Source organism: Rhinolophus hipposideros (assembly GCF_964194185.1).
Source record: "Rhinolophus hipposideros genome assembly, chromosome: 15".
Taxonomy (NCBI): Eukaryota; Metazoa; Chordata; class Mammalia; order Chiroptera; family Rhinolophidae; genus Rhinolophus; species Rhinolophus hipposideros.
Genome location: NC_138061.1, coordinates 48,320,154 through 48,591,078, shown reverse-complemented (window position 1 = coordinate 48,591,078; position 270,925 = coordinate 48,320,154). Strand labels below are relative to the sequence as shown.

General features: G+C 49.7%; 6 protein-coding genes and 1 pseudogene across 21 annotated transcripts in view; 4 read left to right on the top strand and 3 right to left on the bottom strand.

The window, feature by feature from the left end:
* Positions 1-10,556: 10,556 nt before the first annotated feature.
* On the top strand, positions 10,557-13,108 carry PRF1 (perforin 1; the record flags this gene model as incomplete). Its single annotated transcript, XM_081074318.1, has 2 exons — positions 10,557-11,095; positions 11,980-13,108. The coding sequence occupies 2 exons, from the start codon at positions 10,557-10,559 to the stop codon at positions 13,106-13,108; spliced, it is 1,668 nt and encodes a 555-aa protein (XP_080930444.1).
* A 22,840-nt stretch (positions 13,109-35,948) lies between these two features.
* PALD1 (phosphatase domain containing paladin 1) lies at positions 35,949-123,980 on the bottom strand. 11 transcript variants are annotated; one of them, XR_013994970.1, is made up of 21 exons: positions 104,537-104,578; positions 73,616-73,829; positions 70,850-70,952; positions 69,534-69,713; positions 68,181-68,345; positions 67,203-67,363; positions 66,947-67,022; positions 66,038-66,189; positions 65,598-65,697; positions 65,304-65,408; positions 63,170-63,265; positions 62,609-62,737; positions 62,017-62,133; positions 61,783-61,938; positions 61,294-61,476; positions 59,966-60,106; positions 59,647-59,718; positions 55,071-55,211; positions 39,262-39,417; positions 37,340-37,951; positions 35,949-36,660 (listed from the first exon to the last, which is right to left on the bottom strand). XR_013994970.1 is itself a non-coding variant. In XM_081074087.1 (20 exons), exons 2-20 carry the CDS (start codon positions 73,798-73,800, stop codon positions 37,799-37,801), a joined length of 2,571 nt encoding a protein of 856 aa, XP_080930213.1. In that variant the 5' UTR covers positions 73,801-73,829; positions 123,886-123,980; the 3' UTR covers positions 35,949-37,798. The 11 variants fall into 11 exon arrangements, 7 of the variants coding, with proteins under 7 accessions (XP_080930213.1, XP_080930209.1, XP_080930208.1 ...); XR_013994972.1 differs by having other exon boundaries at positions 73,665-73,829; positions 104,537-104,572; XR_013994973.1 differs by lacking the exon at positions 104,537-104,578 and adding an exon at positions 104,140-104,385.
* Positions 123,981-133,451: 9,471 nt separating this feature from the next.
* NODAL (nodal growth differentiation factor) lies at positions 133,452-140,527 on the top strand (the record flags this gene model as incomplete). Of its 2 annotated transcripts, none has more annotated exons than XM_081074017.1 (3): positions 133,452-133,644; positions 137,440-138,137; positions 139,818-140,527. In XM_081074017.1, 3 exons carry the CDS (start codon positions 133,452-133,454, stop codon positions 139,968-139,970), a joined length of 1,044 nt encoding a protein of 347 aa, XP_080930143.1. In that variant the 3' UTR covers positions 139,971-140,527. The 2 variants fall into 2 exon arrangements, with proteins under 2 accessions (XP_080930143.1, XP_080930144.1); XM_081074018.1 differs by lacking the exon at positions 133,452-133,644 and adding an exon at positions 133,729-133,827.
* Positions 140,528-143,433: 2,906 nt separating this feature from the next.
* Positions 143,434-166,576, bottom strand: EIF4EBP2 (eukaryotic translation initiation factor 4E binding protein 2). Its single transcript, XM_081074015.1, has 3 exons — positions 166,186-166,576; positions 150,758-150,943; positions 143,434-149,803 (listed from the first exon to the last, which is right to left on the bottom strand). Exons 1-3 carry the CDS (start codon positions 166,328-166,330, stop codon positions 149,772-149,774), a joined length of 363 nt encoding a protein of 120 aa, XP_080930141.1. The 5' UTR covers positions 166,331-166,576; the 3' UTR covers positions 143,434-149,771.
* A 3,046-nt stretch (positions 166,577-169,622) lies between these two features.
* LOC308508203 (ectonucleoside triphosphate diphosphohydrolase 1-like) lies at positions 169,623-171,750 on the bottom strand (annotated as a pseudogene). Its single transcript has 3 exons — positions 171,320-171,750; positions 170,347-170,934; positions 169,623-170,192 (listed from the first exon to the last, which is right to left on the bottom strand). The product of its transcript is annotated as an ectonucleoside triphosphate diphosphohydrolase 1-like (transcript).
* A 14,762-nt stretch (positions 171,751-186,512) lies between these two features.
* On the top strand, positions 186,513-256,470 carry LRRC20 (leucine rich repeat containing 20). Of its 4 annotated transcripts, none has more exons than XM_081074527.1 (6): positions 186,513-186,651; positions 192,810-192,954; positions 219,244-219,393; positions 237,101-237,268; positions 253,934-254,010; positions 255,020-256,470. In XM_081074527.1, the coding sequence occupies exons 2-6, from the start codon at positions 192,873-192,875 to the stop codon at positions 255,095-255,097; spliced, it is 555 nt and encodes a 184-aa protein (XP_080930653.1). In that variant the 5' UTR covers positions 186,513-186,651; positions 192,810-192,872; the 3' UTR covers positions 255,098-256,470. The 4 variants fall into 4 exon arrangements, with proteins under 4 accessions (XP_080930653.1, XP_080930654.1, XP_080930651.1 ...); XM_081074528.1 differs by having other exon boundaries at positions 254,986-256,470; XM_081074525.1 differs by having other exon boundaries at positions 256,172-256,458.
* A 5,146-nt stretch (positions 256,471-261,616) lies between these two features.
* NPFFR1 (neuropeptide FF receptor 1) overlaps positions 261,617-270,925 on the top strand; it is a 20,527-nt gene continuing 11,218 nt past the window's right edge. Inside the window, exon 1 of the mRNA XM_081074524.1 lies at positions 261,617-261,640. Coding sequence (XP_080930650.1) covers positions 261,634-261,640 — 7 coding nt within the window. The 5' untranslated portion in view covers positions 261,617-261,633. The remainder of the gene's footprint in view (positions 261,641-270,925) is intronic.

The window sequence follows — 270,925 nt, the reverse complement described above, 5'->3', positions numbered from 1 at the left end:
TAAGAATGCCAGAAGGTGATGTCAGGTACCAGAATTTTCAATATCCCTGGAAAGGACAATAATAGTAAGCAACTTTAGATCTTGATAAGAATGCACTTTGGCATTTTTATGAGTAATCACTAAAGAGTAATCACTAAAAATCAGAAAGATTTTTAAGACCAAATCATTAGAGAGAAAAAAACAATTTTTAAAAAGTTCAGTCAATCTACACAGACAACAGCATAGTGGTTATTAGAGGGGAAGCAGGGTGAGTGAAGGTTGAAGAGAATAAAGGGGTCAAATATATGATGACAGAAGGAGACTAGACTCCACCGGGTATTGAGCACACAATGCAATATACATATGATGTATTATAGAATTGTACACTTGAAACTTATATCAGTAAACATTCTCAAGGATAGACCATATATTGGGACATAAAACTAGCCTCAGCAAATTTAAGAAGATTGAAATCATATCAAGCATATTCTCTGATCACAAGGCTTTGAAATTGGATATCAACTGCAAAAAGAAAGGAGGGAAAAACACAAATATGTGGAGATTAAACAACATAATTTTAAAGAACCACCAGATCAAAGAGGAAATTAGAGGAGAGATCAAAAGATACATAGAAACAAATGAGAATGAAAATACATCCTACCAAAATTTTTGGGATGCAGTGAAAGCAGTTTTAAGAGGGAAATTTATATCATTACAGGCCTATCTCATAAAACAAGAAAAATAACCTCACGTTACACCTTAAAGAACTAGAAAAAGAACAAATGAAACCCAACGTCAGCAGAAGAAAGGAAATAACAAAAATCAGAGCAGCACTAAATGAAATGGAGAACAAAAAGACAATAGAAAAAGTTAATGTGACAAAGAGCAGGTTCTTTGAAAAGATTAACAAAATTGACAAATCCTTGGCTAGACTCACTAAGATAAAACAAGAAAAGACACTAATAAACAAAATCAGGAATAAAAGAAGGGAAGTTATCACGGACACCACAGAAATACAAAGGATTGTTCAAGAATACTATGAAGGACTATATGCCACCAAATTCAATAACCTAGAAGAAACGGACAAGTTCTTAGAAACATATAGCCTTCCTAGGCTGAACCATGAAGAACTGGAAAATCTAAACAGACCGATCACCAGTAAGGAAATTGAATCAGTCATCAAAAACCTTCCCAAAAGCAAAAGTCCAGAAGCAGATGGCTTCACTAGTGAATTCTACCAAACCTTCAAAGAGTATCTAGTACCAATCCTACTTAAACTCTTCCAAAAAATTGAAGAAGAGTCAGTACTCCCTAACTCATTTTGTGAGGCCAACATTACCCTGATACCAAAACCTGGTAAGGACAACACAAAAAAGAAAACTACAGACCAACATCTCTGATAAATACAGATGCAAAAATCCTAAACAAAATTCTAGCAAATCGAATACAACAATGCATTAAAAAGATTATTCATCATGACCGAGTGGAGTTCATCCCAGGGGCACAAGGATGGTTCAACATACGCAAATCCATCAATGTGATATATCACATAAACAAAATAAAGGACAAAAATCATATGATTATATCAATTGATGCAGAAAAAGCATTTGACAAGACACAACATCCATTTATGATTAAAACACTTAATAAAATAGATATAGAAGGAAAATACCTTAACATAATAAAGGCCACATACAACAAACCCTCTGCTAATCTCATAATTAACTGTGAAAAATTGAAGCCCTTTGCTCTACGTTCAGGAACACGACAGGGCTGTCCCCTATCACCTCTGCTTTTCAACATAGTGTTGGAAGTCCTCGCCAGAGCAATCAGGCAAGAGAAAGAAATAAAAGGCATCCAAATTGGGAATGAAGAAGTTAAAATATCACTCTTTGCAGATGACATGACGCTATATATAGAAAACCTTAGAGACTCCACCAAAAGCTATTAGAAACAATAAACAAAAATGGGTACAAAATCAACATACAAAAGTCCATTGCATTCCTATATACTAACAATAAAATCTCAGAAAAAGAAATTTAAAAAAAATTCGTTTTGCAATTTCAACAAAAAGAGTAAAATACCTAGAAATAAACTTAACCAAGGACATGAAAAACCTATATGCTGAAAACTATAGGACGTTTTTAAAAGAAATTGAAGAAGAGACAAAGAAATAGAAAGACATTCCGTGCTCATGGATTGGAAGAATCAACATAGTTAAAATGGCCATATTACCCAAAGCAATATACAGATTTAATGCAATCCCCATCAAAATCCCACTGGCATTTTTTAAAGAAATAGAACGAAAAATCATCAGATTTGTATGGAACCACAAAAGACCCTGAATAACCAAAGCAATCCTAAGAAAAAAGAACAATGCTGGAGGTATCACACTCCCTAACTTTAACCTGTACTACAGGGCAACAATAATTAAAACAGCATGGTATTAGCAGAAAAACAAACACACAGACCAATGGAATAGAATTGAGAGCCCAGAAATAAATACGGACAGATAATTTTTGACAAAGAAACAAAAAATATACAATGGAGAAAAGTGTCTTCAATAAATGGTTCTGGGAGAATTGGAAAACCACGTGCAAAAGAATGAAAGTGGACTGCTATCTGTCACCATGTACCAAAATTAATTCAAAATGGATCAAAGACTTAAGCATAAGACCCGAAACAATAAACTGCATAGAATAAAATATAGGTACTAAACTTATGGACCTTGGGTTCAAAGAACATTTTATGAATTTGACTCCAAAGACAAGAGAAGTAAAAGCTAAAATAAATAAATGGGACTCTATCAAACTTAAAAGCTTCTGCACAGCAAAAGAAACCATCAACAAAATAAAGAAGCAACCAACTGAATGGGAGAAGATTTTTGCAAAGAGTGCCTCCAATAAGGAGCTAATATCCAAAATATACAAGGAACTCATGAAGCTCAATAACAAAAAAACAAACAACCCGATTGAAAAATGGGCAGAGGACCTGAAGAGACATTTCTCCAAAGAAGACATACAAATGACAAATAAACATGTGAAAAAAATGCTCAACATCACTAATCAGAGAACTGCAAATAAAAACCACAATGAGATATCACCTCATCCCAGTTAGAATGGCTATCATCAAAAAGACAAATAGTAACAAGTGTTGGAGAGACTGTGGAGAAAAAGCAACCCTCATACACTGTTGGTGGGAGTGCAGACTGGTGCAGCCGCTATGGGAGGCAGTGTGGAGGTTCCTCAAAAAATCAAGAATAGAATTACCATATGACCCAGCAATCCCTCTCCTGGGTATCTACCCAAAAAATCTGAAAACATTTATACATAAAGACACGTGTGCTCCAATGTTCACTGCAGCTTTATTCACGGTGGCCAAGACATGGAAACAACCCAAATGTCCTTCGATAGATGAATGGATAACGAAGTTGTAGTATATATACACAATGGAATACTATTTGGCAGTAAGAAAAGATGAAATAGTACCATTTGTGACAACATGGATGGATCTTGAGATTATAATGCTAAGCGAAATAAGTCAGACAGAAAAAAGTAGAGAACCATATGATTTCACTGATATGTGGTATATAAAACAGAAAACAACAAAAGAACAAGACAAACAAATGAAGAAGAGAAAACTCATAGACATAGACAATAGTTTAGGGGTTACCAGAGGGTAAGGGGAAAGAGAGGCTCTAGAAGAGGGTAAATTGGGTCTATTGTGATGGTAAGAAAACTGACTCTGGGCAGTGAACACACAATTGTGAAATATAGATAATGTATTACAGAATTGTACACCTGATATCTATGTAACTTTACTAACAATTGTCACTGCAATGAACTAAAAAAAAAATGTGAATAGGCAGTGCACGGTTATATAAATAGTTAGATTGGATAACAAAACAAAATCTAACTAATTATGTTTAACAGAGGCCCACCCAAAAATATAAAAACACAGAGAGTTTGAAAGTAAGATAGAAGATCGCCAATGTGTACTGATCAAAAGAAAGTCTGTACATTTAAAAATGATTAAGATGGTAAATTTTATGGTATGTATATTTTACCACAATTAAAAAATAATAGTAACAATAAGAAAAAGTTGGGATAGCTCTACTAAGATGAGACAAAATTGCATTATTTTGGATTAAAAGGGTTACTACATAGAGTTCAATTCACCGGGAAGACAAAACAATATTAAACTTAATAAAACAGCCTCAAAATATAAAGCAAAAGTTGACAGAACTCTAGCTGTAGGAAGAAATCTATAGATCTTGAATAATCTATCTTCACAATGGGAGATTTTAACACGATTCTCTCAGTAATTAATATATTAAGAAACCATAGATTTGACCATAGAAAATGCACCCAAAATTTAGCAAATTAGATATTCTTCTCAAGTACACAGCAACATTTACAAAACAAACATTTAGTAAACCATAGAGAAAATTTCGGCATACATCAAAGAATGGTTGTCGCACAGACAGCATGTTCCGACTACAATGCAGCTATGGTAGAAAAATCAATAACCAACAGATAGTATTTAAAACTCCATTTCCTGGAAAATGTAAAAACCATACTTAAAAAAAATAACTCACAGGTTAAAGAAAAATCATAAGGAAATTTAGAAAATACTAAGAAACTAAGCAATAAGGAAATACTTCATACCGAAACTTTAGAGACGCAGTTTAAAATAGTTAGAGAAATATAGAGTCTTAAATATTTACATTAAAAAAGAAAGACTGATCCAGCAATTCTACTTCTGAGTATTTATTGAAAGAAAATGAAAACACTAACTCAAAAAGATATATGCACCCCCATGCTCACTGCAGCATTACTTATAAGAGTCAAGATGTTGAAACAACCTAAGTGTCCACCGATGGATGACTACATAAAGAAAATGTGAACACACACACACACAAATATTATTCAGCCATAAAAAAGGAAATCTTGCTATTTGTGACAACATAGATGGGACTTGAGGGCATTATGCTAAGTGAAATAAGTCAGACAGAAAAAGACAAATACTGTATGATTTCCATTAGATGTGAAATCTTAAAACAAAAAAGCAGAAGATAAAAAACAAGCTCATCAATACAGAGATCAGACTGGTGGTTGCCAGAGGTGGGAATTATGGGTGGGTGAAATGGGTGAAGGAATTCAAAAGGTACAATTATAAATCAATTAAAAAAACAAAAAGAATGAATGACTGAAAATTAATTGAGCTAAGGATGCAACTCAAGAAGTTAGAAAAAGAGCAATAGAGGAAACCCAAAGAATACAGGCAAAAAGAAGGAAATGAAAAGATAAGAATGAAATTAATAAAATGGAAAATAATGATACAATAAAGAGAATCAATAAAGCCAAGAGCATGTTTCTTGAGAAAATTAATAAAATACACAAAATTTTTTAGCAAGAAATATCTAGAATAAAGAGAAAAGCATAATTTAAAAGTCTGTAATTAAGAAGGGGGTATCACTACCGATTGATTCAGAAAGATTGTTTTTAAAAGAGAAAGAGAGAGACTGTTACAAAGAACTTCATGCCGAACTGTGTGAAATTTTAGACAGACTGGAAGACTCCCTAGAAAAATACAATTTGCCAAAAACTGATACCAGAGAAAAAGCGAGAAAACCTGCGTAGAGCTATAACATGGACTCAGGAGTTAAAAATCTACCCAACTACAAAAACTGACTGCCAACTTTCTACAAACTCTGCCACAAAATGGAAAAAGAGGGAAAACTCTGCAACTCATTTCATGAGACTAAATGTGAAAACTCAAGCATAACGCTGGGTAACACCTTGGAGGGGTGAAGAACTCCAAAGATTCACAAATCTGTAAAGAATGGGGAACAAAGAATGATCACAGGATGACGGGAACAACAGCTGTGACTGCATTTTGGCTCTCTAAAATATACACGATAATTGCCATCTAAACACTTGTTTTGTTAAAGGACCTCTGATTACAGTTCATGTCTGTTGTTTATGTGGTAGGTATAGAGTGTATTAAGTGGATGCAATCAGGATTTTCCTCATGTATTCTACATAGGGTATCCATGGAGCTTTTCTGTCAAGAGTAAATATTTTATAACTTTAAAAATATATATTTAAATACACATATGTATAAATGAGTGTGTGTGTGTGTGTGTATATATATATATATATATATATGTATATAAATTACTTACATACAAAAGAATTAAACTGGATCCCTTTCCATACACAAAAGTAAACTTCAAGTGGATGATAAACCTAAATGTAAGAGCTAAACCTATGAATACTCTTAGAAGAAATTATAGGAGTAAATCTTCCTGACCTTAGGTTAGGTAAAGACTTCTTAGATATGATATTAAAAGCAAAAACAATAAAAGAAAAAATAGATAAATTGGATTTCTTCAAAATTAAAAACTTTTGTGCTTCAAAGGATACTATCAAGAGAGTAAAAGACAACTCACCGGATAGGAGAAATTACGTGCAATTATATATCTGATAAGGGTGTAGAATCCAAAATACATAAAGAGCTATTATAAATCAACAATAAAAAGACAAATAACACAATTCAAAAATAGGCAAAGGACTTGAACAGACATTTCTCCAAAGAAGATACACAAATGCCTGATATACAATGAAAAGATACTCAACATCATTAGCCATTGAGGAAATCCAAATCAAAACCACAATGAGATAGTACTTCACACACACACAAGAATGGCTAATCAAAAAGTCAGGTAACATTTAGGATATGGGGAAACTGGAACCCTCATATACTGCTAGTGGGAATGCAAAATGGTGCAGCCACATAGGACAGCGGTTCCTAAACATGTTACCATATGACCTAGTACTTCCACTCTTTAGTATATACCCAAGACAAATGAAAACATATGTCCACACAAAACTCATACAGAAATGTTCATAGCTGCCTTATGCTTAATAGCCAGAAAATGAAAACAACTGAAAAGTACATCAACTGATACATGGATAAATAAAATGTGGTATATCCATACAATGGAATATTATTCAGTCACAAAAAGGAATGAAGTACTGATACATGCTATAATGTAGATGAACCTTGAAAATATTTACATTATGTGGAATAAGCCAGACATAAAACGTCACATCTTATATGCTTCAATTAACATGAAATGTCCAAAACAGGAAAACCCATAGAGACAGAGAATAGATTAGTGTTGGGAGAAATGAGCAGCGACTGCGAATGAGTACAGGGTTTCTTTGGTGAGTGATGAAATTGTTCTAAAATTGGTTGTGGTGATGGGTGCACAACTCTGAATATACTAAAAACCACTGAATTGTACACGTTAAACGTATGAATTGTATTTCAACAAAGTTGTTAGTAATAAACCATATAGATGGTCTCCGGTGATTGAAATTATATCTCTGAGGAAAAACTGTGTTTAAAGTACATTTCAAGCTCTAAGTTTCAACTAGAGAAGACAGCTGTCATCGGTTACATAGGCCAAAAACAGCCCTTGTACACCTCGATGTCATCACAGCTCCTTAAGGACCACTCTCCAGCAGCGTCTCCTGGACACCAGCCACTTCACACATCCCACAAAATTTGCTAAATGCATTTTTCATCATTCAGAATCTAAGGATTCTTAGAAATCCTAAAGTCCTCCCTTTGATTTTACAGATGAGGAAACTCACTTAGAAAGGGGTTAAAACTCGATTGCCAAGAGTCACACAGCTTCCCAGGAAAGCTGGCATTAGAAGCTGTTCCCGCTACCTCACCTTTCTCTTCCTACAGATTTTTTGCAGTTACCAAGTGCCTTACACCAGTTTTCTGAGTACGGTCAGAACTAAACACTCACAGCCTGGCCTTATGAGTCAAGCCACGAGCAGGAGCTAGAAGGGGGTCAGGAAACTGCAATTTCTGGGAGAAGAAGGGGGACTCTACCAGGAGGAGCTGGGGTCAGTTCTGAGAAGGCAACGTAAGCCCCTCTTCCCGTAAGAGCAGGGGATACAAGAAGGGACATAAACTCAAGAGATGAGCCATCCCATGGTGTCACACGTGGTCTAGGGTCTGCGGCTATTTGTTCCCGTCACCTAGCCAGTTGGAGGGTAACGTCATGAAAACAGTGTCCCACTTACCCAGCTCTCTCCACCTCAGCCCAGTGTGACCCCACCTCAGCCCAGTGTGACCCCACCTCAGACCAGTTTGCCGTGTGAGTCAATCAACCCGTGGAAAACTCACCTACTCTGACCTCGGTAAGACAAAGGGGGAAGACCCTGGGCCTCTGGTCCCACCCAAATCTCTCTCCCCAGCAGGGTCCCATAGATGCCCACCCTCCCACCCTATGGCTGCAAACACAGGCCAGGGACGGGAGGAGACTGGGGACAAACATGACCACTGGTTCTCCTCACGAAGGGGGGAGCAGGAGACCCTGTCCTGGGGTACATTTGGGGTTCAGAGCCTGGGCTTGGCGGGGATATAGGTGTGGGCAGAAGTGGGCACAGAGGTTTGAACAACATTGATTTTCTCCCCACTGCTCGAGGAGGTATTAACACTGGCTGAGAGCCAAGAATGTCACACGTAGTAACTCCCCAAATCTTCACAACCTATGGGATCTACACTATTGTTATCCTCATTTTCAGTTGAGGAAACTGAGGCACAGCAAGGCTGAAGAAGCTTCGGGGCCTCACAGCCAGTACACAAGCAAGCTGCCCACGCCCACACCGCCTGGCCCCCAAGCCTGGGCCAGAAGATCCTCCTCTGTACGGCTCTCCTGTCTCACAAATGCGATGCTGTGGGTCAGAAGTAAGGAAATTGCCCCTGCTGGTGTGTTCATCACAGCAGAGGTGAATCTCGAAGTTTCAGGCCCCTGTGCTTGGTCCACATGAAGCCTCACTGTTTGCCTCAGGCCGCCACAGCTCAGGCTACTCTACTTGAAGGGTGAGCTGCTGGCCCTCACGGTTTGCTTCCTGAGGGCTGTCAGCACGGCCGGATGAGGAGGTGAGGACAGGGTGGGTGCTAGGGGAGGAGGGAGGGTGAAGGGGACCTGTGACCACAATTTGGGGGCAGGGCAGGAAGCAGAAGTGACATGAACTGTGGCCTGGTAATAAGCTGTGTGGTGAGCCTGCCTGGGGGCTGACACCACCATTTCAGGAGCCTTCCATGGGGAGAGAGGGTGTCTGAACATAGGACTTCAGGTACGGAGGAAACGGGGGTCACGGAGGCTGGGAGTGCCTGGGCGGGGACAGAGAGGCATGGGAGTGCGGCTGCTCCTTTGGAAGAAGAGACTAACAGAGCAGGAAGTGCTGTGACCCGAAGACAAGAGACTTAGGTCCCACACTGTGCTCCGTCACTAACTCGCTGGGCAGCCTCATGCTGACTCTGAGCTTCAGTTTCCTCCTATGCAAAATGAAGAGGTTAGAATATAGCTCTAAGGCCCCTTCAAACACTGACAGTGAAAGCCTCTAAGAAAGCTGGAAACAGGCTTCCAGAGAGGTAACAGGGTGAGGGCCACGGTGAAGACTGAGCTCCTTAGATGAAGGATATCAACTGTGCCGGCCTCCTACGTGGGACCATCTGACGGCCTTTGAAAGGCTCCCCTTCTCCATTTTACCTCCCTCGGGCCTGCCATCTTGCCTGGAACCCCACCATTCAAGTCACTGCTGTGGGTAGGGCACAGAAGGCTCCAGCAGGGGAAGTTCCTGCTCCCCTAATCCCCTGTGTCTCAGAGAAGCTGCTGGCCCTGGCAGGAGGGGAAAGGCCTCCAAGAAGCTCTGGTTGGATAAGGGGAGAGAGGAGATTCCAGATCATAAGCAGGCCCAGGGGAGACTCCAGGGCCACCTCAAAATGAGGAAGAACCTTCTAGTTGTTGTCTAGTAGTAGGCAATAGGTAGCTTGCAGTCATGCCAGAATTCCACAGAGCGTGGCAGAGGAGGCCAAAGAGGAGAGTGGGGCATCAGGAGACCTGGAGAGCAAACTCAAAGGCCCCTCCCCCACAGGATCTAAGGACGTTCGCATGTGGACAGCTTTTACTCTAGAATCCATGCTGATGTTCTCCCCTGAGGCTCATAAAGAGGGCCCCAAAGGGAAAATGGGGAGAATAAGGGTGCCGCACAACCTCATTTCTTTTCCATTTCTCTTAAGTGCTTAGTGGGCGGGGGAAGAGGGAAAAGAGAAAGAATGAGAGAGGTGGGGAGGGGAAAGCTTGTGCTGGGGCCACAAATGGCACTGCTATAGAATCCAGGCTTCTCTAGAGTCCCCAGTTCCCCTTCCAAATCTCTATGGCTACTCTCCCTTCCCCTCCTCTGTGCACAGGGCCCCCTCCCCACCAGCATAGGCCTTAAATAGCAAAATCCTAGCAAGGGGCTCCTCGTGGCTGTGTGACCTGTGGCTATGTCACTTCCCCTCTCTAGGTCCATCTGTACAATGTGGAGGGAGTGGACCAGGTATGTAAAGGCCACTTCATCTCTAACATTCAATGACAAGAGCTATCTCATTCCCTCCCTATTCTATGCCCTGATCACTCACAGCTGGGGGAGGGGTCGGCCACCCTCCCGCCTCTGCCCCCTGCTTCCCAGAGCCCACACGCCCGCTTTCTCCACAGCTCCATGGCCACCCGTGCACTCCTCTTGGACGTCATCCTCCTGCTGTTACCCACACCCACCCCTGCCCCCTGCTACACTGCTGCACGCTCCGAGTGCCGACGTGTTCGCAAGTTCGTGCCGGGCTCAGGGCTGGCAGGGGAGGGTGTGGATGTGACCAGTCTCAAGCGCTCAGGCTATTTCCTAGTGGACACACTGCGCTACCTGAGGCCGGACGGCACCTGCACCCTCTGCCGCAATGCCCTGCAAGGGGGTGTCCTCCAGCGCTTGCCCCTGGCACTTACTGACTGGCGTGCCCACGGCTCAGGCTGCCAGCGTCACGTGGTCAGTGCCAAAGCCAGCTCCACGGAGGCCGTGGCTGGGCAGGCGGCCAGCAGCATCCGCAATGACTGGCGTGTGGGGCTGGAAGTAAATCCCCATCCCAGCACCAGTCAGCGTGTAGCAGTGGCCGGCTCGCACTCCAAGGTAGCCGACTTTGCAGCCGATAAAACCCACCAGGACAAATACAGCTTCAATACTGACGTGGTGGAGTGTCGTTTCTACCGGTAAGCACTGGGGGCGGGGGCAGAGGGATGTTGAAAAAGGGGGTCTTGAACTCAGGGTGGTCTGGAAGCTGTGGAATGGCAGCATGGGGTTGCAGAGGCTGCTTCGATCCAAGGAAACTTCAGTCCTGGTTCTCACACACCAGGTGGTCCAGGGCCCTATGGCCCTGATCTCGAGCCCATAGAGCGAACAGGTGGAGGGAAGCGAGCCAGGGTGTGCTGAGAGCCCGTCATGGTACTTTCAGGCGTACTGATTGCCCAACCCCCTCTTTCCTGGGCATTGCCAGTCTTCTGTGGGCAGGAGACCTGGCTGCGTCCTTCCCATCCCTGGGCCTCTTTCATCCATTCAGCCACTATTCGTGCCTGCCTTGTCAAGCTCTGTGCTGGGAATTAGTCCTACAGTGTGGAGCAAGAGTAATCATGCCCCTAGCCCTCAAGGTTGCCCACCTGAGAAATGCATGGTCTCCATGACCTGCCCTGATTTCTCACACTGGGAGGCCACGTTTCCTCCACAGGGAGACAGGGCGCTTCCTGCCTGCATGACCAGAGCTGTCAGGGGCCCACATATACGGGTCCAATCCAGGAGACAGACAGACGAAAGCCACAGGAGTAGGTTCCAAAGCTGGAGGGATACCACCAGTTCAGAATCATCGCTTTTATAATTAGAAAGTGAAAAGGAGAGAAAAAACTTTATTTTAAAAAGGAAAAGCAAAAATGCCTATCCAAAGGAGCTAGGTCACTGAGGGGCTACAGACCGAGTAGGTTTCCTGGGTTTAGCTCCTAGTTCTGCCGGTTCCATGTGACGTTGGGCAATCTTGAGGGAGTTATGGAGTAAGGGAAAGATCACTCACCGCTGGGCCCACTGATGTTTTTACTCTCCCCCACAGTTTTCACCTGGTACACTCTCCCCCACTGAACCCCGATTTCAAGAGGGCCCTCAGGGACCTGCCCCCCCACTTCAACACCTCCACAGAGCCCTACTACTTCAGGCTCATCAGCAACTACGGCACTCACTTTATCCGCTCCATGGAGCTTGGCGGCCGGATCTCGGTCCTCACCGCCCTGCGCACCTGTGAGCTGGCCTTGGCAGGGCTCACAACGGACGAAGTAGCAGACTGCCTGGAGGTGGAGGCTGAGGTCAGCATAGGCAGCCTCGCCAGCTCCTCATCTCAACTCAAGGCCTGTGAGGAGAAGAAGAAGCAGCACAAGATGGGGACTTCCTTCCACCAGGCCTACAGGGAACGCTATTCCGAAGTGGTAGGCGGCCATCACACCTCCACGCACGACCTGCTGTTTGGGAACCACGCTGGGCCCGAGCAGTTCTCAAGCTGGGTAGCCTCACTGCAGGCCAGCCCCGGCCTGGTGGACTATACCCTGGAGCCTCTGCATGTGCTCTTGGAGAGCCAGGACCCACGGCAGGAGGCCCTGAGGCTGGCCGTGAGCAAGTATGTGACACACAGGGCACGCTGGAGGGACTGCAGCCGACCCTGCCCCCCGGGGCAGCAGAAGAGCCCCCGTGACCCCTGTCAGTGTATGTGCCACAGCTCAGCGGTCACCAACCAGGACTGCTGTCCCCAGCAGAGGGGCCTGGCCCATCTGGAGGTTATGAACTTCCAGGCAGAAGGTCTGTGGGGAGACACAATCACTTCCACGGACGCGTATTTGAAGGTCTTCTTTGCAGGCCAGGAGCGGAGGACAGGTACAGTGTGGAACAATAACAATCCCCGGTGGATGACACGACTGGATTTTGGGGATGTGCTCCTGCCCACAGCGGGGCCCCTGAGAGTGCAGGTCTGGGATGCAGACTCTGGTTGGGACGATGACCTCCTTGGCACCTGTGACAGGGCTGCGGTGTCTGGCTTACATAAGGTGCACTGCAACCTGGATCATGGTCACCTGCACTTCTCCTACCATGCTAAATGCTTGCCTCACCTGACTGGGAAAACCTGCCTGGAGTACGCCCCCCAAGGGCTTCCGGGGGCGCCTCCAGGAAACCGGAGTGGAGCGGTGTGGTGAACACAGTAGGCCTTGAGAGGACCAGTATGCCCACACTGAAGGAGTTCTCACAGAGGTAGCCAGGGCCTAGCTATCTTCATATCCCCATTAGACAGATGGAAAACTGAGGCTTTTTTCTAATGAGGCGGCTGAATTTATAGGCCAGCCCTGAATCTCTTCATCCAAACTGCCTTGGTTCTCAGCTATTCTTGAGCCCAGGGAATGAGCTGGAACTGAATCATGATGTCCCGTCACGGCTACACAGGCCTCAGCTGAGCTCAGGAGCTGGGCAGAAGGCCAGGAGGCCGTTCCCAGCCTCCTGGGACGCTTGGTGTCATTTAAGACCCTCCCTTGCAGCCCCTTCTAGCATGGTAAATTCATCGTACTAGATCTTTCTGCCCCCAGTTGCTCTGTTTGCTCTGTCTTCTTCGCCCACCAAGTTTTGCCCCTCAGATAAACTAAGGGCTATCGTGCGTCTCTCATTGTGTACACACCCTGACAGAGGGCCAATAAATGTGTTGTGATGGTGACTACAATGGTGCTTGTTGTGGCAGAGGAGAGGCTGGGCCCAAATACAGCCCTGGAAATAAACTGCTCCTCGAGTGACCCTATAGAACAGGACAGGTGGTTCACCCCAGGGGCAGGAAGGCAATAGAAATAAACCACTTTTGTTGGAAATGGGGGGACCCAAAATATTTTACTTTGCTCATAAACCTCTGATTCAAGAACCATAAATTCGGTGATAAATGGCAACGGACATTCAGCTCCCAGCTAGGGGACAACGGATAGTGGGGACAATGGTGGACTGAAGGCCACATGCCTTACCTACAGAAATCCAAGCTTGACTTCTGGCAATTCATTTCACCTTGTAAAAATAAACCGATGTGGGAAGACATGGTACAAGCTGAAGAGAAAACGTATGTGGGCCGTAATCTGAAGCAACCGGTTTGGAAACTGACTTAACAGAACCTATTGGCAGGCTGCACAGCTCTCCCCGGTCCCGCAATTTAAGGGAAGAGGGCAGTGGTTCCCACAAGTGGTGACGGAGGGTCTCCTAGCCTTGGCATGCAGCAAACACCAGAGCCTTGGGGTCTGATATAAAATTCAGGGCGGCCTCCGAGATGTCGTGGGTCTTGGATGTGCAGGACTGTTGTCAGGGGCTCAGCATAGCCCTCCGGACTCAAAGTAAGCCCCATGAGGTTGGTATGGACCTCTAGGCTCAAGAGTCCTGAAGTAATATTACATGGACCTTGACTCCCCAAGTGGGGCGAAAGCACCAGCTGAACCCTAAAAGCCAGCTTGAAACCACCATTCTTACACATTTCCGTTCACAGCCACACACACAAACAAGAGCACAAAAGAAATCTTGAAACGTCACCCTGGCTGCGGCACTAACTGGAAATAAACATGGGTGGGGGCTCTATCATCCGGGGAAAGCAGGGGCAGTGCAGGCTTGGCTAAGAGGACAGCTCCGGCAAGAGGTGGGACCCACATGGTCCCTCTGCTCTGTGGGCCTTGGTTTCTCCAAAAGGACAATTTATTATTATTATTTATTTTTTACGCCCTTCTCAGAACTGTTTGGAAGGAGGCCATGAGCCTTTCTAGAAGGTCCGTGCTATGGAAGGGGTCCTAAAAGGTCATCTCCTTTCCAGATGACTGAAAGTAAAACCTTTCCAGTTTTACTTATAGGAAAAGTGAGGCCCTTTGGGGGAAGGAATTTAAGTGTGGTTATAGCAGTCAATGGCAGAGCAAGGTCTCTTCAAGTCCTGGGCACTCAACTCCAAGCACGGCTTTGGAGAGGCCAGTAGGACTCCAAAAGTGGGCTCTTGGGAGAAAAGATGGGCTATGACCAAGGAGAAGGAATGACCCACACTTGATGAGGGGCCGCTATGGAGCCCTCAGCCCAAACACAAGACCCAACATGACATTCTTCTTTTCACTCCATGTGGACATTGGGATACTTACTCACACCTGAGGCCCCTGGTTTGTTTGGGAAATTCCCCACTTTATCAGATATCTCCCATTGGCCCTCCAGGGCTTGCCTTCACTCTGCTCGCCCTGCACTGGCCCAGGACCCTGACCTGTCTGAGCATGGGCAGGAGATTCCTGGGGGGTGGGGAGGAGAGAGAGCAGAGATTAGGCATTTCCTCCCCTCTGTGTCTGTCAGTGAGGTGACCCTGGGCTGGCTGTGTCCCTGTTCCTCTCCCGGGGAACTCTGTGTGGTTCTTTCTTTCTTTCTGGATTCCAGCCCCCTCCCCTCAACCTTCAGACCTAAGGGTGGCAACAGCTCTGCCATTGTTCATTTTGAGTTATTTCACTCCCCCTTGTGCCACCCTACAGCCCCTACTCTTTTGTAAATAAGCCCTTCATAGACAAGCCCCCTCAAATTATTATAATTTGAATACGCCATTGGCTTCTGCTATGGTCTGATTGTTGGTATCCCCCCAAAATTCCTATGTTAAAATCACAGTCCCCAAATGGATGGTAGTAGGAGTTGTGGCCATTGAGAAGTGACTGTGGGATGACTGCCCCTATAAAAGAAGCCCTGGAGAGACCCGTCACCCCTTCCACCATGGAGGACACAGCAAGAAGGCACCATCTATGAACCAGAAAGTGGGCCCACTGAATCTGTCGGTACCTTCATCTTGGACTTCCAGCCTCCAGAAATAGGAGGAATAACTCTGTTTTCTGTAAGCCACTCAGTCCTCTACAGTTTATAGCAGCCTGAATGGACTCAGGCAGCTTCCTACTGGGACCCTGAAAACACCTCATCTATGAGTCCTGGTGGGAAGCAGACCAACCTCCTCAACCCAGGAGCTGAAAATGCCCAATTCTCGCTTCCCCAACCTCTCTTGTAACTAGGAAAGTACATATGGCCAGGTCTGCTTGCTGGTCGGATGTACCTGCCGCAGGTGTGGGGTCCCTTCAGAAGCAGACACTCTGACCAGGAGCTGAGTGCACGTAATTTATGTGGGAGGTGATCCCAGGAAACTCCAGTAGGGAAGAGGGGAAGGGGACCAGGGAAGGGAGGGTGGCCCATGATAGGCACATTATCCGTCAAGTCACCACTGTGGGCAGCCAGAGCCCATGAAGGGCTCGGACCTCAGAGATTTTAAAGCTGGGCATGGAAGGATCTGGGGATCGATACATGATCTGCCCTTGTTCATTGGTTTCTTTTTCTACTTATTTCATCCAGACTTGGCTTCTATTGCTGACAGCGACACATGCTGGTTAATGACACATTCCATTGTCTTTTCTGTCACTGCTTCAACAACACCATGCCCTTTTCCAATTATAGTCCCACCGCACCCTTGTGGGCCCACGTAGTTAGAACCACCACTCAACGACCCCCAGCGCCTCTCTTCTCCTCCCTAAGGACCAGGAGCACAGAAAAGCAGGGAGCAGTCATGGTTCCATTACGCCACAGACTGAGCACCCTTGTCTCCTTCCAAACACACTTCATGCTGTGAGCCAGTGGGCGGCGGGCGGTGAGCAGGCCTGCAGAGCCTCTGTCCTCACAAGGGCCGTGTGTGACAGGACACAGATGTGGGCATGGCGGAATATATGAGGAGTGAGGTGACATTCAGGGTAGGGGTAGGGTAGGGCGTTCGACTGGACTGCTTTTCTCTCATTTTCACACACCCACTCACTTGGGGCTGGCGCTAACGGCAGCCCGGTTTTGTTTTTTAAGCGGTTGCCCCAGTATCTTCATCTCCCTCCAAACATACTTCGTGGTCTGTGGGCGGTGCCCCCAGCTGCCCCGGGGGCTGTGTCAGTGTCTTTGACATGTGTGAGCCGAGGAGGACCTGAGAAAGGAGCAGCAGTGTGGGGATGAGGCAGGGCCCTGGGGAGGTGCAGGAGCCCCTTGCAGCTGTGAGAGTCTGTGAGTCCTCTACAGTGTCCCTCATTCCCTCATATCTGTCACCAGAACAGCCATGTCTGCATCCTGACATTGTCCCCTTCTGCCCATAACCGCACCCTCTCCAGCCGGGGTCATAAACACCCCTTGCTTGGACCAGTCTTCCTGTGCCTTGTCACTGATCCCCAGGCTCCTGTCTGCTCCTCCCTGCCTCTCCACCCCACAGCCACAGTGGTGCTAACCTGTGTCCCCTTGGGTCCCGCTCCAAGCCAGCCCCGGCATCTCTGCCTGAGGGCCCACGACGCAGCCCCCTCTATCTGCCCCATTGAAAGACCACAGTGCTGGGGAAGTGTCTATGCCCCACCCAGCCCAGAAAAGCCTTCAGTGGCCAATGGAGGGGGTGTGTAAATACTCCAGCTCCCTCCCCTCAGGGGAAGCAACTCTAAAGGATAATACTATTCTGGCTCCCGGAGTTCCGGTGAAGCTCCAGTACTCACCGTGTATACTTGCTTGACAACACAAGCTTCTTGGCTGTCTCCCTTCCCTGTCTCAATTCCCCACTCCCCTACTGGTATTTTCTGGAATCACCTCCCACATAAACTACCTGCCCAGGAATCCCTGTCTCCCGGTCTGCCTCAGGGGAAACCAGCTAAAAAGCACATTTCACCACATGGTTGCCTTGCTTAAATCCTTCATTAGTTCCTTGTGACTCTTGGGCTAAAGCTCAAACCTCCTAATGTGACACACATGCTGGTCCTGCTCTCAACTCTGTCACCACTCAGTAAACCCCATCTCACCAAGCTTATTGCTTCCTCTGTTAGCCATGCTCTCTCTAGCCCTTCACACACGCTGCTGCCTCTTTCTGGAACTTTTCTCCTCTATCCTAAGTCCTCCTCAGGTTTCAGGCTGCAGCTTCACACATGGCTTTCGCCAGGAAGCCTTCACTGACTTCCAGGTCTAGGGCATGGCCTCCTGTGCCATTCCTGTGGTTCTCATTATTTCCCAAGGGCCAAGGCATTTCTGTCTTAGTCATAGTTAAATCAATTAGTCCAGCACCTGGCATAAGTTTGATACTTGAAAAATATCGGATGGATGATTAGATGGGTGGATGAATGAATGCATGAAGTCCACCAAAGAATCTTCCAGCCTCTGCTCACACTCTCCTAGAGGCAGAGAGTCCATTACCTCCAGAGGCACCTGCTCTACATATGGAAGATTCTAACCATGAGCCGTTGTGTTACACAGAAAACTGCCTCCTTCTGTAACGTCCAGCCCTGGCTGTGGCTCAGGGATTCTGTGTATGTAAATCTCTGGTCCCATCTCCGACTTGCTTGGGCAGAGGCACCCCTGGGCTGATTCCAGCACAGGCAGCCGCTGCCCCTCACTCCTCCTGTGTAAGGGCCCCAGAGGGGCCACACACTGCCCTGGTGGAGGTGGAAGTGGGACTGGGCCGGCCCCCTCCTCTCCATTACTGACCACAGAAACGAGACCCTCTCATAGAAGGTGAGGGAAGCCTCTTGACTCCTTCCTACTCAGACCTCTTATTTCTCAATGGACCCACTCACGCACTGAGTCAGTCCAGCTGGGGCAGCTTTCTCTGGCCACAGCTGATGCTCGTGTGGCCTCGGCAGGTTGTGACCCCAGAAGCACCAGACCCACCATCTTAACCTGCTCCTGGAATTCTGCCCCCACCCTCCTCTTCTGCCTGATGAGGTCCTTTCCTGTCAAGACTTCCACAGCCCAGGCAGCCACACACACAGGCAGGGAAGACAATGTCTGCCTGGCTTTCCACTATTCAGGAGCGGGCGTAAGTCTGGTGCAGCGGAGACCAGAGTCACAGGTGAGATTCTCATGGGGTGGTTAAGGTTAGTATTGCACAGAAAGACATCAACACCCCTCCCAGACAGAACCCTCAAGAGCAGTCAAGGACGGAAGCCCAATCCACAAATGAAATGGCCCAACCACACCTTTACCCCAGGCTAGCCATGGAGACCTCTCATGTGAAACTTGACTTTGATGTGAGACTGAGCCCCAACCTCAATCAGTTCTCTCAGCACCTTGTAATCACATAAAATTCCCCCTGCAGACCCCAGGGCCGCCAGCTGTGAAACGAGGGGCTAGAACAATGATTTCTGCATCACCTTCCAGCTCAGAGAGGCTAGGCCCGGATTCCACAAGCTGTCAAATGCCTGGCACTCAGTGGGCATGGCCAAATGGACCCGGCAGTTCCGTCACCGAGAATCTGCTCAGTGGGCGTATCCCAGGAGCACCATTTTCCTGATGCTTGAAGAAGCCCCTCTCCATTTGCCTTTCTCTTCCCAAAGGCCCAGATACGCAATCCTGGAGGCCAGAACCAGAACAGCTGTTGCTGTTTTGCAGGGTATAATCGGAATTTGTTTACTGTGGGGCTCCAACTGCACTTCTGGGCTCACAGTTCATCTCCACAACAGCTGGGTCCTGGTTTCATTTCAAAAAGGCAGTGACATCAGCTTGCTGGCAAGACACTGACTTTCCCCCCTGGGAAACCCAAATTCCCAGTAAGACTCACCAGTCATACACTGAGGCTGGCTTCCAGGTGAATATCTTTGTCTCCTATTCCTCTTTGTTCACAGGAATCGTCACCTTTACGACTGGGACTTCCACCCAACGTCTTCTACCCGTGGAAGGCAGTAATTAATTAGGACATCGTTTCTACCCACCCCGCTCCCTCTCAGTGGTAACGTGGGACGTCACGTGATTTCATTTGGTAAAGCATTTTTCCAAGTGGGAGTAATTGAGAGAGACCTTCCTCCCATTCCTCGTCTCTTCACTTCCATGGTTTCCTCTCACTAACACCACAAAGGAAGTACTCAGAAATAACACTTCTTGAGCGCTTTCTGCAGTGTTTTAAGGACGGCACCTGTACGAGTGCATTTCATCTTCCCAGCAACCCTGTGCGGTGGAGGCACTCATGCCCATTTCAGAAATGAGGCATCGCAGACAACTGAGGGCCTTCCCACCTTGGTTCTGAACCTTGTCCACCTGCCCCGCTGTCTGACCCCTGAAGGTCGAGGGTGTACTGTGCACTGTTTGTCCACCATAGTCCTCGCAACCATCTTCCACACAATCCCTGTGGTGGCTGACAAGGCCCCACTGTGGGGGATGCTCTCAGGGGAGCCTTCCCATGGCCCCCTGCCACTCACTTTAAAAAGGTGATAAAATATACACGGCATAGTACTGTCATGGTAACCATTTGTGGGTGTACCGTTCAGTGACATTAAATACGTTCACGTTGTGTAATCATCATCCCTGACATTTTTTTATCGCCTCCAACAAAAACTCTGTGTCCTTTACACCACAACTTCCCTGCCATCAGCCTCTGGTAAGGTCTATTCTATTTTCCATCCTTACAAAGGTGCCTGTTCTAGATACCTCACATAAGTGGAATCAGACAATATTTATCTTTGGGGTCTGGCTTCTTTCACTTAGCATAATGTTTTCAAGGTCCATCCAAGGTGTAGAGTGTGTCAGGACTTCCTTCCTTTTGTGGCTGCATTATATTCCATGGTAAGTATATACCATTTTGCTTACCCGTTCATCCATTGATAGACATTTGGGTTGTTTCCACCTTTTGGCTATTGTGAATAATGCTGCTATGAACATTGGTATCTGGTTGAGTCCCTGCTTTCATTTATTTTTTAGATACATCGCTAGGAGTGGAATTGCTAGGTCATGTGATAGTTCTGTTTAACCTTTTGAGAAATCATCACACTGTCTGCACAGCCTGCCCTAGCTTCTTAGCTAGCTTCTCTGCCTTGGCCTTCCTGTACCCACCTTCCCACCTGCCAAATCAGGATTTCAACATGGATCCAGCTCAGCTCTTCAGCATTGGAGAGACCATCTTCACACTCATGGTTGGGCCATGGTGACTTCAAGCCTCCAGGCACCAAGGACCCAGCCCTACCCACCTCTCTGCCCTCCTCTTAGAGATACCTCTCCAGCAGTGATCACCAACCAGTGGGGATGTGGAATGGGAAGAAAGCTTAATGGGTGGGCACCTGTTACTGGCCTCAGGGGTTCTCTTGCCTGGTACACTATCTCATTCTGTCTTATTCATCGCTGTCTCCATAGTCTCTAGCACAGGCTGAGCCTGGCATATACTGTTTCCCCGAAAATAAGACCTAGCCGGACAATCAGCTCTAATGCGTCTTTTGGAGTAAAAACTAATATAAAACCCGGTATTATATTATATTACGTTATACTACATTACATTATATTATACCCGGTCTTGTATTAGAGTAAAATAAGACCAGAGCTTATATTAATTTTTACTCCAAAAGACACTTTAGCGCTGATTGTCCGGCTAGGTCTTATTTTCGGGGAAACATGGTAGGAGGTGCTAATAAACATTGTTGAACGAATGAATGAATGTTAACATGTATTACACACACACACACAGGACTATGAGTTCATTGAGGGTAGAGGGCCATGGCCTGAATAGCGTTCCCACCCAGCCTGCTCTAAAAGGGAAATCACAAACAAGAAAACATTTGTTGGACCAAAGTGAATTAATAATTTGCTTGAGGGGGTGGGGCGGGCAATGAGACGGAGAGAGAATGAGCACTGGAGCCCGGCTCCTGAGAAAGGTGGCTAAGAAGTGCTGAGGCTGAGCTGGAGGGAAAGCTCCTGGCTCTTCCCTCCTCACTTTCCTCTTGCCCAGGAGCAGCCGCCCACGACTCCTCCCCCTGCCCCAGAAAGGCCAACTGCACCCCAACTCTTCCCCTTTTACCTGGAAACAATTTGAGACCGACAGCATGGGAGCCCGTATGTTTGGAGGAAGGGACTTCTGCCCAGAGCCAGCCTTGGTGCCCCTGCCCTCAGGCAGAGGCGTAGAAGAGGCACAAACTCTTAATGAGTGTCAGGGTGAGGATGGGACTTCGCTCTATGAACCATTTCTTAAGTGCCGACTGTGGGATAGGCCCTGTATAAATATGCATTCTTTCGTTTAATTCTCCTAAGAGCCCCACTTTACAGATGAGGGAACAGGCTAAGAAAGGTTTGAGAACTTGCCCAAAGTACTCCAGTTGCTTAGTGCTGGGAAAAGTGAGATGTGAACCAGGGGTTCTGCTGCCAATGTCCCGGGTATGTGTCCCCCTACTGCTCCCCGCCCACACCCTCCTCCCCAATCTGTCTTCCCTCCTTGTCCACCCTTCAGCTACCGCAGGCCTGAGGTGGTGCCCAAGCGCCCAAGTCACTCCTCTCCTTCCAGCCAGGGCAGAGGGCTCTCCTTAGGGCCCTTCTTCTCTTAGGGCTTCCCACTCCCTCCACCCTGGTCCAGTTTTTTTTGTCAGCATTTGGAAATGACTCCCACAAGTTGCACATAGCTTTCCAGAGGCTAAAATGAGGGGTACACTTGGTTCCCCTCCCTGGGGCACTCCGAACCACACCCCAGCTCCCATGCCCATCCTCTGAGCCAGAAGAAGGTGGGAAAAGCTGGATTGGGAATTCCAGGCAGCGTGAAAGAAAAGGAGGGTACATGAGTCTACTGAGCGCCGTTCTGTGCCACTGCGGGCTGAGCACACTGACCCTCCTCTCTGTCATTCTAACCCATCAGCTGGCAGGTAAGGAGCCCACAGGCACAACAGGAGAGGAGCTTGCCCAGACTGGCCCAGAAGGCCCTAACACTTAGCAGAGCAGCCCCTCCTTTCCCTTCCCAAGGGCCCCGGCCTCCCCTAGGAGGCCAACAGCTGCTGGAGATAGCTCAGGGGAGGGGCCCCCGCCCGGCCCTTAAACAGCAAGCCAGGCAGAGGAGAAATAGAAAAGCCTGTGTTTAAGCTGGAGTCACTGCCTAAACATCGGCATCTGTTCATGATTTCAAAAACAAAACAAAAATACGGTGTGCTGAGCCAATTCCCAGGGCACACGAGATGGCAGGGAATTCTATAACTTTGTTAAGAACCCAAACTGCTTTCAAGTCCTTTGGAAACCATTTAAATGTGCTTATTAAGCAAACTGTGCAAATTAGTTTGTAAACCACGAGTAACCCCTCCGCGATTCTTATCTGCTCCTTTCAGCAGGTGCCACAGAGACCTCAGCTGGGTCCTACGGTAGCTTATTCTTGGCTATCTTCGGTAGTGTATGTGAAAATAATACTAGGGCTTTCCTTAAAAAACGTCAATGATTTAGCTGTTCTGGTCATTTTTTCCCTAATTATGTCCCCCAACTATTTCTGAAAAGCATTTGTTTATTGTCTTTGTTGCATCAACAAAACTGGGCAAAAGGACCCTAATTGGTACCATCTGGAGTGAACAGCACCTCAAGCCTTTCCCAAAACACATGTGTGTGATGGTTACGCCCATACTTGCTAAGTGACCTCGAGCAAATGGCTTCCCCTGTGAATCCCCAGTTCTTCATGTGTTACTTGGCCCTTCGAGGTCTGACAATTAAGTTCGAGAACTTGTTGCAACAATGTTGTAACTTTTTTGATATCAGGGGGATTATTCATTATGAATTTATACCAACTGGACAAACAGTTAACCAAGTTTACTATTTGGAAGTGCTGAAAAGGCTGCAGGAAAAAGTTAGACGACCTGGACTTTTCGCCAACAATACATGGCTCTTGCATCACGACAAGGCACCAGCTCACATGGCAGTGAGTTTTTAGCCAGTAAGCGAATAACTGTGTTGGAACACCCTCCCTACACACCTGCTCTGGCCCCCAATGATGTCTTTCTTTACCTGAAGATAAAGGAAATATTGAAAGGAAGACATTTGATGACATTCAAGACATCAAGGGTAACACGATGACAGCTCTGATGGCCATTCCAGAAAAAGTTCCAAAATTGCTTTGCAGGGTGGACTAGGCGCTGGCATCAGTGCATAGCTTCCCAAGGGGAGGACTTGGAAGGTGACCGTAGTGATATTCAGCAATGAGGTATGCAGCACTTTTTCTAGGATGAGTTTGCAAACTGAATTGTCTGACCCTCAGGGGTTCAGATCACATGTGCACCCATGTGTGGGACAAAACCTAACGTGGAAGCACCTACAAACATGTTGGCTCAGCAGCACTGAAAAGGGGCCCTGCCCCTGGATGGACTCCTCTCCTGACTCAGATCCCACAGACCGCTGGGGAATTCTGCCCATGCTCAAACAGGGTGTTCAGGGCAGGAGAACATCATCAACTCCATTTTAGAGAGGAAGAAACAGAGGCTGGGAGGGCTGAAGGAATTTGTCAGGCACATGTTAGATGCTCAATAGTATCTGTTCCTTCAAGAAATACAGAGACTCTCCTGTGAGTGGAGTCCCAGGGACAGAAGAAAGCCCCCCTCCGCAGCCTGCGGCTCTGGTCTGCTGCTCTCACCTTCCCACCAAGAGACCTGCTCCTGCAGGGACCAACTTTCTTCCTCGGCAAACCTTCCCTGGAAAGTGTCTGTATACAGCCGGGATCCTGCCTGTCCGCAACTGAGCAGAGAGTGGGCCCAGCAGGGAGAATGACAGCCAGTGCACTGATGGGGGAACCCCAGGCAGGAGGGACAATGGTCTGTCGGTCTGTTGGTCTGTCGGAATGCAACAGCCTAGGGCAGAAGGGAGGGGTGGAGGGACCCAGACCACCCAAAGGGAATGGGGTCATCTTGCATGGCCACAGCCCCTCCACCTGTGTTTTCATAGACCCCATAACCCTCCGTCCCCCACAATCTGAGATTCATTGCACGGGTCATATACCCAACCCAGGTCTGCCCTGACACACACACACACACACACACACACACACACACACACACACACACAGGCCTTCCCTTCCAACGGGGTAGGAGGCAGCAGGTGACTTTGGCCATTCAGAGTCTACATTCTTCAGATTTTCTCCCAAAACCCTTAGGAGAAAATTTAGCTAAACAGACATTGACATATCCTCTCCTCATGAAACACACTTGAGTTTATTTCCATCTTGCAAGCCCAGGAAGTGACCACTGGACCACCCGCATCTGCCTTGGTGGAAATGCCACACGGGGATCCAACAAAACCCACCCCCGGCCACCCAGCAGGCGCCTTTAGGGAGAACTCTGCAGGTTCCTGACACGAGCCCTAAGCAGCTGCTTCTCCAGGTAGCACAAGGCTTCCAGAGACAGGTCCACATGGACATTTTCAGCTGCAGGCAAAGTGAGCAAAATAAGGACAAGTGTGGCATGTGTTGGAGCGACTGCGTCTAATTCGAAGGCCTATCACTTTTTCCCCCCAGAGAATTTGTCCTTCTTGATTTGGAGGGCTTAAAACATCCTTTTATGATATGATAGTGTTATGATGGTGGTTAATTTCTTTTTAATGGTCTTACTTTGCAAAAATTTGCATCCTAATAGTCTTTTGAAAATTCTGTTTATCTCTGCAATCAAAATGTTTGGGGACCCACTAGAGAACACAAAAGGGAGGCTCCCCACCCACTTTGAGGGGGTCACAGTTTTTGTATTTGCTTTGAGAGCATGATATAAACTCTGTATCTCTCCTGAGAAAAGTATATAAACACAATTTCATATGCAACTTCAAGCCTCTGCTGCCCATGGACCCCTCAGCTAGGGAGAAAAAAGAAGGGCTCCATTAACGCATGCCTGAGAGGCACCCACAGACCCAGAGAGGTTCTTAGGAAATGTGGTTTCTCTGGGTTAGTGGGTGGTACCCATCCAGATGCTTAGAGGCATCTGGAGAGGAAGAGGAAAGAAAGAGCACTGAACAGGGAGTCAGCACGCTGGCTCCGCCCTTGGCCCCTCCAGTCTCAGAGCCCTCATCTGCTAAGGGAAGAGGTTGGGTGCGGTGAAGTCCAAGCTCCCTTTAGGGATCGTATTCCAGTAGTGAATGAACACCACATTCCAGTAGTAAAATCCATTAGTAAGAAAAGATTTGCCAAAGGCGCATTCATTCATTCTTTCAAAAAATATTTCTTATTCCTGTTAGTCGCCAGGTCCTGGGACACTCAGAAATGCATAAACCTCAGTCCCCCATGGACTGGAGAAATGCATAGTCTCTAGTCCATGGAGAAGGCACAGGTGCAACGTCAGCTGTGGGGACTTGGTTTAGAGGGCAGTTTGATGATGTGACTCCCAGCCCCCTTAGGGATACAGCGTGACCTTGAACACTCCAGGCTGTAAAACAGAGCCAGGAATCCCTGCCTCACCTGTGTGTGAGGCTTTGGTGAAATAATGGATAAAATGCCCTGACACGATGAGTGGAAACCACCATAGGCATTCCATAAATAAAAATCCACTTCTTCCTTTCCTGGGAAACACCAAATACTTTGTGGTTATCAATCCGCCAGACACTTGCTGACCATCTGCTGTGTGCCAGGTCCTTATAGACCCTGAAGGCAAAAAGACAAATCACACACAGCCCTCCCCTTTAAGGAATTCACAAGTTACGGAGAATTACAGACAAGGAAACAAAACAAGAATGTGGAGAGTGCCGTTGAGAAATGGGCACAGGGGCCCATGGGTGTTCTCTACACAATGCTTTCGACTTTCCTGTAAGTTTGAAAGTTTTCATAATGGAGCTGTGGGGACAGCGTGCTAAGAGAAGTCAGCACCCTTCTTGTGGGCACCTTTCCCGTCCTGAGGCCGCAGACTTTTACAGTCCTTAGAGGAGGAGACCTGACTCAAGCCAAACCCGGAAGCATGAGGAGGAGTGAGCTAGAGAAAGTAGGGAAGGCACCCCAGGCAGAGGGAAGAACAGGGGTAAGTTCTGGAAGTGGGAGAGAATAGAAGCAGGGCTTCCTGCTTTGTAAACTGAGGATAACAATATGCCTCCCTCCTTGGGCTGTTGTGGAACACCGGAGGTGATGACATATGTGAAGTCCTAGAGGGGGTTGTGTGGTGGTTCTGTCTCTCCCTTTTCCTCCCCCCTCTGGAGGCTGGCCGCCGGCACTACGTCCCTGGGATGCCCTCAGTCAAAGGAAGGCACTGACAGCATATCAGAGGATGAGGGCAGAGAAATCAGGGTATTTACACCACCTCCACCAGCCCTGCACTCAGTGATACTACCTCCACAACTCAGTTCCTGTTGGATGGACCCCAAGTCCCCTGAAGACACCTGTGGCAGGCTAAGGTAACACTGTGCCGTCTCCGTCAGTTCCAGGGGCAGTTACCACTTTCCCCTGACACTAGCTTCTGGGCACCTCACCATTCCCAGCTGCTTCCCTGAAACCTGCCCACACCTCTATAAATGGTCATTTCATTAAAATCTCTTCACAATCTGAGTTAAGGTCACTGTCCATTCTTTTCCAGAACCCTAATTGCTACAGTGCCTGGCAGAGTGTGAGCTATTTTTATTTTAAAATTATAATTAAACATGTGCTCTAGTTTCCTTTTCCCTACCTAGCCTCCTCAAAATGTCGTAAAAGTATCTATTTTAAAAATTCTATGCCAGTGCTAGAATAAGAAAAGGTCAGAAATTGTGAGGAATCCCTGAAAGACAGAAGGCCAATGGGATGAGAGGGGTAGGGGAGATCATGACCCCCAAGCCAGGCAGGTAAATGCGTGTGTGGAAGGAGGGACCAGCTTCAAGCAACTTCCAGCTCGGAGATGCCAAGCCTGGGCCACCACCAAGGCTGGGTCGGAACATTCCAGCAGAGGCAAGTGGAGAGTTTGGCTCTCCCAGTGCTCCCTCAGTAGCCCAGGCCAAGTCAGATTAGCAGCAGAGTCTGCCACAGGTGGGACACTTCGGGCAGCATCCCAGGGCTGACACATAGCAGGGGGGCGGCGGGGGGTGGGGCACCATTGTCCAGAGGGGCAGCCACTCGCACACATGATGGCCAGCATGTCTCTTACTTCCCCCACAGTTGCCAGTTAAGGTTGCACTAAACCGGCACAGAGCTTACAAACAGCATCACCTGAAATCTCAAGACAAAGGTAAGCGCACAACCAAACATCACCAACCACTGAGAAAAACAACATGAAAACAGCACCAAACTCAATAAAAAGAACTAACATTCGGGGTGGCCGGTTAACTCAGTTGGTGAGAGCGTGGAGCTAATAACATCAAGGTTGCCAATTCGATCCCTGCATGGGCCACGTGAGCTGCGCCCTCCTCAAAAAAAGAAAGAAAAGAAAGAAATTAAAAAAAAAAAGAATTAACATCTAAGGAAACAGAGCTAATTGAATAAGCCTTCACATAAGAATAATTAATATCTTCAGAGAGATGAGGCATATTCAACCCTTTAAAAATGAATTGGAAATCTTAAAAATTAAAAATATGACCTGTTTTGTGGAGTTTGGGGGGGGGGGGTCCTCTACCCTCCCATTAGAATGGCAAAAGTTCAAAAGACTGATAACACCAAGCATTGGTAAAGATGTGGAAGCACCAGAGCTCTCCTACACTGCCGGTGGGGATGAAATGATTTGGAAAACAGTTTGCCAGTTTCTTAAAAAGTTAAACATGCACCTACTATATGGGTCAGCCAACTACTCCTAGAGAAAGGAAAGTACCTGTCTATACAAAGACTCACAATAGTTTTATTCGAAACAGCCAAAAACTGGAAACCACCCAAATATCCAACCACAATTTGGGTTAACCAGCTATGGTGCATCTATAAATGGAATACTATTCAACAATAAAAAGGAATGAACAATTGATGTACATTAAACACAGGTGATTTTAGAATAATCCTGCTGAATGAAAGAAGCCAGATAAAAAGCAGTACATACTGATGATTCCATTTATACAAAACCCCAGAAAATGCAAGCGACTCTCTGGTGACAGAAAGCAGATCAATGGTTGCCTAGGGAGAGAGATGGCACAGGGAAGCCCAGGAAGGAGGAATGACAAAGGGACAGGAGGAAACTTCTGGAGTTGATGGATATGTTCATTATCTTATCTATTAGAATTTCACAGGTTTATATACATATGTCAAGCTTATCAAAGTATGTACTTTAAATATGTGCAGTTTATTGTATATCAATTATACCTCAATAAATTTGTTTTTAAAAACCTCATGGAACTGTAAAAAAGGTTTGTATTGGAAAAGAAGTGTTAAAATGAACAGTATTTTTCTCATCCATTTTTTCAGTATGTTGGGTTATATAGAGTACCTCAAAGTGAAAGAGGAAGCGATTATGAGGTGTGATCAAAAACTACAGTGAATGTTTAAATTTTTTTAAAAAATGTATTACAGTAAAAGACACATTGCCATTAATCCCCCTCAACATACGCCCCCTCACTTCAAACACACTTATCCCATTGTTTTTGCCACTTTTCTGAAGCAGTTCTAGAAGTCCTCTTTCACGAGTGTCTTTAGTTGCACTTCCGTGGCTTCCGCGATGTCCTGAATTGATTGAAAAAGCTTTGCCTTTCATGGTCATTGTGACGTTGAGGAAGAGCCAGAAGTTGCACGGTGCCAGATCCGGTGAATAAGGTGGATGAGGACACACTGTCATGTTTTTATTTGACAGAAATTGCCATACCAGAAGCGATGTGTGACACGGAGCGTTGTCATGATGGAAGATGAAGTAAAGACACTCACAAAAGAGGACTTCCAGAACTGCTTCAGAAAGTGGCAAGAACGATGGGATAAGTGTGTTTGAAGCAAGGGGGAGTATTTTGAGGGGGACTAATGGGCAATGTGTCCTTTACTGTAATAAATTTTTTTATTTAAACATTCACCATATCTTTTGATCACACCTCATAATTAGTAGTCATTTGACAAATCTTAGTAAATTTAGAGGGGCATATTTTTCAAAAAATGAGAGAGTTAATGACTCCATTACGCAGGTAATAAATCTTTTTGCAATTCAAGTGTTTTCCAATTCTCTGCTTATAACAAAGTTGCAGGAGTACCTAATTAAATTGGCAGCTGATAGAAAAAAATTTTAATGTCGTAATGAGAGATCATGATGTGATTTTTGGCATATTACTCAGAAGTTTCATAGAATCAAGTGACATTACTCTAGCAAAAATTCACCTCCATCTACTAGTTTATTTGAATACAAATCCTCGATGCCCACATTTATAAGAATGAAAATGTATTATTTGAAAATAACAATAAAATAGAAAAACTTGTAAATGTCACCAAGAAAAATATGTAAGATATTCATAAACACTACAATTGAGAAAGGAGACAATTACTGATGAAGACAAGGCTTTTAAATATTTAGGGGAATAATACAAATGGTTTTACATTAATATGTTTGAAAATCTTGACAGAAGATTTTCTGCCTGTGCGTTATTCTGGGAAAACGTTGGTAGTTTACCAAAATTGACCCAAGGAAAACAACGAATCCAGAAAAGACTAATAAACATAGAATAGACTGGAAAATGCACGCAAGATTCATCTCTAAAAAATACCAGCCCAATTTTAAGAGGTCTATAAAACCTTCAAGGAACAGATAATACAGGAATTACATGAACTGTTCCAAAATGTTGAAAAAAATAGAAAGCTACCTAACACATTTATAAGGCTATCACCACTTGTTAACAACAACACTAAAAGGATAATATAAGAAAAAAAACAACAACACTTATAAAAATAGATGCAAAAATCCTTTAAAAATATTAAGAATTCAAACTCAGCAAAAACACCGCGACCAACTAACATATACTTAGGAATACAAGAATTATTCAACATTGAAAGATCTGTTAATGTACTTTTCAATGTTAACATATTTTTAAAAATCTGACTGTCTCAATAGATGCCAAGAAAACATTTTAAAATTTAAAATCTATTCAAGACTTTTTAAAATTAGCAAACCAGGAATAAAAGAAAATTTCTTCAACATGATAAAGTGTTTCTATTTGGAACCTAGATCAAGAATTACATTAGTGAAATATTAGAAATAGTCCCATTAAATTCAGAAAGCAGCAAAGATTATCATTCCAAACATTGTACAGGAGAGTCTTATTGTATAAGACAAGAAAAATACTAATTATAAATATCAAAAAGAAATTAAACAGTAATTTTCAGATAATATGATCATCTACCCCCAAAATCTGAGAAAATTATAAAAAAAAAAAGAAAAAAGGTTATTAGAAATTTTAAGTTTAGGAATGTAGCCAAGTTCAAGCAAAAAAAAATATTTTTTTCTACATTGGCCATAATCAATCAGAAACTCAGGAAAAAATTCATCATTGTAAACACTTAAAAAGCCATTAATAAACTCAATGAGAAATAGGCATGGCTTATAAGAAGAGTATTAATAATTTTTATTGAAAGACACAAAAGGATCCTATTCCTTAATAGGAAAATAATATTGTAAAAGAGTCAATTCTCCCTGTCAGCCAATACATTAAATGTAATCCCAATCAAAATATCAATGGAATTTTAAAATAAAACTTGACATGTTGACTCAAATTCATTTGGAAATAAAAGTAGGAAATGAAAGAAGGGAGGGTGGAAGGAAGGAAGGAAGGAAATGAGAGAACTTGAAAAGATGAATGGAAGAGAATAAAGAATACAGATAAAGATTATGATGCCTATGCAGTGAAAGAAAACACAATCCAACTCACTTAAGCACAAGGGGAATTAATTGGCTTGCTAATTAAAAGTTCTTGGGGGGTAGGGCTTCCTGGCTCTGGGCATGTGACGCAGGAACTCAGTCAACCTCTCTCAGCTCAGTTCCATTGGCCTTCATGTGTTGGTTTCATTCCCAGGTTTGTTTTCTCCTCCAAACTGTGTGACAACTATAGCCACTTCCAGCCTCTCCCTTTAAGTTCAACAAGAGTAGTTAAGACTTCTGGTCACTCAGGCAAGTGCCCAGGATGAGGTCTGGTTGGGCCTAATTAGCCAGCTGAGTCCCATGCCCAGCCCTGAGTCAATGGCAGTGCTTAGGACAGTGAGATGGGCACTTTGGCTCAAGCCGTCGTCCCTGTTTCTCCACAGGATGGAAAGTCAGAGATGGCTACTGGAAGAGGAATGGATGCTAGGAGCAATGACAACCACACGTCCACTCTATGGCCCCATGTATACATGGGGATCCTAATGTACAAAGACGTCTGTAGTTAAGGAGTTCGATAAATAATGGGGGGCCAGCTGGATACCCACTTGGAAAGGAAAAATGAATTATAGTCTCTACCGCATGTCATTCACACACAAAAATATTGCAGGGGAATTAAAGCATTAAACATAAAAGTCAAGATTGTACAAATATTCAAAGAAAACACAGGAAATAGGTACGTAAGCTTGGGTAGGGAAGATTTGCTTACACAAGACATAAAATAGAAAATGCATCAATTTAACTTCATAACTTACAACTTCACCATGCCAAAATACACTCTAAAAAAGTGACGAGATAAACTGGGAGAAAGAATTGCCTATATAGCTGTCTATCTGTATCTATAAACGAAACAGATTGTATTAAAAATGCTTATTAATTAAAGACAACCCAGTAGAAAAATAAGCAAATACATGAGAGAAAACCCAAATGGCCAAAAAAATATGAAAAGATGTTCCATCTCCTTAGTAATTGGGAAAGTCATATTAAGATAAAAATAAAAGGGTTTTTTTTTTTATCAGATTGGCAAAAATTAAAGACTGGTGACCTCAAACATTGGGGTGGGCATGGGGAAATGGGTGTTTTCATAAACTATTGCTGTTTAATTACACCCAGAAGATGGCCTCATTTAGTTCAAAGAAAGAATGAAAATTACTTTTGGCCAGCGTAGACTCACTGTCACACAGGGTTTGTTGATGGGTGAGGTGGGTGGATGGTAGGAAAAGGAAAGAATAAACTAAGAGGAACTGCAAAGTGAAACTTAAAAGGCCCATGTCATAGATAATCTACCAGTATGACTCATAGGAAACAAGCATTTCTTGTGGGTGTTGAGGGGAACCTCTTTAAAGAGCACGAGGGTTTGAACAGCAAGTCCGAGAACCACAGACCTTGAGGGATGATTTTCAAAGTAGTCATGCTTTCCCCTCACCCTCTCCCCGATTAGGGCACTTTTCCAGAAGAACTGACATTTCTCTCCCCCCTCATGGAAAATGTTAGAGAGGATTCCAGTACTCAAAGCTGGCTCCAGCATCCACCTCTGAAATGAGCAATGGCTTGGAATCACTCTCTGGGCCTCAGTGTCCCCATCTGTAAATGGGGATAATACTTACTTTGTAGTATTGTGGGAGTTTTGAATGTGATGATGACTGTAAAACCAAGCCCAGTCTGACAAAGTAAGTTCTCTAATAAAGAACATAATAAAATAAGCAAAGGTCATTGATCTGGTAAGGGAACAGCTACAGTGTAGGCTTATGTCGCAGAGGAACGGAAAGGACAGGCTCTCAGGGAACATGTGTGTCTGATATTTTAAAGCGAACAGTAATGCAACATATGAAAAATAAAATGTTACCATATTTGCAAATCAATAAGAAAAAGACAAACACCCCAAAGAAAAAGTCATACAATCATAAAAGAGAAAATACAAATGGCCAATAAACAAAAAAAATTCCAGCCTTCACTGTTACTGTTTCCCCGAAAATAAGACCTAGCTGGACAGTCAGCTCTAATGCGTCTTTTGGAGCAAAAATTAATATAAGACCCTGTATTATATTATATTATATTATATTATATTATATTATACCCAGTCTTATATTAATTTTTGCTCTAAAAGACGTATTAGAGCCGATTGTCCAGCTAGGTCTTATTTTCAGGGAAACACAGCAGTTTAAAAGAAATATCAAATTAAACAAGTACAAGATTCTATTATATTTTGAACCACCAAACTGGAAAGAAATTTTAAAAAATATATAATAGGCAGTCTGGCAGCAGTTGGGAAACAGTGTACTTATTAATTGTTTGAGACTGTAAAATAGGACATTTCTGCAGAACAAATAAAGGTGCATCTCAAAAACCTTTAAAATGGGCATTCTCTTTATTTAGGAAATAATCTGGGGTTTGCACCACAAACACAGATGTGAAGGCATCACCCCAGCTCACTATAAACTTCCCTCCACCCGTCCTCCGCATTTCCTACCCTCATGTCCACAGGGAAGGTTGAGAAACAATTTCCTGCCCCTCTGGTCACAGTCCACAGGATCAATGGCCCCTGCACGTTAGACAGGAGGACAGGGAAGTGCAGGAGAGAGAAAGACCACTTCCTCTGGCTAGAACTGGAACATAGGAAGTTGGAAACCGGGGTGGTCCTTTTCCCCAAGTAGTGTCAGAGAAGGTTGACCTTCACCAGAAAAAAGGACACGACAGATGCCCAGAGAGACAGAGGCAAAAGTGAGGGTGTGTTGTGCAGGCCCTCAGAACGGCCGACAAGATGGGATTAGAGGTGCAGATTTATTTGGGGACCCTTCTATGAAGGGTAAAGGAGGAAGCAGGAGGCAGGAAAGGCCTTTGGGCCATGGTGTGAGTTGACTCCGGGAAAGGAGAGCAGGAAGAGGCCCACACTGCCTGCGGCTCTGAGGACCTCTTGGCAGACCAACAGCGAAGCCCGTGCAAGACTGCCGGATGGAGGATCACCGGGTGGGTGGAAACCACTGGGCTCTCGTGGCCCTAGGAACCGCCCCCCGCCGAGCTCAGTCCTTGTGTGGAAGCAGCCTGAGCAAGGAGAGTGCGGGAGGGAGGGAAGCAAGGCCGTGGCAGGTGTTGGATCAGAAGGCAGCAGCTGGAGGTTGTGTTACTTGCTTTCCGCAGCAGGTTCTCCTGAAAGGAGTGCAGGCCATGCATCCCCATGGACGCCACAGAGGGCTTCTGGGTTCCCTGGACAGTCTTCCAGGTCCCAGTTCTGCTCTTCCCCAGGCCCTGCTGCACACCTGCCAACGCTCCCATGACATCCTGCCACTGACTAGTTTTACAATCCCCTTATTCGCTTCCGGTAGCTGGGGCTGTTTTCAGGAATATGCAATCCCAGGAGCTCCATTCCCTGCACAAAGAGTTGTGTTTGATGATGTCCTCTGAGGTACTGTTTATAAATTTTAACATTAAAAATAACCCACACGTAAGGTTGACAGGGTTTTAGGCTACACAGATGTATGCATTTGTAAAATCAAATGGTACACTTAAGATTTGTGTGTTTTTTGGACAAGATGTGTGGGTGAGTGGGGTACTACCCCAAGCACTTGGAGAGAGACTTTGCAAAGTTGGTTAAAACTGATGGTGTGCTTACTACATGGCGGGTGCTGTTCTAAAGTTTGACACATAAGCACTCACTAATCAGAGGTTTCCGGGGCCATAGACCACAGGAGCTACTGAAATGTGAGCCAGTACTGACCATGTCACTGCTACCTGTCCTCCACAGGCTGGAGCAGGCCTGGGGAGCTTGGGGGACATACCTGTGAACTTCCACCCGTTCCTGCGTAGCCCGTCTCAGAGCCCCTCAACCCAGACAGAGAAGTGAGAACCGCCATAGCCGCTCACACACACAGCCTGGTGCACACACTTCCTCACTTGAATTCAGAAACCACGGGAAGCATTCTAGGACTCGGCTGTGCTGGGAAATAACCCGGAGAGGCCTTCCCTCCCAGTCTGGGGGGATAACCAACTCCAGTGCAGTGGGGGCTCTGGAGTCCATTCTGACCATCCCCAGCTGACCTCCTAACTACATCCCACAGGGCCTTGTTCTTCTAATCCTGGAAGCGCTTGGTAGAAGCCTGAGGCCAGTGCTCTCTCGGTCTCCCTCTCCCCACTGCCTTTTTTCATACCAATCTCAATACAAGAGTGTTCAAATACCTAGGGGCCTGACAGGGCCAAGGGTGCCTGTGGGGCGGGGAGGGATGAAAGGAGGAAACAGAGGCTGAGGTCCCTTCATAACTACTGAAATTCCACGTTGTTTCATTTCCCTAGATATAGCAGTCCTTCACATGTTAGTGTGAATTAGCCTGTTATGATGCTTTCTTTCAGGAGGGGCTCAGTATAACAGCCCTGAGAATCCTGAGTTGCAGATGTGAGGAAGAAGAGAGATGTCTGGAAAAAGCCACCTTCTCTAAGCACAGAGAGTGCTAAGGAGAGGTGTTCTCGACTCACCCTGCCCACCTACACTTACTCTGAAGGAATAGGGATCCCAGCCTGCATCTATTAATGCCTGCCCCACACTAAAGACAATCAGCAGCCAGGTGCACTTTACATTTAGCTGTTTTTAATGCTCAAAGCTCTGTACAAAAAAAAAAAAAAGAAAAGATCACAAATGAATCCTCACAACACCCCTGTGAGGTAGGTAGGCAAGTATTATTCTCCCATTTTACAGATGGTAAAACTGAGGCAGAGAGGTGAAGTGACTGGCCAGTGATTCCAGCACAGTTGAAAGTCAGGGTTGACTTTCGACACAAAGTCTACCTCCAGTTCATCCCCGATCTCTGACCCCTCACCTAGACTTTGTCTGCAAAGAAAAGTTTTTAATACATGCAAAAATAATAAAAATGAAAACAACAAATGTGAAAAGGTAGTGAGCAGACATACAGTAGTTTTGCAAAAGAATTCAGCCAAGATGGTCAAATAGTTTCCAATACTAGGTAGCTAATGAAAAACTTTAGCCTCTTCTCCCCTTTTCAAATATGACCACGGACACATCCACCTGTTTTTCCATAGAAGTGCATGTGCCAGGGAGCCAAAGAGAAGCCTCCCTGGCCCCAATGGGCCAACCCAGGTGGACTGCCTCCCCACTGTTCAGCCCCTGGGTTTCAGCAGACCCCTGTCGCCAAAGGAAGAGCTGCAAGGCTCAACTCAACACCGCCTGCTTCTTCTGCCTTCCAAGCAGCTTTCCCACTGTCTGGACAGCGCAGAGCCTGGAGGCCTCTAACTCAGCAGCACGTGACCCCTTCTGTTCCACTCTGGGTGGCTTTGTTACTTTAAAGGCGTCTGTACCCAGTTTCCTTGCCTTGCATGCCCCATCTCCAGCCTGGAGACTTCAAGAAGGATGACCACATGGTCTGGTAGGTCCCACGGAGGCGCTAACTCGCCTTCCTTTCCCCCCACCTCTCCTGGTGGGCAGCTCAGTGGTCCTTAGTAAGGATGGTCTGGAATCCAGGTGACCCTCACGCCATCCTTAGCCCACTTTCACACATTCCACTGTTCACTCAGGTCACCCAGCAGCCCTGGGAGAGACGAGCCCAGGGCCATCTTGGGCTGGTAGGCAGGGAGGAGGTGCAGAGGGACCCCCAGCTGGGAGCTTTGCCTTCCTCAGCACCCCCCACCTGGGCTCCCAGGCAAATGGAGCTGGCCTCTTCCACAGGGATGCATTCACCTTCTGGGAGCTCTTTCTTCCCCTGAGAGGGGCTCCCTGATGTTTCCAGCTCCTTAGAAAACTCCAGTCCTACCAGCCCCAGAGGAGAAGTGGGGGGAAAGGAAGGCGAGTTAGAGCCTCCGTGGGACCTACCAGACCATGTGGTCATCCTTCTTGAAGTCTCCAGGCTGAAGATGGGGCATGCAAGGCAAGGAAACTGGGTACAGATGCCTTTAAAGTAACAAAGCCACCCAGAGTGCTGTCCACCCCCCAGGGAGGCAGAAAACCTAGGTACTAGTCAGGTCACTAAAGTAGAAAAGCCAAGAGGGAGAGCAGAGACAGAATGAAAGAGAAGGAAACCCAAATGGGCTGGTTGCTGTGCACCGGGGGCTTGCCAGGCTGCTCTGAGACGGGAGCAGAAGGAGAGGATGGAAGCAGAAGTGGCAAGTAGCTTTGACCAGCAACTTGGGAAATGAGCTCCTTGGAGGGCTGATGCCAGCCCTGTCTGCGAGGCGTACATACGCGGCCTTCTTGGAGGCTGGCCACACGCCTGTCATTTACAAGGTACGACTGTGCATGAATTGACCTATAAAAAGCTCTCTCAAAAATGGGGTCTCCATCCAACCCCAGTTTCTCTGGGAAGCTGGGGGACCATTTCCTCAGAGACACTTCAGTGACGAGCACCTTGGGTGCCCCCAGCCTTCGTGGTGCCCTGTGGCAAGGGACAGGGGCAGGGTGAACACATCTTACAGGAAGTCCCCAGCCGTGAAGGGCTCCAGGCTGTGGCTCTGCTCCTGCCACCGGCAGCGCAGCCTTGAGAAGGGCTTGTCCTCCACACTCTCGAGCTCGGGGAAGCCCAGCTGGTTGAGGATCTCATAGACTCCGGCCTTTGATGCCACCTGGGGAGGACAGCAGAAATGGGGGAAGCATTCCAGGGGAGGCAGGGTGTCATTTGGGCCACGCTGCCCCCCCTTCATGCCATCATCCTTCCCTCACTGGACTCCAAAGCACTCAGCACTGCCTCCTACCAGCTCAGCACCTGAACAAGTTTGCATTTTAACTGCTGTGAACTGCTCTGAGCTTCAGTGTCCTTAGGACAGGGTTACCAGTCTCTCCCGCCCAGGATCACAGTATAGGGCTACACAAGCAGTGAGAGCACTCTGCAGATGGAGAGCTGCACGGGAGGCCAAGCACACCCTGTGCTGTGTCGCCCTGACGCTCCTACCGGGACACTCAGGAGCACAGGGAAGGGGCATTACAGCTGGGGCCCGCAGGGAGGGCTGAGGCAGGCAGTGGGGACCCCGGAGCCAGCCAGAGCCCTTTGGCTGTGAGTTACGGCTATGGGCCTCCACTCCACAGGTCAGCGGGGGCCTGTTGTTGCCCAGTGGCCTGGGCTCTGGCACTAGACGCAAACCGTTCAACAAGCAGCCCCTTTCTCACCTCACCATCCTGGGGCGGGGTGGGGGGGGGGGAGGACACAGGATCCACTCAGAACAAAAGTCCCGGGGCAATCCTCACCAGCACCTGCCACTCATCGCCAGGAGAGAGGGGTCCTGAGGCTGGAGCCCACATCCCTAAATGGACCAGCAGTTCTCCCCTTTCTTGATCCCCCCAACACCCACCACCCAGGTTCGGCTCCCCCCAGCCCCTGGCTCCCGATTTCCACTCTCCAAGCACAACTGCACAGGAAAACCCTCGGTCCCACCGCCTCCTCCCGACCAGGGGCTCAGAGAGGAAGCGAAGCCCAGGCCTGCTCAGAGGGCAACCTTGCTGTGACCCACCTCCATCAGGTCTCCTGACTCAAAGCTCACCCACAAGCGGGCCACGCTCAAGGCTTGTCTTCAGCACAAGCACACAGCAGCCACCATTCCTGCCACGGGGCCCGCAGTGGCCTCCCTGCCTCCGATCCCTCGCAGCTCTGGGCCCATCCACACACCTGCCTAAGCCCAGACCTTTCCCTCACCGACTCTGGCTGGGGTCTCTGTTAGTTCCCCACACACCTTGGCTCCTCCCTCCTGCTCAGTCATCCTCATCGAACTTTTTACCCACTGCCTGCCCAGCGCAGACACTGCCATGGGGACCCAAGGTCAAACAAGACAAAAACGTCGGTCAAATGGGAGAGAGCATGCTTCGCGCTCCACAGGGAGCCTGTTCCCACTGGGGTCCCTGCAGCCGCTGCCCAGGGCAGCCTCAGCCGCCTGCCTCTCACCTCCCGCATCCAGGTGCTGAAGTGCCTCTGCCAGGAGTCGGCCTTCTCCAGGTGGAGGTAAGCGTTGAAGAGCACCAGGTAGGCGTAGCGCTCCAGGTACTGCAGGCTCCGCAGCTGCAGCCTCTGGGCCTCGTCCTCCGACTTCGCTGCCTTCGCCTGGAGGGTGGCGCCGCACAGTGTCAGTGTGGGGTTCGTCCCTGGCCAACACACACGGACATACACACCCCATGCTGCACACACACATCACACACATCACACACTCCATACACACCCCACTCCACACAGATACACTCAGACCACTCACACACATACCACACACATACATACCACACACACACACACACACACACACACACTCGCCCTCTATTGCCCTCACCACCAAGGTGGGGACAGCAGGAAGGGATTGAGATGGCAGAGCCAAGGGGATCGCTCTTGCCCAGGAGTCAGAAACCCACTTCCTACCTGGGACATGTGGACAGGTTACCTGGCCTCCTTCAACCCTTGCTTTCTCATTGTGAAATTACAACCATCGTCCTGTTCTGAGGGGCAACCAGACGAGGACAGGCTGCCACAGGAAAGCTCTATGCAGGCACCCTCCATTGAGCCTAAGGTGTGAGAGGCCCTACCAAGTGGCAGGCCCCCAGCCCCGAGACTGGACACAGCTCTAACCACTAGACGGGACCCTTACTGCCAATCCTGTCAGCCCCAGTGTGACATCTCCCCGGCCCCCGACTCATCTAGGACTAGAGGAAAGACTCCTGCTCCCCCTCTCCCAAGCCCTTGGGCCTCCCTCAGGGAGGGGTGGGTATGAAGTCTCTCATCAGTGGCCTGGGAAGAGGGCAGCAGCAGTGGTCAGCAAAGCTAAGCTCTCTGACTTCTGGATACAGCTTGGACCCTCTCGCCTCCCTCAGCCTGGGCTCTGTGGCCTCCAGCTGTTCCTAAGGGTGAGTTCATCTCTGCCTGGGAATAGGGAGAAACCCCAGCTTGGCGTCTGACCCAGACTGGTCCCTGAGCTTGTTTTGCATATTTTCAGATGGCTCAGAATCAGAGGCAGCAGGGCGTGCCTATGGCGTTCGGATCCCAGTGCTCTCCCTCTCCAAGGCTGGAAGGCCACCGGGGCCAAGGGTCAGCAAGAGAAGCAGCAGCTCAGGGAAGGGAGAGCAGGGACAGCCGAGCAATTAAAGGGTTCCCAGAGAGCATGGGGTTCAGCTGGGCCGTGAGGGCCCGGCTGGACCTGGATGGAAGAGTGAGCACCAGATGGAGTGGAGGAGGTGAGGATGGCGCCCAGCAGGTGGGCACCAGAACGGGGCTGGCCTGGCTGGAACAAGGATGTGAAGGGAGAGGAGGGGGAACAGGGCTGGCACCCAGTGATGGAAATTACTTGACACCTAGGAAGTCGACCTTCCAGGCCAGCTTCCCCACCCTGACCAATCACACGGGACTCTCGGAAGGGGGAGCCATTGGGAAAGCTCCTCGGTGGTCTCTTTAGCCAGGGTGGAGCGCCGTGGCACTCATGCTGGGAGCCATAGAAGGTTTAGGGGTAGGAGTGACCTGTTAACAGAAGACTCATGGGAAATGAATGCTCAGGAGCAGGGGGACTGAAGGGGGTCCTCCCAAGGTTGTCCTTAGTGTAAGGGTCAGAAGCAGGCCGGGGACAGGCCCAGGATAGACGGAGCCAGCTGCCCCCCTTCGGGTCTCTCGGCCCCATACCTGACTGTGCTCCCCCACCCACTGCCCACCTGAGGAGAACACCATACCTCACCTCATACCCATACCCCCAGGCCTCCCCCCAGGGCCACAGCAGCTGTCTCTGCTCCAGGAAGAGGATGTGGCATGGGGGCCGTTCCCTCAGACACCAGGAACACCCGTGGGAGGGCACAGCCAGCCTGGGCCCTCCAGGAGCCAGGAAGGGCGGTATCCCAACAGCTGGGCCACAGCTGGAGGTCTTTCCTTGCAGGCACACGATGTCAGCCTCTGGTCACTGTGGGAAGGCTCCCAGGTGGGCCCCCCCCCCATGGCCCAGACATGACACGGCCACAATCCCACAAACCGGAAGTTACAGTGGGCCTGCTTTGGGGGCCTATGGTCCCACCCCTCACTTCTGCCTCAGATAACTCAGCCTTCGGCACGTCGGCCGTCTTTGCTCCTCGGGTGGCATCAGTGGACAGTAACTTGCATGGCCAGCCCACCCATACCATGCATAAGGAGCTCTGGGGGCAGGGGGCTAGTGCAAGGCGGGAAAGGAGACAGGGAGAGGGCCCAGGAGGGCGCAGGGACCCCCGGCCAGTGCTCTGACTCCCTCGGAGACAGGAACTGGGTTCTGGTCCTGGTTCCGCCATTTAAACTCTCAGACTCCCCGCCCCATTTCTGGAAGCAGAGTTGCTCAGGAAGGTATGAGGATGCAGCTGGACACGATGAAGAGCCACACAAGTCCATTCATTCATGGAACAGGAGGCAGGGCTGACACATACACACAGGCCCTGCCCGAGACGCTGCTGATGGTGGTGGTTGGGCGTGGGGGTAGAAGACAGACACAAAGCACCCGGAGTGGCCGGGTCGTGGGATCAAGGAGGGTGGGTAACTGAATTTGGGAGGGTATCAAAGAGGTGATATTTGAGGTGGTTTAGGCGGAAGGGAGACAGAAAGGTGCCCTGAGGGTGGGAAGGAAAGGGGTTAAAGAATGAGGTATCTCTGAGGTAGCCAGAAAGCGAGGGGCTTATAGCAGCAGGAAAAGGGGTGATGATGGAGCAACGTCCAGAGGCCAAGCCAAGCCCTGACTCTACAGGCAAGGGGGCCAGTGAAGGCTTCTGCTGAGCTGGAGGTTAGGAACGGCCCCACTGCTGCTGCAAGAAGATGACGTAAAGGGTGGGGGGGGGGGCAGGGACAGGCTGCCTATTGCTTTAATGACCAACTGAGTGCTCAAAACAGGTACATGCAATTTTGTTTAGAATTGAACCAAAAAAAAAAAAAGGTTTTACCTAATACAAACTGTGGCCAATACAGTGCAGCTCTGGTATCTCTATGGATGGGTATTTCACACTTCACTGTGCTAGGCATTCACCATCCCGTCCCTTCTGCTGCTTCCCCAACTCCATCCAAAGGCCTGGAGCCCATTTAAAACCATTTTCTTAGAAAGAAGGAGAGGAAATCACCCACAGGCCCATCAGGCAAGAGCCATTTTAAACCACTTTCAATTAAAGAGCTCAGGAGAAACGTCCTGAGGGCATGGAAAGCCCTGTGCTCAGGACTGGCCTGTGGACACAGCCCCAGCGGCCCTGCCCTCTCCGTGCCCCTGATCCTGTGGGGCCAGGCCTGCTGCCCTCAGAGCCACCAGTGTGGATTGGGTCTGAGCAACACTCAGGGTGGAGAGGCTAAGTGATTCCTTCTGAGCCCTACTGGCAAGGTAAGGTAGAATTATCTCCAAATTCAGACCATGGACTGGGTAAAGGTGACGCCTGACACTCCCCGGAAGGTTCCGTGGGCACATCCTGCCCGATCGAAGTCTGTGATTTGAGACAATGTCCTATCTTCCTATCAAGGCCCCGGTTTCCTTAAAATCACCCATGTTGGCACTGTCTGGGCAGGAGGACAGGCCAGCCTCCTCCTCCCGATAAAAATAGTGGAGCTGTTTTTAAATGGCTTGGCAGGCCAGGCTGTCATTAGTTGTGGTGCAGCAGGCAAGGCTTCCTTGTCCACTGGGACGGAGCCCTAAAATAGAAGGGGCCTGGGAAAGGTGGCCAGGGTGCTGGGCATTGCAGGCCTCTCAAACCTGCATCAACGCGGGCCCAGCGTGGCCAGCAGCGGCTCTCTCGAAGCTCCGCTCTTTGCTGGGCCACCTGGGACAGATCCACTGAGGCCAGGCCGGGAGCCTCCCCAGGTGTGTCCAGGGCCCACCAGATGCCATGTGCAGGGCTGAGCGTATCACAACCCGATCTGATTATCAGATTCTACTCTGCTCTCCCAGCAACCCCAAGAAGGAAGAGAGACATCCCATTTTGCAGATGAGGCTCGTCAAGGTTATGTGACTGCCCAAGGACACAGTGCCAAACTGGGACACAAACTCTAAACTCCCAGCTCTCCTACCACCTGGCCCCTTTCACCACAGTCAAGCACGCCAGGCCTCGCTCTTGCCTCGGTACTTTTACCCTTCTCCTCTCCTGCCTGGAAGGCCCTCCCCACTCCGGCCTAGCTGGGCTCGGCTTGTTCTCCAGGACCAGGACAAGCCTGCTCTGATACCTGTCACCCCTCAGCCCGTCCTCGTCAGCCTCCTCTGCTTTCCAAGACATGATTGGCCTTGACAGGGGCAAACCAGGGACAGGCACCGGATTACAAGCAGGTTTGTACCTCCCTCCTCCCCTCGGGTTGGTACGCAGCAGGTGCCTGGTTGGGCTCTGAGCACTGACCTCCTGGGTCATCTCATCCTGTCCCATGCTTTCACTGTCATCTAGAACTACATTCTAGACAACTGGGACTCCAGATGCAGATATGCCACTGTCTGATCAGGGCTTCCCCAATGTACCAAACATGTCCCAAACAGGCCTGCCCAGCTCTGCCAAACCTGCCCCACCCACACGGATGCCCATCTCAGTGGTAAGTCCGCCTTCCTGCTGCTCAGGCCCAAACCTGACACACCTGACTTCTCCCTTCCTCAACTCCACACCCAACCAATCAGGGAATCGGGTCGACTATTAAAACTGCCCACCTCTCCCACCCTACCCCAAGCCACCTCATCTCAGTGACGGGTCTCCCTGCTACGCCTGTCACCCCAGTCACCCCCACTCCTGCTGCCTATTCTCAACACAGCACCAGAGTGAGAGTGATTCTGCTGGAACATTTAGTTGGCTCCTCTGTCCAACACCCTGCACTGGCCCCCCACCGGCACTCAGCATAGAAGCTAAAGTCCCTGTAATTCCGGACAAGGCACCTTCTGGGCTGCTCCCACCCCCCTGTACCCTCTGACCTCCTCTCCTGCCCCTCCCTGCTCCTCAAATAAAGCTCCTGCCTCAGGGCCTTTGCACTTGCCATGTCTTCTACCTGTCGCCAGAGATCCCTCCCTGCCCTCCTTCAAGTCTGTGTTCAAATGCCAGCTCCTCCTCAAGCCTCGTCCTGACCCCCTCCCCCCACAGCCCTATCACCACTCAACACACCCTGACTGTCACTGGAGTGTTGTTCCTCGTGTGTCTGCCTCACTGGAGTGTGGGTCCCATGAGGGCAGGGACTTCCGTGTCCTGGTCACGAGGCCTGGTCGGCACCAGCCCAGTGCCCGGTACTTAGGCGGTGCACAGTGTGTTTGCTGAATCAATGATGACGAACGCTGGCATCTCGCATCAGACTGCCTGCAGCCCCCTAGCTCAACCCCTTTGCGTTCCAAAAAGGGAGACCAAGGTTCAAGAGGGGAACTGACCTGCCAGGGCCACAGGGAGAGCTGGACATAGCATAGGCTCTAGGAAAAGAGAGCCCCCAAAGAAAACCAAAAGGAGCAAGAGAGGCGTCAATCGGAGCCACACAACATGCCACTACTGGAGACTCCCTGCTGCCCTCTCTCCCGCCCACTCAGCAGGAACAAGCACGGCCAGGTGACCTCTGCCCTCCAGCTGAGGCAGGGTCCAAGCTGAGCAGGCAGCCGAACACAGCCTCAAAGGTGTCTTTAAGGGGCAGGGCCCCAGAGCTCAGACCCCACTCTTCTTGGCACACAGTGGCCCCAAAGCTGTTAGCGCCAGCTGCTTCCAGAGGCTTTCCATGAGTCCCTGCAAACTCTGTCCTCAGGCCTATGTGGCAGCGGGGTCTGGAACACAAGGAAGCTTTCCATATGTTGTCCCCAGGAGAGAGAAAACGGCCCTCGACTCACAGGTGGGTAACTGGTTTCCCAAAGATGTCATTTTTTATTAAGCACTTTCCAAGCCTGAAGGTGCTAAACCTGGCGCGTGGCTTCTCTGTGTGCCATTCATTCAACAAACATTGTGCACCCTTAGGCCAGGCTCTGGGGCTCAGCTCCAGCAAGACCTGGTCCTGGCCCTCAGGAGCCCACTGTCTTTGGACCTAACCCAGTGAGCCAACCTGGCAGCCCCGCCCCCTCGCCACCACACCCTACACACCCACTCTCACCACACCCAGGCTGGTGTTCCCACCACCCTTCAGCGCAGGCAGAGCAGCGACAGTGACTCCAGGTGACAACAAAGTCAAGGCCCATGCAGGCCAAAGTGATCTTCCCGAGGTTGCATGGGGACTTCCTTGCAGAGAGCCAGGGCCAGAACCAGTTTTCCCGGACCCCAGGGCTCTTTCAGTTGCTGGAAAACAGCACCCTTTCTTGGAAGACCAACAGTGTGGACGAAGACCCAAAAGGTACAAAGAAGGTAGGGTCAGGTTTCCTATCTAATCATACAATGACTTAGTCAACCTTCCACCAATCCATCGGCTCACTAAACAGATATTTGTGGAGCCCTACTTGTGCCAGGAGGTGTGGAAGTCGGATTTCAGAGACGAGTGACTGCACAGTTAACAGAGATGAGCCCCGGAAGGCGGCACCTCTGGTGACACCCACAACCCTGACAATATACTAGGGTATGCTCGGGTTGAGATTTACACCCTTCCCAAACCACTGAAAATTCCCAGCCTTAGGGTGCACACTCAGAAACCAAGCCTGGCAGGGACACTCTAGGTATTCAATGGATGTATGCTGTTGAATAAACCAGGAAAGTACTCCGTCCCTGGGCAAACATGGTTCCATCTCAGCGACACAATGGGAAGGAAAAGAAAGCAAAAGAGGTCTCAGCTACTGAGAACATCTCTCTCTGTCTCTCTCTCTCTCCCCTCCTCCCTTTTCCCCCTCATTTTTGGCAGCCACTCACCAACCCACTGGCTCTATTTTGGGCTGGGTGTGAAAGAGCCTTGGGAAGAAACCCTTTCCTTCTGTCCTATTTTATGTGACAGCTCACAGCATTCCAGGGCTGCTCTAATTGCTCGGCCCAGGCCCTGGGGACACATTACCTACTGGAATGAGGTCTCCAGGGAATGACTTTGGCCAAGCCAGAGTCTTGAAGAGACTGTGAGAGACCCCACCTGGGGCTCAAAGCCAGAGCTGTCTCACTTTGTATGTTTCTTAGGATCATAGCCTTAGTCCTTGGGACACTGAACTGGATCTCTTTGACCTCTTAGCAACTCTGCACGAATCCAGGGCAGTATATGCAGTTAGGGGCTGGTGGCTTCCTCGCCAACCCTTCCTTTTTCCACCACAATGAAACTGCCCCCTGGGTCATGGCCATCACAGTGGAGGGAAAGAAACGCAGGCGGAGGAGGTGAGAGAGAGGTTCTGGCTCTGTCTCTGGCTGGTCACAAGACTTCATGAGGCCTCAGTGTCTCCTTCAGCAAAATGGGTCTAAAAACCCACCTTCATTTCCTCACCAACTCCTCTGAGGACCAAAGGAGACAAAATATAAGTTCTTAAAAAACTCAAAAAGTACTCCTCAAAGTTAAAGCATGCCAGTCTTTATAAAAGAAATCTCAGTTGGAAAACAAAGGACAGTTTACTTCTCTCTGTGTGGCTACCTTAACCTCAACAGACATTTGTGGAGCCCTTCAAACTCTTTCTGTCAGGACAGACGGGAGATACATTAGACTGTTTTAAATAAAGAACACGAATGTCACCAGCCAAGGCTAAGGAAAAGTGCCCCTGACATTAATGATTCTAAAGGGGCTTCCTCTAGGAGCCCTGACCTGGTTTCTGTCACAAATATTTTCCCTTTCCAGGCACAGCAGGAAACAACTAATTCACCAGATGATGGCCATCTTGGATTCTCCTCAGTGAGGGGCCCAGCCTTCTCTCTCCCAACCTCACGGAGTGACTTAGTTCAAAGGGATTTCTCTTTCTTTTTTCTCTTTGAGGCTGTTTTTTTAAATGCCCTGAGTATGTGGCCCTCTTCTACACACTGAGCGATCAGACCCTGATCCCATCTCACCAACATTCTAAAGAATGGAAGAGGCATCACTAGGCTACAGCCCCCAGAGGCTGGGCAGCTTGAGAGAGGCCGCGGCAGAAAGAGGGCCCAAGACTATTACACCAGGGAAGGTCAGTCTCTATGGAAACACTGTGTGTGGGTTTAGTCTCATAACCCCTCCACAAAAAGCCCTCTCCAAGCTGTACCCATCACACACATATGAAATGTGTCTTGACCTTTGGTCCTCTCTCCCCTATTTTGGCTGGAAATACAAGGGCAAGTATCATGGCTTCTAGTTCTTATTTTAACTCCCATTGAAGTTTGAGGTGGGCAGAAAGGTGAAACTGTGCCTCCTCCTCCTTGGGAGGCAGTGTGGCCCAGTGAAGAGGGCCTGATCTAAGAGTCGGGGGTCTCACCCTTCTCCTGCCATCTGCCAGCTGTGTGTTCTTGGGCAAGCCCCGTGCCTCCTTTCCTCAAACACAAAAATGGAGGGAACATTACATCCCGCCCTTGCTTAGGCACAGGCACAGAGTGAGGGTTGAGCTGGACTTTGCATGTGAGAATATACAGTCAGCACCCTTCGGGCGGGTTCTGAGGTAGCCGAGGAGATATTAGGACACGTCAGGGCTGGACCCTGGCCTCCAACCACTTTCAGCCTCCCCTCATGAGCCCCTGTCTTCCTTTCCCAGCCCACCCCTGCCCCAGTCACCAGACCTTCATCTAATCTGGTCTGGTTCCTTGTCTGCAGGAGCATTGGGACTCACTGAATCCAACATCCTTCCCCCAACTTTAGAGAGGCACCTCCCAACCCTCTAACGATGGGTAAATCAAGGGAAAAGCCAGCACTAGACCTATCTCCGGCTCCACTACACCTCCTGGACGTCTCTCTTCCTGGAAGTATTGTACTTAATTAATGTAGAGGGAATGACAGAGTCAGTATATCACCACTTTGCAAATCCCCAATGAAACAAGGAATCCAAGGGACGAGCACCAGCGTCTGAGAGGTGACAAGAGAGACCACAGGACCTTCCATGTCCCCAGGGAGCACACAGCACCACCATGACTACTTGGGAAAAAATGGAGCTGTATGTGACCAAGCCTCGGGCTCAAGAAGCACAGGGAGTGCAACACGGGCTGAGCTTTACCCGGGTGCAATTAGCAAGACCGAGGGGCAGAAGGCCCAGCATGACCATGCAATGGCCTCAGCAAATACACTTCCAGGGAAGAAAGGAGAAGTGTTCTAGTTTCAACACAACTTAAGGGCCACATCAACCAAATGCGCCTGGTGGATCTTCTCCAGATCCTGAACCAACTGGAAACAGACGTTATGAGACCAGTGAAAACATCTAAACACTGACGAGGCATTGGATGAGGAGGAGGAGAAATTACTGATGTTTTAAGTATGACAATGGTATTAGGATGATCTTTTTAAAAAGATTCCCCCCTCTTGAAGGTGTGTCTGAAAATATTTACAGAAGAAATAATGAGGTACTGGGACTTGCTTCAAAATAATCCAGTGGGGCAGGGGACAGTGGGGGAGCGGAGGGGGCTTTAGATGAAGTAAGACTGGCCCTGATTGGTAATTCCTGAAGTTGGGAGATGGGCAAACAGGGGTTCATGAAAATGTTCTCCCTACTTTGAAATTTTCCGGAATCATTTAAAAAAAAAGAGTAAGTTCCTACCTTTCAACTCAGTCACTAACACGACTTTCAAGAATCAGCCTGCAGAAATAATCTACACGGGTGCAAGAGCAACACGCACCGTGACAATCTCTGTATCCTCCCCCACCCAGAGAGCAGGTAGGTCTGAGGGGCCACATCCACAGCAGCCACAGGTGACACTGGGCCACTTCCGCTCGACTGCGTAGAAGGCCCACATTAAATGCAATAATGTAAAAAGCTCTTCAGCAAACAGGATAAAACATCATGAGCTGAAACTATTGACTAATTTGCCTCTCCTCCTTCTATTAGAACATAAGCTCAGTGAAGCTTCATCCACGGGTCCATCCCCAGACACAGGCCAGGCGCCCAGTAAGCGTGTGTGGGCAGAGCACACATTTACACGAGTGAACGTCCTCCAAGCAATACAGCCCGTGCACGCACCGTGATTACACCTATGAGTGTAATCACGTAAAGTGTGTGCAAGTGCACAGAGGCCAGAGAGGAAAAAAGCAAACATGAAAGGATCACTGGGCTGGCAAGAGTCTGGGACACTGGGTGGTCTCACATCGTCTCTATAACAACGAGCAAGCTACACAGTCCTCCCCACTGGGTGGAACCCCGCCATGCCGATGAGGTTTATGCACATTCTGAGCCCTCCTTTCTGATCTACAACAGAGATGTGACCTCCAAATTCTCCCACTTCTCTCTGCCGAGGGCCCTGAAACAGTGTTATTGCTGGAAGAAGTAGAAACGCCAAGCTCCAGGAGCCGTTTTCTTAATTGCTTATTATTAAAGTGGAAGTTGAGTGCTGAACCTGGCAGGGACCAGGAAAGGGAAATTCACTGTTTGGGGGTTTTGGGGGGTCATGGCAGGAAGCCGAGGAGCCACGTGTAGTTGAGGGTTTCAGAATCACAAGGCTGAGGACTCCCGGGAGGAACACTTCAGATGGGCAGAATGTGGACTGGACCTGGAATGTTCGCAGGCAAATGGAGCTGGTGTAGGTGATAAACCCTGCCCGATCCCGGGCTCAGGTCCATTTCCATTAAAGGTCCCGGAGCTCCAGCCAGCCCAATGAGTATCACCTGCACACCCTGCACTCGGGCCTGCTCTGAGCTGCAAGCCCCACCGGAGATCCCTGGGACTTTTGGTTTAAAACCAGAAGGCAGGGGTTTAACAAATAAACAGCCACATACCAGGGGTAAGACACAGCTGCCAACCTCCAGAAGGGTCAGTCCATCAGAGGGAAAGGGTAGAAGCAGCAGCTGTCTTCTGGAGCCTCAGCAAGTGCCCACAGCCCACCTTGGGTCAGAGTGACGTGGTCCGGGGAGGGGCTCGGGGCTGGGAGTAAGGTGTTTGCCTCTCATCCCAGCCCTGCGATTAACTCACGAGACACGTAGGCAACCTACTCTCCTGCTCGTCGGTAAACAGAGGGGTCAGATGCCCTTTCAGGCCTTTTAGAACTAAAATCTGAGGGTCTACACAGGGGTTTGGAAGCTCAGAGAACATCACGGGGCACTCTGGCCCTACAATGATCCTAAAAGCCCTCCCACGTGTTGAGCACCTACTGTGCGTCAGCCAAGCCCTGTGCTTCCGGTCCTTGCGTCCTTCCCACACACAGCCCTGCCAGGAAAGCAGCATTAGGCCAGCCTAGAGGTGGGGACATAGCACTCAGAGAGGATGCAGATAGCCCCGTCGGAACCCAGTTCCCTCCAACTCCCACATCCATGTGCCTTCTGCCCATCAGCCATCAGCCTAGAACCACCTAACCTGCTTCCTTTCCATCTACACAGGGATTGACGCTGGGCTGTGTCGGCCATAATAAAGTCCAGTCCAGCGTCCATACACATACATGCCAAGTTGGCCAGATGCCCCTTCTAATCTGGAGGCAGCTGGGACAGCTCAGATCACCCTGACCTTTGGCAGGACACAGGCTCTGGATCCAGCCAGGCCGGGGTGAGTGCACGGTGACCATGGAGGAGGCATTCTGCTTTCTGATTAAAGGAGAGAGTGGCCTACTCGCCCAAAGCTGCAATTCCCAGGTCCAGGTCCACGACCAGTTTCACAAGTCCACAGGAATTTAGAAATACACATTTTTTTCAGAGATTGTCCTCAACTCTGAGATAATAGCCACTCTACTTTTCTGATACTAAAATTTCTTTTGTGAAACGCCAACCACATTAGATGGTAGGTGGGTTTTTACATTGCTGCTTCTTTCTTTCTTTCTTTCTCTTTCTTTCTTCCTTCCTTCTTTCCTTCCTTCCTTCTTTCTTTCTTTAAAATGGACACATTTAATAAGGTTACCCACTAGCAACCCTAGAAAGGTCCTTCCCTTTTTTGAAACTGGTCTGTGAAATGCGAACTGGGATTGAAGCCGCTTTTAGTTCTTTCTTTGTTCTCTAACAGCACTTCTAGGAGCCCATGATTAGATGATCTCCAAGATTAGTTTCCTTATGAGAAGAGATACGGGGGCGCTCCTCCCTCCTTCCCTCCTCCTTCCCATCCTCCCTCCTTCAGCCTCTCTCTGTCCACACACATGCAATGGGGAAAGGCCATGTGAGGACATAGTGAAGAAGCAGCTGTACGTGAGCCAGCATGAGTCCTCACTAAAAATCGAATCAGCCAGAACCTTGATCTTGGACGTTCCAGCCTCCAGAACTGTGAGAAAATAAATTGCTGTTGTTTAAACCATGCAGTCTGTGGTATTTTGTTATGCCAGCCCAAACCGACTAATACACTTGTGATCAGCTCTCTTTCTTTCTATGCTTCAGTCTCTCCATCTGTAAAAGCGAGAGGGTAGCATCTTGTGAGGCCAATATTACCGTAATACCAACCAAAGACATCATTTAAAAAAAAATAAAAGCTACAGCTCAATATTTCTTATGAGACTGATGCAAAAATCCTCAACGAACCAAATGCAGAAATATAGGAAGATCATTCATCATGACCAAATAGGATTTATTTCTAAAATGCAAGACTAGTTTTAAAATCCAAAAATTAATTAACATAATATACTATACCAACAAAGGGCAAAACCCATTTCATCATCCCAATAGACGCAGAAAAAGCATTTAACAATATTTAACATCTATTCCTGAAAAAAAAAAACAACACTCAGTAAACTAGGAATGGAAGGGAACTTCCCCAACATGACAAAGGGTATCTATGAAAAACCCACAGCTAGCGTCATACTGAATAGTGAAAGATTGAAAGCTTCCCCTCTAAGATCAGGAAAAAGACCAAGATGTCTGCTGTTGCCACTTCCATTCAACACTGGACTGGAAGATCTTGCCAGGGCAATTAGACAAGAAAATTAAATAAAAGGCATCCAGACCGGAAAGGAAGAAGTAAAACTATCTCAATTTGCAGATGACAGTATCTTGCCTGTAGAAAATTCTAAGGAATTGACTAAAACAAAAAAGTATTAAAACTGACAAACAAATTTAGCAAAGTTGCAAGATAGACAATCAATATATAAATAGCAATCGTATTTCTATACAGTAGCAATGAAGAGGCTAAAAAGTGAAATAAGGAAATCAATTCCATTTATAATAGCATACCTATAATAAAACAGGAATAAATTTAACAAAAGAAGTGCAAAACTTACACTCTGGAAACTACAAAACATCGTGTAAGAAACTAAAGAAGACCTAAATGAATGGAAAGACCCATGATGTCCATCGATCAGAAGAATGACTATGGTTAGGAAGTACTGTTAAGGCAATACCCCCCCCCAGTTTATTTACACAAAGGAATCCCCCACAAAATCTCAGCGGGCTTCTCTGCAGAAATTGACAAGTGTGGTGCCCGACAGAGAGCATTAGCGTCGTCTAGGAGACCCAGACATCCAGACCTACAGAATCAAAACCTCAGGGGTGGGGCCCAGCAACATGCATTTTAACAGGCCTCCAGGAGATCCTGCAGCTCACTAACGTAGGGGACCCTGCTTAGAGGATGTGCTTCTCCACCGGACTGGCCATTGGAGTCACCTAGGAAACTTGGAAAAAAAGACCCATGCTCTGGCCCCCCAGCAGACCAACTAAATCAGACTCTCTGGGGATCAGTCATGAGCATGTTTTAAAACTCCCAGGTGAATGTATGGGTGAGAAGGACTGGCTTAGAGGGTGTCAGGCCCCTCTGCTCTTCAGCCCCCTTGAGAGTTTGGCCTCAGCCCCGCTCACTGGGGCCACCTGGTGGCCATCCTGGCAAATGACTACATCTTGCTGCCTCGCCACCCCCAGGGATCTCCATTCTCCCACTGCAAAGGTCAGCACCATCCAGGCCTTTGGAATGGGGGTCGGTGGGCACGGTGGGGAGAGGGTGAGAGCTCCTCACTGGCTCTGCTTACTCCCTCCTCATTAAAACACTCCACACCCCAAATGCAGCCGAACAACCACTGCTAAACATAGCCCCAACCACACCACCCTTCCGGCCCCATTGCCAATGGAGTAGAGTCAACCTACCCATCTGCCCTCATCTCTGACAGCTCCCAACACAGCTGTGGGCACCAAAGCACCTTCACCACCTCTGGCTCACTTGACACTTTTCAGCCTCCTGGCCTTTGCCCATGCAGTGCCCTGCCTGAAGTGCCCTCCCCAGCTCATTATATTGGGATTGTTCAAGGTCAGCTCTGTGGGACCTCTCCTCTCTTCCTACCGCTCATGCCCCCTTAGTGCTCTCTGCTTCACCCGCTGTGTGCCTCACAATGGACATCCAGGGCTGCAGAGCTCAGAGGAGAGGAGGGCCTATCAGCTGTGAGGGTGGGGTAGGGTAGGATACCTGGAATGCCTGAAGGCACTTAAGGGACAGCAGGGCTGGAAGGAAGGGAACGTGGGGAGGACTCTGACAGAGTGTGGTCAGTGTGGGATGGGGGACCTATGATTCTTTGAAGTAAGGCCAAGCGTCCCTTTTCAACTACTTGGGCTTCAGGCTACAAAGAACTAGACGCCTCAGTTCTCTGCCCTCTGTAGTCTCTAAAGCGGGAGGAGCTCAGTCTCGTAGTTCATTGCTGCCATCTGGTGGCAGCGTACGAGGCCACTGTGAGTGGATACTCAAAGGGGATACAATATAGCTGCTGGCCCTGGGGAAAACTAACCCATCTTCCAAAGTTCAGCAAAGCCCATTTCCTGAAACTCCTTAACCTTCCCCACCCCACATTTGGCAGCCCTTCCATATGACCTCTGACCCTGGGCATAGCCTGACCTCAGATGCCCTGCCTCCAGCCAAGCACCCACCCTTTGCTCTAATCAGGGTCTGATCCATCACCCTGAGCAAAGGTTGGCCTGGACCAGCCATTTCACCAAGATGTGCCTGGTGCAGGCTGAGCATGGGACAGGCTTGGGGCAGCCCCCTTCTCTGCAGGGGCGACAGGCAGAAGCTGTCTTTGGGAGTGACTGGCCAGCAACAGAAAACACAACGTTGGCACCCACGCGTGTAACTCACTCACTTCAGGCACAGGCTTCTTGAAGCCCCCGTTCCCCACACAGCTGCAGCACCCTCTTCCCACTCCAGCACCCTCCTCTGCCCCAGCAGCCAACCACATTCACCAGACCAGAGAAGAACACAATTAGGCAGGTCAGTGTGTTCCACACAAAGCCCAGAGGCCACAGAGTCCAACGCCCAGGCTGCCTGGCAGATTACATGACTGGGCCAGGAGGGTCACGGGTAACAGAGTACTGGAGACTATGGCCAATTGCGGGAGCAGGGTGCACATTTTTCCTAGATAGGCTGAAACTCTGGACTTTTACATAAGATCTGGACGTGTGTGGAAACCTGATTTTTATCACGCCCAGTGCCTCAGCCGCATCAGCTGTTAAACCACAGGACTGCTGCCCTGCTGAGAAGTAAACAGCCCCTCTCCAGAACCGCAGAGCGGCCCCGTGTTCGCTGCCTCCTGCCCAGGGCCCCCACGACAGACACTGGAGGGTCAGCACCTGGCACCACAGGGATCGTTCTGATTGGCCGCATCCTTGACGGGCCCCAGGGCCGAAGCAGCTGTCAGATTCTCTGAACCTCCCTGCTGCACACACCCCACCTTACACTCCAGAATCCAGGCAGGGCCAGTTGGGGCTGCGCGTGTTTCCATTTCAGGGATCACCTCCACTTCCAGAAGGTGGAGAAGTGCCTGAGAGCCCAAGAGGGTCCGTGGGACCCCTAGCACCTCACACCCACGGCAGCCACCGCCTGCGCTGGGCCCCTGGGTCGGGGTGGGGCTCACCTGGCGGTAGGTGCAGATGATGATTTCCCGCAGGTGGTAGTGCATGGGCGTCATGGTCTCACTGACCGTGTCCAGCGCTGCGTCCACCTCTTTCTTCATGCGGTGCCCATCGGGCAGCAGCTGCACCACCTTCATCACCACCTGGGGCCAGAGGAGAGGGGCTGAGCAGAGGGAAAACTAAGGTAGGCAGGTGAGGCCTCGTGCCCCAGCAACAGGCTCACCCCACACCCAGGGGCACCCCAGCCTCAAGGCCCAGCCCTGACCTGCCTGCCCTCAGTTCTCAGATGAGTGTGGCAAGCAAGGGGGTTCCTGGGTATCCTAAGGGGTTTAGTTTTCTAAGCAGCAGAAACCTTGCTTCAAACAAAACCTTATCAAGAACTCTAATCGACAAAACAGGTGTGGAACTGGGGCTGGTGGGGTGAGGTAGGGAATATGATGAACCTATGTGGGGGGCCTGCTGGCTCCGCTTGTACCCCGTAGCAGCCCCAAGCACTTCAGGACACCTGGCTATGGGAATGCCGTGTGGACACCACTCATCTGATGTAAGCCCCCCTTGACTCCTGGGGAAACTGAGGCCAGGGACGGTCACTCGGTAGTGCTGGGCTCTTCCCCACCAGTGGTCCCGCTCAGCCACTCCCCTGTGGATCCCGCCTGTGAATCCGTCTACTCTGTACCCCACAGCCAGCACCAACCCAGGCCCCCATTACCTCTCATCCCCATTGTAGCAGCCACACCTCTTCCCTGGGAGCCAGAGAGGGTTTCTGAGAAATGTGAGCCTGTCCCATGTCCCCAGCTTCAATCTCTTCATGACTCCCTTGCATTTGAAATAAAACTGAGAGCTTCCCCAGGTCTGACCCGCCTGCTTCCTGCCTCAATCATAACTGTCCCTACAGCACCATGTTTTCCTGGAGCCCCTTAATGTACCCCACCCCCACCCCCAACACCCTGTAAAGTCCTTTCAGAGTCCCACAGTCAAGGGCACCTGCTCACCCATCTATGTGCGCACTTGTTTCACACCCGCTCCCCACTAGACAAAAAGCTCCCTGACCCCTAAGTGCCCTGTGGACAGCTGCTAAATGAACAAAAGGACAGAAATGTGACCTCACTCTTCTCTCCATCTGGCTGCCACCTGCACACACGGCCTATAGTTCTCATCTCCACGACTGGCCAATAGCAGGACCATCGTGGGGGGTGGGGGGCTTTCCTGCACTCCAGCATTTCTCAGCAAGGACCAGCCCAGGGCTGGCACGCCGGCAGAGAGGGAGTCACAGCCAAGTGGGAGGAGAGGTCCCATAGCCTGGGACAACTCGACTAACGTGGCTCAGGCCTCGGAGAGGCTGCTGCTCAGCGACACCCTGGTCCCAGGCTCCGGGTCCACACTTTGCTGGAGAGGAGTGCAGACCACAGGCGGGTTCCCAGGAAGGCACAAGGTCAGAAACTGCCGCACAGGGAACGCCCCTGGCAGAAAACTGCAGCTTTTCAAACTAAATGAACTGAGTATCTAACCTCTCTCCTAAATTATTCCTCCCCGTGAAGTCTTCAGCTCCTTAGCTGTCACAGCCACCAGCCAGAGGTCATCCTGGGTGCCCTCTTAGCCAGTGGTCCCCAAGACCTACCAATGGGAACTGGCCTTCTCCTGTTTGCCAGGTGGCACCCTCCTCACTCAGGCCCCGCCTCTCCTCTCCACTCCTTCCTCCACACAACTGCCCCCCGCCCCAGAATGAGAGTCTGATCACAACCTCCTCCACCTCCCTACTGGCCTCAAGCTGTAGGTCAAACACAGTGTGGCTCTCCAAGGTCTTCACAATCTAGGTCCCCCCACCTCAGCCCCACTTCCTTTCTTTCTGGCCAATCACAGCCTTAAATAGCTCCTGCCCTTTCCAGACTCCCACCTTTGCACACTTGACTTCCTCTGCAACTTCTCCTTCTCACCCAGAGAACTCACTCATCTTTCTAAAAAATGCACTCAAATATCTCCTCCTCCATGAAGCCTTCCTGGGCTCCCTCAGCTGTACCCTCGGCCCTCAGAACTGATGTCTATTCCAGCACTCTTCACACTCTGTTGGATGCTCCCCACTGGGCTGTGAGCTCAATAGGCCCAAACTAATTGGAAAGGAAGCTGATCTTGACTGGAGAATGTCTTGGGGTGGGTGAGGACAGGGGTACAGGGGCATCTTCAGGTCAAATAATGTAACTTTGGAACACAGTCGCTGAGGTCCACTACCTGGCCTGGACCCCAACCCCATCACCTCACTAATGTGGCTCTAGGGTGATGAGCTTATTAGCTCCCTGTGCCTCAGTTTTCTCATCTGCCCACTGGGACTGCAAGGGCACCTAACTCTTGGGGGCTGTGAAGGGTAAAGAAGGGAATGCATCCAGCGCTCCTAGCACAGGGCTGGCAGTGAACAAAGAGAGTTCTAACTATCACATCTGAGGGGCTGACATAAAGATGAAGAATGCGACTTGGAAATAAACCCTTGCATACATGGTCAAATGATTTTTGACAAAGATGCAAGACCATTCCATGAGGGAAAGAACATTCTTTTCAGCAAACAGTGCTGGGAAAACTGGATGCCCACATGCAAAAAAATGAATTTGGACCCTTACCTTACACTATATACACAAATTAACTCAAAATGGATCAAAGACCTAAATGTAGGAGCTTAAACTATAAAACTCTTAGAAGAAAACACAGGGAAATCTTCATGACATTGGACTTGGCAATGACTTCAGAGATGTCACCATAAGCATAAGCAACAAAAGATAGATAACTTGAACATTAAAATTAAAAACGTCTGCATTAAAGGACACTCTCAATAGTGTAAAATGTCAACCCACAGACAGGGAAAAAAATATTTGCAAATCACACATCTGATAGGGATTGATATCTAGAACACAGAAAGAATTCCCACAACTCAATAACAACCAAACAACCCAAATCAAAAATGGGCAAAGAACTTGACAGACATTTCTCCAAGAAGATATACAAATGGCTAAATAGCACATGAAAAGATGCTCAACGTCATTAGTCATTAGGGACATGCAAATCAAATCAAAACCACAATGAGATAGCACTTCATACCCACTAGGATGGCTAGTATCAAACAAACAAACAAACAAACAAAAATCCAGAAAACTACAAGTGTCAGCAAGGATGTAGAGAAACTGAAACCCTTGAGTTTTACTGATAGAAATGTACAATGATGCAGCTACTATGGAAAAACATAGGGCCGTTCCTCAAAAATTAAACGGTGACCATATGATCCAGCAATTCCACTTATGGGATTGAAAGCAGAGACTCGAACAGACACTTGTTCGCCTGTGTTCATAGTAGCATTAGCCGAAACAGACGAAAGGTAAAAAGAACTCAAGTGTCCATTAACAAATGAATGGGTAAACAGAATGTGGTACATACACACAATGGAATGTTATTCAGCCTTTAAAAGGAAGGAAATTCTAATATATGCTTAACGTGGATGAACCTTTAAGAGATTATCCTAAGTGAAATATGCCAGACACAGAAGGACAAATATTTATTATAAGTACTATATTATAAGTGATTCTACTTATATGCAGTATGTAGAATAGTCATATTCATAAAGATAGAAAATAGAACAGTGGTTACTAGGGGTAAGGAAGTTATTGTTTGATGGGTATAGCTAATTTGGGATGATGAAAAAGTTCTGGAGATGGATGGCGGTGATGGTTGTACAACAATGAGAATGAACTTAATGCCACAGAACTGTACATTTAAAAATGGTTTAAATGGTTATTTTTGTATTGCACATTTTATCACAAGAAAAAAAATAAAAATAAAAGAATCAGCAAATCAACCAAGGAGAAAGCAGAGAGAAGAGGTCCAGGGTGAGGAAACAGCACATGTGAAGGCCCGGAAGCTGAAAGAGCTTGGCGAGTTTGGGGGCATGCATGGAAGCTAGGGTAGCAGCACAGCCGGGAAGGGCAAACGGTGAGATTGGCCAGGTAGGCGGGAGCCAACTACAGCATCACACCAGGCAGCCATGTGCCAACTCTGAGCTCCACGTTCCCCCACTGTAAGAGGAAGACATTGCCACCCACTTGCAAGGTATCTGGGAGACGACATGTGGCAGGTATATAATACATGGGTGACTAAATCGGAAATGTTAGTGGCTGTCCATCCAGTGCCCTGGACTGAAATGGGGGTGGGGTAGGGCAGGCCAGGGCCCTGCTCCAAAGTCACCAACCACAGCTGGGTCCTAGGTGCCTGTGAGGAGGTTGTCAATGCTACCCAGATGAGACGGTGGTCAGTGGCCTCCCCCAGGACACACAGTAGCTAGCCTAGCAGTAGGGTTAGGCAGAGTGAGGAGGGTCCAGTCCCCCAATCTCCAATGGTCATCTGTCAGGGTCCCAGAGCCAAGCTGCCCCATGCCTTGGTATGCTCATCTGTGAAATGGGTACACAGAAGCACTAATGGGATGAGGTGGAAAAAGGCAACAGCACTGAGAAGAGCTTTGAAGATCCCCACCAGACCCGCCAGCAAGACTCGCCCTCTCCCCTCCCCCAGGTGTCCCCTGGGGACCCCACGAGGCGTACTCACCTCAAACTCCCCCATGGTGAATTTGGCATCAGGCACACTCACAAGCTCCTCCTCGCCCACCTCTGGGAAGCCCTGAGGGAGAACAGCTGCTGGGATGGGGCACACTCCTACCCAAACTGTACCTCTCCCTCATGCCAGGAGCCCCTTGCCAGGGGTCTGCCAGCCCCACCTGTCCTCTGCCCAGGACTGATGGAGGGGCTCGGAGACCACACCTGGCATCACCTCTGCCCCCCACACCCTGCTGGCATAGTGTTCTCAGGGGCCGAGTGCCCAGCCTGCCTGGGCAGACCCCTGTCCTCACACAAGAGGCCTCACATACTCGGATGTGCCAGAAGGCGAGCACAGCCACCACCATGGCGGTCGTGGTCCGGCCCTGGCCACTGAGGCAGCTGAACACGAAGCCGGTGCCCGTGTCCTTGGCGAGGGCAGCCCGCAGGACCTCCAGCAGTTGGTCAAAATCCTGCGTGGAGAGACCAAGGTCTGAGTCCGTGGGTGCTCCCGGCTGCACAGACTCCAGAGGTGGCTCCCCCCACAAAAGGTCGTGCGCGCGCTGGGCTAGGCTCTGTGTCGGGCTCACAACCATATGCACACACTCCCCTCACTGCAGTTCACACACGACCATGTGCAGGGAAACAGTGCCACCCTGTGCAAGTGTAACCTCCACCCCAGGACAGACCGCGACTGGACATTGGAGCAGACACACACACACACACACACACACACACACACACACACACGGCACCTGTTGCCCACAGTCGACAGGCAGAACGTGCATACGTGTACACATTCCCATGTGCTGCACCCCCAGACATGCATGGACCCCCTGCTCTACTGCCCTCCTGATAGGGACCCAACTCAGGTCCCCCGGCCTGAGGGCAGTCTTGACCGCCCGCAGCACATCACTGCCGTGTGTGGCCACCAGGGGACGACAAACGATGGGCAACCAGACCCACAGAGCAAAGTGAGGCAGGAAATCCAAGCCTGGTCACCACCTATGACAGGGAGCACATTCCCGGCCCTGCACGCACCCCACACACACCCACACAGACACGTCACCCAGACAGACATATCACACAGGCACACAGCGACCCACACACACCACACAGCTGTATCTGCACCTTAAAGACACACACTACACACACATCCACAGACACGTACGTCACAGACCTATAGCCCCGACACACACAAACACCTTCCGTCACACACAGCATCCCACAACACCCTCCTCCACAAACCCCATACACGTACCACACCACATGACTCCCCAAAAGCCACACTGTCCACGCTTAAACCTAGTCAAGATATCCATCACAGATGCCATAAAAATACACACACCGCACCCATGTACACACTGCACAATGACAGCCACGGCCACTCTAAACAGTCCCCCAACAGACACATGTCCCACAAACACCATGGACAGCTCACTCCCCATATACACCTGAGCACGTAACCAGTGCACGTGCATGTGTGCGTGGGCAAACACCAAGCTCGGAAGGGATGTCAAGAACCACCAAATCTGAACCCTTGTGGAACAAGCTCCCAGTCCCTCAGCCGAGCTATGCCCACAGCCAAGGCCCAGGCCAGAGGAGAGGCGGGAGGGCTTCCTCTCCCTCGGCAGAGGCCTCGCCTACCTGGCCCCCTCACCTCCTCACGGGGGGCACAGAAGTCGGGCATGGGGACGCGGTGGTAGGTGAGGCCAGGGCAGGCCCTGCAGTGCTGGCTGAAGACCTCCTTCACGGTGAGGCACGTCTGGAACCTGTGGGTCCGTGGGCCCTCCACACCTGGGCGAGGCATGCTCAGGTGGGCCTTCAGCTGGGTCTCCAGGTTCTAGGGAAGGTGGGACAGAGTGCACAGGCCGCTGAGGCCGCCTCTAGGCAGTCCTAAAAGACCAGAGCATGCTATGGCCAGCACCCTGCCTGCCCCTTCCTGTGCCTCAGCGGTCATAACCAGACCCGGAGCCAAGCAGGTGGCCATAGTGGGAGTCCTGCATCCGCCACTCCCTGAGATGGATTCTCTTGAGGCCTCAGTCTCTCCATCTGTAGAATAGGAGAGCATGGGACCTTCTACAGACCCTCCCAGGCCAAGTCCCCAGACGCCTCCAAGGTACGGGCGTGTAGAGGCAGAAGGCCTCACCTCCAGCTGCTCAGCTGTCATGGGGGGTCCATGGCACCGCAGACTGTGGCTCTGCCCATCGCACTCCAGCACCGCCTCCTCCCTCAGGTTGACCCAAACGATCTGCCGCAGCTTCCTCTTTGCATCAGTCAGGTAGGCCAGGATACTTCCCAGGGCCTGGGGACACAGGAGTAAGGTCAGTGAAAGGGCTCAGCCTGCCCCCCACCCCACCACGCCACAGCGGACACAGGGCACCTTGGCACTGGGCTGGGCTGTGCCATAGATAGGCATTCGGGACACCCGCCGGAAGTTGGCCACATCCATCTCTCTGATGGTGCTCAGGGCATCTGGGGAGATGAGGTCATCCGGCCCCTGTGGGGAGACAGCAAGGCTGGGACCCAGGGCAGCCCCTGAGACGTTTACAGCCAGCCCGAGGGGAGCCAAGGAAGGCAGGAGCAGCACTTCCCAGCTCACAAAGCACATCTGCACACTCGGAGCTTCACTACAGCCCTGACAAGGAGAAGGGGGATGGTCCCACTCTCCGGATGAGGTGGCTGAGGCTCGAGGATGAGAAACCGGCGGCAAAGCCTCTAGAGCCAGTCGTCCTGACTCCCTGCCCAGAGCACTTGGGTCTGAGACTGAGCAGAGGGGAGTAGAACACAGGCTGAAGCTGCGCCTGCTCCTGGAGGCCTGCGAGTGACCCCATTATGCTCACAAGAAGATTCCGCCACCCCCACAGGCTGTCACCCCTTTGCCTCCTGGGAAGGCAATGCTTTACCCAACCCCACAGGAACCAAGCGCCAGCCCCCACACATTGCCATTTCCCCAGACAGACAGCCACACTCACCAGGGAGCCCTTGGCGATGAGATCCCCAGGGGCCACAGGCCCTGCTGAGCTCAGTGTCACAGGCAGGCGATACAGCTCGGGGTGGGCACATAGCCAGCGGCTGAAACTGAGGGCAAAGGCCAGCGGGTACTGCAGCCCGAGGCAGAGAGAGACGGGAGTTCAGGGGCACAGGGCCATCCTGAACTCTCCCTGCCTGCGCTGTGGTTGGGGGGCCCCAAGAGACATCCATGATGGCCCCAGACGGGGATGAGGGGGGTGGGGAGCAAGGTCCAGGACAACTGAAGCAAGATCCTTCTGGGCCCAGATACCCTGGCCAAGCATACAGAGACCGGGGCCCAGGGGAGAGAGGTGGGATCCCCTTTCCCAGTACTGCCCAGGGAGCAGCCCTCCCTCTATCTGGGTGTCTCTTCACCTCCCCTACCCCTTTCTTCCTCTAGAACCAACACACACGTCCCCACTCTCCTTCCCAGCTCCACAGGGCTCCCTGATGACCCCATGTCGGTCACTGTGGTGGGGAGGCTGGAGGGATCCCAGGTGGGTCCACTCATCCCCAGGCCCCACCTGCTCATGGAGATAGTAGTTAAACACAATCAGGTAGAAGTATCGCTCCAGACTCCGCAGCGCCCTCTGCCGAACACTGTGCTGGCTGCTGCTTCCCTGAAAGGAGGGGACCAGGAGGGAGAGTGGGGACGTAAAGAGACGGTGCTGCCAGAGCCATCCAGTCCCCACCCCAGGAAGGGCAGGAGTTAAGCCTCAGAAATCCCCAGAAGACAATCTGCTCCTCCATTCATCACACAGTTCTGCCAGGCTGGAAGTTCTTCCAAGCATCTAACCCTACCCCATTTGCAGCAGATAACCGGTAGCTCAGGGACAGCTATGGTGACTACAGCAGGCATTAGTTCTGCCCCTGAGCCCAGAGGCAGGCCGGGCTCCCCGCTTTGCTCCAGCGCCACCCACCATGCAGGGCAGTGTACCCCTCTGTGTTGAAGAAGCAGGTGACCCTCCCTACAAGAAAACAAAAAGACCCTCATGACAGCACTCCAAGGGGCCATAATCATGACTGAGGTCATAAACCGAGGTTCAGAATAATGAAGTGACTTGTTCAAAGTCACACAGCTGATGGGTCCCCAAACAAGTATCCTAACCCCAGCCCAGCACGCTCTGGGTGGTGCCTTGTCAAAGAAGGGATTAATCCCTCGAGTCCCTCCCTCCTTCAGCCTTCAGCTCTCAGGGTTCTCTGGCTGGGTCCGTACTACCTTCCGGAGGGCAAGGCAGATCGGGAGAGGCCCAAAAGAAAGGTCACGGCCTTTGATGAAATTGAATTCCATCTTTGGGAATCTAGACCAGCAAACTCTTATGTCTATAAAAGGCCAAACAGTAAGTACTCTAGGTTTGCAGGCTACATGGTCTGTTTCAACTGTTCCACTCTGCCCCCACAGCGTAAGAGAACCATAGACAGCACAGAAATGAATGGGCAAGACCATGTCTCAATAAAACATATTTACAAAAACAGGTGATGGGCTGGATTTGGCCCGTGGGCTGCAGGGTGCCAGGACCTCATCCAGACCAAGGGGAAAAAATTCTAAACGCACAAAAACCTCCTCTTCATGAAGCTGCTCGACGTAAAAGTGTTCACAGTGATGAGAAACTGGAAGTGACTCAACTGCCCAACAAGAAGGGGCCCGTTTAGGAAACCATGGCTGGTGACATGCCAGGGACACCTGCTGTAGGTCAGGCCCCCTTCCACGTGCTTCATGGATCTTATCTGACCTGCTCCTCACAACAACCCTATGGGATTGTTATCATTCATGGCCCCATTTTACAAGTGGGGCAACTTGAGCCGTTCAGCAGGTTGCCCACATCTGTACACCTGTAGGGGGCAGAGCCTGTGACCAGAAACCAGGCGGTCAGGCCAGAACCGCACTCATAACCTATCAGGTCAATGACGGCTGAAGCACATAATGGGCGTCAGTTATACAACCAGGAAAATCTCAGTGACGACAACCAGGTATGGACATGGGAAAGACCAAACAAAACACGTAGGCTACAAACTGCATACTGGGGTAACCTACACGAGGACATCATAAATAGAAAAAGGAAGGAAGCCATCCTCACGTGCTCCCAGCAGGCGACCACAGGTGATTTTTTTTCTTCTCTAATTTCTCACTTTTCCATATATGATATTGCTTTTAGAAAATGTTCTTTTAAAGAGTTAAAGGGAAAACAGGTTCTGCAGGCTTTAGATTCTTTCCATGCATTGTGTGCAAACACTGTCCAGCAGACCTCCTCTCCCCAGAGTGTGGGGAAAGGCCGGCTGAGACAGCCCAAGAGCCCATCACTCTTCCAGAAGCAGTGGGCTGGACCAAACCGTCCCAAAGAAACACCAAGGGTTTTATTTGCAGGGGGAGCCCTGAGCAGTCTGGAAAGTATTTGGATCCAGAGGCCCCCAGCACCCCGCCGGCAACCCCTTCCTCCATCCTGTTTATTCTGCAGCGAGGGGACCTGGCAGGGAAAGTAAACTTCCCCTTTTCCCATCTGTCCTTCCTGCAGGCCCAGCTCTCCTATCTACCCCTTCCTCTGAAAGCTGCTCCTCTTGTGGGAGGAGAAACACCCAGGAAAAGTCAATCTGAAAGAAGCCAGTCAACAGGCCTAACACGCGAGGGTTTAGCAGAAGCAGAAGCTCTCCAAGCCTCACCTGGGCTGGGCTATCCGGCCGGATGCCTTCCAGCTTCCTCTGGTTTTCCAAGACTATTTCCTTCAGGTCATGCAATTCAGCACAGGCCGTGATGGCTCTGTCCACCTGACGCCGGGGACCAAGGAAGAGCAGAGCAAAGAGCAGTGGGAAAGGAGGAGAGCCAAGGAGAGATAAGATGGTGAGAGACAGGGAGAGGGAGAGAGAGAGAGAGAGAATATGATTGGCCAAGGAGAAAGACTTCACCAGTGTGGAGCGAATGCCCCTCCAGTGCCCCCGCCCAAGCCCCTTGCTCACCTCCTCCACCATCTTCCTTCCCTGGGGCACAGTGTGGAGGAAGCTCTGAATCACCTGGAGTTGCTCCATGGGCAGTGGCTTGCTCTTTGAGGCGATAGGCCTGAGAAGGAAGGAGGCAGTAGCACAATCAGCACTCCCAGAGGCCTCTAGGATGGTCCCGCTCTTAACACGCCCCCATTCAGACGGCTGCTGGAGGCACCAGGTTACAAGCTCCAAGTCTGCCTTTTGAAATCACAATGGGGGACACCAGGGGCGTTTCCGCTATGGGGGAAACTGAGGCCCAGAAAGGTCAAGTGACTTTCTCCAGGTCACCAAGCAAGTCTATGGCAAACCAGAAAAGGAACCCCAGCTGCCCTGTTTCTAGCTCTGACTCTGAGCTCCTGGTATGTCCCCAGCATATTGGGGCAGCCCCTTGGGGCACTGGGCGCCATGACACTTACTCCAGCCTGGAGGCAGTCCCACTGTGGTGAAACAGGATGAGGGTACCCAGGACCATGCCCAGGTTGGTCCTGCCCACGCCCGTCTGGCAGCTGAAGAGGAGAGCAGGGGGTGGGCCGTGGGCATCTCGGAGCAGCAGCAGACTGGGGGTCTCCTAGGGAAGGACCATGCATATTACACAACAGCAGGACCCAGAAACCCCTCTGCTGAAGACCAAGTAGGGGTGGGGGGGTTCATGACACAGGCTCACCCCCACCCTACAAGTGCGGCAAGGTGAGGCCAAACAGCCACTCAGCCTCTTTTGCCGAACCCCACAGCCTGATCTGCTCCACCTGCCCCCTTGGTGTGCAGGCCCTGCCACCTTCCCAGACCCTGGAGGAGACCAAGGAACCAGCTCTGGAAGTGAGAACTCGTGGGAAGGGACAAGATCATATCTAACACCCAGTGAGATGCTAATTAAATAAGGGGTTGGGATAGAAACACCACCAGGACGCAGGAAGTATCAGTAGAAGAATCCAAAGGGTAAGAATTTTAGCTCCAGTAAAGAAATGAACTTGAGGTCTAGAGGTTCAAACAGTGTCCAAGATTACACAGCACGTTACCAGCCCGGTCGGCCAAAGTGCAGGACTGGGCTCTCTCCCTAGAGAACATACAAATACATAGCCACACACACACATATACACATCCCACACACAGACACAGATCTGTACACACACAACCCCCATACACACGTGTACACACCCAACGCAGCTGACACCATACGTACGTAACACAGAATGAGCACTTCTGAGGAAATCCCGAGGCCACACCCACCCCGAGCATCTCCCTGGAGACAGAGCCTAGACACAGACCCACTGTCCAGGCACTTGCACCCCCTCTGTGCTCCCACCACCCCTCCCACCCCCACTTACCCGGATGACACTGACAAAGTCATCAAACTGGGCTTCCAGGGGGGCCCCTTGCTCTGGCAGGGGCAGGCGGTGGTACCTGCCAGGTGAGGGGGAGCAGCCCATCAGGCAGGCCACACACTGGGCATCCCCCTACCCTTGCATTCCCACGGGAGAGACAGGTGTGGGGAACGTAGCCCCGCCTCCAGCTGGTGGGACGGAGGCCACAGCAGGGAGCGGGCCCACACGCTGAGGTCCGCCCAGGACTGGCCGTCGGTACCTGTAGGTGGGCTGCAGGAAGAGGGGCCGCTTGTACACCTCCTCGGTCACCTGCACATCATCCTCACCCCGGATGGCCACGGCGTGGGGCTCGCCCCGCATGTCCTCGATGTTGTGGTACACGTGGTACGTGTTCCCGCTCAGCTGGGCAAAGTCGTGGACCTAGATGGAGGTGTGGGGGTCAGAGGGCCTTCCTGGCTGAGCTCTGGAGTGACTGGGCCACACCAAGGGCATGGACAGGCTGCTTTTCCCCCGGGGAACTACATGGCCAGGGATGCTCTATATGCCCTGGCAATCCTGAGGCAGCCCCCTAGGCTAGGCTCCCATGGCCCACACTGGGGCCAGGTAGGAAGGGCTCCGCTCAGTGGGCAGCAGGAATTAGCTGCCAGACAGAAGGCCAGGGTGAGGCTCGGTCAGCTGGGAGCTAGAGAGGAGGCCTGAAAGGAAGATGGGAAGACTACTGATGGTCAGTGCAGCCTGGTTCCTGCCCACGGAAGTATGGGCAGGAGACAGCATGACCCCCACACTCCATTTACACAACTCTGTGGTGTGGCTACAGCCTCACGGATTTTGACAAACCTTGCGGAGAAGGAAGACAGGAACCTCAGACACAGACAGAGGCCCACAAGAGAAGGGGTTCACCCCAGGCCTCACATCTCACGGAAGACTGAACTTCAGTCTTGGGCTCCTAGTCTAGTGCTGTTTTCACTCCACCAGGCCCCTTTCTAAATAAAGATGTGGAGTATGGAATAGAAAGGAGGGTGCAAAAGGGACCGAAGCAAACAGAGTCGAATAGGAAGTCCTTCCTCCGGCTGCCCGTGAACGGGCCTTGCAGTCAGCCACCACCCAAGCAGGGCGGATACTTAAGTGGGTGAGTACGGGCCAGTGAGAGCAACGCTGAGCTGTGGGCTGGGGTCTCAACTCAGCTGTCGGAGGCCCCCCAGGGAGGGGGCCTCCCACCCATACCAGGGGCCCTCACCTCTTTCCGGATGGCCAGCTCTAAGCTCTCCGCCTGGACCCCAGGTCCAAGGCCTTGCAGGTTCTCGTGAAGGTTCTGCTTGTCTCGAGGGGTGCAGGGCACAAAGTCCTCCTCAGCACGCAGAAACAGCACAGGCTCCTCCCGCACACAGAAGATGACGCACTCCTGCCAGGAGCCCGAGGAGGATGGAAGCCATCACCACTACGGGCGTGGGCTCCCGCTCCACTACCCACCTCTGGTCCTCGGAGCAGGCCACTGCCCCTCCTCAAGGGCCTATCACCCCACCCTGACCCTACAGCCTGACTCCCCCAAGAAGCAGAGCTCAGCCCGAATGCCACCTGCTCCTGACCCTCCCTCCTCTCAGGGCCAACGTCCTTCATCTGAATCTTACGGTGTTAATTCCCACTTTGTAGTAACATTATCAATACATCTTTTCTCCCTTCATGGACTAGAGGTTCCTCACAGGTAGAATCATATCCTGGTCATTTTCATATCCCCATAATTCCTAGCACGGAGCCCTGGATAAATCAAGTGCTTGAAAAACATCAGCTGAAGAGATGAATGCCCACTGCCACCATGTAATCATTCATTCACTGTGTACCATCCAGAGGGAGATAAGTGGACAGACCCCACGCTGGAGGAACCTGCAGTCAAGCTGGGAAAATGGGATCAACACAGCTAACACCCCCACCCCACTCTGGTTCATTCAAAGGCTCTCCCTCTTAACCCCAGGTCAGATCGGATACTGGGAGCCTGCAATGAGCCTGAAATCACCGTGGACCCTTAGCCTCTGTCCTGGAGACACTCAAAACCCCACTTCGACAGCAGGCAGGAGAGAAGCATCACTAAAAGCAGGCACTTGGAGCCCAGGTGTCTGGGTTTGGGTCCTGGGACACCACCCATGAGCTGTCACTTATCCTCTCTGGGCCTCGGTTTCCTCCTCTATAAAATGGGAAAATAACTGCCCCACCCTCACAGGGTGGATATGAGGCTAGTTATGTTCGTTCTGATCATCAGCCTGAGACTCTCTCGTTATGACCTGGCCCCTCTTCTCACCCAGTCACCCTGTCCACTTCCTCTGAGGTTCTGAGTGGGGGGTATGAAGGACTTCGGATCTTGGGGCTCCCCGTCTACACAGGACAATGCAATAAACATTCGCCCATAATTTCCCAACCATGCTGACCACAATGACCACCACGGGATTCAGGGCCTCGTCGGGCCTGGTCCAGGTTGCCAGCCGCCCTCCCTGTCACACGGCCAGACTCCTCCAGAGTCTCTGAAGTCATCCCTCCTGGGACCCACTTCCCCCAGATCTAAGGGTCTCACCCCTGCCTCAGAAGTGACCGTGCTTACCTTGTGTCCGTCCTTCTGGAGTTTTTGGAGGACCTGCCTGAAACCCAAGAGGCTGGGCTGCCCCATGCCAAACACGGAGAGCCCGCCCCGCACCTGCCGGAAGTTGGGGGCCCCACAGCTCCGCACAGTTCCCAGGACGTCCATCTTCTCAGAAACATCCCGTACCAGGAAGTAGCGTCCCTGGCAGTGGGAAAGCCACAGGGGGTCACTCAGAGGACTCAGGTGGGGCTCTGTCCCAGGTCCCAGGGCACAGGGAGCAAGGAGATGGGGTGGGAGCGGGGAGATGAGACATGGTCCTCAAGTTCTCTGTAGGCTCATAGAAAAAAATAGATAAAATACGTAACCATCTGTAATCTTGGGAATGGCATCACAAGAATGCAGGAAAAGGAAAGACAACTCCTCCTGAGTGGGAATCTGAGAAGGCTTCATGTAGGAGGTGGCATCTGAGCCAGGCCTTGAAGAAGAAGAGCAGGGAGAGGCACTCCAGGGACAGGAAACTGAAGCTGGCTGTGGGGTGGACTCACAGCTCTGGGGGAGAAAGACAAAGGTCCCTCACCCCCAGAGGAAGTGCATGGAGAACAGGCCCGAATAGGAAGTTATAGCTAGGAAAGCAGGAATCAACTAGAGAAGACTGTGCTACAGACCAGTAGGTCTCTTCTCCCTCCCGCCGGGGTGAACGGATGCCATAACTACAGAGAGAGAAAAACACTATTCGGGGATCAGGAGTGAGCTAGGGAACCAAAAGAGTTCACTCTTGGGGGAAAAAGAACCCTGAGGTCATCTTGTCCACCCCCCTGCCTCTGGTGGGACCACACAGACATTGCTGGCACATAAATGGGACCAGTTCTTCCAGATGCCAGAAATTCCCAGCTATTTTTTCAGCAAATACAGGTTAATCGTCAATTATTCATTCATCGTTCATTCATTTACTATTTACTGAGCACCTACATTGCACCCAAGCACTGTTCTGGAGCCTAGGGCTACAGCAGTGAACAACATAGATAAAAGTCATCTGTCCTTGTGGACTTTACTTTCTAGGGGATATTTAAGGCAATAAATAAATAAATAAATAAAATAGGGATGGGGTGTAGTAGGCTGAGGCCAGGCAGGGGATGGACGGAGAGAGAAGAGCAGGAGCTCCACAGGGCAGGAGGAATGGGCCCCAGGAAACCAGGGGGTGAGAGTAAGTGGGACGAGGACACCAGAGGTTGGGGTGAGACAGTGAAACAAAGACTAGGGACAGTAGGGAAAGCCAGAAGAGATAAGGGAGAGAAGCTGTGATGAAGGAGGACAGGAGGGGAGAGGTCTGACCTCACCTGCACCAGGTAGTGCTCAGGAGTGGTGTCTGAGAGCCGGCCCAGCGTGTAATGGGCCTTGAGCAGCTCATCGTGGATCTGAAACTCCTCTTTGCAGTTGTACCTGCCGGGGGCAGAAAGAGACCAAGTTAGGCAACCTCCATGACCAGACCCCACATCAGGGCCAGCCCACTCCCACCCACGTGGCTACCTATTTGTGGCAGAGACTGCCCCTTGTACCCCAATATCCACTCTCCCCTTCGTCAGCAATAGATAGAACCCTGGAATTGGGAGTGAGCCATTCAACTGAAAATTGCATTTCCCAGCCTCCCTTTTAACTAGTATGGTCATGGGATTCAGTTCTGGCCAAGGAGATGTGAGGAAAAGTGATGTGTGCAACCTCTTGGCTATTCCCTTTAAAGGAAGGTGTGTGCCTTCTACTCTTCTCTCTTTGTCCCTGGCTGGCATCCAAAAGTGATGGCAGGAAGTAGATGTTGATGACGGTGGGGTAACAAGAGAAGAGGAGCCTGGCTGATGGTCACGGAGCAGCCATTCCAGACTGGTGCACTTCCTGAACTTTTAGGGGACAGACGCTTCTGTCTGGTGCAAGGACTTCCATGTAGGGGTTACTTTGGTCCTGGATGGTCCCTCCATCAGATTGTCTCTGAGAGCAACCTCCACACGGACAATCGCACAGCAGAGTGAGGCGGTGCCGACACAGGCTTTGGGACTGTGTGCCCTGGCCATGACCCACCTCCCCTTGGTAACTCCACGCTGTTGGAGTTACTCTCTCTCTCTATAGCCCTGTGTCCAGGGATTCCCACCTCCTAGGGCTGCTGTGCGAGTCCAATGCATTAATGAATGTAAGCACTTAACCCAGTGCCTTGGGCAAGGTTAGCGCTTACCAATAAAATTATTACTAGGAGTAGTCTTACCTCCATACAAAACCTTTTCAAACAAAACCCACGGGTACAAATCCAGGTTTCTGCAGATGCTACACCAGGGGGAGGTCTGTGCACTCAAGACACAGAAAGCTTCTGTGCTGATTTTAACAATGAGTAAGACGCAGCAGCCCAGAGCTTGTGATCTGGTGTCTGATCCTCTTTGCAAAAGAACTGCCTCTAGGAAAGGCAGGGTGGTGGGATGTGTGGGGCAGGGAGCAGTCGCGGAGGAGACAAGAGACCTGGGTTCCCGCTGCCAGGTCTTCCTCTGTGACCCTGCACGGTCAAGGAAATCTCTCTACCTCCCCAAAACCCAGTTTCTGTATTTAGGTCAGCTGTTGCCTCTGATCAGGAGTCAGGAAACCTTTTATGTCAAGGACCAGACAGTAAATATTTGAGGCTTTGTGGGTCATACCGTCTGTTACAACTACTCAACTCTGCAGTTTAAGTGTTAAGCACCCACAGATAATATGTAAGTGAATGGGACTGGAAGTGTTCCAATAAAACTTTATTGCCAAAAACAGAGGCCGGGCTGGATTTGCCCCACAGGATACAGTTTGCCAACCCCTGTGTGCGATGCTCTTTAAGGTCCCTTCCACCTCAAACACGCTACCACCCACGGAGGACTGCACTCATGGTGGCTCCAGGAGGCAGGCACGGTTCCTTTATGGCGGATTTTTACAGCAAGCCATGACTTTCCTGAGCCACACCACTTCCTTAACAATTCTGAACATCATCCCCACATGTCCTGAGAAGGAAACTGAGGCCCAGAGAGGGAACAGACTTGCCCAAGGTCCCAGAGCAAGGCCCAGGACACCTGTCTCCAACACTGCCCTCAAGGCCCAAACCTAGTTTTATCATCTCTAATAGAGAGACTACATATCAAGTCTCTTTTATATAACATCTCTTTTCCTCCCCTCATCATGAACCCAGGAATGTATTATGGTTATAATTTTCCTGTCAGGTCCCAAAGCCAACAGGCTGGACGTATCATTCCCACCCTCAGGTTTCCTTACACAGAAGGCCCCATCTGCTAGTTCCCTGCCAAACTTCTATGCGTGGAATATATTTCATTCTTAACTCATTGTGTCCTATTTCCTGTGTCCTGGAGGGGCCCAGCGGCAGGGGGGCAGGGGAGCAGGGGAGCACTGCAGACAGAGTCAATGTAAGACAAGGCTTCCCGACTTCCCAGGAGACGGATCCAATGCCCCTTCCATCTTCCCGGTCTCAGGCTTGCTCCCCAGCACCCGCTCCTTCACTGGGCCCCACAGGACAGACAGGGATACAGGGACCCTTCCTGACCCTCTTCCTCTGGACGCACACAGTGTGTCCAGGTCTCTCTCAAAACAGGGTGCCAAAACAAACCCTCAGCCTCCTCCGGGAATGTCCCTGAAGGACCTAATTAGGACAGTTGACCACCAGCCTCTAGCTTTTTCAGCCCAAGGCTCTTTCATGGCCTGGTGTTAACCTCAGTTTCCAACCATGATTACTAGTTGTAGAAAAAAAAATGAGTCTAAATTTTATGCGTCTAAGTATATAAACTCTCTTTGAAAATGTTCAGCCAAAAATTATTTTCCAAAGAGTGTCTCCGCAGCCACTCCTCCCTCTCCACGCCACGGGCACTATGGACACAGTCAGTAACAGAAGCTAAGAGACCCACGACAGAGTCTCTGCCACCTCTGCTGTGTGACTCCAGAAAAAGAGCTTCATCTCTCTGGGCCTCAGTGTCTTCTCATCTATGAAAATGGATTGTAGGCTTACATTCAGTGCTGCACGCCACCACCCCTGCAGGCAGCTCCCCCAGCCATGTCTTCCACGGACATGGTCACGTTACCCTGACACTCACGTGATCACAACGGGGGCCACCTTGTTGGGGATGATGGACTTGGCCTTACTGTTGTGCAAGCCCGTGGTCTGGAAGGAATGGACGCTGAGTGATTGCCTCCCATCCATGGTGCCGCCGCTCTGGAGCCCCTCGAAGGGGGCACTGGCTGAGACCGTCTGCTGGGCTGTGCTGGCCGTTGTACCCATAGTCTGCCAGCAGCCTCGCTATCAAAGACCTGTTGGGTGACAGGGTGTGTGGTCAGGGGAGGGGTGGGGAAAGCCAGGACAGGACGGGACCTAGTCCACCCCTCTCATCCACCGTATGTACAGACACAAAGTCAGAGGCCCAGAGAGGGCCAGCTCACCCTGTAGCTGGAGACAGAGGGTAGGGGTGCCACCTACCACATGTTTGCCAAGTGCTTGCTTTGTGCTTGGCCCTCTGCAGGAGCTTTGGGGGTTATGGACATAGAGAGACATAAAGATGGAGCCCCCAACCCTCAGAGTACTCTTCTGGCAAAAATAAGACAGTCAGGAAGGGGTTACCCCTGCACACCAGGCAGGGACTGAGGGCTCCAGGTGACTGGGTCGGGCCACATGGAGGCCAGGTCTTCCAGACTAGAAATAGGAGACCTGCAGGAGAACCAGTGGCAGGTGCAGAGGGAAGTCAGCCTTGGATGTAGAGGGTCTGGATGGGAACAGGATGCAGGAGGACATTCTAGCGATGAATGTCACAAAATTAGGCCAGGGGAAGTCCAGACTGGGTGAGCTCTCAGCAAATCAAGGGTCCCATGAAAGCACCAGGCCCCTGAACTTGACAACCAACAATATCAACTTCAACGTCATCAATCAACAAGCAAAGCTTCTGCTCCACATGAGGCCTGTCGGGCATCCTTATGGAGAGTTCTCTCCTAGGGAAACACGGGAAGGACATATGCAAAAATGGGCTACAAGGGCAGTGCCGTTTGTAATAAAACACTGGAAACAACCTCCGGCCAATAATGGGGGGATTTGTTGAATAAATTATAGGACCTATCTAAGGTGGATGTTTAACAACGTCACATTGATGGATGTGGCCCCACATCTCAGAAACAGGACTGGAAAGAGCAGGTAGCCAGGCAAGTTCAGGCCACAGCACCACGTCAGTTCCTGAAAGCGCATCAGGAGAAAAGTCTGGCAGCATGCACTCCAAGATGCTAACACGAGTTATCACCAAGTCATGAGCTTACAGGTAACGTCACTTTCTCCTTTGTGCTTCTCTGCATTTTCAGATTTTTCTCCTCTGAACACCGAGTCAAAGCTTATTTAAAACAAATAAGAGAATGGCTGGGGAAGCGGGCTGGGAGACCTGTTGAGGGCTCCTACAGAATGTGGGAAGGATTGGCTCTGGGGTCCAGACATGGGAGACAGAACTTTCTGAGAGCCCAGCAACCGCTGGGTCCCCACGGCACTAACGGCGCAGGATCAGGAAGGGGACGGACCAACGTGCCCTGCCAACCCCCCACCCCGCCTGCACCCTGCGATGGGTCCACCTGCAGAAGTCCAGGGACAAGCACAGCAGTCCTTAGACCACAGCAACTCCCCTGGCTGCCTTCAGCTAGCACGAGCTGCTCTGCGTGCGCACCCGGAGCCGATCTGCGCCAACCTCCACTCTCCCCCTCCCAGCGGCGGCCCCTTCATAACCAGCGGCGGCCCCCTCATAACCAGCGGCGGCCCCCTCGTAACCAGCGGCTGCCCCCTCGTAACCAGTGGCGGCCCCCTCATAACCAGCGGCGGCCCCCTCGTAACCAGCGGCAGCACCTCAGGAAGTGGATGGTGGAGTCAGGGGGCTCGGCAGGCCAGTCTGAAGGCTGAGCTCACTGTGCCTTCTCTCCCCCAGACCCCGAGTCAACCTTCCTGGCCCCAAGTCGGGTGCTCCCCAGGCCCCACCCCCCATGGCTGTGTACTCAGGCTCCCCTCCCCAGAGCCACCGAGACAGAATGAGTAACTCCATGCTGTGCCTCCCAGAACCTTCCCAAACCACCAGCCATCCCTCTCTCACTCCAGTCTGGAAAGGGCCCCCTTCTCTCCCTCCCGCCCAGACTTGTCATTCTTGAAAACTCCCAGAAGCTACATGACAGTTTTGTTAACAAGCACACCTTGTGTTTACAAGACTCTCCACACCCTGTCCAATTTCTCTCTCTCACTTTATTTTTTGGGGGGAGGAGGAGGGGCAAGGTGTCAAAGGTGGAGGGAATGAGCCTCTGTTCCTAAACAGAAACACAAGTGGCTCAGAGAGGGTGAGGGGCTCCAGAGGAGACCCTCAGCTGGCCAACAGCAGAGCCAGGACCTTCTCTCCAGTTCTCGCCACTTCTCCTGCCATGGCAGAACCCCAATGTAGTTCACCAAAGTCTCCCAGACCCCTCTCAGCAGGCTGCGCCAAGGAAGCACGGGTGAGAACAGCCGCCTCCAAGAACACGGGTGGCTGTCTAGAAGGAGGGCATGACAGAGGACACAGCTGGCTACTGCCGCCTGTTCCCATTGGGCTGATTGAGACCCCTTAGTAGGTGCTCAATTCCCACACGGGGACCTCAGAATTGAGCCTGCTGTAGGTAAGAACCTAATAACTATCTGTTCGAGGCATGAGGAAACCCGGGAAGCCAGTGCTAGCATGCCCATTTAACAGACAGAAAAGTGGGGACTCCCACGTCCTTGCACCTATCAGGGAACACAGTGGTTCCGACTCTCTGTGAAGCACACTGGCTGGTTCCCATCTCAACCACAAACTAGTGGCGTGATTTTGGGTGCATGGCTTAATTTCTCTGAGTCTCAGTTTCCCCAACTATTGACTGAGGACCATAAGTGGACCTCCCTAATTGGTCTGCATGATAATGAAACAAGTGACTGTGTTTGTAAAGCAACACCAACCCAAGCTGACACACAATGAGACCAGGACCAGGGGTCTCGCCCCAACACCGCCCATAAAGGAACAGTCTTACGGATAAGGGACTGTGCCCTGTGCCCTGGCTCTCATCCCGGGAAAACGGCCGGGCAGACGGGACTTGGCCACAGCAGCTGCCTGGCTCTGATAAAACACAATTACAAGTCTCCCCATTTCGCTCTGTCCAGCGATCCACGTAAGGCTTCCATCTGCTCCTGGCCTTAATCAAGAACCAGGAATAGGCACATCCCCTCCACAACCTGCCCATCGGAAAACGGATTTGGACTGACCACGAGCCACCAGCCCCTGACTGCACAGACTCCAGTTGTTTCTCTCCTTCTCCCGTACCCCACATAATCTACCCTTCACGGCACAGCCAGAAGCATCTTTTAAAACGCTAAATCACACCATTGGCCCTCCTTCCTTGTCTCCTCTTCTGTAAAGTAGGCTCATTAACTCTGTTCGCCTCCCCTCAGGGTTGCTGTCAGTAGCAAAGACAGAAACACCACAAAGACACCAAAAAAACCAGGCTGTACGAATAGAATGATCATGGGAACACGATGGCAGTAGGCAGAGGGCACTCGGGCAGAGGACAGGTCATTCCTTCCCTCGCCCTGTAACAGGTAAACCCCTCACCCTGGAGCAGCAGCCCCCCCCCATCTCTGCCTGACCCCCTCCCCTTGCCATGGCGCTCCAGCCCCATTGGCCATGTCCTCCTCCCCCTTCCAACACCCCAGGCCCACACCTCTCACGAAGGCTCCAAACTCACCACCCTTGAGTGCCTGGGACACCTTCCGCTTGCCCACGTGGCCCTTCTCAGAGAGGCCCCTCCGAGCCCCTCCACCCCGACAGCCCTTCTCCATCTCATGAGCCCCTTTTCTTTCTTAATCAACTCATTGACGGGATTATGTGTGTAGCAGCCGTCTTCCCGACTCCCTAAGAGCAGGACGGTGACTGACTTGTCCATACAGGGACCCCCGCCCCAGAACAACACCTACTGCCCAGTAGATGCTCAGGAAATATTCATGCGATGAACAGATGACCAACCTGAGGGCATCTGCGGTTTTCAGGACTCACAGAAGAGTGAGTGTCCAGCACCAAGGAACAGGTCTCAGCCCTCCGGAGGAGGATATGGGGAAAGCTGCTCCCACCTCACACTCCTCTCACCCGGACTGCCCTCCTCCCCTACCCTCCTACATTCTACCCACCCTTGGAGGTTAAAGCCCAGTTCCTCCAGGAAGCCCTCCCTGACTATACACCCACCCCACCCCAACCTCTCAACTCCCATGGCTCATTATGCATCACAAAACGGGACACTCCATTCCTTTCCACTGCACGCTGTTCCCGGCAGGGGCCATCCTGTATCCTTCCTGGCTGTCAGCTGCCTGGCTCAGAGGAGGAGCTACTCACATAACTGCTGATGGAACGCACTGGCTCCATCCCTTTACCTCCCCACCCTGCCTTGTTGACTGGACCAAAGACAGCATGCAATAAATAGGCACAAAAGATGGGAAATGTTTAAACAGGCACTTATTCCTGAGGGGGTGACTGGGTGTTGTATTTAGTTTCTTTTTTGCTCATCCATCGCTTCTAAATTCCCTACCATGAACACGATCACTTTGGGAATGTTTTAAAAAAAAAAAGTTATTTGTAATCGTTTCAAAGTTGGACAAAGGTGGCAGCTTCTCACCCAGGGAATCCCTATACCCTCACTCCAAAAGCCCCCTGTACCCCTCCATCTCTGTGCCTTTGTCCCCAGCCCTCCGCCTGAGTGCCCTCTGCCTATGGTCACCCTGTTCCCATGATAAGCACTCCATTCATACAGCCTGATGGGAGTTTTTGTATCTTTGGGCTTTTTCTGTCTTTGCTACTGACAATTACCCTCGAGGGAGGTGAGACAAGGTTTATGATGCCCCACTTCACAGAAGAAGAAACAGCTAGCCAATGATGTGAATTTCCCCAAGCTACATGGCTCAGAAGAGGCAGAGTCCTGGTTTCTGCCAAGTGACCCATCACCTCATGTGTCCTGAGGACACCCAGACCTGCCCCTTCGCAACCTCTGCCCCTCAGCCTCCTTCTCTTTCAAACTGGGATGAGATCAATTTAAAACAATAAAGCCGTCTGGAGTCTGGGATTGCAGGAGACCTACACCTGCTAAATTATATGTTTCTGAAATGTTTTTATTTTTTCTAAACTGAAAAAAAATGTTTGAGTTAAAAACAGAAGGTGGAGGAATGTTTGGAAATGCTGCCACATGTTTAGCAGTGAGGCTGCCACTGGGGGGTGACCTTGAGTCCTGGGTCTCAGCCCACAAACAACGGGGAGACTTTGAAGGTCTGAGGTCTGACAGGGACATGCGTGCCATCATTGTCACACATTGAGATGACACCTCAAGGTGGACTTGGAGCCGGGAGTAGACAAAGGCGGGCAGGGTAGCAGGGTGGCTATCTGAGGAGCCATGGTAATTGGGGGCCAGCACATGGGAGCAGCAGAGTGGGGGGGATCACATAGCAGATGGGACCCCTGAGCTGAGGTAGGAGCTGCAGATGCAGGGACCAGCCCTGCCCTCGGTGAGGGGTCAACAAACCTTCTCTCAGCCCCCCTGACAGGTGTAGGGCAGCCAGCAAAGACCTCGGCACTTGTCACCATATACTCTGCCATGGGCCTGAAGCACCTGGTATTTGGGACTCTAAGGAAGGAAAAGGGCTCCTTCCAGCACCCTCAGTTGCCTGTGTCCAAGCCTGGAGAGCCCTCCACCTCTGGAGCTCTCCACGTGGGTCAGCTCTGCCTGATAGAAAGCTCTGTCTATATGGGATCGTGGGTTGGGGAGGGGAGAAAAGTCTATAGCGAACATTTTGAGAACAAGTGGGAAAATCTGACTATGGATAGTCAATTGGATACATAAGTTAACTTCCTTGGGGGTGATGACATTGTGGGTATGGGGAGAATTTCCTTATTCTTAAGAGGCTGAAGTGTTTAGAGGCAAAGCATCTTGCTGTCTATGACGTTCATATGGTTGAGGGGGGGGTTGGGGGAGGCAAATGGAACAAATTTAGCAACTGGTAAGAACTGACACGCGTTCACTGTACTCTTGTTGCAACTTTTCTGCAGGCTTAATATTTTTCAAAATAAAAACTGGGGCTAAAAACATTTTTAAAATAAAATTTTTTAAAACTGTTTGAAGCTTTCTTAGGAGAAGCTAGTGTTCCACATATTTCCCCTGGTTTTCTGCCTTAAAGGAAGACTCAGAGAATGCACCTCATCTGGAGGAAGAAAGTTTGTAAGCCACAGGTCAAAAGGGGTCACTATGCAAGTGGCTTGATCCTTGAAATTTTGATATTTTCCGACCTAATTAGCCGCCAGGACTTAAAAATCAGGTGCTGGTGCCCCTGGGGGGATCCCAGCAGTCCTCGTGGGGCCTCCCTCCCTCAGGAGGGTGCTACTAGTTTAACCCTTGTCTTGGGGCAACCTGTCCACTTGTCCTCCACGTCATAGCACCCGTAGCCCTTCATTTTCCCAAGTCCTTGAGTCCCCCAGCCTCCTGGCCACTCTCCTGTGAGTGACCTTGTCCTGTCTGTCGTCAGGCCCCAGCAGTCCAGACACAGGCCACATGTTCTAACCCCCTGAGAAGAAATTGGCCTGCCTCCCTTATTCTGATCACAGCCATTGGGCTGACTCCTGCCCCTCGAAAGCCTTTCTGCTCCCTCTTCTTGTGCTGTGACACACGACTTTCTCACACGACTTTCTAGTCCTAAGGCAGGACTGACTCTCTTCCCCCCCCCACCCCACCCCCGCCCCGGAAATCTCCCTGGGTGAGGATCTGCAGTCCCTGAAGCGCTGGCCCAGCGGCTCATCCTGGGAACATCCTCAGGTTTGGTCAAAATGCCCCAGATGCCTCCATCCCCCTTCCCTCCCTGCCATCTGTATTAAACAAACCAGGTGAGGAGCTAGCTGAGCTCATGGCTGCCCAGGTCCAAGACTACACTCCCCATCTTCCTGGCAGCTACCTGGGGCCTTGTGACTAATTCTAGCTAATGGAATATATGGGGCAGTGTCACATGGCAAGTTCCAGAACCCTTCCTATGAGCCGCCTCTCCTCCCTTCCTGCAGCCTGCTGCCTGGGACACAGATGTGATGACTGAATTTTTGCCTGCATCTTGAACCAAGAGCACGTGAAGCCATACCACACCCTAGGAATGGTAGAGCTCAAGCTCCCCAAGGAATCCATGGAGTAGACCCATCAACCAGGCATGGACTATAAAGCTCTCGACTTGGACAGGACGTACCGTGTTTCCCCGAAAATAAAACCTAGCTGGATCTTATATTAATTTTTGCTCCAAAAGACGCATTAGAGCTGATGGTCTGGCTAGGTCTTATTTTCGGGGAAACAAGGTAGAAATAAACTTCCATCTTATGTAAACCACTGTTGCTTGGCTTTTCCTATTACCCACAGCCAAATCTAATCCTGACTAATGCACGCCGTTATTTTTAGGTTTGACCCTCAATGACCACATGCCACATGGCAACAGGACAGAACTTACTTCTTTCCTCTCTGGTGGGAGAATGTCGAGTTTCCCTGCTGGTGAAAGTCAGGTTGCACTGTGGGCTGGCAGTTCCATGCTCAGGCCAAGCAACCCCAGGACCCGCGAGCCCAGCCCGTGCTGCGGCCATGGGGGTTCACAGAAGGCAGAAAACATGGTCCCCAGCCCCCAGGGCCTGCGGGGTCGCTGAGGAGGCGCACACAGGTGACAATTAGAGCACCGTCAATTGTAGACAGTGTGATGCTTCAGCTTTCCCCGAGTCAGCTGCAGCGTTTTAGAAAATTCCAAGCTGCTAAATGTTTACTTCATGTACTAGACAGAGGCTGGGCCCCCACTGCTTCAAAAAGGCAGACAGAGACTGTAAGAGTCTCTCCATCTAGAGTTTCTCTGTGTCCCTCTTGGGACCTTTCTGAGCAGGAGAACTCCCTAGAAAACAAGAAGGTATCATCTGGATAGGAGGTACTCTGGTTCTATCAGGGGAAGAGCAGGAAGAGGGGAGGGTAAACGTCCCCAGGGAAGGCACCCGTTAACTCTGGGAAGGGCAGCCATTCCGTTCCTGAAAAAGCCTGAAGCACCTGCCCTTCACCAGGTTCCAGGCAGCCTGGGCTTGAGGGTGGAGGGAGGGCGGAATGCTCCGGGGAGGCCCGCGGGGAGAACAGGGTTAAGAGTACCTGGACATGCTCACCTGCTCAGCTCCTTGGGCATTTCAAGGTCAGCAGAATCCTAGAGTCTCATGAGACGCCACCCAGGGCCCTGGCACTCTCCTGACTGCTTCCAAGGACTTTGCCCCAAAGGGCCAGTGGCATCTTATGCTTAGACCCCACTTCCTCCTCTAGCAACGTCACAGGGACCTGAAGCATCATTGGAGGGATCTGGGAAGAACCATGACCTAATTCTGGGGTCTGTCCTCATCCCTTTCAGTTCTGTGGCTTCCAGCCGAAAGTCCCTTTCCCATCCTCATCATCCCTCAATCGTTTATGAAAGTACAATGCGTAAAACAGCCAGAAGCAGAGCTGCTGTGCTGACTGCCAGCTCCGGAAGGGGGACGCCGAGCCTCCTGCCCCCCTAGGGAGGAGAAGCTCCATCCAGAGCGGCTGGCCAGAGACCCTTACAGCTTGGCCCTTCCCTGCCCCCATGCCTCTGTCCTCCCGGCCACAACCAGGGATGCCATGCCCACCCTCACCCCTTCACCTCATCCATAACATCCAGAGGAAATGCTTCCTCCCCCTCCAAGCCTTCCAGCACACAGCCTGTGCCCCACATGACCCTGGTCTTCAGCCTGCTGGCCTGGCATTGGGGAAGCACACGCCTCACCTCCTCCGGACCCACACAGGGTTGAACTCACAATAATCATAGGTTCCCAATGTCATTTTGCTAAATGATTTTCACATTCACTAACTCAGTTTCAGAAAAAGCCTATGAGAAAGGCAGAGGCACAGGCCATTACGCCATTTAGCAGATGGAAAAATTGAGGCTCAGAGAGTTCACTATATGACATAACGACAGAGCCAGGTCTCTGGTTTCACAACCCAGGCTCTTTCTATTGCATCACCCAGCCATCATTCTGCCATTTCTCCGGAAGCCATCCTCACTTTCCCAATAGACACTGGGAAGCTTATGCCAGGGACATGGCAGAAGACAGAGAACAAATCGGACCCAGAGAAGAGTGGCCCTTCCAGGGCCACAGCCTCTCACACACCCCTGGCAGCCAGATGCCTGGAGTAGGTAACAATGGAGTTAAAAATAGGGCAGGAGGCTGAGTGACCAGCTGCAGGAAACATCTGCTTTGGCTGCAGAACAAACACGGAGGAAGTCACCACGCTGCAGGGTTCCCTACTATGGGGCCAAGGGAGATCTGGGGATGAGGGGATGTGTTCATACCATTTTCAGGTCTATACCCAGGGCAGGGGCTCAGACCAGCCCCCCATCTGCCCTGGGCCTTGTTCTCCCAACACACACACACACACACACACACACACACACACACACGCAGTACAGAGTCTAAGTCCCCCTTGGGTACCAACATGTATCTTAGAGTTAGAATCAGAGATATCTTTGAAACCCTACTATGTTCCTCTCATTCTATACAAGAGGAAACTTAGGTCCAGAGTAGGTCAGAGACGTGCCGACAGTCACAGAGACCATGGACAGCAGGGTCAGGACCAGGGGTCTCCCACCCTTCTCCGCTGTACCTCCCTGCTCACCTGCTTCACTGAGCATGTCCACCCAGGGCCAAGGGAGGCCCGAGGCAGGAAGAGCTCTCCTGCTCCAGAGAATGAAGCACACCAAGCAGAGGAGACAGCTTTTAGCATAAAAGACTTCATTTAGACTCCAGGCATAACCACACGGCGATCCATACCTTCCCCCACGCCGGCCCAGCCCCCTCTCCAGCCTGTTGGTCCCCATCTCCCACCCTGTGCTCTGAACTCCAGCCAAGGTGAACACCTTATAGTCCCTGGAACAGACGACATCTCAACAAGCCTTTGCAAATAATTAACAATAACAAAACTAACAATAAGGAAGCAGAGGTGCATCTTACTGGGTCAGGGGTTGAGGGTGGGTGTTCTACAGTCTATATAACACCGAAATCATGCCTTTGAAAATCCTTTCAATGGTCCATAAAGGACAAGGCTCGGTCATCTCTCAGTTGGTCCATCTTCATCAGTTTTCCGCCAGCAATGAACAGAGGCCACTCTTCGCCTACCGATGAAGTCTGGGGATACACAGCAGCCTCATGCCCATCCACCCCACATCTGCCTGCCCTGCTCACTCCCATCCCCTGCACCAGGAAGCCTTCCTTAACCTACGCCCACACCCGCCACCTCCCACCAGGGATGTCGCCCCTATAAGGCCCGTCAAGTGCGGGCTGGGGCTGGCCTGCACTGGTATCCCTGTGCTTGGCACACGGAAGCCACCTGAATGAACAAAACTAGAAAAGTGTTTGAAGAACAACAACAACAAGAAGGTCAACTCTGCGGGTGTCGGTGTTATAAGCATAAATGAGACCATATACGGGGGTCGTAGCCCAGGGCCCAAGACACAACACACACTCCACAAATGCAGCCCAGTTTTGACTGCCTTATAGAAAATGGGGCAGGGGAATGACACTGACCTCTGGGTCCCACACAGCAGAGGAGGTTAATGAGGAAAGGCCACGGAGGCCAGAGGCCGCGGAGGCCCCTTTAGGCCAGGAAGGGGAGAGGGTGACTCCTGTTTGGGAAGCAGGTCCCACCCATGAGGGACAGTTACCGGACTGAGACCCCCTGGGTCTCTCCCATTGAGTGGTGTCCTCCTTGTCTCCAAGAGAGCCAAGAAAATCGGGTACCTATAAAGTCCCCTGAATTCCTCCATTACTCCTGACCAAACACATGAGCCTGATGAGGAATGTTCAACCCCAAATGGCTTGTCTCTACTCCCTCATGTTGTGCTAAGGTTTGAGGAGAGGTGCAGGGAGCAGAAACAATGGCAGCAGGTAAACCGTCCTGGACCTGGCAGGGGCCCAGGCACTGTGCTAAAAACATTTACCTGTCAGGTAACCCTTAGTTCTCACAGCATGCGCCGCAAAGCCCAGGGGTCCACAAGGTCAAAACTATTCTCAGGACAGTAATAAAACATCAGTGCCTCTCTCACCATGAGGACATTTGATGGAGCAAAAGCCATGAGGGTGACACCACTAGAGGCTCAGCAGGAGTCACAGCACTGGCCCCAACCTGGGCTGGTGATCACCCACAGAGGCTGACTATGTCAGTGTCACTTAAGAATGTCCTTGATCCATCAGTGAAACTAATTAATGTCCCCGAGTCTCAGCCCCTGAGTTCACATCTGTTAAATATTCTGTGTGATGACAGGGAGAGTGCACTTGGGCTGGTCACTGGAGTCAGACAAGTGTCTGGAGGAAAAGCACTTGCGACCTGTGTGAGCTGTGGCTCAGCTAGTCTCTGTCCAGGGAACACCACTTCAACTTGAAAGAGCGGACAGCAAATGGTGGGTACTCAGAATTGAGTGTTTGGTAGCCATTTTCTCAAAAATGAACAAGGTGAGCGTGTCCCTTCATGGAAAACAACTGACAGCATTTGTTGCCAATGATAAAGTCTGAGCTTTCCAGAGAAAAATTAGAATTTTGGAAAAGTTGCATCAGCCACTGTGAGTTTGGCAGCCTCCCAAAACATAAAGGTTTTGCAATATGTTAACATCATCCTAATGAAATGTGTCTACATTTGAAAGAGCTGTATGGGAACAATATGTCCCCAATGACCAATATTTGATGTTACAAAATCACTCCAATTTAACTTCAATTTAAAAGTTTCAAAAGAAAGAAATAGCAGGTCAAAGATCCATTCACAGTGCAAACTAGTCCAATGAATTTTAATGTAACAAAATATGCAAAATGCATTAACATGTTTTCAGATTCTACAATTCAACTAAACTTTAAGAAACTATCACCTGTAGAATTTTTATGTAGCAACAAAGGAAAATAGCCATAGACAAATAAAATCTCCATTTACCAAAAACCCATGTGTGTGAACCTGAATTTTCTTCAGATACTTTAATCAAAACCACATATCCCAACAGACTGAATGCATGAGCAGATATGGGAACCTGTCTTCTATGAAACCAGATGCTAAAGAGATTTGCAAAACTGCAAAGCCACGCCCCTCTTCCCACTATATTTTGTGTTTCGGAAAAGTTATTTTTTCAGAAAAAAAAATATTTTATTTATGTTAACATAGGAGTTTGCAATTGTTATTTTTAAAAGGAATGTATAAATATTTGTTTTTAAATATACTCAGTTTTAATTTCTAACATGGTAAATATCAATTTATGTATATAATCCACGTAAACAAAAGCTCTTTGGGATCTCTAATTTTTAAGTGTATAAAGGAAGGAGTTCTGAGACTAAAAAGTTTGCAAATAGCTGTCATTTAACCCTCCACAGTAACCTTTTGGTTTTGTGTACTAGCATTATTCCCATTTTGCAGGTGAAGTGACTGAGGCACAGAGACCCTGGGATAACTTGACCAAAGGTATGCAGGCGGCCAGGAGCCTCCACAGACATGCTCTTAACCTATAAGCTGTCCTTCACCTCACATTATGCTCCCAAAGGAAGTGCAGAACGATGCTACAAAGAAAACCACAGAGGTGAAAGAAGAGAAAATCGGTAAACATTTCCCTAATCTTGGGGTGAAAAAGAACTTTCTAGGCAAAATGATAGAGCAGACCTACAGTTAAATATTGCTAGATCAGACTACATAAAAAATGGTCAGCTTTTAATCAAAACAGGAAAAAAAAACCCACAAAGTTAAAAGGCACATGGTCAACTGGATAAAAATATTTACAACATATTTTTGTTATTCATCACATTCAGTATAAAGTTTTTTCCCAACAAATCAGAAAACCAGTACACCTTGAGAGTAAAACAGACCAATAAAACCCAAAAACCCAACAGAGAAGAAATACAAATGGCCAACAACCCTGAGAAGTAATGTGCATCCAAACATGTAGTTTAGTAAACACGAGAAACACCGAGAGGCCAAGTATTGCCTCTCGTGGGATCACAGGTACAGCTGGGTGAAAACACCGCATCAGTGTGAGCGCCCGGGGTCAGCTTCCCCCTAAGTACCTGGCGGGATGTAAACTGGTACGGGTCCCTGGGGAGCAATCTGGAAATAATTCTAAAATACCTTAACCACGTACAACCCTTTGACCCAGGGATTCTTTTATCAATTCATTCAAAGGAAACAATCCAAGATGCGGCCACAAGGTGTGTGGGACAGCTTTGTTTGTATCAGCCAAAGACTGGGAACATCTTTCCCGTCAATAGCGGTCGCAGTCGAATGTGTCATGGACACCATCCTGTGGGCATTGACAAGGATGGAGCATCGGACGAGTGTCACTAAGGAGACGTGCAGGTACAGAAGCTATGATAACGTAAGTGAATACTAGGAGTCCATTCACCTAAAATGCAAAAACAGGCCACACTAGTTGATGGTGTGGAAAGTCAGACAAGAAGTCACATCTGGAGCAGGAAGGAGGGGGTGGGCGTGGGTTACGGGGGCCCGGGGTGGGCAAGGATTCTGTTCCTGGTCGTGGGTGAGGCTCCAAGGACTGTGCTTACATCGTACGTCATCAGGCGGTATGTTTGTGACGTGTATACTTTTCTGTGCGTGTTGAACTTCAAGTTAAAAGTTTCAAAAGAAAGAAATAGCACTGCATTTACTGATCTAAGAAAATACCTACTGTGTGGTTACTTTAAAAAAGACACCAAACAATATTTCAGAGTTTTGTCCCATTAAACAGGAAGGAGGGCTCCTGTAACATACACACACACACACACACACACACACACACACACGAAAAATGTCTGGAAAGCTAAATCTCAAAACATTATAATGGTGAACCGTGGTTATTGCTGGGAAATGGGATCACAGATGATTTTTCTAATCTTCCTGAATATCTATATTTTTCTCTGATTTTCTTATAATGAACCTTATACTATTTATAGAAAAAAGGTGGGGGAAGACCTATACAGCTATGGCCTCCGATACCAGCAACTATGGTTCTGTGTCAGCCTTATAACCCAAATTGCCCCTGACCCCACAGGAAAAGGTCAGAGGACTGAGATGTCTGAGTTGTCACTGATGAAAAGCTAATAACCTCTTGGGGAAGGAACTAGGATATTGGGGTCAGACAGACCTGGGTACCCCCCAGTGCTGTCCCCCACCAGAGGCCCAGACGAGTTCCTGAGCCTCAGTTTCCCGACAGTGGAGTGAGGGTTAAACGAGGTCGTGGATGTCCCGGCCTAACCAGGTCAGTGCTCAGGGCAGATCTGACAGGCAGGGTCCTCCAGGTTCCACAGAAAAAGAAATGGCGGCCCAGGCTAGCTGAGCAACAACCTCTCACCACCAGCCTGCAACTCCAGGGAAGCCTCCACTGTCCCCACAACTGGCCTGCCTCCCGGCCCTGACCTCAGGAAGTGCCCTGCCCTCCCTGGACCTCAGTGCCCCCAGAGTGAAAAGCAGGCTAGGCTTTGAACTTGACCTCAAACCCCATTCCTCCCTCAAACCCCACTCCTACCATTCCCATGCAACCCCCACGTGGAAGGCGGTGGCAGGAAAGGTGGACCACAGATCCAGACCGGAAGTGACCTCATAGGATGAATGACAGGCCAACATTCCATCAGGAGCCCCACCTGCTGGTGACCTTCAGGGTCATGGGAGCCAGGAGTGGGTGGGCATGCAGAGGCCAAGGAGGAAACAGGATTTGCTGCGGAAGGCCAGGCACATGGCAGCCCCCCAGGCAGGGAAGTGACTTCATGTCACACTCTGTCCTCCTCGCTTCCGTCCCTGGCATGGCAGGGAGTTAACCCTGAGAGGGCCACACTTCACTGGGCCCTGGCCAACCCCACACAGGCCAGGGCAACAGAACCCAGGCTCTCTCCTCCCCCAGCTCTCCTATTATGGCCAATCCACAGATGGGGAAACTGAGGCTCAAAGAGTCTGACAACAGTGTAGAGACTGCAAGATGTTTCCCATGGAGTTGCACAGAGGAGGGAGATGTGCACTCAAGGTCGGGAACTCCGAGATGTCTTCCTGGAAGAGGAGGCCAATGAGCTGGGCCTTGAAGGATGAGCAACATTTGGCAGACAAGACAGGTATCGTGGCAAAGAAACAGTGACGCCAAGATTCAAACGCGGGACTGTCTGGCCCCCATGCTCAGGCTTATCCCGGCGCATCAGGCAAAACCAAACCTAAAATCTGCCAGTGCAGCTCTCCAAGCCCCTGGGTAGTTTCTGGCAGGGAAAGAGCTCCACTACCTCCAACTTCCAGCGGCAGAGGAAAGAGCAGGAAGCAAACACCAGGGCATAGGAGGGGAAGGAAAATATTTTTATATTTCTCCCTCTTCCTGTTTATCTATCCTCTTGATCCCAAAGCTCCTGGTAGCTGTTTGCTCAGGGAAAGTTCTGCCAAGAGTGACATCCTGCCGTTGGCCACCCTGCACCAGGCAGCCACTGCCAGCGTTGTGCTGGGGACACTGAGGCCCACATCCCCACAGACCCCTGCCCAGCCCAACAGGCTGCTTCATAAAGGAGCTTTCAGCCGAAGCTGGGCCCCAGGAAGGAGGACCCAGGCCAAGGAGATACGGTCACTACCATCACCTACTCAGCGCCAGCTGGCAATGGTCAGTTCCACACTCGGCTCTGATCAGCGGCGGAGAAGTGATGAGAAGGATTCGAGGAAATGACTCTCAGCCTGGCCGGAGTACGGTGCTGGGGGTGGGGACTCAGCATGGGCTGTGCGGTCAGGCAGACCAGGCAGCCAGTCTTGGATGTCCAATGACTTACTGTGTGACCTTGGCCAAGTTACTGAACTTCTCTGAGCCTAGTTCCCTTACCTGTAAAATGACTACTGGAACCTACTCATCAGGACGTAGTGAGCGTTGCAAGGATAACATAGGGGAAGAGCTGGCACCTATTAAATGTGCATAAATGTATTTATTCCCACTGCCACCATGAAGCTGACCCATCACTCGATCCTGATGAGCTGACATACCTTTAAAATGTACTCAGAAGAACAACTACAGCCTTAAAAAGGAATGAAATCTGACATGTGCCACAACATGGACGAACTTTGAAAACATGCTAAGTGTTTAAATAAGCCACACACAAAAGGACAAATACTGCCTGATTCCACTCACATGAGGTACCTAAAAGAGTCAAATTCAGAAACAGAAAGGAGAATGGTGGTTGCCGGGGGTGGGGGCAGTTAGCATTTCATGGGCACAGAATTTCAGTTTTGGAAGATGAAAAAGTTCTGGAGATAGTGGTGATGGTTGCCCAACAATGGGAATGAACCTAATGCCGCTGAACTGTACACTTAAAAATGGTTAAAAGGATCCATTTTGTGGTATGTACATTTACCTCAATAAAAAAATAATTACGGGCTGATTCAAAGAAGGAATTTTTGATGTCCATATTCGTTTCTGTCCCTGCCCTTGGAGAGTTCAGGGTCCGGAGGTGGGGCAGGCATGGGAAGAGCTAAAAGCACCACCTCCTAGGAAGTTGGTACCATCAGAGAACCAAGTGGTGGGAGCTGGGAAGAGACACACAAGATGCCTTGAGACCTGGAGGGCTGCAAGAGGAGCTGGCCCCTGAGCCAGGCATGTACGAGCCCGAGACTGAGTCACTCAGCCAGGCTCCTTCCGGTACGAGCGGGTCAGAGCTAGACAGCTCCTGCACGTACCAGCAGCACAATGAGTGTGAGCTGTGCAGGGGCCCACTCACACCTCACACACTCGTGCACACTGTGCCAGGCCAAAGATACCAGTGCAGCCCCCACGTGCCAATCCAGGCCCCTGCCGGGCCAGCCCAGGCACCAATATCCAACAAATAACGTCTCCTCATCTCTCCCAGCGCACACCACCAAGGAAGGCAAACTGTGGCCTGCCCACCATCTCTAGGGCCCAGGATGAGGAAGGAGGTAGGTGACCAAGAAGTACTCAGAGGGCATGCCCAGTGCAAGGAGACCTGGAAATATCATCACCCAGAGGCTCCCTGACCCCATCCTGACCACCTTCCCCACAGGCTCGGGTGAGAAGCAGCAGGTCGCAGCTTGGGGGAGGGAGGGAGGGAAGACCAGGGGTGAGAGGGCCTGGGGGTGGGCACAGACAGGCTGAGCTGCACCACGAGTCACAGCGTGAACCTGAGCAAGTCACTTTCCCTTCCAGGTCTACTGAGGCCCCCTTACTTTCCTCCCTGGTAAAACGAGGGTTCTGTCCCATCACCCAGCAAGCACCCCTGGGTATATAACCTAGAGAAGTACGTGCGTTAGTTCACCAAAAGACAGGCAAGAATGAGGGTCCAGCAGCTTTTTTCAGAAGCATCAAAACTGGAAACGAGGCAAAAGTCCATTCACAGGGAAAAAACAAACACACAATGGTATGCCCGTACAATGGAATACAACACAGCAATGAAAAGGGACAAACGGCTGATACCTGCGATATCACAGATGAATCTCACAGAGTTTACGTTGGGAAAAGGAAGCCAGAAGAAGCAGCCAGATTAAAAACAGCTCCTACTGTATGGTTTCATTTACATAAAGCCCAAGAACAAGCAAGACTGGTTCTTGGGAAGTCACTCAGAAGCATGGCCACTTGAGTGTGGGGGGGTCAGATAAGTGACTAACTAGGAAGGGGCCCCAGGGAATCTCCCAGGCCACCGTAAATGTCCTATATCTTCATCCGGGGCGGGGGTCACACAGGTGGTTCATGTGTAAAAATTCATCAAATTATATCCTGATTTATTGTCTGTAAATTATAACTCGATTTACAAAACAAAGTACAAACAGCAAATACCATACTCTGTCTTCCCGAGGACTGCAGTGAGGTGGTACTGAGAGGGTGTGTACAGACAGAGCACAGAGCGGTGGTGGTAGGTAAGAATGTGGGCTGGGGGGTAGAAGGAGCAGGGTTCAAATCCTGCTGCTTCTGACTGGATACGTTTTTTTCCTGTTTTGATTTTTTTGTTGTTGACCAGACTTTTTCATTACATAACCAATTGGCACTTACTGTCACAAGTCTGACAAAGATGCATAGAGAAAAAGTTTATGTCCTTCCCATTCCCCCCCAAGCCCACCCTTAAGCTTCCTTCTACAACAAGCTTTTTTCCCTTCACAGCAACACCCCTCCCAGGTGATACATGACTCCAATCCTGTCTGTTGAATTGTGGCCAGTCATTTCATTGTATCACTGCTCATTCAACAAATAGCTATTAAGTGTCAACCATGTCAACCAGACAGGCACAGGCCTGGCCTGTCATGGAACAGACATTCCAACAAGAGAGAGAAAAAGAGCGGGAGAGGAGTCAACAAGAAATACAACAGTAACACATTGTATACATTGTGATGTGGGCTGCAAAAGGCTGAGATACTGATACCAAAAACATGAGGAAAAAGGAAAAGGACATGTTTTAGATATGATAGTCACAGAAGGCCTATGCTGGTAGCAAAGAACAGGCAGATTTCGGTCATGTGAAAAATTATGCCAGGCAGAGGGAACAGCACGTGCAAATGCCCTGAGGTAGGGAAGAATACAGAACTGAAAGGAGACAATGTACAGTGTGGTGTCCAGCGCACTGCCCCCAAATCCTTGTGTACGTATAGCCTTACATCCTGACAGATTTACTTCTTTAGGATGGGATTCCAAACTTTGGACTGCTTGGATTAAAAGGCATGTGCCTTTTAAAAACTATAGTAGACACTGCCATATTACTTTTCCAAAAGGTTGTTAGCATTTCACACAGCCACCAAAATTGCTTAAGAGGGCCAGTTTTTCCACATCCTCACTGATTTGAGAAGTTACCAATCTTTTTCATTTTGCCCATTATGACATCGCTCCACTTCCTCGTCTGTAGAGTGGGGTAAATGACAGTTCCTCTTCCTCAAGATGCTGTGAGGTTTAAAGGAAAATGAAATGCATCCTAACCTGCTGAGCCTTCCGTCTAGCACGGCATAAGTGCTCAAAGAGTGGGGCAGGCTGTTGCCCTCATTTCTGCACAAATGCCAGGAGGTAAGTGCCAATTCCATAACCACTAGGCTACCTCACGGAAGTCCCCACCCACAGGTGCAGGAGGGCGGTCCCCACAGCCCAGCAAGGGCACCGGTCTGGGAGTCAAGAGACTACGTTCAAGTCAACCTTTCTGAGACTCAGTTTCCTCATCCACATCCTCATTCCCTCTTCACGCAGCCATTCCACAAACGTCTCTGGGGCACCCACTGTGTGTGAGGCATTGTTCTAGGAGCTGACGACACAGAACAAAAAATCCTGCCCCGTAAATGCTAGCTGGCGGCACAGAAACAAACTATATAAGTTAGTCAAATATAGACTAGAACCGATCGGGAGGTGATAAGCGGTAAGAAAGAAGAGGGTTACGGAGATGAGGCATGACATTTTAGACAGGGTGCCCGAGGGAGCCTTCACATTAAAGACCGTGTGGCTTTCTGGGGTAACAGCATCCAGGTCAAGGGGACAACCTGTGTACAGACCCCGACGTGGGGTCTTCCCAGTGCACTGAAGGAGCCATGAGGCAGCCTTCTGGGGCACAGCAAAGTGAGCAAGGGGATGGCATTACATGGGGGTGTCCTAGAGGCCACGATAAGGACCATGGCTTCCACTGTGAGTAAATGGGGAGCCACCGGAGGGCCTGAGGCAGAGAAGGGCCCTGATCTGACTTTTACAAGGTCCCATGGCTGCTGTGTTAGAAGCACCTGTTGGGAAATGAGGCCGGAGGCCAACAGCCCTGTTAGGAGTCTACTGCACTAGTACAAGCGATGTGAGGCCTGGGCCAGTGGTGCGGGGAAGGAGAATGGGTTCATCCAAGATCCATCCACGCTGAGGTGAGGCCAGCAGGACTTAGCATGTCGTTTCTGAAGAGGGAGAGAAACAGAGGAACCGTGGCTGATGTTTGGGTGTTTGGCCTGAACGAGAGAGATGGGGGGTGCCGCTAACTGAGATGGGACATCCTGAAGGGAAAGCAAGTGTGCTGTGAGGACAGCCACGGTCTCTGCTCCGGCTACAGTCTCAGAGGGAAGCAGCAGGCCCTGGAGACCTGCAAAGAACGAGGAACGGGTGCTGAGGCCTTGTGGGTCACTGTGGAAAGTAATGTGAAACACGGAGCGGGGAAAAGTGGATCCCGAGGGGACGTCTGTGTAGCATGTCTGACCTGCACAGACTTCACTGTCCACAGAGCCTGGGTCATGGCCAAGGCTGGCTGCTCACGGACCCATTGCACAGGTGCGGAAGCTGAGGAAACTGAGTTCTACAGTGGGCACCTCTTGTTTAGAAGCCAGAAAGGGTCAGGATGAGCTATGAGGATGAGCAGGGAAGCCAGCCAGCTGGCCCATTTGGTTCCTACAGCTGCTACCTACTGCCCCAAACAAGGACCATGGAGCTGGGATCCTGTGTCCCCACCACCCAGGAAGTCGACAGGATCCCAAGAGGCAATGCGGGGCTCTGGGTTTTCCAAAGCTGAGAACGTGACTTAATAGACTCCATGGATACCTTTGGGATCTGTGAGCTCTCTCTTTTTTCCAACTGGGATTTAATGCACATACTATAAAATTCACCCTTTTAAAGTATATAATTCAGTGGCATTTAGTACATTCACAATGTTATGCAACCATCACACCACTGTATAATTGCAGAGCATCAAACCCAAAAAGTTAAACATAGAATGACCGTGTAACCCAGCAATTGCACTCCTAGACACATATCCAAGAGAATCGAAAACAACTATCCAAACAAATACTTGTCCGCCCATGTTCACAGCAGCACTAGTCACAATAGCCAAAGGGCAGAAACCACCCAAATGTCCACCAATTGATACAAGGATAAACAAACTGTACCCACACAGTGGATTATTATTCAGCTATAAAAAGAAATAAAGCACATGCTACAACATGGATGAACCTTGAGGACATTATTCCAAGTAAAAAAATGCCAGACAAAAAAAGTCACGTGTTGTATAATTCCATGCATATGAAATATCCGGAATAGGCAAATAGGTAAATCCACAGAGACAGAACGCAGATTAGCAGTTACGAGAAGCTGGGAAGGGGGTTGGGAAGTTGGGGGGAGATCAGGAGTGACTGCTTAATAGATACAGGGTTTCCTTTTCAGGTGATGAAAACGTTTTGTATGTTAACATCACTAATCAAAGAAACACAAATCAAAACTACAAAGTGCTATTACCTCACGCCTGTCATGGCTATTAACCAAAAAAAAAAAAGAAAAAGACAACAAGTGTTGGCAAGGATGTAGAGAACCTGGAACGCTTCCACACTGTTAGCAGGAATGTAAAATGGTGTGGCCACTATGGAAAACAGTATGGAGGTTCCTCAAAGCATTTAAAATCGAATGCCACATGATCCAGCAACCCCAGTTTTGGGTATGTATCTAAACAAATTGAAATCAGGATCTCAAGGAGCTGTTAGCACACCTACGTTCACTGCAGCATTATCCACAGTAGCCAAGAGGTGAAGGCATCCACTGATGGTGAATGCATGAAAAAAATGTCACACACACACACACACACACACACACACACACACACACACACACAGGAATGTTATTCAGTCTTGAGAAAGAAGGAAATTCTACAATATGCTACAACATGGATGAACCTTGAGGCCATCATGCGAAGTGATGCAATATTCCATTTATCTGAGGACTCTAAAGGAGTCATACTCATCTAGACTAAAAGCTGGAGTGGGAGTTGCCAGGAGTTGGAGGGAGGGAGAAACGGGGAGTTCGGAATCAACAAGCATCAAGTTTCCGTTCAGCAAGAGGAGTAGGTTCTACAGATGTGCTGAACAGCACTGTCCCCACAGCCACCAATCGTGTACTGGACAGTCAGAATGTGTTGATGAGGTGATCGCCCGGTAAGTGTTACAAGGAAATAAATATCCTTGTAATGTTTTAGAAGCAGATAGAGGTGATGGCTGGTTATTCAATATTGTGACTATACTAACTACCACTGACTGCACACTTTAACACCGTTAATCTTATGGTATGTGAATTATACCTCCATTTAAAAAACAGTGATAAGCGCAAACCCCGGGTCATCTGCATGATGCACTGCCATGCACTTTGGGGCTCAAGTCTACTCCTGTGTTTACGATCCAATTCCTTCCCCAGGAAGGCCAAATGACATCACGGCACACAGCACAAACAAAGGTTGTGGCTCAAACAGAAGAGGCGGTGAGTGGAGAATGGAGTCACGCACAGCCCGTCCGTGCAGCCTGGGTGTACCCAATTCAAAGGCCAAGGCTCTTAGCAGTCGGGACCATGTGCCTGGCGAAAGCATCTGTGTGAATTGAGCAAAGCCCATCTCTAGGCCCAATTCCTGATTCCCAACAAGCAGCGGGTTGAAGAGCTACAAGACGCAGATTTCAGTAATGCCACTATTCTGCCCTTATCTTCCATCAAACTAGCCAGCTTTCCAGGTATCAAGCAGTGCACCACTAACACGTGGGGGTTACTCAGTGGCAGGCAGTTGGGGGTTAAATGTGAATAATCAGAATTAACCCCAAACTATCCAACCAGCTCAGTATTACTGTCACTCTGTAGAGCAGGCTCCAGTGACAGAGACATGTTAACAGGAAAGGACAGAGAGCACAGCCCCCTGGCAATCCAGCATTGGCAATGTAGTTGCTATTTACATCCTTCCAATCTATTAACATTATTCATTTGAAAGGGGTCAGCTTTCTGGTTTTACGAGTATTTCATGTTTGTTTTACAGTTATGTCAAAACTATGTTAAGTCTAAGGTATTTTATCTAGTTTTGTACTTATACACATTTAAGTTATATTCCAATAAGAAAACTTAAATAAATGAGGCTTTTTCTTTCCTTTAAAAGGGAGTCCACAAAAACAAACAAACAAACAAATACCCACACACTATATGATTTCATGTGTATGAAATGTCCAGAAGAAGCAAATCTATAGAGACAGAAAGCGGATAAGTGGGCTGGGAGGGGGAGTGACAACTAACGGGTACAGGGCATCTTTCTGGGTGGATGAAAATGTTGCAAAATTAGATTGTGGTGATAAATGCAGACTCTGTGAACAGCTAAAAGCTATTGAATTGTACGCTTCAAACGGGTGGATCGGATGGCATGTGAATTATAGCTCAATAAAGCTATTTCACAAACGGGGAGGGTCAACATATTGCCCAGGTTTGAGCAGCTTCTGGAGAAATCACAGGGAAATCAACAACACCACCTAGTGAGACCTTCCCTCCCCGGCCCCCCCTCCCTGCCTTTACACCATCCCCAAGGGCTCAGAGAAGGAGGCGACTAAAGTCACCAGACAAGCCCATCCTGGGTGAGCAGGTGGCTGCCCTGGGACACCCTACACATGCTTCCTGTTTCCTGGAACTCACTTCATACAACAGTAGTAAGATGACTTGAGTTATTAAACTAGGAAAAAACTTAAAGATGATGGAAACAACCAATGTTAGTTAGTGTGCAGGAATCGTGCATCATTTCTACTTTGACGGCAGTGTCAAGGAAAGGAGCACGATAATACAGATTCAGAGCCTACATGACCCAACTGGCAGGGGTCAGGGGAGAGCCAGGAGCATGCAAATCTGAGCACAGGAAGCCCCTTCCTCAGGAGGCTGGCGATATCCCCACCCTCCACCCACACACACAGAGCAAAGCATGCCCTTCAAGACAGGGTCCTATCAGTGGGACCCCATACAGCTGCCTCGGCAAGTGACAGCTCCACTGGAACAAGAAGGTGGCCTCAGGGGTCCGTCCTTTGTCATCCCCACAAATCGCCCCCTCCTTGGGCCTATTCCTTCCAGAGACACTTCACAGACACAGGAAGAGGAAGCCCCTGCTGCTGGCTGTTAGGCGGGAATGCACGTCCAACTCATTTGCCCCCAGGACAGACTGATCCCTTTTATTCCAAAGGCTCCTGCCTCCAGAAACCTGCTCTGAAAGAACCACCCCCAGAAAGCCTTCATTCTGTCTTCCTAAAGCCTCACTGAGCCCCAGCGTGGAGCCAGAGGAAGACAGATGTCCCCCATCTCCTGACCCCTTAGCTCAGGGGGACGGTTCCCAGGAAATGTGCTCAGAACTCCAGTGGCAGTCGCCAGGACCAATGGCCAAGTGAAAAAGCGAGTCCCAGAGCCACGATCTAAGTGTGATCCCACTTATATCCCCAAATCAGAAACTACACAAAGTCACATGGAGACACAGGAAAAAAAGACTAAGCGATATTCAGCAAACACTGACAGTGTTACCTCTGGAGAAGAGAAGTAAGGACAGGAAAAGGGGACTTTTTACATTTTACTCTTCTCTCTATGAAGCTACTTGAATCTTTCATAAAGATCATTGCTTTATGTTACTTTTTCATTGAAAATATTTTCAAAAGCAGGGTGGACGTCTGTCAACCGGGAACTTGATAAATAAGGTCCCTCCACACACTGGAATACTAGTCAGCCCTAAAAAAGGAACGTACTGCTGAGACACACAGCAACATGGACACATCTCAAGAAATCACAAAGAGTAAAGAAGCCAGACATAAGGCTATTATGAATCCGTGTATGTGCAAATCTAGAAAAAACAAAAGCATAGTGACAGAAAGGAGATAAGTGGGCCTGGGACCAGGGGTGGGCGTGGCGACTGACCGACCACACGAGGAACCTTCTAGGTGATGGAAGTGTTCTCTCACTTGACTGAGGTGGTGGGAGCAAGTTCGTGACATTCACCAACACTCACCCAGCCACACGCTTCGAACTTTAAGGTATACACCCCTCAGTAAAACTTCTTTAAAAAGTAAGGTAGAGGAGAGAAGGAGGAGTAGCTACTTAATGGGTTCGGGTTTTCCTTTGGAGTGAGGAAAACGTTTCGGAAGTTGATAGAGCCGCGGTCACATAACATTGTGAATGTCCTCGATGCCCACTGCATTGTGCACGTGAAAATGATTCGTTTTATGTCAAGCGAATACCACCTCAATTAAAAAGGTAGAGAAGGAAAAAATTACTATGCCCATTTTGCAGATGAGAAAATTGGGCTCAAAGAAAGCAGCCAACTGTCCGCCCAAGGCTTACCTACCTGTGTCTCAGCCTGGTTCAGAGCTCAGGAGAGAAGATACCTATACCCCACCACCCCCAAGGGCTCGGCAACTCTGGGGCCCAATCTCCATTGAGGGCCCTTCTCTCTGGGGCATTTGGAAACCAGAGCTTCCCAACAAGACTTAGAGTGAGCCAGCAGAGTAGCACCTGCAGGAAATTCCCAACTCCATGAGCTCCATTGACAGACAGGGCTGTGTGGGGGCAGGAAGGGAGCACCCATTAAGAAGGTGGTCAAACTCAGGCTAACGCACCACGGGGCAAGGATGTGCGTGGGGAGGGCCCCCCATCAGGTCCAGGCTAGTGAGGCCTTCTGGGCCCTGCCAACAGGGCCCTGGGACTCTGATGGAGGTCTGCCCTTAGAGCCTTAACGGGTCAGCACCAACCTCAGGAACCCCAGGAGGAAGGACTCAGTAACTACAGGGCAGCAGCAGTCAACAGAAACATGTCCACCAGCCACTTTGTGACCAGCAGCAGAGGGGTTAACTCTTTCATGGGGTATACAATTCCAGGAAAAGGAAAAGGGGAGGAGAAACTCCCTCTGTGCTTTCTAAACAGAATCTTCAAAACACCCAGTGTCCCTGTCCTCCACTCTGGGGAGGGCCAGGACAGAGGCCACACACCTGCAGGCAGGCAGGCCCTGGGGCTCAGCAGGCTGCGGAGGCTGGCAAAGTCCAAGGTCATCTGAGGGCACCCACCCGTCTCCCCCTGCAGGGCCTGACGCGGCCTCTGGGCAGTGGGGCTGTGTCTCATGGGCGGGAAGCCCAGCAGTGGACCCACAGCCCTCCCAGCACCACACCCTCCCTCCTCCTGGAATTTCCCAAAGCACTAGCTCCCAGGGAGCCCAAAGGGTCACCAGGGACACACCCAGCTCCCAGATGCTCCCCACTGCCTGCCACAGGCTTGTAGGTAACCCTAAATGCCCCCATGTCTCTCACAGAGCACCCCACAGCTAAGACCATTTCTTAGGTCCAGGAACTCCTGTTAGAGAGATTCACTGGCTAGTAAAAGCTTAGGTGTTTTCAAAGACTTCAGTTCATTGAAAGGAAGGGGAAGAGGACCTCTTAACCCACGGGTGTCCTAACTAAGAGCAAAAATACGCATGTTGATCTTGGGACAGGAGAAGTCTGGAGCCCCAGCTCAAAACATGAGGGGCCCCAGGTAGAGCTGGCAGGCATTTATAAGAGGGCAGGGCGGTCTTTGGAGAATGGGGCAACAGAGAACGCGATTCCTAAAAGGAAAGTAATTGACCATGAATTCCAGTGGGCCTCTGACTTGTATCCTAACAGGGACATCAGGGCTGTGTCAGAGCCCAGACGGGGAGGGACAGAAGGTCCCAGCATGTAGGGTATTTCCTAACAGGCCAGGAGTGCTGAAAGTGGGACCCCTCCCTGGAGCCATGTATCTGCTCATGTCCTCTAACACACCAGCTGTCACATCTGTGCACGGGCTGCTCTTTCTGCTTGGGAAGCTTTCACTCACCCATGCAAACTATTAGCCATCTTTCAAAACCCACCTGAAGCATCACGCCATCCCCAGGCCAGCCATTCCCTCCCTCCACCTCCAACCACAGCCAGCACAGACCCTGGAAAGGTACCAGTGGGGTACGGTGTAAGTACAGCTGTGCTTCTCTCACCTGGCAGGGGCCGTCTCACTCACCTCTGGTCCCCTGCCCCTCATAATGAACCCCGAGCCAGGAACCGGAATCAAAGGCAACCTAGTGCCTTCCCACCATGAGGCCCTGTGCAAGCACCCTGGCTTCTCTGGCCTCACAGGTCTCTCCCTCTGCTGAGAGAATGGTAGTAATAGAAGCACCTAAAGTTTATTGAGCACTTATGAGCCACAAGCTACCACGAGGGCTCTCCATGCACTACCACCTTTCATCCTTGAGACATTCTTATAAGGGACTATCATTAACCCAGATGCACAATGGAATCAGGCACAGAAAGGTTAAGTGAGTTGCCCAGGGACACACAGCTAGTGAGGGAGGGAGCAGGAATTCAGACCCTAGTGGTGTAGTTCCAGAGCCAGTGTTCTTTATCAATACACATCCACTGGGGGGCTAGGAAGATGATGGGGGGAAGGGGACTATTGTTAAGACAAGCTCTGAGTAGAAGAGGAACCTTCTCTTTCCCCAGGTCCCGGCCAAAGACCTAGAAAGACCCAGACCCAGCCTGCTGCTGCTCCCAGGCCCATTCCAATTCTGAGTGCCAGTTACAGAAAAAACAAAAGGCCCATCTGCAAGGGCCTTGGCTCAGGAGCAGGGAGGTGTACGCTGCCCACTGACAGGCAGAGCCATGATTTGGGGCTATTCTTAGCAAACCACTGGCTCCCCTCCCAGAGGCCCGGCAGGCGGCAGGCCCAAGCTTCCATATGCACTGCCTGCCATTTCCTGACCCTGCCTGGGTCTCACAGGGCTCAAGAGTGGCTGGTGAGCAGGAATGAGGACAAAGCGCTCCAGCTTTCAAAGGAGAGGTGCCTGCCTGCCCAGCCTTCCCAGGACCAGACACCTGGCTTCTGGAGCTGCTCTGCGGCGTCCTGGCCACAGGCTCGCGATCCAAGCTCCACTGACTGAGTGCTCACTCCGTGCCAGACCCAGGGCCACATGCTTTCCATGGATGATCTGCCACTTAACCCTCACAACACCCCCAAGGCCTAGGGATTCCTGGCCCTATTTTAAAGATGAGGAGTTTCATTGTAAGTGAATTAGTTAAGACATTAAGTAACTTGCCCAGGGTCATCAGTGAGTTGGTGTCAAGCCATATCTAGACTCTGGGCTGGCTCCCAGTCTCCAGGTTCGGCAGAAGTTGGTGACTCGCCAGAAGGCAGGAGGCCGCCTTCCCTGCCCGAGCCCAGGGTTTAGGGGAGGTGCAGTCCACACCAGAACAATGGCCTCCTCAAAAACTCCACGTCAAAAATTCTTACTTTTTCTCGCTCCCAGGGATGATCCCTTCCCGGCCAGAGACCCTCAGGCTTGAGCTCAGGAGAGTCCCCGAGCGGATTCCACCCCCACCCAGGCCACACGGCCTCACGTCAGCAAACTTCTGGTGACTCAGGGAAGGTTCACGGAGCCCCTGCGGGCGCTAAAGGCGCGCACCCAGCCCCGCAACTAGCGAGTAGGGAGGTCAAACAACTCTCGGAGCGAAACAAAGCTCTGAGCCGTTGGGGTCTTCGAACCCCAAAGTGGGGGTCTAGAAAAGAAGCCACACCACAGAGCACCTGCACCGTCACCCCCCACAACCACGTCCAGGCACTGGTGCGATATGGAGTCACGGGGATAACTGGGAGTGCACGCCTCAGACTGCATCCTGCATCCCAGGACCCACCTCTGCCCGTGTCCTGGCCTCTGCTGCCAGGTGACTCAGCCGGCGTCTGTGTCTGCGTCCCCGGGGAGCCCACAGCCAACTCCCTGTCTACCCAGGTCCTCGAGCCCCTTGCGTGTGGCTCCATGCCTCGTGCCTGTGACCGTCAGCTCACATCCATGTCTGCAGCACATATGTCAGCTCATTTACACGTCTGCCTCCCACATGGGAAGGTTCAAATCCCTATGAAGGTGTGGCTCTGCCTGTGCAGCGTGTGCGTCCCCTGTGGTCCACAGTTCCGTGTCCACGATGTCTGCCCCACACCCGCTTGCCCCCTCCCTCGCCTTGTGTGTGTATCTTCATCCTGTCTCCATCCAGTTCCCGTCTCTGCCACGCACTGTAACCCTGAGTACGCGGGCGTCTCTGCCCATGCCAGCATCCTCCGCCTGGGCCGGGTTGACCCTGTGTGTGCCCACCTGTTTGGAAGTGAGCGGGCGTGTTCACCTAAGTGCTCACAGTGGGGGCCAAGGGCTGTGGGGTTAGCTCAGCAACTCCTCCTCCCAGAACAGCGCCCAAGGCTATGGGCCCAAGAACACTGCCACCTCCACAAAGTGGTCCAGAAAAGCAGACACCTGCCAGGGATGATGGAGGAGGCAAAGTCCCCAGACACAGCAGCACTTCAGACGTGAGGTCAGTGCCACGCCAGGTACCACCCACTTCCAACACCCCAACTCCCATATCAGCAGCCAGGGCACAGGACAGCACCTGTCTGCACTCACGGGAAACTGGCTGAAGGCCTTCAGCCTCTCAATCCCATCCCCAGCCCCCAGCCATAGAGGCTCTTCAGAAAGGAAGTGAGAACTTGCTCCCTGCTGGCCTCTGAACCCCTATAAGGCTGGATCTAGACCCCAAAACCTCAGAGGCCCTGCAGCTGGGAGAGTCCTGTGCTCAGTCTGACCCCAGAAATCAAATGGGTTTCTTCAGCATCTCCCAGCAGGACCAAAAAAAAAAAAAAAAAAAAACACCTGGGAGTGGGGCTGGGGCACTTATATACAAGAGAATTTCCTGAGCCCTCCTGCTGCTCCCTGTCCCTGGAGGTGGTGAGAGGGTAATTAGGAAGGATGGATATAGAGCCAGAACATTTTAAAGTATTTGCATAATTGCATGAGAACTGGAGCCCAGATCCCTCCCCCATCACAGCCCACTTCACTCATTTAGCAATTAATCATGTGCAGCCTCTTGGCATTTCCACCATTACTCGTCCAGGACTGGTATGGAAACCCCGTATCAGCAAACTTTCTGAGTGTTTCTGTCAGTGTTCTAATGGGGCTGAGCCACCAGAAGACAGAACCTTCCAACTCCTCCCACCATTGTCACCCTCCCAGGCAGAGCCCCGTGCCTGGCATTAAAGAGGCGCTCAGGCCCTGGGTCTGGTGGCTCAGCGTAAAAGCCAAGGGGTTGGTGCCTGGACCTCTGGCTGGGAATGTAAAGAATCCCAGAAGCTTCCTGAAGTCAGCTTTCTTCCATCTCTGACTCCTCAAGACATACGAACATGTTCCAACCATCCTGGTCACTTTAAAGAGCTGGCTGCCGCAGGTATCCCACACAGGGCACTCCACTTTCTGACAGGTCACTGCCTCTTCAGGAAAAACCTCTGAAGATGAAAAGGGTGCTCTCCTGGGAGATGCAGGCCTACGGAGGAAGCGGGCCAGAGGGCCCAGAATCAAAGCTTGTGCGCACTGGGACCCCGGGCCTCTTCCCCTTCCATGGGCCTCAAGCCCCCTAAAGATGAGCCCAGGGGAACCCCAAGTGTGGATCATGAGACGGCTTCCCTTTTGCCAACTGCGCAAGAAGCCGGGCTCAGGGGCCACCAGGCCACTTCCACCTCAGTGCAAGGGAAACCTCGGGGAAGGGGGCGACAAACAGAACGACCCAGGAACTGCTCCCCGTTACTACTTGCCGTCCCGCTTCCCTCCCAGTCGGCGATCCCGCGCGGGTTTGGGTGGAGGCCCAGGACCTCTCCTCTCCAGGGAGCCCAGGGCGGCAGGCGTGCGCTCCGGGGACGGGGAGGGGGTGGTCGGAGCAGCCCAGGCTGGGGAGGCGGGTGGCAGAGACCCCCCCGCCCTCGCCACCCCCACGTCCGGACGCAAGGTACCTGCCGGCCCGCGGCTCCGGGGGGCATCCGCGCCTCTGCGGCCGGCGCGCTGCGCCCGGACTGCGGGCGCCAAGTCAGGCCGCGGCAGGGCGCGCCCCGCGCGGGCTCCGGCTCGCTCCTCCCAACTGCCCCGGCCCATCCGTGGGCAGAGGGAGCTCCGGGGGCCAGCGGGCCCGGCCCGACCCGTGAGGCCACCGGAGCAGAAGCCCGCGCTCGCCAGCGGTGGAAGCTGCGCGCCCCGACCCCAGCGCGCGGCTCGGGGCTCGGCGTCCCGCGCCCCCAACGCCGAGGGGCGGGCCCGGCCGGGCCGCCAATCACCGCTCCCGCCACCCGCCGGCGGGCGCCCCGGCCGCAGTCACCCAAGGGGCGGGGGGCTCGGATGTAAAGACACACTCACCCCAGCCGTGTCGAGCTAGGCATCGTCAGCCGCGGCCCTCGGGCGGGGCGGGAACGGCTGGCCCCTCCTTCCCCGGCCCAGCTTCCTCCTTCCGCCCGCCCACCCTGCACCGGGAGGAAAAGTTTGGGGCGGGGGAGACTGCCTGGGAAGCCAGTTCCTCTTCCCTTGTCTTTAGTTCGATTAGTTCTGGATGATGCCCAAACCCTACATCCAGCCTCCCCAGCTGGAGAGAGAAGCAAATCCTCTCCGCGCCACACCCCCTCCCAGACTCCAACTCCCCGGGAGATCAGCCGGCCTGGAAGTCCCTCGCCCCTCTCTGCTTGTTAAAGCCAGGCCCAGCCTCGGCAGGACCGAGTCGAACATTGGGGCGCCGGAGAAAGCCTCACAGTGCTGTGCAACCTGAGCCAGGCGACTGCCTTCTCTGGGCTTCAGCTATCCCAGGTGTCAGCGGGCGAGCCCTTAAAGAGCAGACTGTCCGCTCAATCGTGGGTTTCTCCCAAGACCTGGACACCCAGGGAAACAAGTCCCTCCACCCCCGCAGGAGAAAAGGGAAGAGCCGGGGAGAAACTTCGGAAGGGGAGGGGGTCCCTCTGTCACCACTCCTTGGCTCCAGTCTGTGACACACACACAATCCCAGGCGGCCCCCCCTCCAGAGGAACCTACTCCCGCCGCCCGCCCGGCGTGGGCGGCGTGGGGCTGGCACTGCGCCGCAGCCCAGCCAGGCCCACCGCGACGCCTCAGCAGCCCACTCCTTCCCTTGGCTCTCACGCCCCCGTGGACATCCACGTGCGTTCACACGCTCCCGCTGCTTCCTCTCTAGGAGACAGGGCTTTGTTGGGGTTGGTGAGTCACTTCCTCTCTCTGCTCCACACTCAGAAATCCTTACTCCTCACCTGTCACTACCTGCCTTGCCCCCTTTCAGGGCTGGAGCAGGTGTGGGTGGAGCCCAGGTAGCCTATGATGAGGGCAGCTCAGGTCTCACATCTGTACAAAGTCTGGCCAGAGGGAGCTGGGCTGGGAGCGCCGCATTCAGGCCCGGGAGCCCAGGAATAAACAGACAAGCGGAATGGCTGTCATTTGTGGTGCTCCTAACAGGTCTCCAGCACCTGGGTCTCAAGTGCTTCTCCTGGATGATTTTATGAGATAAGTGCTTTTATTATTGCTAGTTTAGTTTCTGAGGAAACTGAGGCCCAGGAAGACTTGCCCTCAGCTCCAGGCCTCTTCCTGCCCTGCCCAAAGAGGAGAAGAGCAGAGAATGTCCAGGAGTTGCCTTGGGAAGCAGATCTGACCTTCAGAGTCCAGCCTTTAACCTGGGCTCAAAGTGGCTCACAGTTTACTGACTGTGTAGCCTGGGGAAAGTGGTATAAACTCTTTGATCCCCAAGTTCCTCATCCGTAAGATGGCCTGTCCTCCTTCCAAGAGTAGTTGAGGAGCCAGGAAGCGGGGCGTATGAGGTACGGCGCAGTGTGCCATGTCATAGCCTCCACCCTAGGGCACCATCCCTTCCGTCCTCTTCTCACCACAACCCCACCTCCTGTCAGATTCTCCAGCTGATCACCTGCCATCCTGAGGCTGCTGCATTCCAGGATAACGCCGCCTTGCAGCCAGGTCTAAGGTCGGGTGCCCATGTACACCAGCACGTGCACACACACAAACATGTGTCACATAGATACACACACGCGCATACACTACTCACCCTCCCTCACTGTCCAGCAGGTGCTGGAGCACATGGCTGTCTGTCTGTCTAGACTGAGCTCCTGGAGGACAAAATTCCATTTCTGAGCTATCTCTGGTTCCCATGCTGTGCCTCGCACGTCATCATTCATTCATCTGTATCCACCAGCAACAGTCGGTGTTCTTGTTCAATCAAGCAGAAAAGCCCAGTGCAGAGATGTCCCCAGGAGAACCAGCAATCACAGCCCTTCTGGCTCCAACGGATAGCCTTGAGGCTCCGCTGGTAGGCCCCAGAAATAGAGGACTGAGGGCTTGGAGGTGTCTCATGGACAAGCCACAGATGCATGCAGACCAGTGTCCAGCCTCAGCAGCCCACCCCCAGCCCCCGAGGTTCTGCCAAGTCCTGCTCTGAGTAGCAAACCCTGAGTCCCTGGCTGCCTGCTGGCCATGAAGCTGGGCAAGCCCCCAACCACCAGAAAGCCTCTGGACCAGATTTGCCCCACCCTGGGCCTGGGAGGGGGAAAGGGCTGAATACCGAGAGAGAAGAAGGAATGAGCACAGAGCAGCCCGAGGTAGACCCAAGAGAAAGCATTTTCCTCAGCCCCAGGCAGAAGGGAAGAATCAACTGGACCAACTTGCCCTACACAAACTGCTGCAGAAGCTCCCTGAGAAGCTCAGAGCAGAAGCCCAAAAATCCTTGAGAAAGAATCAATGGTCCCAGAACAGAACCTACCCCCACTCAGCCAGCACCGTATCAGCACCACCACTCCCTATATCCCATATGCACAGGCACCCAACACACCACATTATTGTTGAAAGAATGCCAGGGTCCTGTGTACACACACGTGTGCTTGTTTGTGCACATATATGTGCTTTGGTGCTTACGTGTGAACTCACACTTACAGAGATGTGAATAAGGGTATGCATGTTTGTGCAAGTGTCCAATAGGTGTGAGTGTGGATATACAAGTGAGCATGTGTGTATATGTGAGTATGGGCAGCACACACACAAACCAGCTTACCACAGTCCAAAAGCAGGCAAGCTGCTGCTGCAAAGAACAGTAAATGACCCCATTACTTTTCCAGAAGAATCATCTGTGGCCATGCACAGCCCCCTCCACTCAAGCAAGCAAAGTGCTGGTACTCTTGGGAGAGAACTCCCGAGTCCAGTCCCTGCACAGAAACATAAGCTGTGGGAACCCCCAATTCCCTCACGAAAACACTCAAGCCAAGAATTACTTCCTGACAGGCACAAAAGACTCGTTGGAAGACAGAGGAGCTGGGTTCAAACCAGCAAAGATGAGCCTTGACAAAAGATGAGAAACAGGCACTACTGCTCTTTTCTGATCCTTGTTCCCCACCAAGCCTGCCACAGGCTGCGGGACACTGGACCCGACGAAAGGACAGTGTCAGGACAGGGAGCTGACCTGGCCACATTATTGCCAAGAACTGGGGCGCTGTAGGCCCTCCAGGGTGGGTGTCTTGGGACCTGCAGTCCTCCCTCTGAGCCAGGCAGTCCCTGAGCCTCAGGTTTCCATGCCTGCTACTTGAGTCCCAACACAAACCTGTCTCCGTCGGCCCCCAGAACCTCGGGGTTCTGCCACCTGCCCTTCCAGGCCCACTGTCCAGTCTCCAGGACCAGCGTCCCTCATTTATTCAGACTCCTTCCGTGTGCAGTCTGGGCTTAAAAACACGGGCTTTGAGCAGAGTGGACCTGCCTTGGATATAGCCTCAGCAACCTTACCACTATGTGACCCTACCCTAAGGTCACCACAATTCTCCAGATCTTGTTTTTCTCATTTGTAAAATGATGTGAAGAGCAGTTCCTGCTTCCCAGGAACTGGCCGGAGGATTAAAGGGGTGTGTGACACTCAGCCAGAGCTCACTGATATAGCTGTTGTTATTGTTACTATTATTGCCACCTGAGCTCGCACCCTGACCCAGCCCTGAACTACCAGAGCAGAGGGGTTCTTTGAGGCTTAGTTCAGGTTCCACCTCCTCCAGGCAGTCTTCCCTGCTCACGGGATTTCTGTCTGCTCTGGACTCATCTCTGTGCGGTGCTCTGGCACCTGAGCACCACTGCCTGACACCAAATACATGTTTAATAATTGGCATCATAATTAAAAGCAGGATTGTTCATTGTATTGGATGTACCCTCCTTTGGTCTAGGTCCAAAGATGACACCTCCCACCTCCCAAATTCACACACTGGTTCAAATTTTCTGGACTGAGACTCAAAGAGATACATTTTACATGGGACCTCCAGCTTCATAGAGACATGAATATGTGTGTTTCACAAAACAAATGCTTAGCTTTACTGTGTGTAATGCATTCTGACACTTTCCAACCTATCCCATCCTATGTCTTTTTGTTTTGATGATTGCAGTGCACAAAACTGATTTTCCCTGTGATCTGCAGTTTGAAAATGCTGCGCAGAACCACGAAGTGCCCAAAGGCAGGGGGACCTCCCCTCCTGTCCCCAGCAAGACTCCATGCCTGACTCAAGAGTGCCAAGGACATGTGGGAGGAGGGTGATTCTGTCTCCTGAACATTCCTCAAGTACTATAGGGAGAGCACTCCATCAGAAGAAGAAAGAAAAGGGAGAAGGAATTCATTCAACAATTAGTTCAGTTGGTCAGTCAACAAACATGAACAGAGCAGCTTCTCTATTCCGAGCCCTGTTCTACGCCCTGAGCAGTGAGTGAAGCAGACAAGGTCCTGCCTTCGTGGAGCTGACATTTTAGTAGGGCGGGGTGAGGGATATCGTAAACAAGGAATCAAACACAGAAGCAAGATAGTTCTGATGGATTCGTGACATAAAGAAGACAATACAACAGAATGGCAGAGAATAGTACACAATGCAGTGGGGCTGCTTAGAAATGATGAAGGTCTCTGAGCCGCTGGGAACCGATCTCTACAAGGGCAACAAGGACCCTTCCCAGAGCAGGTGGCTGTGGGGCTTACATGGGGTGATGCAGCACCCCAAAGCGTGCATCACCACCCTGTCATAGAGTGGCCTTTCTCGGGAGTGTTATTAGATGGATAACTACAACTGAAGGCAGGCCATGGTAAGTTCCACAAAGCATCAGATGGCACCGGGGTTCAGAGGAAGGTGAGGGGAGAGTGCTGACGGTGACACAGGCCCAGGACCCACGCATGTATTGACTTGTCCCTGTGCACAGTTCTCCTAGCTTGTCCCCCCCAGTTCTGCCCCAGTTCCCCCTTTCACTCCACCCCACAATTCAGCCCAGCCCCGTTTCAGCTGTCCCCGCTGTAAAAGCTACCTACGGCACTGAAGAGTTAGCCTCCTTCTAGTGGGGAGTCCCAGCCCACACAGGAAGAGATAGCGCACGCCCCTCCACTCAGCGGCCTTCACCACTCCAGCCCAGCTCCGTGGACTCCCCGCTGATGAGGCCATGCCCTCCCAGGAACATGAGTGCTGAATCCCAGCCAGACAGCATGAGGGTAGAGCTCTGAAGCCCAGCCCCAGGGAAAGGGTGAGGGGTCCGGGTCTGTCCAGCTGAAGCAAAGAAATCTCTGGGGCAGTACACTGTCTTCCTGTTCCTGCAGGGCTGTCAGGAGGAGAGTGAGGACCGCTGTCTCAGGGAGAGCTGCTAAAGCATCCAAGCTCCGAGCACTGTTTTTGGAGCACCTATGTGCCTGAACCTTGGCTCCGGGCGCAGAGATGAGCAAGAACTCGCCCTGCCCTAGGTGCTCACAGAGCAGTGGGGAGGCAAACAAGTAAACAATGTTTCAGAGCAAAGTGTTTCCTGGAGGGGGAAGGTGTGACCAGAGAGATGGGGAAACAGGAAGCGTGACACTCAGCACGACTTTCCAGGTCAGCTCAGGATGAACGCGATGTCCTGCAAGGGTCCCGCCAACTCTAGGAATGTACAGAGATTTGTTCTAGCTTTGCAGACCTGAGTTTTAATTCAGTTCTGCCACTTATTAGCTGTGTGACCTCAGGCAAGTCTCTGAGCCTCTCTGAGCCTCTGTTTCCACATCTATAAAATGGGGATAGTCATACCTACCTTGACAGTGTTTTGAAATAGAACGAACCAATAAATGTAAAGCCCTTAACAAATAGCTGTCTGAGAGGAAGCTCAATACCTAATAGTTATGGCTACTGTCATCATCAGAAGATCCTCTCCAAGGGGTGGTCCCTCTGCCCTCCCCTCCTCTCACCCCTCTTGTACAGTGCCGCCCTAGAGCAGGCAGAGAATCCCCTGCCTTCACTGCTATCAGAAAGGTCCAAGTGGCCTTTTCTGCTGCGACTCACTACAGAATCCCAGACCCTGGACATTGGGAATAATGGTGGGGGGTGGGCGGCGGCTGAGAAGAGGTCTGCCAAACCTTGCAGCAGGGAGACCATCCATCCCTGAATAAACAGGCTGTCACCCCTTTCCCTCCCACCCTCTCTCTCCTTTAAATAATCCAGATCTGTTGCTCAGTTGTCTCCAAGCAACACCACTCAGACTCCCAAGGATGTCTCATTCTGACAGAGCCATTTATGAAGATGCTGCAGGGGGATGGGGGTGGGGCAGGGGTCAAAGGAGCTACAGAAGCCTGACACAGCAGCTCCCCAGGACCTTCATGTGACAAGTTCCTGGTCCCCAGGAACAGAGCTCCTGGGCTGACCCCTCACTTGACCAGTAGGCGGGAGGGGGGTGCTTGATTACCAGAAACATTCCAAGAGAGACCGAGGCCCCCCAGATTTAGAGGGAAGGTCCCAGACTCCAGGAAGCTTGGGACACACCAAAGCCAGCCCAGGGCCTTGGAAAGATCACTGGCCCAGGCTCAGCCTCCTGAGTTCTCGTCTTGGCATCAACAGTCACCAGCCATGTTATCTAAGTCGGGTCGCTCACCCTCTCTGAAACTCAAAGAACGTTGGTGCCAGAAGATAGTTTCAGTGAGGGGTGGGAATGAGACACTGGTACTCATTGAAGGTATCCATCCAAATGACAAATGCATAGACTCTCGGCCTCAGCAATTCCATTTCTAGAAATTTACCCTAGAGAGGTGCTTAGGCACAAACTGACAACTGCACCGGGTTAGACACCGTTTGCCATGGTGAGAGACTGGCTCAGTACCGTGATTTGTCTGTTATATTTGGTCTCCATCCACAGCTCTTGGCTCAGGGCTCCCAAACCCGGAGGAATTTCCGAAGTGTGAAACAAAGGTATCCCTTCTTATGTTAATGAGGTGGCTTTTGGACCCCACCCGAGGGTGGGGGCTGCTATCCAACGAGAGCCATGCAAGTGGTAAGGGAGTTGGAGCTTTCAATCCACTTCCTGACTTCCTGGGAGGAGAGAGGGGCTGGAGGTTGAATCAATAGCCAATGGTTCACCTAGTGAAGCATGACTGTGGAATGAAGCCTCCATAAAAACCCAAAAAAGGTCAGCTCTCCTGGTCCCTTTTTCTAAGACCCTCCCTTGGATTGTGCCCCAAGCTCCCCAATGACTGAAGCTCCTTCATTCTGGACTTCACCCTATGAATCTTTTTATCTGGCTGTTGATTCCTGTGTAAATCAGTAATTGAGTGAGTAAACGGGTTTTCCTGAGTCCTGTGAGCAGTTCTAGCAGATGCATCGAACCCAAGGAGCGGGTGATGGGAACCTCTGATCTGTAGCCAGTTGGTGAGAAGCACATGTAACAACCTGGGCTTGCGACTGGCATCTGAAGTGGAGGACAGTCTTGAGAGACTGAGCCCTCTACCTGTAGAATCTGATCTATATCTAGGTAGATACCATGTTTCCCCAAAAATAAGACCTAGCCGGATAATCAGCTCTAACGCGTCTTTTGGACCAAAAATTAATGTAAGACCCGGTCTTATTTTACTATAATATAAGACCAGGTCTATAATATAATATAGCATAGCATAATATAATATAATATAATATGATATAATATAATATAATATAAATATAATACTGGGTCTTACATTAGTTTTTGCTCCAAAAAACACAGTAGAGCTGCTTATCCAGCTAGGTCTTATTTTCAGGGAAACAAGGTAGTGTCAAAATGAAGTTGAATTATCGGACACCCTGCTGGCATCCAAGAGTTGCTTGTTGGTGTGAAAAAACCTCCACACACAGGCTGGAATTGGGGCCAGGAGCCCCTTTTCAATTAGACACAACTGAAAGGTCCATCTGCAGAGAAACGATTGGCCTGAAAAGCCACGGAACACCCAGAAACTAGAAATACCATGCAGCTATTTTAAAACATGAGGCAGATGTATGTGGCTGGTGGAAAATGATCTCCAGAGGTGGGAGCAAAATCCAGAAGTGGAATGGACAAGGATGGTCAGGGCAGTGTTGTCCACTTGTCTCTGGGAGGATGGAGAGGTCACATGGATTCCAGCCATGGAATCCTGTCCAATAGTTACAGCCAGCAATCCACAGGCACGCACACAAACGTGGAGTGAATGTGAAAATACAGTATCCTGGGGTACAAGTAATACATAGAGCTAGATTAGCCATATAATACCCTTGATGTAAAGTAACAACATTGTACACAGAAAAACATCGTTTTTTTTTTTAAGTGAGGGTATGTATATTAGGTAAAAAACATTTATCGAACACACTACCATGGTACCTATGAGAAAAAGGAATGAGATGAAGGGAAAATAAAACAAAGAGAACAACACCAGGAAAAGGTCTCACATATACCAATGATAATGTGTTGTGGATTAAGGACATTATTTACTCAACTCTGCAGCTGAGAAAAGAAAGAGGGAGGGAGGGAAGGAGCTAGGAGAGGAAATTACAGGACAAAGGCTCTAATAGTCTAGCACTTTAGAAGCTGTGAAAAGGGTGTATCTGTATATTTTACACACACACACACACACACACACACACACACTCACACTACACTGAATGTCTCTGAAGGACAGGTAAGAAACGAGGAATTTTAATTGTCTCCAGGGAACTGGGTGGCTGGGGTTCAGGCAGAAGAAAAACTTTTCACTGTATGCCTTCTTGCACATTTGAATTTTGTCATGTGATCTATATTTAAACAATAAGAAAGTTTAATTCATAGGCTTGTATACACCTTCTGGAAGGCCCCAGAAGATGCTGGGAGGAGGGCTTAGCCCTGGGAGGGGAACTGAGGCCAGCGAAGGGAAGCAGACTTGCTTTCCCCTCATTTCTTTTTGTATGGCTGGACTTTTTTGAGCATCTAAGACATATTCTAATAATTATGTCATCTTTCATTTTTTTAAAATATTTTGCATATGTACAAAAGTAGATAATAGTAAATTGATTCTATAAAACCTAACATCCAGATAAGATCATTATCAAGATTTTGTTTGCCCCACTTGCTTCATCTACCATTATCTTTTTTTCTTTTAGTTTTCTTGCTGGAGTATTTTAAAACAACCCCCAGACATCAAACCATTTCAACCCTACCTTCATCAGAACACGATGGACATAACAAGTGCAGTTTAAAGAAACAAAGTCGGCCTGTTCCCAGCGGTAAAAAATTCACCACCTGACCATCTCCGTAGTCCTAATGGCCCAGAGCTAGGCTTTCCAGAAGGGCCAGACGCCACCCCACTCTGGCACGCAGTGAGCAGCGGGAGCTCAAAGCCACCGGGAAAGAGCCCAGCTCATTAGCGTCTGTTCCTCTCCAAAACCAAGGCAGAAGCATAACGGCACACCACACATATTCACATCAACTGGAGGCCACTGAAGCTCTGCTGGCGTGGAAGGCTCTCCAGGCATCCCCACGCCCCCGGGCCATCTGAGACAGGCATTCCCTGTCCTGACAGTCAGGCTTAAACCCTGGGCTAGCACTGCAGTGGTCTCCTGGCCTGTCTGTGTGTACGTTTGAATCACCCCTCGGAGGGATTTGACTCCAGACCCCCAGCTCCACTCCAGCCCTCTTAGGCCAGAAACTCCGGGGCTGGATCCTGGGAAAGTCCCCGGGGTGCTTCTAAAGCAGCAGCCAGGTGTCTGGTGTTTGGACACCACTGGAGCAAGTGGCCCCCAGGTCCTGCTCTGGCTGCAACGGGCCAACTCTTAGCCTCCCGCTCTTGTACCAAGGTTCTGTTCTGCCCCACCCCCCAGCGCGGGGTGCATGGTTCCCACCTGCAGCTGGCAGGGGACCAGGTGATGCCAACGCCTCTTAAGGGGGTGCCGGCCAAGGCTCAAAGGAGCACATGCAACCCCCAAATCCGGGGTGCTTTCTGGGGCAAGAGGCAGTGGATTCAGACATGGCATGTTGCCCCCTCCCCCGCACAGTCTTCCTCCTTCAGGGCAGGAGAGACGCTGAGCGTTTACTCTGTCCCACAGTCCACGCGCATTAACTCAACGGAGCTTCACAACGGCCCCGTGAGGCAGGAGGCAGCTTGTCCTCCTTGAGCAGAAGAGGAAACTGAGACTCAAGGAGATGAACTAAGCTGCCCCAGGGCACACTGCTGGTGAGGGGCAGAGTCGGGAGTCACACCGGAAGCCTGACTTCAAAGTCCTCCCTTCACTACCCGCAATACTTGGCTGCCCCGGTGCTTCAGCAACCGATGAGACATCTGCTGTCCCCTCTGGCCTGCCCCCAAAGTGGTCAGCAAGGCTCTGCTGGGGATAACCGAGTGCCGCTTGGTCAGTGCAGGTGCCACTTGACGCCATGCGTCAATTCCGATCCTCTGGAAAGCAGACACCAAGGCAAAGTTGGCGGCACCAGAGATGTATTGGAGGAAATGCCTGTGAAAGACGAGAGATGAGGGGGCAGGAGTGAGTGGGGAGAGCCTTCACACCATGTCGTACGTCTTACGCCTACGAAAGGATGGGGGAAGAAAGGAGGGTTGGGAGAAAGAGCCCCAGACCCAGCACGGTCCTGAGAACATCTCAGCCAGGCCGAGGGGAAGACCTGAGCAAAGACTGCCCATTAGAGGATCTTGCGTCTGACAAACAGGGCCTGACTCTAGTACCTCTGCTGGGCTCAGCCACTGGCCACGAGCAGCCATCGATCCGGAAGATACAGCAGCTGGGGCAGCCAGCCAACTGCATCCTGCAGCAAGTTCACTGGAAGGGAGCTCAGCAGCAACCCTCAAGGCTGCCACCCCTGGCATGACCCATTGGTTTGTCGGTCCCCTCTGTTACTAGGCAATGAGCTCCCAGAGCCCAGAGCAATGTACTCTGTTCATCTCTGTGTTCCAGCCCAGGGCGTGGCATATACTAGAAGCTTAATAAATGCTTGTATAATTAGCCAGGCCAAACCTTTAACCACCACAGGGAAGCCGCTTCCACCATAAAAGGTGGTCTTGGGCAAAGGAAACAAGGAAGAAATTCAAGTCCTCGATACCTACTATATGCCAACCTTGAAGCAAAGGTCTGCAACCTTTGGGTTACACAGGATTCTCTCAAAATTGTCATGCTGGCTATCATCAGCCAACCTGAGAAGTTGGTGCCACTCCCACCTCCCAAAGCACTGAGGCTCAGAGGGGTGATGCCATTCATCTGAGGATGGTTCTCCTGATGCCAAATCCTGCTGTGCTCTGTACACTACAGCAGGTCCCCAAGAAGCCCTGGGCAGCGGCTCCTCTTGGGGCAAAGACAGGGAAGAAGCTCCTCACTCCACCCTGAAGAAAAGAAGCGTCCCCAAAAACCTTTCCTGGTACCCCGAACTTAACCTTTTTCCTGGCAAGATAGTCAGGCAACCCCTCTAACTGAGCAGGAAGCCAAGGCACTAGGCTTGATAAGAGCCAAGTGGGTAGACAGGGCCCCTGGCTAGGCCTCGAGTGACCCAAGCCTTCATCCAGTTTCGCCCTGACCATGTCCACACTGGGCAAGTCAAAGAACCTCTTTGGGCCTCAGTCTCGTCATCTGTAAAATGGGTGAGTGAATTCCTGCGTATGAACACAAGGTACTCTTCCTACACCCCATCTGTGGTGGGTAGGTGGCCAAAGTGCACATTTGGTGGCAGGTGACAAAATTCAGACAACTCTGGGGCATTGTCAGAATGAGTCCCCTGGTTCTCTTTCATGGAATATCAGGGCGGAAGGGCTCTTCGTGAGGATTTAACCAAGAAGCTCCCCATAGTACTCCTGTCCTTTATGGGGTGCTTTTTAAGTGCTAGGTACTGCGTTAGACTTCACGTGCACGCTCTCGTTCCTCACTTTTGAAAAGCATGTCCTCATTTTACATGTGAAGAACCTGAGGGCACAGAGAGGTTGAGGAACTTGCCCCACGTCCCCCAGTCCTCTCTGATTCCAGAGCCCCTGTGTTCGGCCACTAAACTGCTGCCTGACTTTAGTCCTCCCAGAACAGGGCGCTCCCTCTCTAGGAAGACTTCCCTGCAGAACTGCACTGGGTGTTATGATGTCCTCTGTCCTCCTAATGTGGATGTGACATCTACTTCTCAGTCACGTTTCTCAGTCCCCAGCTGGTCCTGTTCCCCCGGCCACGGGACCACCAGGGCACATGTATGTATGTTACTCGTCCTTTCAAATATTTGACAAATGCCATCTCCACCCCATCCCCCAGACTTCTCCAGCTCCATACCCCCAGGGTTTTCAAAGGCCTGTGGGAAACTCCGGCACCAAAAGAGGCCTTACCTATCATTCTGTCTCCAGACACCCTGGGGGGCTCTTTCCCAAGGGGGTCAAGAAAAGAATGAAACCGCTTTCTTTTTCTTTTACCACTCGCAGACCCACCAGGTAGCTGGTCTTCTGACCCTGACTTCACACCTAGCTGACATGTGGCATTTAGAAACCTATAGACAAGTCTTCTGTGGCCCCCCACCTGCTTCTCTGCCTGCACCCCCCACTTCAAATCCCTGAAGGGGGTGCAGGGAGCTGCTACTGGCAGCAGGCAGTGAAGTTCTATAGGGGGAGAGAGGGAGAGGCCAGGGTGGGAGGTGGGGGCAGCAGGAAGGAAATAAACGGCCTTGTAAAGGGCATCAGGAAAGGCTGGAGGGTCTTGGAGGTGAGCATGCGAAGCGTCCTGCTCAGGAGCCCTGGTCTTTTCTGTGAATCCCTGCCTTTCTCGCTGGTTTGTTCCACAATCTCTCACTCCTCACACCTCCACCCAGCTCATTCCGGGAGGGCTGCTTCCCACTGCCCCTCCACAAACTACTCTTCAAAAAGCCTCTGCAAGTTAGTGTTTCATGGGTACGGAATTTCATTGGGAAAGATGAAGAAGTTTTGGAGATGGATGGTGGTGATGGTTCACAACAGTGTGAGTGTACTTAATGTCACTTACTGTGGTTAAAATGGTCAATTTTATGTATGTTTTAGCACAATTAAAGAAAAAGACATCCCACAGAATGGAGAAAATAATTGACCCCCCCCACACACAAAGCCTCCTCAAGAAGTCCCAAGAGGGCCACGGTCCAGCTCTGAGTAGCAAGTGTGGAGGTAGAGAACCCCGCACAGCCCAGTGGGGTATTCCTGGAAGCCCCAAAGCTACCTCTTCCCTCCAGCCTCATCCAGCAGCAGTCCTGGAGCAAGTACCACCTGTGAGACCCCCGAAGGCCAGGAGACACCCCCTCCCCCTGCATTCTCCACCAGTTCCAACCCCAGCTCAGAAGGTCAGCATTAGAAGGTACCAGAGGCACAGAGAGGCAGTGTCTGGCCCAAGGTCACAAAGCCAGTTAACCACGAACTGGGGGCTTCAGGCCCAGTGAGCTGACCCAACCCTGAGCTGCCCTCAGAAGAGAAACACAGGCCAGATGGGGGCTTGCAGAGGTTCAAACAGAGTGACCTGGGCCGTTTCTCCCAGCTGCATCCCATCCTTCCTGGGGAGCCACCTGACGTGAGGAACCCCTCAAATGTCTCATTTCCCCACAGGCTCTACACTTTGCAGCCGTGTCACAGGGAGCCTTCCCCCTTCCCTGAGTGGCAGCTTGTCATGAAGGGCCTCAGGCTTTAGAATCAGGCTTGTCTGAGTCCTGACTCCACCTCTGTAGATATGTTTCTTAGATTAGGCCCCTTGTCTATAAAACAGGCATAATAATACCTAATTGGTAAGGCTCTTTTGGGGATTACAGCAAATGATAGTAGGTGCTCAAAAACTATTCTTTCTCTTTTCTTCCCTCTACTTAGCACGGTACCCCACCCGCCTCAGCCACTGATGGCCTAGGTAACCAGGGCGGAAGTCCATTTCCTTCTCTGAGACTATTTCCCCACCTGTAAAATGAAAGGGTAGAACTCCCTTACCCTTCACCAGCATACATAACATACCCCAAAGTGCATATATACTTTGTGGGGCAGGCCACAGACAGGAATTTTCTTAGCAGTGTTATTGAAAACAGCCAAAAACTTGGAAACAACTCAACTGTCTATCAAGAGAAGAATGGATAAAGAAATCGTGGTATGGTCTCATGATGGAACACTTCCTAGCAACTAAAATGAGTGAACTCCCTATATGTGCAACGTCATGGATGACTATCACAGACTGGATGAGTGAAAATATCCAGATACGACTCAGAATGTAGGATGAGATTCCGTCATTTAGCTGAAGTCCTAGGACAGGCCAACCTAGCCTGTGATAATCAAGGTCAAAAGTGGTCACTTCTAAAATATGAGAAGGCACTTAGTATTCCACTTCCTTCACGTAATATATTATCAATTGTATCTCTGATTTATAACTGTGTAAATATACAGATACAAGAACTAGAACTGGAAGTCAATATGTACAAGTGAAAATAGTTGCTGTGCAGAGATGGGGAGGCTATGGGTCATATTTTTCTTTTTTTAATTTTTTTATGTTGTTTTATTGTTCTTGCAATAAAAAATAAGGAAAAAAAAAAAAAGTGGTCACTTCTAGGTGAGGGGCGACATTGCCTGGAAGGGGCTTAAGGGAGCCTTCCGGGGTGCTAGGAATGTTCCATATCTTGATCTGGGGAGGGGTTCCATGGACGTATACATCGGTTAAAATTCATCAAGTTATGACTTTACGATTAGTGCATTTTGGGCTGGCCCGGAGGCTCAGGCGGTTGGAGCTCCGCGCCCCTAACTCTGAAGGCTGCCGGTTCGATTCCCACATGGACCAGTGGGCTCTCAACCACAAGGTTGCCAGTTCAACTCCTCGACTCCCGGAAGGGATGGTGGGCTGCGCCCCCTGCAACTAGCAACGGCAACTAGACCTGGAGCTGAGCTGCGCCCCCCACAACTAAGACTGAAAGAACAACTTGCTGAACAGCACCCTCCACAACTAAGATTGAAAGGACAACAACTTGGAAAAAAAAGTCCTGGAAGTACACACTGTTCCCCAATAAAACCCTGTTCCCCTTCCCCAATAAAATCTTTGTTAAAAAAAGATTAGTGCACTTTACTGTACGGATTATTTTCATCATCCCCTTCACCCATTAAGTTTCAGCCTAACTTCGTTCAGTTCCTCCAACTGGCCAACTGTAGTCCCTTTGCCCTTGTTGGTCCCTCTTCCTAGAATGCTCTTCCTCCAGTTCTTCTCTCCTTGGAATTAGACCTTTGTCACCTCCTTGGAGAGGCCGTCCCTACCGCCCCCACCTGAAGCAGCCACTCATTCTCTCCCTATTACGTCACCATGTTATAATTCTCAGCACCCATCATTATCTGATCTTTTCCCTGCTCTGTTTGCTTGTTTGTTTATTTCCTTTCTCCCCCTACTAAGATGTCAGCTCCATGAGAGCAGGAACGTGTCTATCTGAGTTGAAATCTTGGCTCCACCTAGAGCGATGGCTGGCATGCAGCAGGTACCAAATAAATATCTGTGGGATGAACAGGCCATCTCTAGAGAAGGTCCATTATGTCTCAACTTTACTCTCTTGAAGGTGGTGAGAGGGAATTCAATTTTATTCATTCACCCCACAAACATGCAAGAGAGACCTACTATGTGCTGGGCCCAACATTGAGGGGTTCACCATGGAGCAGAGGAGAAAGGCTCATGCCAGACATTTCTAGGAGAGTGTGAGGAATGCAAAAGGGGAATGTGCCCAGGACTGGGGGAACGTCCAGAAGTGAGTGACTGGCTCAGCCTCCCGGTTCCCAGAGCAGAGAGACTGTGGTGGGCGCTGGGTGTGGCCAGGGCTGCCCACGCCAGCTGAATGTCTGGGCAGCAGAAGGCCCTGTGCCTTGGCAGGAAGCCACCCTCTTCTAAAAAGCCAGAGAGCTCAGCCAAGGCCAGCCACTGTCCCTGCCTGCATGCCTGGTCACCCGCTGCCATGGAAACCTGTCCCGCCAAGCCAAGTGCAGAAAACTCAGTGCCAGGAAGGTGACAGGGCATCTGCCAGGCTCCACTGACCTGGTGAGGGAGGCACCTTGGCCTGCCTGAGTTGCGGCTGGGAGAGTTGTGTGCTGCTCCTGCACTTTTTTCTTTGTGTGTGCCATGCTTAAGCAAGTGCAGCTGTGCTCGGTTCAACAGTGGGCAGTCTTTCCCACATCTGGGATGAGGGGTTCCAGTAGAGGGTGAAGAATTGTTCAACAATAAACGCTGTCCTTCACCGAGCACTTACAATACACGCCAGGTACCACTGTAAATACTTTACGTGTATTTCCTCAATCTGGTCTCACAATAACCCTATGAGGCGGGCACTGCTCTCACTTTAAGAGAGGAGGAAAATGAGAAACCGATTGGTTAAGTAACTTGCCCAAAGTCTCACTGGTAAGCAAGAGAGCCAGGATTAGAACCCGGGCAATTGGGCTCCAAAGCCTTAACATTAACCACCAGGAGGACAGCCTCTCCACAGGATGCAGTCATTTCATTTTCCCACTAGTCATTCAGTTTTCTGAGCTCTGCACAGCACCAAGGTATAAGAAATGGGTTAGATCAGGTCTCTGGCTTCAACTTGCCATTAGCCCCTGCAAGTGACGCTGGTAAAAGTAACCATTACGCGGAGCCACAAGTTTCAAAGAAGCAAGAGAAGTGCGGAGGGCTCTGTGGCACAGGGAGAATAAGAGGGCAGCCTGGCTCCCGCACTTGTCCTTTGGATCTCCAACCCGGGGGGCCCTGGGCTGTGGGTGGGAGCTGTCTTGGAACCTGAGAACCTGAGAACCTGAGAACCTGAGACGCTCTGCCCTGGGCTGCCACCTGCTGGACAGATGCGGAAAGACAGCCTCGGCAGCCGGCCTGGCTCCCTCACAGCAGGTGTTTCTGGGGCGCCCACTCGGGGCTAAGCGCAGAGATGCAGAGCGCACAGGCAACCCGACAGCCCTAATGGCGCTTCCCGTCTGGTGGAGGAGGCAGGCATGAACCAAAAGCCCCACGAGTAAAGACACAACTACAGCGGACAGTAAGTGCTTTGAAGGAAAAAGATAGGGTACTCTGAGAGGGTGTGAGAGCAGGTTGTCGTTGGACCGGGTAGTGGGGAAGGCCTCTCTCCGGAGGTCATATTTAAGTGAAGAGTTAAAGGCTGAGTAGGGGTTTGCCAGGCGGAGTGGGAGAAAGGGCATTCCAGGCAGAAGTGACAGCAAAGACAAAGGAGGGAACAAGCTCCCCAAAGTCCCGGAACAGAAAGAAAACTGCTGCAGCCGGAGAGCGATGAGGCACGCAGGCCAGGGCTTCAGGGGCTGTACTTGATCCTAAAGCAACAGGAGGCTTGGAGGGTTTTAATGGGGAAAGGCTGCAGGCTCATCTACGGCAGCAGCTCCTATGAGAAGTGGATTGGGGTGGAGGGTACAGGGTGAAGGCAGGGAGACCCCAAGGAAGGCCACGGCAGTTATCCAGGAGAGAGATACCTAATGGTGGCTGAGACCAGGGTGGTGACGGAGGAGGTGGAGGGGAGTAGAACCCCATCGAGGCTTCTAGAGAATGATTTTGAAAGCAGAATCAACAGGCAGTGTTGGATTGGATGTTGGGGTGTTGAGGGAAGAAGGAATCAGGGTGTCAAGTCACTGGGTAGAGGGAGGAGCTTGAGCGAAGTGGGAGCACTGAGCAAGGAACGCACAAAGAGCTCAGTCTTGGATGGGGAACTCAAGATGCCCACAAGCGAGCCCAAGGGAGATGAGGGGGTGGGAGGGGGAGGTTAGGGGCCCTGGGCTCAGAGGAATGGTTTGGGGTAGAGAAAGCCTTGGGATGGTGAGACCCTCCAGGAGAAGCATGTAGTGGGGGGGAGGAGGGAGCCATCAGCAGAGTGGGGGTTGAGAGTTGGGGGTTGGGAGGAGGGGACTAAAGAAGGGGGAGGAGGCTAAGAGGATAGAAGACTGAGCAGGAACAGCCAGGGAGGTGGAAGGCAAGTTTGGTTACACAAAAGTCAGGGGGTAAGGGAGCGTTTCAATTGTGTCAAAGGCAGCTGGGAGGTCAAGTATTGCTAGAACCAACTGGGCTGCAGGGAGTGTCCCATAACCCAAGCTGGGGCAGGTTCGGGATGGGTGGGGGGTGGGAGGGCTCTTGGTGATGAAAAGTGACAGGAGTCCGGGAGTGAGGGGAGGCAGCACCCTGGACAACTCGGCAGTGAGGAGAAGATTGGCAGCTGAAAGGGGGTTGGGTGAGTGTCTGTAAAGATGGGGTATCAGGGCACAGTGCTGTGCAGCGATGGAGATGAAGGCATGGGGGAGAGACGGAGGACATAGGCAGGGCTGCAGGACCCAGCAGCTTTCCAGAGCCTCTTTCTGCTCCTTCCACTTTCACCCTGGTGTCTGCAGCCACCTCTTTAATAACCACCTCTTCCTCTGATGAGGGAAACTGAGCCCCAGAGGAGCCTGGTCACACCAGGGCTCTGCCCGAGCTGGCTCCCTCCACAGCAGGCAAAGGGCGGGGGTGTGTGCCAGGCTATTTGGAGTCTCAGGAAGCCAAGAGTCGTGCTGAGGTCATATGGGCCCCTTGACCTGGTCTGGATGCCCTGCCCTCCCTGCCAGGCCTGCACTGCCAGGCCCCAGCAGTCCCACACCGCCACCCACCCTGCACAGCGTGGCAGACAGGGCAGGGCCCCAGGAGAGAGCACTTGTGGTGCCTGGGCCTCAGACTACTGGGGGGGGGGATGGGTTTTTAAAGGAAAGAACACAGATACCAATCAAGGCTGGGGGCCTCGGAAGGGTCTGAGACTTATGCTTCATGAACTTCAAGGTAACTCCATTTGTGGCTGCCATGACCTCTAGCAAGTGACGTCACCTCTCAGTACCCACCCTGTGAGCTAGGTGTGAACATCATGTGAGCGAACTGTGCAAAGTGTGTCTGCCCGGTCTCCACGTGAGAGCCGACAAACGGTGGCAGTGGCCACTGTAGACGGGGCTCCCCTGGAGCAGGTGGGTGGCAGGAGGAAAACCTCTGCCCTCAGGGAGCTCAGGGGCCCTGGGTATACAAAGCACCGCTGAGGACAAAAAAGCAGCGGTGGTAGGTATGACCCAGCCACCTCCCCTGCTCCCCATCCCAGAGATAGCCTGGCAACAAGGGGAGCTCTGCAGATGGCTCCCAACTATAACTTCACCCCCAGGCCTTCACAGTTTACTGTTTCCACATGCCACCCCTCCCCAGCAGCTGCAGAATTATGCTATTGGACAGAGGCCCACCATGGGGACAGGGTAGGTGGGAGAAGGACACATCCAGCTGACCCCAGAGCCCGATCGCCTGGCCCAGCCCGAGGCTCATCCCGCAGGGCCCTGTGGCTCGGGATTCTCGGGGCTCGGGAGCTGCCGTGGGGCGGCGCCCAGTCGTGGGCACCGCAGATGGGGGCCCGCAGCGCGCTCCGCGGGGCAGCGGAGGGGGCACCCCGCGCGCTGGGACTGGGACAAAGCCCCTGACGGCCCGGCCCGGCCCGGGGACACTCACCGCCGCCTCCTGCGTCTGGCCTCCCGTCCGCTCTCTCCGCGGGCCGCTGTGCTCCTGGCAGAGTCGCCGTCTGCGCGCTTTCCCACGGGGGCGGGAGCCTGGGCCCCGCCTGGGCCGGCCGGGGGCCGGGCCGCTCACCTCCTCCGACGTCGTCCTGCCGCTCCGCCGGCCGCCCCCAGCGGGCCTCGCCACCGCCCACACACACACCCCGTTGAGACCCTTCCCCACACCCGCGAAGGCAAAGCCAGGGGCAGGCTCGCGCGGAAGGGCACGACTGGAACTCCAGGGGCAGGGCTCCTGGCCTTTGCCTCGCCGCCTCCAGAGGACAACCGCCAACCCTCCCGGGGAAGCACGCTCTATGACAAGGACCTTTCCCCTCTCATTTGTTAGCACCTGTTGTGCACGGGGCCCTGAGTGCAGGGGTCCAGAGGAGACGTGGGGGCCCTGGAAGCTCATAGTCTAAGACACTGAGAAGGTGGGAGATAGGGGCCATGATGGAAGGGTCCTGAGAAAGGGACGGATTGGGCTGGAGAAATCCAGGCTGGCTTCCTGTCCCCCCAATTCTCCCCGCCCCACAAACCACAAGCCCAACTGGGGCTGATTTCATCCAACACCCTTCCCTCCCCCTCTCTGGCCCGCTGGACTCCCCAGCAGGGCTCCCTCCCCAAATCTCTGTCACCAGGTCTTCCAGCCACACTCACGCAGCTGCAGACTGGAGGCAGGTACAGGCAGAAAAAGAGTCCTGTGATCTTCCATCTTACCAGAGGGAAAGGAACAGGGTTCTGAGGGGTGCAGTCCACAGGGAAGACAGGAAAGGGCAGCTGGGGAAGGGGTGGGGATGCTGGGAACCAGGAGTAGGCTGGGAAGAGGATTAGGTCAGGTCTGGGAGGGAAGTTAGTGATTCCAACACTGGAGCTGGGGCGCGTAGCCTCCCTCAGACCTTGGAACCCTTGTCCTCTGGCTCTGAAACAGCAGAATGGGGTAGCAGCTGTCAGGGGGGTGATTGGGGCAAAGGTTGGTGGGAGAATGATGGGGGTATGGATGTGAGAGCCACCGGATGAGGTGTGTGTAGGGGGGCTGCTCGTGGATTTATAACATCTCAGATCATGGGGACATGATCTCAGCATTGCATTGTCAGTCTCTTGTTCCCCAAGGCTGTGAACGTGATGAGTGGGCAGACAGGCACGGTGCTACCTCCTGCACGTGCTGCCCTCACACCAGAGTGAAGGAATGATCAGAACACCCTGGGGTCTTCTTCTTAGCTGTTTGTCCCCTTCTGAATGACAGGATAGATAGAGAATGATGGTTTTAGTCAAAACAGACCTGGGCTGCAATTCTAGCTCAAGTGCTTAGTACCAACTTGATTCTAGGCAAGAATTGAAGCAACCCAATTCTCAGTTTTCTCATCAGTGCAATGGGAATAATTATACCTATAGACTACGTGAAAACATGAAAAGAGCTCCTTGTGCATGAGGTATGTGTCCAAAGCACTCAGCACTATGCCTGGCACAAAATTGCTAATAGCTGGCTTTCAACATGTTTTTCCATCTATGGAATGAACACCCATTTGACATAGCCGCCACTTCACTCCTAATTCCCAGGTGTAGAGAGCTTCTATTAGTAGCCATAGAATGAAAGGCCCTAAGGGTGGGTGGGAATGTGTCAAACCACTTCCACTGAATGATATTCCATGAAGACTCTTCCTGCCCTGCTGGGTCTCTGGTTAATCACATTAGCTCTTCTGGGCTTCCCCACATACCCAGCCAGGTATGTGTATCTCCCCTCCAGCTGCCTGTGAAGTCAGGGGCCCTTTGATGTGTGTGGAGGGGGGGGGTGTGCATCAGCTGGGATCCTGCCAACCCTGGGGACCATGACTAACAGGGCACGGAGCTTGGGGAGTTTGGAGATACAAGCCCTCCGCCCTGCCTGAGTTACCCCGAATGCAGGCGCTGGAGTCAGATTGCCTGGGCCTGAATCCCAGCACTGCTAGTAACTAACTGCACATCTCTGGGCAAGTCACCAGCCTCTGTGAGCCTCAGACACCTCATTGGTAGAAAGGAACCAACAGAAGTACCCACCCCACAAGTCTGTGGGGAGAGAGGGAGAGAGAGAGAGAGAGAGAGAGAGAGAGAGAGAGAGAGAGAGAGAGAGTGAGAGCTGTGTTAGATGGAAACATCTTGCCTAATACGTAAGATTCCTAGGAAAGGCAGGGACTTTTGGGTCCCACTCGTGTCCCAAAGGTCTTATTGCACTTTTAAGCGTAAGTAGAAGTATAATTCTATTAAGTTTACTTCTATTTCAGAAGGATAAATGCTACAAACTGATAAAGAACCTCAAGGTTTAATTATGTAAATGTCTTTTATGCTTATTTAGCTTCATGGATTTTGAATAACTTCTGTATTTTAATAAGTTAGTTATATTTACATTCATTTTTACAGCTTTAGTAAGGTATAACTGACACACAAAAATTGCAAATATTTTCAGTGTGCATTTCCACAGGCTTTGACGCATGTGTACAGCCCCTATTATAATCAAGATAATAAACATGTTTATCAGCCCCCAAACTTCCTTCGTGCCTCTGTATAATTACTCCCTCTCCCCTCTCCTCCCAGACAACCACTGATCTGTTTTCCAACAGGTCCGCTTTTCTGCACACATAAGATTACATGTTCTAAATTTTTTTTCTATAAATGGAATCATTTGTCTGGCTTCTTTAACTCAGAATCATTATTTTGAGATTCATCCTTGCCGCATGTATCAGTAGTGAATTATTGTCAAGTATTGTTTCAAGGTATGGACATACCACAATTTGTTTATCCAATCACCCACTGATGGGCATCAGGGTTGTTCTGAATTTGGAAAATTTTAATGTTTTTTTAAAGATAGCAAATGTTGACTACCACAAAAAATCTTTTTAATTGCTTATTAAAAAGTTCACGAAACTAAATAAGTGTAAAAGGAGTTTAAGTAGTTAAACTATCCAAAGATGGTTTTTGTACATTTCTATCATTTATCCTTTTGAAGTTATTAAAGTTTAAGAGCGCACTAAAAAAAGTGCACTATGACTTTTGGGACTCCCTTTATTTGTAATAAGTGTCCCAGGAGATTATTATGGTCAAGCAATTTGGGGAGGTACTGAGCTCACAGTACACAGCACACTCGAGTCAGTGCCCAGCGCACAGTGAGCACTCACCTAGGTATTTGTCCTCAGTTCTGATTCTTTTCCTTGCCCTCCACACATACACGCGTGCACATGGGGAGGCTTCTCCCAGCCACAGGCTCAGTTGGGTCATCAAACACCAGCTCAGTTCAGCATCGGTAACTCTCAGTGGAGAGAAATGGGGAGGTGGGAGGTGGGGGACAGGGGAGGCTGTGGGAATCTCTGAGAACCTTCTGGGGTGGGAGGAGAAGGCATCCTCCTGGTGGTCCTTTTGTTTGTTTCCCAGGCCAGGCTGAGCCTTCACCTCCTGACCCTGTGGGAAGCACAGGTCCGGCCTGGGCTCCACCCAGGAGGAGCTGGGAGGACAGCCTGGCATGGGAGCGGGAGGGAGCATGAGCTTTCGAGTCAGAAATGTCTGGCCTCTATCAGTTGTACCATCTCGCACCAGTCACTCTCTCCAACGGTGAGACCAGCCCTGCTCAGGTCACACAACTCCTGCAAGGATCAGGAGAGAGAATGGAGGTGAAAGGCTGGCATAAGGGAAGTACATAGGAGTCTCGATAACATGAATTGTGTTCCTAAGGACCACTAAGAAGGCATTCTCTTGTCAAGACATCAGCATGCCCAAACAGGTGTACTGAGCGTTTATCAAGTTACTACTATGTACCCCACCATAGGCTCGGGAAAGAGGTGGAAGAACTTAAAACCACAGGAAGCTGGTGACCTGCGGGGCTTACATCCTTTGGGGGGGGCACTGGATCAAGAAGGACTTCCCCTGTGTCCTTCTTACCGCTGTGTCCCCCAGTCCAGGGACTGGCTTAAGTGTATTCATTCAACAAGTATGTACTGAGTACTTGTATCAAGAACTGTGCTAAGCAGTGGGAGTTCAGTGGTGAACTGAACAGACAGGGAATCTGTATTACAGCCCAGTGCTGGAAGAGGGGAACAAACAAAAAAATAAACGAACACTACCACACAAAACAAGTTAATTTCCAACCCTGGAAGTGCTGTGGAGTAAATGAAGAGGTTAATGTGACCGAGTGGGGGAGGTCAATGAAGATGGGGTACGTGGGCAAAGGCCTCTCTGTGCAGGGAGCTAATAAATGACTAATTGGGGTGTGGTAGTATCCAGTCTAGGTTCCAAAGTCAGAATGAGTTAGGGTCCATCACAGCTTTACCACTTGCTAGGGGGTTCCATCTTGGCCAAGCTGCTTAACCCCTCTGAGCCTCAGTTTCCTCACCTGTAAAATGGGAAGTAAATATCCAATGTTTCATAGGATTGATGGGAGGAGTACATTAGCTAATGCAGTAAGCACTGACTAAATAATAGATTATTTCTATCTCATCCAGCCTGGGCCAGGTACCTACAATCCAGGGGTTAGACCCTGTAGAGAAGACAGCAAGTGGGCCCAAACCAAACACTCCCCAGTCTATGTTTTGAAACTGATTCCAGAGTGACTTTCTCTCATCCAACATACAGCACGGGTCTCAAACTCACTTGTGTGTATGACTAGACAAATGGGTGCAATAAGTTAGGGCATGGCGGGGACTCTGGCGCATTTTAAAGAGCAGACCCTACCTCAAGGAAGCAGCTACTACCTAGCTTGCCATGGGGGGAATGCTTGCCATGTTGACAGGAGGACCCAGACCTTTCCATTTCTCAAGCGACGGGAGGAAAAAGTATTTTATACAAAATCGAAAGAATGTTCAGTGTTGGTGACTTAAATAAAACCTTTTTGAAGTACTGTTGGGGACAGACAAAGCACTGGGTCAGCCAAGGCTGGCTGTAGACATGGTTTGCAACCTCCATTTAGCAAGTACCAGGCCCTTTGCTAGGCGATCTGAAGAATACAGAGTGAGGAGGGCAGTGGGCTTGCTGGTGGAAAACTCCTGGGGGCTGCAGCACCTCAACATGTCAACAAAGAATGGCTGGGATCAGAGCCTGATCGGGGAAGTGAGAAGGGCGAGGGAGACCATGTGAGGAAGGTTTTGGGGCAGAGGAGATCCTTGAGCTGGATTGTGTGAATGGAGAAGGGGCAACACAATTGTGGGCAGAAGAAGATGGGGAGGCTTTGAATTTGGAGGAGGGTAGGTGTTTCCATGGGGCTGGAGTGCATGGGGTACAGGGGATGGTGGGGCAGGCTCGAGCTTCAGCTCACAGAGACCCACGTGTGCCCAGCAGAGGCACCTAGCTGGTACCTCTCAACTCTGGGCGTCGACCTCCGAGACCAGCAGGTGGGGTAGCAGAAAGGGTCGGCAAGTACTGAAGGTGAAAGCCAGAAGGTTGTGCTTAGATCTGCTGTACCATTTCCAGGATTGCATTCATTCATTTAGGCTGAAGATCACAGGAAGTGATGGTCCGTGATAAACCAGGGGCAGGGCCTGGGAGAGGAACGAGTCAGGAGTCATCTCTGCTTCTAGGGAGCTCCAAGTCGGATGGCGGCCATTGAAGAGAGTTTGGACAACTGCTCTACGATGCTTTACTTAGAAGAGGCCTCTGCCAAATCGCTGGGGAGGGAATGATGGGTTTGTAGAGGAGGTGACTTTTAAGCTGTGTATTGATATATGAGTAGGAGTTTCCCAGGAGGACAAAGCGGAAACAGCAATAGGCTGCATGCGGAGATGGAGCACATGAAACACACAGGTGTGCTGGGAACTTACTTCAGGAATAGGCAGTTCATTCAATCAGTTGACAACTACTTGAGTTCCTATGTGCCAGCAGCTGGAGGCACTGAAGGCATGATAAAGCAGATGCCCTGCAACCTCACGAAGCTTATGCTGTTGAATTCCGCGGTGCCTCAGTCTCCCCGTCTCTGAAATGCCTTACATACCTCACAGAGCTTCAGTGAGGGGGTGAATAGGATTACAGGGGCTAACATGCGTGTATTTGTGAAGACAGTGAGTGTCACATTGGCCTAGAGGAAACGCTCATTAAATATGTGCAGAACTGACACGGTTTCCTGCCTTGACTCCCTGAGAATCTAGCTCTTGGAATTAACCTGCCATAGACTCACTAGAGAATCAGGTTCGTTCCATGAATGAATACACAAATGGCCAAATGCTACATGCACGACGCGCTTACACACATGTACTATTTAGAGCACGCCTGTCAAGTACATACTATTCTTTATAGTACATACTATCCATTTTACAGAGGAGGCAGCAGAAGCTTCCAGATGCTGCGACACTGGTCTGACATGCCCAGTGACAAAGAAGGCTCCAGGTTCTGTCTCCTGGCAGCCTGACCTCACAGCCCCAGCGCTTACCCATGCCACAGATGACACATATGTGCCCATGCTCATGTCAAGCGAGGGTCTGGACGGCCCAATGGGGAACATTCAAGAACTTCAAGGGACTTTGCTCCCCACACTCCAGCCAGCTGGGATGGCCCTCAAAGGTTATCTCTCAGGTCAGGGAAGCTGTCAGTGAGTCTGACCGTCTGGAGCAAGGGAAGCGAGAAGGTGTTATTCCCTTCCTGGGAAGAAGGCACTTCTGGTCCTTCTTGTAAGAAATAGATCCTGGATGAACACAATGCCCTTTAAATAAGAGAAGTACAATCGTTAGACTCTCTGCTGAGGAGGTGATAGAGATTTGGGTTCTTCCAGGTGCCAGAGCGGGAAAAAGTTCAGTGATGGATGGAGTTTGACAGAGTCGCTCTTGCTGGTCAGAGTAATTCCAGGCCTCCACACGGCTCTGGGCCAATACACATTAGAAATGAGCTCTGTCTGCAGCTCCCGGGCCCTGGGAAAGGCAAGACAGTTATTTGAGAGTTGGGTTTTTTTAAGTCTTAATACAGGCATATGTTCACTCTCTCATCTACAGGGAAGATATAGAGCTAAAAGAACAGGCTTGGTTAACAAGCAGTCCTGCCTTCACATACTAGCTGTTTCCACTTGTAAATTTATGGCCTTGAGCAAGTTACATTGTCCCCTCTGAACCTCTGGTTTCTCATCTCGGAAGTAGGGACAATGATCAAATCAATGCAATGATTAGCAGAGTGTCTATTGCTTTAGGTGCTCAATAAATATTAACTATTGTTATGAGCATGTGTTTTAACTGAAACATTTATTGAGCGCCTACTATGTACCACACAGTGCAAGGGAGATAGGATGAATACAGCTTTTTCCTTAATTTCAAAAAGCTTCTGGTCCAGGACGGGAAGTAGATACATGAACTTTTTTGCTCCTTCCCCAGGCTTGGTGGATAACACTGCTCTCTGCTGAATGTCCCTGTGTAAATAGGGACCACCAGAATTCTAGGACACATGGGGATTGGGGAGATTTGGGTTTCTGGGGGCCGACTCCTGTACCTCTGTCTAGGTATATGCACTTCCCCAGTGTTGTCATTGTTGGCTCCCACGTCCTTGTCACGGGCTCCCGCAGCACTAACCACCATCTATCATTACTTTTTAATTTATATATTCATACTCTGGGTAAGGGTGCCATTGGCATCTGTGGAGGGGTCTGATGCAGAGGGCGGGGGCAACTCCCCCAAGCCAGCAAGAACCCCCAGGCTGGGGAAGTCGGATAGCAACTACAATAATACCCGAATGCAGAAGGCTTTACCAATGCACCAGCTTTTCAAGCTTGCAAAGCATTCGTTTCATTTAATCTGCATGGAAGGAGGTATCTCCAGTAATATTTTACACATGAGGAAACTGAATGCAGAGAGGTGGGTTCCGAACCACCACGAGAACCCCAGCCCACGCAGGTTCTCAAAGTTGTCTGATAAGAATTACTGGGGTATTTATTAAGTGTAGATTACTAAACCCTCTCTCCAAGTTCTAATTCTGAAGGTCTGGATTGAGTCTCAGGAATGAATACTTGAACAAACACCCCTGGTGATACTTATCTTCAGGCAAGTCCGGACATGGTGCCATTCATTGATTTTTTTTTTTTTACTTAGCTAAGATTCTTTGGGTCCCAACTAGAATCCACACCATGGGGAGAGCACAATGAACAAGACAGCTCCCAGCCTTAAGGAAGTAACAGTCGGCTGACTGAGCAGATGGTCCGGGTCCCAAGGCTGGGGTCTGTAACCCAGATCTCTCCCAGGAAGGGCCTTTCCTACTGGATGGGACTGGCTTCCACTCGGAAACAGGGTTGGAGCCTGCTGGGCCTCTTTCCACTGTCTAACACTTGCTCAGGGCTGAGCTTGTGGGTCTTTGGGGCTGGTGGCATCCTGAGAAAGCAGCAGAGGTATGCATGCATGGCACATAGTGTTTCAGACAATGCTAGCCAGCTGCTAATGTGCTTGTCAGCGAGGAAAGGATATGGGGTGCAGGCAAGAAAGAGCTCTTCTGTGTGGAGGAAAACAGCTGGGGGGCCTGAGGAGGCGCAGGGCTTGACATTTCTGTAAAGGCAATTCCAGCTCGGACCTGACTTTGCACCTGAAAGGGAGGCCACGCAAGTATCCCTCTTGAGCAGATGAGGAAATCAGGGCTTGAGCAGACAAGGAAAGCAGGGCCCAGAGAACCGGAAGTGAGAGGTCCTGAGCTGAAACCAAGGTCTCCTGGGGGAACCGCCAGGGCAGGCAGGGACTGCAGGGCACGAATACCATGGGCAACACCCCTTTCCTGAAGGGTGATGTGTGCCTGTGAAGAGAAGAGCCTGACGCTTTCATACCATCCACTCATGCACTCATGGGGGCCAGGAGGCTCACCTGTCAGCTGTGCTCAGGGTTCCAGCTTCAGACCAACACTCCCCTTTTCCCGTGGAGAAGTCTATCCTTCATGCTAGTCACTCCCACCCTCTGTCTTCCCCAGGAGAGCGCTTCAATCTTCGAAGCAGATCTGCGCAGGCCTTCATCTAGGTACGTTCTTTGTTCCAGAAACTCTGAGTCCCCAGTAGCTGCCCGGAGCCTGGCCCTCCGGATGGGCCCTGCCAGATTAGGCCGGGGGTGCTGCCAGAGGTCACTTGGCCAGTGTGCAGGAAGGCTGCGTGGGCCAGGCTGGGCTGAATCATCGCAGACCAGAGCGGGGCCGCACCCTGCCTGGGAACCACCGGGGGCCACCGCCATTCTCTTCCTGCTCCTTGTTGAGCCAGACAGCCATTTGGAGCCTGGAGGGACAGGAAAGGGCAGGGATCCCAGGTGAAGCAGAGTAAGGCAGCCTGACCTGGGCGTTTGTGGGCGACAGCCTGTTCTGTCTCATAAACAAAGCCTATAGTACCCCGAGGTCAGTCCCCAGACCAGGCAAACAGACGGTCCCTGGACCTGAAGGCTCCGCTTTGCGGGGGTCCTCTCTACTGGCCCTTCCCAGCAGGGGTTCCCCGGGGTGCACCCCCCAGGGTGGGAGGCGTGTATATGACCTGAAAGCTTCCCCCGGGAAGGCAGGGCGGGGCGGGGCGGCTGCCAAGGCCCAGGATATAAGGGCGGAAGCGCCGCTCTCAGGCCCGGCCAGCCCACCATGCACGCCCACCGGCTGCCCTTCCTCCTCCTGCACGCCTGGTGGGCTCTGCTCCAGGCGGGCGCCGCCACGGTGGCCCCAGGGCCCCTGCGTGCGCGGGGGCAGGTCTCGTCGCCGTCCCCCCTCGCGTACATGCTGAGCCTCTACCGCGAGCCGCCGCGTGCGGACATCACCCGCAGCCTGCAGGCCCAAGGTAGGCTGCCCGCCCCGCCCCGCCCCGCCCCGCCCGCCGCGCGCGGCACTCGGGGCACACCCCACGTCCGAGCTCCGGGCGGCGCCGGGCCGGCTGCGGCTGTGCCGGGGCGCTGCCGTCGGGGACGTGCCGCGCTCCGGGTCGGGGGCGCCTCCCGTCTGCGTGGGCTCCCGCGCAGCGTGGGTAGGTCGCGGGGTTGTGGCCCTCGGGGTGGGTCCCGGACAGAGACCTGGGGGTGCCGGGGCTTGGCTTAGCGCGGGCAGAGCGCGGTGCTTCAGGTGGGAGCGTGACTGAGCCCCGTCTGAGCTGTGCGGGTTTCCTAGATTGCGTAATCCGGCGCCTCGGTGTGTGCATCTGTGACGGAGGGATGACAGTACCTCCCTTATAAATGTGAGGCGAGGGCTAGGTGACAAGGCACACGCACAAAACAACGGCTTAGCACAACACCAGGAATAGTAATACACGATCCTTACTATTGCTACAATGACTTTGTTTTGTCGAGTTTTTTTTCTTTTCGCGAGTAAGGGTGACTAGGTCCCCGGGTCTGGCGTTGGGGGTGTCCCCAGCTGAGAGCCGGCTTTGAAACTGGCTATCAAGCATGCAACATCAGGGATTAGAGATGGGGAGCCCGGAGTTCGAAAATGGAGGTAGGCTTGGGTCCTCGAGGCCAGACTCGGGGGATGCCAGTGTCCCGGGTGACAGGGCCGAGGTTTGGAGAGACTGGGGGACGTCAGTAACTATGGTGACCTGGGAGGTTCGCCCTTGAGGACGAGGCAGCGCGTTCTGGACTCGTCCAGGCGCTGCAGGCAGGTGGGTGTTGAGCAGAGGGAGACTTTCCCGCGGGGTCCCCTTACCACGTGCAATCCACATCCTGGCGCCTGCGGTGTGAGGGGACCCCTGCCGCCCTTCGCCTTCTGCCGCCTGCCGGGGCTAGACGGCCCTCCCTGGGACTGGGGCGCAATCCACATCGGATAATCTGATACGACTGGTCACCCGCCGGCCCCTTGTGGTCTGGGGGGTGGGGGCTTCTACCTCCCTGGCCTGCCCCGTCTGGGGTCAGAGGACTGGTGACCCTCTCCGGAAGGGTCATCTGGGGACCAACCAGACTAGGGACACCCGGGGAGCGGGGCAATTTGAAAATTTCTGGAGTGATTCTCTCCTCCAGAAAGCTGCGGGGGTGGTGGTGGTGGGGAGCATGAGGGGGTTGGGCAAAGCTGGAAGCGCTTTTCCAGTTCCCTCCCTCCTTCAGGAGAGTTTCTGATAGTTGGTGGTGATGCTCCGGTCTGGGAGTCTGGAAAACCGGGTTTGGTATCTCAAACCCTGCTTCCCATTTCCCCATGTGCCCCTGGCACATCAGTTGACTTCTCTAGTTTTCTCTTTTGTAAAATGGGAAAGTGGCTTTCTTTCTGCCTCATTTGTGTGTGTATGGTAAAATATACATAACAACATCGACCATTTTACCCGTTTTTGAGTGCACGGTGGCCTCAAGTATCTTCACATTGCTGTGAATTGGCTTTGCTTTTTAAAAGCAGCAAGAAGAGCCTGGCTGGAGTGAGACTGAGAAGGGATGACGTAAACGGGCTCTTTCCCCTCCTGGGTTTATTTGTAAGCAGCACTAGGATGGCGTGAAATGGGTGTTGGAGTCTAACCAAATTGGCTTCGCATCTGTGTCTGTCACTGTTTAACCACCTTCACCTTGGACCTTCAGTTTCCTCATCGGTGAAATGGTGATCAAGGGCAGGAGGATTTAAGGAGACGATGCTCATAGAACACTTGGCATGAGGGCAGCTGTTAATGATAATCACCCTTGTAATTTATACTCATTAGAGTGGGCAATCGGTGTCATGCCCACTCCGTCCTTTCCTACAGGACCTCAAACCCCAGCTCACCGTCAGTACCTTGTTTGAGGGGAAGGGAACCCAAGGGCACAAGCCTAACCACTTCCTTCTTTAGAATTGGAGGTGGCTCAAGATCGCACTGGAGTCTGTGTGGTCAAGTCTGTGTTCAGTGCGTGGATAGGTTTCAGGGCGTCCATGAACCCCTTCCTCATACCCACCCCCAAAATCACAATTATTGCATAAGCAGGAGATAGTTTTTTTCTTGGGAGAACATTTTTAGCTTTCATCAGGCATCAGTGGACCCCCCCAAAAGATTAGACACCCCTATTTTAAGATGAACTGGAGCCAGGTTTAAGAACCTATCAGTGCTGTGGCCCAGGGAGCCCTTGGCTGGGGGTTCGGTTGTGGAGTCTCAGCTCTTCTAGCAGGAAGCAGTCACCTCCCTGCCCTCCGTCCAAACACACTGCCCATTCCCGTAGCAGATGTCTTTGTTCCCTGTCCAGGTCCCTCTCCGCCTGGACACCTTTATTTCTAACTTTGGATCTGGGCACTACTGAAATGGTTCATGATGGCCAGCGTTTAGTGCACTTTGGTGGTTATACTGGGGAAAGCATTTGACACGTATTATCTCAATAAATCACAATACCGTGTGAGGTGAATACCGTCACCATTGCCCTTTTACACAGAGGGAAACTGAGTCCCAGAGAAGGAGGTCTCAAGTAGTGACCACCCAATGTGAAACGGCAAGTGGCAAAATTTGAACCATCACCTGAGGCAACAGGACCCCTGCTGTAAACACTGACCTGGAAATGCCTTCCTGCAAAAGGCCATTTGTGGCTCCTTGAGATAATATGTTAACTCCTGGTGCATGTGGCTAGGAGTTGCTACATGTCCCACCTAATCCCCAGGTGGCCAGGTGGTGCTGCCATGGGCACTGTCAGCCTCCTCCCCACACCTTTGGGGAGACTTGCTAGTCAGGGGCCGGTTATTGCCCCCTGCAGGTGCTAATGAGGAGGGAAGTGGAAATGAAGTGAAAAGGAGTAGCTAGAGATGGGTTGGTAGAAGCTGGCAGAAACTGAGGCTGGGAATTGCCTTTTCTAATATAAGCTGTATTTCCCAGAGAACTTCCCTGACTGACCAAACATGCTCTGTGACGCAATAGGAATACACAAAAACCAAACAAAAAACTGTTCTAGCATCTGTCTAGAATGGACCTAAATCAGAGATCATCCCCCAGGACCTATTCACAAAAGGGTTACTGTTTTTATTTCTAATGAATAACCCCAGACTTTTATTTAGCAATAAACCTTCAAACCTTTTTATTTCCCTGGGTTCTCTATTAACACAAAGATGGGTAGGGCATTACTATTCTCATTGCAAAAAATAAGAAACTGGGCTGGAAAAAAGTTCAAGATCACTTTTAGGTGACCTGGAAATCCACAAATCCATGCCATCCCCAGACATCAGACCAAAATAGTCCAATACTAAAACTAATGGAATGTGCTTCCCATTCCTTTTTATCCAGTTTGGGCTTAGTTGTCTTGGATGGGTGGAACAGGGCTGTGTGTGTGTGTGTGTGTGTGTGTGTGTGTGTGTAGAGGGAAGGGGAGGTGAACTCACCCAGTTTTTACCAATTATTCTCTGCCTCTGGGCTGTCTCAACGGGGAGTGACAGAACAGTGTTTGGGCTTTTCAGTTGGGCAAATCCAGGTTTATTCTTGGCTCTGCCACCTTCCAAGAATGACACCTCGCGCAGGTAATGTAACCTTTCTGAGCCTCAGTTTTCCTCATCTCTAAAATGAACTCAGGAACGTCCAACTCATAGGGCTGGGGTGAGGCTTTAGAGAGATGATTCATGTAAAGTGAAAGGTCACACGTGAGCTATGGTTGTTACACCACTGAGGCCACAGGAGGTCCCCACTCACCATGCTTCCTTCCTGTTTTTTTTTCTCACCCAGATGTGGAGGTGGACGGGCAGAACTGGACCTTTGCTTTCGACTTTTCCTTCCTAAACCAAGAAGAGGACCTGGAGTGGGCTGAGCTCCGGCTGCAGCTGTCCAGCCCTGTGGACCTTCGCCCAGATGTCCCGCTCTCCATTGAGATTTTCCACCAGCCAAAGCTGGAGGCGGATCAGGACCCAGCTCACTGCCTAGAACGTCTTCAGATGGAACTGTTCACTGTCACTCTGTCCCAGGTGACCTTTTCCTCGGGCAGCATGGTCCTGGAGGTGACTAGGCCACTCTCCAAGTGGCTGAAGCACCCTGGGAAGCTGGAGGAGCAGATGTCCAGTTTGGCTAGAGAGTGTTGGCAGCGGCCTCCCACACCACCTGTCACCGACGTGCTCCTCCTGCTGTATTCCAACCTCTCCCCTGAACAGAGGCGGCTGGGTGGCTCCACTTTGCTGTGGGAAGCTGAGAGCTCCTGGCGGGTCCAGGAGGGACAGCTCTCCCGGGAGAGAGGCAGGAGGCACCCTCGACATCACTTGCCAGACAGAAGCCAACTGTGTCGAAAGGTCAAGTTCCAGGTGGATTTCAACCTGATCGGATGGGGTGCCTGGATCATCTACCCCAAGCAGTACAATGCCTACCGCTGCGAGGGCGAGTGTCCTAACCCTGTGGGGGAGGAGTTCCACCCGACCAACCACGCATACATCCAGGTGGGATGCCAAGGCCTGGGGGAGGGCAGGCAGGAAACTGGGAGGGAGAAGTGGCCGGGCTGCCAGAGCTGGGGCACAGCACTCCAGCTGGGCTACTAAATTACAGTTCATTCATGCCCAGTTATTCGGGCACTTGCAGTGTGCCAGGTCATGTGCTAAATTCCTAAGGATACAGATGACCAATGACAGAATCCTCAGAAAGCCTACATGGAGTCATGCCCTGCTGGGTAGCCTTGAACGTGATGCTTTCTTGGGACCTTTTCCTTGTCTTTCATAAAATTAGGGGTGAAGGGTGGAGACTGGAGTGTCTCAGCTCCTTCTCAGCTCTGACATTCTAAGGAAAGGGAATTCAGAATCTGGAGTTTGGGGATAGACAGGCTTGGGTTTGATTCCTACTTATTAGCTGCGATATTGATCAAGTTGCTTACTTTCTCAGCCTCAGTCTTCCCATCTGTCAAATGGGGACAGCAATGCCATATTTCACAGGGAGGTTGTAGGGTTAAATGGGATGATATGTATACCTTAAGTACAGTAGTTGGCAGATAACTACTATATCTGCCTGATATATAGATAACTACTGTATCAGGCATGTTTGATGTTATCATTAGAAGTCTGCGATTCACTGATGAAGTGGGGGCCATGTTTATGAGGGCAGGGTTGATATAATACTGTTCCAGCCACTGTACTTTTGCTGCCTAAAACAGGAATCAGACACCCATTTTGCCGGAGTTAGATAAGGTCCGAGGCTACCACCAGGTGCCACTAACCAGCCTAAGGTCCAGACGGAGGTGGAGGGAGAGGAATGGAAGGAGAATGACAGCGACAAAGTATAGAGGCTACTGTGGTGGCCCTGATACGATAGATAGCCTGCCCTGCTCTCAAAGGTCATATGGGACCAACGTGTCTATTTACTCCAAGAAGCCTAGAGTCGCTTGGAGCTGTGGTACATCTTCCCAGCCAAGCCTCAGGCGGGGTTCAGCGGCTCTGGGGAGCATGTGAGCTGAGCTCGTGCAAGGGAGGCACTGGTGTATGGGCAGTGTGTATGGACAGAGGGCAAGGAGATTACACCCTAGAGGACTTGGCCTGGGCAAAGGCCTCCTGCGCCTCTTCCAGGCCCCACGTGGTACCACCAACCTACCTGTAGCACAATCAGAGGGAACCACAGAGGTCCAGATAGGCCCGGTTGCCAGCTCTGATGCTGTGATCGGAAAAGACGTCGTGGGACCACTGGGACATGGCCCTAGAATGCCAAGGGGTAGTTACCTTTTCTCTGTTTGCCCTTCTCTGGGCAACAAAGCAAATCCTACACGAATTTCTGCATGACTCTTTTCGGCCTTTTATTTCTGGAACTAAACCAGGAGTTTCTTGGACTGTTTTATAAACTGGTGTTTACTCTAGACTAGAACCCTAGAACAGGAGTTACCTACTGCTCTCTCTACCCACATACAGCATTTAGAATCTTCTGTGCAGACGATGCTTTAAAAAAGAGAAAGTTATTTTACAGGTTAGCATTGATGATGTATTGGCATACTGATTCCTTTATGAACACAACTCTTTTCTATTTTTGCACCCAGAAACGGATTTGAAGTCTCTGTAACTTTTTCACCCTTTCCTCAGAAATGACACTGTTTTGACCTGACCAGTGGGCTGTTAACTGAACCCCTCTCCTCCCTTTCACAGAGTCTGCTAAAACGGTACCAGCCCCACCGAGTCCCTTCTACCTGCTGCGCCCCAGTGAAGACCAAGCCACTGAGCATGCTGTACGTAGACAATGGCAGAGTCCTTCTAGACCATCATAAGGACATGATCGTGGAAGAGTGTGGGTGCCTCTGAGGAGACCTGGAGGGGTGCTGGATTTGCCGGCGCCCTGGAAGGTCGGGAAGCTCCTGGAAGACAAGATAAGCAGCCAATCCTATGAGGAGAAACGGAGGGGAAAAGTTGCTCTGGCCACCAGAGCTGAGAAGGAAGGGCCGCCCACCCTGTAATGGAGGCGTTGTGGAGTCGGGCTACACACTGAGGCCGCTGTCAGGAGAGGGAGGAGGAAGCCTGGCCAGCGGTCTAGCTGGGTTTTCTCTTTACCCAACAGACAGTGGCGAGTAAAAGCACTAGTGGAAGAGTTCTTTACCTGACTGTTTTTTAACCAGCGAATCCCCGGAAATTGTATGTAAAAGTTGGGGCGTGCGTGCATTTATTTTTGAGGTGGGACAAAGTTGTCTATAACTTTTATGTATTCTCGAAAGTGGTCTTTGACACTCTCTCACACACACACACGGTTAAGCATCACTGGTAAATGAATAACGGGGGGCTCTTTGCCTCAGGCGGGGTTAGGGGGCCCCCACATCTTTCTGGCTGGCCACTGGCAATCTGTTGGCCTGATGCTGGGCTCCCTGGAGTGCAGCTCTGCTAATGAGCTGTACAAACAATAAAGCCACTGTATAGTCCTCCGAGGCCATCTGGTGCCTTTGAAGGGAGAGGCAGGAACTCGTCCAAGAGGACTGGCCATACTAGACTACAAAGCTGGGGCCCTCAGACACCCCCACGTTAGTCGGCTTTGGCAGACACAGTCCGAGTCTGTTCGGGTTGGTGACAGTTCACCTCCGTCTCTCAATGTGTGCTATTCCTGAGGCCCGAGCTTCCTATCCAGCAGACGTAAAGGCTCTGTCCTGAGTGGGTTCCGGTCACAGCTCAGCCACAGAGTTTGTGACCTCAGGTGAGTGATGTACCGCTCAGCCTCAGGCTGTGACATGAAAGCGGGTGGATCCTAATGCGTTCCCGTTAAATGTCCGTCGGCAGGCTTCGAAGAGCCATGACCTTGAAGCCGTGGACTGTCCTCTGGGCTCGATCCCCATCTCCACGTAAAGCCTGCTAAGCTCAGGCCCTGCCATCTCCCCTTGATCTAACCTTTACCCGCCCTTCTGTCGCTCAGGGTTCTAACAGTGGCTTAATTTCAGGTTCCTCAGAGCAGCATAGCAAAAGGAACTCAAGTTTTCTTATAGGAAGCTCTCCCACCAAACACACACGTCTTCATCTTCTGGATGAAAAGACCCCAAAGGCAGCGCTTCTGCATTTCTCTCACCAGCTGACCTCGTGGAGCTAACGGGCTATATTTTCTTGTTTGGCAGGGCTAGGGGGCCATTTCGTTGGGAGTGTGAGTCCATAATAAATCTATCCCTACTTTCTCAAGAAGCCCACTGACGTGTGCCCCAGCACGTGAAGACCCTTGCCGAGTTTAGATAGGACTCAACCGCAGCCTTGGTTGAGTCAAGGTAGTAATCCCGGCCCAGGAGGGTTGCTAGAGAGCTCGGCCCGCGCCTGAGAAATCTCAATGCCTCGATTCAGCAGCAAAGCTGTTGCAGCTGCTCATTTCCTGGAGTAGAAATAGACCTATTCTAACCCCAATTCAGAATCATGATAGAATTCTGCCTCTGACTCTACTCAGAAGACAGTGGAGCTGGGGAGGCCTTGTGAGGTCAGCTTTTGTCCCATCTTCTTTCCTAAACAAGGCCCCGGAGACCTGGTGGCCTGACCACACAGAAATGGCAGGGCCAAGAGCTGAGCTCCGGCCTCTGGAGCCCCAGGGGCGTCGTCTTTAGTAGCAAGTATCTAGAAGTCTTTGCTCCCCTAGATTTGGATCAAGACATTCAAATCCCAATTCCACGGCCAAATTCAATTTTTGGGGAGAGGAAATCCCATCCCAGGTCTCTAAAGCATCTTCTTTACTAAGTAGGTGCCCAATAGTTCTGCTATGGCTGGGGCCAAAAGTGAGAGGCCAAACTATTTGTGACTACAGCTGTGGGAGTGTTCAGTTAGCAGCAATACTGGCTCAGGAAACAAACCTCACTGATGATGACGCATTGCCTCCTATCAACCAGAAGTCGCAGGCCCAAAGGAGTGAAGCTACATTTTGCTGACTCCTGCTGAAAGCTAAGTGTTTGGTTTGTCAGCAGCAGGGGCATTCTGCTGCCTGGCCAGAGGTATCTGGGACGGAGGGTAGTGACAGCTCCATGTTCTGGACCGTGTGTGGCCGTGAAGTCTTTCCGAGTCAGAAAAAAATACTGTCTCCGAGACCTGAGTCCTGCCCTAACCTGGGGACCAGGAAGGGACTTTCCTTGAATAGTCAGAGGTATTTTCACTTGCTCTGAAGGCAAAGGTCTACTACTACTCTTCCTATAGCAGTGCCACGTCAGTGGCTGCGAGGGAAACATCAGATGCCTGACTCTCCTTGGCTGGGGAAGTGGGCAGGCCTGGCAGTAGGTAGGAGTGCAGGAAAGACGAAGTAAGATGGGAAAGCAGAAACACAGGACACAAGATTTGGGAAGTGGTTATGACTCACAGCATGTCAGGGGTTTAGTTTCTATCTTATAAATCCTCTTCTTTTAGCAGTAAGACCATTACCCCTTTATCCTAAGTTGTCTTTGAAGTTAATATTTGCCTTTGGGGCAGAGTAAAGGATGTGTGCCTGTGATTTCAAAATGATTTGGCCCCTTCTTCCCTGAGATTCTTTAGTCGCTCTGGAGTTTCCACCAGCAGGTGCTTGCTGCAGCTGGTAAGACTGCGCCGCTCCCAAACTTGCACTCTGTGGAAACGGAGACCCAGCTGACCAACCTCTGATTGTCACACCAGCTGAGCTTTGCTTGAGTCCAATGTACCAGGAACAGCATTTTCCCCCATGATCTTACATGACTGAACCTCCCAACACCTTAGCAAAGACTTAACTCTATTTGAGAGGCAATCGAGTGACTCCTGTGGGCAGGAATGCAGATATTTCACAGCACAGCTAGAATCTAGCCTTACTCCCAAGATTGTGCCCTAAGCCTCCAGCCTGTCCTGAGGGCAACACATCCCGAGCCGTTTTCTCTGTGGACCCGTTTACGTGAAAATCGTGAAGGGATAGAATTCTTGTTCTCAATACTAATACGTACACCTCACTGGATTAATAACAGCAGGTATCCGATGCTCGTGCAGTGCAGCCTTAAGACATGAGATATGATGGATTTCTAACAAGTACTCCTGAAGGGCAGAGGCAGGGAAAGCTGTTTGGGCTTTAAGGCTGGTACCTAGTGGGCATTCTTCAGTGCATCCAGCCCCAGCACATACACGCTCACCTCCAAGCTCCTGAGGGAAGGGACACATCACCTCCTTGCATATACAGGGCCAGATGGACAAAGGAACTGCTAAGTGTTGAGGAGAACCAACACATGAAGTGGCCAAATGCCTTTGTCCATCTCCCTCAACAGCCAACATGCCCCAGTGTGAACAGGATTTCACCTGAAATTTTAAGAAATAGAACATCAAGTTGATATTCAAGATCTTTATTGACTTAACTGTAATAGCAACCATTGGTGAGAACTTTCTTCCTCCCTAATTTCCAAACACCTGCTGGTTTGGAAAGGCAATTACAAAACAAAACAAAATCACGGAATCCCACAGGACCGCCTTAGGACTGCCTGCGTGGTGCCCTCAGCTATCCATCCACGACAGTGAAATGGATGGGAAAGGATAGGGGACAACCACAGCAAAGGAGACAAAGGGAAGATCAAGGAAAGAATTGGCAGTCTCTGCTTTCCCATTCGGAATGGACAGAATCGGACCACTGGTGGCACCGGCTTTTTAATATATAAAATATTTTAAAGATGCTTAAAACGGACACCTGAATGCGTGAGTGTCCTCCGGGCTCTGCAAACCACCTTTAAAGTTTATCCATGGGTAGCGGAAGGTCTCCTCACCAGGTGGAAAGAGATGGGCTCCATGTTCAGGTGAAGGGAAGGCACAGGCTCCCAGTACTGACTCGGATACAGAGGCAGGAGCAGCATGGCTCACCGGCTCTAGCACTCCTCCTCCACTCTCCTGGTTTCAAGTAAAAATTACCCTTGGCCTGGGAAGGCGTTTTTGTTTTGTTTTTGTAAGACAAAGAGGGAGGGATTACAGTGGGGCAAGAACGGATACTGTGCTCTATTCATGGAATTCTCTAAGCCTGAAGTGTCCAGGAATTCTGGTCTTAAGCACCGGCAAGAGCTCCCTTAGCAAATTTCAGTGGAGCTGAATGACTACCAAGGATTGCAGCGTCTCGGCTGGCCCCCCACTCCTAGAAAGGTGGCAGAGTGAGAGCTTCAATACGCCCGGAAATGTGTCGCATGTAGGTAGTATTTTCCACTGGGCATCCATACAGTATGGTCTGCCAGGGCTGTAACCAGAGGTTAAGCAAAGAAAAACCACAGACTATCTGAACAGGGACTTGAAACACTTCACCTACATCTAAGCTTTGCCAAATGGCATGGTATCAATCAACTTCTAGGACCAGCCCAGAGAAAGGAACTTAAATTCCAGAGGGGGGAAAAAGTGACATGAATGACTGTTTGAAAAAGCAAGCATGTATACATCATCCTTAGAGTCTTCGGTACAAAATTTCTGTGCGCTAGCTTGCCTCAAGGAAACGCCAACGCTAACCTGGAAAATAATTACTAGAACAGAAAATGCCCCTGTGGTATAAGCATTCTAAAAAACTGTGCCTCATTTGCCTCACAATCTGCTTTCATCTTTTATTAAGAGCTGAGAGGTAAAGAAGTTGGGAGGGAGGGCTGTGTGGTAATTCCACCCCCTTCAAAGTCCAGACAGAAACTGTTCTCAATGAAACAATGCTTCTTTAAAACAAATACTACTCCCTCCCAGATGTCATGGGTGGGTAAGTGATTGGGTTTCGCAGATTAATAAACAGCTGCCCATACGCACGTAGTCCAGAAATATGCCAAGGGAAGTTCTGACCCAGCTAAAGGTATTGGGCCTCCTCCCTATAGGGGAACGCGAAGCGCTGAGCCCTGGGCACAAGCGGCCAAGGTGCTTGACGCCTCACTGAGGATCCAAGATAGGGAGCTTGGGAAAAGACTGCGTTTCTGGGATGTTGTTGCCAACACGACAAGCCCCTTACAGCAGTGGCCTTGATTCAAAGCAGGCACTCAGTATGTACTGGCTGGCCGATGGACTCGGGGGGTGAGACCCATACATCTAGCAAGCTGCATTCTAGTGGAAATGTTCGAACTGGGAAGGTGAGGTCTGAGAATCTCAGAGCTGGTAATCCAAACAGCAAAAACAAAACACCACCGATGTTGACTCCACCTTAACATCAGAAGGAAAAGCAAAATTCATTTGAAGATGCTTTAAAGATGAGTTCCCTACTGCTGCAAGAAGTACCTTTTTCTTAGCACCTCAGCAAGCAATGCTTTGTGGTCTTGTCAACTCTAAAGCAAGGAGGGCTGTAGATAAGAAAATGTTGAGAAGAGGCAGAGCGTAAATCCATATAAGACATCTTTGAGATGTCTGAAATCTCTAAAAACTTGGTTGGGCATGGCTGCCACAAACACACAGCAGACATTCACTGAGAATGTGTGGGACTGACAGGCTTCACCTGAGTCTCCCTCAAGAGTGAAGACAGGACTTGTTCTCCTGAAGGACCCGTTTCCATCAGGAAACCCAGGGACTAGGTGGCCTGCAGTTAACCTGCACGCTAGACTTACACGAACAATCAAGCACAAACATTTCTACTTCCCAGATGTTCCCTACTTCGACAATAGCTTCTGGGGTGAGATCAGACTCGCATCTGTTTCAGCTGATGTGGCTGGAGAACAGCTGCCAAGCATCGACTCTGGCTTCCAGATGCTGTCATCTATTCCACCCTTAATTTGAACTGTTGGCTTTTCTTCAGCTCAGTAACCCGGCATCAAATTCACGTTTGCTCCCTTTGCTGGACAACCCTGAAGTCAGCTTTAGTGGCTCAGTGAGGATCCAATTCCCTTTGTCGATTCCTGGCTAGGGGAGACAGTAAGCAAGTGGTATTGAATCTGAGAGACACCACGCCTACGACTTGCCAAGCAGCATCCTTGGTAGTCAGGCAAATGGATAGGTATTATGTTCTCCTGGGAACGGCCACTTCTCATCACCCCTCTCAAAACCAGCAGGTAGCTCAAGAACGCATATTCTGAAGAACTGTTTTCAGTAGCAACAAATCTCATAACCTATCATTTAAACTTACCCTCTCTCTCCTCGCCCCCAGTGGCCTGGTTTCATCCTCTATTAGGGGTGAGGTGGTTTTAAGCTATATCTACAAATTTTTTGATACTGCTCCGTTCATAGTTGGGGTATAACTCTCCCCTGGCGTGTAGGCTGGGCTTAGTGGCTTGCTTCTACAAGACAGAAGGAAGAAGTGATCATGTGTGCTTTCAAAGGCTGTCATAAAAGGCATGGTAGCTTCCTCCCCCACTCGACCCCCATCACTCACTCAGGAGGAAGCCAGCTGCCATAGTGTACAGACACACATGCTGCCCTAGAGACCCCCATGGGGAGAAACTGAGGCATCCTGCCAACAGCCACAAAAAGAGCGCTTAGAAGTGGATTCTCCAGCCCCAGATGACTGCAGACTCTGCCGACATCTTGACTTGAACTTCCTGAGACCCTGTGCCAGAATCCCGATGCTAAGATGCTTCCAAATTCCTAACTCACAGAAACTACCAGATGATGTTTGCTCTTTTAAGATTGGGGGTAGTTTGTTACACAGCAATAGATAATACAGGTGGAAAGACAAAACTCTTGGCTTGGAAGCCCAATACCTACTCTGAGATCTTGATGTCTATTTAAACAGGATATGAGGAAGTGAACTCAATGAACCACACTGTAAAGAAGGCAAAACCAGGACAATGCATGTCTCCTGCTGGAATTTGGAGGGAGAGGCCATTTCCCATTAAGATAGACTGTCCCCAGAAGTACAGAAACATGGTTTCCTTATGAACTGTCTCATTCATATGGTACCTGAAGGGTATTCCCTCCCCAAGAAAAGGCCAGGACAGATAATTCATTTAGGTCTTCATCTGTGAGTTGCCTTCTAAACATCCAGAAATAAACCACCTACTGGATTATGGCTTGCCCTGAAAATGATTCTATGAAGCATGGCACAAAGGGTGTCATCTGTTGGAATTTATCTGTTGCCTTGTGAAATTATCTTCAAAATGCCGATTTATGAAGGTCAAGTTACCTCTTGTAGCAGTGGCCTCACAGAAAGAACTGCACTAAGCAGTAGGGAAGTCCTTGCAGAGAAGGCTAAGGGCTGGGCAACTGCTCTAGCCATCATATAGCTGACATTCCCAAGAAATACTCGAAACATGGCTTCTGATTAGGGGGCCACATGCAGATTCCCCGAGATGGCAAAAAAAGGGAAAAATGGCACCTTGATACTACTCCTGTTGGCATGTTTTAAATCCATTCCCCACTGTTGGGTGAGGAACCTGAGTTTTCATGTGCAACAATAAAGATAAAGGGGGCGCTCTTCTGCTCACTGACAGACCCACCGGCTGTAGTTGGAGTCAGATTCCACGGGATGCGAAGGCCAGGGAATGAAGAATGAAAAGCTTCATCCCCAAAGAATCAAGCTTCCAGAGGACAAAAAGGTCCTGAGCAAGCTTCTTTTACAGTGCAACTTGAGTTTTCCCAAGAGAATGTAAACCAAAATTTGGAGTTTAATTAAAATCAGAACAGGGATACATCAAACAAATAAAACATACTTTTCTGATCAACTGTTTTTGAGGCTGAAAGCATCTCCAAAACTTTGGAGGTCCAGCTTATTCCTGAGAGACATCAACCATCACAAAAGATTTCACTCTTTGAACTCTTCACATTTTGTAGCAGAAAGCAGAACAAAGTCCCTCAGACATCCTTTCTCTCATCTAAAATGTATTCACGAACAGGGTCTTCTCATAGTTCAAAAAAGAAAAAAAACCAACAGCTTTCTTTCTTAGCCAGTTGACCTGTTACTCTCACCCTGGGACCCGATGTCTCAATAAGACGGTTCAGGGCACCAAATCCAACCAGAAATTCCTAGGACACCAGTGGCTACGTTACTTGTCTTTCTATGAAGGGGCAGAGGAATTAGCCTTTCTAGGAGGAGAGTCCCTCTTCCAGGGTTACTGTGCCAGTCCATCGTCAGCTGGGGAGGAGGAATGACAGAGCAAAGGGGAAGGGCAAAGAAGGCTTTCATGAACAAACCACGGCAAGGCAGAATGGTCCAGTTTTACAAACCACCCACTACAAACGCCAAACATGCACACCCAAGACTAGAGGGAGAAGGAAAGAGCTCGTAAGGGACCACGGGAGACAGAGGATGGCGCCATGGAACAGGAGGCTCGCCTATGGACATTTCTCTCACCTTCCTAACACTGGAAGATGTGTGATTAAAAAGTTGCTGTTCAAAATTGTACTGAAAACATATCTAAAAATAGGTCTGTAGTCATCTTAAAAATAAAAGGTCACTCCTCAGATAAGAGGAGTGACAGATATTATCAGATACCAACACTTGAGGTATCCCTGACGTATATTTGAAAAATGGCCTGGCAGAGATAAAGGAAGGAGAGTGAGAGGGAGGAAATGAGGGAGGGAGGAAGGGAGGGAAAGAAAGGGAAAATTCAGAGTACAATGGGAAAGGCAAGAAAATGAGGAGGAACACATTTTTAAGCCCATGCTTATCTAGGTCAGCAGCCAAACAAAGCAGGCCCACAAAGGAAAAAAGTTAGTGCTTTTCTAAGAGCATTCTGAAAGTCAACCTTAAACTCAAAATATAAAAAAACTGCAATCTGAGACAACAAATATCACAATGCTCATTGGACTGAAAAACAATGACCATTGAGACTGGGTACTCAAATGGCTCAGTGCTCTCCCGAGGTCCTTCTTAGGTATCGTCTGCAGGATTGATGACCAGGCCTCATGCCAAGTGCCTCTATCACCGGGTATGGACATGCTCTGGGAGCAGTGCAATCACCCGGATGCTCCGAGTACTAGAGGACTGCAAGCAGCACGATGCAAGCAGGGAGGAATGGAAGAAAAGGAGGAAAGAACGGCTGGTCACCGATGAGTCCCTTCTCAGGCAGTTTACAAATTTTTGCACAAATGTGCTAAGTAAAGGAATGGGAAGATGTATTATAATACCAAAGACAGAAGACATTCCCCCAGAGAATGGAGGGGAAGTGGGTGTCAAAACAGTGTCACTGGGGAGTGCTACCCGAATTGTACAAACTGTGCTGCCCCAGGGACAAACACCTCAGGGTAAAAGGGAAAGGAGCTCTCTTCTTGTTTATTTTCCTCTGACAGTTTTGAAGCCCGTGAACCCGACTCCTGCAGCACTGAACCATGAGCGGGGGACAGGAAGGAGAGACCCTGGGTAAGAACATGAACAACGCTGAACCCATCAAACTGGTACTTCCCCAGATTTCCCAGCCAGGCAATTTTTGGTAGGTTGACATTTGATTTGGGATTAAAAAACAAAAACATGTTTTTTTTGGAGGGTTGTTTCTCAATAGCAAAAGGACTACGAAGCCAGAATTCAACTGTTTACCTTTGTGGGCTGCTTAGTTCTACAAAAATAGGCCATGGGCCTTCAATCTAATGTGTCTAACTGGGGGGGGGGGGACGGGGAACAGGGAGAGGCAATGGTCAGATGTAGCTCATCTTCGCATCATTTGGCACCCCGAGGAAGCGGAGGAGGTGGGGAGTGGATGTGACTGCTGGTACTGCCTCTTCTGTGTGTCCACGGGCGAGCCTACTGGCCACATCAGGCGCACACAGCGGGCAGTGCTGCTGCTGATCCTTGCGGGACAGTCAGATGTCCATCTCAAACTGAGCATCATCCCCTAGGTAGAATGACATAGACGAAAAGTTGAACACAGATCAGAAAAGGAAAACAGCTTTCATTGTCATTCCTTCTATACAACGGTCAAAAAACAATTCAAACTGTCCCATGCTCTGCTGCCTTAAAATTATTATTCTGCTTTGTTGTGGCTGGTCTTTTTAATCTGCGGGGGAAAAGGAATGGCAGTCAAATCACCCATGGGGAAGAGCCTTTGGGAAAAGGATGTAAGTGAAAACTTTCCCAGTGTCCCTTTGTCCACAGGTTGACCAAAAAGGAGCTCCTGAGTGCTCCTTGCCATCTAGCACATTCAGCACACTCTTCTGGAGGCTTTGAACTTTGGCTCTGCTCTGAACCACACTTTGTCCATTAAAAACTCACTTGGAATCTGGGCAGGCCGAATGCTGTCTCACGTACAGGGGTCATGGAGTGCAACCTGAGGTGTACTACAGGAGCTGGCCATTTCTACCTCCCTCCTCTGCTTCCAGAGACAGAAGAGTCATTACTCAGTGTGTGTGTGTATGGGGTGTTCATTAAAATATTAAAGGCAGTCCTAGAAAATGGGGGGAAAAACCCATATCGCTTTTCCCCAATACCATAAAAAGGATGGAAATGAGGACTATTAAATTGTTTTAGTGTATGTGTGTGTGTGTATTTTCCCTAGTCCAATAAAGCCCAGGTTCAAGGAATCACCTTTGGGATTTACCTACCATTCCCTGACTTTGGATTTCTGCCCTGTACCCACTAGACTAGATATGGTCATGATTTAGAACTTAGGATTCCAGAACATTTCAAGAAACCCTGGAGAGAGGCTGGAGGGAGGTGGGACCCTTAGAGACATATAATTAACTGAATGGCAGTTATAAGTGCAGCCATCAACTTTCGCAGCCTACCGCAGCAGGCTGACATTCCAATTCCCAGGGCCACCCTCTGGGAACCCAATACAGCATTCTCTTACCAACTGCATGCTTCCTGTCGTGATTGTTCAAGTTGTTCAAATTGTTTACTTCTACTTTGGAGTCTTCGATTAAGGTGCCAGGGCTGGTGACTCCTGGGATATTGGGCAGATGGCAGGGTGGGGTCTGAGCCATGGGAGAATTGCGACGATCCAACAGAAACTTTCGATCATAAATGATTCGGGTTCCTGGAAAACACGGTTGGAAAGAGTTTAAAACAAATTAAGGGGATATCAACATATACTACTCTCCAGGAATTTATTTTAAATCCCACCTAATGCTAGCCCTTAAGGATTTTACAACGAAAGCCGAAAGGGTGAGCTCTGCCCTCCCTGCCTAGGGCCAGGCTCCTCTGCATCCACGCCTTTCCCTTCTCTTCTGCTGGGGAGATTCCTGCTCATCCTTCAGGCCTCAGCTCCAGTATCGCTTCTTTTATGAAGCCTTTAAAAAGAAAATTCTTTCCCCCATCTTACTCAATACATATTGATTATTACAGGACTCCTGTTTATTTATTTGCCTCTCTCTAAGACTCTCGAGTTCCTTATGCCAGGGCCATGGCTTATTTATATCTGATCCAGGTTCTAATCATTAAGGGCCTGTAAAGTTTTAAATGAAGTTATAAACAATATGTGATAAAAACAGCCATTAGATAGATAGCCACCTTTAGGTGAAAGGCTTTCCAAAGAGTCACTGAGACCGACCTTCTTTTCAGACTGAGCTGTGGCAGAAGCCCATGTCTATTTTATAAAACAATCTGCTTATCAGTAAGTGCTACCAGAGTATTTTACAACAGTTCTGAAAAGTGCACTTTACCTGATAGACAGGTAAGAAAACCTGCTGCTATCCGTTCCTTCTGTCATGGTCTTCCCAAGAAGACTAATGGCTACTCATAAAACACAAAACTCAGTGACGATTTAGATGTCTGGTGTCGGCCTAATGCAGTGGACGCTTGGAGCTCTACTGCTCATTCTGAAACTAAAGTAGGGTCAAGAGAAAGGATGTGGTGACCATGTGGGGAGGTCTGCTGAATGGGTGAGGAGGGAAGGAGAGTGGTCATGTGCAGACAGCCTGCTCATACCAGGGTTAAATCCAGGGAAGAAAAACCTGCTTTAAGGGGTTAGGCATCCAAGTCAAAGGTAATATTATATGAAAGTCAAGCTGTGTACAAAGTTACTCAGTTTAAAGAGGCAGAATGTAAATACTACTCATACCTGCTGGTCAATGCTTTTAGATTTCCAAGTGAAAAGAAATGAAACTGCCATATTATCATAAGGAGAGTACGGTTGAGGTAGATTTCCTCAAACAACATGTGATAGATAGCTATATCCCGGGAAACACAAGAACAGATACAATAGTTAACTAATCTATTTGAAATGTGAGGAAGCAACTGGAAAAAAGCAAGGCATTTACTGCAAGAGGAATAGAAATTTTGGAGTCCTCTCCAGAAAGGAAGGAATTGAACATTTAATCTAAATAAATAATATCAACATTAAGCTAAATAGTTGGGAAACGAGTTACAAACTCAATAATTTTCTTGGGATTAATCTCTGCAGTGGTACCATGACACTTAATGCCAATGCTAGTAAACAATTTACTTTTGACTAAATGGAAAATAATCAAACTAGTGCCTTTCTAGGTGAGAAAATGGCCAAGAGATTCTATCCTCCACCCCCCACCATCCTTGCTTTAACAATCAGAATTAAGTACTAAATATATTGTTCTCAATAATACTACAAAATCAGTCACAGGAAAGAATGACTAAGTGTCTCAGAATGGAAGAATGTTCTCAGATGGGAATCTATAAACACATTAAAGCATTTCAAACCTTTAAGGCTTTCAAAGCAATTACAAAAGATATTTTTTCTGGTCTAGTTCTGTTACAACTATACTGCACATACTATCATATTTATAGTTTATAAGAAGTAAAAAATATCTGGCCCTCAGCCTCTCCATAATAAACTACTAAGGAAAACACTTATGCTATATTTGGAACCTACTAAGACAGTATTTTTGCAGATGATCAGAATCATCTGGGATACTTGTTTAAAAAATTCCAACTGAATTCGAATCCTTGAGATTAGAACCTGGAAATCCATATTTTTCAAGTCCCCCAGACTATTCTTGCGTTCGTTAAAGTTAAGAAAGAACCCAACTTCATCCTTCTTCGGAAACCCTAGTAACAGTAATTTGAGAATAGATGAAATATCAAAGAATTAGTAAGAGAGTGAAGGGGCTACAGAGGTCACTTTGATGGATGCTGAGACCCAGAAAAGTGACTTAATCAAGGTCCCCAGAACACAGAGGCACAATGGGAACTGGCCCAGTGGTTTTCTGACTCCCAGTCCAGCCCTCTTTCTGTTCCACTTCATTGTCACTACAATCTCCAAGAGTGGGAGGAGTTGTCCAAAGTGAAGAGCGGAAAGGTATATTACTTACATATAAATAACAGGGTGAAGAGCAGATGGTATGGCAAGCAGTTTATACAAGGGAGGCCACCAAACATTTTCCCTAAAGGATCGCTTTTCAAGATGGGGTGGGGAGGAAAGGTGGAGGGGGTTTTTGATTTTCAGTCTTCTAGTTTGGCAAGGCCTGCATACTTATGTATTTTATAAATGACTTAATATTAGGTTGGTGCAAAAGTAATCGCGGTTTAAAAGGTTAAAAAAATAGCTGTACAAACCGCAATTACTTTTGCACCAACCTAATATTTCTTCTTACATGACTGAGAAATGTAGTTTTTAAAATTATATGAATAGGTAGGTTATATAATCTAACAAACTCATTGCAAAATAGTAAAAGAAGCATTACAACCTACTGATAATATAAGAGGTTGCTGGTAGATAAGCTAATCTCTAAAGGACAGCATGGCAAAAACCAGGTTAATAGCTCTAATTATGGTGAATGCAGCTTCTTTCACCTATAAGCCTAGATGAAACAAGCGAAGGCCAAAAACTTCACAAAGGAAGTCTTTTAGCCCTCTTAGAGTGGGCTAGAATTAGCTTCCTACTTTTACTGTTAGAAATATTTAGGCTCCAAGGCCCACAGACCGTTTGTGACAGGACCATGACCCTAATCTTAGCAGAACAGCTTTGCATGTCTCCCTCCAACCTATTATGACCCCTTAGAAAAGTTGGAAATCATTCATTCCTGGTTTGAAGAAGACACAAGTCTTATCTTTTGTTCCAGATATAATTTTAGAACAAGGAAACTAGAAATTTACCTTTACCCTCTTCGCTTTGTAAAATAAGAACTATAGTAACAACTCAAAAAGGCAACCGGAAATTATGTCATTTTGGATAGTAGAAAACTTAGTTCAATGTTCAGAAAGTGAACAATTTGAATTATTTTGGATGGAAGTTTTTCTAATACATATTTACATTTTTTACTGCCTAGAACAGAAAACAATTCAATCCTTTCTTGATGACTCAGGGTTATTATGAAAATCATTTATTATATTAGGTAGGTGCAAAAATAATTGCGGTTTAAAAGGTTAAAGATAATTGCAAAACCGCAATTACTTTTGCACCCACCTAATACCGTGTTGTGACCTGGGACATCTCAGGGCCAATTCAGTTGACGCTCTTTCTTTTCCTCACACTACACAGAACTGCCCCTCCCTCCAGTTCTGTTGGCTCCCTCCACAGTTAGGCCCAGGGCTTAGTCACTGTGGGCTGGCTTAAACAAACAGAAACTTCTCTCCCAGTCCTTGAGCAACCCAAGATCAAGATGCCAGCACGGGCTATTTCTGGTGAGAGCTCGCTCCTGGGCATGTAGACAGCTGCCTGCTGTGTCCTCACGTGGGTAAGGGGGGAGCCAGCTCTCCAGCCTCTCTTACAGGGGCACGAATCCCATCATGAGGGCCCCACCTTCATGAGCTCATCTAAATCTAACTATAGTATTTTCTCGTGTATAATGTGCACTTTTTTGCCCAAATTTGTGAGGGAAAAAGAAGGATGCGCATTATACATGGGTAGTACTAATTCTGTATGTATATACATGTTTTTAATTCTTTTACTTATGCTTATGAGTTAAAAGTGCAAAATAAATAAATAAATGCTAAAATTCCTTTATAATACAAAAGATAAGTACCTAAATATAAAATAATATAAATTTGAATTCAAAAATTAAAACAAAAGATTTTTTTCCCCCTGCAAGTTTGGGCCCCAAACATGGACGCACATTATATACACAGAAGAACATTATACAAGGAAAATATGGTACATCCCAAAGGCCCGATCTCCAAATGTTGTCACATTGGGGGTTAGGGCTTCAATACATGAATGGGGAGGGTACAATTCTGTCTACACACACCCTTCAAATCCATTCAAACTTCACGCTTCGAATCTGTTGGGTTTGGAAATCAGTGATGTGCTTATTAGAATGCCACGTAAAATAAGAGCAAATAGGCTGAGACGGGGCCTGGTGGCTTTCCAACGACAAAGGGAAAGAGCGTTAGTGGATAGAGCTTTGCACATCTGTTGCTTCACCCCCCACTTTTGCTGTTCGCTGCTAAGTTTCAGAAGGATGAGGTTTCACTGTGAGATGTTCTTACTGCCATTCAATGTGCAAGTCAGAACAAGGTTATTCTGATTTCTGCAATACACCAAGCTTGGAAACTGGGGATGAGGTGGTGGGGAAAAAACAAATAAAAATAAGCTTTCTATTTTTCAATTATATATATTAGCAATAACATATGCATTAAAGAATTATCACTGAAACAACTAGGAAATAAGAAGTCAAGATTCTACCTAAATGTTATAGATGTGTAAATGTAAACGAGATGTATACATCTCTGTACAAATGTATAAGAAAAACTTTGAAGGACTTCTGTGACTTTGCAGGTGATAAATACAGTTTTTACAGTTTTACTGAGATATAATTCACATATAATTCATTCATTGAAAGGTGTAATAGTTTTTAGATTTGCCGAGAGACATTTCACGTAAATGAAATCATATATGGTCTTTTATGACAGCCTCTTTCACTTGCGTTAATATTTTCAAGGCTCATCCATATTTAGCATTTGTCAGTACTTCACTTCTTTTTTATTGTTAAGTAATACTGCACTGTATGCATATATCACATTTTATCAATTACTCAGTAGACAGACAAGACATCTGGGTTGTTTCCGTTTTGAGTAACGCTGCTATAAACATTCATGTGCAAGATTTTGTGTATATGTTTTAATTTCTCTTTGGTATATATACCTAAGAGTAGAACTGATGGATCACATGGTAACTGTTTAAACGCTGAGAAACTACCAGACTGTTTTCTTGTTATCTGTTTTATTCTTAGTGGGTGTAAAGTGCTGTCTCCTGGAGATTTAATTTTAATTTGCATTTCCCTGAGGGCTAGTAGTGTTGAGCAGCATTTCAAACACCTATTGGCCATTACAACATATATCTTCTTTGGAGAAATGTCTATTTAGAGCCTTTGCCCTTTTTTTAATGGGTTGTCTTTTTACCACAGCGTTGTAAAAGTTCTTTATGTGTTCTGTCTACAAGTCCCTTATTCATATGTGATTGCAAGTATTTTCTATTTTTTGGATTGCCTTTTCACTTTTGTGACAGTATTCTTTGAAGCACAAAAGTTAATATTGATTAAGTCCAATTTATGTCTTTTTCTTTTGTTGCTTGTGATTTTGGTGTCACAATCTGAGAAATTATTGCCTGACCATAGTCATTAAAAATGTTTTCCTCACGGCACCTTGAGCTGAGCTGCCGCTGAGCTCCCGGATGGCTCAGTTGGTTGGAGCGCGTCCTCTCAACCACAAGGTTGCCAGTTCAATTCCCCGACTCCCGCAAGGGATGGTGGGCTGTGCCCCCTGCAACTAAGATTAAACAACGGCAACTGGACTAACAGCGACTGGACCTGGAGCTGAGCTGCGCCCTCCACAACTAGATTGAAGGACAACAACTTGACTTGGAAAAAAAAAAAAGTCCTGGAAGTACACACTGTTCCCCAATAAAGTCCTGTTCCCCTTCCCGAACGAAATCTTTAAAAAAAAATTTGTTCCTATGTTTTCTTCTAAGAGTTTTATAGTTTTAGCTGTTACATTTAGGTCTTTGAGCCATAGGGTCCAACTTAGGGTCATAATACCAGCATGGCCAGGTCGCTGTGTCCTACACAATTGGACCGAGAAACAATGGCTTGAACCGGAGTGGGGGGAGGGGACAGGCGGAAGAAGGGGAGCAAAAATAAATAAAAGTTAAAAAAAATTTACAGAAATTAGTAAATTGAGAGAGGAGAGGAAGTGAGAGACAGAAAGTAATGAAAGTGTCTTAGATTTCTCATCTTTCATAATAGGGAGTGTCAACAGTATTATCTAAGGTTAAGAAATCAAGAAATGGTAGTATACATATAGTACAGCAACAGTGGTAATCAATAAAAGCACTATCAACAGAAGTTATTAAAAGCAGTTGTCTCGGGCATTTGACTTTGCATTTTATGTGCTTCTGTTCAATTTTTCCTTTTCTTTTTGGTTTAAAAATATTGCATGTATTACTTTAGTCTTCACGCTTGGATTTCAGAACAAATAGGAACTTCAAGATCTAGGGTTACCACTTAGACATTTATAAATTTTCTTCCTCGTGACCAGACAGTAGGATAAATCTAATTTCTTGACCTAGCACTTTCTTGATGCTCACATGACTAGCAAATATGAGAGTAAAACCAAGTCCCTTTGATGGAGAAGAGAGAAGAGTAAAAAAAAATTCTACCTTTTGATCTAAAAACTAGTGATTTTCAAATGGCAGGGAACAAGGCCAATGAACGAGGCCCAAAAGTACGCTCACCAAGATAGTACAGAAACAAGGTCATTCTAGCCTAAGGGCCTCTTTCAAGGCCAAGTAGCTTAGTTTAAATGATAATTAATCCATGCATTAAGCTATATACACTTAAGAAATTATATAATTTGAAATAAAACCACCTAGAGAAAGTCCACTGTAACATGGTTAACTGACAGGGTAGTAGTTACTCCATTTTCACAGGGTCCCCCTCATAAAATTCTATTTAACTAAGGCTGCTTCCAGAATTAGAATTAAGCACCCATGCATGCAAAAAGACAACTCAGAACAGAAACATTAAGTAACGTGCCCAAATTGCACAGCTTGAATAAGATGGCGACAAAACCCTTCAAGAAGGCTGAGATGGACCTACACCCTCACACACCAGTGTCACAGGAAGGGAGAGTGTGGAATCAAGCAGGGCTTCTCAGGGGATTTTCTCCATGCAGAAGAAAATCTTTCTCAGAAAACCCTTAGCTAACCTTCCCCTGCATCTCATGTGGCCAGAACTGGAGAAGAGGCAGAGCAGCCACGGTGCATGTCCTGGCAGCTTGGCACACGGCCACTTAAAACCATGAGGGAGACGGGGGTAGCTAGCACAGAGAGGGAATGGCTACTGGGCGGGAAACCAACAGCGTCCGCCACATCTGTGTTTAATATTTACCTAAATTTAATGACTATTAACTTAACCAAATGGATTAAAAAATCAAATTAGGAGGTTGGGAAGTAGAAATTATATGTATGTAGAAGGGTGTATATAGCAACTAAGTCATCTTCCATAGTTGGAAACAAATGATTACTATTGGTTTAAAACTGAGAAATAGCATTAAATCATGCTATTTAGAGACCCTGAGCTAAATACAAGGAACAGCTAAGAGTTTTAGTATATGTGCTGCCAAAGCGAGCACAGAAACAGCTAAGAGTTTAAAGTGGTGTCTGTGGGGAGTGGAAATGGAGACGAGAGGGGATGGGGAAAGAGAATGTTGCTGTTTCTTATTAGCTTAATAACACTATCACTTTCAAACCTTACTTTCACAGGTATAAAAAATACATGTCAAAGAAAAATAAAAGGGTCATTGCATGAATCTTGACGATACTATGCTAAGCCAACCAAGTCAGTCACCAAAGGACAAATACGAATATTCCACTTACATGAGGTACCTAGAGTAGTCAGATTAATAGAGATACAGTAGAAAGGTGGTTGCCAGGGGCTGGGAGTGGGTGGGTAATAGGGAGTTAATTATTTAATGGATATGAAGTTTCAGTTTGGGAAGATGAAAAAAGTCCTGGAGATGGATGGTGGTTGCAAAACAATGTGAATATATTTAATGTCATGGAACTGTACACTTAAAAATGGTTAAAATGGCAAATTTTGTTACGTGTATTTTACCACAATAAAAAATATACTTGATTTCAGACTTCTAGCCTCCAGAAATGTAGAGATTAAATTTCCATTGTTTAAAGCCCTCCCACCCCAATTTTTTTAAAAAAAGATCAAGAGTGTAAAAAAAACACAAAAACCCAAAATAAAACTCATTATAAAGAATTGAAAAAAAAAGATGACTCCAAAGCATCTGTAAATGTATATATTTATGCATAACAGACTGACACAGCTAAGGCAGCAGAGAGCACAAGGAAGGAAGGTATCCTTCAAACCTAGAAACTGAATTTAAAAAACCACAAAGCACTTGGCAAGTAACCTCAGGGTTCCATTAGGGATTCCTGACAATTCTCCATCGATGCCTGAGGTAAGGGCCACCAAGAGATCAGAAATAGATTCAAGGTGAATAGGCAGCAAAGCACTTCTAAAGCACTCAGAAAAGAAGTCTGCCTCTTTCTTTCCCTCACCCCCAATAGGAAAAATAAGAAGTGAAAATACAGAAAGGACTTATAAAAATCCTCTAACTCAGTATATCCTCCAGGGAGGCTGTCGGTGGTCAAGCCATTTTCGGTGTGTGCAACCATCAAATCCCTAAAGTGCTAATCAAACCAAGAAAGGGATAATTTTCACATCCACAGAAGGCACACCTGGAGCCTCAGGATCTAAGAACTTAATCTGACTAAATTATTATAGCAAAAGAAAGATATCTGAGGTTTGTGTACAGCCAATCTTACTGTCCTTTGACTAACTCCAAGTCTCAATAACTGGGATCAAAGATTTCTAAGACATTAAGGTCAAAGGATGGCCCCCAGCCCTACCCCTGAGGACACTGCCACAATAGAAAACACAGCGAGGCTGAAGGAGAAGTTGGTAACCACGTTTCCATCCAGGAGGCCCAGTGTCAGGAGAGGACTTAGGGAGCATCCCAATGTCCGAAGCCGTCGGAAGCCTGTCATTTCACAGATGAAGACACTAATAGCCAGATCGGCACTGCTGGCAGGGGGAAAGCACTCAGATTCAAACCTGACTTTCATTCCAATTATTTGCTTTCCTCCCAAATTCACTAAAAATAATACAATGTGTGTGCACAATTGTATTATCTAGCAATACCTTCCACTTTTATTCACAGTAAGGAACTTGAACTCTTTATCAACAAAGTGAGTAAGTGGCAAAAGCCTACTAGAGATCACTGGTCTAGGTCACTGTTTTTATCTGCCGCCTATTCATAATAGTTCTAGGAACTTAACAGACCAGAGAGTAGTTTCATTTCAATGTAAACGCAGCCCAACTCTTAACATAACGGTCTCTGGTGATGAGATGAGCTCCTCTCTCTGAGGCCCAATTGATTAATTATGACATCTTAAAATGAAGACTTACAAGCCTCTCACACTTTCTGTAAGTACCTCTTAGACCTAGAGAGCAATGGTCTATCTTTACCAGTAAATAGTTAGCACACCTGCTATAAGCAACAGGTCTATTCTAAAAAAGGTACCATTAAATAAAGTGTAACCTTGACACTATGACCAGACAAAGACAACACAAGAAAAATACAGACTAGTATCTCTCATGAATATAGATGCAAAAATCCTCAACCAAAGATTAGCAAACCGAATTCAGCAACATATCACAAGGATTATACACAATGACCAAGTGGGATTTACCCTAGGCGTGCGAGGTTGGTTCGACATCCAGAAATCAATTAATGTAATACCATCATATCAATAGAATGACAAACAAAAATCACATAATCATCTCAAGAGATTCAAAAAAGAAAAGAAAGAAAAGGCATTTGACAAAACCTAATACCTTTTCATGATAAAAACACTCAACAGACTAGGGATAGAAGAGAACTTCCTCAACCTGATAAGGGGCGTCTATGAAAAACCCATAGCTGACATCTTAATGATGAAAGACTGGATGTTTTTCCCCTAATACTGAGAACAAGTCAAGGGTAGGGTTCTCACTGGCTTGCCACCTCTGTTCCACACTGTACTAAAGGTTCTAGCCAGGGAAATTAGGCAAGAAAAAGAAACAAAAGGCACCCAGATTGATAAGGAAGATGTAAAACTGTCTCTGCTCAGAGATGACGTGACCTTGTATACAGAAAATCCCAGGGAATCTACAAGAATTGAGCTGTATTCTCTAGCTAACTTATCCTTGTTAATGTTTTTACTTTCCAAAACTACTCAATAAAATGAACAGTTTCTGTTTGTCAGGGCATTTGTCCTAGAGATTTGAAAGATGATTTCTTTAGATGTAAACACTCATAGATTTCTGAACTTTTGGCTTGAGGCTGTGGCCAGAGAACAGGTAAAGGTGGCCTTTAAAACTAGCCACATATCGGGTGGATAGCTGCTGGGTGGTAAAGAGCACACAGGTTTTAAAGAGCTTTCATGAACCTAAGTTCCATGATGAACAAATTTGAAAATGGTAACCTAGGCCTTCCCTATTCGGTAAGTTGAATGACTGCAAGTCTCAACTGACTTTTGTTCTATTATAAATGGAGGAGCAAAAATCTTTTAAACATTAATTTGTTCATCTAAAGACTCGGGAGTCAAGAAAATGTTCTGCCACTCATCAACAAACTACTTTGCTCAGGCTCTTTCTCTCCAGCCTGATGAACTAGCTTCCGCCACATCAACTTTTCATCTGTCTGATCTGCAAACCTTTACACATGCAAGTAATCAAGCCACAGTGTCTGCAAAGCATGCAAAACCCCTCTTACAAAATTGTCTCTTAAGACTCCAGTCCTCAAAAAGTCTTTGCTGAACAACCCTGGGAGTGCCAGTTTACAGATTCGTCACTTTTCATCCTTCCTATTTTATACACTAGGCCGCAGGAGAGCGGAAGGGAGCTGTGCGCAGGTCTCTCCTGCATGTGCTGCTCTATTACCTTGGAAAAGTTCTGTCTGTCCTCGTGAGACTGCACCTGATTCGGGGCTGGCAGAGCCGCTCCCTTCCACATAAAGCACTGCCAGATGCCTGGAGGATGAGGACTGCTGCCTTTCCCAGACTCAGAATTCAGTCTCTCATCAGCAAAAACCTATCCAACAACAAACCTGAAGTACACCTTCTTTAATAAATACATCAGCAGCTGATGAGTCTGAGACTAAACCTGAATCTCCCATGGAATGATGGACAAATATGAATTTGTCACTCGAAGTAAATGCCAGATTCTCCAAACGCAAGGTGAATGAACACCTTTCATTACGTTTTCCATGCACTTCTCGCATGCAACAATGAAGTCTTTTGGTTAATAACTGAAGCTAGAGAACCAAATAGTACATTTGTTGGTTCAGAAGTTTTTGGCCTAGAATAAACTCAGTCCAAGGTCATCGAACTAGAAATTTTATGACAGTCAGAAACTGGCCTTCTTTCCCGGTATCTACATACAGAGCTCTATTTAGTTCTCCCAAGAAAGAAACCAGATCAAAACGCAGGGAACTCCCCCGCCCACCCAATACTCTTATTTTATTAATAACCCAAGCGGATTCTTTTCCCTACTTCCTGCATTCTCCTTTATTTCCAGACCCTTCCAATGGCCTTCAGGTAACTCTGCCCCAGTGAACCAATCACAACAACTCTGCAGCTGGCAAGGAGAAAGAGCAAACACAAGAATAAGATTTCAGATCATCAGAGTTAGTTCCCCTCTGGTGCTCTTGGTATGGCATCGGCATCCTTTTCCACAGCTGCTGAGGCTGTTTGTTATACAGGAAAAGAAAGGCTAAAAGGGTCTCCATGTCTTTGCTCATTCCCCAGAGCACAACTCGCCCAGAAGGAGACAGCAGAAAGAATCAAGTTAGCTAGCATTTATTCCAAAGGTAGAAACATCTCTTTAAATATCTGCAAACTTCCTTTCCCAGTAAAATAAGCATCTTAAGATAGTGGAAGAAACAACTGAAATAGGGATAGGACACCAAACCAGAGGTTACCCACTGCCATTATACAGCAGTATTACACTAACAAGTTACTTAATTTCTCTGAGCCTCAGTTTCTCTCAGCTAACCAAAGTGTTATGAAAGTGAAGCCAACCATAGTAACTTTACCTTCCATTGACACTAGAACTAGCTTCTCAAAGGAAGAACCAAAACAAAATCCAAGGGCTTTTTTTTTTTTGCCTTGAATTTATTCAACAAAAATTTTTCTCTTCCCTAATAATGAGAAAAGCAATAAGAGAAATCCAAGAGATTACAGCAAGTGTTTTCACCCCCCTCTCATTTTGAGAAATCTTTTCAAGGGTAGGCTGTATCCTCTGATCCCCAATAAATAAAGGACTCAAGGGGGGGGGGAGGTCTTAAGTTCACTATGTTGTGAATGTCCCTGCCCAGTCTGATCATTTAGGGCATTTGGCACATCTACTGTTATTCCTGAATGCTCTGACATGTGTATGACACTCCAGAAATTTGAGACAGGAAATGCTAATCCCCTTCCTTCCCAGTAAATAGAGATTTCCAACACAAGCCTACCGACTCTCATTTGTTTGAATGTTTACAAGTCTGAAATATGTAAGTTAGCACTTGACTCTACACAAGTTTTTTGTTCTAGAATTAAAAATCTTATCCATCCCCAATACCATACCCATCAAGATTTTAAGACCATTCAGAGGAAGGACTGCATTTCCTATTTTTGTCTGTGGTCTCATTTTGTGAGAAGTACTGCACTGGTCCCACAAAACTCACTCAAGATACCTAACCACATTAATTCAGGTACCTGGAGGAGACCAAATTAACAACCAACTATCTTACCCTGGTTCCAGGAAAATCACACCGGGGAGAGAAAGGAATGTAACAAGAGACATGAACAAACCAGGAGGGCAGAAAATTTCCAAAGGGGAAATAATAAATCAATAAGTATGGAACTTCTAAACAGCAGTTAATTGCTATAAAATAGTGATTAAATCCAATCACAATAGTGCTATATCTTCTAAACACAATATGTAAATAAGCCTTCCTGTTAAAATTCAAAGATCACAACGTGCTCTAGCAATACAGGTTTAATATAATACATGAGCTACGATGACAAGTATTTAAATCTGAAACAACAAAAAAGCTGTGTAGAAACTATCTGGAGACAGGTTTAGTGATATTTGAGAAAGCAGTGGTAAGTGTGTGTGTTGGGAGGAAGGGTAAATGAATCAATATTTCTGGCAATCTTTCCAAGCATTTCAGTAACTAATCCAGACTATCAGACAGGCTTCTATCCTTAAAGCAATGCTTAAAGACTATGCCCTTATTTTAAAAGCATGATAGGAGCGGACAGGTGGCTCAGTTGGTTGGGGTGCGAGCTCTCAACCACAAGGTTGCCTGTTTGACTCCTGCAATGGATGGTGGGCTGCGCCCCCTGCAATTAACAATGGCAACTGGACCTGCAGCTGAGCTGCGCCCTCCACAAGTAAGATTAAAAGGACAACAACTTGACTTGAAAAAGTCCTGGAAGTACACACTGTTCCCCAATAAAGCCCTGTTCCCTTTCCCCAATAAAATCTTTTAAAAAAAATAAAAGCATGATTGCTTGGCTGCTTGAAATAGGCCAAAAAATGCGCCCCGTTGTGGCTCTTCCCTCAGGGGAATAATGATTAATATATAACTAAAAGTTTAGTTATTTCCCCAAACAAATAATAGTTGAGTTCTGTTGTTATTATGATATATGTTCTGAATTGCTGGGAGCACCGGCATTTACTAACCCGTCCCACAAAGAACTCTGGAAGTTATCAAGTCCTTTCCATCACCTCGGAAAACCATGTCCACTTCTTAAAAGCTATCAGTTCAAGACAACTCGACGTAAAGCAGATTCTGGTCTACCAAAATGTCATGATTAAGCAGCAAGGTGTCTCCGCAGCTCAGGGGCTGGCCTTGAAGAGATCAGGTCAGAAGGGAGGTTCCCTCAATGATACAGGCCACCTCACTAAGAAACCGCACTGTTCCGCAAAGGTAAACCTCCTTAAAACCAGCTCTCCAGGCGGCTCATGAACCTCTCCTGCCGGGTCATTTTCACGTCTTCCAAGCCGACACCCTCTCCCCTAGCGTTGGCCGGGCCGGATTCCTCCGGAGAGCTCTCTCCTTGTTGGCAAGGCGGTCTTCTTACTCTAAGGTCCCTTGTTATTGTGAAAGCGATTCAAGGATCGCCGGGACCTAAGTGCAAGGGATCGGTGGCAGAACAAGAGGAGAGTTCAGCCCCCAGGAACGAAGCCAGCCACCCAGCAGCGGCAGCGCGGCCAGCCCTGTCCCGACCCCCCAGCAGCAGCCCCCACATCCCCGAAGAAGGCACCGTTCCAAAGTCAAAAGTGAAGAACGGTTCCCTTCAATGCGGTCCCCCAAGACCCTCTGCAGTCCCCTCCCTTTGGAGAAGGGCCCCGTCAGGGAAACACAACCTTCGGGCTCCGCTTCCCGCGACCACCCGGCGGCTTCACCTCTCCCGCAGTGCCCCTCCCGGGCAACAGTCCGGCCTTCTGTGAGAAGCGATGCCCAGGACGCTCCTCTGCACGGCCCCGACCGGGGTGCCCTCCTTGGCTTCCGTGCTTCCCGGAAACCAAGCCGCAGCACGATTTTTCAGGAGGACGTCCCCTGAACAGGAGCCCTGATGCGTCTTAGATGTAAGACCCGGTCACCGCCAGTCCCGCTGCTGCCGCCGCCCCGCCCGCCCGCCGCACCTCGGCTCCCCCGCCGTCACTGCGGCGCTGCTCGGACCGCTCCCCCCCCCCGGGACGCCCCCCGCCCCCGGGGCCGTGTCCGGCGAAGTAAACAAGGCTGCCAAAGCGGGACACGCCAGGCCAGGCTGCCAAACCCTCCGTCCCAGCCTCGTGCTCGGGTCCTACAGGCCGCAGAGCAAGTCCCGCAGGGCCCCGGGGGGAGCAGCCCCAGCCCCCCCGGGAGAGGCCTGGGAGCCGCCCCGGGAGCCCCCGCGCGAACGCGCACAGGCGCCCCCCACGCGGGCCGCACGGGCAGTGCGGGCCGGGCCCCACGACACGTGCGGACGAGCTGCCCGGGCGGCCCGGGGAGGACCCCTCGGTGCAGCGCGGAAACCTGCCACCCCGAGGGAACGCGGCTTCCCCCCCCGCGACACGAGAGCCACGTGGCCAGAGTGGGCGCGCGCCGAGTCGCGCGCGGGCAAGAGACACGCGAAGTTGAGGTTCCCGACGGCAGCCCCACGGGGCCGTGGCGCGCGGCGCGCGAGTGGAGCGTGCACGCGCGGGGGGCGGGGGGGCGGCGGCGGCCGGACACGCCCCGAGTTAAAGGGCCCGGCGGGGGGGCCCGGCGCGCACTCACCCCCCGGCGTGGTGGAGAAGAGCGTGCCCCCCGGGGTGGTGCAGTAGTCGTGAGGTAGCTGCGCGGCGTCGCTGAGCGCCACGGTGCGGGTGGGGATGGCGCGGCTCTGGCTGGGCTGGTGGCCGCGGCCGGCCGACGCGGACATGGCTCCGGGCGCGGGCTCTCCGGCTTTGTCCGGCGGGCGGGCGGGCGGGCGGCGGCGGCGGCGGCGGGGCGGCGGCAGCTGGGGGCTCGGGCAGCTCCGGCTCCTCCAGCGGTCGGAAGGGCGGACGGGGACGGGCGCGCGCCCCTCGCTCCTCGCTCGCTGCCTCTCGCTCCCGCGTCCCGCTCCGCTCCCGCCGCCGCCGCCCTCTCAGCCGCCGCCGCCGCCGCCGCCCGATCCTCCGGCCTCCGCCCGCAGCCTCAGCAGCAGCAGCAGCGGCAGCAGCGGCGACGACGACGACCGGAAGCGGGCGAAGGCGGGAGCCAGAGGGAGTTCGGAAGCGGGTCGACCGGAAGTGACGTAGCGTGGGCGGGGCCGAGCCGGCGAGGGGTGGGGCCGCGGACGGGGAGGGGTTTCACTCCCGCGCGCCGGACGCCCGTCGCAGGGCGAGGCGAGAAGTGTTGGTGAGCGAAGGTAGGCACGGAAAAACTTTGGTTTTCTTTATTTGTAAGTGTCAGTCTACCCTACAACACTACACTACGGACTTCTGCTTCCCAGTCATCTAAACAAAAGCGTAGATTCAATTGCTCAATATTAAATGTAGGCAATGCATGCATGATGTATTAAAACACAAATCAGAGCAGAAAGGTGTGCGGTGCCCCCGGCCCAGTTTCCCAATTCCTCTTTCCAGGGGGAACCACGGGTACCAGTTTATTGTGTATCTTTCTAGAGACAGTCCCTATACACACGTAATGCAATATGTAAACATCAAGAAAAGGAAGAGATTAATAGCTACTCGCGTCGCAAAGATGAGGATTGAGTTAGAGATAAAAAAACAACAACACTGAAGCACAGTGGAAGGTGACGCCCACGAGGCACCTGAAAAATCTAGATCTGGAACCCTATCTTTTTCCTCTACAGGTTCTCAAACTTTTGGTCTCAAAGTGTACATTCTTAAAAATTGTTGAGCATCGCAAAGAGCTTTTGTTTGTGTGGATTATATCTATTGATAATTACTGTATTACATATTAACATGCTTTGATTTTTAAATTTATATTTTCCAAAAGAAAATTAGTGAGGACAGTGGCGTCGTTTTACATTTTTGCAAACTTTTTTTTCTATTCGTATGACCTTTTGTTTTCGTCATTATCAACTACTATTTATTCGATGCTGAACTGCTGTGCAGGGAGCGAGCAGTATAAATAAGAAGTCAGGCGTTTGGGAATCGTTGATTAACATTGTACACTAGGTATGTTACCATGCAAAGATACAGGAACAGAGTATCGGTGTTGCCATGACAGCCTTTGTGGTTTTAAAGCAATATTTAATCACAAGTCCATCAGGGAACAGGTCACCTGTCTACTGCCCTTTACACCATGTCCATGAGCCCTGTATTCATGCAGAGTTAAATGTGTGCTTAGAAGTTGTAAGGAGACAGTCTAGTAGTATATTTGGGAGAGAAAATAATGGTTAAGTACATGCCAAGCTTTAGCTCAGCCATTTGAGCAAGTGACTTATCCTCTCTGAGCCTCAGTTTCTGTTTCTATGAAGTGGAATGGTAGTATCTACCTTCAGGTTGTTGTGAGGATTAAATAAGAAAATGAATGTAATGCACTTGGGCACAAAGCATAGTACACAACAAATGCTCCATAAATACTAGCTCTCACGATATAACCAATTACCACTAGAAAGAGTTTAAGCCTGTTCTTATTTGACTTCTTGCTCCTAATCAAGGTCCAACAAGTTCAACTGTAAGTATCAGAAGATGTTCCTGTCCACAGCTTTATTAAGCTTATATTCACCTGGATATTTTAAAAGGTGACTTATTCAAGAGATATAGGGACATTTGGCTTCTAGTTTGTGGGAGAGCTTTTCCTTCTTCCCCTCTCCCCCTACCCCACATCAGCCCCACAGCCAGTCCCCAGATCCAGAGATGGAGAGCCTGGGGCAAGGTCAGACTTACACATCACAACTCCATCCTGTTCAACAGGTAACTCTTACAGCAATCCTTAGAGGAAGAAGGTAAGGGTCTCTTCATATTTCTGTGACAAGGTCCATAGTTGCAAAATAGTCCATGGAATAAGTAAATAGAGCCCATAGCTGTGTGACAGGTGGCAACACTTTCAGATCTGATTCCCGGCACATTTTGGTGTGTGAATACCATGACAGTGAAAAGGCATGCCACTTTACACTAATGTGGCTCTCTCACTAAAGTAAAGCCTGGGACAGTAAGATATGGATGGCATGGCTTTAAAACTCAGTAGCATCATTGTGGTGCAATTGGTTAGCGTATTTGGCTGTTAACGGAAAGGTTTGTGGTTTGAGCCTACCCAGGAATGGACTTGTTTCCTGCCAATTCCTTGGTGATGAAAATATTCTAGCATTCGATATTAGTGATGGCTGCACAACACTGTGAATGTACTAAATGCCACTGAATTATACATGTTAAAATGGTGAATTTTGTGTTAAATGTATTTTACTACAATAAAAACAAAACCCCACCAAATGCAGTGGAGGATGCATTTTCCCAACCCTGTGTTGTAACTGTTTTCTTTCCTGACATGTATATACCTACCATGTATATCTGAATATCTGATATCTGATATCTGAATGCCTGTATGTACATCAGCTTTTTTAAAAAATCTCTGGTCTGGGTGTTCCACTCTGTAGCATTTTGGCATCACCCAAGAATATGTGACTCATCCACATCCCCGTTTTGGATTGGGTTAAGTATTGTATTAACTGCACATAAACTCCCTTGTAAGACTCTTTGGCCCTAGCACATATTTGCCTAGTACAGAAAATTCTCCCATGCAGAGGGGCAGGCTGGGAATGGGATGTGTGTCTGCCCTTTCCAAAGGCACTGTATGGCTTTCTTAATAAATGGAAAACAGAAGAGAAAAGGTCTGTAAAAGTACAGTTGAGATTCTTCTCTTAGCCAGCACAACTTCCTAGCACACGACTCAGGACTCTGTTCTTTTGGATAAAGCAAACATTGTTTTTGTATAAAGCAAAGATCGTGAAAGGTGGCAGGTTTTTAAGATCTATGTGAGCACAGAGTACAAAAGAGAAAGGGGGAGTTGGGAAAGATTCACAAAAGAGACAGCACCTGCCGGGAAGTCCTTGAGGCAGAAGGCGGTAAATACCTCCCAAGGAAAGGCGTCAGCAAAGCCAAGGAATCTTCATACTGGTCAAGACTGGCCTTGGTGAGCAAGGAAGGATGACACTGTGGAGGAAAAGACTCCCTGGGCAAGTTTTTGTCCTCACTCCAGCCAGCAGATTTCAGCTGCTCTTGCTATACCCTGTCTTTCCAGAAATATGAAGGTTTGTGAAAGACAAACAAGCCTATGATGGCATCTGTGACCAGGGATCAGGGAGAAGAGGGCCATGGGGAAGATATAGGTGGAATGGAACAGAGGTGTGGACAATGGCTGCTCAGCTGGGATCACGTTGCTCAGGTTCTGCGTGTAGCCCAAAGTCCATCCCACGTCTCCGCTCCGGATCTTGCCCATGAAATGAATATTCTTCCAGGAATATTCCAGGCGGGGTGAAGTGATAGCCCCTCTAAAGGGTAGAGATAATGTAGGTTCCGGAAAAGTAGTTTTCACTCAGGTTCTTCACTTCACCAAAATGTATCTTTAGCTCTTCCCCAGGCCCAGAACAGGCTTTTCTACCATGTCAATCACCTTTTCCTCAGAGGGGGGTTTCTCTGATGTAACTTTTTAAATCTTCATCACGTAGTAATAAGCTGAAAATGCCCCCAAATGCCCTTGGAGTGGTGGCAAGAAAATCCTATTGCAGAACAGTAGAAATAAGGGCAGTAACTGATATTGAAGAATTTTTTTTTTCCCCAAGTCAAGTTGTCCTTTCAGTTTTAGTTGTGGAGGGCGCAGCTCAGCTCCATGTCCAGTTGCCGTTGTTAGTTGCAGGGGGCGCAGCCCACCATCCCTTGTGGGACTCGAGGAATTGAACTGGCAGCCTTGTGGTTGAGAACCCACTGGCCCATGTGGGAATCGAACCGGCAGCCTTCGGAGGTAGGAGCACAGAGCTCTAACCACCCGAGCCACCGGGCCAGCGGTGTTGAAGAATTTAAAGATGCTTTGCTGCCATCATCGAAAGTTCTCAATACCCTGGATTTGCAGCTGATAGAATGGAAGAATTGTCTCAAATGCCCGGGTGCAGGGACTGTCTTGAAGGCCACTTACATGCATTTCCCTGTTGTATCCATGGTTAAAGCGCGGGTGCCTGAGGGTTCTGTTTGTACCCAGAATGTCCTTGGCTGGTTTCTGCAATAGTGCTTGATCCTTCCCATAACACAAGAAGCTGGTGTGTATACTCTGTAGTCCTTGCCATGCAGACAAAAGTACAGAGCGTTCCATGTAGACTCAATAGTCTGATTTGGGGGCACAAAAGTAGTTCGCAGAGAGTCTCCCTCAAGGTCTAAAGCTCCGTAAGTTTCCTGACTCTCAGTTTCATTTGGCATCAGGTTGAGCCACCTCAATTTCTTAGTGCATTTTCCCAGCAGATAGTTGATCGTAATCCAGCCATCAACACCTTCCTCTTTGCCAGTGATAATTCTGGCACCCTGGAAGTTAAAAGGGTAGTTGCTGCGTCACCACAACCAGGACCTCGTCTGTCAACAATTCATTTTCTTTTTTTTTAAATAAAGTTTATTCTTTTTTAGTTAGTTTGTTTTGTTTTTTAAAGATTTTATTGGGGAAGGGGAACAGGACTTTATTGGGGAACAGTGTGTACTTCCAGGACTTTTTTCCAAGTCAAGTTGTTGTCCTTTCAGTCTTAGTTGTGGAGGGCGCAGCTCAGCTCCAGTTCCTGAGTTGCCGTTGCTAGTTGCAGGGGGCGCAGCCCACCATCCCTTGCGGGAGTCGGGGAATTGAACTGGCTACCTTGTGGTTGAGAGCCCACTGGCCCATGTGGGAATCGAACTGGCAGCCTTCAGCGTTAGGAGCACAGAGCTCCAACAGCCTCAACCACCGAGCCAGCCCATTTTCTAGTATGCTGAACAACCGCATACTTGCGTGGTTCCCCAGTAAACAGGTATCTCTTGGTGCTGGGACTTTGGAATCACTTCTCTGGCTCTTTCCATGCATGCAGTCAGATAAATGCCTATTTCATGTGTTGTATTTTTTTTTTTTTAGCATATTTTGAGATTCCAGGACCTTATACCTTGCACTGTTCTATCTGACTCACCTCCCCTGTGTCATTCTCCTTTTCTGTTGGCCACTTATAGATGTACAAAGTCGTATGGGAAGAGCCTGCATCCAGCATTTTCTGGCAATGGTTTGTTCTGGGTCAGCCCCACAGCTGTCAAAACAATCACAGCCGTGATAGAAGAGAAGCCAAGGATAATCAGGATATTTCTGGAACAAAATCTCTTCAGTTCAGAATCCTTTTACATCTTCCATAATTGGTATAGATATAATTGGTAGCTTTTGTTTTCTTCCTCTCTGCTCCTTTTTATTTTTTTTTCCAGCCTCTGCTTGCAGTGGTTGGTCTCAGTGAGAGAGGTACGTGAGGAGCAAAGATATAACAGACCCTCAGGATTGTGAGAGGGGGTAAATTAGCCAGCCTGTTTAGGAAGGAACCTCAAACCCTGTGTCTTTTTCATTGACTGGAAATGACAGATTGGCTGAGGAGTCCCACTTCTCATTTCCCTAAAGCTACCAGAAGGCTACTTAAGGTTGTAACGTTTGGTATTCTTGAAGCAACATATGTTGAACTATCTATATTTTTGCTAACATTTAAATTTCTGCTTAGAAGACAGCTGGAGCCTCATACCTGTTTCTTCATTCAATTGTGGTGTTTTGATTCAAGTATATGAGGAAAACCCAGAGTCACACAGGTATGTAGTTGAAAAAGAAAGAACCTCACAGGTCCCTGGACACGGTCTCAGGGACCCCCAGGGATCCCCAAACCACACTTTGGAATCGGAAAGATGATCCTGGGTACTGTCAACATAGCACCCATCATTCCCATTTTGCAAATGAGGAAATAAATTGAGGCATGATCAAAGGTGTGATCAAAAATGTGGTGAATGTTTAAATTAGAAAAATTTAGGGCCGGCCCGGTGGCTCAGGCGGTTGGAGCTCCGTGCTCCTAACTCCGAAGGCTGCCGGTTCGATTCCCACATGGGCCAGTGGGCTCTCAACCACAAGGTTGCCAGTTCGATTTCTTGAGTCCCGATTTCTTGACTCCCGCAGGGGATGGTGGGCTGCGCCCCCTGCAACTAGCAACAGCAACTGGACCTGGAGCTGAGCTGCGCCCTCCACAAGTAAGACTGAAAGGACAACAACCTGACTTGGAAAAAAGTCCTGGGTGTACACACTGTTCCCCAATAAAGTCCTGTTCCCATTCCCCAAAAAATCTTAAAAAAAAAAAAAAGAGAAAAGAAAAATTTACTACGGTAAAAGACACATTGCCATCCCCCTGAAAATACTCCCCCTCACTTAGAACACACTTATCCCATTGTTTTTGTCACTTTCTGAAGCAGTTCTGGAAGGTCCTCTTTCGTGAGTGTCTTTAGTTGTGCTATCGTGGCTGCCTCGATGTCCTGAATCAATTGAAAACGTTTTCTTTTCATGGTTATTTGACTTTGGGGAAGAGCCAGAAGCCGCACAGTGCCAGATCTGGTGAATAAGGTGGATGAGAACACACCATGGTGTTTTTATTTAACAGAAATTGCTGTACCAGAAGCGATGTGTGACACAGAGCGTTGTCATGATGGAGGATGAAGTAAAGACACTCACGAAAGAGGACTTCCAGAACTGCTTCAGAAAGTGGCAAGAACGATGGGATGTGTTTGAAGCGTGGGGGAGTATTTTGAGGGGGATTAATGGCAATGTGTTTTACTATAATAAATTTCTTTTTATTTAAACATTCACTGTATCTTTTGATCACACCAAGTAAAACAGCTACTACTTCAATACTACTTGGAGAGCCAAACTAGCCATGTAATTGGAGGGTTGGAACTTTTAGTCCCACCTGACCTTTGGGGAGGAGAAAGGGGCTAGAGATTGAGTTCATTCACCAATGGCCAATGACTTAATTGATCCTGCCTTTATAATGAAGCCTCAATAAAAACTCGAAAGGACTGGGGGTGCGGGGCTTGGAGAGCTTCCAGGATGGTCAACATGGAGATTTGGGGAGAGGGACACACCCAGAGAGAACATGAAAGCTCCGTACCCTTTCCCCATATCTTCTCCTATGTATCTCTTCCACCTGGCGGTTCCGAAGTTAGATCCTTTTATAATAAACTATTAATCTAGTAAGTAGAACGTTTTCTGAGTTCTGTGAATTGCTCTAGCAAATTAGACCCAAAGAGGGGGTCGTTGGAACCTCCAATCTCTAGCCAGTCAATCAGAAGCACAGGGGACAACTTGGGCTTGTGATGGGTGTCTGAAGTGGTGGTGGGGGGTTAGTCTTGTAGGACTGAGCCCTTAACCTGTAGGATCTGACACCATCTCCAGGTAGTTAGTGTCAGAACTGAGTTGAATTGTAGGACACCCAGCTGGTGTTGAAGACTTGCTTGGTGGTGAGGAAAAACCCCACACATTGGAACGGGGAGCAGAATCTTATCTCTGAATGAGGTTACCAAGATCACTGGGGATTGGGAAGCTGCTGATGTGGTCGTGACCCCATAGATACAGTACGTCTAGACCCAGGCCTGATGGATTGCAACGATTGAACATGTAAAATGTACGACATTTGGGCAGCCCTTTCTTGGAACTTTTAACATTTATTAGTATAACCTGAGTTTTAAAAAGTGAAAGTGGCTTAGATAGCCTCAACCCAGGTGCACTCTTCCTATAGTGTGTTATTCCACTATTTACCCACCTAGACTTCCCAATGCTCATTTCTTTTAACTCCCCTGTACTCACCAGGTACTTTCTTCCCTCTGGTTCCATCTTCCTCAGGGGCAGAGGGAGACTGTTCCCCACCCTCTATAATGGGGCCACCCACACTAGACCTGAGTCATCATAAGGATAATCGCCCCTTACCTTTGAATAGCTCTTTTCCACCTTACAAAGCACTTTCAGACCATTATCTCACTTAAGCCAAGCCACTGTCCTGTGATGGAGGCAAGCTGTTTATTATTCTTATCTGTATTTTACAGATAAAGAAACTGAGGCTCAAAGAGGTTACGACTTCTCTGAGGTCTTACAGCCAGGACCCATGGAGCTGGGTCCAGTGCTCAAGCTTCTGGCCGGCCATCCTATCCACTTTCCCCTGCACCTGCCGGCCTCCTGCATGAAAAGAGGGCAAGGTGCCCCATGGGCGCCCACTCTTTATCGCCACATCTGCTGAACTCATTGGGGGATGAGCAACATCCATTTCCTGAGCTCCTGAAACATAAGAAGCAGAATATGTTCAAAAGGCAGTGATAATTATAGATAACTTTAATAGGCTTCTAGGCTGAGTCAGGTGTTGTGCTGGGCCTTCTAGAGATTTTATCTCTAATACTTCCAACTGCCATAAAAGGGTAGGTACTATTATGCCATTAACAGATGAGGAAGCAGCCTCAGAGAAGCTAGCTTCCCCAAGGGCACCTGCTGTATCTCTAGAATTTCTCTAGCCCCTCACTGTGGTTGGGAACAACCCACTGTGCACAGACTTTGGCATCAGACGTGTCTCAGTTCAAATGCTGGCTCTCCCACTTGCCTACTGTATGACCATGAGCTCTGAACCTGTCCTGTCATCTGAAAAATAAGAGGAGGAACCTCTCATTTACAGAGTGCTCTTCTGAGCACTAAATGTCAGGCCTGGCCAAGGTCTGGCTGACGGGAATGGTGGTTAGGCACCAATCCAATCCAAGAAGGTGCCAGGGGCCACGCGGCTGGGAGAAGAGGGACAGGCAGGAAAACAGCATATATGCTGAGGGGATTGTGCTTCAGTCTCAGTATTTCCTCCTTTGGAAGTTTTGTCAGCTGATGCCGACAAGTGTCTGTAGTTGTAGATTTCAGAAAATGAGGTACGGTTTCTTCAAAGTTCCTTCGGCATAATGAAGTCCTCCATTGCAGCCGTTTTATGACCTGCCTGTTTACTTCAACACCTTAGTCCCTGGCTTTCTCTCTTTCCATCCCAATGTTTAGTTGACAATTCTTTGTGGGTACAACCCTCCCTCTATTATCCTTGGTCTGCCAGGTGAAAATGGGCAGTACACTTAATGCCACACTGTATCAGGTGGTATGTGCTAGTTTTGATAGTGTGAACTCTAACCAGAAGAGCACTTTTGAAATGAAAATGCACTGTCATCCAAACAGTGAATGGTATACCGTGCCAGCCACAGCCCAGAGGCAAAGCACATGGCATACAGCACCTGGGAGCCAAGAGTGGGTGCTCACCAAGTTGAGGCAGGAGGCATTCTGCCCTGAGGAGCTTATGCCCTGCCCTCTCATGGGTGGAGCTGAGGGTTTTCAACAGAAATACTTTTATGACGACTGGATGGGCCCTGTTGGGTTCAGGGTGGAAGATTCTAACTCGATTCCTGGAGATCTGATTCTCCATGTAGGCTCTGGATAACTTACTTGGCTTCCATCTCTCCATCAACTAATTCATTCAGAAATGTCAGCTCAGCTCCTGGTATGGCCCTGGCTCTAGATTAAGGGGTGAACAAGGGGAGATCTCATGAAACTTCCTCCTAGCCATGGGATTCACCTGCCTTGGTGACAACTCCTTATGTATAGTTCTTTGGCTGCATATGGATGGGGTTATTCATCCATCCACACTAAATTATGCTCAGAATCCCTGGGGTAGCAATGGTTGGTGGTATGTATTGGATTGTATCACCACTCTGTCTTCCATGGCTTCCCATTACTCTTAGAATCTTGAATAAGACCCTCCCTGGTCTGGATTCATCTTCCACCTTTCTTCCTCTCACCTGCTATGCTCCTTTTCCTCAAATGGACCATGTTCCCTGCTGTCACAAAGCCTTTGCACATGCTGGGCCCTTTGCCTGGTTGTTCCCTGTGGTGACCAGACATTCAGGTGACCCCATGATCCTCACCTCCTTGTAGTCACACCTTTGAGTGTGGGTGGGACCTGGGACTTGCTTCTGTACAATAGAATATGGCAAAGGTGATGGGCTGTCACTCCTGTGATTATGTTATGTAAAACCCCATCTTGCCAACAGACTCACTGGAGTCAGTCCCTCCTGCCCTCCCTCCCTCCCTTACTCCTTCCCTCCTCCTGGCTTTGAAAAGCAAGCTTTCATGAGTTCTGCAAGTCACAAGGAAATGAATTCTGCCAAGAACCTGAGAACCTGGAAATGGATCCTTCCCCAGCTCCCCAGTCAGGCGTCCAAGTGAAAGTGCAGCCCTGCCTCACACCTTGCCTGCAGCCATGCAGAGCACCCAGCTAAGCCGTGCCTGGACTCCTGACCCACAGAGATTGTGAGCTAACAAATGTATTGTTTTAAGTCACTAAGTTTTTTGTTTTAAGTTGTGTAAATTTGTCACTGTTTTCTACATGCAGCATAGAAAACGGCTATATTTTCTCATCTCCGCCTAGCTGACTCCTCCTCATCCCTTGTCAGTCCCATCCCACTCAGACGAATGTTCTCAGGAGAGCCTTCCCGACCTTCTCTGCCAAGGCCAGAGCTTCTCCTGCCATCGTGTGCCTCACCTAGACGTGATCTGTGCAGTTAGAATTTCTGTGTGATTATTAGATGACTATCTGCCCCTTCGTTACACTGCTAAGAGCCATGCAAGCAGCCTGTCATGTTCTCTGCTTTTCCCCAGGGACCACACCGTGCCTGGCCCGGGTTGGTGCTCAGTAAGTACCGAATAGACAAATGATTGGTAAGACATTCAAGGTCAAGGGTACAGAGATCAGCGGGGGCTGGATTGGTCGGTGGTGAGGGGCTACCATGACTTGGGAAGAATGCATATGGTAGTCCTAAAGACTCACGTTTATTGGGATACACCTGCAGAACTGAAGCTAAAAGGGTATTTTGGGGGCATCCTTGGTGGGAATCATATATGTCCGTACAATAGTCACATTGGGACATCCCAGGGCTTGGCATGAATGTGTTTCTCTTGCAAGCTCAACTCCTTTCTCCTTCCAGAAGAACGTCTTATATTTTGATCACCAAGCAACTCTCTTAATGAGGTCTTTCCTGTGAGCTTATACCTTCCTACTCAGAGGAGGAAAAATGTGGGGAGCTAGAGAGGGGTGTGGGAAGTTGGGGAGAGCTTCAGCTTGGCAGTTTCAGTAAGGCCCACAAAATGCTACATAGCTTGCCCCAGTAAGTGATAGAAAGGTGAATATGTGGGTGCTTGGTACTGAATTGTATCTCACCCCCCAAATTCAGGTGTTAAAGGCCTAACCCCCAATGTGACTGATGTGGAGACGCGGCCTACAAGGAGGTAATGAAGGTTAAAAGAGGTCATAAGGGTGAGGCCCTGATCCGATAGGGCTGGTGCCTTCGTAAGAAGGGGAGGAGATACCAGAACTCTCTCTCCACCACATGAGGACACAGTGAAAAAAAAGGTGGCCGTCTGCAAGCAGGAGGAGCGACCTTACCAGAGAGCAAATTGCCAACAGCTTCATGTTTAACTTCCTAGGCTCCAGAACTGTGAGCAAATAAGTTTCTGTTGTTTAAGCTCCTCAGCCTATGGTATTTTGTTATGGCTGCCTGAGTAGATTTAGACATGGGCTTATCCAGAAGGCTCCAAAAACAAGGTTGGGGGGCTTCAGAGTTTAGTCCTGTGTTGTCTGTGTCTCAAACTGGACTCTTTGTGTCTCCCATGATGTTTTGGCATTAGAGTTTAAACATATCCAAGTCTCTGAAGCTTGAAACAGCCCTCCCTCCATCCCAAGGCCCTTCCTAGCTCTGGCCATGTTTTCCTCCTTTCCTTGCAGCCATGCTACCTGAAGGAGTTGTCTGTACTTGCTGATCACTTTCTCATCCCCATTCATTCGCTCTTCAGTCACTTCAGATTGGCCTCCATTGCAGAGAAGCTGCTTTGATGTCCTATCAAAGCGGACACTTTTTCGTCCTCATCTGACTATTTTTCTCCACCCTTTCTCTTCCTTTGCATTTCTGGACACTGCCTCTTCTGTGTCTCTTCGTCCCTTCCTGCCGCTTGCTTGCTTGCTCAGATAAAGCAAGCTGCCATGCTGAGGGAAGATCTACGGAAAGACCCACATGGCAAAGAACCAAGGGAAGCCTCTTGGCGACAGCTCATGAGCTCTTAGTCCAATAGCCCACAAGAACAATCCTGCTAGCGACCATATGGGTAAACTAGGAAGAGGATCCTTCCCAGCCAAGCCTTGAGAGACTGTGAGAGACTCAGAGCCAGAAGACCCAGCTAAGCCACTCCCAGACTCCTGCCCCGTAGAAACCATGGCATAAGAAGTGTTGTCTTTAGTCACTAAGTTGTGGGTAATTTGTTAGGCAGCAGGCAGCAAGAGATAGCTAATGCAGTCACTAAATTGACTTCTCAACCTGCTAACAGGCAATGAATGACCTGTAAATTGAATAACACCCATCTAGTTCTAGATGTAAGTCTTGTGTTGGGCGTCAAAGGGGAGATTCGAGGATGGATAAGACCCGGCCATTGCCTTCAAACGGCTTTTAGTGTCTATCGAGGATCTAGAAATGTAATAGGATGCGTGTATTTCTAAGGCAGGGTGTTCCGACTATTCAGACAGTAGAAACAAATGAGAGGTTCCCTCAGGCTGACATACACCATTGTGATGAGCACTGAGTTGGTTTGATTGCGGAGTCCTTAGGCGGAAAGCACAGGCTTCACAGGAGAACCCAAAGGGATTTCCACGCCCAGAAAGGCTTGGAAGAGAGAGAAGGAGCCCATGAAAAAGTATCCGGGGAAGAATCAAAGTGGCCACAAATTGTATCTTATTTCCCCTGTGGTTAGGGTGGGGGTGGGGTGGGGGTGGTGAGGATGACCAGGGCTGTTGTGGGGGTTAAGTGAGTAAATGCGTGTAACATGCTTAGAAGAGCGCCTGGTGCATACTAAGGGACTCTGTGTTGTTTTTGCTGTTTTTCCATTGTCCTCTGATCTTTGCCCTCGCTGTGTTCATGAACAACTTTCAAATCACCAGACCCCACAGCCTTTCTCAGTCCTTCCCTGCCTTCGCTCCCTGCAGCTCTGGCCCTGCTGCCCGAGGCCACCACTGAAGCTCTCCAGGCCCTGCCGTCTGGAGCTGGGCCTGCCCTCTCTGCCCGACTGACTTCTCCTTTCCCACCCCCAGCTCCCACCTTCAGAGGTCTCTCCAGTCTCCTTCCTCAGACTTTCTGTTCTTCGCACATGTTTGCAAACAGGGCTCTGACCTGTGAGACTGCAGCCTTGAGCTCCAGCCCTTGCTTCTCTCGGGACCTTCAGACCTCTGATTCCCAGACTCGGTTGGGCAGCTCCAAATGGTTGTCCCCTTCGCATCCTTCCCAACCCGTCATAACCCCTCCTCCTCTTCATTCACCCCTGCACCAGCATGTCTTCCTGCCAGCTGAGTCCTATACAGGGCACAACCCAGCCCCCCATCTCTCACACGGGTTCATCCTTCTCCCCGCATCAATTTCCAAGTCCCGCAGAGTCTAGCTTAGAGGTACCTCTTGAATCTGTCCCTTGTCTATTTCTTCTGTACCTTCAGCCAGGCACTGGTCTTCCTCACCAAGACTACAAAAGGGCTTTCCTGTGGGTCCTTCCGGAGTTTAGTGGATATATGTGTAAGCTATGGAGTTAGGCTACTGGAGACTGAATTCTAATTCTACCACACAGTAGTTGTGTGAACTATGCCAAGCTCTTTACCTTCTCTATGCCTTAGTTTCATCTTTAAAATGGGACTACTAATGTGTGTGTGTGTGTGTGTGTGTGTGTGTGTGTGTGTGTAGATTAAATAGATAATGTGAAATGCCTGGTAGAAAAAGTGATAGTTATATTTTAGGTATAAATTATCATCATCATCGTCACCGTCATTGTCACCATCATTGTTGCTCCTCCAAATCATCCTATGCTCCGTTCCTTTCTCCCAGAGTGCTTCTGTGGTCACATCGCTCTCTTGCTCAAAGGTTTTCAACACTCTTCATTACCTCTGGGAGATGGCTGCAGGTATGGTCTCAGTATGTTTCTTCCTTCTTGTGTCCATGCCCTTGGTGGCCCTTTCATATTGACTTTGCGCTTGACCATGCTCGTATTTTGACTAATGGGGTAAGAGAAAATTTGTGCCACTAGCAGAAACGCGGTATGTGCTTTTGCTTTGATGCTTGCTTTCTAGACAAGGCTGCCCTCTGGGAGATGAGAGACCACCTGGAGCAGAGGGACCTCCTGTCCCCTCTGAGGCCCCTGGACCAACAGTTTGCCCATTGCCAGACATGGGAGTGAGACCCTCTTAGACCATCCAGCCCCAGTCAGGTGCCAATATGATGGCAGAGGTCAGTCAAGCCAGCTCAGACCGGAACCACCCAGCTGACCTATAGAATTATGAGAAATAATACACATTGGTTGTTATGAGCCACCAAATTTCAGGGTGGTTTGCTGCAAAACAAAAACTAACTGAAACATCCAGTAAGTCAAGTACCGCCTTGTCATCCTGGCAGCAAAAGCTCTCAGCTCGGTGTACCTTTTCATCTCATTCCCACTGCCTCCTTATCCCGCAAGCCTCCGCCGAAGGTGAGCTCTTGTGTTCCCAGGAATGCTGTATGCTTTCTGTCTTCTAAGCCTTGGCTCAACCTCCTCTGGGAATGGTTTTCCCTTCCCTGCTCCTTTCCATTCTCACCCCTTTTGGTCTTCTGTGTCGATTGAAATTGCACCCATCCTTTAAGACTTATTCAAGTATCAGATTTTGTTGCTGTCGGGCAAATTGAGAGTAGTCTGTCTTTGAAACTCTTTACTTGGTATTGCCCAACTCATATTGCTCTGTGTTGCAATTTGACAGTCTTTCCCTAAGTGGGAGCGGGATTCTTGGTGTTCCAGGAGCACTGAGGTGAGAGTTATTCCCTTTTCAAATTTCTTTCACTTGAATGACCCAAGGCGTTTGTGTGTCTTTTCTATTTTACTAACACTTGCTAGACTCCTTTTGTAACAAAGAGAGTAGCCTAGGAGCAGTAATTTGCTAGAATGTAATATCATTGTTTCATTGTCATTATATTTTAAATTCTTTTCCAGTTTTATTGCCACATAATTGATTTACTGTATTTATTTTTATGGTTACTTTCTATCTATGGCATGTGATACTAGTTTCCATTTGTAGTAATGATATAAAGTTTCCTTTTAAAATAAACATTTTTAAGTTAAAAAGTGAGTCAATTTAAAGGGAAAGAAAATAGGTAAACAATAGTATAGTATGCTGGTAAACTGTAACTCCAAGAAAAAAAAAGTTCTGATTTGTAGTGTGTGCTGAGTTCATGTTGTAAATTCTCCCACCAGGCCTATTTCTAATAACCAAGGTGATGCCACTGACTGTAGAGTTGGGAAAATACCTGTCCATGAACTGTCTGAGCCTGTGTAAGTGACGCAAGCTCACCAATGGGTGTGCTTCAGACATCGCAACTATCAGGAAGGCGGTACGGCGATGGCTGAAGCCTGTGAAAACACTTCATTCAAGTCACTTTTTTTTTTAATTGGGAAAGGGGTGCAGGACTTTATTGGGGAACACTGTGTACTTCCAGGCCTTTTTTCCAAGTCAAGTTGTTGTCCTTTCAGTCTTAGTTGTGGAGGGCTCAGCTCAGCTCAAGGTCCAGTTACTGTTGCTAGTTGCAGGGGGCACAGCCCACCATCCCTTGCGAGACTCTAACCGGCAACCTTGTGGTTGAGAGGACGCGCTCCAACCAACTGAGCCATCTGGGAGCTCAGCAGCAGCTCAGCTCAGGTGCCGTGTTCAATCTTAGTTGCAGGGGGCGCTGCCCACCATCCCTTGCGGGACTCTGAGGAGTTGAACTGGCAACCTTGTAGTTGAGAGCCTATTGGCCCATGTGGGAATCAAACGAGCAGCCTTCGGAGTTAGGAGCATGGAGCTCTAACCGCCTGAGCCACTGGGCCGATCCTCAAGTCACTTTTTGTATGAACCTTATTTTCCATCGCAAAGTGCAAGTGTCTTGAGGGTACTGATTGTTTTTTGTTCATCTTTGCAAACCCTGCAGTACTTGGAGAGAGGCTGATGGTGGGTACCTCTCAACAAGATGAATCTTCTGGAAGAGGGCTGGGTGAACTGCTCTTCTGCTTAGGATGACAGTGACTTGCAGTGACCTTGAAGTCCTGGCTATTGGTAACTCAGTTTCAGGTAAAGGTGTGGCCCTAAGCGGAGGACTCAGGATGATGGAGGCAGTCCAGATGTCAATAGGCCGTCATGTTTTGTTTCTACCTAAATGTACTTTTCACTCAAGGGCTATACGATAAGAACAAATACGAGAAGAATAAAGTGGAAAAAGAGAGATTGAAGACATTGTACTTGGTTTCTAGGGCTGCTATAACAAAGTACCACAAATTGGACGGCTTAGCAACAGAAATGTACTGTCTCACAATTCTGGAGATTAGAAGTTCAAAATCAAGGTGTCAGCAGAGTTGTTTCCTTCTGAGGCCTGTGAGGGAAGGGATCTGTTTTAGACCTCAGTGCTGGGCTTGTAGATGGCCCTCTTCTCCTTGTGTCTCTTTACAATGTCTTCCCTTTATGCATGTTTGTCTATGTCTACATTTTCCCTCTTTATAAGGACACTGGTCATATTGGATTGGTGTCCACCCTACTGACGTCATTTTAATTTGATTACCTTTGTAAAGACCATATAGCAAAATAAGGTAACAGTTTGAGGTACTGGGGGTTAGGACTTCAACATACCTATTTTAGGGGACACAATTCAACCCACAACAGGCCTTGATATTGATTCAAGTAATTCTTAGATGGGAAGTGGTCCCGATCAGAGCTCTCAGTCATCAGAGGTGAGCTGCTGGCTCTGTCCACAGGAGAGTGTCTCTTCCACAAGTGCCCTGCGAATTTCTCCTTCTCAGCAAGGGGTAACCCCTGCAGGAAACAATTTTGTCATTGCACAGGAGGTTTCCTATCTGGCAGGCAGTTTGCAATGCTTTCAGGCACCAACAGGGGCTGTGTTCAAGCCCTGACAAACACCTAAGCCTCTCTGTTCATAGGTGAAGGGTATAGAGCTTCCCTCTCAGGTTGACCAGGCTTGGACCAGTATCCGAAAGGGCCCAGGCCTCCGAAGATGCTCTGGATCTCTTCGGGGGAGCCTGTTTGGGGCCAGCTGAGTTTCTTCACTGAGAAGCCCTAGTGTAGCTTCCCTTTGCACAGCCCCACCTTTCTGAGCTATTCTGAAACTGAAGGTGGCAATAGATATTTTGTGAATGAGAGCTAACATTTTGCCAATTGATTGTGTTCAATGAAATCTGTAAACATTTACTGAGCACCTACTGTGTGCTACATATTGTGGGAACATTATTGAGCACTGCAGTAGATTGCCAAACCAGCAGTGACTCTCTACCCATCCTTGTATCCGTGTCCCTTGCAACGTGACTTTGCTCTTCCTGCCATCAAAAGATGGAGTCTATGTCCCCACCTTTGGACCTGGGTTAGATTTGTGACTTGGATTAGTCAATAAACTATGGAAGTGATGTAGTGCCAGCTTAGAGCCTAGACCTTGGGAGCCCTTTCCTGATTCCACGCTTGCTCTTAGGACCCCGCAGCTCCCTGTGCGCCAGCCAGGACTGGCATGCTGGTGGATGAGAGACACATGGCTCAGTAACCCCCCAGAAGCAGAGCCCTCTGGCTGCCTAGCCATTGACTTCAGATGCCTGAGGGAGTCCAGCTGAGACCAGAAGAACTGCCCAGCTGAACCCAACCTAAAATACTGACCCATAAAATTATGAACTAAATAAAGAGTTATTGTTTTAAGCCACTTATAAGTTTTGGAGTGTTTTATTATGCAGGGAAAAAAATGTGCTGACTGATATAAGCACTTACTATGTGCCAAGTTCTGGTCTCAGCAGAGTCTTGTGAGAAAAGATTTAGGCGGAGATGGCATAGAAATGGGCCTGATGAAGTACGTGCTCTGGAGAAGCAAACACACCAGTAGGAATAGAAGAGGTGGCATTTGAACTGGCGAGGGGTCTGGCCATGTGCAATCGGAGGGTCCAAGATGAAATTCCTGAGAGAGGGGGCTGAGTAAGGTAAGACATGAATATGGGATACATCAGACAGTTGTATTTACTGAGCACTGTACTGGCTGTCTCAGGTCTGTGTATGGCCTAGCAGGGGACAGAAGACATCCATTTGTGGAAATCGGCCAGAAATGTAATGCTGTTTTTTGTGGTTTTTTTAAAGATTTTATTGGGGAAGGGGAACAGGACTTTATTGGGGAACAGTGTGTACTTCCAGGCCTTTTTTCCAAGTCAAGTTGTTGTCCTTTCAATCTTAATTGTTTTTGTCCTTTCAGTTTTAGTTGTGGAGGGCGCAGCTCAGCTCCAGGTCCAGTTGCTGTCACTAGTCCCACCATCCCTTGCGGGAGTCCAACCGGCAACCTTGTAGTTGAGAGGATGCACTCCAACCAACTGAGCCATCCGGGAGGCAGCTCAGCTCAAGGTGCCCTGTTCAATCTTAGTTGCAGGGGGCGCTGCCCACCATCCCTTGCAGGAGTCGAAGAATTGAGCTGGCAACCTTGTGGTTGAGAGCCCACTGGCCCATGTGGGAATCGAAATGGCAGCCTTCAGAGTTAGGAGCACGGAGCTCCAACCACCTGAGCCAGCGGGGTGGCCCCTGGTTTTAAGAGAAATAGAAGTAGCAGGGTCTGCTTTGTCTAATAAGAATCTTGGGCATAAGAGGACTCGATCCGTTGGTTATTTCTATCTGCACTTCGTATATATGTGGCAGGGATACAGTGATGATGAGGCTGGGGGGAAGGAGTCAGAAAACACGGCTGCTCAGGCATTCTCATGAGTGGTGATAAGCCCTTTTGAGGGCAGAGTCTGTGTCTGATTTGTTTTGGTATGCCCCAAGACAGTGGGCCTTGTCCGCAGCAGGCATTCAGTTTTGAAAGACTTTCTCTGAAGATGTTTCTAATTCCCTTCACTTTATTCCTGCTCACCCATTGTATTAGTTTTCTAGGGCTGTTGTAAACCCATTGCCACAAGATGGGTGTCTTAAAACAAGAGAATGTATTCCCTCACAGTTCTGGAAGCTAGAAGTCTGAAATCAAGCAAAGTTGGTTCCTTTTGGGGTGCTCTGAGGCAGAATCCCTCCCTTGCCTCTTCCTAGCATGGGGTCTTGTCCACAATCCTTGGGATCCCGTGGCACGTACATGCTTCACTCCAGCCTCCGCTTCTGTTCCACATGCCATGTCCCCATGTATCTACTTGTCTCCTCTCTTCTCATAAGAGCACCCTCCTCCACTATGACCTTATTTTATCCGCAATGACCTATTTCCAAATAAGCTCACAATCTGCGGTACTGGGGGTTAGGACTTCAGCATATCTTTTTGGGGGGAGACAATTCAACCCATGACATCCATTAAGACCCATAGGATCCATCAGTGTATTCCTAACCTGTCCTCAGAGGCAGAATTAACTATTCTTTCTTCGGAATTCCCACATAGTTAATATGCATTTCTGTTTATTAGACCATGTGACTATTGGTCATTGTCACTGATTGAGTCCCTGGCCTCATCGGTAAAGCCTGGGGAAGGCCTGTGAGGCAGCTACCCTTCGCCGAGTTACCACACGGGGCACTGCACTAAGCATTTCGTGTATTAGTCCTCACAAGGACTGTGTGAAGTAGGCATTTATATCTTTTAATTACTATTTTATAGAGGAGAACATTGGGTTTCAGAGCGGTGAAGTAATTTAGTGCAGCCAGAATTGTTGTTTCTAAAAAACCTGAATGGACACTTGAAGCCATCACGTGAAAAGTTTCCGATTCCCTGTCTTCACGTTTCTGAAACTACCCTGATCTGGCTAATTGAACTCCATTCCCTTGAGAAAAACAAGTCTGGAGACTTAGTCTTTGGTTTCCCTCTCCACCCTGTCCTCCCAAGTGTTTTCCGTCCACGAGCAGCACACAAAGCGGATCCACCCCGCGGACGAGCGCGCGCGGGCCGCCCTTCCGTGCGCGCCACTCCCGGGCGCGGCTCGGGGACCCGCGCACTGCTTGGTCGCGCGCGGCCCGGGCCCGCAGCCTGTTCCCGCCCCGGCGCCGCTCTAGACCGGCGATTGGCCTGGCGGCCCGGCGTGCAGAGCCCCGGCGCCGCGCGCCCCTCCTGCCGGCTCCAACGTGCGGCTGTTGCATGGGGCGCCGCCGGCGGCGGAGGGAGCGTGACTGCGCGGCGCAGGGCGCTAGGAGGCATTGTCGCCGTAAGTGGAGCAGAAAGCGGCCTGGAACGGGGCCCCACGCTTCGCGCCCCGCAAAGTAAACGTAGTCGGAGGCTGAGCGCTGGAGGGGCTGGGGGAGAGAGGGAGAGAAGTGTCCCCGTTTCTGCAGCGTGCCGTCCCCTCCCCCAGGTCACCGGTGCAGAGAGCAGCGGAGCACCTGCTGCGGCTTCTCGGGTGCCCAGGGTCCCGTCGCCGCGCGGGCTCCTGCTGTAGACTGCGGCTGGACCCGGGCTGGCTTGGGGGAGTGGGCGCAGCGCTGCCGGGTAACAGGGAGCTCAGGGAAGCGGTCCCGAGCTGGCCTCCGTTCCCTGCGGAAGGCGCCCCTGCTGGAAGAAACTGACGTGTATTTCGTCCCTGAAGCGACACTTTCGGGGTTTGCTTCCGCTCTGGGGAGCTGCGCACTCGGCCTCTTGGCGGCGCGGGAGCCCCCGGCCCTCTGCGATCTCTGCCTTCTCCCCTCGGGCGGCTTTATTCTCCCCAGTCCCCGCCTGCCGGGACAGCGGAGGGCCGCGACGAGGAGCCATTGGCTGCGAGCGCCGGGGGGTGGGGTAGACGAGCGAGGCGGGCCCCTTGCTCCAGGCGCCGGGACCCTAGCCCGGCCACCGCTTTCAGTCCTGGGAGGCTCAGCCCGAGGTGCTTGGGTGCCCGAAGGGAAGCACGCGCGGGCGCTGAGAGCCCCGTGGCTCAAAAACAAGGCGCCAGCCGGTCCCGCTCACGCCCCAGCGGGCTCCTTTCCCTTGGGTGGGAAACTGGGTCAAGTCTGTTGTGGCCTCGAGTGGGCCTTCGGGGCCACTGGGGTCTGATCCAGCTCGCCGGCCCTCACCTCCCCGTTGGCTCCCCCGCTTGGCGTGGTCCCGGGGACCCGCTGGAACCAGCGGTGGAGGAGCTTGCACGCATGGCTCAGGAGGCTCGAGTTGCCTTCGGAGCAGCTGCCAGGCTCTAAAGTTCCCAAGTGACCACACCAGTAACTAAATATAGGAGCAGCTGGTGCTGACGGGTGTCGCAGCAGCTCCTTTGCACAGATCGCGGGGCTCCAGATAAGGTAGAGTTCTAATTGTGAGGGCGGGAGCTGGGGCCGGGGGCTGCTGTCAGAGTCTAAGCAAAAAGCACCCTTCTCCCAGCAACGTATCCAGGTGAAAACAGGTTACAGACACGGGAGGGCCGTATTGCCAGCTCTTACAAAGCAGGGCACCTTTTTTTTTTCCTGGCATTCAGTCTATTATATCCTAACTTACTGTACCTGTTTAATCACCTCTTGGTATTGCCTTGTGTGGGAAATGCTTAACTGTTTGCAAAGACTTTTCTCAAAAGTTCCATATCATTTATTTGTCGAAACAACCGAGTGAGGAAGGTGGTACATCCATTTTGCAAATGGCACTGCTCACAATACTTTTAACGTTCTAAACCTCTACTTGGAGTAGGCTGCTCTCCTCAAAACACTTTCCATAGCTCCATACAGAGAAACGGAGGACAGACTTACAGGAGGGCCTCCAACTGCTTCCCCCAGTAGTCTGGGGACAGACTGGCTAAGTGTCTCCCTCTTTCACCATTTTGGGTCCCTCTGCTCAGCTCCTGTCTCTGTTCCATCGTCCCACCCATGCCATGTACCTTCATGGCAGAGGGTACACATGCTCCTTGGGCCTGGTGTCACGACCCTACTAGCAGCTGGCTCATTCTGCCTCTTGTCATTGAGCCTCTTACCGGATGGGAAGCTCTTTCTAGCCCAATCCCTGTCTCTGTGCCTTTGCTCCTGCAGCGCAGCCCTTATAGGAGTTGCCTGGGAGATGTCTGTTGGATTTAACACTTCCCGGGACTGTGATGCACGTTCAGGAAAGGGAGTTGGGGCCGTGTGGAGAAGGATGGGTTTTCTGGGACAGCAGCAGTGTGAGTACGAATTTGGACCCTGTGCCTCAAGGTCTCCAGGATTTGGACCGCTTTTCCTGAAATTTTCTAAGTCCACCCTGTAGTGCTTGGGACCAGCGGGGGTCAGCAGAGCCATCGGATTGGGGCGCCCCAAGCCCAGACCACACCCACGTAGGCTAGGGGTTCCTGTTTCTCCCCTTTGGGACACTTTCTGACTTTCTGTTACCACCACCCCTGTTTTGGAGGTTGACCAAATGCCTCAAAGAGCCTAGAACTTGTGCTTATGGTGTTGTCTTGGGGCCCTATGGTTGGGTTCTGGTTCCAGGAGGGCTGCCTTGCACACTGCTGGCTCACACTGGCCGGTGGGATATTTCTTTCTTGGGACTGCATGAGATTGGGCTGCCAGAATGGTGTTGACACACTGATTTTGGTTGACTCAAATTGTTTATATAGACAGGGGCCCTGCATTCCTGGGGGGGCCCTGCCTAAGGGGATGTGCACTCAGAAGTGGAGCCATAGCTCTCTCTGTCGCTTATATGTATGTGACTCAGACAATTTTTCTTTTTTCTCGAAAACAGTTTAAAACCAAAGAAAGGAAGAGCAGATTTCTTTATTTGTCCTCCCTCCCCCCACCTTCTTTCTCTCTGGTCTCCTGTTACATGCGAAATAAATTCTTGCTATTTTTCCATCAAAGAGGCCCAGTGTTGGATTGGGGCTGAAAGGAAGTTGGACAACCTTGTAGGAACCCTTTTGGGGACCCACTATAGACTTCTGTCATCCCAAGTTTTGTTCTTCCCTCAATTCTGGGGCCCTTTTACCCCATCTTGGGTCCGATACCACATGTGGCCCTGCCACCCTGGTGTCGCACAGCCCTGCCTTTGCCAACGATAGGCCCTTGTCATCTGACCTGAGAAAGGGACAGTCATCTGGACTTGATGAAGGAATTCTCTTTTGGTGGCAGGGGTAGTTTTAGGTAATGGGAGGGTGGTTTCCTAGCCAGTTAGCAAGGGGGATGATTTGAGGTAGCCGGAACCTCTTGGAGGTCTAGTGCACCTCTGGGCTGTACCTTGAGTATCCTGTGCAAAGTAAGGGACCCTTCCTCCTAGTGACTTGTTCTGACTCCCGGACTTTGCAGGTTGCTCCTGTTCCTGCTTCGATGTTCATTCTCTGACCCACAGAATAGGGTGTCCGAGTTTGCCACCAGGGTTGAGGTTTTTAATCGGACTGGTTTTCATCAATGAGCTCTATGGCCTCAGTCACCACCGCCCCCACCTGGTGGCAGGAGAATGCAGGCATAGTGTCTGAAAGTAATCAGTCTGGATAATCCCACCAAGGTTAGCACGGACCCTGGGCAGCTTGGAGATTTACCTACCCTTTCCACTCCACTGTGAGGCTAGGATTGCCTCTGTGATGTTCCTTAGAAAGCTCTTCCTTATCAGAATCACAAGTCAGCTATTTCCGGTATTTCTTTTTTCTTTGTCCATTCTTATGCCCTATATCTAGTAGGTGCTCAATACATGTTTGTGATTATTGATGATAAATATTGGAGATGGGGAAAGGAGGGAGCATTGTACGGCACGAATACGTGGTTTAGGAATTGGAAGCCCTAGGTTGATTGTTTTCATCTATCTGAATTGCCTCCCCTCTTGGATCCTCAGTTTTTTCACTGGTAAAGGGGTTAGACTTAGTCATGAAGATTCCAGCAATACTGCTGTGACTCAGGCTTAGGGGGATGATCTTACAGGTAGCCTGGTGAAGGTTTTGGGTCCTCCCTAGGTTTGCCCGAGTCCTCATTATTCCCTACTACCCTACCCTGGCCCACCTTATGCACATTGCCCACGTGGCGCCATTAGGCTTTTGAATTTATGACCCTTCTCATTCAGACAGAGCCTTAGATTTGTTGTTAGAGTTATTTGATTTGTATTTAGGTTTGAACCCCAAATGATGGCTGTTGGTCATCATGACCACCATCGGGGGATACTCATGGGGCATGTGTTTTCAGTACATGGTGTAAAGTGCAGGGGAAAAACACAGTGTAGATCTGCTTCCTGCCCTAAGCTGCCCACAGGTCAACTGGGGAGGCAAGTGTGTATTTTTTTTTTTTAAGATTTTTTTTATTGAGGAAGGAGAACAGGACTTTATCGGGGAACAGTGTGTACTTCCAGGACTTTTTTCCAAGTCAAGTTGTTGTCCTTTCAATCTTAGTTGTGGAGGGCGCAGCTCAGGCCCTCGTCCAGGTCCAGTTTCCGTTGCTAGTTGCAGGGAGCGCAGCCCATCATCCCTTGCGGGAGTCGAACTGGCAAACTTGTGGTTGAGAGCCCGTGCTCCAACCGCCTGAACCATCCGGGAGGCAGCTCAGCTCAAGGTGCTGTGTTCAACCTTAGTTGCAGGGGGCGGAGCCCACCATCCCTTGCAGGACTCGAGGAATTGAACTGGCAACCTTGTGGTTGAGAGCCCACTGACCCATGTGGGAATCGAACTGGCAGCCTTCGGAGTTAGGAGCACGGAGCTCTAACCACCTGAGCCACCGGGCCGGCCCCAAGTGTGTATATTTTTAAAAGCTTATAAACAATCCAAGTAGCTTGTGCTAAGACATTAAGTGTTGTTGAAACTCACAGGGAGGAGAGAACACTGAGGCCTGGGGCAAGCGGGGAAGACTTCCTGGAGGTGGATAGATGAAAATTCTACTCATTCCTCAAAGATGAGTTAACTGAGTTGTTTGTTCAAAGTTACATGGGTATGAAACTGGGATTAGACGCTGGCATCATATCCAGGTGTGTCTTGTCTTATCCTCTCAACTAGCATTTATCGAGTTCCTGTGTGTCCTGGACTCTGGGCTAGAAAGGTATATATATTTTGTCAATCCTTGTATGAACTAAGTGAGGCAGGTATTACTAGATCGCCTACTCAGATGAAGACACTGAGCCTCAGAGTAGTTAAGACACTTTTCCAAGGCTTCTCAACTAAGAAATGGCAGACTTAGGCATTGGACCTGTCTTCAAAAAATGATCTTTTCTCACTGTACCATGTGTGTCACACCTTCAGTGTCAGCCTCCTTGGTGAGATGCACATACGTACTGAACCCTCTATTACCTCCTTAAGCAGGTAGGTGGACTAGGCCTCGCCTGCCCTGCCTGTCCAGCTGAGCACATGGGGATCTTGTTATTTGTTAGCAGCTCCGAGCACGACCCTCACCCCCTTTTTCTCTGCCCTTTACGTTCCTCTGCCTTTGACCCTCAGAGAGCGTTCATTAGAGCTCCTTGAGCTGTGAGAAGCTGGGATTGGGATCTGGGGACAAAGAAGGACATCGGCACTGTGTTCACCTTCAGTCTCTCCACGGGGTGCTGCCCCTGGTGGTGTGGGTGACTTCTGAAGAAGTGAGCGCTGAGTGTGGAACTGGGTTGAGCTGATCATTGCCACTTGCTCACTTTGACCTTGGCCAGGTCATTTAGTCCCTCTCTATGCTTCCGTTTCCTTCTCTGTGATAAACAGTGAGTTGGCAACATTTTTGAGTCTCTTATGTCTCGAACCCCTTATACACTTTATTGTGTGCTTCACCCTTCTTGAAGCCTGTTCTCCCCTAGTGATCCGATTTCCCTTCTCTCATTTCCCTACCCCACCCGCTTTTCCCTCAGGGTTTTGCAGATAAATTCAGCATCAGGCTGATCATCAGGGCTGCAGGCTAAAATGGTAACCTTCTCTCCACATTGGTACGTGGGAAGGGAATTCTTACGCTGTCACTTACCCGCCAGACTGTGAGCTCTGAGCAGACAGCGCTGCGTTTCCTTCGCCTTGGCGTCGTCCCCACTTCTCGGTACACAGGAGGAGCCTGGCAGAAGTGGGGTGAACAAGGAGCTGGGAGGGTGGTCCTGGGGGTTTGTGGACAGGCACCTGCTCCGAGGCTGTGGGGTGGAGGGACTGCTGTCTCTCCCTGCAGTTGGCTACGCCCCGCCTCCTCCTCACGGCTCCGCCTGTTAAGTGAGTCGCAGGCCGGTGCACACTGAGTCCTCGCAGACGCCTGGCCCTGTGTCTGGTGAGGCCGCACGTGTTGCTCCTCCCAGGAGACTGGCAGGGCCGGGCGGCCGCCACCCTCTAATGGGCAGATCAGCCGTTCCGAAGGCCAAGCTGGATGTGGCCTGGGCTCTGGGCCCCTCAGGGAGAGGTGAGTGGCGTGGGCCCCTCCCTGCAGGCTTCCAGCAGCCTGGGTTTCTGGTAGGGTGGATGCGGGGGTGGATCCGTGGGGTGGGGGGCACTTCACAGCCCCGTGTCTTCCTCAGGCACAGGCCCCCTCGTGAGCAGCCGACCAGCCCGGGGGCTGGCAGCAGGACAGCCGCGTCTGCATGCTGAGGAAGATGGGTGAGGCGGTGGCCAGAGTTGCAAGGAAGGTCAACGAGACGGTGGAGAGCGGCTCTGACACCCTGGGTGAGTGAGGCCATGGCTTTCCACCTGCAAGGCATCCTGGAAGTGCTTTGTGAAACCCATTTGGAAGGGAAATAGAAAGAGAAGTAGTTGAAAGAGATAATATCAGTGTGCACCCCTTGTTATGAGGAGCAGGGTTTTATGGAACTTTCCTGGTAGTTGTGTTTACTTCGTGTGTACACTGGGTCCCAGCATAAGATGCACTATGGGTTATGGTCAGAGAAGTTGGAGAAAACACCGAGTTGGAGAAAACACTGCCAGGAGCCTGTCTGCCTGCCGGCTGGTGACTCCAAGTGTGTATGTTTCCTTGGCCCAAGTGACAATAGCTGGCACTGCTGCGTCGTCCCATGTCCTAGGCCCTGTGCTGGTACATGTATGGTGTATGATCCCTTCCAGGCATGACTAGCGGTGGTCTTCGGATGAGGAGGAGATGAAGAGTCGAAGGCAACATGGGCTTCTAGGTCAGCCAGCTGGGAGGCCCCTTTTCTCTCTACCGTTTTACTTGAATTGTATCCTGTATGTTTTTTGCTTTGAATTGGTCATAGCATAGATAAATATCTGATGAATTGACTATCTTTCCATGTGCAAGGATTAACAGGGGATACAGTGCAATTACGTGTGCGTGTGTGTGTGTGTGTGTGTGTGTGCCACCGACGGGATTGTAAACGGCACCTGAGAGCCACAGGCATGTTGTGGGAACCCAGGGGAGGGGAGCACCGTCCTGCCTTGGGGGTGATTGTGCAGGTGGACAGAGTGGGATTTGAGTTGGGCCTTTGCACACGGAGAGGAATTCCACAGGCAGGCAGGGATATGTGTGTACCTGTGTGTGTCTGTGTCTGATTGTCTGTCTCACAAAGTGGCATTTACATGGAAGCTACTGCTTGAGCAAAGGCCCAAAGACTGGAAATGCAGAGTGTTTCTGTGAGTAGCTGTTGGTCAGGGTGTGTCTGGAATGTAGGCTGCCAGGGCAGGGGGTGGTGGCCCAGGAAGTGAGGGACACTCAGTCTTCAAGATGAGCTTGGTCAACGCCTCTTCCAGGAAGCCCTCAGCCCTACCCTATCCACCCCTTGCTCCTTTCTTCCTCTACAGCACCCATTCAGTGTCCCTAGGGGGCAGGGACCCTATGGTCTTTTGCCCCCCACTCTCCAATGGCCAGCACAGTGTCAGGTACTTTGTAAGCACCTGGAGGTGTTTGCTGAACTGAGCTAAGGTGAGAGGACCTTCTCCTTTATCAGCAAACAAACTTGAAGATTGTCATTGGTTTTGGAGGGAAGTCTCTGAGGGGAGCCTTCAGCTGGTGAGTACAGGAGTTCTGGAACCCAGAGCTAGTCACTAATATTGTACTCACTCCAGCTAAAGGCTCTCCACTGCTACTACGTGGTTGAGAGCCAGGCTTTGGGTCACACAGGCCTGGATTTGAATCCCCACTCTGCCACCTACAAGCCTGCTACCTTAGCAGGTTGCTTAACCTCTCTGAGCCTCAGTTTCTTCATCTATAAAATGGGGATGTAATTGTGCCTCCCTTCTCAAGGCGGATAGGACTAATTGTAATGTCTGTAAGGTGCTTGGCATGTAGGTCGCCCAATGAATGGCAGCTATTATTTTTCATTTTCTCTCATCCCCAAGGGCTGGAGGTAGGGGCCTAAGCCCGCCTCCTCCATCATAAACACACATCTCGGCATCAGCCAGCCAGGTCTTGGCTGGGTGTCTTTCATTGTCTTCAGATGGGGAGCTCAGGGCTCCCCATTGAAAATTAATAAATCCCAGCAATGAATAACCTACCCCTACTTTAAAATTTCACCTATGTAGCTCAGTCTTATCCAGATGTGTCAAGGGGGAAAGGTAGAGAAGGAAGGGGCCGTAGAGAAGGAAGAGCAGAATTCTGAGATCCTGGGGAGGTGCTGTTTCAGAGAGGATTACTGGAGACAGCAGTGAGGAGGCAGGCCCATACAATCTGAGGGGTCTGATGCTTAAATATTCAGTACACATTGAGCACCTGCTTTGTGCGAGGTGCTGGGGTGCTCTCAGAGATATGTGCAATAGAGTCCTGGACCTGAGACTAAGCCACCACTGTGAGACAGAGAGCCGGGCTCCATGCCCAGCCGTGTCGGACGGACCACTTCAGAGGTGGGAGATGTGGCTGGGTGTTGAAGTAGTCCAGGAGAGCTTTCTGGAGGAGGTGGGAATTGAAGTGGGTCTTGAAAGATGGGTGAAGTGATCCAATATAGTTCTCATGTAAAACAGCAAACAATCTGAAGCAGCCTAAACAACCAGCACCACAAAATTGCTTAGATAAGTTTTGTTACAGCTGTACAGTGCAATTTATGTTACTGTTAACAGTGGTGCATAAAATTCTGTCATATGCTGATGAAGACTGGCAAATTCCCACGTAGAATGTGAATTGGAAAAATAAAAAACAAGGATCCCAAACTCTATATAGTAAAATGCCAATTATGTTAAACATGGGTATGTACATAGGAAAAAATTGGAAGGAAATAAACAAAATGCAAATAGATGTTAGAAAATACTGTTCTGCATTTGGTGAATGTTCTGTGATGAACATATTACCCTTCTAAGAGGAGAAGACTAGGTTTTAGGGAAAGGACTACGTGCCACTACAGAAGGTGGAAGTAAAACACTTTCTAACAGACAGTAGTGATGGGGTAGCATGTTCTCTAAGCCCCTGGTCCTGGGAGTGGGACGGGCTCCCCTCCGTGCCTCCCTGTGCGCAGGCCCAGAGCGATGGCTGTGGGGCAGCCGCAGGTGTTTCACTGCAGTGGGAGATCCTGTAGAGAGGAGGCTGGGAAGAGCTCAGTTACAGCCTGGCTCTCACCTTACTCAGGCAGGTAACCCGGGTACACATCACTCGCGCTCCCCCAGACTTGCTTCTCCTGCAACCTGAGCTTTGGATCCCAGCCCTTGTCACCATGCTCCAGGCCTCTTCACTTCCCCCTCCCCCAGAAGTGGGCTCCCTTCCACCTGGCCCCTGGTCTGCTCTTCAGCTTGAGTTGGAGCCGCTTTCCTCTAGCCCCTCATCCCTCTTAAGTATCATCTTGACTCCCAACAAGCTGAGGGCCCCCTTCCAAAGAGTGGGGGCCTCTGCACCTCCCCTGAAGCTGCCTCTCCTCTCCGTCCACCCCTTGTCTCCCCAGGTCAGCCTTTTCTCTTTGTAAAGACCTCATGCCCATGTGGGCTTCCCTGGGTCCTTCCTACCCTTGACGGGCCTTGGCTGACCTCACCCTCCCCTTCCTGGCCTTGGACAACAGCATATGCAGCCAGCAGACTGTCAGGCCAGGCCACTCTGCACCCACTCCTCTCCAGAGGAGAGGCTTTAGGTTTGCTGTGTGCTTTGGGGATGACTTTCAAAAATGATCATTACTGCAGACGAGCAGGATTTGGACAGGCCTGGGAGAGTTCAGGAAGGGAGGGCACAGCTAGCTGGGATAGAGGCTAAGTGTGTGTGGCCCCTAGCCCTGCCTTTCCCTATGCACCCTGAGGGCCCCGTTGAGGGGTGGGAGAAAGAGACCGGAGCCATTTGAAGCCCCCTCCTCCCAACCTTACACTTGCGTCTTCTGTCACACCTTTTTCAAAGCACAGTTGCTCTACTCTGTTTCTCGAAAAGGAGAAAAGGAATCAGAGGCTAATATCTGCCTGGTCGTTTAACATGTCTTAGGTGGTAGCCAGAAGGTGGGGACAGCCCCCCATGGAGCTATTGTCCCTGTCAGTCCCTCATCTCTTGCATGGCATTCTGAAGGGTGGTCGTGAGTAACCTACATGGGCGTCACAGGATACTGGGTAAAGATGCGTATCCAGGGCTCTACTCCAGAGCTTTGAAAATAGAATCTCTGAGGGTGGGGCATGGTGATAGGTATTTATTTTTATACTTTAAATTCATTTTAATTTATTTTTAATTACAGCTGACATTCAATATTATTTTATATTAGCTTCAGCTGTACAGCATAGTGGTTAGAGATTTGTATAATTTCTGCAGTGCTTCCCCTGAGAAGTCTAGTACTCCCTTGGCACCATACATAATTATTACAATATTATTGACTCTATTCCTTATGCTATACTCTACATCCCCATGATTATTTTGTAACTACCGATTTGCACTTCTTATTCTTTTCACCTTTTCATCCAGCTCTCCAACCCCCCTCCCATCTGGCAACCATCAGTTTGTTTTCTGTATGTGTGAGTCTGTTTCTGCTTTGTTTGTTCATTCATATTGTTCTTTAGATTCCACAAGCCCCCCAGACGATCCATTTGTTTTGTTTTTTAAATAAAGTTTTTATTTTAAGAACAGTATTAAATTTATAGAAAAATTGTGTAGATAGTACAGAGAATTCCCGTATACCCCATCCGGTTTTCCTTCTTATTAATTTTTTACATTAGTTTGGCACATCTTCTATAATTAATGAACCAAATAATGCATTATTATTAACTAAAGTCCATGTTTTATTCAGGTTTCTGTAATATTGAACTAATGGCCTTTTTTTGGTTTAAGGATTGTATCCAGATTTTCATATTACATTTAGTTGTCATGTGTCCTTAGACTTCTGTTAACCGTGATAGTTTCTCAGATTTTCCTTGTTTTTAATTATCTATCTTGACAGTTTTAAGGAATACTGATCAGTTACTTTATAGAATGTCCCTCAACTGGGATATGTTATTTATTTTGTCAAGCTATAATTTACATAAATGAAATTCTCTTTTTACTATACAATTCTATGAGTTTTGGTAAATAATACAACTGTGTAATCACAACCACCACAAGATCCAGAACCTTTCTCATCACCCCCCACCCCCAAATTCCCTTGTGCCCTTTGCAGGCAAACCTCTTCCGATCCCCAGTAGCTGGAAGCCACTGAGCTCTTTTCCATCCTTAGGATTTTGCCTTTTCTAGAATATTAAGCAAATGAAGTGATACAGTAGGTAACTTCTTGAACCTGGCGTCTTTCACCTTTGCTTCAGATATTTGAGATTTATCCATGTTTTATTTTTTTTTATTACTAAGTATTACATTGTATGGATGTACCGTAATTTGTTTATCTATTCATCTGTTGAAGGACTCTTGGGTTCTTTCCAGTTTTGTTTTGTTTTTAAGGAGGGCGCTGCTCACACTGGACCGTGTGGGGATCGAACCGGCAACCTTGGTGTTGTTAGCATCACGCTCTAACCAACTGAGCTAACTGGCCAACCCTCTTTCCAGTTTTTTAAGATTATGGATAAAGCCTATGAACATCCACATACAGGTTTTCGTATGGATCAGAGTTTTCATTTCTCTTGGGCAAACACCCAGGAGTGGGATTGCTGGGTTGTATATGTTAAGTGTATGTTTAACTGGGTAAGAAACCGCCACCGTCTTCCATAGTGGTTGAGAGTTTCTGTTCTACCACAGCCTTGTCAAAACTGCTTATCATTTTTAATTTACTGCATCTTATAGGTGTGTAATTGTTTCTCACTGTGGCTTTAATTTACAGCTCTATGCTGATTAATGATGCCAAGCATCTTCTCGTGCTTATTTGCTGTCCACATAGCTTCTTTGAAGAAAGTCTATTCACGTCTTTTGCACATTAAAAAAATGGGTTGTTGGTTTTCTTATTAAGTTTTGATGGTTTTTTATATATTCTGGACACATGTCCTTGATCAGATATGCGTTATGCTACTATTTTTTCCAGCTTGTGCCTTGTTTTTTCATTCTTCTAACTGTAACTTTTGAGGAACAGACATTTTTAATTTTGATGGAGTCCAACTTGTCATTTTTTTCTTTTATGGATAGTACTCTTGGTGTTGTATGTAAGAAATCTTTGCCTAACCCAAAGTCCCAAAGATTGCCTCCTGTCAGAGTCATTTGGGGGTAGTGGTTAAGTATACAGATTCAGGGAGCCCACGCTAGAGCTTTGAAAGTAGAGTCTTTGAGGGTGGGCCTGCTGAGTTGCATGTTAACACAACCCTGTGTGATTCTTCCGTAGTTTCACAAGGGCTGAGCAGGGAAGGGCATTGCCTGGGCAGGCCTCTGGACGTGTGTGTGTGTGTGTGTGTGTGTGTGTGTGTGACAGAGAGAGAGACAGAGAGACAGCGAAACAGAGAGACGGACAAAGAAACAGAGAGAGACAGAGAAAGAGACAGAGAGACAGAGAGAGATGGAAAAAAATGAATATGAGCACGGCTATGACCTATCCCCAGGGAAGTGAGCAGCAGCTAGGCCAGGAGCTGTGAGATAATCAAGTGGGGAGGCCAAGGCTGTTGAGAGAAGGCACACGTTGCCTCCTTTCCTCCTCGCCAGGCTCCCCCACTTTGGCCAAGTACCTCGCTCCTGCTGTACTCACCAGCAGATGGCGACCAGGAGGCAGGAAGCTGAGGTGGTGGCTGGGTGAGGCCGCTGCTGGGTGAGTGCCCAGGTCCTGGCGAGGCCTTTCACTCGCTGCCCAGCTCGCGCCCTGTGTTTACATCCCGGCTGGCCCCTATAGGGATCTGACTTTTCCATCTCTTTCTTGAGTAGGGTACTCAGGAAGCACTTACTATATACTCACCAAAGCTGAAGGATACCTTCCCTTTGGTCAAACACTGCTGCCAGCTCCTTTTTCAACACACACACGGAGCATCTACTGTTTGTGACCCACCTGGAGGACCCAAGTGCCCCGGGAAGCCCAGGCTGGAGGGGGAGGTGCGCACACACACACACACACACACACACATTCTCACAGACACTTGTACTCTCACCCCTCTCTTCCTCCAAGGGAGGTGGGCAGCCAGGGCTGTGGTGGGAACAGCTCTTCTAGCCTGAGGGGTGGTGGTCTTGGCCCTCAGAGGGGCTTTTGAGCCTGCAGATTCTGGCCCAGGATTCTGGTGCTGGTGGGGGAAAGGGGTGTGTGTTTTGCTACCGTGTCTCCTGGCCTGAGGAATCCTGAGGGTCAGCCAGGCACAGTCCGGCTCTGCAGGCACAGAGGGGGGAATGAGCTCTCTCGGGGCAGCCATCAGCCTGGCCGGGGCCGCCAGTCTGTTCACCACGAGCCCTGGAAGCCAAAGATGTGCCGTCCTTCCTCTCCTTGCCTCTGAACGGGGGAGGCAGGCTGGGAGCTTGCCCGCAGGCGAAGGGGACAGGGGTGCCCATTGCAGAGCCCCCTACTGCTCTCCCAGCTGCTTCCGGCCAGGATGATGTGATCTGGGGGACAGGAAGCCTCTGCCTAAAACTCCATCTCTAGATGTGGCTTCTCTGAATTGGGGGATCCTCATCGCTAGCAATTCTAGAGTTAGCCTGTATGACCCCAACAGAGGCCCACAACTGTCCTCTAGTTCCACAAGACACTGCGCCAGGGACCAGGGACCAGAGGACAGGGTAGGAGGAAACCGGCTTCTCACTGTAAACATGCTCTGTGCACCGGTACTTACATGGAATACCTATTATTCATTTTTTAAAATTAAACGTACGTATTTTAAAAAGTATTTCTCTAAGTGCAAATACCCGGACTGTGCCATAGAACAAATTTTCTCTGTCTCCATCCTAAGAGCTGCCTTCCAATACTGAGCTGTTCTCTCCTTCCACAGCCCCTCTGTACCTGGGGTCTGGAGTCTAGACAGGCCCCCACTAAGCCCCACGCTGACCTGGGCACAAAGAGGCAATGCCAGGGCGTAGCGTGCTGTGAAAGGTTGGCAGAAGCCCCACCCAGCCCCCTTGTCATCTGCCTGAATAGTGGGCCCAGTCCCACCCACCTGGACAAGGCCCTACACCTTTTTGGGGCCAGTTCAGAAGCACTTCAAACTCCACAGGGGCCCTGGGCAGGGCTGACATTTGCCTCTGAAATGACCCTCGCCCAGGCTGTGCATTTCTGCACCACAGGCTGCCAGTGCTGTGACAGCCAGCGCCAGTAAAGCCCTCTGGCTCTCTGAAGGCTCTGTTGATTTTCCTTTCCATACTGGTTACTTGCCTCTGAATGTACCCTCACCCCCCACCCCCTACCGGAGTCTCACCTCTAGCCCCTTGCATTGGACTTACACATTCTGCATAGGACACACCTCCTGGCACCTCAGTGCTTATCTCTGCCACACAGCCAGTGCCCATAGTCTGCTTTCTCCAGAACCCAAGGGCCAGAAAAGGTTCATGTCCACAGGCACCCTGGAGAGTGGGCTGGTCCGCCTGGCACCCTGGTTTGACGTATGAGTACGCTGAGCCACAGAGGGGCAAGGTGACTGCCAGAGCCACCCAGGGAGGTCTGAACAGAGCGGAGACTCCAGTTCACCCCTGCTAACCCCAAGGTCAGTGTTCTTCCTGCTACCCCCAGTTTTCTGACAGTGGGTCCACGGGCACCCTGGGCATCTGCCACTTGCCAGCTTTCCTTGGTCCCCGCCACCCCCGCCCCGAACAGCCAGCACCCAGGCCGCTTTTCCTGGAGGATACCCACAGCTGGTATACCCATAGAGAAGCTTGTGCACAAAGGAATGTCCAGGTGGCACTGCTTGTGGCAGCCCCGGATGCCCACGAGCGATGGCATGGATCGATGCGTTGTGGATGGTTTGCGGGTGTCTTGAGGCTTTTCCAGGACTGCTCATAGCAGTGGTGGGAGATGACCCCAAAGCCCTAAGGTGGTGACTCAGGTCTCTCTTTTGGGGGTCTCTGCATCCCCTTCTATAACTTTGGAAGCTCCAATGGCCAGGAGCCCCACCGGACCCCGTTCCAGCCCTGCTGTGGCCCTCAGACTTCTGGAGGGAGGGAGGCGAAGCTGAGGACCAGTGGTGGGCGACTCCAGCACAGCCCACCTCCTCCTTGGCTTCCCCCTGACCGCAGTGCGGCCTGGTACACCGTTGGTGACCAGAATGCACCTGCCGGATGGGTGGATGAATTCCCTCGTCCAGTCGGTCCAGGCACCCGGTCTTCTCGCCTTAGTTCTCCCTGCTTGTCATTCTTCTGTGGAAACTGCTGCAGCTGTGAGGACTAGTCCAACCCTGAGAGGTCTCCAGGGAAGCCCCGTGGGGAGACTGAGACCTCGATGACAGTGAAACGGGGAGGTGACTCAAGTCCTGGAGGCACGCCACTGGGCAGCACGCTGATGACGTGGGTTGTAAAGTCCTGGCAGAATATAAAACGTACTAAATGAGGATCAGTTTGGCTTCTACTGTCTTGAATTGTATACACAGTGGGTATTGGTTTAGCACTGTGCTAAGGGGATTGCCTAGAAGAGGTGGCATTTCAGCCCATCCTTAAGGGGTGGAGCAGGTTTAGGGGAGTAGGTGTGGGATGGGAGTGAGGGGAAGGCATTCTAGGTGAGGGCGTCTGAGCAAACAAGCGCTTGGGACAGGACTAGCAAGATTGTGACACAGAAGAGTAAAGAGAGCTGAGGCCGGAGGGAGGCAGAGGTTGGCTTCAGATCTCAAAGGGCCTCGAGTATCACCTTAAGTAGTTTCTACAGTGAAGGCATATCTCTCACAGGGGTTAGGTTCTAAAAAGAGTCCGAAAAGTACAAATCACCTGGAGTCAAAATGAACGACAATCATTTTGTCGTCACATTTATTTAATACGTACTTTGTGCTAAGCTGCCTCCATTGCTTCACCTAAGTCTCATTCTGTTCTCATCACAACCCTGTGATTTAATCACCATTCAGCCTTGTGAGGTGGTTGCTCTTATTATCCCCATTTGCCAGAGCAGGAAACTGAGGCACAGAAAGGCTGAGCCACTTCTCTAGGCGAGGGGATTTGAACCCAGGCTCTGTGGCTGCAGAGTCCACATTCTTACCCTCGTGTTCACTGACCGACTCTTAACGGATAGGCTCGTGCTGGTGGGGCCCCAGGTGGTTGCTTGCTGGTGGACAGCAAACTCATGTAGGGCAACATGTGCCTTCAAACATTCGCGTCACACTCAGCTCTGAAGCAGCATTTCAGAAAGTTCGATTGGACCCTGAGCCGCCTCTGCTGAACTTGATCTGGCAGCAGTGGGGTGCCCCCTGGCAGTTTCTGAGCAGAGAGTGACGTAATCCACTCAGGGTTTAGGAGGACCACTGCTGGGCACTGGATGGAGGTGAGACCAGGAGAAGAGAAACCAGGGAAGAGGCACTTTCCGTGTGCCAGGCCTGTGTTGGTATGGCTTTGTTCTGAGTGGGGCCCGTGGGAGGAGACATGCAAGGAAGGAGAAGCTGTGAGTGGGGGTGGCAGCTGATTTGTTGTGGGGACGTACAGTTTGAAACCCGGTCCTGATGTAACAGAAATAGGGAAGTCTGGGCCTTTTAGGGTGGATAAGGGGATTCTGAAGAGTTGGGGTCCCCCAGGGACACCCCTGAAGAAGCACATAGCAAAGGCTCTGGCAACACCAGCATAGCCCGCTGGAAACGGAGATTTCTGCAGAAGTGTTGCACGGTGTCCTGACTCGGCCCCCACCCCGATTCTGGGTTCCTGACTGCTCCAGTGCGTCTTTCACCCCTCCCTTCCGCACAGACCCCCGGCTGCCTGGCTATGTGTCACCGGCGCTAAAACAGCATTTTTTTTTTTTTTGAAGGTGAAGAGAAATAGTCTTTGAAATCATTTGCATTATTATGTAGCTCCGAAAGTGTTGTCAGAAGAATGAAAACGTGGTGGCTCAGAGAGATAACCAAGTAGATAATTTTGTGGCATAAAAAGCTTGCGTTGCTCAAGTAGGAAAGTGTTAGCCTTGGGAGGTGATTGGCGAGGCTGAGGCATTTATTAAAATCAAATATTTCCAGAAATACAAACATGGCTCCGGCTGATGAGGCAGCCGGGAACACAGGTACACGACGTGGGGTCCTGGCAAAGACAGTCATTCTGGAATGGAGCCCTGACAAACCCTGGGCCTGTGACACTGGCTGAAATGAGTTATCTGCTTTCCTGTAGAGGTTAGGAAATTGTGCTTTATTCTGAGACAGGTGCTGCAGAAGGTCAGTATTTTCTAGATGACGTTGAATTTAAGAGCCTTTTAATTGGCATCTGCCCCATTTTGGTTGACTGTGTTTTGCTAAAATGCTTATTTTCGTCATCCACCAATTCATCCCTAGGATTTCTTATTCTATCAAGCTCATTTCAGCAAACGTGTATTCACTGTGTGTTGTATCTGTGTAATGCTCTGCGGAGGATGAGATGAGAGAAGAAAAAGGGAGCTAATTATTGAGCTCTGGCAGGTGTCCCATTAGGCTGTGTATGTGCTGATATTTCTGCCTGGATGAACCTTTGGCCAGATCGGTCCATACCCTGCTCCTTCTCTTTATCCTCATCTTAGTTAAATGTTGCTTCCTTTCAGAAGCCCTCCCTGACTACCCTCATAAGGGTTGTCACTGCCCCTGCCTCAGTTACCTGCTCTCTCATCATGTTTTATCTTCTTGAGAAAGTATCACTGTTTGACTATCTGTGTTTATCACTATCTGTGTTTACCACTGCTCTCGCCATGCTAGACTGGAAGCTCCTTGAGGTCATGGATTCTGTCTTGCTTACCACTGTATCCTCGGACAGTGCTGGCATGTACTGGGTACTCAGGAAATGGTTGTCAAAGGAATGACTGCATCTGATTTTCTCAACAGGTCTGGACACGTGGTGTTTTCACACCACTATAGAAGGGGAAACACCTAGGAGGCTGCATGACAGGGTCATGCAGGGTCATTCTCACAGCCAGCAAATCTTGTGCTGGACTTTGAATCTGAGTCTGTTGGCCACCCGTGCCCTCTAAAATATGCCACTGTCTCAGTGGGACCTAATCCCTGCCCTCAAGGAGCTCTCTGCCCAGGCAGGAAGAGCGACACACACATATCAATAACCCTCACGTAACACACACAGGGTAGGCGCCTGACAGAGGCAGCAGACACACGATGGGGGCTCAAGTGACATCAGTAGAGGACACGAGCGAAGGCTTTGTGGAGAGGCGACCCTGAAATAAAGCCTCGTGATGTGGTGTGGATGGGAGAGAAGGTGTTTAAGGCTAAGGGAGGAGTGCCAGCAGCAGTAGAGGTGGGAAAGTAAAGGGGGTTTTCAGTGAACAGTGAGCAGCCTGGTGTGGCTGGAGGGTGGCGCTTTGACGAGGAGTCTTGAGAGAAACATCTAAAACGGGAGGTCATATCTGGATCCCTCGGCAGGAATGCTGGCCTGTGGAGGATGGGTTCATCCCATGTGGCACTGGAGTCCCGAAGGTTCTGGAATGGAAAGAGGTGTTAAGGTGATGGACATGGAAGGGTAGGGATAAGGTATGGAGCCCGGGAGAGAGATTCCTCAGTAAAAAAATGGCCATGGTCATTGTCAAGGTGGATTCTAGGGTTTTAAAATTAGTTTCGGGTGACAGCAAAACCATATTAGAATAATCATGTCTTTGCCATAGAGGGCATGGTTTGTTCTGGCTGTGAACTCAAATCCTAGACAGATATTAGCTCATCCCAAAAGGGCATTACCAAAGGGTGTACCCCATTTTACAAAGGGGATCCCAAGACCAAGCTTCCTGGTGGAGAGGGGTATGGTCAAGTTCAGAAGTGTTGGTCCAGCTCTGTGCTAGGCCTGCATGGTAGTCAGCAGGAGGACGCATGCTCCCCTCCTCAAGGTCACCACTCATGGGTCCTGGGGCCACTCTGCAGATATTGACCAGTTGGGAGCAGATGGTCTGGGACAAGGACAAAGGCAAATGTCCTGAGGTTGGAGGTGAGGTGATTGAGGCACCCTTCCTGGTGGAGCTGGGTCTGGGCTGGTGGGAGGATTTGCGTGGGCAGAGAAAACAGGGGAGGGAGCTCCGGACTGTGGGAAGGGTGTGAGCCAAGTCCGAGTGGTGCGTGAGCTCGAGGAGTGGCAGGTGGACGGGGTGCTGTTTCTCAGGCACTGGGCTGGGTCAGGTGCTCGGAAGTGTTGGCTTTGGCTTCCTGGGTCTATTTAATCAGCCAGCTGTGGCCTCAGGAGGCCCAATTACTGCTTGGAGAAAGCATTCCTTACAGGACTGGATTCCTTATTATGTTAAGCTCTGAGTGATTGCTTGAGAAGAGGTGTAAAACCCCAATCAGTCAATAAGTGTGCGGCTCTATTGTCCGTGGGGCACTGCCTGTGTGGGGTAAGTGCAGTCTCCCCTGCTCTCAGCCTCAGCCCCATTCTCCTCTGCCCTGCTCAGAAGTGGGCTCCAGGCTAACCGAGCTGTCTGGTATCTTATCACCCATGGAGATGCCCACAGTACATGTGGGCTCATGCCCTGTGGCCAGCAGCCCCAGCTGTGGCAAGCATACCGCCAGGTCAATCCTGAGGCGTCTCTCTGCCCAGCAAGTCAGACCAGGGAAATTTATTCTGGGATGTGCATTGGCTCCTACTGTGCATTGGGCATAGAGCTGGGCACTTGGGGGTGTTGGGGAGGGTGAGAGGTGCATAGACACTGTCCCTGCCTGCAAGAAACAGGTATTTGCCTCCCTTTGACCACACGCATGTGACATTCATGGTTTTTGCCATAACAGAGGGCCCGCTGTATTCTCATTCATAGGTGGAATAATGTGGTCCACTCGTGAAGTCGGTTTGCCCTGGTCTGAAGCCACTCACTAGCTGTGTGAACTTGGGCAAGTTACTTGATCTCTCTGATCAAGTTAAGTCTGATCTGAGTTAAGTCTCAATTTTCTCATCTCCAAAAGGTCCTTACTTTCTAGAGTTTGGTGTGAGGATGAAGATTGTGTCGTGCCCATCCCTGTTTAGAACGGTGGCCAGTGCGCTCAAAGCTGTGATTATTGTTACTTAACATTTTTCTTTAAATGCAATTAGCTTCAATAAAATTGTAAAAGGACTTTATAGTAGCGTTCCTGTAAGTGGAAAATCAATATAATTTTTCATTAATCCTTGATAGCCACAAAAATAAATATGAAAACAAAACACTGTTATGAAATCTTAGGTGTATATATTGGGCTCGAATCTGCTTCCCCTGAAAAAGAGGGTAAAGCAAGGGCCAGAGCTGTGATGACCAGTTCTGGACTGAGAATTGGAAATGGGACTTTCTCATCATGTGGCTCATTGTCGTTTGTACACTGATCACCATCTAAATACTGCTTCTCAAAGTGTGATTTAAGGACCAGCAGCATCAGCATTCCCGAGGAGTTGGTTAGAAATGCAGATTCCTCAGCTCCAACCTACATTCTAACAAGATCTCCAGGTGATGCCCAAGCACATTATGGTGTGAGAGCTTTGGTCTATAGTCACCCGTTTTGTGCATTCCACACTTGGCGAGTTCATTCTCTGCACTATACACACGAGAAGCTTCAGGCCCGATTAGAATCTGCTGCAGCAGATCAGAATTCAGGTCTCCAGACTAGCTCTGCAGGGCACCGTCCTCCAGAGGAAATCAAGCGCCACCGTGTCCTTACTTACTGTGTGACCTTGAGCAAATGCTTAACCTCTCTGAACCTTAGTTTCCTTATCTGCAACACGGGACTGACTGATAATAATGCCCTCCCTCAGAGGTTGTTGTCGGGATTATAAGAGATGAGGTTCAGTCAGTGTTGGCTGCTGTTATCCTTGTAGAAGGAGTTGGCCTGCCCAGGCCTTTCTGAAGTCTGGCTCAGTGTGTGGCCTCCACTCGGACCAGCTGTGGTCGCCTCAGAGCTGTTGGTGGCCATACTGTTGACATTGTGGCAGCTATTTCTGTTCCCTTTTGTACTTACATGTTAGAGATGAGTCATCAATTAAATTAATTTAACATCATATTGGTGACTGTGTGTCATTTGGTTATACTGCTGGGGGTTTACTTTTGATTTTTTTTTTTTTACAGGGCTTTATTGGGGAACACTGTGTACTTCCAGGACATTTTTTCCAAGTCAAGTTGTTGTCCTTTCAATCTTAGTTGTGGAGGGTGCCGTTCAGCTTCAAGTTGTTGTCCTTTCAGTCTTAGTTGTGGAGGGCGCAGCTCAGCTCCAGGTCCAGTTACCACTGCTAGTTGCAGGAGGCTCTGCCCACCATCCCTTGCGAGACTCAAGGAATCGAACCGGCAACCTTGTGGTTGAGAGCCTTCTGGCCCATGTGGGAATCAAACCGGCAGCCTTCGGAGTTAGGAGCACGGAGCTCCAACCACCTGAGCCACCGGGCCGGCCCTACTTTTGATTTTAATATAAGGGTGTTTTTTTGTTGTTGTTGGTTTTTAAAGGTGGCTGGTTGACTGCTTGGCAGGAAGAAGCAGGGATTGTTTTGGCAAGTGCCAGATTCCATGATAACACACACGATTGTCTCCTTGTCATGAGGTTGTTAGACTTTCTAAGTGACTGCCAGGGACCCTCTTTTTCCCTCAGGGAGCAACAGAGCCGAAGCGCATCCATGTAATGAATTGTCACGAGAAAACAATGTCTTTGTATCCTCCTAGCATCGTCTCCTGTTTACCGTGTGCATACCGTCTGCCGCGCTCTGGGCCAAACCCCTTGCAGACATTTTATGTCATGCTCAGAACGATCTGTAAGTTGGATCATGTCGTCCCCATTTTTTCTTAAATTGAGAAATAATTCACACACCCTAAAATTCACCATTTTAAAGTATAACATTCTGTGGTTTTTAGTATAGTCACAAGGTTGTGTAACCATTACCATGGTCAATTTTAGAACATTTTTATCCACCTCAAAAAGAAACTGCACACCATTAAGCAGTCACTCTTGATTTCTCCCATCTCTCCCCAGTCTCTGGCAACCACCAATCTCCTTTCTCTCTCTATGGATTTGCTTATTCTAGGCATTTTAGATAAATGGAATCACACAACTTAGGGCCTTTTGTGACCGGCTTCTTTTCACTTGGCATAATGTTTTGAGGGTCACCCATGTATTAATACTTCATTCCTTTTCTATGGCAAAGTGGTATTCCATTGTATGGTGATACCACACTTTGTGTGTCCATTCCTCAGTTGCTGGACATTTGAACTACATGGTATTTCTACTTTTTGGCTATCATGACGAATGCTTCTGTGAACATGTCCATACAGGCTTTTCCTGAATTCTTGTTCTCATTTTATGGAAGGGGACACTGAAGCTGAGGTTAAGTAACTTGCCCGAGATCCCACAGCAAGAAAGCCCCCTCCCAAGAAAAGCCTCAGTTTGGATCCTGAGGAAGAGAAAGAGCTCTCAGGCCCATGCTGCAGCCACCTGTTCCTTTTTACATTCTGGCTCTTGTGTGGTTGGAGAGTGTCCAGATGTCGGGTGTGATGGCTACTGGTGAGGGAGCGCCAGAAGCTCAGCTTTGTTCTCGGAGGCAGACACTCTGCAGTCAGGTCATTTGCTAGAGAGGTTGGGACCCGGCAGTAGGTCAGTGAGAAAGCACCTGGAGATTCCAGATTCCCAGAGTGCAGCATTTGTCCTTGGACTGTCGGCTGCACTCTGCAGTAGCCGCTCTGAGCTTGGCCCTGACGAGATTTCAGCCCTGCTGTCCTCATCCCCATCAAGACCATCCTCCACCGACCCAGACTTCTCAGCACTAGAGGGAAAACATTCCCCAGGGGTAGTTGGATATTAGGGATGTTACTTTTTTTTAAAACTGAGGATGTTTGTAAGAAGTAATAAATGCTTGTAAAAATATCCCACAGTACAGAAGTCTATAAAATAGAAAATGAAAGAAACAACTTCCTTAAACCCATGGCCACGTTCAAGTTAAATGGTCTCGGCAGGTTTGCAGAAGATACCATGCCCAGTTCCTCCTTAGCCTGAGTACCTTTCTGCTCTTCTCTTTCACTACCTGCCAGTGCCTAGTATAAGTGCTGTTCTACTGGTGGAACTTGCTAGATTCCTGCAGTCCTCAGTCAGCTCCTCCTCCACCTTTTCTCTCCAGTGACAGGATGTGGAGAAAGGCTGGGAAAGGCTGCTGTAGATATTGGAAGTTAAGCACCAGCAAAATCCCTGAACGTTGTTGTCTCTGGGGAAGGGGGTTTGTCAGGAGCCTGGGCTCCTATTTGTCCTAAACCTTCTAGAGCTACCTAGCTCTGTAAACACTGTGCACAAATAAGTGTTAACCTCCCCCCCCACACCAATTATGCGCGGTGGTGCGTCGGTGCCATGTCGGAGCCCGTCTTTGATGGCTGGTGCTTTCACTCGCTCTCTGCATCCCGCTCCTCTCGCTTTGGGGATCCGGGGCATTTCAGAGACTGGCAGCCCGAGTCACAGAGGCCCAGCTGTTTACAGTTTTGCCTTTTATGCCAGGATGCCAACACCCAGCGCTTAGCTCTTGAATATACCTGGTGGTGCTGGGAGTTTGATCCTCTGGAAGGGGTGCTGGCTCTGCTCAGCAGGCGCAGATCTACGTTTTCATGTTCATGTTCCAGAAAAATGTGTTTTCTGTATGTCAGCCTCTTGAATGAGAGCCCCATCTCACTTGGGTCCTCTGTTCTGATGCCCTCGCACAATCCCACGTCTTATCCTGTTAAACTGAGCTCTCTCTCGAGGTAGGGCAGCCAAAGAGCCTGGGTTTGAATGATAACTCTTCTGTTTACTTACTTTGCCTCAGTTTCCACAATGATAAGGCAGAGTGAACATAATAGCACCTACTTCATAGGGTTGTTAAATTAGATAAGATTTGTCAGTGGAAGGGCCATCTAAGGGTAGGCTTTGATTATATTGCTGTTTTTTAGGACTGTCCTCTGACCGTGGCAGGAAGTGAGTGTAGTGCAGTGTAGACTAATGTAGTGCCATGGAAAGACCATAGCTTTGCAGCTGGACTACTCTGGTTCAAATCCCAGCTCCGTGCTCACGGGCATGGGGAACCCACTTCACCGAGCCCCAAATCTCCTCGTCATAGTGCATGTTCTAGCCTGTTCTAAAGCATGACAATTCAGACACAGGTGACTGCGGCTCGCTGCCTCTTCTCTTTGACAAAGTGCCTTTGCTCAGTAGAATCATGGAGTCACAGAATGCCCAGCCTGGTTGAGACCCCCAAATCCCATAGTCCTGACCTTCACTTACAGAAAAGGAGACAAGGCCCCGGAGCAGGTGTTTCCTGAAGGCCCCATGGCTGACAGTGGAGGGGCCGCGATGTGGGCAGGGGTCTTCTGAGCCCATCCTGGGACTGCTTCATAATGACGGTCATCTGTGCCTCTTTCAGAGCCAGAACCAGGAACAAGGCAAGAGAGAAGGATGGAGAGACAGTGGTTCTATCTTGAAATATCCTGGTCTGAGGGGAGCTGGGAGGCACACGGGGCAAACTAACTTTCCATGGGGTGAGTCAACCTAAAGCCCTTACACAGGCATGGGCCACTCAGCACTCACTAAATGGGAGGTATTGTCATTGTTGTCACCATGATCGTCAGCCAGGGCCGAGTAACCGTAGCTGGATGGAGGCCTGGTCCCTCTATGCCAGTGATTCTCAAACTTGAGTGGGCATCAGCGTAGGAGGGCTTGTTAAAACACAGATGGCGAGGCCCCAGCCCGGAGCTGATTCTGCAGGTCTGGGGTGGGGCCTGAGAATGTGCATTTCTAACGCGCTCTGGGGCGATGTTGATACTGTGGATTGAGGGACCCCACTTTGAGAACCACTGAGTTGGACGCGCCCTTGCCCCTGAGAGTGGTCCTTGAGCCTTCCTGGTAGAAATGCAGGCTCTCAGGCCCTGGCCCAGACCTGGGCAGCGTCCTCAGCCTAGCAGGACCCCCGGGTGATTCTTACTGGGAAATTGGGAAAGCATGGGCTAAATGACCTCCAGTCTCCTAGCGCTGAGATTCTGTGAAAGAAGTCGTTTGTGAAGAAAAGACGTTCTGGGTGGGACCAGGTCACCCTGGCCAGATTCCTGCTTAGGAGCCTCGCTCGTGGTCAGGCCGCAGAGCGCAAGTCCCTGCCAGCCCGAGTCCCTGACCCTTTATTTCTTTGTCTTGGATCGCAGGGACTCTGTGACCCTCTCCGCGTCCCCCTGCCAGGCCCTGTCACCAGCCCCTCCTCTCAGTAGGGACTGAGCAGGGATCAGAGTTCTGTGTTTCTAAGAAACAACATGAACTTGATTCAATCTTCTTGACTTCCTTCAGAATGTTCTGTTTACTTTGTGGATTTTGCTGGTTTTGCCCAGGTTCTGCCCACCAGTTATTTTTCATCAGGCATTTATTAGAATTAACGTGATAACCTTTAATAAAAGGCTCATGCATTGAATCAAAAGCTTTTTTATTAACACAGTGTACTGGCTTACTTAGAGGTTTGCGGAGAAGCAATTTGGCCTTCTTGCAATAATAATTATAATTATGATAATCATGCCTTGTGTTTATTATAGTGACTGCCCCCAAGGATCTCTGTTCTCGACTGCAGCTCAGGTATTGGTGGCTGGGGACACTGGGCTAAGGCACGCTTGAGTCCAGCTGCTGTCCCTTGTCACTAGTGCTCCTGAGCCCCTGTTGGGGTCTGTGGGCACGCATGCACCACCAAGTAGCATGAAATGGTGCAGTGCCAGAGCCTTCCTCTCTGAGGACTCTCGGAGCAAGGGCAAGACTCCAGGAAATTGGAGAAGGCAGGGCTTGGAGGTGGAGTCCCAGAGGAATAAAAGTCCTCTGGGCCATGGCTCCCGCCCCCCAGCTTGCCTTCCCTCTCTCCTCTGTGACCCTAGTAATCTCATTCATCAGCGTCCAGCCTGAACTCAGGATGACCAACTCTTCTGAGTTGTCTGGGACCGAGGAGGGGTCCCCCGGGATGCAGGACTTTCAGTGCTGAAATTGGGAATGTCCTGGATAAACCAGGACAAGTTGGTCACCCTCCTGGAATCTTTGCATTTAGAGTCTTTGTGCTCCATCATCTTACCAAAACAACAGCTTACCTATCAACACGAGCCTCATATTCCTCCTGGGAAGGTGACTCATGGTTCTTATGGAAATTCAATGGCTTGATATATAAAAAGTGCCTAGTACCGTGCTTGGCACATAGTAAATACTCAGTGGTGTTAGCTATGTTTGTTTTACTGAGTTGAGTGAGACTTTCGAGATCACCCAGGCTCCGGCTGGTTCAAGAATCCTCTCTGTGGTGACCCTGCTTGATCACACCCCGTGATGTGGCACTCACTTCTCCACATGGGAGCCTTTTCTTTGTGACTGTGAACTATTCCCTGTCCCATCAGCTCTGAGGCCCGCAGAGAATGGGACCCTCTTCCTGATGACATCGCATGGCTCCTGGAGGATATCTCGCCTGTCTCCAGCCTGGGTCTTCTCTTACCTGGGTGGAATGCCTCCTCCCTTAGTGGGACCTGGCCCCCAGCCACATCTTGGCCTTGTGCCCTGGAAGCAGTGCTATCTCCCCCTGTAGGCCCTCAGGCCCAGCATGGAGCTTAGCTCAGCTCAGGAGGCTTTCCTCTACTGCATACAGGTATAATGGGTATAGATGGTACCCATCCTTCTAGGCCTGGAGAAGAGTTTCCTGAGAACCAAAGGTGACTGGCTCATGAAGAATGCTACGAGGCCTCTTTCCCCTAAATCATGGAAAGGCCTGGGGAGTTTGGAGCCAAGGCCTGGTTTTCTACTGAGGTGCTCAGCTTAGACTCCCCTTTCTCTGGCCCGACCTAGAGACAGGCACCTGGACAGATTCTTGACTCGGGGCCGGACAACAGGATGGCTTCTTCTTCAGCCTAATCTCCTCCCCTATATTTAGCAGTAGTTTCCTTATGTGTTCAAAGGGTATAGTTCTTACAACCCAGCTCTAATAAAATAGTAATTAGTACTTTTTATGGTTATTATTATTCCCCCCACCAGGGAATGGGCATGAAGTATGATTTTTTTCCCTTATGCACAGATGAGAAGATGAATGGGCAAGGTTGAGATTTGTTCCAGCAAGTCTGGGGACCTGGATCTCCGTTTTCTTGTCCCAGGGACCGTGAAGAATTGTTCCCAAGATCATAGACCTCTCCTCTCAGCAGGGATTGGAGGCCACTGGTTGGTGCTGTGGCCTGGATGGCGGGGAGGGTGTTTGCGTCATTTACCATCCATGGCATTCAGACAGTGCTGAGCAGGAGTTTCATGGACTCCAGCCTCTGGGGTCAAAGGTGGTGTCCCCAAGAACAAAAAAAATCATAGGGAAGTCACAGGGCATAATGCAGAATAATGCCTGGCACACAGTAGGGCCTCGATAGCTCTTTGTGGAGAATGAATGAAAGGAACATGTGTGGATACATTCCAGCCCTCAGCACCCTCCAGGTGTGGGGCGAGGGCTTGTGTTGCTTGAATTGAGACTGGAAGACAGGGGTGCTGGAAGTTTGCGGCGCTGTGTGAACGGCCCAGGTGGTAGAAACAAGGCTGTGGGCTGGGCATTTCTGGGCTAATCTACTCGGGACAGACCTCTGCTTTGAAGACCCTTAGAAATAACTCGAATAGCTATGGCGTTATATCTTTTCTACCTTCATTGTGAATCTACAGTCTCTGTGTGATTCCTCAGTGGTGCCTGCGTCCTGAAAGTTCCATCTCATAGTTTCTGCTCTAATCTAATACAAAGAGTTGCGGTCTTTCTTTCATGTGTCTGCCTTTCTGTTTCTATTATTATTATTATTTTTATTTTTATTTTTAAACAGGACTTTATTGGGGAACACTGTGTACTTCCAGGACTTTTCTAAGTCAAGTTGTTGTCCTCTCAATCTTAGTTGTGGGGGGTGCAGCTCAGCTCCAGGTCCACTTGCCATTACTAGTTGCAGAGGGCGCAGCCCACCATTCCTTGTGGGAGTCGAACCAGCAACTTTGTGGTTGAGAGCTCACTGGCCCATGTGGGAATCGAACCGGCAGCCTTCGGAGTTAGGAGCACGGAGCTCCAACCGCCTGAGCCACCGTGGCCGGCCCTTATTATTATTTTTGAAATTTTATCGGGGTATATTGGGGGAACAGTGTGTTTCTCCAGGGCCCATCAGCTCCAGCTCGTTGCCTTCAATCTAGTTGTGGAGGGCGCAGCTCACTGGCCCATGTGGGAATCGAACTGGCAACCCTGTTGTTCAGAGCTCGCGCTCTAACCAACTGAGCCACCCAGCCGCCTCTCTGTTTCTCTTATTGATGGGAACTAGTTGCCCTCAGTTTATCCTTGAATTTGCAGGTTATTTTTTCCAATAAAAGTTATTTTTATGTTAAATTTATTTTTTTATTTTAAAAGTAAAGTATCACTAGATATACTTGAAAATATATTTTATAAATATATAGTGGTACTTTACTTACTTAAAATAAGCAAACAGTGGGACTATGAATAGTAAGAAATTGCTCAAATTCTTTGTAATAACTGTTTAACATTCTGGATATTTTCCTTTCTGTCTTTCCCAGGCATGCATACTTTTTCACCTAGTTGGAATTACAGCATGCATGTAAACTTTATATTCTGCTTTTAAAAGACCTAAACGCTATAACTTGAACAATTAAACAAGAAAAACAATGAACAGACATAGATTGATAATACTATTTAAGGAGGTCTGCCAACATTTGGGGGAGAAACAATGCCAGAACTCCAAACAGAAAAATAGCAAGACATGAACAGGATTTTCCACAGGGGAAATAAAAATGGTTAATTAACTATAAAAGATAATCAATCTCATTATTGAAAGAATTACAAATTAAAATAAGAGATACCATTTCCCCCGATCATACTAACAAGGATTTTAAAAAAGTAATCCTCTTATTTGTTAGACAGGATATATGTAAATTGATATTGATATTCTAGAAAGCAGTTTGGCAATACATATGCAAAGCCACGTATTTGTTTACTGATTATACGTCCTCTCTCATGAATATCTTATGTTCCTGTCTCTCTTGGGTGGTCTGAATTTTTTTTATTGAATTATACTGAACATAGATCCTTTTTCACCATCTGTTGCTTCCTTTATTTTTATTTTAAGTATCTAGGTGTTTAATATTTCTTTATGCAGTTAGTTTTGTTGATCTGTTCCTTTGTGATTCCTTTGTAGCTCCTAGCTTTAGAATGTTATCCTCATATAAGAGGTCATATAAATGTTAAATTCTGTTTACTTCTGATTTCTGTGTTTGATTTCAAAAAATATTTAAAGTGTAATTCTATCTAGAGTTCATTTTGATTTTTAGGTTAATTGAGAGTCTCTCTCATTTTTGTTTTCCCCAAATTGTTAATCGGTTATTCTAACACCAGTTGTTCATCCTTCCCTTCCCCAATTTATTTGTGAGGCCTCCTTTAACACTTATTAAATTACGACATGTTACTTATGAACTAAATTTTATCAGCTATTACTTTCTACCTATGATCGGTTTTCTCTATTGCCCTCTGTTTAATTATTGTAGCCTTGGGGCAGCCGGATGGCTCAGTTGGTTGGAGCGCGAGCTCTTAACAACTAGGTTGCTGGTTCAGTTCCCACGTGGGATGGTGGGCTGCGCCCCCCGCAACTAGATTGAAAACGGCAACTGGACTTGGAGCTGAGCTGTGCCCTCCATGACTGGATTGAAGGACAACAAGTTGACTTGGAGCTGATGGGCCCTGGAGAAACACACTGTTCTACATTATTCCCCAATAAAAATTAAAAAAAATATTGTAGCCTTATAATATTGGTTATCAACCCACCTTTTTCTTTTTTAGACAGTCATGCTTGCTTATTCCTCCAGCTGAAATTTAAAACCATTTCATCAAGTTGAAAAAAAAACCAAAACTTTTTTGGGATTTGAGTAGGAATTACATTAAACAATCTGTAAATCAATTTCTTTTTTAAAAAAATCAACATTATTTCAATATTTTGACTTGCCATCAACAAACGTGTTAGAGCTTCACATATAAATCCATTTTTAAAGACATTTTTGTGATCTTTTCTACTTTTCTTAATATTGTTCAGATACATTTCTCATTATGTCTATATATATTTTATGTTATAGTTGCTGTTTGTTGCTGGCATATAGGAATGTTATTGATTTTGTGGGTTTATTTGGCTCAGCTACTTTGCTGAGATCTTTTTAATTTGTGTTGTCAGATAACTTTGGATTTTTAAGGTTATGCAATCATTTCATATGCACATAATAATTCTTTTGTCTGTTTCTAATGTTTATGTTTCCTATTTCTTTGGCCAGAACTTCCAAGACCATATTCAGGGGTGCTGGTGATTGATGGAAGGCATCCTTTTTTGCTCTTTGTTTTAAAGGGAAAGCTTCTGACATTTTCCTTGAAGTTGCTCCTACCTTGTAGGAGATCTATCACTTCCACCCAAAGGGGCTGATATGATTTACAACCACAATACAGACCCCTTTTTAGCCTTTTATGCTTCGGCACAAAGCACTAAGTGACTTGTTTGGAAGTGTTTGCCCCTTTCTAGAATCCCCAGCCCCAAACGTTGAGCCTGCAGAGCTAGTCCAGTTCTAGCCATGATCTCTACCGAAAGCTTGACTTCCAGGGATTGGCTCCCCCTGTAGGACTTTGCACTCCCTTCTGCCAACCCCACCTGCTGAAATAAAAGCTGGTGTTTCTTTGACATCGGACAGCAGTATGGCTGGGGTCACCTAACACAACCATGGACCAGAGAAGGCAATAAACACACTTCTTCATAGGATACTCTACAAAGGACCCCCGTGGACCCTCAGGCATCTGGACTTTTGTTCCTACCCCACCTGTCCCCTTTTTTTCTTTGAGCCAGCTGAGTGAAATCACCAATACCTCTACCCTTCCCGGAACCTGCTAGACTTCTGCTGGCACTGTGCTCTGGGGGTCTTCCCAGTCCAGTGGGAAAACAGACACAAAAGGGGCTTAATACAATACAGGATGAAGAGGTTTCATTCGCACTATGTGAGACTTAGAGGCTGCTTATGGCAGTCAGAGAAGGCTTCTTGGAGGAGGTGACACTTGAGCTGGTTTTGGAGCAACAGTAGGAATTCTATGGTGCAAATGAAAGAGAAGGGCTTCAATTCTGATTATTTTTATAGACTTTGCATTATTGTTGCTGTTCAGAATTGGATCTTTATAAACTATCTTTTCTTGCTGTCTATTTAGTAATATTACTGATTTTTGCATATTTAATTTGGAATAATCTACAAAGGCTTAGTGGCCTGGGGGAAGCCTGGCCTCTTTGGGGAAAAGACTAGAGTTTGCTGAGAGTGAAGTGACGCAGTGCTCCTAAGTCAGTGAGTACTCCTGGGGTTCAGGGTTTGGGGGGAGGTGGTGATAACCAATGAGTAATGGGGGCACATAGAAAGGAAAGAGAAAAACAGTATCTGTAGCATTCCTGCTGCATTCCTCAGGCACTTTGTTAGTATATTTAGTACTTTTTATTGTGTTTAATTTTCCTGATAGCCCTGTTAGGCAGATACCCCCATTTTACAGATGAAGAAACTGAGGCTCAGGGAACTTACGTGACTTAGATGGGCTGGGTAGCCTCATGTCTGAGCCTCCGTGCTTTCAGTTTCCCCTCAGCCATATGTATAAAACAGCTTTATTGAGATAACTCACATAGCATACAATTCATCCATTTAAAGTCTACAATTCAGTGGTTTTAGTATAGTCACAGAATTGTGTAATATTACCACAATCAAATTTTAGAATATTTGCATTACCCCCACAAAGAAACCGTCACCCTTTCGTCGCCATCCCATAATCCTTCCATGGCCCCCATCCTACGGTAACCACTCATCTACTTTCTGTCTCTTGTATTTGCCAGTTCTGGACAATATATATAAATGGCCTCATATAACGTATGGTCCTTTCTGACTGGCTTATTTCACTTAGCATAGTGTTTTCAAGGTCTGTCAATATTGCAGCACATATCACTAGTTCATTTTCTTTTTTTGGATGTTTGGGTTGTTTCTCTGTTTTGGCTGAGTAATGCTGTAATGAACAGCCACGTGGACACATGGTTTCATTTCTCTCAGGAATACACTAGGAGTAGAACTGCTGGGTCACAGGGTAACTCGAGGTTTAACCATTTGAGGAACTGCAGACAAGTCTCCCCAGCGGCTTCCCTGCTGCCTCTGGGACGAGGCTTGTCGTCAGAGGGACGGGGCTGGGAAGAAGTTCAAATGACAAAGTCTATGTGGATTGCCTGTTTTCAGAGACATAGACTATTATAAAGTACTCCTGAGACTGCAGCTTCACTGTTAAGACTTTGATGGTTCCAGAGGGACTTGTGGATTCCGTAGGGCCTCAAGGACGTTGCCATCAATGGTGGTCGTCACTGTGCCCGCAGAGCTCCACATTCCAGCTAGGAGGCTGTGGGAATAGAGAAGGTTCTGGAATAAACCCTAAGGTTCAGGGTGTGAAGTAGGAACAAGTGGGATTCGTGGTGATGAAGGCTCTTGGAAGAGGGAAGGCAGGGTTTCGAGCTGGCACAGCGGGGGAGGTAGGCAGGAGAGCAAGAAGGCTGGGAAGACAGACTGGGTCGGGTCTGTGTGGTTTAAGACAAGTCCTTGGGCAGCTGTGGCCCCTAACTCTGGTCTGTCTTTGTTCTTTGGCTGCAGATCTGGCTGAATGCAAGCTGGTTTCTTTCCCCATCGGCATCTACAAGGTCCTGCGGAATGTCACCGACCAGATCCACCTCATCACACTGGCCAACAATGAGCTCAAGTCCCTCACCAGCAAGTTCATGACCACGTTCTGTCAGCTCCGAGGTAGGCTCTGGTTAGTTCAGGCCAGGGGCCCGGCGTGGCCAGCCCTCATGCTTCAGGCGTGCAACCAGGGCCAGTCCCCGGTCAGCTGGACCCGGGGAATTATTCCCAAGGGGAGCCTTTGAGAATGGACCTGTGTCCTCACTGCAGCCTGGAAACGATTGTCATTGCTGCCTCTAGCTGGCTAGGAATCATGTTGACTACTGGTCCAGGGTGTGGGTCCTAGAGTGATTTTCTTGTTCCGAACACACCAGCAGGATGTTTGGGGTCCTGAGGCCCAGGAGTAGTTGTTTCTCTCTGGACTTGAATGAGTCCCCCAATCTAGCATTGTTTTCCTGTGCTGCTCTCTCACTTCAGGAGTGACAGATACTAGGGGTGTTTCCTCTGCAGGGTACACACACAGCAGGGCACACACACAGCAGGGTACACACACAGCAGGGCACACACAGCAAGTGGACGAGGGTGCTTCGCAGGGAGATGGGCAAGAGGTCAGCAGGTGGGCATTATGGATTCTTTTGAAATGGTTCCGCCAGATGGACAAGCAGGGTGCAGTGGCCTCTGTAGTGCCCATTCCCCAGTCTACAGAGTAGTCCCTCCGTTCTTCTGTGAGAGTCCAGGGCCACTTGACGACACATGTGCTGAAACTGCGACCTGGGCATTTGACATGTGTTTGCAAAATGGTGGGGCAGGCGAGTTGGGGAGAGTATCACCTTCCTGCCTTCTGGAAATCGGTATCTGATAGGGGCATGAAAAGGCTCTAAGAGCCTGTTTAGAGAAACCAATATCTAAAAAGCTGATGGAATAGGAGGAACTCGAGGAAGCATATCTCATACAACTGATGTTTGGCTTCCTGGAGGAGGTGTGGGCCTTGAGCAGAGCCCAGAAGGGAGAGGGAGGTGTGAATTGGCAAACCTGGTCCAGGGACAAGAAGCAGCTTGTACACCTCAGGTGGGAGCTACAGGCAAGACCTGGAAAGAGCACTGGCTGGGTACCCATACAAGGGCAAGGAGGCAGGACTGGTCTGTGTAGTCGTTTCTGAGTGAACCTCACGGAGCTCATTGCCTTTGTGCCTGAAACTTATGCTAAAGTACTTATGCCTGGGAGTGGGGGGTAAGACTTGTCTCCCCAAAGATGTCTGTGGGCACTTGTACCCTGGCCTGCTTTCCTGCCCTTCCTTTTCTTGTGACTGCTTCTTTACACTGGTGAGATGGGTCCTCACAGCCAGCAGCCCCTTTGGACCCGCCGCTCTCAGCCCTAGCTCCAACTAGAGTCATCTGAGGAGCTTCTCTACAAACACAGTTGCCTCAGCTTTACCCCAAGACCAGCTGAATCAGAATGTCTGGGCCTGGGCCTAGGAGTCTGTTAAAACCCACCAGTCATTCTAAAGTGCCAGCAGCCAGGGTGGAGACCTGGGGCGAGTAGTTCAGGGGCGAGAAGCACAAATGCCTGAGCCTAGCATGTAAGTAAAGAGTGAGTCACATCGGGCCTGTAAAAGAGAACGACGGGGACGGTGGCAAACCGCTACATGCCCTGGCAGATGTGCTACAAGATTGTCCTGATGGTTTTATTCAGTAGAAGCTGGAAATAGGGATTTTTATGTAAATTTTACTCGTTTTTACATAATATTAAAGTGATAAAACACTGGATTTCGGCTGTGGGTCAGCAGTTGGGAGAATCTGCCATAAAATATTAGAGCTACCTCCGCCACCTCATTTCTTGGATGGAGAAGGAAGGTCAGGGAGAGAAGGGACTTGTCCCGGGTCTCAGAGCAGTATGCCCTGGTTGCCTACTTCACAGGCCAGGACCGCCTTTTTAGGCCACCTGTATTTAGACCGAGGGTCTCCCAGAACTGCATCCAGCCAATTGGAATGGGGTGCTTGCTTTCCAGAGGAGGATAGAAAGATAGAAAATGGATGGTGGAGGTTGGTTGGGGCCCCTGGGAGGGACACACCAGGCAGGGGAGCTTCCTTTTGGTAAAAGGAGGGTTAATTTGTGCTTTCCTTTATTCAACCTTCCCTTCAGCACCTGCCATGTTCCAGACCGTGTCTGGAGGCCCAGAAACAAAGGCCCATAGAGCAAGCCTCTCCCCAAAGGAGCCCAGGGTTGCAGAACAGACTCCAAGTGCTGTGTTACTCGTGTGGCCAAAATGCGCAGACTGCTGGGAAGAGGAATGAATGCTTCCCGAGAGCAGGGTGGGCAGCGGGGTGGGTGTGGAAGCAGGGGCTTTCAAAGGACTCAGATTTAGCAGTGCCTTGTGGCATAAGTAAGCAGGCCCTCTCCAGGAACCCCAAGACAAGTGTCAGAGAAATGTGCTTAGAGCGCTATGCATTCATGCCTTGCCTGTGGAAATGTACTTATTGTAATACCCTTTGGATACAGTTTGAGCTCCTTTGCTGCCTGTGGTTCCTCATGCCCCCACGCACCTCAGATGACAAAGGGAGGGCTGTTGTGTGCCCAGTAACTGGATTGCACAGAGATGGTGACCAGGGGCAGGGAGGGGGCTGGAGCTGGGGACCTACCTGGCTTCCAGAGACGTGGCTCTGGGCCCAGCCTTTCTTGTAGTTTCTATGTCAAACAGAAAACCCTCTCCTTTCATGTGGGAAAAGGAGGTTTGAATAGGCTCTGTTGGGATCCTTACAGCCTGGCAGCGTTCTCGTTCTCCTTGGGGTTCTGACAGAGGAGGTGGGCTGCCGTGGTGCTGGGGAGAGAGCCATCTGCACATTCCCTGACTGCCGGGGCGTCTCCTATGTCGCCCTGGGGACTGTATTCTGCAAGGCTCATGGGATCCTCAGAGCTGGGTCATCTTTCAATGATTCCATCCCTTTGATGTCCTTCTTCCATGTAATGGCAGGAAAAAGCAAGGCCTGAGAAGGACAATGGCACAAATGGAATCAGTCGAAAGGGCAGGTGGGTCCCTGTGTCCAGCTGTGGCTCCCTCTTCTCCTGTGTTCCCATCTCCCCACTTCCTCTTGATGCAAGTCATCCAGCTTGTTTTACTGGGCGTGTCCTGGGCCTGCCAGGCCAGAGGTGTTGTGGGAAACAACAAAGACCACCCAAATGAAAACTGGCAGGGGCTGTTTGTTCACAGCTGCTCTAGAAAGGAAGTCAGCCACTGTCCTTGCATTTGGCAAAGACTCACAGGCAGGCAGAGAAGTGGGAAAGCTTTATAGTGGATGAGGGAGGTGTCAGGGGTACGCTGACTGGAGGCCATCGGCCTGGGGGAGCTACAGGCAGGCCAGCCAGCACTGGGACATCTGTGTGATTGGTTAGGGTGCATATTTGGCTTTCTCTGGTTGGTGCTACGTTGGAAGTAGGGACAACATGGAGGGAAACTGTCAGTAATAAAGTCCTAGCCATTTGGGGTCAATTGTTTTGGGGGGCTTTGCTTGGCTTCCCAGGCTGTCAGTAGAGACAGCAGTCTGACTTCCTACAAGTCTGACTTGCAGCAGATACTTCCTGGGCTGGTTACTGAACCTCATGTGTTGGTTTCCTGGACAGGTTGTGGGTCAGAGTTCTATTTTCATAGTTGATCTGACCATTGTCTGCGTGAATATTTCGTTTCTCACAGCCAGCCTTGCAACTCGCTTCAGCAGTTCCCCTGTTCTGGGCTCGGCCATGGGCACGAACAGGTGAGCAGTAACAGGAGAGCCCAGGTCCACTGGGCACCTCGCCCTCCCGGCTCCATGCTGAGGGTTTTCCATGCGTCGTCTCATTTAATCCTCGTGGCATCCAATATTTGGCATGGATAAGACAACTGAGACCTGGACCTGGTCCTTGAGCCCACAGTGTCTCAGCAGGAGCAGATGTGTAAGCAGGCAACCACCTTATAATGTGCAGGGTGACACAGCAGACTTTTACTTGAAGTCCCATGTTTCCCCCCTACTTCCTACTTTGCTTCAGCCCACTGGGTTACTTTTCTTTAGCTGATGGCACTTAGCAGCTGAAGGGAGAGAGGCAAGGGGATCCAGTGCTGGGAAAGCGGGGCAGACAGTGAAGCTTGGCAGCGGTCAGTTGGATGCTGATATCTTGGTTTTAATGTGGGATCGGGCAGATCGACTCTGTCGGACAGGCATGGGATGGTTCCCTCAGCACAGCCCGCCACTGGAATGGCCCGATCTGGGAGGGTCCATCTCACCTGACTTATCCACGTGGGCAGCTCCCAGTTGCTGATGACCAAGGGTACCCACCCGATGGTGAGCCAGTGATACGGCTGTGGCCTTTGGCTTCAGTTTTTGCCATCAGTCCTCGAGGATATCTGGCCCCTGAAGTTACCTGGCTGACCTCAGTAGGGCAAAGGCCAAGCTGTTAGTGATCCCTGCATGTATGCTTGTGGCTGTGGGTCAGCCCTCCCTAGCAGAGAATTAAAGGAACACGAGTGTCATGGCCTTAGTATCCTTAGGATAGAATCCCAGCGATAGGACTATAAAGCCAGTGGACACGAGCATTTCAAGCCTGTCGATATACACCGTGAAGTTATCAAGCACTGATGTCACCCTGAGCCTGGGACCTGCCAGGAGGAGAAGACCATCCCTCCCTGTGGTCAGGCTGAACCAGGACTCACAAGATGGGAGGCCAGGTCATTTGGTGCTTAAAGCACAGAATCCGAGTTCTAGCCCAGTGCTGGGGCGTGACATCTTCCTTTTGCCCTTGGGATCCACTCTCCTTGCTGATCCTAGCTCTCTGTCACCCTTGGCTGTGCTTTGGGTGCAGCCAGTGGGGAGCCCCAGCAGGAGATCAGGGGAAGGGAGGAGAATTGGATCAGTGAATTTACTGTCCTGGCTACCTCCCTGTGAGGGCCACCTCGGGCTGGCTGTGCCTCTTGTCTGGAGGTCACTTCTCTTGAGGCAGCCTCTACACACCTCTCCTTCCAGGTGTCCTCTGGGAGGTGACAGCTCCCTGCTTTTAACCCTAGGTTACTGCAGGATGCCTTGAAGTTCCCCTACAGCCTCCCACATCTTTGTAAATACTTTGTTGCAAACAACCTCCACCCCTTGAATTACCCTAATTTGAGGGTGTCATCTGTTTCTGGGTAGGGCCCTGACAGGTTCTCTCTGCCACTTATTAGCTCCGTAACGATGAGCAGGTCGTTTAGCTGCTCTGCGCCTCAGTTTCCCCCTTGGTATAATGGAATGATACCGGTAATAGTCTCTACCCCATAGGGCTCTTGCGAAGACTAAATCGGTTAACCCATGCGTAGCCCTGGGAGCGGCTGCATTCCCAGTGCTGCCCAACCTGCTACCTGGCACGGAGTGTTCACCTCCTGAGTGGGGGAATGAACGACTTCCCATCACGTGCTCAGCAGAGCCATGACCTCTCAGAGATGTCCCCATCCTGATTCTTGGAACCTGTGGCTGTGTTGCCGTACATGGCAAGACAGACTTTGCAGCTGTGATGAAGTGGTGGGCCTGCAGATGGAGAGGGAGCCTGGATTGAGTGGGTGGGTCCAGTGTGGGTCCACTGCAAAAGCCATCGGGCTGGGAGCTGCTGCCGGGAACAGCCTGCACCATGGCTTTCTTAGCTTATTAGCTGGACCACGAATGGATGGGGATTTTATCATTCCTTATTTGCTCAGCTCTCAAGTGCCTGCTGTTTGCCAGCCACTGTGCTAGGAACTGTGAGGAAATAGTTTACCCTTGAACACCTGGCCCTGGCATTTCCAGGTTGCGTGACCTTGTCATCTGTTTCTGGGTAGGGCCCTGACTGATGCTCTCTGCCACTTATTAGCGCCGTCATTATTGGACCACTCTGAGCTTCCACTTTCTCATCCTAAGATGGACATAGCAATACTACTTCACAGGAAGTGTATAAAGCTCACGTGCTATTCATTTGTTATCTTTATTTGTATATTCTTATTTTTTGGGGGGGAAGTGATGGGAATAAATGAAATAAATTCCCTCTGGAGGGGAGTTGGGGGCAGATTGGAGGGTACTTCTGCCACACAAGCAGGAGAATACGGCCTCCATCCTGCATCTTGCCAACCGTGGAAATCAGCAGATCCTGGGGGCCCCTCTGCCCACCTGGCCCGGGACACGGGCGCACACCTGGAGCACTGGGACAGGAACTTGGACGTCTCAGTCGTCCAGGGCCCCGGCTAACATTTCTCACCCCCGTGTGCAGTGGGACTTCATAGTTTCCCTTCATTTCCCTGTTCTGAGCTTTATGCTTCCATCTTGGCTCCTGGCCGTGAGGTTTAGAAAAGTTTCCATCTCCCTTCTGCCCTTTTTACCCACTTCCTGTGCATTTCTCTAGTTGTTATAAAGCTCTAAGCTTCACGTGAAAACAGGTTCCTATTATTTGGTTTTGAACATGCAGCAGGCGCACACAGTACAACCAAGGGTTGGAAAGGCTAATAATAGGGAAAAATACGTCTTCCTCTTACGCCTGTCCCCAGATATCCCATTCCCCTGCCCAGAGGCAACTGCCAGTATCGGCTTTGAGATATTTATTCCGTGCCAATGCGAACATCAATGTATTTACTGTCAGTGACATTGACAGTGTACCACCATGGGCAGGCACTTTTGTAAGCGCTTTGCAAGTATAACATTATTTAAACATTTACAATTTTATAAGGTCAGTACTGATGTTATCTCTCTTTTTTTTTTTTCGATGAGGAAACTGGGGCCGAGAGAGCATAAGTAATTTGCCTGAAGTCACATAGCGCGAAAGGGGTTTGGGACTGTGAGGCCAGACCCAGAGCTCCTTTGTAACTACAAATGGGAGTACAGTGTGTGCAACTTGCCTTTTTCACCTAGCAATACATTTTTGAAATTGGTCTGTGTTGGGACAATGACAGCTGTCTTATTCTTTGCGTGGTGGCAGAATGGCTATCACTGCATTTTAATTTGTTAGAGACCCTATTAGAAGAATTTCCTCACCCCTTTCCTTTGTCCACCCAGGGAGTGGGGGTGGCTTATAGAAACATCACTCCTGTCTTCTTGCCCCTCTGTCCCCTGTGGGCAGCAGCTGTCTTTGTGCTGAGCATGGGCCATTTGAAAGACACTTAGTGCCCTATGTGACCCACTGACTCTACCATGCAGGGGGCCCTTGCAGGCAGGAACATAATTGCTCATTGATGTGGGGGTGGCGGCCAAAGAGCAGACAGATCCTCAGTGGGCAGCATTTTTGGAGCTGGCACATTCGCTCACTACCTGGCTGCCTAATTACTGCAGGACAGCCTCCTCTGTCCCTGAATGGAATCAGCAGGCCTGTCTCTCTCCTCTGGGGTCAGTCTAAGGCCTCTGACTCAGCTTTGGCCATTGTCCAAGATAAGGATGGTGCGGAAGTAATAAGGAGAACTTGGGGAAGGAAAGGTCCATTTGACAGACACCGCAAACCACAGTTTAGTAAAGACAATAAGTAAGAGAATCTCATGACAGCCTGCTGTCACGCTGGGGACAGTTTTAGGAATGGGATGGAGTAGGGTCTTCCCAGAGCCCCTGGGAGTCCAGGCTCTAGACTGTAGTGTAAGACCGCAGGAAGAAACATGCGGAGCCTCCAATGTAGCCCCTGGGACCAGAGGACCTCTGCCCTCTCTGTCTTAGAGAGAAGGTGGAGAGACCCTGGGCATTGTTGTGACCCTCAGAATGAGAAAGAATGTGTTGTGACCCCAGGGATGAAAAGCATCCCCTGCTTTCTTTGCCCTCCCCTGGTGAGGGGCCCTGGAAGTAGTTCCACGGTTTGATTTACACTCAAAACCCACCAGGTCTATTATAAACAACTTTGCAGTCATAAATTTGACAACTTAGAGGAAATGGACCCATTCTTTGAAAACCAGAAACTGCCAAAACTCAACCAAGTTGAAATAGATACTCTGAATCGTCCTAAAACCATTAAAGAAATTGAATTCATAAATGCAAAGACCCTAAATAAGAAATCTCTAGGCCCAGATGATTTCACTGGAGAATTCTAGCAACTTTTAAACAAGAAGGAACATCAATTGTGCAGTGTCTTTCAGAAACTAGAAGAGAAGGACACGCTTTCCAGCCCATGCTGCAAAGCCAGTATTACTTTGATTTCAAATCCAGATAAAACAGTACCAAAGCGGGGGGGGGGGGGGGGGAGGAGAAGAAAAGGAAAACTACAGACCAATATCTCATACGAACTAAGGACACAAAAACTTTCAGCAAAATATTAGCAATCTAACCCAGCAATGTATGAAAAGAATTATAGCCCATGACCAAGTGGGATTTATCAGTCTTTTCCGATATACAAGTCTGATTCAACTTTTGGAAATTAATCAGTGTAATCTATCATATCAAAGGCTAAAGAAGAAGAATTGTACAATCACATCTGTTGACAAAAAAGAAAGCATTTGACAAACTTCAATAACCATTCATGATTAAAAAAAAAAAAGAACACTCAACAAACTAGGAATACCTCAGTTTGGTAAAGAACATTTATGAAAATCCTATACCTAACCTCAAACTTAATGGTAAAAGGTTTTCCCTGTAAGATTGAGAATAGGTAAGAATGTCTGCTCTAATTTGGAAAGTTCTAATCACTGCCATAAGACAAGAAAAAGAAATAAAGGGCATATAGATGGGAAATGAAGAAATAAAATAGTCCCTATTTGCAGATGGCGTGATTGTCTACGTGAAAAACAAGGAATCTACAAAACAAAACCAAAAAAACCCTCCTAGAACTAATAAACAAGTTCAACAGGTTCCCAGGGTACAAGATCAACACAAAACATACGAGGTCATGCATACTCATCCTCAAAATGCTTTCTTTGGTTTCCTGTCTCACTTAGAGTAAATGCACTATCTTCCCAAAGTCTCTGAGGTCCTGTATAACCTGGTTCCAGCCTCATCTCTGTTACTTTTCCTGTCTCACTCCCGACTCTGGGCACACTGACCTCTTCTCTATTCCTTGGATGTGCCAAGTTCTTTCCTACCTCAGGGCCTTTGTACTTGTTATTTCCTCTGATAGCTAGCTTCCTCTGGGCTCTTTGCACAACTGGTTCCGTCTCATCCTTCACTCTGACCTTCAATGCCTTCCTAGTCACCTGAAATCATCTTATTTATTTGTTTTTCTGGTTTATGACTTTCTCTCCCCACTAGTGTGTAAGCTTGTTAAGGTAGGGATCCAGTATTCACCATGATTTCCCCATAGTCACGCAGGGCTGCCCAGTGTTCGGTGCTGAGTCATATGTGCTGAGTGAGCGAGTGAAGGCTGTTTCCGTATCACTATGTCCGAATGATTTCCCCCGCAAGTCGTGTGTCCAGCTGCACCCACCTTCTCTTTCAGTTTCCCTTTTGATTCCTGCCATTACTGTTAGCTTTCAGTTTTGTTTCCACAAAAGTCTCCGTAATTCAAGAATTAAGTCTCATCTTGTACCTCCCTAAGAGAAATAGTTTATTGAGTGCTTTTCTTTTTCTTTTTCTTTTCTTTTCTATTTTTTTTTTGAGTGTTTTTACTTTTCAGAGATGATTCTTATTATGTCCAAGTCCAGGGCTGAATGTGTAGTAGGTGACTAAAAAGCGTCTGTATTGTGCAGCACATTCTGCCTTTCAGTACTCTCTCAACTCATCCTCACAGCCCTTCTGTGGGTGGGCAAGGAAGACCTTCTGATGAGGGCATCCCGAGGGAGGATGGGCCCAGGACAGGAGCTGAGTTAGGCCAGAACCAGGCCTTCCTTCACCCAGCACTAAATAAGCTGGGATTTGCTGAGTATCTCTTCTGAGAACAGGTGCCACAGGGATTAGGGACGCAGCACTGGAAAATCCTATACGGATTTTCCGGAACGGCCCACTTACCTTGGGGAGTTTGGCTGGGGGTAATATCCTGGTTTGGGGGTTGGGAGAGGAAAGTCAAATACCTTGGGGAGAAGTTGGATTTTGTGTGACCTTGGACAAGTTATTTCATCTCTTTTTAAATTGGGGGTAGTGGGTTATAATAAAATGACGATTGCATGTAAACCCCTAGAATAAGGGGAGCACGACCTGGAACGTAGTAGTGCTCCATAGATATTAGTTGTCATTGTCACTTTTTGTTAAAAGCCTCATACCCAGTGAGCTAAACTTTTGGTATCTGGTAGAAGAGTTCTTTTCTGGAAACGCTCCCCCATGCAAGCCCAGCACTTCAACACTTTCTTAATGCAGCAGGAGCTTGGTTCACTGGAGTGGGCTGACACTGCTTCTCCAGAGCAGATCTGGGCCCTCTTTGAAGCTCCATAATGGAAAGCCTCCTCTTCTTCCCCAATTTCAGTGCAGCCCCTTTGATTACCCTAACGCAATTAAGGAGCTGAACCCAAAGGCCTGGAGCCCTGCTTACCCAGCCACTGCTCCCCCTGTGCCTTTTGCTTTTCAGAAAAGCTTCTGAGCTGGGGGAAAGGTCACCTTTCAGGCAGAGCCAGACCCTTCTCCTTGCAGCTGAGCTTTTTCTTAGAGCTTGTCACTGAAGAAAGGCCGGACTTCATAGAGCAGCCTCCCTGGGGAACGTAAAGCTGGGTCAGGGCAGGGCTGTGATTTGGTACCCACTAGTCTTTTCTTCTTTAGAGCAATGACCTCCAGAGAGGGGGACACCAAGAAATGACTTGGAAAGCTGCCTGAGCTCTGTTGAGTGAAAAAAGCAGGTCTCAAAAGAGTAGATACTCGTACATAAGGCCACTTGGTTAGTTGCTAACCAAGTGGAATAATGTTTGCAGCTGGTTTATTTTAAGAGAAACTTCAGAAAGGTGCACGGCTTAAAATGAGATATTGTAGCTGAAATTTCTTATCACCACGGGAGATTTTTGTTATTCCTGTTTTAATATTTTCCCCTCACGGTGTGTAGATCTCTGGGGTCTTATTTGTGCTGAAACTCTTTTCTCAAGAAAAGTCATGGCCCCGTGCTCAGTGTCTACTGAAGGTGGCAGGGAGCCTAGCACTCAGGCATGTGAACAGTACTGATAACTGTGAGAGAAACTAAACGCTATCCTAACTGCAACTATAGGATTTTGTTGTTTAAAGCCACTGAGATTTGGGATTATTTTTTTCTGATGCAAAATTGGCTGATTCTGACTGATACAGTTTAACTTTAAATGCATTTTCTGCTTACAAAAGCAGTATGTGCTCATTGTAAAAATACAGACGTCACAAAAATATAGAACATAGAAAAGTGGAAATTCCAAGCCTTTCCCCCCTTAGAGACAACCGCTGTTTGGTATGCATTCATATATATATGTATATATGTATATATATACATATATATATGAATATATACATACAGATGGATGGATGGATATTGTTTTAACAAAAACAACACTGTAATCATAGATGATGAGGTCTGACAGTTAAGTTTGCCAACTTGTTGCAAAAATGTTGCTAACCTTTTTTGATATCAGAGGGATTATTCATTATGAATTTGTACGAACTGGACACACAGCTAACCAAGTTTACTATTTGGAAGTGCAGGGGCCGGCCGGGTGGCTCAGGCAGTTGGAGCTCTGTGCTCCTAACTCCCAAGGCTGCCGGTTCAATTCCCACATGGGCCAGTGGGCTCTCAACCACACGGTTGCCAGTTCAATTCCTCGAGTCCTGCAAGGGATGGTGGGCAGCGACGCCGGCCACTAAGATTGAACACAGCACCTTGAGCTGAGCTGCCGCTGAGCTCCTGGACGGCTCAGTTGGTTGGAGTGCGTCGTCTCAACCACGAGGTTGCCGGTTCGACTCCTGCAAAGGATGGTGGGCTGCGCCCCCTGCAACTAGCAGTGGTAACTGGACCTGGAGCTGAGCTGCGCCCTCCACAACTAAGACTGAAAGGACAACAACTTGAAGCTGAACGGCACCCTCCACAACTAAGATTGAAACAACAACAACTTGACTTGGGAAAAAGGCCTGGAAGTACACACTGTTCCCCAATAAAGTCCTGTTCCCCTTCCCCAATAAAATCTTTAAAAAAACAAAACAAAAGAAGGAAGCGCTGAAAAGGCTGCATGGAAAAGTTGGACGACCTGAACTTTTCCCCAACAATTCATGGCTCTTGCATCACGACAAGGCACCAGCTCACACGGCACTGTCTGTGAGGGAGCTTTTAGCCAGTAAACAAATAACTGTATTGGAACACCCTCCCTACTCACCTGATCTGGCCCCCACTGACTTCTTTTTATACCCAAAGATACAGGAAATATTGAAAGGAAGACATTTTCAGACAGTAAAAGCAGAGAACCATATGATTTCACTGATATATGGTATATAAACCGAAAACAACAAAAAAAACAAGACAAACAACTGAAAGGACAAAAACTCATGGACACAGAGAATAGTTTGGGGTTACCAGAGGGTAAGGGGGCGGGGGGAGCAGAGCTCTAGAAGAGGGTAAACGGGGTCTAATATGTGGTGATGGAAAGATAACTGACTCTGGGCTGTGAACACACAATGTGAGATATAGAGAATGAATTACAGAATTGTACACCTGAAATCTATGTAACTTTATTAACAATTGTCGCCCCAATAAACTTTAATTTAAAAAAAAAAAAAGAAAGGGAGGAAGACATTTTGATGACATTCCAGACATCAAAGGTAATATGGCGACAGCTCTGACAGCCATTCCAGAAAAAGAGTTCCAAAATTGCTTTGAAGGGTGGACTAGGCGCTGGCATTGGTGCATAGCTTCCCAAGGGGAGGACTTCGAAGGTGACCATCATGATATTCAGCAATGAGGGACGTAGCACTTTTGCTAGGATGAGTTTCCAAACTGAATTGTCTGACCTCGTATGTCAGGGTGTTGCGAGTCAGTAAGTGGAGTGGAGAACAGCATGGACCCTGGAGCCAGACTGGCCTGGGGTCAGAAACTGGCTCTGCCACTTCTGAAGTCCTGATCTGTAAAATGGAATCCATTCTACACCTTACTGTCATAAGGATTAACTTGAGGTAAAACATGGCACACACTGAGAAGAGGGCACCAGAGTGTGGGGAGCGCTTGCGAGGTTTCGCTGCATGTCTTGTTACGTAATATGCCGCTTGTATAGTCCTGTCCAGTCAGCCTGCTCCTCCCGAGATCACTGACCCGAGGAGTCCAGGCTGCTTGTCAAGAGGACCTGTCGTATCTGTGGGGTGGGTCACCTAGTGACTCGTCTGTAATTAGACGGGCGTGAGTAATGCCCTTGTCCAGAGTGGGGTCTGACCGGAAGGAATCAAACCAGAAAGTCATGAGGATCAAAAGAGCATAGGAAGATGAGTCTGCTGTTCAGAGTGGTTCTTGAGCAAACATTTCTGGAGACAGGAATGACTTGTTTGGCTTGCACTTTTTAATTAAACATGCTGTGTGAGGGAGTGGTCTTGGCAGCTGGTGATCAGAGGGCACGTCCCACGGCATAGCTCCATTAGCCATGTGCCAGGCCTGGGAACAGCAGGGACAACTTGAGGTGTTTGTGGTCAAGTAAGCGTGTGGCAATCCATTAGTCCCTGCATTCATTCGTTTGTTCATTCAGCCAGTCTTTTCCTGAGCTCCCTCTCTGTGTCAGGCTTTGGGCTAGGCACACACAGTGCAGGGTGAACCGTGCTGCTCCTGGCCCTTGAGGGGCTGCTTGTCGGGCCGTGGGTCCGAGCTTGTAACGTGGCTTCAGGTGTTATCCTCGGAGTCCATCCCACCTTCACCTGTTCTGACATCTTTCCTGGACCCAGCCCAGGGCATTGCTGGGAGTGGGGAGATGAGAGTGGGGGTCGGTGTGTCACCCCGGGGAGGCTAGTCAGACGCTGACTCTGAGCTGTACCCACACCTCCAGCCCTCTCCCAGCCAACTCGGGAGCGCCCTTCATTGATGTGTGGGAGATGGGTAGGTCTATGTCCTGGATGACATCAGTTATTAGTTGGGAAGAGCCTTCTTTGGCCTGGGCTCCTTACCTAGGGGACTTTGAAGCAGGGCCACCTACACATCCACTCCCCTCCCTCAACACGATTCCCCTGAGCCTGAACATGAGTGGTGAGCATCTGCCTACCTGCAAGGCAAGCCTGCTGCACTGCAGGGGAGAAAGCCTCTGGTCATTCCGGGGGCCTGTGTTCAGGGGTGTCATCCCTCAGCCAGCCCTGGGAATGATCCCAAACGCTACCCTGATGCTGAGGCTTCCCAGCCTGGTCGTGACCCTTGGTTCCCGTCTCCAGGACGCAGGGCTGAGCCTTCCTGTGCTCACCTTCTCCTCCACCTCAGCTGACTGATGGCAGAATGTTCCTGCCTGAGCAGCACAGACAGTGGGGCGACTGAGGCTCCCGCCAGTGAGGGACGCCCCTCAAGGTCCCTGTTGGGAGCTGGCTGCCAGGCAGCGTGCTGGGCAAGGCCTGGGAGACCTCTGAGAGCACCTCTGTCAGCTCCCATGGCGCCGCTGGCCCTGACCAGCAGACTGCACCCCGAGCAAGCTCCCCAAGGCTCTGTAACCCGCCTCTAGGGCTGGAGGCGTCTCAGTGTTGAGTGGCTGTGATTCGTCTCTGACTTAAAATAGTTTGATAAAAGACCATCTTTTTCTCCAGCATCCCTTCCAACGCCGTGACCTTACAACTGTGGTCTAGACCGGGACGTTTTCTGGTTTAAGGCGTGGCTAACTAAGAACCCGGCTGCTGGCGGTGTCCTGGGTTTGTGTGGGGTGAGCGGTGGTTCTGCTGATAAAGCCTTGTGTTCAGGACGTCCCCAAGCCGGGGATGAGAGACAGGCCCCCTGCGTTATCTGTTGGCCGCCTGTGCAGAAAAGAATCACCATTCATCACATATTTCCCGAGTGACCACAAGGTGTCCTTCAAGGGACTGGACGTGGGAACAAAACTGAATCCGATACAGTCCCCACTTGCGAGAGCCCCAGCGTGGCGGAGCCTGCAGTGCGGGGGTCCGGAGGGCTCTCTGGCGGGGCCCTGCTCTCACTGCGGAATCCTGGGAAGGGGCTGTTGGGACCGCAGAGCAGCTCATCTCCCACACCCCAGGATGCAGAGGGAGGAGGGGGCCGGCACAAAACTGGTGGCTCCAGTGCAAAATAAAAATGCAGGGCCCTCGTTCACAAAGCAGAAGTACTGTGAAAGGTTCATGAAAAGCTTTTTCCTTTCCTCCGCAGTCTCTCAGTGTGTCATGGTGTTTTTCTCTTTGCTAGTTAATGTCCTTCTAGGTAAGGAAAATATTAAAATTAAATTATTAGTACACATTTTACCATTCGTCTTTATATTGTACAATGCCAGTTTTAAAGGCAAATAGCAGAGCATTTAGCTCACATGTGGAATCATGAAATTACACGATTTGGATTTCGTGGCGCGTTTCGAGTGGGCCAGAAGGACAAAGGCAAGCCAGACTCAGGAAGGTTGGAAGGAGGAAGAAAGTGTGGACTCTGACAAGTGCCTGGGGTCCCCACCGCCCCCCACAATGAAGGGCACATGTGCACGTACCCTCAGTCCTGACAGTTCCTATCACATGCTGGACCACCACACTTTGCCTTGGCCACGGGTGGGGTATAAAGGTCCGTCCAGGTAGCCCAAGGATCGTTAAACCTCTGCCTCAGATTGTGTTCCATACCTGGGGCAGGGGTGAGCAAGAGTCTCCCTCCTGCCAAGACTCCACCTGTTGCCCACAAGACATTTGGTGCTGCCAGCCCGGGGCAAGGAGTACCACGGGACAGCTGCCACCATGCTCCACTCTAAGATGCCGTGGACACAGGTGCCCCCTGACCCTCCCTGTGCCCAGGCCCCTGCGGTGATGGAGGGCTGCAGCAGTTACAGAGCAGGAGCGAAGAAGGGGAGCCCAGCATGTCCTGGGTACCAGGGGCCAGGAGAGCAGGCTGCTGAGAACCCATCCTGGGGAGGCAGTGGGAGTCAGGACCAGGGGTACGAGCCTGGTCCATGGCCTCCCCTCTATTTATAAAGACTCCAGGGTAAAATGATTAAGACTTTATTATACACACAGACCCAGGGAAAAGCCCCAAGACTGAAAATCTACCTCTGTAAGCAAAGGGAAAGAAAGACTGAAGAAAGAGCCTAGCCAGTCCATTGTGATAATTAAAAGATTTTATTAAGGGAAACTTACGCACGAGGTGTGTCTTGGGCGGCTGCAAGATGAAATGGATTCCCAGGCCTCTTTGCAAGTGCCAAAGAATGCGTAGGGTAAAGGGAGGAATCGTCACAGGTACGAGTACGTGAATGCTGCCAGGTACGGGAAGTGACTACATGCTTGACCAGGTCAGGACAACAGCCATTCCAGGAGCCAGCACACAGCAGGAGGCAGGGAAGGGGTGCAGCTTTATGTCAGAATGAACATCGATTAAGATCAGACAGTCTCTAAGGAGGGTTCGCAGAAAGCAACCTCCATTCTGGCCCAGGTCCAGCTTGTGGGACAGACAGTGGTCACGTCATGGAGTAATCTCTCTTCCACACACTTTCAAGCTGGCAATGCAGAACACTCAACCCCAAGCTCAGGGCCCTTCTGAGCCTGGCACCCTGTGTGACTGCACAGGTCACAGACCTGTGAAGCCAGCCCTGGGGGGAAGAGCTGAGGTCATTCTTCAGGTTACTTTGCATTTGTGAGCCTCAGGTTCCTTTAGGTCAGACAGGGTGGGGAGGCTTACCTGAGTCATGTAACGAAGGTGGGGCTCTGTAAGCTCACATGGGGATGGGGCCCGGAAACCAGCAGAAACTGAGGCGCTGGGGGGGACTCCCATGGTGGTTCTGCTTCTCTGTCTCCCCCATTCTCCTGTTGTCAGCTGGCTTCTCCTTCCTTAGGTTCCTCCCTAGTGTGTACTGAGCACCTACTATGTGCCGGACATTGTACAAAGCACTTTGCATACTTGTAAGCTTCCCAGCAGCCCTTGCGGTAATAGTAACAATACCACGTATGAATGCTTACTCTGTACCAGGCACTGATCCAACTGCTTTATCCGCGTTAGCAGATGTAACCCGCCAACAGCCCTATGAGGCAGGTATTGTTCGTAGTCCCTTTCTACAGATGAGGAAACGGAGACCTAATGGGGCTGAAAAACTATCTGAGTGATTTAGTGGTAGGTGTTACAGTTGGGGTTTGAACCCAAGCAGTAAGGCCCCAGGTCCCCCACTCCTAAGCCCTGAATTATACTACCGCCCTTACCTCCTACATTGACTCTTGGGTTTTGCCCGCCATCCCTTCCTTTTGCCCAGGGCCCCTGGCGGTGCCCCAGCTGCTCTCTATAGAACACAGCATTTCTGCTTCAGCCCCCACCATCCCAGAACTGCCATGGGGCCAGGTTCCCAACAGAGGGACTCCCACCAGTCCAGCTTACCTCCTCTCACAGGTCCCTGCACAGGTATCTGGTCAGCTATGGCTGGGCTGGGGAGCAAGGTCACGTGATATAGAAAGAACTTGACTGCCTCTGGTGGCTCCTTGAGCAGGAGGGCAGTGGGACGTGGTGTCCCTCAGATGGAGGGGTGAGGGGAGCTGCAGGTACGGGGAGCCTGGGCGTTGCCCGTCCTGACCTGTCCCATTAAGAACTGGAGTTGAGGCCTTGTCTTAGGGAGGAGCCAGCACATCCTGACCCATCGTCTAGGCTCAGGCTTCTGTTGGGAGAGCCTTCCATTCCAAAGCCGAAAGCATGGTGCCCTGCTGGAAATGACCTCCTGGGCAGCAGTGGGAGTTACCCCTCTCTTGCAAAAACAAACATGGAATCGGGTCCTGGGTGGGGAGAACTTCCCTTTGGCCTCGGGCTTCCTTGCTGCCTTCTTGGCCTGGGCAGCTGGCAGTGTGTTTCTAGGTCGATTCTCACCCTTCCTTCTCTTGTTCCCCCACGATGGCAGAGCTTCACCTGGAAGGCAACTTCCTGCACCGCCTCCCCAACGAGATCAGCACCCTGCAGCATCTCAAGGCCATTGACCTGTCCAGGAACCAGTTTCACGACTTCCCGGAGCAGCTCACTACCCTGCCTGCCCTAGAAACCATCAATCTGGAGGAGAACGAGATCGTGGGTGAGTGGACCCAGCCCCTCCGGCCCCTGCACCTTCCTCTGTCTGCAGTCTCTTCCTCTGAGCTCACTTTCCTGAGTGAGGCTCAGAGGATACAAGGCAGCGGCTCCGGAGTCAGACATTCACAGACGTCAGGGCAGGGCTGGGCTCGCTGGTCTGAGATGCCTGAACACGGCACTGGGCCCGGGAACGTGACTATGAGGCCCTGCCACCTGCCAGGGAGAGGCTGGGCACTTGCTTTTCGCCTGGCAGGTAGCAGCCCTCTGCTTTCCCCATGGTGAGTCCTGAACTAGCCGGGCCACCCTTGGGCCACAAGCTATCCGTCCGCATCTCCATCTGGTGGCCCAGGCTGCCTCTAAGACTCTTTAGCGTGGACCCTCTAGACATTTACTCCTACCTGAGTCCCTGGCTCTTCCTTCCTGGCTTTTTACAGTGAGCTCTTCACCATTAGCAAGCAGGGGCCACGAGACAGACATGTTTGGAACACCCTCTCTGTGCCTTATAGTACAAATACGCTTCCCCTAGGGGGCCAGAGGGTCTCCTGCTCTGGGTCAGAGGTGCGCGCCTTCTGCAGACAGCAGACCCCAGCAAGCCAGGGTGCACTGAGGCGGGGGAATTGTTCCTTTCCTCCTTTGCAGCAGTTATGTACCTGTCAGTCGCATAGGACCTGAGCAGCCTCTTCGTCTGCTGTCTCATCTCCCCGGGGAGCACCCAGCGTTCCCCGGGCGCCCAGGCTCCACCCCCTCAGCTGCCTTGGTGATCAGGAAGCCCGTGTCCAGCCCCATTTCACCCTCTCACGTTGCCTCCGATGTTGGCGGTGTTAATAATAACCCCCTTGAATGATGCTTTTATTTTCAGAAGCCCTTTCACAGCCATTATGCCATTTAAGTAAAAGCAAGAGCACTCTAGTGGTTTGGAGCTGCTCGGTGGAGAAGAGCCGGCCTCGTGTAGTGAGTGGTCAGCATCACACCCACCAGGGATACTAGCAGCAGGACTCTGGCCTGGCTGAGTGTGAGGTGGGACCTGCTAACCTAGGAGGCTCCGGGCCCTTTTGTTTATAGATGAGTAAACTGAGTCTCAGAGAGGTTATGGAAGACTCACATCACCTCTCTGAACCTCAGCTTCTTGTCAGCTTTCAAATCGAGGCTCTCCCTCCACCACCCCAGAAGGCGGCGTTTCCCCAGGCGGGGGAGCAGGGGCAGTGGGCACCTAGGCAGTACAAGAAGTGACTTTGCCCAAAGCGGGCAGTACAGGGTGGCACAATCCCCTTATTCATCCCCTCCCATAGGCTGAAAATAGCCCTCAGTAGCAACAGCCCCCAGAGCAAAGACTGGCTATTTCGGCTCATTCTCTCATATACATAGCTCTGCCTTTCTGCAGTGACAATACTAACTCTACACGTGGAAGTGTTTTACAGTTTACCAAGAATGCTCATGCACAGGCCGTGTCAACAGGGTACACGTCCCCATTTGACAGATGTAGAAACTGAGGTCCTAAGAGATTCCCCTAGCCTTCATGGCCAAGGGCCTGTCTCACACCTGGCCAGGTAAAAGAGACATCAGCCCCTGGGCTGTTTCCCAGTCAGTTCAAGCTGTGACCTGGGCCAGGCCTGGAGGACACAGAGATGCTGGAGACCGCCCCTGTCCCTGGTTTTCCCCAAGTGCCCAGCAGCTCCTGAAGACACTGGAGAGTCCCAGGGTATGCTGCACTGTGGAGGCCTTGGGTGTTCTCACCTCCCCCTCCAGAGGGAGAGAAGGGGCACATGGAGCTATTGTTGGAGTCTCTGTTTTCTACTTTTCCCTGATCCTTTCTTGTAACTTGGGTGGTTTGCTAATTCTCAGTTAATTACAAGATTCTGGGATAAGGGGTGGTCCCTCTATTTTCCAAAGGCCAGGCCACAGCCTTCATGGCCTGTTTGGAGGAGGAGGGCTGTAAGCATGAAGAGGTGAGGGCTGCACAGACCTTTATTATGGAAATAGCTTTGTAGCTGACCTCTTCCAGGATCTCATTGGGATAATTGCAGTATCGGCTTAGGACCCCTTATGGGCCTTATTTTTCTCCTTCAGAGCTCTCAGGGAATGTTGGAAACTTTTTTTCAAGAAATAAATGTGAGATCCATGAGTTCTTTTAAAGCTTACTTCGGTAAGTAGAGACCAGGCAGCTCCAAGTACCGGCCCCAAGTATAGTAGGAGACTCACTCTAGAGGGGCCTCCGTAGGACCTGCCTCTGGCCTGGCTCCAGGAAGGAAGACTGCAGGCTCTGCAAGCTCCTGGGAGCCGCGAAGGTCAGCTCCATTATCGTTTTTATGAGTAGTGCTACCAGCTCAGCTTCCTCCACTCTCTGGGCCAACACGTGGGGAGAGGAGAGAAGGGACAGGACCTCAGCAGGGCATGTAGGCTGGGAGAGACAGGGACATTTCTGTCTGCCTTTGACGCCCGCACAGGGAGGTGGTACCTGTTCTTGGTACTCCCCAGTGGCTCAATGCCCTCAATGTCACACATCTGGTAGCACGAGATGGCCTTGTGCAGACAGTCCTGCGGTCTTTGTGAGCGAGGTGGTCTCCGTGTCTTCTCATCTCTGGAATCACCCTGCTTCCCACTTCCACTCAGCACCGCGCATGGTGTCGGCATACAGCAGGCACTCCGTTAGGTGGGAACACTGTGCACAGCTGGAATTCCAAAGCCTGGAAGGCCCTCTGAAGAGACTGGGACACAACAGGGCGGATGGTGTCACGTGGCTGGTTATGACCCACTGGTGAGGTGTGAAGTCCAGTCAGTAGGCTGAGATGAGCGCGTGATGGAATGCATCACAGGTAGCATGTATACACGTGACTGGTATTCATCTTTTGTTATCGGTATCCATTGAGTATTGCAACTTTAATACAGTTTTTTCCTTTCTGAAAATGTGTAGGCAGTTTTGGGGCACTCTCTGTGTACATATTCTGGGTCATGATGTACAATGTATTTCTTACTGTGGGTCTTGATGAAAACATATTGAAAGCTACTCCCCTGAGTTGTCCCGCAGAGATCTGGGGGTCTAGTCTCTGCTGGCCTAGCCACCTGTGCCCTGGCAGCGCACACCCGTTTTTCTCTCCTGTCATCCCCACCCATGTCTCTGCCCACTGTGGCTGCCGTCACCTGCATCTTCTCGATGACTGATTGTTGGGGTGGAGTAAGGACAGACAGTGAGGCCCCAGCCGAGGGGATGGCCCCACTCACATGAGTGTGGAGCCAGGCAGATGGCAGGTTCAACGCTACTTGACTGTTTTAAACAGAGGAAGCTCTGGGGGAGCAGAAGTGGAAATAAAGCTTTGTTTGATCTAAAAAGATAAAAGTACACACACAGATGTCTCATCACCTAATAGCTGTGAATGCCTTGTACAGCTGCCCTGTAATCATCTCCTCTAATCTGCTCAAGCCTCTTTTCTGGATTGGGGGTATTATTTCCACTTCACAGCTGAGAAGAGAGGCTCCGAGAGGTTAAGGAGCCTGTACAAAGACGTGGTGGAGGCACCATTTGAACCTAGGTCTTTGGTGTTCCAGAGGCTGCCCGGTCTTCATCTGATGGAAGAGGAGGCTGTGGGTGTCTGCGGGGAGAAGCAGGTGCAGGGTGCCACATGTCTGGTAGGCACCTATAAACTCTTTGCCAAATCAAGTTGGCAGGTTGCAAGGGAATAGCTTTCCTGCATTGACCTCCCTCAGCCCTGGCAAGAGCTCCCCCTGGGAGGGGTCACACTGCAAGGCCTCATTAGGGGGCATTTTACAAGACGCTGATTAGCAAATACACTTCTGGGAGCTCCCTGCTTGCCACAGAAGGCGGTCAGCCCTGAAGGCAGGTCAAAGCAGAGAAGCTGGCCTCTTGCCCTCCTTCCCCTGCCCCATGCAGATGCCAGGCTCTGTTGGGGGTGTGGGCGGGGCAGGGGCTGGTCTAATATGATGTGGATTAGTAAATGGTATGCCTGTGTCCCCCGCACCAACAAGCTGCTCTGTCAGTAGCCTCTGCCCAAGCTGTAAATGTAACATGTGAAATCTGGCTGCTTGCATTTTTCGAGAGCCACCATTTTCCACCTCGTACCACTTGGGGCTTAGCCAAGCCCTGGTCCTGGTCAGCCGAAGGTGCCAGGCCTTACAGGAGGGACCCACTTCCAGGAAGAAATGAAGGGGAGATATGCCAAGGCCTCAATAGCTTTCAGAGGTCAGGCTATCCATCTGTCGACCCACCAGACCTAAATGGGACGGAGGAAATAGCAAATGGCCAAAACAAGTGTTTCTGGACGCAAGGCTCTGCATCCTGGCAGAACAGACAGTGGCATAGTGAGAGGCTTGGAACCCACGTCTCCTTCCTTCACCACATGCACACGTGATGAAGCATGCTTCTCTGCCGTTCCTGGTCCCACTCTTGGGTCTGGCGAGGAAGGGACTTGAGACAGGCACTTAGTAGCTGAGAAGGGGGCATGACCTCAATGGACAGCTTTCAAGCCTGGCAAGGCAGGGGCTGTCTGGGCTGGCAGGTCATTCATGGAGGACATAGTCAAACCCCTGGCACTGTCTCCTGCCCTTGGTTTGGTTGTCCCTCTGAGCACAGCCAGCTGGCAACAGCCTGAGCCTTACCCTCCCCTCCCCTCCCCCCAAGCATTGGGTGTCACAGTGCCCAGGGTGGCAGCTGCCTGTTTGCCACAGCAGACTCATGCCCTCTGCTTGGCACACCCTTGTCCAGTGCCCGCAGAGCGCCGAATTGTGCCCACAGCAGCAAGCAGTAGGTACAGGCATCAATCTGCTAACAAGCAACGTGGGGAGGTGACCATCAGACAAACGGTGCAGGGAGAACTTGCTGGCCATGGGGCCACGCTGAGGGAGAGGCCAGGGAGTAAACAAACAGGTTTCAACAGCAGTTCCTGCAAATTAAACATGGCCCCAGACATGAAGGGAAGGGAAGCTCCCGTTTGCAGCCCCTGCCCATGTGTCTGCCTGTAGGGAACTAGCAAGTTGGACCTCTGGGCAAATGACCTTTCACACACTTAGTCTCTGCCCGGATGGCATTCCCTGTGCCAACCACCACACGGTAATGCCTGGATTACCCAGACTTCCAATTATCCAGGATGCTGTTGGCACTCTGTGGGTAGCACGCACACAAGCAGCAAGAAAAGAAGTTCTTTGACATTTATGTCAAATAAAAGAAGATGCTTCCATGCTTGGTTAGCCAGCCAATCTCCAGTACTGCCTGTCGTGGGGACATGGTGGACGTGTCTCTGTCCAGAGTGCTGGAGAGCAGTCCCAGTGCTCTGAATCACGGAGCTCAGCCTTGCAAGGCCTTGTTCAGCGGATAAGAGACTTGCAGGGGCACGGACACAGACAGGGATTTAGGCTGTTGGGAAATGTTTATTCGTTCACCAGTTGTCATTTTTTCATTGAGTAGCTTGCTCTGTGCTAGACACAGAGATGGACAAAGCACAGTCCTCGTTCTCTCGGGGCTTGTGGCATGGTCAGTCACAGCCGCAGAGATTCAGTGACCATTTATGTCATGCCTGGATCTTCGCTAAGCATTGTTCAAGTGTGCTGTTGTTGAGTCCTCGTGACAACCTTATGAGGCAGGTACTGTTATTCCCCCCAGGTGAGGAAACTGAGGCACAGGGAAGTTAAATGACCTGGCACCTGGGCAGAGCCAGGGTTCCAACCCAGGCAGTCTCTCTCCAGAACCCCAACTATGCAAACAATGCCTTGCATAAGGAGAGATTTTCGCACAGAGCTGTAGGAAGCTAGGAAGCCACGGGAAAGTTGTGGCTGAAGCACGTCACTTTGGTTGAAGGAAACTTCCGTGGGATGAAGAGAATGGTGTCTGGTACGGAGGCAGGATTTCCTAAGCCACGCAGGCACTCAGCCTCGCTCCTGACGGCTCTGCCTGACGCATTGAAGCAGGTAGGCAGTATCCTAGGATGAAAGTGTAGTAGTTTCACCAGATTCTCTCATTAAGTCTCACCGGGAAGACCAGCGGTACTCAAACTAGCTGTACATTCAGATCATACAGGGGGTTTTTCAAACCCCCATCTTCAGACCACACTCCATGCCAATTCAATCAGAATCTCTGGTGGTGGGTTTCAGGCGTAATGATTTTTTTAAACTCCCCAGACAATTTCAATGTGCAGGTAAGATAGAACCACTGAGTTAGACCAGAACCTTCTGTCAACAACCACATTCCATCCCTGAAGAAGCTCCACCTCCCTCTCCCTCTCCTTCCAATGGCTGTCTGGTGTGGGATGAGAAGAACAACAGCCTGGCCATGAGAGCTGACAGTGGACAGAGGTGGGCTAGACTTGCCTCCTTCCCTCTGGGTGCCTCTTTTTCACTTACCTACTGTCCCCTGGGCCCTGGGCACGGTGTTCTGCTGCCCCAGTGCCCACAAAACCCCCTCTCCTGGTTTCCCTGTAACACAGCCTGCTTACTTGACATTTTCAGAAGGAACTTTATCAATAGCCAAAGGCAACAGGGAACATATAGATAGTAAAACAGTGGGCCAGTTCCCAAAGGACAAGTTTATGCCAAAGATTCCTTGTGTAAGAGATGAGGAGTTGGCCTGAGTTCCAGCACCTTTTGTTTGGGAGCTTGCAGTCTAGATACTCAGCTTGGCTCGCCAGTGGTATTGTATGCAGTCCGTCGATTTCAAGCTTACCTTGGTAGCTTGAAATTGGCCATTGTGGGAGTAGTTACACCATGAAAAATCACAAATGCTACAAATCCGGGTATTTTCCCCTCTAGGGAGCAGATTGTTAAACATTAGCCAGCACACCACTGGCTCAGACCCTCCCCACTCTTTTTTCTCTCCCGGTGTCCTGACCACCCCACCTTGCCCCCACCAACTAACTGCTTTTGTTTCCCAGAAGCTAGTTTCCCTGGCTGGGTCTTACCTAATTCATTCCCACCAGGGGGTTATCTTAGGAGCTTATCTTCTTTTCCAATTGTAAGGGAGGTATTCTTGCTCTAGCATTGATCTTAAACCTGAGCAGAAAGAATAGTGAATTGGTATCAGCAACTATAATTTCCAAGCACGAGAAGGATTTACAAAGGAGCCATTCACACGTCTGCCAGCCCCCAGGAAGAAGAGCCTTTAGGGGAGGCAATTACTTTTCCATCTGTATGTCCCGTCACCCCTCACTTCCAGACGTTGGACACACACAACACATTACATAGTTCTAGCGGTTCTAGTCCTCCAGGCAAGTGTTAGATACAGGCACGCCAACAGCTCCATGAGGGGGAATAACAGACACTTAATGAGAGACAGTGGCAGCGTGGTCTTTCTTTTCTGAGGCCCTCCCAGAGCATCTAAGGGAAGCGGTTGGAGGCCCTGAAAGAAGCCCAGAGCAGCCTGGGGCTGCGGGGCTGTAGGGATGCTGAGATACAGGGCCTTCCAATGACCCACGTGCAGGGGGGCAGGTGGAGGAAGGTGGAGGGAGAGCAAGGGACTCTAGCAAGGAGGAGGGATGGGCATAGGGAGCACAGACGAATCTGACTGGGAAGATAAATGCCAGGCTTGGGCCAGGTCATCTGAGTTACTTAGTTACTTATTGGTTGTCTCCAGAGCAGCCAATAAGACTGTTATTCCTGCAGAGAGTCATTATGGTCCGACTTTCATTGCATAGCAGATCCAGGCTGGGGCGTATGCAGGAGGTAAGGCTGTGGTGGGGGACCCCACTCGGTGCCCCTTTGCTGGCCAGCCTGGGGCGAGGAGGGATTTTATACCTCCGTAACCCCATTCTTTGTGGGGAGTGCTTTATGATCCCCTCTGCTGTCCGATGTGGCCCCCTGAGGCAGAAGGACTGTTTTAAAGACGAAAGGTTGGGGTTCAGAGACGTGAGAGGCCTGCCCAAGGTTGCAGGACTTTAAATGTCAGATCTGAGCTTAGGGCCTGGGTCTCTGGCCCTGCCCACTCTCCCAACTGGCCCCTTTCAGCAGGGGACTTAGAACTCCCTGTTCTGTACAACCTACTCTGAGGGCCACAGAACTCAGCTTGTAGGATTGTCAAGGGCATGCAGTGTCCTCTGTGTTCCTGAGGGCAGGAGCTATTTGTTTACTTCCTGTGCCACCCCCACCAGGACGCTCAGTCTTTCCAGGGCTCTGTGGGATTGGGGGAGGCTCTGTCACTGACCCCACCTGGCTTCCGCCAAGCCTTCTGAAGGCACAGACCGAGCTGTGAGTGAGGGACGTGTCTATGCGTGTGGCCCAGGAGCCTTCTTGCTCCAGGCATGATTTCCTATCCTGCCAGGTTACCATAGTGTGCCTGCTTGTGTCCTGTGGCATTTAGAAGAGCTGCACGAAACTCAGCTCAGCTTAGCACCGTCTCCTTGATGTTGGTTGTTTTGGTCTCCAGGCACCAAGAGCTGCGTCAAGGCTGAGGTGTGGGGGCCAGCTCTGGCTGTGGGGCCGGCCTCGATTCTCAAGCATGAATGTGCCTGCAGCCCCCCGGGGGGAGGCGAAGGTGGCTCCTAGGTGCCACCCACAGGCCTAACACACTAGGGCTGGCACTGCCTCTGCATCTTTCCCGAGTATCCCAGGTGTCATTATAAGGAGGTGTTCTGAAGGTGTAGGCACACACTCCCTGGCCAGAACCTCTTGGTGACGGAGGCAGAGAAGCTGGAGGGTCCTGAGAAATCGGGCATTTCTGGCCAGAAAGAGATAGTTCAGGGGAGAAGTGGGTCAGCCAGGCATGCGTGACCTCTCCAGGACACTCCAGCTTGGGGAGGGTAAGGGCTGCCACTATTGATTTCCAAGAGGCCAAGGAAGCCAAAGCTTGAGCCCGGGGCCACCAGGTTGGCGAACCTTGAATCCCAGTTCCACAAGGGACCTTCTGTGTCGTGGGCCCAGCCCATGGCTGGTCTCGGCTGGGTCACCTCTGTGCACAGAAGCTCACTCAGTGCCCCTTACCACTTCCCTGGCCCAGGCCCCTGCTCCCCTCAGTCAGCATCCTTTTAGACTATGGGCAGCACACGTGTGAAGTCACTGTGTTTTCTTATCTTGCCTCTAGCTGGCCCCACTGGCCTACAAAAGTTTGCCAGTCAGCAGTGTTAATGATTAGTGAAGGGACATCAAGTGACCTTGCGGAAGTACTTTTCTCTTAAGTGCTGCCTACTCTGATTCTGGTATGATCGATTACACTTCCACAGATCTATGTAGGGGGCAGTTTGGAAGGCTCTCTGCAGGAGGAGGAGGGCGGGATCCACCTGCCCGTGTGGGAGGAGGGTCACACAGGAAAGGGTCATTGACTGCGTCCTGGTGAGATGACAGGAACCATCAGTGGACTGTGTCCCACCTGCGCCAGCATTTGTGGTGTTTAATCCAGATGGGGGGCTTCACCCCTGCCGTGGGTCAGGATACCAGGCTTCACAACATAAGTCCATCGCCACCAACAGACACTTGGGGCCACGGGAAAGTCAAAAGAATATTATTCTGGCTTCAGGAAGGAATTCTGGAACCTCACATCCTATATTCTACAGTCACAGGCTGAAAGAGATGAGGTAACCCTGGAATGTCTTGTGAACTCAAAGCCTCTAATTGTCTGTAATGGGGAAAGTTGCAGTGAACCCGAATGACCAGCAGCAGAAGTGGGAGCCTAAGCGGTGTCCCTCCGTGCCGTGGACTAGATGCAGCCATAATAATGTCACTGACTCGTCACCTTGAAGATGTCGACAGTGTCTCATCAGGGAAAGTATGTTATGGCACGGTATCCGGGAGGCCGTTTTTGAAATATAAATATGTGTATGTGTGAATGTACATGCATATTAAACAATTAATATGAAATATTAATTAAAAGAAATCATTGGAAAGGCCATAGGCTAACACATTAAGAGTGATTAGTTCTAGAGGGTAGGGTGTGGGCGATTTGATTTTTGCTCATCGATATTTTTTCATTTTCTAAATTGGATTTCTAGTGCTAAAGGGCCAATGTCCTATCACCACGTTGGTCCACAGAGACCTGGCCCCTGCTGGCAAACACATAGAATGGGGCAGGGCCAGGGGAAGGGCCACAGAGTTCTTTAATAAAATGGTGTTGACGGTGGGTCTACTGTGTGCCCAGCTCAGGGTGGTCCTGAGCCTGAAAGAACGTCTGATCTAATTCAGGAGGTAAGACATTCATTCATTCATTCATTCATTCATCTGGCACTGTGCTACGTACTGCACTTATGGGGGTAAACAAGGTTTTCACAGGTTTCAGAGCATGCTTCATGGTACAAGACTGGTGTAAAGCGTGATGGGAGTTTGGATAGGGACCGAGGGGAGTGACAGAGGAGGTGGCCTTTGAGCTGGGATTTGAGGATCAGCAGGCCATTGCTGAGTGACGACGAGGGCATGGCCCATGGGAAAGGGGAGGGCTGAGTCTCCTGTCCAGATGGTCCCAAGTCCAGAGGCCTGGCTTCTGTTCCCACCCTGCTGCCCATGTGCCAAGTGGCCTTGGGGAAACTTATTTAAACTCGCCGAGCCTCAATTTCCCCACCCACACAGTGCAGATCATGGCCCCTCCTCCTCTCCCCTCGCCAGCCATCTTCCCCTCTGGTCAGGATGCTGCGAGTATGAACAGTCTTTAAGCTTTCGCTGGAAACGCTGGGTTGGCCTCTTGGGCTTAGCACCTGCCGGCTTGGCTGTTTCAAGTTGTTGATTCTGCCAGTTTTGACACAGTCTAGTGGCTCCCTTGCTCCTGCCTCTAAGCAGCTCAAACAACTTTAGCAGTGAAATCAGGGGAAAGAGATTCACTTAATCTCCTCTCTGCACCTGAGAAGGCTATCATTGTCCTTCAGCAGCGTGGTGAGGAAAACAACGCAGACCCTGGAGAGGCCAGCTCAGTGGTAGATGTGAAAATGACAGGCTGAGAATTCAAGCAGTTCTGCTGTCGCTAGGCCTGGAGTCGCAGAGACTTGCTCCAAGGCTGAGCTGCAGCTGGTCTTCATGCCGTACAAGCAGGGGCGTCACAGAGAGACTCCTCCCACTCGTGAGCAGTGGCCACTCTGCAGGCTGCTGGCCTCCCTGGCTCAGGGGTGGAGGAGTCAGAGTTCAGAGAGAGAAAAGTCCTTAGCCACCTCCTAGTTCAACCCTCTCTGGAGAAACTGAGGCAGAACCAGTGATCCCCAGTGGCAGGTGGGGAGATGGTTTGATCATCGCTCTGAGCTTCAGCCCCCATCTCTGAAGTGAGGCCGTATTCACAGCTGATGTTGTGACGCCCTCAGCCCAGGGTCCAGCCCTGAGTGAGTTGCACCTTGAAACCTTCCTGTCGTGATCACATTTTGGGAACTGAGGGGCCAGAGACCGAATATGGCCTTGGCCTTGCCCCTTGGTGTGGTGGGATGAAGCAACGCAGAGGGGTTTGGGGTTCAGGAACTATCGAGAACTGTCCTGCCTCCAGCACTTCCTGGCTTGGTGACCTCCAGCGCTTCGGCAAAGAGAAACCAGAGCTGAACAATAGTTTAAAGCAAGACAAATAGATTTTACTCCGGACTGCTGAGGCAAGAGAAAAGAGACCTCAGAATAGAACCTGGCTCAATTATAAATACAGCGTGGGCAATTGGAAATTTATAGCCAAGGAGTGGAGGTTAGGGGGTGTCAGTGGATAGAAAATTACTAAGAGGAAAACCATCATGGGTAAGGGGAGATTCTGGCTAAATGATTTCACAGGATTCTTGCTGAAGGTAGACCAGGGTGAGCAGACATCACCTCGCAGGTGGTGGAAGGTCAGGAACCTGATTAGACGTATGAGGATGATCACATACTGAGGGCTGAGGATTCTGGCTTATTACAAACACAATTCAACGGAGTACATTTTAAAGATCCTATCGTCTTTCTTCAACGATTCCAATCTAGCAGCGAGAAAGGAGCTCCAAGGAACTGTACAGAATTAAAGACCTAGGCAGAGGGGAGTGGGAACAAGGAAGGTATTGCAGGCAAGAAAAGTGGGTTGGTTATTGCGAAGGTACTTTCCTTTAGGGGATGGCAGGGGTCCACCAGGCAGATGACCTCACTAGTGCCCATCGGGTGATTCCTGATTGACTGGTTTAAGATTTCATTTCTGGGAGAGCTGAAACTGTAAGTTTAGTCTCAGTGTGGTGATATGGGGCTCAGCATAAGCAACTCCATTTGGGGCCTGTTGTTAACAGGCTAAACCAACTTAGCAGGTTTCTGGCTAAAATGGACAAGGAAAGATGAGCACGGAAGTGCAAAATTCTGGCCTGGTTGAAAAATTCAGGGAAGCCAGAGTAGAGTCAGTGAATCTTTGTCAGCACCGAGAATCTGAGGCTCAGTTTCCTCATCTGCAAAATGGGTCATTGTGAGGAACCATCCAGTGCAGGGCCTCAAATATCCATCCCTAGAAGCAGCCTTTTTTGCCAGGCCCATGTAGACAAGGTACAGAAGCTCCCTGGGCCTCGATTTCCTTCCGCGTCCCATGGCAGTTGTAATACCCCGTGAAATGATTTTGCCTCTTAAAACCCCAGAGCAGGGGGTATTCTTATACGGGCTGTCAGTGGCAGAGGGAGTGATGTCTGTCCCTCCTGCCCCCTCCATTGACTGTGCTGTTGGCCGTGGCCATTGCAAGCTGCTGCTGCTGTGACAAAGGTGAAGGTTCCATTTAGCCCTTTTCTTCTCAGCCATTATTAGCAGGGAGCTTGGGGACCCCGCTCCCATGGAAAGAGCCAAGAACTGCCATGGGCAGCCCCTACCTTCAGCCCCCACTCCGGGCCCAGTGAGGGACAGAGAAGAGCTGAGGCTGGCAGCTACCTAATGGGACATTAGCAGACCAGTGAGCCCAAGAGAAGGCAAAAGGAGGGGGGAGGAACTGATATCAGTTGTTCTTGCTTTGCCTCCCCTCCCAGAAGCAATATCTGCTCCTAACCCCACATTCTAGAAACAGACTTGTCGCTGTTGTTTTTGCCTCCCCGAGCCTCCACGTTTGCCTTGGGCTCTGAATCCCTCACTGCCACCATGTGTCCTCTCATCTGTCATGTCAGTTCCTGCCGCAGGACAGGTGATGACCAGCCCCACTTGCCACCCTGCAGCCGATCTTCTTGCTTGTGACCCAACTCCCAGCCACCTCACAGCCTGGCAACTCCCCAGCTGCCCAGAATGTCTTTTTGTGCCCACCATGGTGTGTGCCAGGTATGGCGTTCTGCTCTTAGCACTCAACGTCAAGGACTCTGCCCTCAGGAGCTTAAGAGTTTCTTGTGCTCCCAGGGCATGCCAAGGGACTGGGCCCATGGTCTGACGACCAGAGCCCGGCCCTCAGGGAGCTCAGAGCCAGGTCACCCCAAGGTGCTAAGGGAGGGCAGACTTGAGTGGGGGTTTGGCTGCCTGTTCACGAGGCCCAGGGAAGCCTACACATCGCTCCTCTCTGCTCTAATCGAGTGTGCTCCATCTCAGCATCAGCCTGGCTGCCCAGTAGCTGGGTGATTGGGCCAAAGTTGCTTCCCCCGACTGCCTCAGTCTCCTCAACTTCTTCCCAGCTCTGATGGTCTCTCTGCTATGGTCTATACCGCCCCGCGCCAGCAATCCATGAAAATGAGTACCTCGAGGGCCCTTCCAGTTGGTACTCTCAGCTGAAGCCATGTCCAGGGCTTCTGACCTCCTGTGAGGGGTGGTGAGGGGCTTAGGACTTACAGCGCTTTCAGGAGACGTCTGAGGCTTGACACCATTTTCCTTTCCACATGACCTTACATCCAGGCATCTCAGTGGTGAAATCTGGCTGAGACGTCGTTGGCCAAGTTCTGTGTCTTCCTGCTCAGAAGTTGGGGCACGTTCTCTGGGATTGGGGTAGTGCTCAGCTAGTGTGCTCGGTGCAGGCACCAGACAAGCAACGGGGAGCAGGGGGCCCTCCACTTGTGGAGTGTGTGTTGCTAGAGCACTGAGCTGGCATACTGCGTATAGTTGTCTTATTGATTTCTCACTGCCTCCCTGTAAAGTAGGCAGAGTGACCCTCATTGTACAGGTGAGAAAGCTGAGGTTCACAGATCCCATCTAGGGCAACAGAGACACTGGAAAAGCCATTCTGATCATCTGACTCCAGAGCTCTGTTCAGCGTCTTAGCCAACTGTCCCTGTGCAATGTTACATGAAGTGAAGGGTCTAGGAGTGTTCGCCTGAGGCATGTGGTGGTTACTGGGCTCCAAGTCTCAGAAGAGTTTTGTCGTGGACAAGAAGGGACACGTCTGTTCTGCACTGTGACCCAGAGCAGAACCAGGAGGCATGGAAGATTCTAGAACCAATCTGATAACATCTCCAGGAAACCCTTTCTCTCAGGGCAGATTAGCAAGGAAGTGCCTCTCATGGGGACCTCAGAGATTCTGTGATTCTGTGCCCCTGCCTTCTGTTGGAGGTGGAGTCCCTGGGCATTGAGAAGGAGCTGTTCCTGGGTGGGGAGCCCAGAGAGCTGTGAGCATCCTAGTCAGGGGAAGCCAGACACTCCTGGGTACCAGGGTGTCCTGCAGAAAGACTGTTTTCAATCTCCCATAACTAAGGGAACCCCTTAGAGTGTCCTCACAGTTGGTGGAGTGTATGCCAGGCTGGAGAGCCGTGTGGGAGGTGGAATGAAGAGCACAGACCCTGGAGCCAGCAGGCCTGGCTTCATATCCTGGCTCCAGCACTTCCTACCTGTGTGACCTTAGCAAGTTACTTAACCTCTCTGATCTTCATTTTCCTCATAAAATGGAGATAACAGTACTCCACTTACATGGCTATTGTGAGGATTAAAAAACTACATGTAAAGAGCTTAAATCAGCAAGCACTCGACACGTGTTAGTTAAACAAAAAAACTATTATCCACAACAATGTGATCCAAAACTGAGATGCTGGAGACCCAAATCCTTGCAAACTCCAACCTTGCTAGGAACATCTTGGGCTGCAGCCTTGAGGAGAAGAGGCCCCTGGGAACTCCCCTGGGTGCTGAATCATCTGGCAGTTCAGGTTGAAGCCTTTGTTTGGGTTGCTTTCTCCCCTCCCATCCCCACCTGACCCAGCTGGCCTTGGACACTGTGGAGCTCGCTGTGAGCCAGCAGGCAGCAAACTGGGCAGGAGCTGTGTGCCCTTGAGTGTCAGTCTTTTCTGAGCCTCAGTTTCCTCATCCGTAAAGTGGGCAGAGGAGCATTTGTGCTGCTCTACCCCCATGGCTATGGGGAGGGTAAAATAATGGAAGTGCTTTATAAACTTGGGTGGCATGCACATATGAGGAACTATCCTGAGCTAGTGGCCTTCCATTCCTTCTTCCAGAGGAGCTAGGGGGTAGGTACACATTCCAGTTACCAAACTCAGAGGGGAGGAGTGTTTCTGTCTTCAGGGGATGCAGTTGGGGCTCTTTCCAGCAGCCCAGTGTGGGCGCTCCTCACCCTCTTCCAGGTACTGCCTGCCGTTCACTGCAGAGCTTCAAGGCACAGGAAGAGAAGGACACTGCTTCTCTTGTGTGTCACTGAAGGTTAGGGGCTCAGTGTCTGTCAGCCTGGACGTGGGGGCAGGAAAGTCCAGGCAGCCTCTTTTGAAAGCCCTGGGGCAGCAGGATGACTGGAGCTTCTAGTTGACTCAGCAGGAGTTCTAGACAGCAGTCAGATGAATGAGGTATCCATGTATATAGCCTTCAACAGAGCAGTCAACCCTAATCCTGGGCATACCTCCAGAGACAGTGTCATGCTAGCCCTTCAGGACAGATGGAGGCTACCCGGGTGTCCATCACTGACAGAGCAGCGAGACAGAATGTGGTGGGGACACAGGATTAGGGTCTGGGCAACAGTCAAAAGCAAACAGGTCAGACATACAGGGAGCCTCGTGGGTGGATTGTAACATTGGGTTTGGTCATTAGCAGCATTTAGTATCAGGCACCGATACCCTCCCTACTGAGAGGAAGCAGGACTTCCTGATGGCTGATTCCACGGCTGGGGCGGTGAAGGCTGGAGATGAGCCTTACTGGAAAATAAGGAAATGTATCCAAAAAGTGCCAGGGGCATGTTAAGAGTCAACTGGAGCCAGATCGAAGGAGCTCCCACTGATCAAAGATGGGACAATTTGAGCACCAAGGTAATTAACTACAGTAATTAATTGTAAACCATTAGAAACATTGATGATAAATAGATAAGTGAGAGAGAAGGGAAGGCTGGTGCGTAGAGGAATGCTGAGGGGTGCTGGAGTTGGAAAGTCATTTTATAACCACCATAAAGAGCAGATCAGGCAAGAATCATCGGTGGATGTTAAATCTAGGGGCGCTGGGTACTACACTTAGAGGAGAAGCAGAATATGTGCACGCTTTTAAAGTATGCCCCCACATTTTGTCCATCATCCACTGATGGACAGTTGGCTGTTGTGAATGGTGCTGCTGTGAACCTTTGTGCACAAGTATTTGAGGGCCTGTTTGCAATTCTTTCAGTTCTACTCAGGAGTGGAATTGCTGGGATACATGGGGATTCTACGTTTAACTTTATTTTTCAGGATGCTTTTCTGCATGTGTGTGCAGTGCCCTGGTGGACCCTGATGGCCCGTCACCTGGGGCTGGGCGGCTGGGCGCCAGGAGCTGAGCCCACGTGTGGTGGGGGGGTGGAGAGCAGCTCCCATCGTGTGCTCTGGTCTCCCAGGCAGCCAAGTGTCTCCATCTTCCGGTTCCATCGTCCTTCTCTGCCTGCTTGGCCCCGGGCCCCTAACCTGCCCTCTCTCCCCGACAGATGTGCCCGTGGAGAAGCTGGCCGCCATGCCCGCCTTGCGTACCATCAACCTCCGTTTCAACCCACTGAATGCTGAGGTGCGCGTCATCGCCCCGCCACTCATCAAGTTTGACATGCTCATGTCTCCGGAGGGCGCTCGGGCCCCCCCACCTTAGACCTCCCTCCTCATGCCCACCCAGCAAGGGACAGAAGCCACCTGGCCTGGCACCCTGAGGGGAGGGAGTCCCATGGGACCATGGGAGGCGAAGCTTGGGGGCTGGGGGTGGGTGGGCCGAACAGCATTTGGTGGGAAGGGGTGCAGAGGTCCAGGGTCGGTAGCTTAGAGCAGTAGTGGGCCCTGGAATGCCCAGGGGGAGAAGGCACGGCAGGGGCTGGAGCCCAGACGCTGGGCTCTCACAGCTTCTCTGCAAACTTGGGCAGACCCCCACCTTCTCTGAGTCTTGTGATTTGGGGAGGGGGCGGCGATGCGGGGCCTTTGTCACCTTTGGGCTCCTTGGAGGCTTTTTAGAAAACACATGCCTATAAGTTACCTTCAGATCCTCGGGTACCTTCTGAGCCCATGGCTGAGGATCGCTGAGCATTTTCTGGCCCCTGTGGGCTGAGGCCTTGTTTCTAGGGCTGAGAGCCAGTCACTCACCTGAGAGGAATAGAAGACAACCTGCATCTATTTATTGCTTCCTAAGAAGTGACCTGACTGAGGCCTTTCACAGTGCCCCATTCTCAGCCCAGTGGGTCGCTGGATTGGCGGGAGCCTGAACTAGGAGTCATGGGAATGTGGCAGAGAGTATGGCCTGACACTATAGCAGGGCTGACAACGAGTGTATAGGAGCCCAAGGACCATCAGGCCAGGAAACTAGAGAGCAGATCAAAGTGGCTCTATCTTCCCTGGTAATTAAGAAATCTCTGGGGTGAGAAGTTCTGAGTGCTCCATCCCTCCCTCAGGAGTGACCAGGTGTGCCTGGTATCACCCCTTGAGTCACAGAAGAGGTGGCCCAGAGAAAAGCAAAGCCATTTGCACCAATGCCACCCTCACCACAGTCTTCCTCTGGCAGCGATCTGGCTGCCTTGTCATTGTTCCACCTGCAGGCAGAAAGCACTGTGATGGGCCTTTGGATCTGTAGCCGGCCAGCTCCCAGGCTACCCCCAGAAGCCCTGAGAACCTAGTCATTTCTAGGTCCTCCACGGAGTCAAGGGTGTGGCCAGGCAATAGGGTGACCAGCCATCCCTGTTTGCTCTGGACGTGGGACTTTCAGTGCTGACATGGGCGCAGCACCCAGCAAACGGAGACAACCAGTCGCTCTACCAAGAGAGGGCCGAGGGCTTTTTCTTCCTGACAACATCTGTGGTTGGAGAACCCCTGACCGTTTGATTCCTCAGGCACCTACCTCCCACTTTCTCATCTGTGGAGCAAGCAGATCAGAGCCCACCTCGTCCAGACTTTTGTCTGGGAGAGACACCTGAGGCCCCAGGACTTGGCACGAGCCAGGCCACCCAAATCTGACATCCGTGGACCAGTGGCCACTCTTTACTCCTAGAACTAAGCTGTTCAGAGCCCAAACCACCGCTCAGAGCAGAACCCTTTCTGAGAATGCTCTCCTTCCTTTCCCCTTCCCAAGCCCTGGGGCTGCCGCTGCCCAGGCCTCCCGTCTCTTGGCAAGAAACAGGCAGGTTGGTCGATCATTGACGTGTCCCTGAGCACTTGGTGTCCCAAGAGATGGCTTGTTTATTCTGCTCATCTCCCAAGGCCTGGTTGGTCAAGCTCTGAGAATCGTGTTTTCAGGGTGAGGGGGCCACACAAGATCCCTAGGGCTACTGAGTTCAGCTGGGGGCAAGCAGCGGCTGCCGTTTAGCCCAAACTGGCCTGGCCCCATTCACCCTGTGTCCTGGAATGGGGTTTCTCCTTGTTGTAGAAGGGGTGCACTTTCCTGATACACGCAAAGGCATTTGTGGCCAGAGCCTGGCGACTCAGTGTGGTCCGTGGGCCGGCAGCACTGGCCTCCATAGGAGCTTGTTAGAAATACAGGACCCCACGCCCCACCCGAGACCTCTGAATCGGAACCTGCTCTCCAGAAGAGCCCCAGGTGATTCGTACAAGCACATTACCTTTTGAGAAGCAAGGGCCTGGGGTGGCCCTGGGGACGTCCCGAGAGTGGAGAGTGGAGGTCCTCAGATTTCCCCCAGCACCACCAGGGCTGAGTCTGTGCCCCCCAAGACCCACGGCCTCTTAGTTCTTTTCAGAGTCTGCGTGCAATCCCAGCGAAGGCAGTGGCTGGAAGTCACCAGGAGATGAGGGTTGGCTTTGCCTGGCCTTCTGGACCTGCCTTTCTGGTGAATTCCACATGCCAAGCTGCTGCTTCTCCGGGTCCTCACTTCAGGCCCTTTCAGGGGGTTGCTTCTGGAAGCTGTTTTCTACTCTGCTTGGAGAGTGTGCCCTGGCCTCTCTGGGAAAGCTCGGGCTGGCAGAGAAGCCCCAGATCAGAGCCCACAACGCGAGTGAGCCCTTAGCTTCAGTTGGCAATAAAGAATGCGTGGGTTTCACCTGCCTGGTTGGTGTTTGATTCTCTCGGCACAGACCTCTCAGAACTGGGTGTCAAACCCACCCCCCTGCAAAGAGGAGGGGCTGCCCTCTTGTTGAAAGCTATCCTAGGCTGATACTCGGTATGAGGCACAGGTGGGCGCAGGTGCAGCCAAGAGGAACTGACGCATGGCCTAGAGCCGAGCTGCTGCTGGGCCACCACATGTCGGCCCTGGGGAGACCCGGACGCCTGGGAAAGGAGGAAGGGGCCTGCTGTGCCCCAGGTTTTCCCTTGCCGATGCTAGAAATGGCAGCCTCAGTAACTCATTCCTCAGGGTCTGTGGTTCTCACTGGGGTCGCTGGACCAGCAGCACTGACGTAACCGTGAAGCTGGAGAGACTCGCAAACTCTCGGTCCCACCCCAGACCCACAGAATCAGACCCTGGACCAGGGCCCAGCACTGTGTTAACAAGCCCTCTGGGTGTTCTGATGCAAGTTAGATGTCTGCTCCTGGGTTCAAGGTTCAAGTCAGTTTTTGTTTTCTAAATCTGAAAGGCCAACCTGAGTTGGCCTTGGGTTTTAGGCCAACACTCCATTATTTTTATTTAACACACAGAGCTTCGTGGTACCAGACAGTGTCATGTTAGAGATAGTAACTTATTTAATCCCCGTGACAATGCTAGCTAGCTCTGTGAGGCGGACAAAAGACTTTTCCTCTCTGGCCCCATTTCCTGTCTGTGAAGTGAAAGGGCTGCATGGGGAGAACCTGGCCAAAGTTCATGTAGTCCAAACCTCTCCCATTTTATAGATGGGTGCAGTGACGGGCCCAAGAATGTGCAGGGAGCTCATGGCAGAGTCCACACAAAAGCCCAGGTTTCCTCGCTCCTGCCCTACGTCCCTCTGCGGCCCTCAATGAGTCTTGGTGTTAGGGAGCTTGTCTGCTTAGCACTCCTTGCCTCTCCTCCTTCACCGTGCTGCCCTAGCTGTGCTGTGGGAGTGATTCAGCCATTAGAACCCTCTCTTGTCATTTATAAATACTGATAACCACTCTGGATCGCCTTCCTTGGGGAGAGCTCACCAATAAGCATTTTCCAGGAGGTTCTCCCAGAGGCTGGCTGAGGGGAAGGAGGGATACCTCCTGGCTCCCAGGAAGGCACTCTACCCTGGTCCAGACCTCAGCCTCTCTGCAGATCCCCTGGCCTCCCTCTTCAAGGAGGGAGATACTCCCTCCTCCCTCACCCCACTCCCACCACTAGAGAGATGCGGAAAACGCCAGGGGTGTGCTGGGCGTGTCTGCTTCCCATGGGCCACATGGCCACCAGTCTGAGACCGCCTTCCCCTTCCCTGTGGAGTCTGAGCTTTCTCTAAATAGTGGCACTGCCTGCCAGTGGCCTTCCTCATTCCAAAGGCCTGTGCGTTTCCAGCCAAGGAGAGAGACTGAGTTTCCCATTCTAATGGGATGATGGCTTTCCCACCGCTGGGGAGGAATCCCACAGGTCACTCTGCGGCTTCATGTCAATCCTCCCAGGCACCTACAGCTCTCTGAGGCATCTCAGAACACAGCTCCGACTCTGCTTAGAGGAGAAGGAGCTCTTGGAGAGACCAGCACAGGCCTCGCATTCCACCTGCATTCACGAAGGGCGTGTGACCAGGAAGGATGACAAGACATTAAAGCTCCTTGGAAGGCAATCCTTCAGTCATGCTACTGTTCCTTTTGACCTCCCTTACTGCCCCTCAGAAAGTCTGATTCCAGCGGTGCCACTCGGTTCCTCACTCCCAACAATGGTGGTTCCGAGCTCTGGAGGTAGAAGCGGCAGTGGCACCCTGGACCCCATAGTGTCCCCATTGTCGGGCCACCCGGCCGTCATCAGCAGCATGCAGGGTAAACGCAAAGCACTGAAGTTGAATTTTGCAAATCCACCTTTCAAATCTACAGCAAGGTTTACTCTGAATCCTAATCCTACAGGAGTTCAAAACCCACACATGTTAATATTTCTGGTAATCAAATAAAAGGCTCAACTCAAGCAAAAAGCAAAAAAAGAAAGAAAGCCTGATTCCAAGAAGATCACCTTCTACCTTCTCCCCCACTCTCTTTAGACCCATTTCCAAGCAGGTGCCCACATTGATTCCAGTGGCAAAGGAGGCTCTTCTCCCTTCAAAGACCTTCTCAATCCCACGGCCCTCCTGCCACCTGCTGATACCCAGCTTTTCAGATGGAAATCAGTTTCCAGGATGGTGGGGCTTTATGAAACGACTCCCTAGGCCACAGGTATTGGCCGTAGGGTGGGTTGGGGAGCAGCTCCCCTGAGGATGAGGGGCCAGGCCAAGGGCTTGGCTAGAATAGGAGCAGGAAGCCCTGAAGGGCAAGGAAGTGGTGGGGCTCCTCAAATGGACAGGAGTTGCACCTGTGCTCTGGATGGCTGTACCCACAGTTCCTCAGATACTCCCAGACGGACAAGCACAGTGAAGGCAGGCCGGGGTGGGAGGCGGCAGGGCCAGTGCCCAAGGAGCCCAGAGCAAGGTCCACCTCTCCTCCAATGTCCTGCCACGCAGTACTGGGTAAGGCGTGGTAAGCCTCAGGGGCTTCACCTGCAGAATAGGAGCAATGGTGCCCTATTTGGTGGAAGGGCTCTGGCTCCGAGGTTCAGGGCTGGCAAGTACCCCAGCCTCCAGTACTCCCAGGTCAGGTGAACCTGGAAGAAGTCATGATGTGAGATAGAGCATTACAGTGTCTCAGGATTCCTGGGAACCCCTTTGGGGTAAGGAGGGGAGCGAGAGGAGGCACATTTTTAAATATGCACGGAAAGACCTTTACCCAGTCTCTGTTTGGCTTCTACCTATACCTTTGGGGGTAAGGAAGGTCACTGTGTTATTGGCACTTGACTTTTAATCCTCACAGCAGCCTTGAAAAACAATCTTAAATCCCATTCTACAGATGGGGGAAACGAGGTTACAGGGCTCAGGTGACTTACTCTGGTTCACACAGGTAATAAATAGTGCAGGAAGAATTCATGCCCAGGTCGCTCTCTCCATGGCACTGTTCTGCCTGCCCCTCAAAGGCTGGACACACTGAATTTGTTTTGTATGGTGACACATGTACCTGGGCACTGTACAAACAAGCATTTTGATGGTAGAAGGTAGAAGTCTATAGAAGAGGAGGCAGGAGGAAGAAAAAGATGCTCTGTGATCCAGACCCATTCAAATAAAAAAGATGGGGAATGAGGGTAATTGACCACAAGCATAAGTTAATGCCTGAGAATGGTGTGGCTGCTAATGAAAGAAGAAAGGGAGGGGCATAAAAAAAGAAGGAGAAAAAAACCCAAGGTGAGAAAATGAGACTGAATTATTCAAAGCCTAGTGCCCAGATAAATACAGCTCATATTTATTGAGCACTTACTATGTGCCAGGCACTGTTGTAAGTGCTTTACTATAAGGTGGATAGTATTATTATCCCTATTTTGTAGGTCAGGGGAAACTGAGGCACATAGAGGTTATAAAATGTTCCTAAAGTCACAACAATGAATGTCAGTGCTAGGCTTTGCAAACTTTTCACCAGTGTCATGAACTCTTCATTTGTCAAGGGGGCTTGATATGACCTGTCATAGTTCTGGGTCCTGCCTATAAGGACTTCAAGAACTGTGAACACTTCCATAGGAAGATGGACTCAACACAGTAATGATGTGAATAACTAATGTTTATTGAGCACTTACTATGTGCCAGACACTATTCCAAGTGTTTTACAGAGAGTCATTCTTTTAAATTTCACAACAACTCTAGGAGATAGATGACTATTATTAGCTCCATTTTATAGATGAAATGGAGGCAAGTCACAGGAAGAAGAAAAAGCCCCCCAAAAAACCTCCAGTGTTGTGCTTGCAGAAGGGCAGACTTGAGAGGGTACCTGCCCTCCCTCCTGCTCTCTGAAGGGCTGTCCTCAGGCGAGAGAGTGATTTGAGGGCAGCAGTACCCATTGCTGGGCATTAGGACCAAGACAGGTCAGGGATGACTCAGTGACCTCTAAGGCCTTTCCAGCTCTGTGACTCTGCCAGGCCCTCACGGCAGAGGAAGAAGAGCTAGAGGGAAAGGAGACTAGGAAGAAGTCTGAGTGACCTGTTTCCCCAGAGTCCCCCTGAAATCAACTCCTGGCCTCCATTAAATGAAGGAATGGGCCATTTTCTCTTTCATGTGCCTGGAACCTGAGATCTTCATTCATGTGATAGAAGTTGGTGGTGGTGATGGTTGGGTGCCTGACAGGGGCTGGAATGGTGGAAAGGAGGTGGCCACAGACCTAGCCGAAGGGGACCATTTATTGAGCATCTACTATGTGCTGGGCAGAAACTTTGACATTATCCCATTTACTCCCCCGAAAACCATTTTACAAATGCGCAAACTGAGAGTCAGGTGATGGTAAGACACTTGCCCAAGGGTAAACCTCTGGTGAGGGCCTGGGCGGGTTAATTCCAGAGTCGGTGAGCATGTATGGGACGCGGTAGTCCCCACTCTGCTCCGAGTTAATGGAGCGCCCCCACTTCCCTGCTTTAGGCCTCCTGTGTGTTCACCACTGTCTCTCATCCCCTTCTCAGGAGGACCCCAGGGGCCTGGACACCAGGGTGGGTGACTGGGGGTCAGGAGAGGGTGGACCAAGGATGATGAATGGGGTGTGGGGCACAGAGAGAAGGCTATGCAGTTATTGGATGTCGCTGCCGGGACTACAGTGGGTAGTGGCGTGTGTCCCCCACTCGAGAGGGGTGCTCAGTACCTACCAAGGGGTCCGCAAGAGGAAGGCGGGTCCCGGACGCCCGCGCTCGGCAGGGCGCTGGGGCAGGGGCGCTGCGGCGGCAGAGGTGTGCCGGGTGCCATGGCGACGCCGCCGCGGGCCCCCTCCTTCCGGTCCGCTGGGCTGCGGGCTGCGGGCTGAGGGGGCCGAACCCGCCAGCAGAAGCGCCGCGCGGGAGCCTTCAGCCCTCGCCGCTGGCAGGCTGGGTTTGGACCCCGAGGGAAGCCACCCGGCGAAGGGCTGGGGCTGGGAGCGTGTGCCCCCTGCCCGCCTCCGCGGGGCTCAGAGGCAGGGGTGCAGACTCTGCAAGCCAGCGCCCGGGGGACAGCCCTTCTGTCCCTACCGACTCTGATGGGCCGCTGCCTCCCTTCCTCAGAGACTGTCCCGGAGCCGGAGGGAGTGGACAGCATGGAGGGTGAGTGACCTGGGGCTGCGGCTAGGGGTGGGTGTGGATGGGGTACTGACTCAGGAGCAGTGAGCCGAGGGGAAGTAAGGGGTGTCTGATCACCCAGGGCTGTCCAGAGCCAGACCTCTGTGACTCTGTGTGTGTGTGTGTGTGTGTGTGTGTGTGTGTGTGTGTGTGTGTGTGTGTGAGAGAGAGAGAGACCTGGGGCGCCTCTGTGTCCCGCGAGCATAGCATGCTCCCCTGTGCCTGGCTGGGACCGGGGTCATGTGAAATCAGGTGAGGATAGTTTGGCTATTAGCTTTAGGAATTGCAACCACTTTTGCCTGTTTGAAGGGGAGGGAGTAGTGGGGGAGACAGAATTCTAGACCAGATCTCTTCCATGCAGAGAAAATGTGTCTCCCCAGGAAAAGAGAGAGAACTGTGGACTTGACCTTCAGGGTATTTAGGGGTAGTACTCCAGGCATAAGGCTGCTTGCTCTAGCCTTACCAAGTGAGAGTCCAAACCACTCTCACAACCAGTGTGAGTGAGGAAACCACATTTAGGTTAAGAAACTGGTAGACAGAGAGCTGGTCCACTGGCTTGCTGGCTGTCTTGGGAGTAGTGCCTAAACCTCTCTGGTGCCACTGGTTACCCATCTGTTGCATGGAGACTTACATTCAGCTGGCTTCTCAGGATGGCTGTGAGGGAGAAATAAGCCAAGATGTGTTGAACAAATTCCTACTAATAAGAGCTGGCTGCTGCAGGAGGTAATAAAACCCTGAAATTCCAAGCAACTAATTGCAAACGTTGCTAGCAAGAAAGAAAAGAGAGTTTTCCAGAACATCTTGTGTGGCTGCACTTGTAGCTTTCCAGTGAGCTAGGGTTTGAAATCACACACAAGAGATGCAATGAGGATTGTATAACCCAAGATGGGTCTGGAAGCTTGACAGGATGTGTAAGAGGGTGTGTGCAAAGCACTGAAGCCGGAGTGACCAGAAACCAGGGGAAATTAGCAAAGACAAAGCAATGAGCTTTCAAAGTCTCAGTAAGGAGAACAAGAAGGAATCTGCTCAGGGCTTGGGGCATGTGGTATAATCTTAACGCAGAAGGGAAAGCAGGCAGAGCAGGGCACAGGCAATTTTACTTCAAATGGTAGAGCATAAGGAGGAAATTGAAACTCAAAATACGTGGTAAGAAGAAGGTATCGAGCCACAAACAATCGAAGCCCAGACAAATGACATCCCAGAGATCTGGAGGCATTTGCAGATATGATCATTGCCTTAAAGGAAATTATAGAGAATGAAGTATGTGCCGGAAAACTGAAGAAGGAAACATGTCCTGTTTTCAAAAAGGAGGGAAATATAGATATTTAAAAAACCATACCTCTAAACTGCTAAGATTAATATTTATCTCTATTAAAATTCCAGAATAAATGATCAAACACATAGGAGACAATAAAGCAATCATACATCTCAGAATTTTTTCAAAGGAGGCCATCCTGTACACCTGCAAAGATATCTGTGAGCATTTTCATTGCAGTGCAAAACTGGAAACCCTCTAGATGTCCCTAAATTAAGTAAATTAAAGATCAGATACACCTGCAATGGCCTACTATGCAGACGTTAAAAACTGTGCTTAGGATTTTTTTACTGGCATGAAAATATGTTCACTGCTTATTGTGAGTAATCAAAAAGAGCAGGTTTTAGAACACATGTGCCATATGACCCCTTTATGCAACATTACTTATAATGTTACTTATAACATTACTTATAACATGGCTTATAATTGTTTATATATGTAAGATGTATGCAGAGAGTTGGTCACTAACATCTGTGTTTGGATTCTTCTTCTGAAAGCATACCCTAAGACCAGGACTTGCGTACAAGGAGTTGATTGGGAGGTGATGTCTGGAAGTGGGAGTCCAGAGAGTGAAATGGGAGAGGGAGAAGAGGAGAGAAATGGGTACATTTATTATGAGCTGGTTTTAGCTGTGGGCAACTGGGGGTTCTAGCCCTCTGAGAAAAGTGCAGAATGCACCTGAGATTTGCCCCACGTGAGGTGGGGAGCTGACTGCTGTTTGCTCTTCAATACTGGTTGAGGGCTGCCCCACTCCTGCACTTTTAGGTGGGTCCTGTTCATGGTTTTAAAGGAAGCAGAGAGAGCTCTGGGTGCAGGCTTGATGAAGTGCAGAAGCGCAAGGAACTGTCCACCCCAGCTAGAATCCTTGGGGTGAGGGGATGCGACAGGAAGCATTACAAATGCATTGGCCACGGCATGGCTATTGTTTTATAATAAGCACATCGTTTTATGATAAGCACATGATTTTTAACAAAAACAAAATTTTTCGAAGAGAAAGAAAATAACGTAGTGCTCATTAGGAGCCGATATTTGTGCTCACTAAAAACAAATGAGGCTAACCCTACCAGATCTCTTTCAGACTGAGTTTCTGAGAGGTAGAAAGATGAATTATGGGATTTCAGCAGGACACTTCAGAGACCTTCCATGAAAGCCCTGTGAACTGGTGGAGAGACGTGGGAAGGGGGTGGTAGGACTGACAAAAGGCTGTTATTAAAGGCTTGAATGCAGCCTGGAAGTCCCTCGAGCTCTGACTTTGGCATGACATTAAATAATTTCTAAGAAAAACAAAAGGCAAGCTTATCAAATCTGCGGTTAAGAGCCATAACACCACACAGCAACAGGTTCAAGATTGAAGGGTTTTCTGGATCGAAACCAAGAAAACGAAATGTAGATATAAGTGAAATGTGAAGTCATGAATTTAGGTAAAAAAAAAAAAAAATCAATTGCATACATTTCAAATGGGGGAGATATGGCTTGTATTCTTGAGGAAAATTACTGGGGGGGGATGGGGGGCACAAAATGGACTGAAGGTGATGTGGACCAGGGAGAGGGTGGTGATCCCGGGGACAGGGGCTCATTCTTGTTCTGTGTGGCTCCCGGGGGCAGAACTAGGACAGGTGGGGGCAAGTGGCAGTAAGATCATTCAACTCGACATCAGGAAGAATTTTCTGTCACTTAGAGCTGGCCTAGAAGGTGTCTCCTCGCCCGTTATTATCCAGCTTGAGCAAGGGAGCTGACATGGGGAAAGCAAAGGGAATTCTTGGGTACCTGGCTCAAAAATATGGCTTGGAAGGTTTCTGAGGGCCCAGAAGCCTTCTCCCAATACCTGTGGATGGACGCTGCCATCAGCAAGCTTCCCGCACGGTTCCTGGGGCCAGCCAGGCAGTAACCTCCATCAGGACTTCCCCCAGTCGGCCTTGGCTGTGGTGTTGTGCTGTGCGGTAAGTCAGTGGAGGACAGCAAATCAGGTCCATTCTCTACCCCACTCCCAGCCTGACTTCAGTCTAGTGGCTTCCTTGGAGCCTCTGGCAGCCTCCACAGCTGCTCTCGGGCCTCAGAGCGGTGTGGCAGAGGGAGGCCCATAGGCTGGAAAGGTGTACACTCACACTGGCTGGAGCGGGGTGTGTTGTGGAGCAGCCCAAGCAGAGGAAGTAGGTCACTGGAGAGAGGAGGTGGAGAAGAGTAAGTCTCCTGGTCTCCCTCCAGTCTAGGACACAGAGCATCTTGGAGAGCCAGGTAGGTGGGTTCAGCCTTTCCATGCCCATGCAAATACTGCCAGAGACACTGTGCCCTGTTTTGTTTTTTCTTTTCCTTTTTTCTTTTGTGAAGCATTTCACTTGCCTATCCAGTCTGGTAGGTAGGCAGGGAGACAGCATCACCCCACCCCACCCCACCCCATTTAACAGATAATAAAACTGAGCTTATTATCAGTCCTTTGGTTCTGTGAGTCTCCCACTGGAGCTCATATTGGAATCACCAGGAAGATACATGAAAACAGAGATATACCGTGTTTCCCCCAAAATAAGACCTGGCCAGACAATCAGCTCTAATGCGTCTTTTGGAGCAAAAATTAATATAAGACCCGGTCTTATGTTATATAAGACTGGGTATTAACCGGGTCTTACTTATATTATCATAAAATAAGACCGGCCTTACATTAATTTTTGCTCCAAAAGACACATTAGAACTGATTGTCTGACTAGGTCTTATTTTCCGGGAAGCACTGTAGCTGGGTTTCTGGTTCCCTAGATCAGGGGTGAATCCTGAGAATTCGCATTTCTAACAAGTTCCGGTCATGCTGCTGATTGGGGAACACACACTGAGAAGCCTTACACCCCCACCTTCTCTTTGGCCCTGGGTTTTCAGTGGCTCAGGACTTGGTGTCTGAGATCATCAGAGTGCCCTAGAGGGAAACATTATTATATCTGAGACCTCCAGGAAGATCCCCCAGTAGGGGAATGGCTTAATTGGGTTCAGCGATTGAAATTTTCACACGCTGTAATGTATCCACAAGGGTACCAGGCAGATCCCAGAAAGGACAAGCCCAGGGTGTTAATGAGGTCTCCAGCTGCTGGCCTGGAGCCCATGTAGGGAGGAAGGCCTGCCTGCCTCCACCCCATCGTACCCCAGCCCAAGGGAGTTGCCAGGAATAGGAAGTTTTTCTTCCTTTAGAAAGATTAGTCTACAAGTCTGGAAACTGACCTAAGAGTAGAAGCTGATGCCCAGGCTTAACTGAGGGTCTAGAGATGGGCAGCGTCATTCCCAGACACTTGCCAGGGACAGACTTTGGAACATGAGCTCACTAAGCAGTTCTCTGAGGCTGAGTGAAGGCAGTGGGGGAAACAGACTGGAGTCTAGCCAGACAGCTTCTAGCATTTTCTCCTACCCATCCACACCCACAGAGTCCCCCAGGTCATGGAGACTGATTCAGAGTTGATTTTGAGGCTCAACAAATGAGCTGAGCCTGCCTGGGAAGGCTCCCAATAGGCTCTGGGATGGGGATTCTTTCTGGGGGACCTTGGAGAAGGCCGTCTAACATCAGCAATGCCAGTTTTGAGCAGGACCCTGTCACCTGGTGTCAAGATCCATCTTTTTTTCTTTTTCCCCTTCATACCAATATTTATTTATTCAACAACTGTTTGCCAAACCATTTCCTAGGGGCAGGCATTGACAAGAGGCTAGGAAGATGGCTACCAACAAGGCAATGAAGGTCCCTGCTCTGTAGGAGCTGACTTTCAAGGGTGGGGGGAAAATAAACCTGAAAACAAATACAATATTGATAGATTGAAGAAAATAAACATGATGCTGTGATAGATGATAGTGGGGCACCTATTTTAAATAGAGTGATCAGGTCAGCCTTCTCTGAGCAGACAGCATTTAAGCGGGAGCTAAAAGAAGGAAAGAGGCAGAAGGAACAGGAAGAGATAAAGGCCTTGAGGCTGGAAAAAACAAGAGTGTGTAGGAGCCATCACAAGATGGCCAGAGCATAATGGGGAGATTGGCAGGGAGTGAGGCCAGAGAGATGGCAACAAGAGTCAGAAAATGCAGTAGTTTGGATTATATTTGAGATACAATGAGGGGTCTAGGCAATAATCATTCGTGGCTGCTGCTGAAAACACTGGTGAAAAACTGAGAGGAAACTTGATAGTGGAGGGATCAGGCTGACATCTCCTGAGCCCACTGATCAAGCTTAGCATCAAAAAAAGACCACTAGATGGCAAATTGGTGTGGCCATTATGGAAAATGGTGTGGACGTTCCTCAAAAAATTAAAAATAGAACTACCTTATGACCTAGCAATTCCACTTCTAGATATTTGAAGAAATTCAAAACACTAATTTGAAAAGATATGTGCGCCCCTATGTTCATTGCAGCATTATTTACAATAGCCAATATATGGAAGCAACCCAAGTGTCTATTAATAGACAGTTGGATAAAGAAGAGGTGGTACAGATATACAATGGAATAGTACTCTGCCATAAAAAAGGATAGAATCTTAACATTTGTGACAACATAGATGGACCTGGATGGTATTATGTTAAGTGAAATAAGTCAAACAGAGAAAGACAAATATCATCACTTATATGTGGAATCTAAAGAACAAAATAAATGAACAAACAAACTCACAGATGCAGGGAACAAGCTGATAGTTGCCTGATGGGAGGGGGGTTAGCGGACGGGATAAAAAAGGTGAAAGGATTAAGAAGGACAATTGGTAATTACAAAATAGTCATGAGGATGTAAAGTAAAGCAGAGAGAATATAGTCAATAATATGGTAATAACTATATAGTGCCAGGTGGGTACTAGTCTAGTCAGGGGGATAATTTTGTAAATTATATAAATGTCTAACTACTATGCCATACACCTGAAATGAATATAAAATAATATTGAATGTCAACTGTAACTGAAAAATTAGAAAGGTGGGGGGAATAGGTGAAGGGGAATAAGAGGTCCAAATCTCCAGGTATAAAACAAATAAGTCATGGGGATGTAATGTACAGTATAGGGAATATAGTCAATAATATTGTGATAGCTGGTACAGTGTCAGATGGTTGCCGGACTTATCATGGTGATCACTTCTTTAGGTACATACATGTTGAATAGCTATGGTGGACACCTAAAAACTAATATAATATTGTCTTAGCTACATTTTAATAAAAATCTTTTTTAAAAAAGAGAGACCACCAGACAATCTGATTAAGCCTCTATATCTATGAGTTACAAGAAATCCAGGGGACAGAGAGTAACACATGGAAGCTGACATCACGAGGGAGCAATCAGCAAAATCCAGTCTGCGAGAAATTCTATAGAAAAATGACCCAGTGGTTTATATGACAAATATAGTAGTGGGTAAAGAAGCAGAGTGGGAACCTAGAAACTAAAAGAGATTTAGGAGCCACACAATGAAATGCAATGTGGAGATGGTGGTAGATTTTATAATGGACCTTAATGAATCATAGGCCTTGTGTCCACACACTTTTTTTTTTCTATTAGTTTCAGGTGTACAAAACAATGTAATAGACATTTACATCCCTCACAAAGTGATAACTTCCCTCCCCCAATTTATTGCCCCTCTGATACCGTCTATAGCTGTTACAATTCCATTGACTCTATTCCCTATGTTGTACTCCACATCCTGTGACCATATATGTATTAAATTATAGTTGACATTCATTATTGTTCAGCTTCAGCTTCAGGTGTACAGTGCAGTGATCAGGCATCTACATCATCTCTGAAGTGGTCTCCCTAATGAGACAAGTGTCCATCTGACACGCTACAAAATCTTTAGAACATTATTGATTATGTTCCCCAAACTGACTTTCGTATCCCTGTGGAAATCTTGTGGTTACCAATTGTGCTTTCGAATACCCTCACCTTCTCCCTCATCTCCACCTCCCTCCCATCTAGCAACTTTCAGTTTTTCTCTATATCTCTGAGATTGTTTCTGATTAGTTTGTTCACTTATTCTATTCTTTAGATTCCACATATAAGTGAGATCAGATGGTATTTGTCTTTCTCCATCTGACTCATTTCACTCAGCATAATGTTCTCTAGGCCCATCCGTATCGTTGCAAATGGTAAGACTTCATTCTTCTTCTTTTTTTCAATTTATTTGTTGGGGTGACAATTGTTAATGAAATTACATAATTTCAGGTGTACAATTCTGTATTACATCATCTATAAATCCCGTTGTGTGTTCACCACCCAGAGTCAGTTCTCCTTCCATCACCATATATTTGATCCCCCTTACCCTCATCTCCCTCCCCCCACCCCCCTTACACTCTGGTAACCACTAAACTTCATTCTTCTTTATGGCCCAGTAATACTCCATTGTATAAATGTACCACAGTTTCTTAATCCAGTCGTCTACTGATGGGCATTTTGGTTGTTTCCACATCTTGGCTATTGTGAATAGTGCTGCAATAAACAGGTTCCTGGATTTTTTTCAAATTAGCATCTTGGATCTCTCTGGATAGATACCTAAGAGTAGAGCTGCTAGGTCATAAGGTAGTTTCATTTCCAATTTTTTGAGATACCTCCATACTGTTTTCCATAGTGGCTGCACCAATCTGCAATCCCACCAACAGTGCACAAGGGTTCCCTTTTCTCCACATCCTCGCCAACACTTGTTGTTTGTTGATTTATTGATGATAGCTATTATGGCTGGAGGTATAATGGTATCTCATTGTAGTTTTTATTTGCATTTCTCTAATGATTAGGGACGTTGAGCATTTTTTCATATGTCTGTTGGCCATCTATCTGTATGTCCTCTTTAGAAAAGTGTCTCTTCAGGTCCTCTGCCCATTTTTTAATTGGATTGTTTGTTTTTTGGTGTTGAGTTGAATGAGTTTTTATAAATTTTGGATATTAACCCCTTGTCAGATGTGTCATCACACACTGTTTGCATTTTAATATTGCTATTCCTCCTATCAAAAGGTGGAAACCATTTCTGCTCTGTTATGAATCTGGGCTGACCTCGTGACTTGCCTTGGCCAACAGAATGTGGCATAAGTGATGATGTGAGCCTAGATCTTAAGAAGCGTGTAGCTTTTTCTCTTGCTGTCTTGGAACTCTGAGACCGCCACGCTGTGAAGAAGCCCAGTCTAGCCTCCTGGAGGATGAGAGGCCATCTGAAGGAGAACCGAGACACCCCAGCCAGTAGCCAGCACTATACACCAGCCACATGAAGCAGCCCATCTTGGGCCTTCCAGCTTCACTGAGCCATCAGATGACCACAGCTGCATGAATGATCCCAAGAGAAACCTGCAGATGGACCACCCAGGTTGCCAAGCCACAGTGCGGCACCACTAAATTTTGGAGTGATTTGCCACATAATAATAGATAATGGAAACAGAAATCTTATGTGGATCCTTAAACAAACCAATTATTGTAAAAATTATGGAACAATCAGGAATCTTGAGTGCTGGATGCTGGATAATTGATAATATTATGACATAATTGTTAATTTTGTTAGGTGTGATAATGATACTGTGGTTATGTTTTGTTTTGGTTTTTTTTTTTGAGTCCTACTTTTTAGAGATATAAATTGAAATATTTATGGATGAAAGGAAGTCATATGATATTCACTTCAAAATAATCCAGAGAGTTGGGAGTATGGGGCAACGAGATTGGCCTTGAGTTGATAATTGTTGGAGGTGGATGATGTATACACGGGGTTCTTTATACTCTTCTCTCTTGTAATGTCACTAAACGACATACTCTTGTATGTGTTTACTACAACGTTCTCTTTTGTACATGTTTGACCTTTTCCATATTAAAATAAAGATGCGTGGGTGCAGGTGGACACCGCTAGAGGGCCTAAGCATGGGACCATTATCTTCTCTTCTCACTGTGTACTGGAAGCTTCCAGCTTCTCCACCTCCACCAGCAGGCCTTCCACAGCCCCTGTGCCACCTGCTGGTCCCTGTGGCCCCACTTGTGCCAGCTCATCGGGTC

Coding starts and splice junctions, on each gene's coding strand:
- EIF4EBP2 (XM_081074015.1), bottom strand. CDS start 166,330: ATGTCCGCGTCGGCCGGCCGCGGCCACCAGCCCAGCCAGAGCCGCGCC. Junction 150,944..166,185: donor CTTCTCCACCACGCCGGGGG/GTGAGTGCGCGC, acceptor CGTGTTTTCCAG/GAACCCGAATCATTTATGAT. Junction 149,804..150,757: donor CGACAGGAAGCATGCAGTTG/GTAAGAGAATGC, acceptor CATTCTACCTAG/GGGATGATGCTCAGTTTGAG.
- LRRC20 (XM_081074525.1), top strand. CDS start 192,873: ATGCTGAGGAAGATGGGTGAGGCGGTGGCCAGAGTTGCAAGGAAGGTC. Junction 192,955..219,243: donor GAGCGGCTCTGACACCCTGG/GTGAGTGAGGCC, acceptor CTTTGGCTGCAG/ATCTGGCTGAATGCAAGCTG. Junction 219,394..237,100: donor CACGTTCTGTCAGCTCCGAG/GTAGGCTCTGGT, acceptor CCACGATGGCAG/AGCTTCACCTGGAAGGCAAC.
- PALD1 (XM_081074081.1), bottom strand. CDS start 104,559: ATGCCTAGCTCGACACGGCTGGG. Junction 65,409..65,597: donor GAAGGAAGATGGTGGAGGAG/GTGAGCAAGGGG, acceptor CCCCGGCGTCAG/GTGGACAGAGCCATCACGGC. Junction 59,719..59,965: donor TCGCCTTCTGGCACATCCGA/GTATGTGAGGCC, acceptor GTTCTCCCTCAG/GGCTTCCCAGAGGTGGGCGA.